The sequence below is a fragment of the Salmo trutta genome, chromosome 6 (assembly GCF_901001165.1).
Source record: "Salmo trutta chromosome 6, fSalTru1.1, whole genome shotgun sequence".
In the NCBI taxonomy this organism is placed as follows: domain Eukaryota; kingdom Metazoa; phylum Chordata; class Actinopteri; order Salmoniformes; family Salmonidae; genus Salmo; species Salmo trutta.
In genome coordinates this window covers 23362651-23606443 of record NC_042962.1, presented here as the reverse complement: position 1 = coordinate 23606443, position 243793 = coordinate 23362651, and the positions used below count along the sequence as shown (strand labels likewise).

The 243793-nt window shown below is 41.9% G+C and overlaps 6 protein-coding genes across 13 annotated transcripts in view; all 6 read left to right on the top strand.

Moving 5' to 3' along the window:
• The first annotated feature begins 1364 nt into the window (after window positions 1-1364).
• Window positions 1365-106955, top strand: gpr158a (G protein-coupled receptor 158a). Its single transcript, XM_029755823.1, has 11 exons — window positions 1365-2833; window positions 23649-23754; window positions 46431-46533; window positions 50500-50726; window positions 56763-56831; window positions 79303-79412; window positions 81398-81642; window positions 97086-97224; window positions 100571-100676; window positions 100770-100916; window positions 101905-106955. Exons 1-11 carry the CDS (start codon window positions 1941-1943, stop codon window positions 103789-103791), a joined length of 4032 nt encoding a protein of 1343 aa, XP_029611683.1. The 5' UTR covers window positions 1365-1940; the 3' UTR covers window positions 103792-106955.
• A 34450-nt stretch (window positions 106956-141405) lies between these two features.
• Window positions 141406-150062, top strand: LOC115195692 (uncharacterized). Of its 5 annotated transcripts, XM_029755819.1 has the most exons (16): window positions 141406-141502; window positions 141694-141790; window positions 142348-142502; window positions 143602-143690; window positions 143807-143874; window positions 143974-144019; window positions 144265-144317; window positions 144825-144879; window positions 145254-145388; window positions 145625-145719; window positions 145811-145859; window positions 145960-146060; window positions 146346-146432; window positions 146564-146665; window positions 146917-147036; window positions 149413-150062. In XM_029755819.1, the coding sequence occupies exons 2-16, from the start codon at window positions 141728-141730 to the stop codon at window positions 149461-149463; spliced, it is 1269 nt and encodes a 422-aa protein (XP_029611679.1). In that variant the 5' UTR covers window positions 141406-141502; window positions 141694-141727; the 3' UTR covers window positions 149464-150062. The 5 variants fall into 5 exon arrangements, with proteins under 5 accessions (XP_029611679.1, XP_029611682.1, XP_029611681.1 ...); XM_029755822.1 differs by lacking the exon at window positions 141406-141502 and having other exon boundaries at window positions 141706-141790; window positions 142348-142422; XM_029755821.1 differs by lacking the exon at window positions 141406-141502 and having other exon boundaries at window positions 141748-141790; window positions 142353-142502.
• Window positions 150063-151224: 1162 nt separating this feature from the next.
• Window positions 151225-159893, top strand: LOC115195691 (annexin A13). The gene is made up of 11 exons (XM_029755817.1): window positions 151225-151370; window positions 152402-152477; window positions 152665-152759; window positions 153363-153533; window positions 153659-153692; window positions 154959-155038; window positions 155345-155413; window positions 155499-155600; window positions 155820-155895; window positions 156155-156267; window positions 158177-159893. Exons 1-11 carry the CDS (start codon window positions 151356-151358, stop codon window positions 158294-158296), a joined length of 951 nt encoding a protein of 316 aa, XP_029611677.1. The 5' UTR covers window positions 151225-151355; the 3' UTR covers window positions 158297-159893.
• A 2176-nt stretch (window positions 159894-162069) lies between these two features.
• Window positions 162070-170445, top strand: LOC115195690 (annexin A13). Its single transcript, XM_029755815.1, has 11 exons — window positions 162070-162214; window positions 163514-163589; window positions 163778-163872; window positions 164064-164234; window positions 164327-164360; window positions 167451-167530; window positions 167860-167928; window positions 168014-168115; window positions 168249-168324; window positions 168538-168650; window positions 168998-170445. The coding sequence occupies exons 1-11, from the start codon at window positions 162113-162115 to the stop codon at window positions 169115-169117; spliced, it is 1038 nt and encodes a 345-aa protein (XP_029611675.1). The 5' UTR covers window positions 162070-162112; the 3' UTR covers window positions 169118-170445.
• A 2053-nt stretch (window positions 170446-172498) lies between these two features.
• Window positions 172499-177476, top strand: LOC115195689 (coiled-coil domain-containing protein 106). Of its 4 annotated transcripts, none has more exons than XM_029755814.1 (5): window positions 172499-172642; window positions 173311-173497; window positions 174215-174433; window positions 174647-174856; window positions 175846-177476. In XM_029755814.1, exons 2-5 carry the CDS (start codon window positions 173437-173439, stop codon window positions 176223-176225), a joined length of 870 nt encoding a protein of 289 aa, XP_029611674.1. In that variant the 5' UTR covers window positions 172499-172642; window positions 173311-173436; the 3' UTR covers window positions 176226-177476. The 4 variants fall into 4 exon arrangements, with proteins under 4 accessions (XP_029611674.1, XP_029611671.1, XP_029611672.1 ...); XM_029755811.1 differs by having other exon boundaries at window positions 173281-173497; XM_029755813.1 differs by having other exon boundaries at window positions 172514-172597; window positions 173281-173497.
• Window positions 177477-213772: 36296 nt separating this feature from the next.
• myo3a (myosin IIIA) overlaps window positions 213773-243793 on the top strand; it is an 80368-nt gene continuing 50347 nt past the window's right edge. The window contains exons 1-3 of the mRNA XM_029755810.1: window positions 213773-213855; window positions 221972-222155; window positions 225759-225893. Coding sequence (XP_029611670.1) covers window positions 213854-213855; window positions 221972-222155; window positions 225759-225893 — 321 coding nt within the window. The 5' untranslated portion in view covers window positions 213773-213853. The remainder of the gene's footprint in view (window positions 213856-221971; window positions 222156-225758; window positions 225894-243793) is intronic.

Genomic DNA, 243793 nt, shown 5'->3' with positions numbered 1-243793 from the left:
GTAACCTGACTTCATCTCCTGTCATCCTGTATTTAGTCACACAGCTTCCGCATAGGCTCCAGACGATTTAGGTATATATTAGGCACACAGAAACAACTACTATTGGCACAGAATGCATTCATTGTAGAACAAAATCCATAACCGTATGATATAATCTGGATATGGAATTGAGTAAGAATGTTGGCCATTGTGTGTGTGACAGTGTTTCACTGCAAAATGCGTCTCACGTATTGTTTCATATATAAAGACGAGTGAAACTGACATTGCATAATATGACAGTGTGTACTTGCGCAACTCAAGCCACGCCCTAGAATTAATTTAGGATGTCTAAAACGAGAAAAATCGGTTTTTGTGCCACATGACCCAGTGACGCAAGTCCAAAGAAAGATGAAGTCGTTTGTTATTTGATATTACCTTGTTTACAGACATGAGCCAACGGATTAAGTGGTCGTGCAGCTGCAGTGACTCATTGCACCATGATTCACAACTTGAAACGTTTTACATTCAGCCGGTTCTATTTTCCGGTGGTCCCTCATCCCCTTTTCTTGGACCATATTTGTCTGCGAGGCAGAAAGGATGCAATACAATTTCGATGCCATATAGCCTACTTTGGCTGCGTCTACAGGCAGCCCAATTCGGATCCTTATTTCACTAATTGGTCTTTTGACCAATCACATCAGTTCTGAAAAAGATCTGATTTGAAAATATCTGATGTGATTGGTCGAAAGACCAATTAGTGGAAAAAATATCAGAATTCGGTTGCCTGTGTAAAAGCAGCCATTGTGACATCTTTCAAGATGTATTCAAATGTGTCTAATCAATTTGTGATGAATGGTTTTGTATTTAACCTGCATTGTGGTTGCCTCCTAGGCCTGTAGTCACTAACGGATTTATTAATAAAGACGAAAGCAACGCAACGCTGTGGCATGTTTTTAGCATTAATCATCAATCCATTTGTAGCCTATACCTATTATAGAGTAGGCTTTAGCGCCTCAACAGATTGACTATGCACAATCTTAACCCACAACTGACAATCTAATCCTACGTCTACATTTTCAATTTGTGGTCAATCCTGCTGTTATCCCCGTTGACTAGCCTACGGACAGCGTCTTTTATAACACTTAGCCTAAATAAATAAACACAGCGTATTTTAAACAAAATACCTTCATCAATAAAATCCCCAAATAATGTAACCCAATCTTTAGAACGTTATTAAAGATTAGAATAACCGAAAGTCTCCCTCTAAAAATCATCATCTGAGAGAGATCATAGGTTGCTGAGCGAGCGACTCCTTTCCTTGCCTGTTTTTCTCGAGCGCAGCTTCGAGCACTGACAGCTCCTTCGCCGCTCCACCTAACCCGCGCTCCCATTGCAATGATTGACAGAGGAAACGGCCATACGCGAATCAAGGGCACTTTAGAAATCCTATAAGATAATGAAGGAGACGGGCTTTAAGAACGAATGGTTCCCGATGTCCCCACGGTTTAGTTACTGCTTGTTGTGGACGGAAGAGGGCGGAGTGTGTTTGTCACCCAAGTGTGAAGTACTGACTCGGTGCTTCCAAAAATCGGAGGATTTTTCCCCCGTTTCAATTCAGGCTGTGTACAAACATCACAGTCTAAGGAGGACGCCAAGCAACACCCAAGCTCGTCTTGGATGTTATTTAGATTGGTTTACCAAACGGAATCAGAGAGGATAAAACAGCTGCAAGCGGGAGACACAATAACAAGCCAAACGTGACATATGTTTGGAGAGAAAATAAGGGATTTGACTAGAGATTTCAAAATAGTTCTCTTATTTTCAGGAGCCAAGTGTGGAACTCGCGTGAATATCTACAGGTGAAAGAAAAAAAAGATTTTGTAACTGAGAAATTGGCTCGTTCTACGGTGCCCAACGCAATCATTTGCTGAGCATCAACCCAGTCGCCAAACATCTGTAAAATGACTGGGGATATGGCTGTTTTCCTGTTATCAATACTGTTGCAAGTGGGATTTGTTATTGGATCAAATTATAGACATGTGGAGTGGCCAGAGCACGAGCGAGATATCAGAGCACCGCAGCCGATCTACAACACTCATATCAAGTACCAAAAAGCACATCTTCGTGCGTCTCATCCGCCAAAAGGCGCGACAGAGCGCTCCGTCTTGCCGCAGAATATTGAGGAGCATCTTCCTCGGGTCGTCACGGCGTTTTTACACACAGGGGATTCTACTACCTTAAAACATGCCAACTGCTCACGGAGATACGAGCTCAGTGCTCTGCGAGGGAGGTCTCATACGGCCCCGCATTATACCATGCACAGCGTGCTGGACACTGTGATGCACGCTACTAACTACCTAAACATGATACTGCAAGCCAACAGGTCAAGGGAGCAGAGTCTCCGACGAGACATTGAGTGGTACCACGCGCTGGTCAGGAGTATATTGGAGGGGGACTCCAAGATCCACAGGGCCGTGGTCATATTCAACACTGAGTTGTCTGCCCAAGGGCCCTCCGTCTTTCTCCAAGCTACGAGAGCAGGAGGCGAGATAGTTCTCCAGGATCTCTCCAGCACGGCCCACCATCACCTCAAAAACAGAACGACCGAGACAGAGTGGTACCACGACATCAAAGACAAGAAGAAGCCCCACTTCCACAAAAGAGTGTTGAGCCAAGACATTACATCAGTTGACGCCTCTCTGAAAAGAGGAGAGAGTTTCATACCTGACAAATCCCATATCAAATGGTCAGCACCATACCTGGAGTGTGAACACGGGAATTTCATCCCGCGGTGGCTTTTGACTCTATCAGCTGGTTTCTATGGCCTCAAACCCAACCTGGCTCCAGAGTTCAGGTATGGTTGAACTACTACTGTTGTTTCAGTCATTATTCATAAGCATTGCACCCAGGGGAAACCAGAAGAGTAGGCCTATGCTGCTGCTGTAAGGTAACGTTACTTTTGGCACGTGAGTAAAGTAGTGAGGCAGCTGCATGTTGGTGTCTTTTGTGTAGCCTATACTTTTTTGTTTAAGTCACCTTTCTTAAAACACCACAAATGCACAACGCAATATAACACATTTCAGTTGGTGTGGTAGGTCTACTGGTACTCCGTACTTTTGCGTGAAAGCTAATGATTCATTTCAAGTTATCTACGGCCGCCGTTATTTCCGACGGGTGTCGCTCCTTCTCTCGTCTAACAACGCGCGTTGGGGAAGCGTCACTGCAGGTGCAGAGGATGATGCTAAAAATAACTCCCGATGTTATTCCGTTGCAACGATGGAAACCTCTGGCTAATTAATTTTTCAAACTCGTACATCTCCTTTACGACTGTGTTGGGTGCGTGCTTTTCCCTTATCCGAAAAGGAACCCTTCTGTTTTCATGTCACGCACATGTGCATAATAAACATAATATCCTGGTATTTCGAGTAAAACTGCATCCAATTGAAATGCGAGACACAGTCACACGCAAGCTCCAGGGTGGCCAGTTTGCGTCTCAGCTGTAACGAGGAATGTTGAAATATATATTCTTGAATATGAGTGTTTTATCTATTATTCATGCTCCAATATGTTTACCACCACTACTGCCTAATAGCTCGCCTGTAAGTGTGGTATTGCCATGTTTACGACAACAGTGGAATAGGTAGCCTAGCCTAAGTGAGGCTCAATAGAATTTTGACCGACATCTTCGTGCTACATTTTTTTTATTCAGATAGATAGTTGTGTGCACTGCGTTCAATTGATCTCTAATTGATACACACCAGGGTTGCTCACGGAAAGGCATGGATTGCAAATTAGACATATATAGTGCTGAACATTGTATAGGCTTACTATAGCTAGGTTACATTAAGCTTTGGAATCAAATTCATTTTCTATTCAGTTTCTCTTTCCTCATTGCAGATGCAGCATCATGTCCATTTGTGATACCAATGTTACTTCAATGTAACAACAACGTACAACGATGTACAACAAGAATGTTACAAGGCATTTTTACTCCATCAACTGTGTAAACTCAATAACAACATCATACTGTTTAAGTAGCGGATGTTATGTATCGTCTCAGGTCCTCGGGGAGCGGCCACAACAACAGCAATCAATGGTGCATCTTTTCAATCCAATTGATCCCACAGGTACTCCGGAAATGTCTCACCGGTCAGCGTTATACATTCTCTTCTGAAAATCATTATTGCGAATCAGTATCCGTACATAAAACATTTGTGTTTCACCTCAGTGATTAGTTAAACCACAGCTTGTATCAGTCTGGTCTTTTCTTACCCCCACATTCAAACTACATGAGAACATATTGTGACGCTGTCATATGCTCAGCCGTTAAGACTGCCGTGTTACCGTTTGTTTAACACGGAGGATGGGCCTATCTGGTTATAAGATGATATGTGGTTCATCAGGTTTTTACTTAGTCAACGTTTTGTGTTGTGACCCCCCCTTCCCTCCACTTTCTCTTTGAATTGTGTGATGTTCAACTACCTCCTCTCAGACTAGATTAAAAGTAATATATATGTATATATGTATATATTCTCTTAAAACCTTTCTGTCCCTATAGATGTACTATTGTAAAGTGGTTGTTCCACTGGATATCATAAGGTGAATGCACCAATTTGTAAGTCACTCTGGATAAGAGCTTCTGCTAAATGACGTCAATGTAAATGTCCCTTACCTCCCCCCATACACAGATACAAAGGGGGAAATCTTTGCTAACCTACTGAGTCAGACATCACTTCTCAGTCTCCCATCCAGATCAATACGCAATCAATACAATGATGAATTAATAATGAAAGATGTTCAACAACAACCCTGGGCCATCTTGATTCCAGTCCTTTAATTCTTCAACAGCTACTTTTAGTTTTTACTAATAATGCACTCATTCTGAATTTGAGGATTTGTGCCTCGTGTTCAAATGGTTGCCCACAACACGGAGAGGGAAACTGGGAATAAGTGAATGTCTTTCTACAGTTATTCAAAGTAGATTTGAGCAAACGTTGTAGAGGTGCAAACACTTACTAATCCGTCCCTATACGGTACAGTAGATTGGTACAGTGGAATGAGTGTGCGTCTATATGAACATGTGTGGATGTATGTGTGGCAGATCAACTTGCTCACATGGAGGTGTGTGAGCTCACACTTTGAACATCCTCTCAATTCATCATTTGCCACAGGGGACAAGAGGCAGGCCACAGGGTGTAGTTAGAGCCGTGTGTAGAGCCTTCCCTGTGGCTCAGTTGGTAGAGCATGGTGTGTGCAACGCCAGGGTTGTGGGTTCAATTCCCACAGGGGGCCAGTACAAAAAAATTCATAATGAAATGTATGCATTCATTACTGTAAGTCGCTCTGGATAAGAGCGTCTGCTAAATGACTAAAATGTGGAGATATGCTATCTGTACAGTTCTGGCCCTTAGCTACACCCATCGGGTGTGTGTATGAGAGCCAGAGAGATAGAAAGTTGTGCATTTATCCACTTATTTTAGGCACTAAACGATCTCCATATATACTTCCATTCATATAAGTTTTTAGCCTAAACTGTTCGGAAACAACAGACAGAAGTTGTCAGAAGAGGAGTCTTGTGAGGCTTCTGGGCATCCTAGAGCAAAACGGAGAAAACCATCATGTTCCTGAGAGTCTCAGCTTTCAACAGGGTGCTTTGTAGGCAAAACGCGACAAGACCGATTTTCAGGATGTCTCATGGTCCGACAAACACAGCTCTATCTCTGCGACCTTTCACCACAGATGCGGAAGGGCGATATTGGCGGATGCGGTGGATTGAGACGCAGCCCATGCAAAAAAACATCTCTAGCTTAAATGGACAGATTTTGACGGGGATGTTTTTATTATGTTAATTAGGTTGTACCATTGTTTGGGTGAAATAAAATGTCTCCCTTTTCCCTGCAATATTCCCTATCTTTGGTTATGTTACACTGTCCTTAGCTTTCGCTGCCTTTTTTCCATTTTCAAGTTTTGGCACGTTCATTCCAGCAACATGGCACACGGCATAGCACTGCTGGTTTGCCTCTGAAGCTAAGCAGGGTCTGTCCCTGGATGGGGGACAAGATGTAGCTTGAAGTTGTGAAAGATGTATGTCTTAAACACCCCTTAAAATTAGTGGATTTTCCTATTTCAGCCACACCTGTTGCTGACAGGTGCATAAAATTGAGCACACAGCCATGAAATCTCCATAAACAAACATTGGCAGTAGAATGGCCTTACTGAAAAGCTCAGTGACTTTCTATGTGATACTGTCATAGGATGCCACCTTTCCAACAAGTCAGTTCTTCAGATTTCTGCTCTGCAAGAGGTGCCCCAGTCAACTCTAAGTGCTGTTATTGGGAAGTGGAAATGTCTAGGAGCAACAACGGCTCAGCCGCGAAGTGGTAGGCCACACAAGCTCATAGAACGGGACTGCCGAGTGCTGAAGCGCATAACAATAACAAAATAACAAAATCGTCTGTCCTCGGTTGCAACACTCACTACCAAGTTCCAAACTGCCTCTGGAAGCAACGTCAGCACAATAACTGTTTTCTCAGGAGCTTCATGAAATGGCTTTCCATGGCCGAGCAGCCGCACACAAGCCTAAGATCACCATGCACAATGCCAAGCGTCGGCTGGAGTGGTGTAAGGCTCGCTGCCATTGGACTCTTGAGCAGTGGAAACACGTTCTCTGGAGTGATGAATCATGCTTCACCATCTGGAAGTCCAATGGACAAATCTGGATTTGGCGGATGCCAGGAGAACTCTACCTGCCCAAATGCATAGTGCCAACTGTAAAGTTTGGTTGAGGAGAAATAATGGTCTGGGGCTGTTTTTCATAGTTTGGGTTGCATCAGATGACCTGGCCTCCACAATCCCCCGACCTCATCCCAATTGAGATGGTTTGGGATGAGTTGGACCGCAGAGTGAAGGAAAACCAGCCAACAAGTGCTCAGCATATGTGGGAACTCCTTCAACACAGTTGGAAAGCATTCCAGGTGAAGCTGGTTGAGAGAATGCCAAGAGTGTGCAAAGCTGTCATTAAGGCAAAGTGTAGCTACTTTGAAGAATCTCAAATATAAAATATGTTTAATACTTTTTTGGTTACTAGATGATTCCATATGTGTTATTTCATAGTTTTGATGTCTTCACTATTATTCTACAATGTAGAAAATAGTAAAAATAAATAAATACCCTGGATTTTTATTTAACCAGGCAAGTCAGTTAAGAACAAATTCTTATTTACTATGACGGCCTAGGAACATTAGGTTAACTACCTTGATCAAGGGCAGAACGACAGATTTTTTTATCTAGTCAGCTCAGGGATTCGATCTAGCAACCTTTTAATTACTGGCCCAACGCTCTCACCACTCGTCTACCTGCCGCCCCTGAGTGAGTAGGTGTGCCCAAAATTTTGAACAAATAGTTTTCATCTCATGTACTTGAATTGACTTTATTCCCAGTAAGCAACTGAACTCGGTGTTAGAGGATAACATATAATGAAGGGATTAACCTCTCTTTACTTGACATTTGGAGTCCGTTTAAAATAAGATTTGTTTTCATTTGTGCACATTATTGCAGGTACTAGGAACAACTTTCCTTGAAAATTGACAGGCCAATATTCAAGCCGTGATTGCACGGTTGGATACATTAGTCCATCTAGTTTCACAATGCGGTGTCTCGATTACATCAGTTTGAATAGACATTCAGAGGAGCTTTGAGTTGAAAAGACCCCATGAAAACATAGATTCTCTACTCTGTTAATGTGATTGCAAAACCATTCATTATGCACACTACTGTAGTAATACAAAGAAAAGAACAAGAAGGATTATGACCGATATACTACACGTTTATTACTCTATTCAAGATACAAATGTCCTATGAAGTTACAATATGAAACATACTGACTGTACTGTAGACTAGAAAATGAGTGTCAGAGAATGGATGAGGTAGAGTACACTCTTGGGAAATAAGGGTTCCAAAAGGCTTCTTCGGCTGTCCCCATAGGAGAACCGTTTTTTTGGATCCAGGTAGAACCGTTTTTGGTTCAAGGTAGAACTCTTTTGGGTTCCATGTAGAACCCTCAGTGTAAAAGGTTCTATCTGGAACCAAAAAGGGTTCTTTAAAGGTTATCCTATGGCGACAGCCGAAGAACCCTTTTAGGTTCTAGATAGCACCTTTTTTTCCCAAGTGTAGAGAGGGGACAAGGACAACCATTTAATATAGTTATATACAGTATGCGGTGGTAATATCTTGGTGCTGCCATGATGACTGTACACTAAGCCAGGCATAATATACATGGTCACTTCTTCATGTGCTGTATTCAATCAAAGCACCTCTGACCAAAAGTAATTTGTTTAGCCAGCCCAAGTCACATGCTTGCCCACATATAACCAAATATATCATATCTTTCAGAAGAGCACAACACCTTATGCATTGTGTCAAAGAATGATCACAATGTCCGATTTTCTCTGGGAAAATGTCTCCAATGTGATGGAAATGTATTAACCTGACAGGACAAGCAGAGACTAATGTGACCAGCTAGCCGCTGGCTGGGCTCTGCCGCTGCTGCCTCCATGAAGCAACGCAACTGGGGTCATTTTATAGAGTTCTGTCGCCGGTCATCAAAGCAGACGGAACGCCCATGGCGACTTTAATGTCACAGAAAGCACTGAACGCCGTTCTCTTGAGTGCTCTCGCTTTTCTGTCATAGCGGCACTGCACTCTAAACACCCTCACGCCAACCCTCTTTTCTTTAGACCGTAACACAGAAATGATTGAGATGATTGAGCAATACCCCCCCATCTTTATCAAATGAATGAAAAGTGATAGTATCCATATTATTGAGAAGATCAAATTTAAGATCATCTCACAATTACTTTTAGTTCAGCTAGACATGCAGAGACATGGCCATATCTGAATTGTTTAGCCTTTATTACGCCCCATATTGTTTACAGCATGCATCTTTACCCCTAACTAGCCAGCCCAAACACATCTCTCATTAGGCCTTCTTTACTGTATTACGGCTCTAGCTCTCTGCAAAAGATTACATGGGGATAAATCTAAAGACATTACAGGATTAAAATCCCTGTAGGCGATCTGTCATGCAACAACAGATGGTGATTTGATTATCATTAATAAAACCACTGAGATGGTTATTATTAATGAAATGGTTATTATTAATTGCTTTCTCTCTCTATGTAGGGGAAGTCGTGTTTTTGTGTGTCCAATGAGCCTCAGCAGTTTACTCACTGTTTACATTTACCTGATTGGCAACAGAGTATTGACAAGTAACCTTACTGAGCAATGGAGTCCCCATGACATAAATGGAAAATGTAGGCAAATCCTAGGGATTGTTAGCTAGCCATTGCACATGTCAAATACAACGTTGCTACAGCACTGTAAACCATATAATTTACCCTGGCATAACGTTATTGCAACATTACGGTAGGTTTTGTGTTTGTTGCAATTTGAAGTCCCTGATCTCAGAGAGTATGGCTGTCAAAAGGATAATTTTCTGTCCTCTCTGATCTTCACAGTTTACTAGCATATTATTCCACTTAGCTAGAGGCATACTGGGGCTTCCTTACTAGCTGTTTCTGGAAGGCCACCATCTCAGCAGATGCTATTGGCACCTCACTGTGCTCCCACTCTGGAGGACAGTGGGATGTCCCGTAGCAGTCAAGCTGTCCAGATAGCAGTCAGCTGCTGAGCCAAACTGAAAGCAGGCTACATAGTTCTCTAATGGAAACCATTTGACCATTGGAGAACGTAACAATTAGTTTTTGCTCTTGGTCTTTCTAGTTAGTATAAGCTTTAGGATTTTAAAGGCAATTCTGAATGACTATTCTGCCCCCAAAACCACTCATGTCATCTACAGATTTGAACGTCCACAGTGCAAGGTGTTCTACATTGGGCGGACAAAGAGGCGCCTTCAAGACCACTTAGTGGAACACACGTACCCCATCTGGGTAGGCAATGAAGACTACCCCATGGCAAGGCACTACAAGTCCTTACACCATGGCAACCTTGCCTCCCCACAAGCTATGGGTATTGATCATGTTCCGGCCTCAATTAGAAAAGGGGGCCATCTTAAACAGCTAAACCAAAGGGAAAGTTTTTGGATTTACAAACTACAGGCCACTAAGTACCCTGGTTTAAATAAAGATATGGATTTCCTACCTTTCGTGTAAGGTCGTGAGAGGTCCATTTGCTGTCATCTAGTGGACATTTTGCTCTATTACCCTCAGCTATGTTTAGACTGCTGTGGTCCATGTCTGCTGTGATCTAGTGTACAGTACTGTAAAATAGATGGCTCTCCTATTCATAGCACTTTGCCCAGTCATATTCAAGTTTAGAACTACCTTTCTAGGGGTTCTGATGCTTCTAGCCTTGAGTTGCATTTTTGATAACATATCTACAGTATTTCACTTTTTAATGTGCATGGTATTGCTTGCTAGGTGTTGTCCGATGCATTCTTTAACCACTCTCTCTTCAAATCAGGGTTGATTGGAAAAAGCTGTTCAAAAGAGGACATTGTATTATCATATCTTTATTATCATATCTAACACACATATATATATATATATATATATATATATATATATATATATATATATATATATATATGTATGTATATATATATATATATATATATATATATATATATATATATATATATATATGCAAGGAAATATATGCCAATACATATACATACGTACACATACATATGGGGCGGCAGGTAGCCTAGTGGTTAGAGCGTTGGACTTGTAACCGAAAGGTTGCAAGATTGAATCCCTGAGCTGACAAGGTAAAAATCTGTCGTTCTGCCCCTGAACAAGGCGGTTAGGCCGTCATCGAAAACAAGAATTTGTTCCTAACTGACTTGCCTAGTAAAATAAATACATACATACAGTTGAAGCCGGAAGTTTACATACACCTTAGCCAAATACATTTAAACTCAGTTTTTCACAATTCCTGACATTTAATCCTAGTAAAAATTCCCTCTCTTAGGTCAGTTAGGATCACCACTTTATTTTAAGAATGGAAAATGTCATAATAATAGTAGAGAGGATGATTTATTTCAGCTTTGATTTCTTTCATCACATTCCCATTTCTTTCATCACATTTCTAACCCTACCACCCATCCCGTAATTGGAGTAAACTAGTGAACAACAACTCTTAGGCTTCTACTTCCAGTTTATACATACTATATACATTTTATGGGCAAGCTATTTTAAAATAATTATATTTTGTTTGTTTTCACTCCTGTCCTTCCTCTAACCTCAACCTCTCCCATCTATTTATTTCACAAAAGTTTTGAACCTATAGTGTATATACATTTTATGGACACAGTATGTTTTACATTAGTTATCTTGTTGTTATTAGTCCCAACCTTCAGCTCCATTCAACTCCTCCCATCTATTTCTTAACACCATTGATATTGGATTTCTATTTGCTATATATTTTTCAACTATGCTATGTTTTACAAAAATTCTGAACCTTTCTATTCTCATAATTTCTACAGATTGTAAATGAAATATAAACATTTATGCTAAAAGTATTATTATATTATTGATAGATTTACTATGACTTTTCATATCACCCAGTAGTGCTATCTGTAGAGTTAGCTCCAGGTAAATGTTGCAATTCTTCAGCCATACCTGGACCAGAGACCAAAAACAAGCTACATATGGACGGTACCAAAATAAATGATCTAATGATTCTGCCTCTTCGCAGCAAAATCTGCAGAGCTGGGATGGTTGTATTCCCCCATGTATATAACATTCTATTGGTTGCAAGAAATTTGTATAATAATTTAAATCTGGCATCGTTTTGCAGGTCAGTTCGTAAACCATGTGGCATGGAATCAGTACGTCGAAAATTTCTTCGCAACTATTTTGCTAACTATATGGCACAGCTGTCATTGTTTTGGTCCTTAAATGAAACTGGTATACTTTTTTAATTATCACAATTTTCTTTAACCAGTTATGGTCTTTAATGCAGGGCCGACAGACAAGTTCCCTACTTTTTCCCCCTTCCACTTACCTCTTCCATTTTTGTGGTAATGCTGTAATTAGTTGGTTGTACTTTTTGGGTAGAGCAGACATTTAGTTTTATTAGCTGCATGTGTGACATAATTTATTATTATTTTTATCTATTTGAGTTTAACCACAATATTTGTTGAATTATTTGTTGTGTTTTTTTTCTGGTGGATTAAATAGAAATTGCAACCAACTTTCTATGGCTTGTTTTAAAAATAGCAATATTTGGGAGATTATTTCCTTTTCAAACAACTGAAAGTGCGAGGTTGTAATCTGAATAAAGGGAAAAAGGCCATTCTTGAACATGGGGTGAGACATTCTTATTAATTGGCTAGAGAACCAGTTTGGATTTAAGTATAGCTTTTGTATGACTGAAGCCTTTAGTGAGAGGTCTAATGCTTTAATATTTTATCATTTCTGCCCTCTGAATTCATATTCATTATATAAATAGGACCGTTTAATTTTGTATGGCTTGCTGTTCCAAATAAAATTGAATATTTTTTATATCATATAATTTAAATAACTGTTTGCTAGGTGTAGGCAAGACCATAAGGAAATAGGTAAACTGGGATATGACTAAAGAGTCAGGGTGATTTTTCCACAAATAGACAGGTATTTTCCTTTCCATGGTAGTAAGATCTTGTCTATTTTTGCTTACTTTCTATAAAAATGTATTGGAGTGAGATAATTTCTTTATTTCGGAATATGTATACAGAGTATGTCCATATCAGACTATTTACTGGTAAACTACACAGCAATGTAAAAGTTGCATTTTCTTGTGATCCAATAAATAATATAGTACATTTATCATCATTTGGTTGTAATCCAGAGAGGTTAGAAAAAGTATCTAGATCCTCTCTGAGGCTGTGGAGGGATCCAAATAGTGGATTTCAGCGTACAATGACACCTTTGTTTTTAAGCCCTGTGTTTCTAACCCCTTGATATTATTGTTGGATCTGTTTTTAATAGCTAATATTTCGATGGCCATAATAAATAGAAATGCCAATAGTGGACCACCTTGTTTTACTCCTCTTCACAGTTGAAAACTTTCTGGGAAGTAGCCATTATTTAATATTTAACACCTAGGGTTACTATACATGACTTCAACCCATTTTATAAAAGATTCTCCAAAATTGAAATATTCCAGGCATTTATATATAACCTCCAGTCGTACTTTATCAAAAGCTTTTTCAAAGTCAGCTATGAATAGCAGACCTGGTTTCCCAGATTTTTCATAGTGTTTTATTGTTTCCAGTACTTGTTTTATATTATCTCCAATGTATCGTCCATGTAAAAAAACCTGTCTGATTAGAATGAATAATATCTGACAATACCTTTTCAATTCTATGCGCTATACATTTTGCTAGAATTTTTGCACCACAACACTGAAGTGTAAGGGCCCCCAATTTTTTTTAATGGACTGGATCTTTATATTTACCACTTGTAGCCTGCTTCAGTAATAATTCAATCAGACCTTCTTGTTGAGTGTCGGATAATCTACCATTTACATCGGAGAGGTTAAACATGCTAATAATGGTCCTCTGAGTATATCAAAAGCTTGGTATACCTCAACTGGTATGCCATCCAGCCCTGGAGTTTTCCCGGCCTTAAAGGCTTTAATAGCATCAAGAAGTTCCTCCTCTGCCTTCACATGAGTCTTTCTGTACAGCTGTTCATTTTACATTATTAATAGAACAAAAATCCATACAATTAGCTTCAGTTAGAGGAGATGGAGGAGAATGAAACGAAAACAAATTGCTTCCTCTTTCAAAATCTAATTTGGTGAATCATGGGTGACAAGTTTCAGTAAATTATTTTTGGTAGCATTTATATGTTGAAGATTAAAAAATAATTTGGTGCATTTTCCCCCGTATTCCATCAAGTTTTTAAATTTTTTTAATAATATATTACACTTTCTTTCTTGAATAAGTTCCTGCATTTCTTTTTGTTTTTCCTCTAACTTATTCTGAGCCTCTATGGTACAGTTTTTAATCGCTATCTATCTGTTCTGTTAGACCTTCTATTTCCTTTGTTAATATGGACTCTTTTGACAAAAAAAGCTTTTGTTTTAGAGCTGAGTACTGAATTGAATAGCCACTAAAGGCACATTTAAAAGTGTCCCATACAATAAGGGGATCTGCTGTACCTATGTTTTGCCGGAAAAATTCTGTTATAAATTCCCCTGTCCTAGTTAAAAACAAGTTATCAACAACAAATAGGCTTTGATAAAATTTGCAATATGCTCGCATACATAGGCTAATATTAGCACGGCATTGTGGCTGACTGGTCCATTAGAGGAAGTGGAACCCCCCCTGTCCGATGCTCATCCTTTCTCCCACTGTTCTTTAGAACCCGCAATGAATGGAGATGGAGAAAAAAAGAGACCTCTCTGATTCCTGGGACAAGACTCTTTCCTGTTCCCTGTGATCTTTCAGTCTTTGTGCCTGAGGGCCCAATGACCACTATGATGCCTTTGGAGCCTGCTCCTTGTGGCTGCCCAGATTAAATTGCACTCCAACGGTGTCGTTTTTATTCATTCACTGCCTCTGTCGGATAGAGCCATGGTTCTAGGCATTTGGACGCTTCGGAAAACTGCACGTGCTTCAGACTTTTTGCGTACCATATGGCCACTTTGGCTTGGCTGCTGAAAATTGCCTGGGGAATTTGGCTTAGGCTCCAAAAGAGATGGATGAATTCGGAAGAAAAAAGCCAAATGAAGCTTTTCAGGGTATTTTGGACAAGATGTGACGAGCAGACAGTGTGTTATCTCATGATCCAGAGGGCAGAACATCATTTTTTTGTTTGGTGGGAAAGCAATGTCTTGTTATCTGAGCACTGGCTGGGGGTGTGGGTCAGGCGAGGTCGTAGCAAGAGTTATTAATAATGACATACTGTAGGTAGGGAGTGTTTGTCCACACATCACATTATGTCCACTGGGTACACTATAAACCAGTTCACTTGCACCTGGAGAAGGTGCTTCACCAGCAACATTCATAGCAACATGTGTACGTGCTTGTGTGTGTGTGACTGGGAGAAGTACTAGGAGTAATATTAATATGTCCTAGTACATAGTATCAATTTATGTACACATCCAAACATTACTTTTTAGGTAGTTGAGACTGAATGATTGTATGATTGTGTCAGAGGCAGAACATTGAAATGCATTATTTTCAAAATAACGTTTACCGGTATCTAGTTTTGGCAGCAGCTGGTAGCACCATAGGAGGACGGAGAAATTGCACCTTTTTTATTTTCTCATCTCTGTCGGTATCTGCTTGTGCCAAGCTGTTCTCCAAATCACAGTGAGGTTGCCAACAGCAGGTGCAGGTAAATCAGGTGCAAACACCTGCTGCACCTAGAGTAAAAATAAACAAGGTGAAAAGATAGCAGCATACTGTGACTGAATAGCACAGTCAACCTCCTATATCCTCTCTCCAATCGGAACTCACCGTCCGCATAAGCCTCATGGATCTAACCGACTACAGGTCAAACACTATTTCATGAGATTCTCCTATGTTAAAGGGATAGTACGAGATTTTGTCAATCAATCCCTTTTTATGTCTCTGCGTGCAGTTTGAAGGAAGTTGAAGGTAGTTTCCCAACCCATTGCTATCTAGCGTTAGTGCAATGACTGGAAGTCTACTGGAATAGCTCCTCTTCATTACCACTAATGAGAAAAATATATTAATTTCCTCAGCTCTTATTGTTGAGGAGGGAGGTGTAAGGATGACTTGTCATTAGGAATGAGTGCTGGGTTGGAAATTGTTATCTGTTATTGATACACTCTTAGAAAAAGGGTTACAAAAGGGTTATTTGGCTGTTCCCGTAGGACAACCTTTTTTGCTTCCAATTAAAACTATGTAGAACCGCCTGTATAAAGGATTTTACATGGAACCCAAAAGGGTTCTACCTGGAACCAAAAGTATTCTACCTGGAACCAAAAATGGATATTCAAAGGGTTCTTCTTTTTTCTAAAAGTGTATTGCACAGGAGCATTATTCTGTGGCACTGGGAGCAAAAAAAAAACATTAGAAATCGTAAGCACGGTAAAGCCTAATTAACAAATCTGCAGGTGTAGGGACCTTGTTCCATTTTTTCTCAGTCGATAAATCACAAGATAATGGTACATGGATAGTGGTGTCCATTTTTATTTTTTTTTACATATAGACCAGCCTGGTCTCATAGACTAGACGTAACATAGTAAAGCTAAATTCGGGACACTCAAATTAGTATGCTATGTTACGTTTGGTATGGTTACATAAGACAGAAGGCTACTTAAGGCACAAAATAATGTAGAGTGGTTGGTTAGGGTGGATGGATGGATGGATAGACGTATAACGTGAATGTCTAGCAACCCAAAGGTTGTGTGTTCGAATCTCATCACAGACAACTGTAGCATTTTAGCTAATTTGAAACTACTTACGGCTTTTAGCTACTTTGCAACTACTTAGCGTGTTAGCTAACCCTTCCCCTAACCCTAACCTTGACCCTTTAACTCTTAACCTTAACCGCTAGCCTAGCCACCTAGCTAACGTTTACCACAACAAATTTGAATTTGTAACTTATCATACGTTTTGCAAATTCGTAACATCAAATCAAATCAAAGTGTATTGGTCACATACACATGGTTAGCAGATGTTATTGCGAGTGTAGCGAAATGCTTATGCTTCTAGATCGACGGTGCAGCAGTATCTAACAGGTAATATCTAACAATTCCACAACAAATCCTAATACACACAATCTAGTAAAGGAATGGAATAAGAATATATAAGTTTAAAATATATGGATGAGCAGTAACAGAGCGGCTAAGATGCAATAGATAGTAAAGAATAGATAGTGAAGGATATAGTATACATTATATACATATGAGATGAGTAATGTGAGGTATGTAAACATTCTTAAAGTGGCATTATTAAAGTGACTAGTGTTCCATGTTTTAAAGTGGCCAATGATATCAAGTCTGTAGGGAGGCAGCCGCCTCTCTGTGCTAGTGGTGGCTGTTTAACAATCTGATGGCCTTGAGATAGAAGCTGTTTTTCAATCTCTCTGTCCCAGCTTTGGTGCACATGTACTGACCTCGCCTTCTGGATGGAAGCGAGGTGAACAGGTAGTGGCTCGGGTGGTTATTGTCCTTGATGATCTTTTTTATCTTCCTGTGACATCGGGTGCTGTAGGTGTCCTGGAGGGCAGGTAGTTTGCCCCCGGTGATGCGTTGTGCAGACCGCACCACCCTGTGGAGAGTCTTGCGGTTGTGGGCAGTGCAGTTTCCGTACATATTGTACGAAATACAATTGGTAACATATCATACGAATTGTAATTTTTTTGTGGCAAACGTTAGCTAGGTGGCTAACATTAGCTAGGCTAGAGGTTGGTGTTAGGGGTTGAGGTTAGGGTAACATATCATACGAAATGGATGATGGACACAAATTAATACATATCACAAGACATGTAACATATCATACTAATTTGGGTGTCCCGAATTTACATTTACTATGTTACGTCTACCCCTGAGTCCAGGTTGCAGCGACGGGTTGCCTGACAACTTCACGAAAATTATGTGTGCGCAACGATGAGGCAGAAGGCTGTGTGTTTTATGATTCTTGATGGTCAGATAGCTAGCAACAAGTACAATAAGCTGCCATGTGGGGAATCTTAGTTGGCTTGTTTTCAGCTAGTTCTTGATACCATATCTTGTTTTGAGGTATTTTGACTTATGTCAGCCCTGTACTAATATGGCTAAAATTCACTAGCTAGCTTACCAACAACTGTAACAATGTATTTGAAAGACAACAAGTACTTATTGTGAAAATGTATTTATGTTTTCAATAAACATTTGGAGACAAAATATAGTTCAAATGTTCTCAATCAATAAGCCTTTGGAGATGACAGTTGTTTTGCCCTAAAGTTGCGCACGCAACAGTTTTGTTGCTAAACAACCCATCCGTCTATGTAACCTACCTAAGAAACTGGGGAAATACCGCCCTTGTGTTGAGTGTGCGTGCACACGTACATGCATCTCTGTTTCCACATTTGTGTGTGTGCACATACGTGTGTGTGTGTGTGTTCGTATGTGCATATGCATGTGTGTTCGAGAGGGGATTACAGCCAGTCGATGAACAGAATGCTGTTGCAGTTCAGTGAAATGTCAATATTGGCCTTACAAGCTCCTGCCATTCCATTTTCAGTAGCAGGTTCACTTCTTCATCAACCTTGCTTTAAGTGTTTCGCCTCTAGCCAAGCGTTTCCTATAATTGTACAATGATTTCTATGCATGTCACTGCAATGTGTCTAGTACCAATTACTAATAATAACTCCTACAAGGGTTATTGTAAATACGTAATTATACAGATTAGAAGTAGTATTTACTTTGTAGTACTAGTTCAGGACGTTTTTCTTATAGATACAGTACCAGTCAACAATTTGGACAGATCTACTCATTCAAGGGTTTTTATTTATTTTTGACTATATTATACATTGTAGAATAATAGTGAAGACATTGAAAACTATGAAATAACATATATGGAATCATGTAGTAACCAAAAAAGTGTTAAACAAATCAAAATATATTTTATATTTAATATTCTTCAAAGTAGCCACCCTTTGCCTTGACAGCTTCGCACACTCTTGGCATTCTCTCATCCAGCTTCCTGAGGTAGTCACCTGGAATGCATTTCAATTAATAGGTGTGCCTTGTTAAAAGTTAATTTGTGGAATTTCTGTCCTTATTAATGCGTTTGAGCTAATCAGTTGTGTTGTGACAAGGTAGGGGTGGTATACAGAAGATATCCCTATTTGGTAAAAGACCAAGTCCATATTATGGCAAGAACAGCTCAAATAAGCAAAGAGAAACGACAGTCCATCATTACTTTTAAGACATGAAGGTCAGTCAATCCGGAAAATTTCAAGAACTTTGAAAGTTTCTTCAAGTGCAGTCTCAAAAACCATCAAGCGCTATTGTAATGTGGTCTGTGTGTAGCTGGTGTAGAGGAGTCAGGCGCAGGACAGCAGATATGAGTAAATAAAGGTATTTTACTCAAAAATGTCAAAAACAATACAAAATAAGCGAGCCCACATAAACGGACCGTATTACATAAAAAACAATCACTCACAAACAAACATGGGGGAACAGAGGGTTAAATAATGAACATGTAATTGGGGAATTGAAACCAGGTGTGTAAGACAAAGACAAAACAAATGGAAAATGAAAAGTGGATCGGCGATGGCTAGAAGGCCGGTGACGTTGACCGCCGAACGCCGCCCGTACAAGGAGAGGGACCGACTTTGGCGGAAGTCGTGACAGCTATGATGAAACTGGCTCTCATGAGGACCACCACAGGAAAGGAAGACCCAGAGTTACCTCTGCTGCAGAGGATAAGTTCATTAGAGTTACCAGCCCAAATAAATGCTTCACAGAGTTCAAGTAACAGACACATCTTGACATAAACTGTTCAGAGGAGACTTCGTGAATCAAGCCTCCATGGTCGAATTACTGCAAAGAAACCACTACTAAAGGACACCGATAAGAAGAAGAGACTTGCTTGGGCCAAGAAACATGAGCAATGGACATTAGAACGATGGAAATCTGTCCTTTGGTCTGATGAGTCCAAAGTTGACATGTTTGGTTCCAACCGCCATGTCTTTGTGAGACACAGAGTAGGTGAACGGATGATCTCCGCATGTGTGGTTCCCACCTTGAAGCATGGAGGAGGAGGTGTGATGGTGTGGGGGTGTTTTGCTGTTGACACTGTCTGTGATTTGTTTAGAATTCAAGGCACACTTAACTAGCATTTCTACCAAAAATCAAATCAGATTTTATTTGTCACATACGCATGTTTAGCAGATGTTATGGCGGGTGTAGCGAAATGCCTGTGTTTCTAGCTTTAACAGTGCAGTAATATCTGACAGTAATATGTAACAATTTCACAACAATACACACAAATCTAATGTAAAGGAATGGAATTAAGAATATATAAATATTGGGCGAGCAATATCAGAGCGGCATAGACTTAGATACAGTAGAATATGATAGAATACAGTATATCCACATGAGATGAGTAATACAAAATTTGTAAACTTTATTAAAGTGACTAGTGTTCCATTATTAAAGTGGCCAGTGATTCCAAGTCTGTGTATATAGAGCAGCAACCTCTTATGTGCTAGTGATGGCTATTTAACAGAATTTAACAGTCTGATGGCCTTGAGATAGAAGCTGTTATTCAGTCTCTCGGTCCCAGCTTTGATGCACCTGTACTGACCTCGGCTTCTGGATGATAGTTGGGTGAACAAGCTGTGGCTTGGGTGGTTGTTGTCCTTGATTATCTTTTTGGCCTTCCTGTGACATCGGATGCTGTAGGTGTCCTGGAGGGCAGGTAGTTTGCCCCCAGTGATGCGTTGGGCAGACCGCACCACCCTCTGAAGATCCCTGCTGTTGCGGGCGGTGCAGTTGCCATACCAGGTGGTGATACAGCCCGACAGGATGCTCTCAATTGTGCATCTGTAAAAGTTTGAGGGTTTTAGGTGCCAAGCCAAATTTCTTCATGCTCCTGAGGTTGAAGAGGTGCTGTTGCGCCTTCTCACCACGCTGTCTTTGTGGGTGAACCATTTCAGTTTGTCAATGACATGTACGCTGAGGAACTTGAAGCTTTCCACCTTCTCCATTGCGGTCCTATTTAAATGGATAGGGGGATTCTCCCGCTGTTGTTTCCTGAAGTCCACGATCAACTCCTTTGATTTGTTGAGGTTGGGTGAGAGGTTATTTTCCTGGCACCACACTTCCAGGGCCCTCACCTCCTCTCTGTAGGCTATCTCGTCATTGTTGGCTACTACTGTTGTGTCGTCTGCAAAGTTGATGATTGAGTTGGAAGCGTGCGAGGCCACACAGTCATGGGTGAACAGGGAGTACAGGAGGGGGCTGAGCACGCATCCTTGTGGGGCCCCAGTGTTGAGTATCAGCAAAGTGGAGGGGTTTTTTCCTACCTTCACCACCTGGGGCGGCCCGTCAGGAAGTCTAGGACCCAATTGAACAGGGTGGGGTTCAGACCCATGGCCTCAAGCTTAATGATGAGCTTGGAGGATACTATGGTGTTGAATGCTGAGCTATAGTCAATGAACAGCATTCTTACATAGGTATTCCTCTTGTCCAGATGGTATAGGGCAGTGTGCAGTGCGATGGCGATTGCATTGTCTGTGGATCTATTGGGGCGGTAAGCAAATTGAAGTGGGTCTAGTGTGTCAGGTAAGGTAGAGGTGATATGATCCTTGACTAGTCTCTCGAAGCACTTTATGATGACAGAAGTGAGTGCTACGGGGCGATAGTAATTTAGTTCAGTAACCTTTGCTTTCTTGGGTAGAGGAACAATGGTGGACATCTTGAAGCATGTGGGGACAGTAGACTGGGATAAGGAGAGAGTGAATATGTCCGTAAACACTCCAGCCAGCTGGTCTGTGCATCCTCTGAGGACACGGCTAGGGATGCCACCTTGCGAGGGTTAACACGTTTAAATGTCTTACTCACGTTGGCCACGGAGAAGTAGAGCCCACAGTCCTTGGTAGCGGGCCGCATCAGTGGCACTGTGTTGTCCTCAAAGCGGGCGAAGAAGGTGTTTAGCTAGTCTGGAAACAAGACATCGGTGTCCGCGACGTGGCTCGTTTTCCCTTTGTAGTCCGTGATTGTCTGTTGACCCGTCTCGTGTCTGAGCCGTTGAATTGCGACTCCACTTTGTCTCTATACTGACGTTTTGCGGAGGGAATAACTACACTGTTTGTATTCGGTCATATTCCCAGTAACCTTGCCATGGTTGAATGCATTGGTTCGCACTTTCAGTTTTGCACGTATGCTTTCATCTAGCCACGGTTTCTGGTTTGGGTAGGTTTTAATAGTCACACTGGGTACAACATCTTCTATACACTTCCTGATAAACTCAGTCGCTGTATCAGTATATGCGTAGATATTATTCTTAGAGGCTACCCAGAACATATCCCAGTCCTCGTGATCAAAACAATCTTGAAACGTGGATTCCGATTGGTCCGACCAGCATTGAATTGTCCTTAGCACCGGTACTTCCTGTTTGAGTTTCTGCTTATAGGAAGGGAGGAGCAAAATGGAGTCGTGATCAGATTTCCCGAAAGGAGGGTGGGGATGGACCTTGTAGGCATCCCGGAAGTTGGAGTAGCAGTGGTGGAGTGTTTTAGCAGCGCGAGTACCACAGTCAATGTGTTGATGGAATTTCTGCATTCTTTTCTTCAAATTTGCTTTGTTAAAATCCCCAGCTATGATAAATGCATTCTCAGGATATGTGGTTTCCAGTTTGCATAAAGTCCAGTGAAGTTCTTTGAGAGCCGTCGTGGTATCGGCTTGAGGGGGGATATACATATATGTGACTATAACCGAAGAGAATTATCTTGGGAGGTAATACAGTCAGTATTTAATTGTAAGGTATTCAAGGTCGGGTGAACAAAAGGACTTGAGTTCCTGTATGTTATCACAATCACACCATGAGTAGTTAATCATGCAACATGCACTCCCGCCCTTCTTCTTCGCGGAGAGATATTTATTCCTATCTCTGCGATGAACTAAGAACCTAACTGGCTGGACGGACACATACAGTATATCCCGAGAGAGCCATGTTTCCGTGAAACAGAGTATGTTACAATCCCTGATGTCTCTCTGGAAAGAAATCCTTGCCCTGAGCTCATCCACTTTATTATCCAGAGACTGAAAATAATTGACGAGTAATATACTCGGAAGCGGTGGGTGGTGTGTGCGCCTCCTAAGTTGGACTAGAAGATCTCTCCAGGTACCTCTCCTCTGCCGGCGCTGTTTTGGTTCGGCCTCTGGAATCATTTCAATTGCCCTGGGGGTACGAACAAGGATTCGATTCGGGAAAGTTGTATTCCTGGTCGTAATGCTGGTAGTGCTGGTGAGTTACCGCCACTCTGATATCCAAAAGTTCTTCCTGGCTGTATGAAATAACACAAAAAATATTCTGGGCTAATAATGTAAGAAATAACACATAAAAAAAACAAAATACTGCAAATTTTCCTAAGAGCTAGAAGCACGGCAGCACTCTCTGTTAGTGCCATTTTGCAGCGATACGCCATCCCACCTGGTTTGTGCTTGGTGGGACTATCATTTGTTTTTCAACAGGACAATGACCCAAAACACACCTCCAGGCTGTGTAAGGGCTATTTGACCAAGGAGAGTGATGGAGTGCTGCATCAGATGACATGGCCTCCACAATCACCCGACCTAACCCAATTGAGATGGTTTGGGATGAGTTTGACCGCAGAGTGTAGGAAAGCAGCCAACAAGTGCTCAGTATATGTGGGAACTCCTTCAAGACTGTTGGAAAAGTATTCCAGGGGAATCTGGTTGAGAGAATGCCAAGAGTGTGCAAAGCTGTCAATAAGGCGAAGGGTGGCTACTAAATATATTTTGATTTGTTTAACACTTTTTTGGTTATTACATGATTCCATATTCCATACAATGTAGAAAATAGTGAAAATAAAGAAAAGTCCTTGAATGAGTAGGTGTGTCCAAACTTTTGACTAGTACTGTATATTTACAAGTACCATCAGATATACTGTATAACAGATAGATAGTCTGTAACGGGCTTTGGTAATACATCATTGTTTCTTCCTCTGTTTTAGGGGTGTGGTTCGAGTGGACGTCAATCTGCAGGATGTTGACATCGACCAGTGCTCTGCGGACGGCTGGTTTGCTGGGACCCATCGATGCAACCTGACTACTATGGAGGTAGCTACGTCTAATGGGTGCATGAATGACTGATTGATTTGTGTGTGTGTGCGTGCGTGTGGATGTGTTTGTGTGTGTGTGTGTGTGTGTGTGTGTGTGTGTGTGTGTGTGTGTGTGTGTGTGTGTGTGTGTTCGGGTGTGTGTATATGTGCGTATGTGTGTATGTGTATATGTGTGTGTGTGTATGTGCCTTCCATAAACCTGTACACTGACCTATGGCAAGTCACATTACAATGTCTTGAATGCCATGAATGGGTAAATGCTGAATCATTGCACCACTTGATCAATGGCAGATAGTATACTTGTATTTTATTGATGTTGTACATGTATCACAGGACTTGATAGTCACATTATGTTGCCTGTCATTGTATTGTTGGATTGGCTATATTTTGTCCCATTTTTTTAATTGAGGCTTACTCATTTCACTATACATTTTTATTAGGTAAATTCAATAATCCCAGAGTTGGATCATGTTCAGAAACATATAAACAAATTTCTCATTTTACACTACAACAATACGGTACACTGACTGCCTTTACTATTATATTTTTGTACCTACTGTACTTAATAGGTTTTTATAGCTATCAGCTAGTCTTTTGTCGATGGTCATAATGCTTTAACCTGCTGTTTTAGGATCATCATTGGGAATGATAGATTTTCAAGAGGCACTGTAGATCAGACTCCTTCATAATACATGTGATGTAATGGATTGCAGGGAGCTCCTTGAATAATTAATTTGTCTCTTTGTCTGAGCACTTCCACCTCTCCATGGACAGTTGGCTGGAGTAGGAGACTGGCAGAGTGTGTGTGTGTGTGTGTGTGTGTGTGTGTGTGTGTGTGTGTGTGTGTGTGTGTGAGTGTGTGTGTGTACACAATAATAGGCCTATGTGTGTTAGTGCAACTGTTTTCTCTCTCTGTGTTTGTATGCGGTCATTTTTTTGTGCTTGTTGATACAGTAACCCAGTTCAGTCTGGCCTTGGCCATGTCATTTATCTGGCCTTGACCCTGTACTATATCTGGCCTTGGCCCTGTAATATATCTGGCCTTGGCCCTGTAATATATCTGGCCTTGGCCCTGTAATATATCTGGACTTGGCCCTGAAATATATCTGGCCTTGGCCCTGTAATATACCTGGCCTTTGCCCTGTAATATACCTGGCCTTGGCCCTGTAATATACCTGGCCTTGGCCCTGTAATATATCTGGCCTTGGCCCTGTAATATACCTGGCCTTGACCCTGTAATATATCTGGCCTTGGCCCTGTAATATATCTGGCCTTGGCCCTGTAATATATCTGGCCTTGGCCCTGTAATATATCTGGCCTTGGCCCTGTAATAAATCTGGCCTTGGCCCTGTAATAAATCTGGCCTTGGCCCTGTAATATCTCTGGCCTTGGCCTTGTAATATCTCTGGCCTTGGCCTTGTAATATATCTGGCCTTGGCCCTGTAATATATCTGGCCTTGGCCCTGTAATATATCTGGCCTTGGCCCTGTAATATATCTGGACTTGGCCCTGTAATATATCTGGCCTTGGCCCTGTAATATCTCTGGCCTTGGCCCTGTAATATATCTGGCCTTGCATACTGTATGTAATAGGAGCTTGACAACTATATGACAGCTTTGTGAATGTGATAGTAATCCGTAAGAAAGAAACCCTTGACGGTACAGTATTTTTCTCCAGTATAGACACTCACCGCTATCCTCAGACCTTGTGTTGCTGCCTGCAGCTGCTGTACTCATCTGAACTTACTGTAGTGCCATCAATGAGTCGATGTCAGCAATGTATCTGTTACAGTTAACAGCTTGCTTTTTCTATAGGATCGTGCTACAGTATGAGGTAAAGTAGAGGTGAGGGGAGAGTGGGGCTTCTCTAGTGATGGAGACTACCTCTATAAATAGCACATTGGACTGCAATGTAATAAAGACGTGCTCAGCAGTGCTGTAATGTGATAAAAAAAAACAAGGACTAATTTTGTTGTATTACCGTGCTTCTGTTTCACACAGAAACTGTACAATTCTCCACTGAAACTATCCCACTGTTACCCTAAATAAAAAGGGTTTTGAGGTGTGTAGGTCTTGTCAGGTGGGTGTGAAGAATCAGGAGTCAGGTAGGATTCAGGTGCAAATGGTGGTATTTATTTATAGATGGTGAGCTGGATCCATTAGTATTGACAAGACATTGACAACACTGACATACTGTATAGACTTTCAAGATAACAAGCAGATAAACTTAATAGGCAGAGTACCTTCAAACTAGGTATTGTGCATATAAGTTCCTATAAGTTCCTCACACAGCTGAGTTTACACTCCAGCCTTACCCTTACGGAAAAAAACACGAATTTCACATGTGAAGAGTTCCAAAAAACATTTTTTTTAATGTGATCGTACATGTGAAGTTAATGTGATAACATGTGACAACATGTAAAGCAACGTGATAATATGAGACTATATATGTGAAAACGTGATCACAGTTTCAATAGCAATGGCTAATACATACACATTTCATATGCATTTCAACATATCAGGACATAATATCACAAACATTCAACTAATAATAAAATTGGGGAAAATACCCCTCAACATAGAGCATTTTAGTTGTAATTATATTTTAATTAGACCTGCTGGATAACTAGGAGCATGTCCTTTCTTATAAATACCTGGGCATTTGGATCAATGATAAATTGTATTTTAAAACACAGTCTTAATTTAAGTATTTGTGTCTAACTTTTAATGTGTAATTGCTTGGTGCTCTTGTAATGCAGGGCTCCTTCGAAAAAGAGACATTGGTCTCAATGGGACTCAATGGGACAAGTTAAAAGGGATACTTCGTGATTTATGTCTCTGTGTCCAGTATGAAGGAAGTTAGAGGTACTGTAGTTTTGCGAGCCGATGCTAAATAGCATTAGCACAATGCCTGGAATTCTATGGGTACTCATAGACTTCCAGTTATTGCACTAACGCTAGCATCTAATGAATTTGAGAATGATTAGTTGCTGCATTCAAAGTCGGCCGTGCTACCCTACTTGATGGCACCATATAGGACTATAAGGGCTGAACAGATGGACATGGGGCCATGAAATTTGGTATATAAACATCATGTATACAGTGCATTCGGAAAGTATTCAGACCCCTTGACTTTTACACATTTTGTTATGTTACAGCCATCTTCTAAAATTAATTAAATAGTTTTTTTCCTCATCAATCTACACACAATACCCCATAATGACAAAGAAAAACAGTTTTTTATACATTTTTGCACATTTTTTACAAATGAGAAACTGAAATATATCACATTTACATAAGTATTCAGACCCTTTACTCAGTACTTTGTTGAAGCACCTTTGGCAGCGATTACAGTCTCGAGTCTTCTTGGGTATGATGCTACAACCTTGGCACACATGGATTTGGGATGTTTCTACCATTCTTCTCTGCAGATCCTCTCAAGCTCTGTCAGGTTAAATGGGGAGCGTCACTGCACAGCTATTTTCAGGTCTCTCCAGAGAAGTTCGATTGGGTTCAAGTCCTGGTTCTGGTTGGGCCACTCAAGGACATTCAGAGACTTGTCCCGTAGCCACTCCTGCATTGTCTTGGCTGTGTGCTTAAGGTCATTGTCCTGTTGGAAGGTGAACTTTCACCCCAGTCTGAGGTCCTGAGTGCTCTGGAGCAGGTTTTCATCAAGGATCTCTCTTTACTTTGCTCTGTTCTTCTTTCCCTTGATCCTCCCAGTCCATGCCACCGAAAAACATCCCCACAGCATGATGCTGCCACCACCATGCTTCACCGTAGTTATGGTGCCAGGTTTCCTCCAGGCGTGATGCTTGGCATTCAGGCCAAAGAGTTCAATCTTGGTTTCATCAGACCAGAGAATCTTGTTTCTCATGGTCTGAGAGTCTTTAGGTGCCTTTTAACAAACTCCAAGCGGTCTTTCGTGTGCCTTTTACTGAGGAGTGGCTTCCGTCTGGCCACACTACCATAAAGGCCTGATTGGTGGAGTACTGCAGAGATGGTTGTCCTTCTGGAAGGTTCTCCCATCTCCACATTAGAACTCTGGAGCTCTGTCAGAAGGACCATCGGGTTCTTGGTCACCTCCCTGACCAAGACCCTTTCCCCCAATTGCTCAGTTTGGCTGGGCGGCCAGCTCAAGGAAGGGTCTTGGTGATTTCAAACTTCTTCCAGAAGGATGTAAGGCCACTGTGTTCTGGGGTCCTTCAGTGCTGCAGAAATGTTTTTGTACCCTTCCCCTAGATCTGTGCCTTGACACAATCTTGCCTCGGAGCTCTACGGACAATTCCTTTTACCCCATGGCTTGGTTTTTGCACTGACATGCACTGCCAACTGTGGGACCTTATATAATCAGGTGTGTGCCTTTCCAAATCATGTCCAATCAATTGAATTTACCACAGGTGGACTTCAATCAAGTTGTAGAAATATCTCAAGGATGATCAATGGAAACAGGATGCAACTGAGCTCAATTTCAAATCTCATAGCAAAGGGTCTGAATACTTATGTAAATAAGGTATTTCTGTTTTTCAAAATGGTATTGAGAGATGATTGCACATAAAGGAAGATAGTCCCTACATTATAGAATGCTTGCTTTGTCATACAATTCCTATTCTGTCCTTTCCGTCATCCTGTGAACCCCTTTCATTGCTGCTCACAGCTATATTTGCTATTTGCTATTGATTGATTGTTTGACAAAGGGTACTTTTTCGACTGAAGTGTCTTGTTTCCCAATTATCATCAATGTATCCCCCTCTATCCAAATAATGGTATTTCTCTGTTAGCTATTTTCCTCCTTTCCTACTACAACAGTGCCAGTGTAATTGATTGTTTCCCTTCATTAAATGTTTGACAATGTAAGGGGTTAATACAGCACCCCACCCATATCTTACCCCACTGTTCAAGCTGCTGTTTGGCCAGCCAACCATGCAACTAGCCCAAACTGAGATGGAGGCAGACGGATGTCTGATTCATCACAGAGAGAAAAAACAAAATGAGGCCCAGTCTGTCTCTCTGTCTGAAAAAGACCCAAAGAAACAGCAACAACCCGACAACAACAACCAATGTTTATTTTCTGCCAGACATCGCTATTTTAAGATCCAACCCCCATATCCGTTTGAATCGATCTATTCCCACTGACTCATCCAGCTTTTGTCCTTATTGATCATTTTCACTATCTTAAATTTTTTGCCAACCTTTACGTAAAGTAGACTGGGAAAATATGAGCATTTGAAGGAGCTGTTTTGTAACATAACTGACTGCCAAACAAATACGGTGGATTGCATAAGCCGTAATATGTTTTACCTTTGTAATGTCTGAAATAATCAGTGGTTGTGTATGTGTCTGTGTGCATGCATGCACAGTTTTGTTCTCTATCGTGAAGTTTGCTAAAAGTACATATTTAGTTAGCCTTTTCTCCTTGCCTGTCTTTTAGATGTGTCATGAAGGAGATAAATGTCTTCAAAGAGATGTGGTGGTAATGAAAGGGGCTTCACTGCATGGTGGCTCAGGAACAGTTTCTATGAGGCCTCTTAGAATCAGAAAACAACCACGATGATCAGTTAAAGTACACCGTCTTCTCCTTCCAACATCAACATGCTTACATCTGTATAGAAATGTTTGCATCCACCAAGTGTCCTTGTACAATCATCCTGCACATTCTGAATTCTGAGATCCACCCAAGTTAATGTCAGATGTTAGCTTTTTTTTTAACCTCTTCCGGCTTACATTTCTGCTTATGGTCTGATTATGAAAATGACAGAACTCTGATGAAGGTGAGCGAGTGTTGCACCTTTTCCTTTGCAATGAAAATTACAGCAAGGCATGAGGAAGTAATATTGGGAAAAGGGTAGTCTGGCGGACCAGCCAGTGATAGCTAGCTCGTTTTACTCATACTTCAGGTGATAGAAATCTGAACGCACTACCAGCGTTTTTAAAAGTTGGTTTAATAATACTTTCATGTGCATATATCGTCTCAAATTTCAAGCAGCATAAGGACCAACACCCAGACAACCAGTAAGTAAGTTCAAATTAATTCCATTCAACATTTCGGCTTGGAGCGGTCCTTAGGAGGACCCTTTCCAAATAATTCCATTCCATTCTACCAGAGGGTGCATTAGAGATGTAGGATCTTAATTTGATCACCCTGTAGCAGGAGAACTCTCCTGCAATGCAGGAAATGTAAAACTTGTAGTTTCTTTGAGGTTAAAAAAGGCTTTTGAAGTTTGTAGATTCCACTTTGGAATTTCAGACTTAATTTTCCTTTATGAAAAATGTATCAATCCATTCAGAAATGTCCATTAATTATAATCCACATAATAATTCACATTTCCTGTTGCTGCAGGATTCTTTTCCTGCTTTAGCAAACTTGCTCAAACTTTATCTGTAGCTAGCTATTACCGGCTGGTACACCAGGCTAGGAAAAGGGGTGACCAAGCTATATTCAGTTAATATTTGTAAATAAATGTATATCACCGTTGAATACAAGAAGGCCAATGCCTACGGGGTGGAAGCATCAATCAGACTGCTTAGGCCAATGCCAATGCTACTTGGCCTGTCAAGGACAATATATGACAATCAATTTGGTCATGGATTCTAGGCATGGATTCATCCATTAGCTTAACAGCCAGGCTACTTGGACCGATTGGATCTCTATATAACAGTATCAGTAATGTTGTAAAGACTCAATGCATATTTAATGTATTAAATACAGCATATATATATATATATATATATATATATATATATATATTCTAATGGATACACAATGTTTGCAGCCATACTAGTGAGCCATAATGTACTTGCTATCGCTGCAGAAACATTTACAAACAAGATGGGCCTTCAATCGGGAAGCAAATAGGAGTCGAACCTGTCATACTTGACATTTTCCTTTTTCAATTTTTCTTCATCTCCAACTAATGGCACTTTCATTTGTGTGCTTCAGTGTTCTTCAAAAGTCTTGAACTTTGCCCTGGGGGCACCTTTCATGCAAGTACATAAAGTTGATGATGAATGTCTCAATCACTTAGCTTATTGCACAGAACAAGTGGTGAAGCCCTCAGGGACTGGCTGCTGAAGCCCAGTGGATGCAGTGACACATAGCCTGAATGATTGACCCAGCAGAATAACAGTGACTGCAGGCTTCACAAGGCTCTCAGTCACAGAGATTGGCTGTGGAGAAATGGTCGTACCTAGTGCTTGGCTGCACTGGCTGGCCTCAAATCAACAGGCAACATTGAGCAGGGTTGGGGTCAATTCCATCTATTTTCCAATCAATTCAGAAAGTACACTGAAATTCAAAATCAAACAATTTTCAATGCTTTTCAATGAGGAAACTTTGGAATTGGAATTTGGTATACTTTTTGAATTGACTGGAATTTAAATGGAATTGACCTCAAACCTGGCAGTGAGTTGACCCAGTATTTAATGGAACTTGAGTTCTGATATGTGCTGTTCTTGTAACATAAAGTCTCAGGCTACATCCTCATGTCCATACTAGGATATCAAATTGAATGTCGAACACATTGCCTCATTCAGGTTGTATGCTAGTGTGGATATTGGAACAGAGACTTCAAGTGTTTCTCAGTATGCATACTTCCGTGCTTCGATCACGCTAATTGGAGCAGGGAATGGTCTGAGTCCAGAGCACGGAGGACAGTTCTCAGATGTGAACTCCATTTGTACACATTAAGAAGCAAGCATCGAAGCAAGCTTCAATTGAAATATTCCCAGGATTGTTTTCGTAATATGACGCAACCATGTAAAAAATAATGCAAAATTTATTGAAAATGATGGCGGCTGTTTTTTTTTAGATGAAGCGAGAGAAAATTAACTACAACTTCGGAATGAAAAGTTGCCCACTCACATCTTATGTACAGTATGTTGTCGGACTTCAATATTTTATCATGATTTGTTAATGAATACATGTTGTGTTCATTTTGACATGTTTAACTGCCTAAAATATCCATAGTAGTCTGCGTAGATCGTAGTCTAACTGACTAAGAATTGGTAGCTAGCTAGCTACCCATGGAAAATGTGTAGCTAACGTTGAAAATCTACCCTGCATACTGAATACAAAACATCCCACTGGTCACATACGTCAATTTAACATCTTGTTTTGATTTACATTTGTTTGAGTTGTCAATTAATGTGAATTCAATGTGAAATCAACAAAAAATATCATAATTTCAGTGAATACAGGTGGAAAGTTGTGAAAAAAATAGGACATTTCCTTACGGTGATGACTTTGCAAATCCAATCCGTTTTCCACGTTGATTCAATAGACAATGTCATGAAAACGATATGCGTGCTTCCATGGGGCAGAAGTCAACGTGTTGTTGTGGTTCTAGATGGCCAGATTGTTAGCAAAATGACAAGAAACTGCCATGGGGGGAATCGTAAGAGGCTCATTCCAGCTCGTTTCATCTTGTTATTGATACCATGTCTTGTTTTGAGGTGTTTTGACTGATTTTAGCTCAATGCTAATATGGCAAAAAATTTGGTAGCTAACTAACCAACAACTGTAACGATGTATTTGAGAGACAACAAGTGCTCATTGTGCAAATGTATTTATGTTTTCAATAAACATTAGAGATGAAATATAGCTTACATGTTGTAAACAATCTAAGCCAACCCGTCTGTTTTGCCCCAGAGTTGTGCACCCCTTGGTTTTGTTGCTAAACAACCAACCCGTCTATGTTATCACATTGAATGTTTGTTGTTGAAATGACGTGGAAACAACATTGCTTCAACCAGGTTTTGCCCAGTTGGATTAGTTTTAGTTTTTTTTTTTTTATACATGTAAAACTAGCTAGCTAGCTAGATTAAAATGATTCACATATAGCTAATTGATCATTCTGAATTTAAACTTTTGTGTTAGCTACATAAAGCAATCTAGTTTAATCTGCGAATGCTTCTCAAATGTAAAATGTGTTGCTTTCTCCACACTCTCATCTGAACAAGAACATGCGCAAGGGAACGTCATCAGAGAACGAGCTTAGAGTATGACAGTGTACAGCATGGTAGTAAACATATTGGGAGACACGCTCAGTCTGTCCAGTGTGCCACGACCAACTTCATCGTTCCTGAGTGGATAAACCACTTCTGACATTTCAGGTCTTTTCTTTCAATGTGTTTTTTTTTGGGTTAATTCTCACCTTGGTTCACAAGGTTATCGTTGCCTCACACTGTCATCTCTATCACGCTGTGGTGTTCCCTGTCCCCCTAATGCTTCTGAATTAATAAGGCAATCTGTGTTCCAGCGACCTGCTGCCCTGAGCTAACACAAACTCCATGAAGAGGAATGAGAAACCAACATGCCTCAGTCTGCTCCATTAATCTTTCTCAGTGATACATTTGGGAAAACGTATGACGGCTCCGCAGTTCCAATGTTGAAAAGCTGTTTAGACTCGAAGGCAGGCTACAGATGACAAAAGGATTTGGATGGATACGGAAACACCAGGCTTTTAGCGATATCTATCCATTGAATGTTTAGTAAGGCTATAATGGATTTATGGGAAGAATCCCTTATAAATTCAAGGTACCTGATAATTTATAATGTTTGGTGGTGGTAACCAATGATCATGTCTTATTGGCCTCAATGTTTCCGAAGTTCACATAGAGAGATGCTGTATGCATTCTCATGGCCTCAGTGTAATAGCATGAGACAGAGGCCTGCCTTACACTGATAGCTGTGAAAAGAAGGGATCCATCTTCATGTCAACGCAGGACAGTTCATCTGGTGTGCTCACCAGCAACGTGTAGCAACCAGACCCAGCCAAAATGGGTGTCAAAATAACATGGCTGATGCTGTTTGGATCTCGTCTGGGTGACCACCCAAAGGGGAGCTCTGAGACACACTGAGCACGCTCGAAGGGTTGGGCTTTGCAGTGTTAGCATTAGCATTAGTTGAGTAGCGTCATTGGACATCGGATTCATTGTCTCTCTAATTGAGTGTGTTTTTAATGAGATAACCAATTAAAGGTCTACAAGGGTATGGTAAGGACTTCACTTTTAGTTGAGGCAAAATCGATTGTGCTGAAATAGCAAACAAGGGATGAATTAGTATAAGTGAGTGATGGGACCCGCGCCCTCCCGAAAATGAGCATCAAACACAGACAATGGCAAAAACTATTGAATACATCAACAATTTAATCAAGCTTTTGTTGACTTTGTCTTCAGGCAAGACCCACAAATTACCTTTCAAAGAGCAGGAGAAAACAGCTTTTCTCCACAATTATCTAGCAATTACACTGACAGCTCCCACAAAAGCCAGCCAAAGACACTTTGAGATAGGCTGGCGCTCTCTGAATATGAAGTGGAATATTATGTTGAGATCCCATGGGTTCCTGTGACACAAATAGGCCTACATGATGCCAAACTTGTGATTCGGGTGCATGAAGCTAGCCATTTTGCACCAGATAATGTACATAGAATGTGTTGGATATAGCACTAAATAGGAGACAAAATTGAATGACAACGTGTGAACACTTACTGTAAATACTAAATAAATAACAAAGCATCAACATTTAACACACGCACAAGAAATGAAAAGGAAAATGCTAATCACAGTCGTCACTGATCAACTGAGATAAAGAAAATCAGTCTGTTTTTCTAGTCTAACTATGCTTTCTCAAAGACGTTACTTTGTTTTGTTCTTGATGTGGAAAGCATATACTCCCCCATGCAGCCCTGGGAAAGTAGGTGATATTTTAGCAGAACGTCAGTGAGTAACATATTTATCTGTTATTAACAGTGACAGCTTCTCCGCCTTGGTTTTCCTTCTACACGGATAAAAAAAAAGGTGCTTACTCTTTCATCTCCAGCCCTAGTTCCAGATTGCTCGATAAAAATAGCGAATTCTCCTGTTCCCTTGAGGGATTTCCCCGGCGTTATAAACATTGTGTCATCCCAAGTAGAGCCCTATGTCAACAAATGAGGGCCCCTGCTCCTCTCTGTGAGAACTCCTCCTCTGCCCACCCCCACCCCCGATCTACAGTACAACTGGTTAGGGGCCAGACAGTGACACTGAGCAAAGGGATTGGGATTAAGCATACAACACTGATTATTTGCTCTGCCTGTTATGACACACTGGGGTGCATCACGTGTGAGAGATTTGGGCTGGAAGGGATAGAAAATAATTCAGAACATTTTAGCGCAACCAGACTTGTGTATCAGACCTTATTGTGTGAATTAGCCAGGCACGGTAATGGCACCCCAATGGTATTCGAAGAGCTCAAAGACCAAAGTGGACACTGCTGAGAAATCTAATTTCCCATGGCCATAACTCCACAGGTCCAGCCAGTTAAAAACATCAAATGCAAAGTTTGGGCTGTTGTCCGTGATACTGTTCATGGAGAGATCACAGAACACGTGTGGATTTAACAGTAGCCTCCAGCTTTGTCTGTACGGGCCTTCCTTAAGCACTGTCCCGTTAATTGGCCATGTGGATAATGTTGGATCCCTGAATTTACATGAAAATGCTTTGAAGACTTTAATACACATGCCCCAAGGCATACTTTCACATTTTAGTTTCCCATGTCTGTGTATGAAGCAGGAAGCAAAAGCAGCAAGGAAACAGATTCAGTCAGGGAAGTATGGGATGATAGAAGGGTTGTCAGATACTGTAAGTCCAGAGCTCTTGAGTTTAAATACGAATGGGAATTGATCTTTAACCTTGGCTGGTAGTTACATGCAAGTTGTTGGTGTACCTGAACAAGAAACTATACACTGTTGGCTTCAGCAAAAAGTCATTGCGACACGGCACATAGAAAAGGAAAGAGCTAACTATGATGAGAGACAATGGGTCAGGTCAGTGGAGGACAGATCAGTATCTCACCACACTGCATAATTATGATGGGCCTGAGCTTTATTATATCAGCCATGAAGCTATTTAGGCCTTCTCCCCCCTGGGGCTGTTATGGGCCTGTCAAAAGGCTGAGAGTGCGTGTCCATCCTCTGCCTATGCTCTCCTCATCTCTGCTCTCCTTGCCCCTATGCTTATCAGAGTGTGTACGCCAACTGTACGTTTAAGGAGTGTGTGCGCGCGCACGTGTGTGTTGATATGTGTGTATGATCAGAGCAATATGTCACAAGCTGTCTGTGCTAGTCGCCACAGTCCCTTCCTGGTAGGCTGTTTAGCTCAGTGTTTGGTCTCAGTGTTTATCTCAGTACAGTTTAGAGGCTGGCCATTGGACATCACCCAGGGCATTGCCTTCTGCGGACCAGACTGCTCAAAGGTGTGTGTGTGTGATTGTGAGTGTTTGTGTCTATCTGAATGTGTCTAATGAGAATATGTGTGGTGTCAAGATGGTGCTATGTTTAGCAATTCTCACAAAACTCCTGTTGTTTTTCTCTTCTGTCAAACAAAACATGCACTGGCTTAATATCCTCTTATTTCCCCTGAGCCTTCACACGTACTGTAGTCTGAGCTGGCATCTTAGCTGAAACACACACACACACACACACACACACACACACACACACACACACACACTCTCTCTCTCTCTCTCTCTCTCTCTCACACACACACACACACACACACACACACACACACACACACACACACACACACACAGACTCTCTCTCTCACACACACACACACACACACAGACTCTCTCACACGCGCACAGACACACACCTCGACATCATGCCTGCAAATGTTGCATTTTTAAATGTCATAGAAATCCATGCACCTCCTGAAAATGCTACATGTATGAAGGTTATAGCATGCTGAATCTTATTTCAGTATCTCATGAAAACTATGGGATAAGTAAAATCTTGAAATGTCACCTTGTCATTGGTGTAGCCATAGCGAGCCGAATGGTTTATGACAGGACATCATAGCGGTTATCACTATGAAGATCATTATCATGTAACTACCAGTGTTACTTTGAATGTCTACTATATGGAGGTCCACAATCACTCTCCTTCGCCATGATAACTCCCACAGCCCCTCTTTACCGTAAAGGGAACTTTCAAAATATTGAAACCTCATATTCATCAACTTCAGCACCACCCCAACATCAACATATGTGAACATTTCACGTGTCTAGGTTTTGTAGTAGAAGATATAGAGTAAAATAAGTGTTTCCAATGACATCATCGGTGTGATTTTAACCAATTATGAGTAGGCATTGCCTACTAATTGTCTACAAATTCCTCTACCCTTTTTATTACAAAACATTGAAACGCACCATTTTCACATGGTGTGGTGGTGCTGGAGATGATGAATATGAAGTTGAACATTTTAACTCCTCCCAAAATACCATGCTATACATACCGTATACATTCCTCAGCAGGAACCACTGTATGATGAGCTTACGTTCCTCTGTGCTTTGCATTAAGACTTGGAGGGATCACTCAGTCCACATCCTATTAGAGAGTTGATGAGGCGCTGTGTTTGACCAGAGGAGTGTGGGCTTAATTCAAAGAGAAAGGGGTTTATGGGTAAAGGTCTAATGATCGAGCAGTGCACCTACTGAGCAGGTGGAAATGGGAAGGCTTCTGTATCAATTAGCCCAATCGCAATATGTTTTTTCCCCCCCCATTCCATGTCAGAGAGAGGTGAATGAGGAGACCCTCTTATATGTTATGTGAAAGTGTGTGTGTGTGTGTGTGTGTGTGTGTGTGTCACGTCCTGACCAGTGAAAGAGGTAATTTGCCATAGTAGAATGGTCAGGGCGTGGCAGGGGGGTTTGTTTTGTATGTATTTGGGGTTTTCTGTTTCTATGTGGGTTTGTTCTAGTTATCTATTTCTATGTGTTGGTTTTCATGTTCGGCCGGGTATGGTTTCCAATCAGAGGCAGGTGTCTTTCGTTGTCTCTGATTGGAAGCCATACTTAGACAGCCTGTTTTTCCTTTGGGGTTGTGGGTAGTTGTTTTCTGTTTAGTCTAAGTGTACCTGATGGGACTGTGTTGGTCGTTTTGTTATTTTGTCAAGTGTCTTCATTAAAGTATTGAAAATGAGCACTATCCACGCTGCGTCTTGGTCTCCATTTCACGACCCCTATGACAGTGTGTGTTTGTGCCCATATTAGCAGACTTATTTAATTTCAAACTTTTCTCTAGTATAAGCTACTTACTGTGATTATCTATATTAGTAAAATGCCCTCGACAAGTGGCTGGTGTCAATACTTTTCTGTTTATCGTCCCAGCTCTACAGTATATTTGTGGAGCCATATACCCTGAACCATATGTGTAAGTTTTCCTGCAGGCAATACTTATTGTATAATGTGTTTGTACTGGTGTGTCCACCGTTTATTTCTGACTCCTATAGCTACCCTGTCATAGGCTCTCGGTACCGACGGCCCCCCTCTGGCGTGACAGCATGACGCTCTCCAATAAAAAGGCTCTCGCTCCCGGTCACACACATGTCACCATGGCAATTAGCGTGCCAGAGAGTGGGGGATTGACAGCTGCCACAGCTGTGTTGTAAACAAAGAGCAGTTGTGCTCGTAGGGAGACCTACGGCAACCACTGCATCATACCTTTTCTTTTAAGATTAATAGTTGGAATACATTGCATACTGTAGGAATCTCTATACATCCGCAAGTGCGATAGTGTATGACAGAATGTATGACAGAATACATATCAGTATACATCCATATACTGTGCCATATAATACCTAGCGTCCAACTCTCTGTCACTTGTGCTTCTAAAGCTCCTTATCCCTGTGTGGAAAGGTTTATGTATCTTGTCCAAACGGACCATTTTACGGCCCATTGGAGGTAATCCCACTCCTGGCTTGGCCGATGGGCCGATGTTGCTGAGATCACATGTGACGGATGGCAGGTAGCTGGGAAGCAGGCTGCTCCGTCTGGCCTCCTTCGCCGCTCAACACACTCCGGGCCCAGCCTGCATCAATCACCTAGTCAGAGTGGTGGGGGAGTGCTGTGACTATTCCCGGCCCCTCACACTTTTATACACACACACACATGCACACAAACACACACACACACACACACACACACACACACACACACACACACACACACACACACACACACAAACAAACACATACACACTTCTCATTTCCCAAGCTAATGCAAAGGGACTGTATTGAAAGTGGCAGACAGGTCCACTGCGCCCCACCTTCCCTTCCTTCCCCACACACAGAGCAGATTTCAACAGCTGTTTGTTCTGTCGGATGGAGAATTGGGAATGACTTGCATTTCAAACCAAGCTGCACAAAGGTATAGCCCTCAATAGGTAGGAAAATATCTGCAACAAGACATTTCACTTCATCAACTGAGCTAATTGATCCATTTCAGTGATGTCAGGAAGAATCTCACCTACCTGTGCTCTCAGGTCGAAACCCAAACATTACCCAGCAGCAGTGCATGGGTAAAATCGTTGGGGAAGCCAAGCCCCCCCCCCCCCCAAAAAAAAGTGTGTTGGGATTATTGCATTATTTGCTGTTAATTCATATGCCTGGCGACTGTGATATATATGCCTAAAGGCCATGACAATAAGAAGACAGCGGCAGAATACATTTTACCACCACTTTGTTTCATCACAAAACCGGACAGCAACTTCTGGCCAGTGAAGCCCACAACGCATATTGCATGTAACGGACAGTTACATGACCTACAGCATGTTTAAGCAAGTTAATGTTTTCGACATTTTCGGTCCACTAACAACTATTTATTTAGAACCACGGTGTCACGTCCTGGCCAGTATATAAGGTTAATTGTTTTGTAGTTTGGTCAGGGCGTGACAGAGTTATTTGTTTTATGTGGTTCAGGGTGGTGTGTTTTGTTAAAAGGGTGTTTGTTTTAGTAATTCCGGGTGTTGGTTTATGTTTAAGTATTTCTATGGGGAGTCTAGTGAATGTATGTCTATGTTTGGTTAATTGGGGTTGGGACTCTCAGTTGAAGGCAGGTGTTGTCTATCTGCCTTTGATTGAGAGTCTCATATAGTAGGGTGTGTTTGTGTTTGGGATTTGTGGGTGATTGTTCTGTGTTAAGCTTAGCTTGGCCAGACTGTTTGTAGTTGTTCGCTCGTTCTCGTTTCTTTGTTATTTTTGTACGTTCATTTTTGCAGTCAATAAATCATCAAATGAGCATACACGTACCTGCTGCGTTTTGGTCCTCATTCACCAACGACAACCGTGACACACGGAGAGTTACTGCAAGTCGCAAAGAAAACAGGAGCTGCCTCCACTATTCCAGCACCACTTCAACTTCAACATTTCATCATCATCAAATCATCTCTGCTTAGTCTAATGCAGTGACAACTAAAAGATACCAAAAACTATTTAGTCCAATCAACATAAGCTGAATATGATGTGGCTGTCCATGATTCTGATTTCTGTTTGCGCGCGTGTGTATGTGTTCATGCAAGTAGAAAAACATGTTGACTCACCCTACTTGTAGAGAAACTCCAATGCCGTCCTCCTCTTTTTTATGTTGACAAAATGGTTTGTCACTCTGTCATACAGTACATGCTTTTATTTTTTTGTTGTCCTAGGCTTCCTGGCTAAAATATTTGCTCACTAGCCTAACTTCCATTCACGGGCAACGTTAGCTAGTTAACATTAGCCTTTTACATCTAGCTACTGTACATATTGAACTTCCATCCTCTCAGGTTAGGGGCACAACAATATTTGAATTAATGGTTGGATCAGAACCACCGTTATAATCATTGGCCAGTACAGAAAATTAAGTAAAACCGTCCAAATCCGTCTCTCCATCCATGGCTAATTAGGGGCCAATTTAAACTAGCTAGCTAGCCACTGGAGGACAACAACACAACGAGATGCAACAGTTCAAGCTGTTTCTGTTAATGATGTATGCTCTCAAAGCAACCTGATAGGAGAGACGCCAAATCCAAGCAGGCTTCCTTTGAACACTTTTTTTTTCTTTCGCTAGGACCGTTCATAGTTGAGCTCGCTCAGTTTAGCTCAATGCTGACTGGCAAATTTTGTGTATTTTTTTTGTCAAGGGAGGCCATGTGCTCGCTGGCTTCCCATGCCTTCAATGCTACGGACGGCAACAATGTAATACTTGTTTGGACCAGATTGTCACGTCCTGACCAGTATAAGGGTTATTTGTTATTGTATTTTGGTCAGGACGTGGCAGAGGGTATTTTGTTTATGTGGTTCGGGGTGGTGTTTTATGTAGTAGGGTGTTTGATTTATTATTTCTGGGTTTTTGGGGTTATGTTCTAGGTTTGTATTTCTATGTGGTCTCTAGTCTTTTGTATTTCTTTGTCTAGTTTATTGGGGTTGGACTCTCAATTGGAGGCAGGTGTTTTCTAGTTGCCTCTGATTGAGAGTCCTATATATGGGTATGTGTTTGGTTAAGTGTTTGTGGGAGATCGTTTCTTGTTTTGCCTGTGTGAGCATGACAAGACTGTTTTGTTGTTTGTGCGTTCTTCGTTTTGTTGTTTTTGGTGTTCTCTTTATTTAAAATAAATATCAAGATGAGCATCCACATTCCTGCTGCGTTTTGGTCCTCTATCCCCGACGACAACCGTTACACAGATAGCATCAGATGGCCTACACGTAGAGAGACAGAGGGGTGCTGTTTCACTCGTTCGGATGCTTTCTCCAGCCTCTTGCCAATTGAAGGAAAATTATGAAACACAGAGAGACAAAAGAGATACATTATTTTATTGGGGGGGGGGGCTTCCGTTGGCCTTCATGAATACGCCACTGAACATGACACGTAAAAAATCTGACTTGCCTGCGATACTCCAGAAAAAGGGTCGCCAGTCCTCCCATAGCTCACAGAAAATAAAACATGTTCTCTGTTCTAAAGGCAACAGAGGGAGCTGCATGACACTATAGTAGCGTGTTGTCCTGGAGTTGTTCACTGCTGGCCGCTTTGTGAAGCAGGGTGAGCAAAGTTCAGCAGGCCAACACACATTCTTAATGATTCATAGGGTTTGGAAGCATGGTGGTCCCAGTTGACCTTACTGAAGGTCTGAGAAGATGCCTGCTGAGTGGGGAATTCAGAGGACTAATACTAAAAGAGATGGCAAAGATTCAGGAGGAACTGTGCTAAACTATCCTATTCTATGGAATTTGAGATATGCTGTATCAGTGAAAAACCTCAGCAGCGTCATTCATTTTCAGAAAAGTATTTCATGTAATTTCAGCCTGAGCCAGTTATAGGATTCTCTGGCACACTCTGAGGAAGAGGGGTGGAGCCCTCTTCCTCAACAGCATATTTGCATCCGATTGTAAACAAGATCTGCTGGATGGAGTTTTCCACAGATTTTCATGGCAAGTTAAATGTCACTGAAGCAGGGGCGTAGGCATATATATTTTTTGGATAGGCCTAGAAAAATTTGGATAGGCAGTTTTTATGCTTATTTATTTAGCGATTGCACTTTATATTATTTCGTAATATAATCATTTTATACTAGTGCATAGTACTTAGAGCAACCTTGTTACATATACAAATAATTACCTATCCCAGCATATTAAAATAAGACAGTAATTTTAGACCAGTTACCAACTTGCCAACAACATAAAACTAATCTTCAGACACACTTTAATCTCAATGGGCAGACAAGCCTATACTTGATGTTCAATTTATACCACGGCGGGCAGTAGTACTATAAAATGGTACCTTACCTTTAGTAGACCTATCATAAGGCGTGACCTACATCACAAGGCGCAGACGGTGAGCTTTTTAGTTGAATATGGTGATGATTTCATCATAATCCAATGTACCTGTCAGTTCATGCTCAAAAGACAGCAAACTGAAGTGGTTCAGCCGGGCGCTTGTCATTGATGTGCGAAGATGATTTTTTATCCTAGTTGTTGTTGAGAAAAGTCTCTCCACACTGCATGATGACATTGGAAGTGTGACAATGATCCTTAACAGAGAGTTTAAATCAGGGAAAATATCATCAGAGCAGCTGTCAAGTATACTCATTATGGAGGAAAAGTCACTCTTTCCCATGTTCATTTTGCAACTCAACTGCTGAATAAAAACAGTGAATTCAGCATCCTCAATTGATATTGCAGAATGATCGCATGTGGTCTTCAGCTGCTCTTTAAGGCCGCAGGTTTGGGATTCTTTGGAAAAGGAGGCTGCCGCTTGCATGATCCCGTATGTGTCTTGTTGAAATCTTGAGTTCAACTCAGTAATCTGTCTGTCTAGAATATTGTTGTTTTCCCTAATGAAGTTGTCGCTGCCACAGTTTTCGCTGCCGTGATGCGCTCACATCCCAATTACTAATATCATGCTTATTCATCATCTCTTCAGTTAGCTTGAGAACTTTATCGAAGTCTCCTCCTGAGTTATCTCTGAACATAGAAAACCTGCGTTTGAGGATTTCAATTAGACCAATACAGTCCGTCACAGATAATGTAGAGCTTTGTAATCCCTTCGTAGCAAAATCACCAGTGTCAAACAGTTTACTAAACGTGACTAACAGGAATAAACACTTGTTGTTCTGGATTTGTTGTAAGAGGGCATCGGCTTCTAATTTGGTTTGTCCACAAGCCTCTGAAAACTCTGCAAGAACCTCTAAAATGACATCTAGCAGTAACAGCACTTTACTCACAGACCCTGATGTTGAACTCCACCGTACACCCGTGGATCTTTCTAGCTCGATACATGGTCTATCGGGATGCAACTCTTTTTTGTACTTCTATGAATCGAGCATGTCTGTGGGATCCACTCATAAATGTGTGTAGCTGATTTACTGTGTCTAAAAAAAGTACTGACATGTCCCGACACTTCTGCTGCGGTGCACAGAACCAAATTCAGACGGTGGGAGTTGCAATGCACATATACAGCTTGCTGAAATGTTTGCTTTAGTAGGACATGTACCCCTCCTCTGTTCCCTGACATTACTGATGCGCCATCGAAACAAAAACCCACACAGAGTGGAATACAACTCCAGGGGTTGCAACACTTCTAGTATTTTCCGAGACATTCCTTGTGCAGACAAATCAGAAGTTTCCATAAACCCAACAGCTCTTTCTTTAATCATTCCAGCATGAATGTATCGGATCCACACTTTAATAAGTTCTCATTTAGATTGATCTTTATATTAATCTGCTAGTGTGGCAAAATACGTGGAAGGCACAGAATGAACTTCATCTTTTATCCTCCACAGTAGCAGTGATGCTGCACACTCCAGCGACTCGTTCTGAATTTCGGGGATCATAAGCGTGGCATTGCGAAGTAGCTCATTAAGCCTGTTTTGTATTTCTGAGTCCTATTTTGAGATGAAATTGAAGATTTCTAAAAAGTTACCTTTGTTGATTGCCTCTTTGGTTTCTCTATACCATCTGAGTGGAATATCCTGCTTTGCACACATTAGAACAATATCTATGACCACTTTAACACGTGCACGGGTTCCTTCTATAAAATCCATGTTTGCATCACCATGCATTTGGTTCAACACAGTCCCACGACTTCTAGGCTCATGGGTCGCCTTGTAGGATTCACATTTTGCAAGGGCACTAGCATGTCATTTGCTATTCTCGTGTTTGCAGCAAGCATTTCTTCCAGTTTTTAAATGTTTAAATCTTGTATAAATCTGAATTCGACATTTGCCCCAGGAAAGTGCCTACAAAACGTACAAAAAATTGCATATTTTGCTTTACTATACTCAATCCACACTAACTGGTCATACCACCTTGAAGAGAAGCAGCGTGATTTGCCATTTATCATACTTGAAGGGAACTTTGCTAGCTTTGGTTGACAGGCTTGTTCATCAACGGCAGACAAATCTGTCGGTGGACCTACTGCAGGTTCACCCCCGCCCGAAGCATCAAGAACGAGAGGAGACCGTGGGGTAGGCAAGCATGCCTGGCTCGACGTGGCATTGGCGGTTGTGATGGCGATTGTGGTTGTTTCTATTATGGCACCACCTGTTAATTAATGTCTCATTATGGATGCTATCGGTAGATTGATCCAAATTATTTTCTCGCACACACTACTTTTCCTCACCCCTTTTCCTTTTTTTAAAAACCTAGCGATCGACATTTGGTTTGCCATTGCTAGAACTACTAAATTACCTTAGCTGGTGAGTCAATTTGAGTAAGCTAGCGTTGTAGAGCTTGCTAGCTTATGTGCTACAAAGTTTAGCCACGTGATGTTGGCAGGTTGTTGAGGCAAACCACGGTATGAATTTATTTTAAATGTAACCAATAGTCAGAAGCCAACTTAATTGTCGCAGACCATTTCTTTGATACATTATAATAAAATTACCCATAGAAAATAAATCTCACATGTGTTTCTTTTTAAAATGTAATAAAATAAAACACAATTTATATTGAATAATTCTGGGACATGTTTTGGGTAGGCCTGAGATCAAACAGGGTATGCCGCTGCACTGAAGTTAGGATTTAGCGCCATGTAAAGGGAATCTCATTGTACCCTATATGGCAAATTTGATTTGAATGCACATCCCACTTCTGACACCATATACCTCGGGTGGCAGATAGCCAGCTGGGATGGCAGGTAGCCTAGTGGTTAGAGCATTGGGCCAGTAACTGAAAGGTTGCTGGATTGAATCCCCAAGCTGACAGGGTAAAAATCTGTTGTTCTACCCAGTTAACCCACTGTTCCCTGGTAGGCTGTCATTGTAAATAAGAATTTGTTCTTAACTGATTTGCCTAGTTAAATTAAAAATAAACAAAATATCTCGGGCAGGGCTTGAATCAAGGACCACTATGCCACCATACTGCTGAATACTTCTGTTTAACAAAGCTGTGTAGTGCTGATTTAGGTGTCTTGGTGACATCAGTGCTTTGTCTGAGAAGAGCGTCCATTGAGCGGTAACTCTATAATTACCTTGCGATTGCAGATGGTCGGGAAGGAGAGTCTCAAAGGATTTGTCTGTAAATGCAGATGGCCCGGCTCAGAGCTCCTTGAGAGACAGCCAGAAATAGCGACCTCTTAATGCAAAGTCCAGTCACAATAGCCGCTGCTTCATTTAGAGTAGGCGGTGCCACTGCCACTGGCCTTGAACCACAGGTCACCAACACTTCAACACTTCACATCATGTTAAGTGTCTGGTGGAGTCCAATACTTAGTCTGGGTCCCTGTTGTTATTCTGGGATTCTCAACTGAAGTTATATTTATAATCTGGGCTGAGAAAATAAAATCTTGTTTCAGTTTGAAAATCAGACGGTACTCTTAAAAGAAAATACAATTTTGTCTCACTGTGACCCAGATGTTTTAGAAGCGGAATGGAAGATGGAATCAGGTCCCCCGAGACACAGAATTAATAGTTCTCTTTTAATCTTTGCAAATACGCCTGTTCTTAATTTAGATATTAATTACATCTTGTAATTTGGCAAATGCCGAGAAAAGTCTGCCAAGGATGCCCCTTGACGCTCCTCTGGAGCTCTCTCTAACAGGCCTCTCTCTGTTTCCTATCAGCTCAATCAAATGAAACAGCCTCGCCTAATTTAATATGGAGCATTTCACTGGTTTTCCCATTATGTTCATTGATTAAGACGAGGCTTTGGAGGTTTGTGCTCACTGTTGTAAGTGTTTTCATTGGTTAATTGCTGAGAGAATTGAGTGCGATTCTTTGACATATGTTTTTTTTTAAATGTAAATAGAATTACCATTGAGAGCAACTGCTTCTCAAGATGAACACATATACAGTAAATCCATATATTGTCCATTTTATTCAACATATATTGACACCTGTACCTACAGTAGATGCCAAATACTGTATTGTCCTTTTTTTCTATCCACAGTGCATGTCTATCCGAGGCCATGGGTTTGTGCTCGACAAATACAAATGCCAGTGCAAGACAGGCTTCTACCACCCCAACAGAGTGGCGGTCAATGGCTTCAAAAGTAAGTAACATTACTGATATTTGCCAACATGTTACAAACGTGCTCTGCGATGTGTGACATCACTTGGGATGGGAGCATGGTGAGGACTGAAGGCAAATCATGGTCCTCAAAAACTCAGACACACTCTGTCAATCAAGTGATGTTTACCCGATTGATGCAAAATATGACCCTCATTCGTAGCAGCTGCAAGTCCGTGATGTGTTGACCATGCAAATGTATTCTTCTTTCTGTTGTTCCTTCCAGTCGCATATGATGGCTCCTAATCAGGAAGAGGAATTTAGCAGATGTAGCTGTCTGACCCTTTGAACGCTCTCTCGCAACATGTTCAGTAGTGTTAGTAGCGTTAGCATTACCGTTGCTACGATGACATTACCGTTGTTTACGACGACTTTACCGTTGTTACGACGACATTATCTTAAACCTCACCTGGTGTTGGCACCATGTGGTCCTTTATAATCCTTTATTTTAAGGAACAAGATACAGTGGAATCGTCATTTTGTGACCCTCCTTCCTTCCCTCCGTTGTGTGTTAATTAGAATAGGCCCTTGCAGACATGGAGCCCCTGTGGTATTCCGTTGGTCGGGCTTGAAGCCCACTCACACTCCCGTGTTCTCCTCCCAGCTCTCTCCCTGAGTCTCCTCTCATCCCACCCGGACCTCTGCATGTCTCTCTGTGTCTGCATCAGTCCCCCCCCCTCCATCCCTCCCTCCCTCTCTTTATCCCTCCATCCTTACCCACACTCGTCCCTTTTTGCATATGACAGCACAGCAAGAGCTCCCACCACGAAGATAAGCTGTCTCTTATTCAGAGAGGGGTGGATGTGTCTGTGCGTGTGTGCGTAGATGTGCGTTCATGTGCATAGGCGTGTTGAGGAAGGGGGGGTAATTTGATTAGAGCAGACAGAGCCTTACAGACACGTTCTTCAGCAGTCTTGCCCACTGCCGGGCCAATAACAACTGTTGTCTTAATCTCAAAGTGAACATTTTCCATCCTCAACACTCTTTGTAGAGGAAACCGCCACTGTTCACCTTTCCTTTTTGATTCCTTACATTTCCATAGCTTTTGCTTCCAATGAAGTTAGGTTCGCTTTCAGACTGTCAGAAACTGAGTCAACAGGAGAAGCAATGAGCCAAATGAGAGACAGCTATTAGTCATACCATCAAGCCAATGGGAGATAAGTAGGTATTTTCAGGAGATCAAGGATGTGCATAGTCATAAATTTCTAAAATAGTCTTTGGTTAAGAGCAAAGTCCCAGTAAATGGGAGAAATGGTTGGAGTTTTACCCAATATCGCTGCCAAACTGGCATCACTAAAGGGTTTCTCGCTCTCTCCATTGACACCCCTCTTGAGACAATTATCTGAGCCCACCAGCCTTTCCCATGTCCCCTGAATTTGTCCATGTAGAAATAATGTGAGCCTTGCACATTTCTCTGTGCTTTAGCCATGAGTATTCCCTGCGGAATCCTGGTATGATATGCCACCCGGACCTCATCCCACCCGGACCTCTGCATGTCTCTCTGTGTCTGCATCAGTCCCCCCCCCCTCCATCCCTCCCTCCCTCTCTTTATCCCTCCATCCTTACCCACACTCGTCCCTTTTTGCATATGACAGCACAGCAAGAGCTCCCACCACGAAGATAAGCTGTCTCTTATTCAGAGAGGGGTGGATGTGTCTGTGCGTGTGTGCGTAGATGTGCGTTCATGTGCATAGGCATGTTGAGGAAGGGGGGGTAATTTGATTAGAGCAGACAGAGCCTTACAGACACGTTCTTCAGCAGTCTTGCCCACTGCCGGGCCAAAAACAACTGTTGTCTTAATCTCAAAGTGAACATTTTCCATCCTCAACACTCTTTGTAGAGGAAACCGCCACTGTTCACCTTTCCTTTTTGATTCCTTACATTTCCATAGCTTTTGCTTCCAATGAAGTTAGGTTCGCTTTCAGACTGTCAGAAACTGAGTCAACAGGAGAAGCAATGAGCCAAATGAGAGACAGCTATTAGTCATACCATCAAGCCAATGGGAGATAAGTAGGTATTTTCAGGAGATCAAGGATGTGCAGAGTCATAAATTTCTAAAATAGTCTTTGGTTAAGAGCAAAGTCCCAGTAAATGGGAGAAATGGTTGGAGTTTTACCCAATATCGCTGCCAAACTGGCATCACTAAAGGGTTTCTCGCTCTCTCCATTGACACCCCTCTTGAGACAATTATCTGAGCCCACCAGCCTTTCCCATGTCCCCTGAATTTGTCCATGTAGAAATAATGTGAGCCTTGCACATTTCTCTGTTCTTTAGCCATGAGTATTCTCTGCGGAATCCTGGTATGATATGCCAATCCTTGAACCAGGGAAACTGTGTTGACTTTTCATGTTCACACATATGCTTTGATGTTTAGGTGCAGTACAGACACAAGAGAGAGCTTAGGCTTCATCCTCCAGGCTTTCACTCTATCATAGGGTGGCAGGAAGCCTAGCGTTTAGAGTGTTGGGTCATTAACCGAAAGGTTGCTGGTTCGAAGACCTGAGCCAACAAGGTGAAAAATCTGTCAATGTGCCCTTGAGCAAGGCACTTAACCCTTGCTCCAGAGGCACCGTACTGTTTTGGCTGACCCTGTAAAACAACACATTTCACTGCACCTATTTTTTTTTATTTACAGAGGATACTTTCATAATTTAAAAAAGGCTGTTTACTTAAAGGCCCAGTGCAGTCAAAATCTTGATTTCCTGTGTTTTATATATTTCCATACTATGAGGTTGGAATAATATTTGAATAATACTATAATAATAATATTAATTGTGAAAATTATGCCCTTTTAGTGTAAATGCTTTTTGAAAAACCACCTGAAATTTCTTCCTATTTTGGTGGGATGGAGTTTTGGCCTGCCTGCTGACATCATTATTAGACCAATAAGAAAGAGAGTTCCAAACCTCTCTGCCAATAGCAGCTAGTTTTCAGTGTTCCCCTTCTCACTCAGACCACTCCCAGACAGTCCTAGCAATATTCTTTCTTGAGAAATTGCAGTTTGCTAAGAAGCTATTTTTGTTTCTTTTTGACCATTTTAATTGAAAACAGTCACAGCAAGGTATTTAATTATTACCCAGAAATGATTTGATATTGAGATAAAAACGGCTGCATTGGACCTTTAACACAAGAGCCGAGTGAGTCATTTAGACTCAATATGAATTCAACATTTTAAACAAGATGTGTTTCTATGCCCTCATTCATACAGCCAATCAAACATTCAGCGACGTTTAAAGTGTCCGTTACTTAGCTATGGCTTTAGCAATGTCAGGTGTAGGTGTATGTACTGCTGACAGACACACTCTATTACAACAAACAGTATGCCATCCCTCCTTGTTATATACAATGGTACACAACATAAATCCTTTTTTAGACACTGAAAATTATGTCATCAATGATCGAAGATGTGGAAGTTAATCAATGGCACCCTATTCCTTTAGAGTGCACTACTTTTGACCAGGGCCCGGGATCTGGTCAAAAGTAGTGCACAATGTAGCGAATAGGGTGCAATTTATGCACATGCTGGGTCTTATCTTAAAAAATAGCTGTGAAATTCCAATTAATGGAGGTGAGATGATATCATGATGATGATGTCAAAGCCAGAGAAGATATTGGCGATATAAAGGCCTGGCACAGATGGTGTTCGAACACCCACGTAGAGACCTACAGGAAACCACAGGAGGAGCAGCCATAATCAGAGAGAAGGGCCTATGTTTAACACGTTTAAGGAGAGCCACTTGAATAGGGTTAAAGGTTACGTTGACATGAGGAGTCTGGCTCCCTCTAATTGCTACACAGGAGCAAAAGAATAGCACTAAGTAATTTACCAAATAAAGCTACCATAAAGTACTACAAAGTACCTAATTTAGTTGAGTGTTGAAGTGCCATTTTATTGGAAATTGTTTTTATGACCCAGGTAAAAAATCTTTAAAAAATCTTTCTGTCACAGGTTGGGGCAGAAAGGGAAAAGCTTCAGACGGGGTTCCTAACCTGGCCGAGGGGTCGTCCAGCGACTGCCTGCCCTGTCAGGAGGACTGTGCCTACTGCAAGGATGACACGCCCTGTGTTGCTCAAAGTGACAGCGCTCTGCGCATGGCCGTGCTCTCCTTCCAGGTCCTGTGTATGCTGGTGGACTTTGTCAGCATGGTGATCATCTACCACTTCCGCAGGAAAAAGGTGAGGCACTATTCAGCCGTCATTCATCCCATTTTACATTGATCATAATCACTATTCATCATCTATTACATTGATATATGATATATTGATATATAGTTCATGACTTAATACATGTTATTCATGTTATTTTCCATCCTAATTCATCATCTATGTTGATGTATTAGTTAATGGATGATTTGATACATGTTATTCTATCCTATTAGCCTACATTGTTTTATTCATTAATGGATGACTGGGTCAATCTTATCCTTTCCTTTTCTTTGTTCTTGAACCTGAATGAGAACAGGGGCACACACTATACTGTAGCTGCAATGTATCAGAGAGATTATCATAGTCCTTTTGAACAGAATGATATTTGCTGTATATTTTACTGTATACATTGGATGTGTTTCGACCATATGGCCATGGGTAGCTCTGTCACGTCCTGACCAGTATAAGGGGTTATTGTTTATTGTAGTTTGGTCAGGACGTGGCAGGGGGTATTTGTTTTATGTGGTTCGGGGTTTATGGTATATGTATTTATGTAAGAGGGGTGTTTGATTTATGTGTTCCGGGATTTTTGGGTAATGTTCTTGTTTTGTATTTCTATGGTTTTCTATGTTGTGTATTTCTTTGTGTTGGCCTGGTATGGCTCTCAATCAGGAACAGCTGTACATCGTTGTTGCTGATTGAGAGTCATACTTAGGTAGCCCTGTTTCACCTGTCCCTTTGTGGGAAGTTGTTGTTGCACTGCTGTGTTAGCCTGCAATACTGTTCGTGTCATACGTTTTCTTGTTTTGTTTTTGTTACGTGTCTCAAAATAAAGATAAAATGAGCACTCAACCCGCTGCGCCTTGGTCCAGTATATACGACGATCGTTACAAGCTCAGGAACATTCAACTAGTGTATTATTCATGGAGATACCTCTTCTGACAGTTCAGAGCACCACAAATAATAATTGACTCTATTTGATTATACATGATTCATTGGGCACACACAATCTGGTACAGTTTGGCACATTGATGGCAGGACTAAGGTTCCAACTCTAAGCTTTAATGCCGATTGACAGATTTAGTTGGCATTTGCACCAGTTCAAAAGTTGTATCTTTAGTTTCAACTGAACTGGAGTGAGTTTTCCAAGACATTCGTGGCACTAAGATCAGCGTTTGTCCCTTGCCAACCAAATGTCTCACTCTTAGACTCTATGAGATGATCTTAGCTACAACGTTTTGGGAAGTTCACTATAGAGCTGGGCTTCTATCCACGAGATGTTTCAGAGTAGGAGTGCTGATCTAGGAACAGGTCCATTGTCACGTTCTGACCAGTAAAGGGGTTATTTGTTATTGTAGTTTGGTCAGGATGTGGCAGGGGGTGTTTGTTTTATGTGGTTCGGGGTTTGTTGGGATATGTGTTTATTTAAGAGGGGTGTTTTTGTCATGGGATTTGTGGGAAGTTGTTTTTGCACTGCTGTGTTTAGCCTGCAATACTGTGCGTTCGTTCGTTCGTTTTCTTGTTTTGTTTATTTAGTGTTCAATAAAAGTTTAATATGAGCACTCAACCCGCTGCGCCTTGGTCTACTCCATACAACGACCGTTACATCCACCCTGTCGACATTATCTTATTCATTATGATTTTAAAGGGAAAACTGATCCCAGATCAGCACTCAGCAAGCGTTAAGAATATGGGCCCTGATGTTCAGCAAATGTTATGAAGGGAGAATGTTAGTACAATGAAATTGAGAACAGTGCTGTAAGTGCATACCTTAGGTAGATGATAATAACTATGTTGAGTCTAAGACAAGGGTTTAGTCTAGGCCTCACTGGTAAGTAAGCCTTGTCAGAGCCAGAACAGCCTAAAGGGGAGGAGCCTATTACCTATGTTTTTAGCATGAGGCAGCTTGTACAAGTACACCCCCTGGACAGGATGCTAGACTTTCGTAGGGCTGATACATCTCCTTAATGCTGAGCGCCAAGCAGGGCATTATGTCCCATTTTTAGTCTTTGGTATGACTTGACTAGGGATCGAACTCCAAACCGTTCAATTTCAGGGCAGTCACTCTAACCACAAGGCCACTGAGTTGATACATGGAGGGATCTGATTTCTCTTAACAAGATTCAGTTTCTCCATGGCTGTCCTCGATGCTATGGGCTTATAAATAGATCTGCCTAGCTTCTCCAATGCCCACACACTCTACAAATCCCCCAGGCTTCTTACAGTAAAATAATAACATCTCTGAGATAGAATAATCTTGGGTACAGTGATATTCTTTGATACAAGTAAAAAATGTAAGAAACCTCCTTGCCATGGATATGGAATCCTCAAGAATGTGAGTACTGTAGACCACACTACCTACCTAGAGAGTTTCATCTGTATTTTTTGTAGCTGTTTACATACCACCACAGTCAGAGGCTGGCACTAAGACAGCTTTGAATGAGCTGTATTCCACCATAAGCAAACAAGAAAATGCTCATCCAGAGGCGGCGCTCCTAGTAGCTGGGGACTTTAATGCAGGGAAACTTAAATCAGTTTTACCAAATTTCTATCAGCATGTTAAATGTGCAACCAGAGGAAAAAAACTCTGGACCACCTTTACTCCACACACAGATACACATACAAAGCTCTCCCTCGCCCTCCATTTGGCAAATCTGACCATAATTCTATCCTCCTGATTCCTGCTTACAAGAACAAATTAAAGCCGGAAGCACCAGTGACTAGATGAATAAAAAAGTGGTCAGATGAAGCAGATGCTAAGCTACAGGACTGTTTTGCTACCACAGAAGCACCAGTGACTAGATGAATAAAAAAGTGGTCAGATGAAGCAGATGCTAAACTACAGGACTGTTTTGCTACCACAGACTGGAATATGTTGCGGGATTCCTCCGATGGCATTGAGGAGTACACCACATCAGTCATTGGCTTCATCAATAAGTGCATCGATGACGTCATCCCCACAGTGACCGTATGTACATACCCCAACCAGAAGCCATGGATTACAGGCAACATCCGCACTGAGCTAAAGGCTAGAGCTGCGGCTTTCAAGGAGCGGGACTCTAACCTGGAAGCTTATAAGAAATCCCGCTATGCCCTGCGACGAACCATCAAACATGCAAAGCGTCAATACAGGACTAAGATCGAATCGTACTACACCGGCTCTGACACTCGTTGGATGTGGCATGGCTTGCAAACCATTACAGACTACAAAGGGAAGCACAGTTGAGAGCTGCCCAGTGACACAGGCCTACCAGACGAGCTAAACTACTTCTATGCTCGCTTCGAGGCAAATAACACTGAAACATGCATGAGAGCACCAGCTGTTCTGGAAGACTGTGTGATCACGCTCTCTGCAGCCGATGTGAGTAAGACCTTTAAACAGGTCAACATTCACAAGCCTGCAGGGCCAGACGGATTACCAGGACGTGTACTGCGAGCATGCGATGACCAACTGGCAAGTGTCTTCACTGACATTTTCAACCTCTCCCAGTCCGAGTCTGTAATACCAACATGTTTTAAGCAGGCCACCATAGTGCCTGTGCCCAAGAACACTAAAGTAACCTGCCTAAACAACTACCGACCCGTAGCACTCACATCAGTAGCCATGAAGTGCTTCGAAAGGCTGGTCATGGCTCACATCAACACCATTATCCCAGAAACCCTAGACCCACTCCAATTTGCATACCGCCCCAACAGATACACAGATGATGCAATCTCTATTGCACTCCACACTGCCCTTTCTCACCTGGACAAAAGGAACACCTATGTGAGAATGCTATTCATTGACTACAGCTCAGCATTCAACATCATAGTGCCCTCAAAGCTCATCAATAAGCTAAGGACCCTGGGACTAAACACCTCCCTCTGCAACTGGATCCTGGACTTCCTGACGGGCCACCCCCAGTTGGTAAGGGTAGGTAACAGCACATCCACCACGCTCACCCTTAGGGGTGCGTGCTCAGTCCCCTCCTATACTGTTCACTCATGACGGCCAGGCACGACTCCAACATCATCATTAAGTTTGCCAATGACACGATGGTAGTTCTGATCACCGACAACGATGAGACAGCCTATAGGGAGGAGGTCAGAGACCTGGCCGAGTGGTGCCAGGACAACAACCTCTCCCTCAACGTGATGAAGACAAAGGAGATGATTGTGGACTACAGGAAAAAGAGGACAGAGCACGCCCCCATTCTCATCGACGGGGCTGTGGTGGAGCAGGTTGAGAGCTCCACCACGTCACTAACAAACTAACATGGTCCAAATACACCAAGACAGTCGTGAAGAGGGCACGACAAAACCTATTCCCCCTCAGGAGACTGAAAAGATTTGGCATGGGTCCTCAGATCCTCAAAAGGTTCTACAGCTGCACCATCGAGAGCATCCTGACTGGTTGCATCACTGCCTGGTATGGAAACTGCTCAGCTTCCAACTGCAAGGCACTACAGAGTTTAGTGCAAATGGCCCAGTACATCACTGGGGCCAAGCTTCCTGGCATCCAGGACCTCTATACCAGGTGGTGTCAGAGGAAGGCCCTAAACATTGTCAAAGACTCCAGCCATCCTACTCATCGACTGTTCTCTCTGCTTCCGCACGGCAAGTGGTACCGAGCGCCATGTCTAGGTCCAAGAGGCTTCTAAACAACTTCTTCCCCCAAGCCATAAGACTCCTGAACATCTAATCAAATGGCTGCCCAGACTATTTTGATTGCCCCCCCCCTTTTACACAGCTGCTACTCTCTGTTGTTATCATCTATGCATCGTCATTTTAATAACTCCTATGTACCTACATGTACATATTACCTCTACTAACCGGTGCCCCCGCACATTGACTCTGTACCGGTACCCCCCTGTATATAGTCTCGCTATTATTGTTTTACTGCTGCTCTTTTACTTGCTACTTTTATTTCCTATTCTTATCCATATATATTTTTTAACTGCGTTGTTGGTTAAGGGCTCGTAGGCATTTCACTGTAAGGTCTACACCTGTTGTATTCGGCGCATGTGACTAATCACATTTGATTTGATTTGATACGAGCAAAATATGCCAAGGCCATTACTTAGTTTTGAAAGTATTAAAGGTAACTTCGCTGTTCTACATCTACAACATGACATTTACTTTATATAGTAGAGCCGTATAGTCCTGAACCAGTTCACTATTCACAGCCTGGTGAACTTTTGGCTGTGGAACTTTTGGCTCTATAATCGCATTAGCTTTCTGGATTGGAGCACAACACCTAAGCCCTCAGTTGGGTTCTGTCAATTAATTGGCTTCATTTAGGACTTTGTCTTGAGCGTGAGAAATCTCTGGATTAGGATGTAAGTTGACAGATTCACTGACAGGAGAACATCTCCTTACTGGATCACACACACCTTGGGATGAGTTAGCTCTAGTAGGGTTGAGACGAAAAATGTATTTTCTCACTAATACAACTTCTAGAATTTGGAGGTATGTCATATTGAATGTCACTGTATGTAATCATCATTTATCCTCCAAAAGGGACTTTACTTCTGTTGCCACTCTGTGCGTGGTAGCAGCACTATCATTTGCTCAAGGTTCAAGAGCAGTAAGCTGTGTATAGGCACTTATACTGTATGTTTGCAAACTGATGGCACATCCTCAAGCACCGTTTACTGTAAAAGAATGCATGGCTGAATGTCTGATGTACTGTAAGAGGAGCCTGGAAATATCCATGAAATGGAAAACCATAGAAAAACGTAGAATGTTCTAGTCCCGTGGGCAAACATTTATTTGATGAGGTTTGATAAGGCTTAGGAGACAGCTGTTATTTATTTTGTATGTTTACGAATGCACTAGTACATTTACATTTTAGTCATTTAGCAGACACTCTTATTGAGCGACTTAAAATAAGTCCATTCATCTTAAAGTACAGTAGCTAGGTGAGACAACCACATATCACAATCATAGTGAGTACATTTTTCCCCAGTAAAGTGGCTATGAAAGTAGGCTTCGTTCATGTCGTCTTGGCTCTTACTAATACGTAGAGTTTTAGCATTATTCAAATGAAACCTTTATTAAATGTTGTTTCTGTCTCCTGTGTTCCAGAGTATCAGAGCTTCTGGGGTAGTTCTATTGGAGGCCATCCTGACTGGAGCACTGCTTCTCTACTTTCCGGTGAGTCACAGTGTGTGTGTGTGTGTGTGTGTGTGTGTGTGTGTGTGTGTGTGTGTGTGTGTGTGTGTGTGTGTGTGTGTGTGTGTGTGTGTGTGTGTGTGCGTCTGCGTGTGTAGGAGGAGGGTTATTTACAATCTATAGTATGATTGGCCTCTGCCCTTATTATTTAAAAGTTTATGACAAAGTTAGTATGTGACAAAAAGTTGCCATTCAGTTTAACCTTTGATCCAGACTATATATTAATTCAACAACACACAAAAAAACTTTTTTGTATGACACGACTAATGTGGCATGAAGGCTGCCATGGAATGTTGACTTGGTCAGGTAATAGAAAACCGTTCATAAATCACAGTGCCTTGTTTTGGAGGGTTTCTACAGAGTAGAGTTGAACAGTGTTTCTTTGTTTGGCGGAGACAAACATCCTGGGGCTCTCCTCTGACCTCCTGCTAACTGTACGCTGCTAATCTGCCCAATGAACCCAGCAACCTGTGAAATATACCATCTGTTGACCAGCCACTCATGTTAAATGTGTGCAGCACCTATTCAGACCTTAGCAAGTCTCCTATTCAATTATATTACATTTGCTAACACATTTCTTCACAATAAGGATGGTTGACATTAACTGTCTATAGCCTTCTTTGACACATGTCACATCACTCATAACAGATGTTATACCATTCTAATTGTAGAAACTGATAGAAACGATCAACTATACTAGATTAAGTATCATTAAGAGCAAACGATACAATTTAGAGGGAGATGAAAATAACCAAATAACCAGAGTTTCAATTTGAAGCGTCCGATTATTTCCACAGATGACCGAGCCTCAGGGCGTCTCCACATAACATTGATTTACGCAGATGTATTGTTTTGTCTTAGTCAGTGGTGCCCCGAGCCTCTGGGTGATTGCAATTTAGTGGTGATCGCAGCAAGCTATGGGCTTAGCATAGCCACGAAGGGTAAATTAAAGTGAACTGATTTAGAGCAGCTCGCTAATCAATGCAATTAGCCAGTGACAAGGAAAGTAATCATCTTTGAAATTGCAATGAAATAGTGAGCGAAAGCAGGGGTTGGTTGAATGGGAATGGGGTCGTCTGTGATTGGATGGACAACATCAGTCCTGTTGGAGGATTGGTGAATGAGCAGGAAGTGGGCATTTCACAGATGGAAATTAAAATATGGAAATTACAACAACAAATTCATTGAAAATAGTGATTGAAAAATTGCTCCGTGTCTTGTGTTTCCATTGAAATGGAATGGACCACAATTCTTATGTAACACCATTTTGGCAATCTTCCATTATCAAAATGAGCCATCCCAATTGAATACTGAACATATTGGAAGGCTGAGCAAATTATTTATACCCATATTTTATGCATTGAAATCCAAGTCACCACAAGACCTCCTTGTCTCATTTTGATATGCTGTCTTTCAGTCCCTTTATATGAAAATTGTTCCTTTCTGCACGAGTCCATTGTCTACGTAGCGCGCTATATTGATCTCCAGCCTGATCCCTTTGCATGTCTCCTTTGTGAATCTCACATGAGCCTTCCTTCCTGCCTGCTAGGGCGAGTCGCATCACTCCCAATCTAAAAATAGATTCGGAAATATTCCACCGCTGCTGCTGCTTCTATTTTAAATAATTCCAGTGTTATTAAGGAGCAAGGAGATGCATCTCATCCCAGCACTCTCTTGGCATTCCGTTCTTTGGAGTAATGCAATTTCCCCCCTTTCCCCCGTTCTCCTCAGTGTGTCACATGCAATAACTTCAGTCCCTGCCCAGAATAAGGCAGGAGGAGAGACAGGGAGTGAGCGGAAAAAAAGGAGAGAAAGGAAATTACGGGAGTGCCAAAGCTGGCTATTTCTGTTTGGCTGTGTGGAGATGAGAGAGGAGGGAACAGACACATAACTTGTGATTCTCCATGTGATCTTTGCATTAGCTTTCCGGCTATGTATTTGTCTCTTACTCAGGTGGCTCGAAAGCCTGAGATTGGAGTAAAGTGACAGTTTGGATTGCTATTTCTCATCATTTTCAAAATGCCACCAAGTTTCTCAATCAAGGGGGGATATATTCAGATAGAATCATTTGTGTGAGCTGTCCATCGTGGTACAACCTCGCTCACTTATTCACTCACTCACTCACTCACTCACAATTCTCTCCTCCCCTTATTCACTGTTGGTAGCTCCATCTCTCTTTCTTTCATTTCCTGTCTTCTCCTCCCCCACAGTGCTTTGTGCTGCTCCCTCTCCCAGCCCATCTGTGTGTGTGCTAGTGCAGGCTGCCACTGAGACCCCCCGTCTTTCCCTCTCCCCCCACCTTGGTACCCCATCAGAGACTCTGGGCTTTTACTCTGCTGCCTTCCTGTTGCTTCACACACATACACCCACAAACATGCACACACACTCACATATACACAGTCAACCACAACAACCGCATCATGCATGCATGCATATACTCTCTCTCCCTCTCTCCCTCTCTCCCTCTCTCTCCCTCTCTCCCTCTCTTTCTCTCTCTCTCTCTCTCTCTCTCTCTCTCTCTCTCTCTCTCTCACTCATACACACACACACACTCCACCTCTCCCTCCTCCACCTGTCTGCTTGCGTCTCTCCTCTCCTCCTCCATCTCAGGCCTTCCCCAGTCCCCATGCAGTGCAGGGCAGACAGACATAGCGTCACAGCACATCAGGGGGCTAATGAGAAACAGTATGTCTGAGGGATAATGCATCCTGACCTGTCAGGCCATGAAACACGGCCCGCCTGGCATCTCCTTCCCCCTTCCTGCTTCCCATCCCAGCTGCTCCGACACTTTCAATCTGCCTTAAGTGGATCTGTTGTGGGTGGAGGGTGAAGTGGCGTGTTTTGGAGCCCCCCCCCCCCCCGCCCACCCCCACCACCAGATCGTGTGCCTCCCTGCTTCCCTGCAAAGTGCTGAGGCGTAGGGCTCATCCAAAACCCACAGATGCTCTCTGAGTAGAACGTTAGGGGGTAGATAAACTTGTGCTATTGTGGTACTTGGTGTGTTTACAGAGAAAGAGGAACTTAAGAGAGTGAGATTGAACATAGATGGAAGAGCATGAAAGAGGGTTGGACAAACACAGTACATTGACTTAGGTCGACCAGTCAAATCAAATCAAAATCAAATCAAATTGTATTAGTCACATGCGTCAAATACAACAGGTGTAGGTAGACCTTACAGTGAAATACTTACTTACAGTGAGGGAAAAAGGCATTTGATCCCCTGCTGATTTTGTACGTTTGCCCACTGACAAAGAAATGATCAGTCTAAAATTTTAATGGTAGGTTTATTTGAACAGTGAGAGACAGAATAATAACAAAAAAATCCAGAAAAACGCATGTCAAAAATTTTATAAAATGATTTGCATTTTAATGAGGGAAATAAGTATTTGACCCCTCTGCAAAACATGACTTAGTACTTGGTGGCAAAACCCTTGTTGGCAATCACAGAGGTCAGACTTTTTTTGTAGTTGGCCACCAGGTTTGCACACATCTCAGGAGGGATTTTGTCCCACTCCTCTTTGCAGATCTTCTCCAAGTCATTAAGGTTTCGAGGCTGACGTTTGGCAACTCGAACATTCAACTCCCTCCACAGATTTTCTATGGGATTAAGGTCTGGAGACTGGCTAGGCCACTCCAGGACCTTAATGTGCTTCTTCTTGAGCCACTCCTTTGTTGCCTTGGCCGTGTGTTTTGGGTCATTGTCATGCTGGAATACCCATCCACAACCCATTTTCAATGCCCTGGCTGAGGGAAGGAGGTTCTCACCCAAGATATGACGGTACAAGTCGTCCCTTAGATGCGGTGAAGTTGTCCTGTCCCCTTAGCAGAAAAAACACCCCCAAAGCATAATGTTTCCACCTCCATGTTTGATGGTGGGGATGGTGTTCTTGCGGTCATAGGCAGCATTCCTCCTCCTCCAAACACGGCGAGTTGAGTTGATGCCAAAGAGCTCCATTTTGGTCTCATCTTACCACAACACTTTCACCCAGTTGTCCTCTGAATCATTCAGATGTTCATTGGCAAACTTCAGATGGGCATGTATATGTGCTTTCTTGAGCAGGGGGACCTTGCGGGCGCTGCAGGATTTCAGTCCTTCACGGCGTAGTGTGTTACCAATTGTTTTCTTGGTGACTATGGTCCCAGCTGCCTTGAGATCGTTGACAAGATCCTCCCGTGTAGTTCTGGGCTGATTCCTCACCGTTCTCATGATCATTGCAACTCCACGAAGTGAGATCTTGCATTGAGCCCCAGGCCGAGGGAGATTGACAGTTATTTTGTGTTTCTTCCATTTGCGAATAATCGCACCAACTGTTGTCACCTTCTCACCAAGCTGCTTGGCGATGGTCTTGTAGCCCATTCCAGCCTTGTGTAGGTCTACAATCTTGTCCCTGACATCCTTGGAGAGCTGTTTGGTCTTGGCCATGGTGGAGAGTTTGGAATCTGATTGATTGATTGCTTCTGTGGACAGGTGTCTTTTGTACAGTTAACAAACTGAGATTAAGAGCACTCCCTTTAAGAGTGTGCTCCTAATCTCAGCTCGTTACCTGTATAAAAGACACCTGGGAGCCAGAAATCTTTCTGATTGAGAGGGGGTCAAATGCTTATTTCCCTCATTAAAATGCAAATCAATTTATAACATTTTTGACATGTGTTTTTCTGGATTTTTTTGTTGTTATTCTGTCTCTCACTGTTCAAATTAACCTACCATTAAAATGATAGACTGATCCTTTCTTTGTCAGTGGGCAAACGTACAAAATCAGCAGGGGATCAAATACTTTTTTCCCTCACTGTACGAGCCCCTAACCAACAATGCAGTTAAAAAATATATGGATAAGAATAAGAAATAAAAGTAACAAGTAATTAGGTGAAGGAGGGAGAGTGAATTAAAGAGCAGCAGTAAAATAACAATAGCGAGACTATATACGGGGAGTACCGATACAGAATCAATGTGCGGGGGCACCGGTTAGTTGAGCTAATATGTACATGTAGGTAGAGTTACTAAAGTGACTATGCATAGATTTAAGAACAGAGAGTAGCAGTGGTGTAAAAGAGGGGGGGGAATGCAAATAGTCTGGGTGGCCATTTGATTAGATGTTCAGGAGTCTTACAGCTTGGGGGTAGAAGCTGTTTAGAAGCCTCTTGGACCTAAATTTGGCGCTCCGGTATCGCTTGCCGTGCGTCTATGAGTAGGGTGGTTGGAGTCTTTGACAATTTTTAGGGCCTTCCTCTGACACCGCCTGGTTTAGAGGTCCTGGATGGCAGGAAGCTTGGCCCCAGTGATGTACTGGGCAGTACACAATACCCTCTGTAGTGCCTTGCGGTAAGAGGCCGAGCAGTTGCCATACCAGGCAGTGATGCAACCAGTCAGGATGCTCTCGATAGTGCAGCTGTAGAACCTTTTGAGGATCTGAGGACCCATGCCAAATCTTTTCAGTCTCCTGAGGGGGAATAGTCTTTGTCGTGCCCTCTTCACGACTGTCTTGGTGTGCTTGGACCATGTTAGTTTGTTGGTGATGTGGACACCAAGGAACTTGAAGCTCTCAACCTGCTCCACTACAGCCCCGTCGATGAGAATGGGGCGTGCTTGGTCCTCTATTTCCTGTAGTCCACAATCATCTCCTTTGTTTTCATCACGTTGAGGGAGAGGTTGTTGTCCTGGCACCACACGGCCAGGTCTCTGACCTCCTCCCTATAGGCTGTCTCATCATTGTCATCATAAGGCCTACTGTTGTGTCATCGGCAAACGTAATGATGATTTTGGAGTCATGCCTGGCTGTGCAGTCATTAGTGAACAGGGAGTATAGGAGGGGACTGAGCACACACCCCTAAGGGGTCCCTGTGTTGAGGATCAGCGTGGTGGATGTGTTGTTACCTACCCTTACCACCTGGGGGCGGCCCGTCAGGAAGTCCAGGATCCAGTTGCAGAGGGAGGTGTTAAGTCCCAGGGTCCTTAGCTTATTGATGAGCTTTGAGGGCACTATGGTGATGAACGTTGAGATGTAGTCAATGAATAGCATTCTCACATACTGTAGTTGTTCCTTTTGTCCAGGTGGGAAAGGGCAGTGTGGAGTGCAATAGAGATTGCATCATCTGTGGATCTGTTGGGGCGGTCTGCAAATTGGAGTGGGTCAAGGGTTTGTGGGATAATGGTGTTGATGTGAGCCATGACCAACCTTTCAAAGCACTTCATTGCTACATACGTGGGTGCTACGGGTCGGTAGTCATTTAGGCAGGTTGCCTTTGTGTTCTTGGGCACAGGCACTATGGTGGTCTGCTTGAAACATGTTGGTATTACAGACTCGGACAGGGAGAGGTTGAAAATGTCAGTGAAGACACTTGAAAGTTGGTCATCGCATGCTCGCAGTACACGTCCTGGTAATCCATCTTGCCCTGCAGCCTTGTCAATGTTGACCTGTTTAAAGGTCTTACTCACATCGGCAGTGGAGAGCGTGACCACACAGTCTTCCGGAACAGCTGATGCTCTCATGCATGTTTTAGTGTTATTTGCCTCGAAGCGAGCATAGAAGTAGTTTAGCTCGTCTGGTAGGCTCGTATCACTGGGCAGTTCTAGGCTGTGCTTCCCTTTGTAGTCTGTAATGGTTTGCAAGCCCTGCCACATCCGATGAGTGTCAGTGCCGGTGTAGTACGATTCGATCTTAGTCCTGTATTGACGCTTTGCCAGTTTGATGGTTCATCGGAGGGCATAACGGGATTTCTTATAAGCTTCCGGGTTAGATTCCCGCTCCTTGAAAGTGGCAGCTCTAGTCTTTAGCTCAGTGCGGATGTTGCCTGTAATCCATGGCTTCTGGTTGGGGTATGTACATACGGTCACTGTGGGGATGACGTCATCGATGCACTTATTGATGAAGCCAATGACTGATGTGGTGTAGTCCTCAATGCCATTGGAGGAATCCCGGAACATATTCCAGTCTGTGCTAGCAAAACAGTCCTGTAGCTTAGCACCTGCTTCATCTGACCACTCTTTATTGATCGAGTCACTGGTGCTTCCTGCTTTTATTTTTGCTTGTAAGCAGGAATCAGGAGGATATAATTATGGTCAGATTTGCCAAATGGAGGGTGAGGGAGAGCTTTGTATGCATCTCTGTGTGTGGAGTAAAGGTGGTCCAGAGTTCTTTTCCCTCTGTTTGCACATTTAACATGCTGATAGATATTTGGTAAAACGGATTTAAGTTTCCCTGCATTAAAGTTCCCGGCTACTAGGAGCGTCACCCCTGGATGAACGTTTTCCTGTTTGCTTATGGTGGAATACAGCTCATTCAATGTGGTCTCAGTGCCAGCATCAGTCTGTGGTGGTATGTAGACAGCTACTAAAAATACAGAAATATTCTCTAGGTAGATAGTGTGGTCTACAGCTTATCATGAGATCCTCTACCCCAGGCGAGCAAAACCTTGAGACTTCCTTAGATATCGTGCACTAGTTGTTATTTACAAAAATACATAGTCCGCCACCCCTTGTCTTACCAGACGTCTGTGTTCTATCCTGCCGAAACAGCGTATAACCAGCCAGCTGTATGTTGATAATGTCGTCGTTCAGCCACGACTCGTGAAGCATAAGATATTACAGTTTTGAATATCCCGTTGGTAGTTTAATCTTCCACGTAGGTCATCGATTTTATCCAAAGATTGCACGTTTGCTTGCAGAATGGAAGGAAGTGGGGGTTTATTCGATCGTCTACGAATTCTCAGAAGGCAGTCTGCCCTCTGGCACCTTTTTCTCCACGCAAATGATGGATCTGGGCCTGTTCCCGGGAAAACAGTATATCATTCATGTCGGGCTCGTCGAACTTGTTAATGGATTCTGCCAGTCCATGGCGAGTAATCACAGTTCTGATGTCCAGAAGTTATTTTCGGTCATAAGAGATGGTAGAAGCAACATTATTTACAAAATAAGTTACAAAATAAGTTGCAAACAACGCAAAGAAACGAACGAAAAAAACACAATTGGTTAGGAATACGTAAAACGTCAGCCTTGTCCTCCGGCGCTATCTTGAGTCGCCATCTTTCAACCCTCCTCTATTCGTTCCTCTTCTTCCTGAGTGTAGTTTTCATAGTCAATGAGGCCATACAGGGCGGCTGTTTAAAATGCATCCGCTGATTTCGTAATGTGGAGGGTTGGAGTGTTGAGTTGAGTTTTCACCTCTCGGACAGTAATGTGACAACATGTGAAGTGTGCACAGCCGAGTTCTGAGTAACTTGGGGACCTCTGTGTTGGTGACACATATCAAACTGTCCAGATTAACATCCTGTATGCACACTGTAAATTGCGGCACAAACACGCAGAAACAGTCCAACATGTCCCATGTCTCATGAGAGGGAATATCTCACAGGAAATAGCGGTGACAAGGAGAAGGTATTGTGGGAGGCCAAGTTGGATGTAATTTACACAAGGCCAACCTCAGGGGGACGAGGGGGAGAAACCATTACCTCGCCCATAGCCACTGGGCCCTCTCATATCATATCATTGGGGAGTAGCTGTCAGCTTTCATATCAAAACAGATTCATTGCCCCTATCCCATACCAACCCCACCTCCCACCTCCCACCCCTCTCTCCCTTTAAGGAATTTACTCGATTAGAGTGGAATAGACAGAGGAGAGGAACGAGATGATGAGACAGAGGAGGGGAACGAGATGATGACCAGAAAAGAGAGGATTGAGAGAGATGGATGGAATGGCAGTGGGCATGTCAAAGCAGTAGAAGGGGTGTAATGACATGATACTTTCCTGAGGCTTCAGTCTCACATTATCTCCTTCTCAGATGGAAACAGACAGACATGTTAAATAGCTCAAACGGTTTTGTTCTTTTTTTTTGTTGCAGGCCCAACGCATGTTGACAGTTATCGTATGAAAAGATTGGAATGCCCCACATAGCGAACCGTCTTGCATTAACTAGTTAATGTCTGCTGGTTGGAGCATGATTCTGGCAATGTTCTAGCAACATTCTGGCTTCTAGAGGCGTTTGTAGGATTTGTACACATTCAGGATTGTTATTTTTTGGGGGGGGAAATGTTATTTTTATAAATGCATTTCTTGCAATTCTATGTCATATTACATGACTCGATAAATTACCAAAATTTGTTTTAATAAGGCAAGAATGACCGAAAATACTAGGCTACTCTGACACTGATAACCTGAGATCAATAAAAATGATATTGTCTTGAATGCAACCAATAGAAAAATGTTAGAGTGGAGACAAATTGTAGCCCACAATATTACGTCCATCTGGAGGCTTTTTTCCCTTTTCGCCCATGTGAACCTGAGTAAACCCAGTCACTCAGACCCTTAGCCATGCCTGTTTATTGGCACCACACACCATCACACACTGCCTTGGCTGAATTCAATCTTCTCAACCAAAACTCACACTCATGAAATGTCATAAGCTTGCAGAGGAGACAGGCAGTCAAAGCAGCTGAACCAAGGTGCGATTTGAAGCTTATGAAATTTCATTTTTTGGGAGTAGATTTGATTTCAAGCACTGCCTGGCTCCCTACAGACATGGTCCCTTTCAACTGAAAGTAAGGATACTACCCCGTAGGAGGAAAAAAATAAGGAAAGTGTCACTGGTGACACTTTGCGTCTTGAAAGTCCAATATCTTGAAACCTTGACTGCTGACATGCAAAACACTTTGAGACTGTTTGTTTCAACAGAGGACTAATTCAAAAAATACCAAAAGATTGTTTTTGAGCTCAGGTCACAACTCCAGAGCTGGACTTCTGTGTATTTCCCAATATCCTTTATGGAATGCATTGTATTGTATTGTATTTATTCAAATCAAGCTACCATGCAGAATAAAGAACAGGCGACAGTTCTATTTGGTGTATTTCTACGCCAGCAATTTACTATAGGGTTACTACGTGTATGGGGGAAAGGTGAATAAGAGGTCAAAGGGACAATTGTTTCTTGAACGGATGGTCAGGGGGCTGGAACATAATTACACATAATTTGTAGACTGCCCAAACAGATATAATATTTGACTGAAGCATAATAATTTCAAACCTTGTATACAGTCACATACAGTGCATTCGAAAGTATTCAGACCCCTTGACTTTATCCACATTTTGTTACGTTACAGCCTTATTCTAAAATGTATTAAATAAAACATTTTCCTCATCAATCTACACATAATACCCCATAATGACAAAGCAAAAACATTTTTTTTGTCAACTGTGGGACCTTATATAGACAGGTGTGTGCCTTTCCAAATCATGTCCAGTCAAATGAATTTACCACAGGTGGACTCAAGGATGATCAATGGAAGCAGGATTCACCTGAGCTCAATTTCGAGTCTCATAACAAAGGGTCTGAATACTTATGTAAATAAGGTATTTCAAAAAGAAATTGTGTGTAGATTACTGAGGATTTTTCAAAATTTTATCAATTTTATAATATGACTGTAGCGTAACAAAATGTGGAAAAAGTCAAGGGGTCTGAATACATTCCAAAGGCACGGTACCTACTATATAAGTGGGGGTGGGATGCAGGCATTCTAAGGGGGTCTCAGATAAGCACCTGATAAGGTTTTAATCCTGTTATTATTATGGTGATGAGGTTATTGGCCTTTGACCTTTGTGACATAGGAAATCCTTCAGGGGTTCAAAGGTTAATTACCAGTGGTTGTGATTGAATGAAAATATTAGCTTTTTGGAATGGTTCACCGATGAAGCGGAACTTCGTTGTAAACGTATTGACATGACATACAGTAGTTGAATGATTTAAGTGATGGTCGCAGTCAGTAATCACACCTGCAATCTCTTGTGGGAAACACATAAAAACAACACAAACACACACAACCCCCCCAGCACGCACACACGCACGCACGCACACACGCACACACACACACACACTGTCAGTTCAGTTGTTTTATCTAACTAAATCAATACCCGGGGCCACACGTCCTGACCTTGACAGGAAGGAAGGGGTCCATGTGGGGGATCGATCCCTCAGGTACTCACCCCCCTCCAAGCATCTATTGATACCACCTCTCCATCTCATTTACATGTTTATTGTCTACAGACTATAAGTCAATTACATAAAGGCCTGTCATGCCAAATAGTGTCCCCCTGCCAAAAAGTCCCCCCTCCCTTGTGTCACAATGAGATTCGATAAACTATTACCGGCCCATTCTCTGGTGGTCAAAGGCTAGGTTGTTGTGATCTCAGAACTCTATCTCAGTGTCTCATGTGGTCAATAGCTCTCTCCTCACCTCCCACTGTAGCACGGCTAAGTCCTAAATGGCACCCAATTCCCTATATAGTACAATATGGCCCTGGTCAAAAGTAGTGCACTTCGTAGGGCATATGGTGTCATTTGGGACAAACACAGGGTTTCACACATTGCTGTTAAAAAACAACATGGAACAGTCCTACTCAGTAGACTACTGAGAGAAATGAGGTGAAGGGAGCTACCCTGGTACGTTTGGATTACTGTTACAGTGCTAGTTGGTGGGTAATTGGGACGGCAGGTAGCCTAAGCACATTGGGCCAGTAACCGAAATGTTGCTGGTTTGAATCCCCATGCCGACTAGGTGAAAAATCTGTTTGTGTGCCCTTGAGCAAGGCACTTAACCCTAATTGCTCCTGTAAGTCGCTCTGGATAAGAGCTTTTGCTAAAAAAGTAAAATTGGATTTGTTTAGACATTTTTAGAGTTTTATTATTGTGTATTGTTTGACATTTACTGCATTGCTAGGAGCTAGTTACATAAGGATTTTGCTGCACCTTCGACAACATCTGCTAAACTGTGTAGGTGACCAATAAACTTTGATTTGATTTGAGCAACAACACCCGTGATGGCAGTTATGCCACGGCTTTGTGGCTGCATGACGTCACTCGTGTCAAAAGGGACACACTCTTCTAAGACTCAAGCTGGCAATGATGAGCGTTATGGGTGCTTGAATGACCTTCATTCTATAGAGTTTTCTTAGTCTACTCATTCCCACCTTTGAGACTGGGATGCTGTGAAAAGCGAGTGGATTTGGGGGGCCAACAGCAGTAAAGTTAGCATTATAGACTTATTGCCATCAATATGTTTGTTTATCTATTTGTATCAAGCCTCGAGTTGTACAATCTGACACAGGCAGCTCGTCAGCAGGGCACTCTACTGTACTGTAGCACAATGACGTTCTCAGGACCCACAGGCCTTTGTGAAGGAAGCACAGCAGTCAAAGAATCCCAGCTAATGTAGACGGGTGCAAAAACCAAATTACTCCCGCTGGAATAGAAAGTTATGAATGCATTCTAACTACGCTTTCAACTGACAAACGCTGGTTTTGAGATCCCAGTACTATGATGCACTGATGAGCAGTGATGAGCAACAATAGGAGTGTTCATTCAGGAAAGGTGGTCATTAACACTGGAATGAGAGCATTATTCATGTATGGTGCATTATGATCTTTCTTTCTCTCTCTCTCTCTCTCTCTCTCTCTCTCTCTCTCTCTCTCTCTCTCTCGCTCTCTCTCTCTCTCTCTCTCTCTCTCTCTTCCTCTCTCTGTCATCTCACTCGCTGCCTCTCTCTACTTCTCTCTGCCGAGCTTATATTGCCTTGAACAACGTTTGAGCAACAGACTGAGGTGGTTTAATGGGGCGAAGCTAGCGTATGTCGATGTCTCGCACGTTAAGTGAAAGTTGTGGGCTCTTTCAGACTGTGTTGATTGACAAAAGTGCTATTATCAAACTCATCCCTGTCTCCACTCGTGTCTGTGTTCAAACACTTACTGACAGGTTCTCTGCTCCACCGATGCTCTTATTGTGTTCTGCAGAAAGAAGAACACGTAGTGCTCCAGGGACAGACTTAAGGTAGATAAGTGCTTAAGAATATATACATGGTGAAATCACAATGGACGGAGTATAAGAACTTCTAAGAAAATACTATGAGAGTGATTATGAGAACAAACCATGTATCCTGTCATACATGTAGATAGTCAATGAGTAGTCATCATAATAGTTTATGGGAGATTCCACCCCAGGAAGGCCCGAAAATATTTTTGGTATCTCCGATTGTTCTTGCAATTCTCACATAGAAATTTAATTGGGAGGGAAGGATGTTAGATATGCTTTTTACATTTGTATCACAAACCACAAACCTATACATGCCTCCAGTAAGACCCTATGATCTGTGAACCATACATGATACAGAAAACAACTTGGTTTCATTATACTTATAAATATGAATATCTCAAAAGTACCCCTTTTTGATTCTGATTATTTTGAGACATGTTGTTTGAAAAAACGTACTATTCAAACATGTTACATTTCCAGAGCGGGCTCTCTGCTACTTTTGCACCATTTTGTCGTAGAATTGACATTATAGGTCATTAACAATCACAGCCCTCCTTTACGATTACACATTCAGCAAATCACCAGCAGAGAGAGTTTCCTTTAAATCCATCTTCCCATTTAATGTGTTGGTGGTGCTCGTAACATGTATCAGAACGTGAAAAGTAGCAAAGAGCCCAATCTGGAAATGTGATGCACTTATAGAGTGTATTATTTAAAACAACATACCAAAAAAAATTACAAAATCCAGGGGCGGCATGTGGTTAGAGCATTGGGCCAGTAACCGAAAGGTTGCTAGATTGAATCCCTGAGCTGCCATGGTAAAAGTCTGTCGTTCTGCTCCTGAACAAGGCAGTTAACCCACTGTTCCTAGACCGTCATGGTAAATAAGAATTTGTTCTTAACTGACTTGCCTAGTTAAATAAAGGTTAAATAAAAAAAAATTTTTTTAAAAAGGGTACTTTTGAGATATTCATATGAATATTTTTATTGTTGAATAAATGAATGTGAAAAATTGCATTTCAGAATGTAGACCTACTCCATATGTTAGAGCACCCTATAAGGAGTATAATGACACCAAGATGTTGTCTGTATCATGTACGCTTCACAGATCATCGGGTCTTACTGGAGGCATGTGTAGGTCTAAAAAGGGCCTAATATGGCCACTTTAATCATGGTCTTTTCCAACAAACAAAAAATTTCCAGAACAATCTGAGATACCCATAATATTACTGGGCCACGCTGGCATGGAATCGCCCTGTACTGTAAATGGAGCCTTGATGGTCACGGTAGACATTCTAGAGATGAGTGTATGTTGATAATGGTCTCCAGGGTATTGATGTCTGTTAGAAAAGTATAAGGTAGACTACCCCTCTCCCCACCCATACACATCTCCCACACACAAACAACACCCGATCCCCTCCCTCTTCCCCCAGAGCGGAGTCCAAGGTTCCGAGCACTCAGCATTGATTATTAATAGAAGGTTTTAAAACAGAGGAAGGGAGAGGAATTGTCCTCCTCTTTATGCATACTGGAATTAACACCCACTTGTCAAAGCATCAGGGCTTTCCTTTTCCCAGAACTGATGCAGTCTGAAGAAAGTGCAGTTCAACAGTGTGCTGCTAGTCTAATGGCTCTCTGCTGAATAGGAGATTGCGTGCGTGCGTGTGTGTGTGTGTGTGTGTGTGTGTGTGTGTGTGTGTGTGTGTGTGTGTGTGTAGGTAAGTAGGTAGCGGTGCATGGCGATGGTAAGAGAGAGATGTGTGGGGGGTAGAGGATATCATATTGGATATCTGAGACGTAGCTAGAGTAGAGTGGAGAATCTAGGAGGGAGACATTTTGGACCTTGTGTTTCGGCCAAGTCATCTCCTCACATTGTTTTGGAATAGGAAATTAGAGCCTTGTAAAATTGTCTTGTATGAGTAACTATGAGCAATTATTTGTTAAGCCTTGAGACAATTGAGACATGGATTGTGTATGTGTGCCATTCAGAGGGTGAATGGGTAAGACAAAATATTTAAGTGTCTTTGAACGGAGTATGGTAGTAGGTGCCAGGCGCACCGGTTTGTCACAAGAACTGCAACGCTACTGGGTTTTTCACGCTCAACAGTTTCCCGTATGCATCAAGAATGGTCCACCACCCAAAGGACATCCAGCAAACTTGACACAACTGTGGGAAGCATTTGGGTCAACATGGGCCAGCATCCCTGTGGAACGCTTTCGACACCTTGTAGAGTCCACGCCCTGACAAATTGAAGCTGTTCTGAGGGCAAACTCAATATTAGAAAGGTGTTCTTGATTTTATGTACACTCACTGTATGATGATCATTAAACAACTCTCAACTAGCAATACTGTGGGGAATAATACCATAGACACACGTATGTATGCACACACTTATATCACATATATCTCACAGTAGTCATCATCACATTTCTTAAAAAAAAAGGTAAATCATTGACCAAATCATCAGTACTATTACAGTGTACGAGTAAAGTCAGTTCAGCGTCAGTTGTGGCATCCTGCAGAAGCAGACTTTATACAGCCACATCACGGCATCACGGATTCAGTGGGTATTTATGCAGTTTATCTAAAAGGGTGTCATGATCTGTGTTTTCCCATGGTGCATTTTACAAATCATGTGACCTCTTGTGCCTTGTTAATTCCCAATGGACCTGGGCATGCGTCAGCAAGTTGCTCAGTGCCTGCCTCGCTCCTTCTCTCTCTCTCTCTCTCTCTCTCTCAGAACTTGTTTATTAGGACATTCTCTTCTATCACTTGCATTTGGGGAAAGTGGGACTTGAGACCAGTTGGCACAACTTTCTTTGTGGTCTTTGTGTATTCCCAGGACTAGATTTGGAGTGACAGTGATTTGTTTGTTGTATAAATATTGAGTCACCAGTGCAATTTAAATATACGGGAACATAGTCACGTCATAGTTAAAAAGGAATAGAAAAAAAGCAGACACTAACACATAGGCCTGTGAATTTCCAGGGACCTCGCGAGACGATCTTATCACAATCCTTGTGCCGATATGATATGTATTAGGATCTCACGATTCGGGCCTCCCGAGTGGCACAGCGATTTAAGGCACTGCATTGCAGTGCTAGAGGCGTTACTACAGACCTGGGTTCATTCCTTGGCTGTGCCTCAACCGGCCGTGGCCAGAAATCCCATAGGACGGCGCACAATTGGCCCAGTGTCATCCGGGTTAGGGGAGGGTTTGGCCTGGGGGGGCTTTACTTGGCTCATTACGACATAGAGACTCCTTGTGGCGGGTCGGGTGCCTGAAGGCTGTCGCCAGTTGAACGGTCTTTCCTCCAACCCATTGGTGCGGCTGGCTTCCGGGTTAAGCTGGTGGGTGTTAAGGTTAGGTGGTTCATGTTTCGGAGGATGCATGACTCCACCTTCGCCTCTCCCGAGCCCGTTGGGGAGTTGCAGCGATGAGACAAGATTGAAATTGGGGAGAAAATACAAAAATAAAATAATAATAACACGATTCTATATGTATTACGATTGGATACTGTGATTTGATGTTCCAAACATATTGCTGCAGAGGGACAAGAGAGAGCCATGAGAACAGGTTTTGATCAATCATGGAAATAAAATGGCTGAAAACTACAGACCCGGGTTCATTCCCGGGCTGTGCCACAACCGGCCATGGGCGGGAGTCCCAAACAAATTGGCTTCCTATTTAAAAATAAGATGGAAAAATAAGCTATGAAGGAAAAATACAGCAGTTTAGGTGCAGGCACAGCTAACGAGCGGCAAAATAATATTGCGATATTGTCAAAACGATACATTACGATTTATCGTCAAAAATAATATCCCGATATGTAACCGATTTTTTTCCCCCATCAACACTAAGACAGTATTTAGGCATATGTTTGACTTAAGAGCCTGGAGCTCTGTAATTACAAGACTGGTTCCCGAAGTACTTTCTCAACTAAAGGAAGTGGCCAACTTTGCATTGCTTCAATCAAAGCAGGTCTATTTCAGGAAGAGTAACTGTAGTTAATGTTGTCCCACTTAGTGGGGTGGAGGTTTTGGTTTGAGCCAGTCTACTTTGTTCTGTGTGTTGTTAGCCAGTTTAATTCAGTTCAGTCTGCTCAGTGTTGTCGCTCTGCTTCTGAGCTGCTGCTGAGGATGTGGGACTCATCCATCTCCAGTGGGGTCCTTCGCTGTCCTCTGACTGACTCAAACCTAGTGAGCACAAAGGTTACTATGCCTGCGTGCAGCTTCACTAGCCTACTGTTTCTCTGCCTGGGGGGAAATATTAATGCCTCTGCTAATCGGATTAACATGAACTATCCCACATCTGCAATGCGCAGATAATTATGTCGCCTCAAATGTTTATTTTCTCACTTTTAGGTTCTGGATGTTTTTGGACAATCATCAGTCTTTTGTCTGTTGTCTGCTAGGCCGGGCCTCATTTCAGTGGGTTTCCGGGGCTTATAGCTAACATAGACGAAAGACCGCTTTCCTTGTCTTAAAGGGCAATTTTGGTTGTTGTTGCGATGATTCGTGGTTTTAGTATGATTGATTTGTGATTACTGGGCAGTAAAATGAGTTTTGTTATAAACGTCTTTAAAGAGAGTCATAATAAATTATGCTTGTAGAGAAAGACTTACATCCGTACTGTAGATATGCGTTTAGTACACTGAAGAACAGAGAGACAGTAAAAATGATACAAAAGTGCAGGAAGCTTAACCCCCATACACTCATTAAAACCCACTGGGCGCAAACTGGTTTAATCAATGTTGTTTCAATGTCATTTTTCAACCAATTTTGATCTGGAATGTATGTGGAAAATACGTTGGATTTGAAAAAAGTACAATTGATTTGTTGGATTCACGTCTCCATCTCAACCACAAAAATGTAAGTTCAAGAATAGGACTAAATGCACTTATCATAAAGTTTGATTTGATTTAGTCCCATTCTTAAGTTTGATTCTCGGTTGAGAATCAGTGTCACAAAAGATACATCTCCTTCAAATGTTGATATTTGACTGTGTTGACAACCAAACACAACTCAATATCACTTTTGTAATATAGTAAATAACCTTAAATTAAGGCTATTTTACAAACGAATGTAACAGTATTTATTTAACCTTAAAATGAGTAACACATACATTGCCACATTTTGAGGTTAGCCTACTGTAACTAGAAATGTCTTGTTAAGTAATTATAGAAAGCGTGCATGTTCAAGATAGCATGCAAAGGTCGCAGATCTGTGGAGATCTTCACAATTGCTATAATAATCTGAGCAGAAAAAGCATTAATCACTCGCACCATGTACTTTTTATGTAATCTCAACTGCAATCCAGGTAATTTGGTTGTACTATTAAATGAAGCACAGTGATAACACAGTAAGTTGTTGTATGAATACAAAATATATTTTAAATGGTTGAAAGCGCAGTGATACACATTTAGATGACAACTACACCAAAAATCTGACATAGTTTTTCCATTGGAATTTGGTTGTGCTTTTAGATGGTTGAAAGCATAGTGATAACACATCATACATTCAACAAACTTCTGACTGTCTTTTTGAGTCAGTAAATAAAGGTTGAAATCTCATTGATCAATGTCACAACCAAATATGACCTATTTTTCCACGTTGAATGACTTGGTGTGACCAGCGGGAAGTCTGCTCACAGTATAGACTGTTGGGACTGGGCATCAGACAAGTGTCTGGGGTAACACACTGTGTCTGTTTGGGGATAGAGTCAGATAGACTGTCTAGGGCTATGGCCAGATGACCTGTACTGGGGCGATGGTTAGACACTTTCTCACCTAGGAAATGAACACAGAGTCAACGCAATAGAACCCCTACAGAACATTGAACTTTGACTACAACACCCCATACTTTCCTGATACATCAACAACCAATGGTATTTACCCAGTACCAGTTCTCTCCCCCTCTCTCTCTCTCTCGCTCTCTTTTTCTCGCTCTCTCACTCTCTCATGGGCAAATATTGTACAATGAAGTTGCGCAAAGCTCATAGAGACTTACACAAAAAGACTCACAGCTGTAATCGCCGCCAAAGGTGCTTCTACAAAGTATTGACTCTCTCTCTCTCTCTCTCTATTTCTCTCTCTCTCACTCTGTATGTCTGTCTGTCTCACTCTCTCTGTCTGTCTCACTCTCTCCTCTCCTCTCCTCTCATTTCCTCTCCTAACCATCATAGCACTCAATTACGACCAAACAGTCAGTACTTCAAACACGTCCGAGATGTAATTAATCTACACGGAAGCAGTTTTAGCTAATCAATCCGATGGACTCACATTGGCAGTGAGCATACAGGCTTTATTGGATTATACAGAGTGAGCATTTCCCCCATTCACACACTACTAAGGGCTAAACCAGGAAGACTCCCGACAGCAGATGCTCGTGGAGGTCCGCAGGAGGCCAAGGCACAGCTGTGCCTCTTTTTCAATTACAGCCCCTCGTCTGGTGCCCGCTGCCTTGTTTTGGAGGGTGAGAGGGAGAGTGTACGCCCTCAGAATATATGAGAGAGATGAATGTCAACACAGATCCAGCTACGGGTACAGTGTCAATGAGTTTGTGTGTGTGCGTGTGTGTGTGCGCACGTGTGTGTGCGTGTGTTTAGGTAAGTGTGTGCGTATGTGTGTCCATCCCGCCATACATACATACAGTGGGGTCTGAAATTATTGACACCCTTGATAAAGATGAGCAATAGCCTTCCCTGTAGCTCAGTTGGTAGAGCATGGTGTTTGCAATGCCAGGGTTGTGGGTTCGATTCCCACGGGGGGCCAGCACAGGAAAAAAAAAATGTATGAAATGTATGCATTCACTACTGTAAGTTGCTCTGGATAAGAGCATCTGCTAAATGACTAAAATGTAAGGTAAAATGTATAAAATAAATAATTCAAATACTGAGCTATATTGTATGCAACACTTTTGAGGGAAATTCTAATATTTGATACTAACACAATTATAATCCTGAATGAATCATGAATGAATCGTGAATAATGATAAGTGAAAAAGTTACAGAGGGTCAAACATCATACTGCCAAGACATGCTAACCTCCCCATGTCTTGGGGGTATGATCTTTGACCCTCTGTAACTTTTTCACTCATCATTATTCACAATTCATTCAAGATTATCTGTAATAATGGTAGCATCTACATTAATGTAGAAGTGTTTAGAAACATATTCAATTCTTATTATATTCTTATTTAGGGACTCCAAAATGACACAATACATTTTGGAGTCATTCATTTTCTATTGGGCCCAAAATAATCTGAAACGCAACCAAAACAAACTGCAAATACATCCAACAAGTTTATAGAGTCACAAGCTTGATGTAGTCATTGCGTGCTAGGAATATGGGACCAAATACTAAACTTTTGACTACTTTATTTATCAGAATCTTTAGGGGTGTCAATAATTTGGATCCCTTTGACCCCTACCTTTTTGAGAGAAAAAGTATTACTTGTTAAACAAAATCTCTTTCTCTGAGCAATTGTATTAGTATAAAATATTATTATTTCCCTTTTTTTTCACACAATATAGCTCAGTATTTGAATTATTTATTTTATAGAGTCATTACTGCATATCTTTATCAAGGGTGTCAATAATTTCAAACCCCACTGTACATACTTTACATTCACTGAACAAAAATATAAAGGCAACATGTAAAGTGTTGGTCCCATGTTTCATGATGTGAAATAAAAGATCCCAGAAATGTTCCACATGCAGAAAAAGCTTCTTCCTCTCAAATGTTGCGCACAAATTTGTTTACATCCCTGTTAGTGAGCATTTCTCCTTTGCCAAGATAATTCATCCACCTGACAGGTGTGGCATATCAAGAAGCTGTTTAAACACCATGATCATTACACAGGTGCACCTTGTGCTGGGGACAATAAATGACCACTCTAAAATGTGCAGTTTTGTCACAATGCCACAGATGTCTCCAGTTTTGTTGGCATGCTGACTGCACAAATGTCCACTAGAGCTGTTGCCAGATAATTGAATGTTCATTTCTCTACCATACGCCGCCTCCCGCGTAATTTTAGAGTATTTGGTTGTACGTAACCATGCCAGCCCTGGACCTACACATCTGGCTTCTTCGCCTGCGAGATTGTCTGAGACCATCCACCCAGACAGCTGATGAATCTGTGGGTTTGCACAACCGAAGAATTTCTGCTCAAAATGTCAGAAACCGTCGAAGGGAAGCTCATCTGCGTGCTCGCCGTCCTCATCAGGGACTTGACCTGACTACAGTTCGTGGTCCTAACCGACTTCAGTGGGATCTCAGGGATTCCAACATGAGGCCAAAGGTGATTTTAAAGCAGTTCAAGAGTTTAATGGCTGTGATAGGAGAAAACTGAGGATGGATAATGTAGTTACTAACTAAATGACAGAGTGAAAAGAAGGAAGCCTGTACAGAATACAAATATTCCAAAACACGTATCCTGTTTTCAATCAGGCTCTAAAGTAAAACTGCATAAAATGTGACAAATAAATTAATGTTATGTCCTGAATACAAAACATTATGTTTGGGGCAAATCCAACACAATACATCACTGAGTACCACTTTAAATATTTTCAGGCATGGTGGTGGCTGCATCATGTTATGGGTATGCTTGTCATCGGCAAGGACTAGGGAGTTTTTTTTGGGATAAAACGAAACGGAATACAACTATAAGCACAGGCAATATTCTAAAGGAAAAGCTGGTTCAGTCTGCTTTCCAACATACACTGGCAGACAAATTCACCTTTCAGCAGGACAATAACCTAAAACACTATGCCAAATCTACACTGGAGTTGTTTACCAAATCAACATTGATGTTCCTAAGTGGCCTAGTTGCAGTTGACTTAAATCGGCTTGAAAATCTATGGCAAGACTTGAAAATGGCTATCTAGCAATGATCAACAATCAACTTGACAGAGCTTGAAAAAAAATTATGTGCAAATATTGTACAATCCAGATGTGCAAAGCTCTGAGAGACTTACCCAAAAAGACTCACAGCTGTAATCACCGCCAAAGGTGCTTCTACAAAGTATTGACTCAGTGGTGTGAATACTTATGTAAATTAGATATTTCTGTATTTAATTCTTCAAAAAAATTCGCTAAAATGTCTAAAATCTGCTTTCACATTATCATTATGGGGTATTGTGTGTAGATGGGTGAGATAAAACCCACATTTAATCCATTTTGAATTCAGGCTGTAAAATAAAATGTAAAATAAATCAAGGGGTATGAATATTTCCTGAAGGCACTTCATACAGAAAGTGAATTGTTGGCTTGTTGGTTGAATGGACACAATTCAGATTACACAACTATACTTTAAAAGTCACCCTTAGAAGTTGAATGTAGGCCATGTCTCACCACTTCACTCTGTGTTTATTTGACCTCTGACCATATTAACATTCTAAAGCATAACAGGAACAGCAGGGGTTTTCCAGGAACTTATTTTGGCATTTTGCAAACTATCCCGTACAGTACATGGAAAATAAGGTTTGTGTTATTTAGCAGTCCTTCCATCCTTCAAAGGTCAAGGACGATTCGTTACCAATACCATTTGGTATGATTTTATTTTATGTCACTGTCCTAATATGGACACCATAGCAGCATAATCACATAAACAGAAATGATTGTAATTTACACTTATGTTCTCTCTCTGTTTGCATGCAGGTGGTCATTCTGTATTTCCAGCCGAGTGTATTCCGCTGTATCTTGTTGAGATGGGTTCGCCTGTTGGGATTCACCACAGTCTATGGGACAGTGACCCTAAAGCTCTACAGGTACTCGTTTACCATGTGTAATCATTACTATTAACCAGGCATGGGATAAATGATGTTATATTGCTACCTGCTGAGTAATTACTTTAGGATGAGAGTCATGTCCCAAGAAAGGGACTCTGGAAAGCACTTGATTGATGGCTTTTTACAGGGTTGCATGCAGTGGAAAACACTCATGCACACGCACGTGTAACAGAGTATATTCTACGCACACACGCACACGCACACACATACACACACCCACACACACACACACACACATAATAACATGGCTATCTAGAAACTGCCAATGAATCACCCTGTTTATTTATTGATTTTTTTTCTTCATTTTCATAAATAAACAGGGTGATTCTCTGGCAGTTTCTAGATAGCCATGTTATTTGATGTCACATCCCTCTCTAGGTGACTGGGGCTGTCCTACTTGACAGGGACAACCCAATACCAATGTCCTGGGAACACCAGAGAAAGATGTGCACTGAGAGACGAAGGGAAGGATTCTACTGTAGTTGATTGTGTACTGGAAGAAAGAAGCAAAGGTTGAACATAGCCAATCACATCCTGCCTGTGTTCTGCAAGCTTTAGAGTTCAGGGTGTTACTCAAGGATCTGGTTTACTCTGAACATGAATCAAATGGAATGCTGTAAGGGCCATTCTGCCAGCTTTCAAAGTCTGTCTCATCTGCAATGGTAATGAACTAAAGGAAAGGGGAAACAATGGAAAGGATATACCCCGAGGGCCGATTTCCAGGACCTACAGTAGATTAAGCCTACTCCTGGACTAAAAAGATATTTCACTGCAGATGAGACAAAGTCTGGCACATACAATTACAGTAATTTACAGTAATTTAACGGAATATGTGCTCTGGCACTTCAAGTCTGTATTACGTTCTATAAGTGCATTCATATTTACAGTGCAATCTCTTGTTTTATCCACAAGCCACCTACATTTGTTTCAACCGCGTTGAACAAGCCAGTTCATCCCTATTGACCCACTGTGATACTCTTTAATAAACGCAATTATAGGTTGGCTGATGTCTAATTCCTTCCTGAAAGTAAGAGCCCTATAAAGTACGAGGAGCAGCTAGTGGTGTTTCTTGGCTTGTTCATCAGGCCACACTTTAGAAAAAAATTCACTACCTCGTTAAGCGAGACTGAGAGTTTGCCCAGTTAAAGTGTGGGAGGAAGCGAGGGGAGAAAAAAACAAACAGAGAGCACTTTGGCCCAAATGGTCTCAATTTATTACATTTTATCGAATGGCTGAGACGGGCCAGGAGGCAGAAAACAAACAGAGGGAGTAATGCTGGTAGAAAGAGGGAAACCCGTTAGTCAAAGCTAGCTGTGGGAGAGAGGGAGGGGTCTAGAGGAGGAGAGGTGGAGGGGGAGCCCCTGTGAACAGTCGATAATGAGACATGGGGCAGACGTATTTAAATAGATACAGGAGCGTGATCGGAAATGGCGACAGCGGCAGTGTTCTCAACAAGTGAAGGTGGCAGAAATACCTAAGGAAGCTCTTAATTATGGCGAGGAGAGATGAATTTAGGCGAGAGTAATCGGAAGGTGAGTCGTGGAGGAAGTCATGGAGGGGAAAGTGAGCACATTGCACAGATCCATTTTTGAGAGGAGCTCATTAGGGGGGATGCACAGGACAATTCATCAATGTGTCTGGAAGTTTAGGGGCTAATAATGAGGATGGGGCTGATGTTAAACACTCAACAGGACCTCTCTGTCTCTGATGACCCCCATGGATGTTCATTTGAGGAAAGGGAAGGGAATAAAGAGACGTAGCAATGCCACTATTACAGTACATCATTACATTGAAATCATTGCATGATGACGCTAGTGAGAATGATGATAGTAACTATAATGACGAATGTTATGGTAATTCATAGATGAAGATGACAATAAAACCACAACAATAAAATCAACAAGCAGCACCACAGCAGCACATTTCCTTGTATGTCTTGACGTTGAGCTGCCCCATTTCCCCAGGGTCCTGAAGGTTTTCCTGTCGCGAACGGCCCAGCGGATCCCCTACATGACCAGTTGGCGGGTGCTTCGTCTCCTGGCCATTATCCTGCTCATCGTCTGCTGGTTCCTGGTGGCCTGGACCTCGGCCGTCTGCCAGAACCTGGACAGGAACCTGGCCCTCATCGAGGTGGGCTACACCCCCGACCCGGACGGCCTCCAGTTCAGCATGTGCCTGCTAGATCGCTGGGACTACATGATGGCCGTCGGTAAGTGATATTTTTAAAATCTTTATTTAACCTGGAAACCTCTTTTGTGTTGGCGATAATAATATATGCCACTTAGCAGACTCTGCAAGCGAGTGCATTTTTTGTACGTGATGCTTGAGGGAATTGCCAGCGCCTTTCTCTCACCAACTGAGACAGAAACATAATGATCTTACTGCTTCCTGTTAAAGATACGGGGGCCAATCATGTATTTTATGGCTTAAATGTGTGAAGATCCCCACTTAGAGTGAGACAGAGGGGTCAGAGAGAGAGAGAGAGAGAGAGAGAGAGAGAGAGAGAGAGAGAGAGAGAGAGAGAGAGAGAGAGGGTGGGAAAGAGATAGAGAGCACATCAATATTTTATATGAATACATTGTTTTGGGGAAAATTGCACTTGGTTCATAGAACCGAAGTCACGTCAGTAACGTCCAGCAGCCGCTAGATGCAGTTGTAATAAACAGAGCGGTTTCAGTTTTCTTGCTACAAATGTGGCTGTCACGGTTGTCGTCGGTGAAGGAGGACCAAAACGCAGCAGGTATGTTTATGCTCATCTCAACGTTTTTAATAAGTACAAAATGAACACCAAAATAACATACCAAGAAAATGAACGAACTAACAACAACAAACAGTCTGGCCAAGCATAAGGCTCAACACAGAACAATCACCCACAAATACCAAACACAAACACACCCTACTATATGGGACTCTCAATCAAAGGCAGATAGACAACACCTGCCTTCAACTGAGAGTCCCAACCCCAATTAACCAAACATAGACATACACTTACTAGACTCCACATAGAAATACTTAAACATAAACCAAAACCCGGAATTACTAAATCAACCACCCTTTTAACATAAACACACCACCCTGAACCACATAAAACAAATACCCTCTGCCACGCCCTGACCAAACTACAAAAACAATTAACCTTATACTGGCCAGGACGTGACAGTGGCTCTATCTTTTGAACATTTTATTTTTTTATAATCAGAAAGTGAGTCATGGAGGGAGTCATGGAGGGGAATTTTATTTAATTTGATTACATTTTTGTTTGATTTTATTAGATTTTGTTCGATTTGATTCGTTTTTTTAAAATTATAATACCAAACATAAACATACAAACGACAACATACAGTCTCCAGCGCCCGTATCACTCTCTACCACATGGCTTCAAACTGCACCATTTTGTTCCTCTCCGTCGCCCACGCACTTTCAACATTTAGATAATAAAGCATTTAATCTTCCCATTGTGTTAACAATGGAGGATTGGTTGATTTCCAGTTTTTAACTATATGTTTTTTCAAGTTGATTGATGAGAAAAGGATTGTCCAACCCATCTTTCAGTGATGACCCCATCACTGAAAGATAAGACTCGCAGGAACAGGTATGTGTCTTCTGATAACCCTCAAGCCACACAGGACTCATTAGCACAGAGCGTACAAGACCAGGCACTAAATCAGACGTGGGGAAAAAAATTCTACACAGAATATACAGTAATACAAAACTATTGCCTGATGATCTTCTGAACTTCCCAATACCTTTCTGATGCATTTCAGTCAATTCAAACTATACTCATACCAGACTGATTTGTAATAGACTGTTATAGCCCCAATTAAAAAAGTATACATTGGCCTTTGATAACATCACTATTTTCAATAAAAAAAAAATTCAAAGTAGGGTAGCGTGCCAATAAAGTTTGGGAATCCCTGGCCTACACGCTTATCTGTGCTCCTACAACAGACATTAACTCTCCTTAGGTAGCCTGCAAGTCAGCCCAAATTGAGAGTGAAAAGCAGATTTGTTTTAAGCATATGCTGACTAAGGTCCAAGCAATGCTCCAAGGTCCAGGAAAACAGAACGCTGGCGCTGCTTTGCATTTGTGGAACAGGTGTAGCCCAGGGCAACCATTACACGCTGTGTTGAAGCCAAACACCGTTGTGTTCAAGAGGGGAAAAACTGGAGGATGGAACACAGCGTTGTTTTCAAAGTCCAGCTAAATTTGACTCACTAAGCTGTGTATGAGCAACTGGGTTGTTCCACGAAATGAGTCCCTTTATTTTATTTTATTTGACCTTTATTCAAGCAGTGAGTCACCACTGAGACTAGGGTCTCTTTCACAAGGGAGTCCTGCATATACAATTTAATAAGACAAAATCAAAAATCAAATACAACATAAAACAAGTAAAATACAGCACAAATATACAACACAAATATTCAAGAAAAACTGTTAAATTCTTCAATAAGAAGTTTTGATGTTTTAAGTAGAAAATATGCACCAATATTGCATTTTAAAAGCCTGTTATATTAGAGTTCTCTTTAACATATACTGTAAATAAAGACTTGCTAAAGTGCCAAAACGCAGCATTTTGAAATGTATCTCTGTGTACCCTCTGTGACTTCTAGGAAGATTTTAACCTATTTAACCATAACATTTCTCAAAGTCTTCATCATCATTGTAAAGCCTAGTTATTTTGTTGCTTTCACAAAGTGATTTCTGAAGATTATTATTATTTAATGCGATTCATTTTAATGGAAAAAAACAATAACCTGTCCCTAATTTTAAGGTCTTATTTTTTAACTTATTTTGTACATAATGTTGCTGCTATCGTCTCTTAAGACCGAAAATAACTTATGGACATCAGTACTGCGATTATTCGCCACGAACTGGCAGAATCCTTTTTTTCCTTTAACAAGTCCGACGATCCCGACGTGAATGACATACTGCTTTCCCGGTAACAGGCCCAGATCCCCATCATTGCATGAAGAAAAGGCGGAGAAAAAGGGGACGGAGGGCGGGCTGCCTTCTGAGAATTCGTAGGCGATCGATTAAACCCCCACTTCCTTCCATTCTGCTAGCAAACGTGCAATATTTGGAAAATAAAATCGATGACCAACGTGGAAGATTAAACTACCAACATTCAAAACTGTAATATCTTATAGCTTCACAGAGTCGTGGCTGAATGACGACATTATCAACAATTATCAGCTGGTTATACGCTGTATCAGCAGGATAGAACAGAGGCGTCTGGTACGACAAGGGGCGGTGGACTGTGTATTTTTGTAAATAACAACTGGTGCACGATATCTAAGGAAGTCTCAACGTTTTCCTCGCCTGAGGTAGAGGATCTCATGATAAGCTGTAGACCACACGATCTACCTAGGGCGTTTTCATCTGTATTTTTCGTAGCTGTTTTACATACCACTACAGACTGATGCTGGCACACAGACTGTACTCAATGAGCTGTATTCCGCCATAAGCAAACAGGAAAACGCTTACCCAGAGGCGGCACTCCTAGTGTCCGGGGACTTTAATGCAGGGAAACTTAAATCCGTCTTACCAAATTTCTATCAGCATGTTAAATGTGCAACCAGAGGGAAAGAAACTCTGGACCACCTTTACTCCACACACAGAGACACATACAAAGCTCTCCCTCGCCCTCCATTTGGCAAATCTGATCATAATTCTTACAAGCAAAAATTAAAGCAGGAAGCACCAGTGACTCGATCAATAAAAAAGTTGTCAGATGAAGCAAAGGCTAAAACATGACTGTTTTGCTAGCACAGACTGGAATATGTTCCGTGATTCCTCCGATGGCATTGAGGAGTACACCACATCAGTCATTGGCTTCATCAATAAGTGCATCGATGACGTCATCCCCACAGTGACCGCAAGTACATACCCCAACCAGAAGCCATGGATTACAGCTAACATCCGCACTGAGCTAAAGGCTAGAGCTGCCGCTTGCAAGGAGTGGGACTCTAACCCGGACGCTTATAAGAAATCCTGCAATGCCATCCGACGAACCATCAAACAGGCAAAGCGTCAATACAGGACTAAGATCGAATTGTACTACACTGGCTTTGACGCTCGTCGGCTGTGGCATGGCTTGCAAACCATTACAGACTACAAAGGGAAGCACAGCCGAGAGTTGCCCAGTGACACGAGCCTACCAGACAAGCTAAACTACTTCTATGCTCGCTTCGAGGCAAAAAACACTGAAACATGCATGAGAGCACCAGCTGTTCTGGAAGACTGTGTGATCACGCTCTCTGCAGCCAATGTGAGTAAGACCTTTAAACAGGTCAACATTCACAAGGCTGCAGGGCCAGACGGATTACCAGGACGTGTACTACGAGCATGCGCTGACCTTCTGGCAAGTGTCTTCACTGATATTTTCAACCTCTCCCTGTCCAAGTCTGTAATACCAACATGTTTTGAGCAGACCATCATAGTCCCTGTGCCCAAGAACACTAAGGTAACCTGCCTAAATGACTAACGAACTGTAGCACTCACGTCTGTAGCAATGAAGTGCTTTGAAAGGCTGGTCATGGCTCACATCAACACCATTATCCAAAGCCCTGCCACAGCTCTTTTACACCGCTGCTACTCTCTGTTGTTATCATCTATGCATAGTCACTTTAATAACTCTACCTACATGTACATATTACTTCAATTACTTTGACTATTCGGTGCCCTCGCACGTTGACTCTGTACTGGTACCCCCCTGTATATAGTCTCGCTATTGTTATTTTACTGCTGCTCTTTAATTAACTTTTTTAATTTTTAATTTTATTTAATTTTTTTATTTATTCAATATTCGAAACATACAATATACTTGCAGTGAAGCCTCTCAAAAACTACATCATACCAGTCATCCAACAGATTCCCATTCATAGCGACACACAGAAACATCCAGGGTCAATGTGCTGTTGAGTTTTCAAATAGCTGTCCCTCAACCATTCGAGACCCTTCCCACAGTCCCCCCCAGGAAGAGAAATATAAAATACAATGAATTCCATTCCCCACCCCCAAGAACCCCCCAATGCACCAACAACCAAGAGAATGAACTAAAGAGAAAAAAGGAAAATACAGAAGAAAACAGCAAACAACAATGCAAAAAAATTAAATAAATACATTTAAAACAAAGGACATCAATGACAACTAAAATTATAACAGCAATGCCAACTGTATATGTGTGGGTGTGCATGTCTGGCACTATTACATGTATGTGTGTGTTCTTGTATGTGTTTATTTGAATGAGAGTGTATGTATATGCATGTGTACAAACATCTGCACGGCATCAGCCTCAGGCAAACCGGCATTAGTTGTAAAAACACTGCCACTTAGTGTCATTCAAATGTACTTTTTATTATGTTTTATTTTGCTTTTTTTAACATTTTATTTTTGACTTTTACCTTTGACCATTATTCTATCTCCCACACAGCAACTCCACTCCCACTTGTCTCCAATTCCACATACCAACCCTCAGCTTCCCTCAGCCCATCCCATCTATCTCTCCTGGCCACCCACTTCGGGTTTCAATGCAACACATATCTTTCAACTATGCTGTGATGTTTAACATACAATTTCAATCTATCTAATTGAATAGAATCCACAGATTGCAAGTTGAAGATAAATACTTTTACTAAGAGTATTAGTATATTAGTAATTAACTGACCCGGTCTCTCCAGATCTCCTAACAGTACTATTTCTAGGGTCAATTTTAGATCAATGTTATGCATTTTCAGCCATTCCTGAACCTGAGACCAGAAACAGGCTACCTGAGGGCAATACCAAAATAAATGGTCTATTGATTCTGTATCCTCACAACAAAATCTGCAGAGCTTTGATGATTTTATGCCCCAAATATTCAATATTTTGTTGGTGGCAAGAATTCTATAAAATAATTTTAGCTGAAAAGCATGAAATCTTGAATCTTGCGTTGTTTTATATATCAACTCATACACCCTCTGCCATGGAATCGGTACATCAAAAATCTCTTCCCAACTATTTTGCAATTTGAGTGGCACAGTTGTCGACATCCTGGTCCTCAAATGAAACTGATATACTTTCCTATTTATGCTATTTTTATCCCTCTGACAGTTTTGATCCTTTATATTGGGCAGACAGACCAGATCCCTACCTCCTCCCACTGCCACCTGCCTCCTCCATTTTTTGGGGGTAATGCTGTAATCAATTGGTTGTACTCTTGGATTGAGCAGACCTTTCCGTACAATTCTGATAACTCCATGAAGGACATAACTCTACCATTCCAATTTACAATATAATATAAGAACAAAATACCCTTTTCAAGCATCTTTCCCTTAAATACAGGTAATTTATCAACCAGCACATTTGAGTTCAGCCATAATATTTGTTGTAATATTTGTTCTACCTTTTCAGGGGGATGAAATTGAAATTGTAGCCAGCTCTGCAATGCTTGTTTTGAAAAAGAGAAATACTTTGAAAAAAGTAGCATTTTTCAATTAATCGAAAATGAGACATGGCAATCTGCACAAAGGTAAAACGGCCATTTTTAAACAATGGATGAGCTTTTCTTAGTAATCTATTTGAGAACCATTTAGGGTTCAAATAAAACTTTTGAATGAGTGAAGCTTTTAGAGAGGTTTAGTGCTTTTATATTTAATAATCTCAACCCACCCTATTCATTATATAGATAGGCACGTTTTATTTTGTCTGGTTTAGCATCCGAGAATATACAAATATTTTTTGCTCATATGATTTAAAAAAACGAATCATCAGGAGTAGGCAGCGCCGTAAGTAAGTGAGTAAACTGAGATATGACTAAGGAGTTAATCATGGCAATTTTTCCATTAATAGTTAGGTATTTACTTCTCCATGGTTGCAGGATCTTGTCTATTTTTACACGTTTTCTATTGAAATTAATTTTTGAGAGCTTATTTATATATTTTGTGATATGAATACAGAGTATGTCTACTTCACCATCAGGCCATTTTATAGGTAAACTGCAGGGTAATGTAAAAGTTGTATTTTTTAAGGTTCCAATACATAATATTGTACACTTATAATTAGGTTTTAGTCCAGAGAGTACAGAAAAGTTATCTAGATCTTCAATGAGACATTGCTAGCTTGAGGACTTAATATAAAACTTGAGTCATCGGCATACATGGACACCTTTGTTTTTAAGCCTTTGATTTCTAATCCTCTAATGTTACTGGATCTGATTATTGTTATTGGATCTGATTATAATAGCTAGCATTTCGATGGCCATAACGAATAGATATGGTGACAGCGGACACCCTTGTTTAACTCCTCTTGACAATATCAAACTCTCTGAGAAGTAGCCGTTATTTACTATTTTACTCCTGGGGTTGCTATACATTATATTTACCCATTTTATAAGAGAATTACCGAAATTGAAAAAAATCCAGGCATTTATAAATAAAATTCAGTCCTACTTACCATAATTAGTGCTTGTAAAGTTACTGCCATCAGAGGTATTATGAAGGTCAAAACTAGAGCTTTCAAATGTCTGATATTTAGAATTCAAGAAATAGGTTCTAGCAATATTTGTTTTATTCCCTTGCCTGTTTGCCTGTGAGCCAATGCCACAGATGTTAGAAAATTGAGACAAGATATTATGTGTGTAGCAAATCTGAGTAGGTTTATGTGTATGATATTGGATATGATATAGTGAGTGTGTACGATGTCTGTATAAGACTATAATGTGTGATGTCTAAATAAATAATAACTGCCAATTTGCATGGTTGAGTGTCTATGTGTGTAACATGTAGTGCGTATAGCCTTAATATTCATGATGATAATTGTAATCCATATCGTATCACCATCATAGTTGTATCATAATTACCTTTAACATAATTGAAAAACACATCCCAGCATTTCCAACGCAATTTAAGTTTCACATGGCCATGAAAGAGACCTTGCATTACTCTAGAGACGGCTTCACTACAGTACAAATGTATTCCGTACAATATGTTATTATTCCCCAATGCCCCTATTCTGATATCTTCCCCTTGTTTGTTGTAAACATATATAAACTTGTAGACAAGTACATAAAAAAGACAGACAAACAATAAACACATTCAATTATAAAACAGTTCTCGACAATAGAGAGAGAGGGAGAGAAGAGAAGAGAAAAGAGAGAAAGAGAGAGTGAGAGAAGAGAGCGTGATCAGGTGTGTATGTGTATGTATAAGTCCGTATGTGTAAGCAAGCATGTAATTGAGTACGTGTGTGTTCATATCCACTTCATAATGTTCAGATATTTTTACAGTTCCCATACCTTCTTCTTTTTTCGTAACCTGAAGTCCCTGTAGAATTTAGTACAGCCACGGTGTTATGGAGCTGTCTCGGAATAGCTGTCCATCTATTAAGAGTTTATCCACAATGATAAAGGCACGCCTACCATTCTCCCTTTGTTATCTTTGTACCGGATACAGTCTCTTACAACGTTTGTTTATCTCCCTTGGAAATTGGTCATTTAAGCTCCCTTCCCCTGCTTTTGATCAGCTCCTTTTGTTGGTAGTGTTCAAATTGTGCGATGATCGGTGGGGACCCTTGGTCTTGTTGCTCCGAGCTTCAAGTCTGTGTACTCGGTGGAAAGCCACCTTGCTAACAGTCTATATAGGAAGTTTCAATGCGGATTGCATGAATTCTCTGATTGCGCCCTCTGGATTATTGGATTTTCACGCATGCTACGACTTTGTATGTCTAGTAGCGACTCCTTCATCACCCTGTTTTCCCTGAGTAGACAATCCATGTTGGAATCGGGGATTTTTACCTTGGCTGTGAGTGTCTTGTTTTCTCTTTGGAGCATGAGAATTTCACTCTGGCTGAACTCCAAACTCCCCCTCAGCCCTGCTACCTCCTCACACAACTTTTCCAGTGTTGCATGGATTCCAGCCAGAGCACTAGCCTCTACATCAATGGGAAGTAAATTGTCCGTGTCTGTAGATTAATCTGTTTTTCTTTTTTTTGTCGGGTTAAAGTTATTTTGTGAGGTCGTCGAATCTTTCCATGATGGAGTATGTTGTTCCTCCATAGCGTAAAGCTGTTGGTACTCATCGATTTCCCTCAGGATCTCCTTAGTATCCAGATTGGCTCTTTACTGCAACCAGTTGTTTTACGAAAAGATAACAATGAGTCATTCCTACGACGACGACATGTGTCGTCAGGTGTAGTACAGCCAGCTAGCACTCGCGGAATCCACGCAAAAAAGGAACACAAACTTGCAGTCCCAGCCATAAAGGCTAACCGCGTTGTGGAATCCTTAGCAACAAAACTTTTGTTCGGATTAAAATCGATTTAATGAAAATGTTTTAATACAAACAGCAAACCGAGTGTAGACAGTTCAATGTTTTGTTGCGCGCTCTGATGACGTATCTGATTACGTATATCTGGTCCACTCACCTGTCTCTAAAAGCTTGGCATCTTTAGTCTCTTTTATTACTTGTTACTTTTATTTCTTATTCTTATTAATATTTTTTTGAAACCGCATTGTTGGTTAGGGGCTCGTAAGTAAGCATTTCACTGTTGTATTCGGTGCATGTGACTAATAATATGTTATTATCTGATTTGACATTGGCCTTTGATTACATTGGCCTTTGGCCTTAAGGCACTACAGAGGGTAGTTCGTACGGCCTAGTACATCACTGGGGCCAAGCTTCTTGACATCTAGGCTATATATACTAGGCGGTGTCATAGGAAGGCCCACAAATTCTCTCTGCTACCGCACAGCAAGCGGTACTGGATTGTCAAGTCTTGGACCAAAAGGCTCCTTAGCAGCTTCTAGCCCCAAGCCATAAGACTGCTGAACATCTAATCAAATTGCCAACCAGACTATTGACATTGACCCCCCCCCCCCCCCATATATTCACTTTACAAATTACCTCGACTAACCTGTACCCCCGCACATTCCCTCTCTACCGGTACCCCCTGTATAAAGCATCGTTATTGTTATGTACATTTCTTGGGTTACTTTTTGATTGATTCAATTAATTTTTTACCTTAGTTTATTTAATAAATGTTTTATTAACACTCTTTCTTGAACTGCATTGTTGGTTAAGGGCTTGTAAGCATTTCACAGTAAGGTATACACCTGTTGTATTCGGCGCATGTGACAAATACAATTTGATTTGATATGACATCTACAGTGCCTTCAGAAAGTATTCCCACCCCTTGACTTTTCCCACATTTTGTTGGGTTAAAGCCTGCATTTAAAATGGATTAAAATGAGATCGTGTGTCACTGGCCTACACACAATACCCCATAATGTCAAAAGTGGAATCATGTTATTTTACATTTTAACAAATATAAAAAAATATAAAAAAATGAAAAGCTGAAATGTCTTGAGTCAAAAAGTATTCAACCTCTTTCTTACGGCAAACCTAAATTCAGGAGTAAAAATGTGCTTAACAAGTCACATAATAAGTTGCCTGGACTTTGCGCAGTAATGCTGTTTAACATGCTTTTGAATGACTACCTCATTCATTTTACATTTTAGTCATTTAGCAGACGCTCTTATCCAGAGCGACTTACAGTAGTGAATGCATACATTTCATACATATCATACATTTTTTTTCCTGTGCTGGCCCCCCGTGGGAATCAAACCCACAACCCTGATGTTGTAAACACCATGCTCTACCAACTGAGCTACAGTGAAGGGTCCCTCAGTCGAGCAGTGAATTTCAAACACAAATTCAACGACCAGGGAGGTTTTCCAATACCTCACAAAGATGGGCACCTATTAGTAGATGGGTAAAAAAAAATACTGACATTGAATATCCCTTTGAGCATGGTGAAGGTATTAATTACACTTCGGATGGTGTATCAATGCACCCAGTCACTACAAAGACAGGCATTCTTCCTCAGTTGCCGGAGAGGAAGGAAACTGCTCAGGGATTTCACCATGATCCAAATGGTGACTTTACAACAGTGACAGAGTTTAATGGCTGTGATAAGAGAAAGCTGAGGATGGATCAACAACATTGAAGTTACTCCACGATACTAACCATAAACAACAGAGTGAAAATAAAAATAACTTGTACAGAATAAAAATATTCCAAGTGTGTAATAAGGCATTGAAGTAAAACTGCAAAAAACATGGCAAAGAAATGCACTTTATGTCTCGAATACAAAGCATTATGTTTGGGGCAAATCCAACACAACATACAGTGGGGGAAAAAAGTATTTGATCCCCTGCTGATTTTGTACATTTGCCCACTGACAAAGAAAGGATCAGTCTATAATTTTAATGGTAGGTTTATTTGAACAGTGAGAGACAGAATAACAACAAAAATATCCAGAAAAACGCATGTCAAAAATGTTATAAATTGATTTGCATTTTAATGAGGGAAATAAGTATTTGACCCCCTCTCAATTAGAAAGATTTCTGGCTCCCAGGTGTCTTTTATACAGGTAACGAGCTGAGATTAGGAGCACACTCTTAATAAAGGGAGTGCTCCTAACTGCAGCTTGTTAACTGTAAAAAAGACACCTGTCCACAGAAGCAATCAATCAATCAGATTCCAAACTCTCCACCATGGCCAAGACCAAAGAGCTCTCCAAGGATGTCAGGGACAAGATTGTAGACCTACACAAGGCTGGAATGGGCTACAAGACCATCGCCAACAAGCTTGGTGAGAAGGTGACAACATTTGGTGCGATTATTCGCAAATGGAAGAAACAAAAGATCTGTCAATCTCCCTCGGCCTGGGGCTCCATGCAAGATCTCACTTCGTGGAGTTGCAATGATCATGAGAACGGTGAGGAATCAGCCCAGAACTACACGGGAGGATCTTGTCAATGATCTCAAGGCAGCTGGGACCATAGTCACCAAGAAAACAATTGGTAACACACTACGGTAACACGTGAAGGACTGATATCCTGCAGCACCCGCAAGGTCCCCCTGCTCAAGAATACATATACATGTCCATCTGAAGTTTGCCAATGAACATCTGAATGACTCAGAGGACAACTGGTGAAAGTGTTGTGGTCAGATGAGACCAAAATGGAGCTCTTTGACATCAACTCAACTCGCCGTGTTTGGAGGAGGAGGAATGCTGCTTATGACCCCAAGAACACCATCTCCACCGTCAAACATGGAGGTGGAAACATTATGCTTTGGAGGTGTTTTTCTGCTAAGGGGACAGGACAACTTCACCGCATCAAAGGGACGATGGACGGGGCCATGTACCGTCTAATCTTGGGTGAGAACCTCCTTCCCTCAGCCAGGGCATTGAAAATAGGTCGTGGATGGGTGTTCCAGCATGACAATGACCCAAAACACACGGCCAAGGCAACTAAGGAGTGGCTCAAGAAGAAGCACATTAAGGTCCTGGAGTGGCCTAGCCAGTCTCCAGACCTTAATCCCATAGAATATCTATGGAGGGAGCTGAAGGTTCGAGTTGCCAAACGTCAGCCTCGAAACTTTAATGACTTGGAGAAGATCTGCAAAGAGGTGTGGGACAAAATCCCTCCTGAGATGTGTGCAAACCTGGTGGCTTGAAAATCTATGGCAGGACTTGAAAATGGTGTCTAGAAATTAACTTAATTGTTTTTATTTAACCCTTATTTTAGCAGGTAAATTGACTGAACATATTTTCCTTTACAGCAACGAAGTGGGGAATAGTTACAGGGGAGAGGAGGGGGATGAATGAGCCAATTGGAAGCTGGGGACGATAAGTTGGCCATGATGGTATGAGGGCCAGAGGGGGGAATTTAGCCAGGTCACCGGGGTTAACAACCCTACTCTTATGATAAGTGCCATGGGATCTTTAGTGACCACAGAGAGTCAGGACACCCGTTTAATATCCCATTCGAAAGACAGCACCTTACACAAGGCAATGTCCCCAATGACTGCCCTGGGGCATTTGGGATATTCTTTTTGACAAGAGGAACTTGACAGAGCTTGAAGAAATTTTAAAAGAATAATGTGCAAATATTGTACAATCCAGGTGTGCAAAGCTCTTAGACTTACCCAGAAAGACTCATAGCTGTAATCGCTGCCAAAGGGGATTCTAACATGTATTAACTCAGGGGGTTGAATACTTATGTATTCAAGATATATTAGTGTTTATTTTATAGTCTCAACTACAACAGTGAACAGGCGACTCCGGGATGCTGGCCTTCTAGGCAGAGTTCCTCTGTCCAGTGTCTGTGTTCTTTTGCCTATCTTAATCTTTTATTTTTATTGGCCAGTCTGAGATATGGCTTTTTCTTTGCAACTCTGCCTAGAAAGCCAACATCCCGGAGTCGCCTCTTCACTGTTGATGTTGAGACTGGTGTTTGCGGGTACTATTTAATGAAGCTGCCAGTTGAGGACTTGTGAGGCGGCTGTTTCTCAAACTAGACACTAATGTACTTGTTCTCTTGCACAGTTGTGCACCGGGGCCTCCACTCTTCTTTCTATTCTAGTTAGAGCCAGTTTGCACTGTTCTGTGAAGGGAGTAGTACACAGCGTTGTACGAGCTCTTCCGTTTCTTGGCAATTTCTCGCATGGAATAGCCTTAATTTCTCAGAACAAGAATAGACTGACAAGTTTCAGAAGAAAGTTCTTTGTTTCTGGTCATTTTGAGCCTGTAATCGAACCCACAAATGCTGATGCTCCAGATACTCAACTAAAGAAGGCCAGTTGTATTGCTTCTTTAATCAGGACAACAGTTTTCAGCTGTGCTAACATAATTGCAAAAGGTTTTTCTAATGCTCAATTAGCCTTTTAAAATGATCAACTTGGATTAGCTAACACAATGTGCAATTGGAACACAGGAGTGACGGTTGCTGATAATGGGCCTCTGTATGCCTATGTAGATATTCCATTAAAAATCAGCCATTTCCAGCTACAATACAACTTTAACAATGTCTACAATGTATTTGATGTTATTTTAATGGACAAAAAATGTGTTTTTATTTCAAAATCAAGGACATTTCTAAGTGACCCCAAACTTTTGAACGGTAGTGTATATATATATATATTTTTTTTACAAATGTAACAATTTTTCTTCCACTTTGACATTAGAGAGTATTCTATGTATATCGTTGACAAAAAAAGTACAATTCAATCCATTTTAATCCCACCTTGTAACAAAACAAAATGTGGAAAAAGTTAAGGGGTGGGAATACTTTCTGAAGGCACTGTAATAGTCAAAGCATAATCTAAAAGCAGGTGAGCTGATTCAACTCTTTTATGGACATTTTCTTGTGTTTTGTGGTGAAAAACTGAGCGGGCCGAGCATAACACATCAACCCTGTTACCCATAGATAGACAGACTAGAAATGTTTTAACACATGCATTTTTTTTGTGAAGCTGTACATTCAATTGCCCCTCCCTGTTGCACACAACAAGCTTGCGTTCCCTCTATAACAAGGGGATTCATGGCTGATTTAAGATTAAATCATCAACCCTGTTACGGTCAACCCTATGACTTTATTTGGCACTTATTAGACACTTACTATAGTCATTTTTTAATTTGACTTATTAAGTTGAATATGTGATCGTTATGACAGAATGTTAAAATAAGGTGAGTTACACTACCCTAAAGGCACTCATTTCGCGGAACGACTCAACTATACAGTAGGACACAAAGGGCGGCCATTTTGTGTTGTTGTTTATTGATGTAGACCTAAATATCTACCCAGGGCCATGGTAGATTACAGCCTGTCAGAGCTCTTGATGGATCTTAGTCCTTAGATAAACATAACAAATGGCATTTTGAGTGAGCTATGGCACTCAATAGTGTTTATCCTGCTGTGTAAGGCACGTACTATAGGCCTCTGTCAGACCTTGGAGCACTTCCATTCATGCAGACAAGCAACGTGAATGTTAAAATAATGGTGACAACTATTCATGGGAACGGCAGACGTTTATTGCTGTCAAGCCGGCTAAGCTACACCCAGAAAACAAGGCGGGTTGGGGAAGATATAGAAAACCTTGGACAAGTCATGGAGTGTCTAGAGAATACAGCCAGTAGGAGCAGGTTTGCATTTTCATTGCATTTATTGAACATGTCATTTTTCAACATGCCAGTGTTAGACAATCTATATTGCCCTGAGTCCATGAAATCAGTCAACTGTGGAGTGCATGGGTGGTCGATGTTGATAGTAATACTGCTAAGGTGAGGAGGGGAGCATTTAAGGGTGAGACCTCCCATTCCTTTGCATTCCAAGCATGATGCACAGGCTTTGTGTATGTATTGCTTGTTGTTACTCTAATGTCTTTCCCCCAGGGTATATATCAAGTATTCAATCTATCTATTTTAAAGGACAATCAGCAGTTGCCACATTTTGAAGAATATACCTTATCAATGTCTCATGAGTTTAGTTAACTGTTGTATCCCACCAGAACTCAAATTATAAGCTTGTTTCACTCCAATGTTTGTAAACAAAGTACATATAAACAAACACTATACAGTGTCAAAAAATGCTTAAAACTATCATTTTCATAGCACGGATGTCAGTCCTTGCATCCATAGCTCTATCTATGAATTTGACTGTGGTTACGTTTCTCCAGCTCCATAACTCAGCTTTTTACCGAAACAGGGGAGGGGAAAGGGCTTTTTTATTATTGCTACTGCTGATTTACGCTTGAATGCCTTTCCTACAGTAGCTATATAGCTCCCATTGTGTTGAAGTTCTCTATGTCCTTCTTCATGTTTGTCCCACAGCGGAGTTCCTGTTCCTGCTGTGGGGAGTGTATCTGTGCTACACCGTGAGGACGGTGCCGTCGGCCTTCCATGAGCCCCGTTACATGGCCATCGCCCTCCACAACGAGCTCGTCCTGTCTGCCATCTTCCATGTTATTAGGTAGATCCCAACCTGTGGTGGGGAGAGATATGACAGCGTGGATGTGTGTTTATTTTTGTCATATTTAGCTATATTTAGAGATAAGTATATGCATTGAATATTACACATCGTGGACTTTAATATGTTTTATATGTAAACAATCTGACACTTTCTTGTCACTCACTGTTGCCTTGCCTATTGCTGTCCACCAATTTGCAACGATATCCAATGAGCCACAAGTTTAGTATCTCTATGCGTCTCCAAGACTACCCTCTTCTTTCCGTGTAGCCTATGTATCAAGTACTAGACATCCTAAATTAGATGTTGCGCCGTTTCAGCTGACACCACCAAACCCATTCCCAGTTGGAATCCTACTTATTGAGAGCTCAGCTACATCAGATTATTCAGTCATTAGGCACGTCAACATGATTTATGTTTTGACACACCATAGATATTCAGAGCTATTGGCAGCATCATTTCAGTTAGACGTTAACAGGAATGACAGAAAAATTGCCCCGCCAATGTTTGCCACAAATAGGATGGGAAGGCATGGAGGTTTACCTTTTAACCGGTCTGTTATATTTGTTCTGTGGAAATGTGTTTTTTGCATATCCCAACTCCCCCTGAGACACCCTTGGAGAGTGGGGTCAATACCAGCCATTATCAACGGCAACCCTGAAACAATTAGGGTTAAGTGCATTGCTCAAGGGCACATCAACATATTTTTCGCCTTGTCAGCTCAAGGATTTAAACTAGTGACCTTTCAGTTGCTGGCCCAACACTGTAAGAGCTAGGCTACCTGTAGTAGCTGGAAATCTGACAGCCAGCGTGTGTTTATGGTGGCGTTCGACTTCTGTTATGGCATTGGGATGGTTTCAGCAGCTAAAAGCAAGACGAGGCCCAACGTAAATGCAAAAATGTGTCTTGTCTGTTTAGGAAATGCTGAGAGCTTGTCACCAGGGAGTACCGCATGGGCTTGTTAGAGCTAACACAATCTATGGCTGTTACTCATAGAACCTGCATGTGGTCCCACTGTGGCCAGTTAAGTCAAGGAGACTTCCTGTGGCATCTGTAGGGGCAATTAGCGAACTCTCTGTTCTAAGTGTTCAGATCATTATTTGTGATTATTTACTCTTTGTGATTATTTACAAATTTACTCTAAGCTCTACCGAGGATTTTATTGAATGTTTTCTTAATGAGGTGTTTTGGGAAACACTCTTGAAAATGTACCACCCGTTCTCTCTAGACCTTAGCCTCCCCTCATTGTTTTTAGCTACCACAACTTTAACTGTACATTAAATAACAATTTACCAACTCCTGCCAAGTAATGAGCCTGCTGGATGCCATTTACTGGGATGTAGGCTTTCAAGTGGTTAAATTACTGTGTGACAGAACATGCCTCCTTATCACTCTACCTGGTCTCAGAGCATTTGGTATTATTCTGTACGTAAATCCGAGGACACTCCATTTAGTATGATATGTTACATTTCGTATGATTTGTATTAACTTGTGGATATCCATCATCCATTTCGTATGATATGTTACGAATTTGCTAAACGTACAATATGTTACTAATTTGCTAAATGTACCATATGTTACGAATTTGAAAAACGTATGATATGTCACGAATTCAAATTTGTTGTGGCTAATGTTAGCTAGGTGGCTAATGTTAGCTAGCGGGCTAACGTTAGCTTGGTTAGGGGTTAGGGTTAAGGTTAGGAGTTTGGTTAAATGTTTAAGATTAGGGGTAGGTGAAGGTTAGCTAAAAGGGTAAAGGTTAGTGTTAGGGGAAGGATTATCTAACATGCTAAGTAGTTTAAAAGTTGTAGTTTTTGCCTTAAGTAACCTTCTGTCTTATGTAACCATACCAAACTTAACATTCAGTATCACACTCATTTCAGTGTCCCGGATTTACATGTACTATGTTATGTCTAATGAGACCAAGCTGAATTACAACACTAGCTACTGTAATTAAAGCACTATTCCACTATTACATTTTGGTCACTCTGGAAACGGTTAGTATGTTTTCTCCTTGATCGTCAGTCCAGAAGTCAGTCGAAAATAGATGTGCAGTGGATCTGTAATCAATTTTGTTGCTGCCTCAAAATGCCTTTTTTAATACAGTTCAGCAAGGAACCCACTGGACACAGACATAAATTCAACCTCTATTCTATGTTGGTTCCACGTCGTTTCATTGAAATGACATGGAAACAACGTTGATTCAACCAGTGTGTGCCCAGTGGGAAGTTAACAAGCTGCTTCTTCTAAATCAGAGCGAATCAGTGTCCTATACTGTAACAATCCAAGGTGAAGACAATCTCCCTGATGGGAAATGGATTACTGAGGCAGTAATCAGCATGGATAAACCACTCCAAGCAGTGGAATGAAATATGTTCACGCCCAGACAGAGTTTGGTTTCAAATGAACATCTTATATCCTGTCTATGTCTCTCACGCTGTCTGTGTCTGAGAGGTTTACTGCAGCACAAAAATACATTTCTTATTGATACAGTACACAAAAACCACTGTCATTCACTTCAATTCTGCAACATGCATTATGTGTTTAGTGTGATGCTTAGAATCAGCAGTTTTGTCTGTCACGCTATAATGTTCCTGCCAATTAATTTTTGGTTATGGGTTAGGTTTACAGCTAGAAAGAAATAACACTGCCTGCCACAATCTATTAAATATTACATGTATGGATCAGCTATCGAATAAAAACATGCTAACGGTGACATTGTGTACTGTAACTAACAGGCCCAATTTCTTCTCTGCAAACTGTCAGTGAGGCAGATGCCAACCCTCTGTGGATTTCTCAATGAGCTCTATGATTAATGACTCTGCATAGCATTATTCAAATGGGAATCTCATCTGTAAACCAACACAACCTCTGCTAAATATAGAACCGGGTCCTACTGTATGTCTTGTAATGTGTTTTTTATTACAGTTCTGTTTTTGTACATTTTCACACTCAATTAAAAACCTTTTTTTTTGCTTGCCATCTCTCTCTTTTTCTCTCTCTCGCTCTCTCTCTCTCTCTGTCGTTCTCTCTCTCACACTCACTAATTCACTCTCTTTATCTTTCTCTCTCTCTCATTCTCTCTCTCTGTCTATCGTTCTCTCTCGCTATTTCTCTTTCTCTCACTATTTTTCTCTTTCTCTTTCATTCTCTTTCACTCTCTCTCTCTCTCATTCTCTCTCGTTCTCTCTTGCTATTTCACTTTCTCTCGCTCTCTTTCTCTTGCTCTCTATTTCTAAATTTCTCTCTCTTTCTCTCTCTTTCTCTCTATTTATCTCTCTGTTTCTCTCTCTATTTCTCTCACTGTTTCTCTCTCTCTTGTTCTCTTTCTCTCTCTCTCTCTGTACAGGTTTACTCTTGCACCTGAGCTCCACCCAGACTGGATGCTGCTACTATGGTTTGCTCACACCCACCTGACTGTAACTGTCACTCTGGGGCTAATGATTGTCCCCAAGGTAAACCTCTCATTCTGAGCATAGCATTACTTTGCTATTATACATCGAAACCAAATCAAACTAAGTCATTGCACTCTTTTTTGTCGACTACAGTTTCTGTTTCATGGTACTCACATGAGAGATGATATTGCCTCTGAGGCCTATGAGGATGAATTGGACATGGGTCGCTCTGGATCTTACCTCAACAGCAGCATAACATCAGCCTGGAGCGAACACAGTCTGGATCCGGAGGACATCCGGGTGAGCAACTTTCCCTTTCCATTTTTTTAAATAAATTCTCTCATTCAATTGCATAACCTTGTTGATGCAGTACGTTTTGAATCCTTGTCCTTTGACTGTGGCAAAAATAATGATTTTTGCAGACGTAAGGTCTAGCAACAGTCTTTGGGGAAAAACGTATCAACGTGAGCAGAGGTTTCCATTTGTTTGTTAGAGTTAAAGAATTCTCTTGACTAAGACCTGAGCACATTGTCCAAGTCTATTTATCAGAGCGAGAGATAAGATCTAAAATCCTGCTTGAGAGAGCAGTCAATACATTAAATTGAAGACCACTGCTCAAGGCTATTCAGACCTAACAATAAAGCACACTCCAGTTTCCTTATTTAAAGCGGCAATATGTAACCTTTTTGGGCGACCCGACCAAATGCACATAGAAGTTGAGTTATAGATCTGTCATTCGCATTGAAACCAAGTCTAAGAAGTGGTAGATCTATTATATGCGTGCTATTTGTATGCTACCCATGCTTAGGTTTCATTTTTGCATCTTTTCGGTTTTGTACACCAACTTTAAACAGCTGAAAGAAAATGGTTATGGAAAATATGTTTCACAGCAGTTTAGATGGTACAATGATTCTCTATACAACGCCTGCTTGTTTTTTCACATAAACTGAAATTAGATGAACTATTACAGTTTTAGCAACCAGGAAATGACGGAGCGATTTCTGCCTATTGCATCTTTCATACTGTCCAAAACCTGTCTTTTATTTATGTCAAAGAGCATGTTATACATTGTAGTACATCGTTGAAGCACTGTCCGTAGTTTAAGCACTGTTTGTGTTTCAAATTCAAATGTGCATGTTCTGTATACAATTGATGCATCGTTAAAACACTTGAAACACTGTATCGCTATCGGGAAACCGGGCCCAGATCCGTTGTAGTCATATTCATTCATTTTAATAACTATTTTTTGTCTTATTCTTGTCATTATGTGTTTTCAATAAATGTCCAGGAGGAGCTGAAGAAACTGTACTCCCAGTTGGAGATCTACAAGAGGAAGAAGATGTTGGCCAACAACCCTCACCTACAGAAGAAGCGCAGCTCCAAGAAGGGACTGGGTCGTTCCTTGATGAGACGCATTACGGAGATCCCAGAGACGGTACACCGGCAGTGCAGCCGTGAAGACAAGGAAGGGGGCGATCATGGGAGCAATCGCAACAGCATCTGCGTCTTGAGGAAGAACCCCTTCGACCCCTCTCATCTGGGGAAGCCTGCCAAAGAGGAGTCCCTGAAGAGCAAGGTCTTCACCCTGAAGAAGTCGCACAGTAGCTACGACCATGTCCGCGACCAGAGCGAGGACTCCAGCAGCTCTGCTACTGACAAGATGGAGGTTATGACCACTGAGGGATCCCTTATAGACACCCTGATGGGCAAAAAGCTGGTCAAGAAGAAGTCCAATGAGAAGATTGATGCTGTGAGCGAATTGACTGAGAACGTTCCCTTGGTCTGCAAGTCGGCCAGTGCTCATAACCTGACACAAGACAAGAAGCCCATCCACCCAAGAACGTCCATGCTACAGAAGTCACTGAGCGTCATCGCCAGCGCCAAAGAGAAGACCTTGGGCTTGACAGGAGGGAAGACACAGACTGTTGAAGACAGCAGCAAGAAGGTCCAACAGAATGCTAAAGAAACCAAGGAAAGTCCAGAATCAGAAGACGATTGCTATCCCCACATGATCGGTAGCCAGTCGGTGGAGTACAAGCAGACTGCAGCGAAAACTGGGATCATGAAGCAGCAGGTGAGTGGCAGCCAGCCATCCATCTGCTCCGACCCATTGAAGGCCAAGGAAATACAAGACCTCACAGAGGTGTGTCCTTGGGAAGTAGAGGACCTGCCAACACCTTCTGAGAACAAGGTCCAGAAGCATGTCTCCATAGCACCCGAGGAAACCACCACAGTCCATGGAAATGGAACCAAGGGGGTCAAGCCCCAACAGCAAAAGCAGAAAGGTAGTGACCAGTCCTCCACAAGCTCCCGGCATTCTAAAGACATCCAGCGAGCAGACATATGCCCTTGGGAGGATGGAGGTGAGAGCAAAGCCCCAGTGGAGGGATCCAAGCCACAATCCTCCAGTCAGGTTCCTCAACCTGCAAAGAATATCCAGTCTAACCAGCCTCCACCTGCAGCAGAGAGCTCTAAAAAGAAGGTTGACGTATGCCCTTGGGTCTTTGAAGAGGAGCCTGCCAAGATGGCTGAGGTAGCTTGTTCACCTGACAAGACTAGGCACAACAAGTGTACTACTCTAGTGGAGAGCAAAGGGAAAGGTGCTCTGTCAGAACCACCCTGCAAATCACCAGGCAGCTCTCTCCTCCAGCCAGTTACAAAGGTTGACGTCTGTCCCTGGGATTATGGCACCCCAGCGATATCTCCCAATTCTGAGAAAACGCCTAGTCCTACTACAGTTTCCAAAACAAAGGAATTCCCCTCCAAAAAGAAGGGCACACCTTTCACAAGAACTTTTGAGAAGGAGAAAGAGAAGGCAAAATACACTGACGATGACAACTTTAGAGCGAAAGCCAAGGACAAAAGTAAATCCACAGAGAAACATATGAGCCAATCCAAAATGACGGAGGTGTGCCCTTGGGACGTGGAGAGTAGTCAGGAAGTGCCAATGGTAGAAAAACGGAGAAGTGCAAATGTTGGAGCAGTTAAAGGGAAGCCGGTTGAAGTCTGTCCGTGGGATTATGAGGATGCATCAGAGAAAAAAGGAACAGACAAGGGTACTTCTGCAGCGAAACAGAGTAATCCAAATCCCAAAGGGGGGGTTGTAAGTGGCGGGAAAAAGGCTGATGTATGTCCTTGGGACTTTGACGACAGTACTGCAGGGAAAAAGGCCTGACATAAATCAACATTTATGGACAACTAAAAATGTAGTTGTTGTTGTATACATTGTTTTCCACTTTAGAGTCCGCAAATATAGACTTTTACTATGAATATGGTGACTTCCACGAAAATATCAAGTTGCACAAGTTGCCTTCCTTTCCAATATTTTCCCCCGTTTTGTCTTTTTTTGTGTGAAAATTTATAAACTTACAAAAATAAAGCAACAAAATCATATTAAGCATTCCAGATTCTTACAGAGTATTCTGAATGATAAATCTTAGTCGTACAATTATGCAACTTCCAATTCACTTTATGTGCAATGTTTTATGAGTGGACATTTGCATTTTTTTTTTATATGTATCTTCTTTTAAATCGGTCATAAAAAGCCCTCCACACACTAACATGGCACACTTAGAATACAAGGTTAATCGATATTATGTAAATAGATGTTCTCCTGCAGGTTTTATTAACTGAAATGTACTAGTTGTTGAGCATGAACTACCACGTCTATGTTTAAAGTCAGAGTGGCTTGTTGAACAAATAATAGAATGCCAAAGATATAGGGAACATCTTTAACAAAATAGTGGAAGAACTCACAAGAATTGTGTCATGACAAACAACTGAATAACTTTTGTGTGCCCAAACCAAGGCGCTGCTAGTGAGGGAATCAGCTTATAGCACTTTAGCGAAAACCTTAGGGAAAATGTTTTTCATCACATACTTTATTCAGCCTCATGGTTCTAGCAAGTCACCACGTGTACATCCATGTTTAAATTGCTGAGTTTTTAGATTTCCTTTCATTTTCAGCAATGTCTAATGCTTCCAAGTCTGCAGAAATGTATTACTGTATGTGCCTAACTAACTACAACTGTCTTCTTTCAGTCTGTATAAAGTCCTGAGTGGAACAGGGATTGTTCTTCAGCATTCTGTGAAGGTGTATTATATAAACAGCATGCACAGTGAGGTAACGAGAGGGGTGGGATCCAAATGGTTTGTCAACTGAAGCAAATAATAATTAATTTATGTTATTAATACTTCAGCATGTTTTTTTCACTTTTAGAAAAGCATTAGCTCATCCTTTAAGCTTTTGCATTCCCAAAAGCACATTGAGAGTTGAAATGATACAATGGGGAGAGGCATTATGGCATTAATGTGTGTCGAATTGTTCCTCTTTCTGGATAGAACATATACCTGTGTTTGTGATAGTTTTAGCATTTTTATACATACAGTATATTTCTAGTGTTTGAAGTATAATGCTCGTTTTATTGTCCTAGGACTTTTGCTTAACACTGTCTCTACAAATTCTTGGCAGAATAAATTCACACCTGGTTTTCATTATTCATATTCAAAAGTATTATTCATTATTCACACTTTATGTCTAATGTTTCCGAAAGCTTCAATTCTTTGAGCAAGCAAAAAATAATTTTGCTTTCATGCGTCAATTAAAGATGAACGTTTACAGGAATATCTGAGTTACAAAATAGCTACATCACAATAATAATTTCTTGTAGTTTAGTAACCACTCTGGTTTCTAGAAACATCTGATGAAAAGTAATATAATGAAAATAATATATCAATATAACATTAATGTAACAGTGTACTCATAAATTAGATGGTATTTTGGACTGCGTTGAATGTTGTCATTGGTAATGATTCCTGTACAGCTATCATAGTTGTTTGTTACAGTTGGCATGGATTACTGTATGGTATGATGCCTGTACATGTGATCATGAATGCGATCAGGTAATCACATTTCTGCTTCATTCAAATTCTTACATGATCTTATTTTTGCTCAGTAACTTAACACGCGGAACAAGTAGATTGAACTTGTTTTCAAAAGCAAAATAATTCTCAAACAATATTGTTTATGCTTTTATTATCTCTTTATAATATTTCACTTGATTTTGTTTAACAACCAAACAGGCATAGTATATCAGAATATAACTACTCCACAGCCAGACTCTATAAAACATGATTTAGATGTGGTGTCTTACTTCTGTCTCCCTCCACAGAGAATTATATCTACCATTGACCTCACGGGGCCACGTCTGAAATACGTCAAACCCAGACTATCAGCCTTAGAGCATGAGATTGAGATTTGTCACAGGCTTTGCTTAATGGGCAGCTGGAATAGTGTCTGAAAGGAAATGTCACCCTGCCTAGTTTGATTGTAATGGTTTGATGGACCTTGATGATATTTATGAACTAATCATATCAACCATCACATATATTGTAATATCTGCTCTTAAATGCCAACTTCAGACAATCCCAGGGACCTAGCCTGCCCCTAGCCAACAGTATCCCCTCAAACACTAATAAGATGAACCCATTGGCTCTTGAGGATATGATACCTGGTCATTTCAGCCACTGTAAGATCACTACAAACACCTCTCGAAGCTAAAAGGATATTATGTTTTATACCATTCATAATTGGGTGTCTTCATACCTCTCAAATGGCGTGAAAGTGCTGTTAAGTACCAATAACAAAAATGAACATCACACAGGTCTTAACAGTCACATTAGATACATATAACCTTCAATGATATGTGTATCAGTACGTTGTGGCAGTTGAATCAGCTCATGGATTTGTAACAAAGTGTATCAATCTGTGTCTATTTTGTCAGTCTCTCTGGAAATGGTCATTGTGTTGCAGTATGTCCTACATACTTCAGTTCTTGAACATAATGATGACTTAAGACCCATTGTTACCTGTAACCTTTTCAACATGAATATTGTGTCCTGTTACTATTCTTCAAACTCATGATTTTACTTTTTAACCATGGGTGATTTCGGTTCGTAAGCTTGTTTGATTTAACCTGACTTCTCTTGTGACCAAACCAAGTCACTGATTGGGAAACACTACTACTACTACTCAATGCTGTAACGTTGTAACTATTGCTCTCGTGGCTTCTGCATGATATCAAGAAATTCGTAGGACCAATGTTTCACTGCCCTTGATAGAACAAAAAAAACCGGTATCTTTTATGGACTGTTACAAGTTGTTTAGTGAGTGATACTGTACCATTACCCACTGTATTATGTGCTTGTTATACTTATTGCTCTATGACAAGCTTATAGCATCCGTATATGGGAATATTTGGTAGATTTATATTGTGTTATATTGTGATAGCATGTACATAAAAATACCTCCTCTGCAATAAATATTTATATGAAACTCAACTGTGTGATTGGTGTTTTACAGGTAAGAATGGTCTGATATCGTAGGCTATACATGTATCTGTTGATAGCTTACGTAGGCTAAAGTCATATTTTATGATGGTTATAATAGGAGACTGAAAAGCAAACTTCAAGGTATTTCTCAACTTAGCAAGGACATTTTTCAAACATTTTGTTTTGCTCTCAGTGTGTCTTTTACTTATCTTGAATGACAAAATCTTGTCAAAGATAACAAGATGTAAAAGTGAAATAACTCACAGTCAAAATCTCCAATTGGGAGTCTCTGGGGTGAAAAGAAACCAGAGGGAAACAAACATACCAAGAGTTCCTTATACTGAGTTAATGTAATTATGCATTTAACCTGTGTTAGAGAAATTGAGCGGAGATCCTAATTAGGCATAGCCTACTTGTCAACTGTATAATGTGAGTGAAGCATGCTTAATTCTTAAGACTGAACAGGTGGCTGCCATAATTTAAATGTGTTAGAAATGAATATAAGCAAATTCTTGAGTTTATACGCACATTCTCAATAGCTCTCAAAATATTTCAACAGGTGCTCCATCTTCAAAGCATCCACAGAACCTATTTAAGCTAAATCCCCACACAGTATGATGATGAAGCCACACTGGGATTTGATAATTACAGTATCTCAGCCTTTTTCCTCCCACCACCATTGTGTGCATACAATACACTAGCAGTGGCTCCAGTTTAAGATGGACACGGGACACTCCCAGGGCGCATTGTGCCGGGCCAGTAATTTTCCCTCCCTGTCTCAGGTTACTTTACTGTCTCTGAATCCCGACTTTGAGAAATGCAGCCCTTTAAAAGCATTGTGCGCCATAACCACTTTAGGATATTCGTATGCATGTCCTGGCTGCTTTCCTGCAATGCTTTTATGGGATGTTGTGGTCTTTTAAGCCTTATTTATACCTGGTTCTATTATGTGTCCTGTGTCCTGATCTTGTCCAGATTCTGATTGTGCACACATTTTCAGACGTGTCTACACATTGTATTAAAATGTGTCTCTTATCTGTCCACTGTCTCATCAATGTGACCAGATTTGCTGGTCCCTCCCTGTATGCAAGTTATTTGACATATATTCTTTCAAAATAATATTTATTATCACACATATTGATGCCACAAGTAAATTATTTCACACATAATTGATGAACAATGGTGCAAACTGTCAAGGATTTTACAGGGTGGAATAATGATGATTTAAATGGTTTCACTGTCCAGATCCGTCCACACTTGTGTGCCTGACTACCTTTAGTTGTGGGCAGGGAGATCTGATCACAATCAAATCAAAATGTGTCTTTTGATTGCCTACACCTGTCTAAAAATGTGGGCACAATAAGAATGTGGACAAGATCAGGACAAAGGACACATGTTAGGACCATGTATAAACAGGGCGTTATACAGAGATCAATAGTTCCCCTGCAGAAAGAGAGAGCAGGATAACATGACATCACATTCTGGCTGGATTATACCTCTTGAAATCTATTGAATCAAGTATGCTATTGCCCAATGACCAGGCTAACAGCCATTTGAATTTCCAGTCTCGAATGTGTGTATTTCAAGTTACTTTGTACTGACCGAAATGAAAGCAATCGTTTCACTATCAAGCCACTATGCTTTTCTCGTTTAACAATTAAGGAGAAAAATAGCCAAACATCAGTCAAAAACCCCTCAATGGATTGTCTAGAGCCGATCAATGCAAACCCATCAAAGTCAAACCCCCTAAAAATAAAATAAAAAATAAAAAAAGTCAAACCCAACAATAGATTGACTAGAGCTCCAAACAGAATCCCAAGGCCTCGATTTAAATGTCCAGGTTCCTAAGAACCATTCACCGTAGGTTCATAGCATCAATCAGTATGCTGGCGTTTTAGCGCCAGAGTATGAAGAGACTAAAGACCTAGCTGCGCTTCCCCTCCCTGTCAATCTGAAAATATGATGAGCTATAATGTAACCTAAACGCTCCCTGAAAGAATATAAAGAAATCATTTTAGGATTGATTTTCTGTTTTCAAGAGCGCTATGTGTGCCTGCCTGTCCAATGAAGAGGTTTTAATGCTCGGCTACAGGGATCTCAAATTTAGAAATATTGGTTGAAGAAATAGTAAACTATGAGAAATGACCTGTGACTAGTAGACGTTATTGGTTTTCTATTATCAATATCTTATAGGTCGTCTTCGAGGTTATTCATTCTACTGTATGTTGTGGAAAAATGAATGTTCAGTGTTGTGTTTCTGTGACGGAATGGCAAAGTGTTATTGCAATTAATTAGGCCTATAAAGAATGATCCGAAAAAGTCAATAGAGGTAAATGTCATGCAATTCACATTCAATTCAACAGCTTAAATTATACTGTTTGAGTAGGTTGAATCAATCTGCTGGATTAATCTGAGATGCATCATCATCTGTGTATAAGCAGGTTTGTATATTATACTAATGATATCATGTTGAATCTTTTCCCAATGAAATTCATCAATGTTGCTTACTACAGTAAACCTTCTACTGCACGCCACAGTTCTTAGGCAACTGTTTGTGATATGTGATTATGCCTGTCTAGTATGTGTGTGCATGTGTGTGTGTAAAATTTTAACATGATACTATACGTGACAACATTTGAGCACGTGAAATCCCAAATGTCTAATGCCATTGAGAATATTTTACTTTAAAATGCATCATTGATATTACTTCAATTTAAACAGATGGTCCCTTGCAAGTTTTTATCTAGTTCCCAGTTAATCCCCCAGAATGTTTTTAGAACATTGTGTCAATATTCCCTGGATAACTTTGGACTGAACATTACTTGGGATTTGAACTCGCAATCTCTTGATTGCTAGGTATCTGAAGTGCTTGCTGCGCCACCAGTTATGTGGACATAATACAGATTGGCTATACATACACTCAGTGGACAGTTTATTAGGTACACACATCTAGTACTGTGTCGGATCTCTTTGCCTCCAGAACAGCCTTAATTCTTTGGGGCATTGGAACATTGCTCAATTGGTATCACGGGACCTAATGTGTGCCAGGAAAAATTCCCTACACCATTACACCACCAGCCTGTACCGTTGACACCTGGCAGGATGGGGCCATGGACTCATGCTGCTTACGCCAAATCCTGACTCTGCCATCAGCATGATGCAACAGGAAGCGGAATTCGTCGGACCAGGCTATGTTTTTCCACTCCTCCAGTTTTGGTGATCTCGTGCCCACTGGAGCCGCTCATTCTTGTTTTTAGCTGATAGGAGTGGAAACCGGTATGGTCGTCCACTGAAATAGCCCATCCGTGACAAGGGCTGACAAGATGTATGTTCCGAGATGTAGTTCTGCACACCACTGATGTACTGCTTCATTATTTGCCTGTTTGTGGCCCGACTGTTAGCTTGCACGATTCTTGTAATTCTACTTCTACCTCTTGTCTGTTTTATTTTATTTATTTATTTATTTATTTCACCTTTATTTAACCAGGTAGGCTAGTTGAGAACAAGTTCTCATTTGCAACTGCGACCTGGCCAAGATAAAGCGTAGCAATTCGACACATACAACAACACAGAGTTACACATGGAATAAACAAAACATACAGTCAAAAATACAGTACAGTGAGTGCAAATGAGGTAAGTTAAGGCAATAAATAGGCCATGGTGGCGAAGTAATTACAATATAGCAATTAAACACTGGAATGGTAGATGTGCAGAAGATGAATGTGCAAGTAGAGATACTGGGGTGCAATGGAGCAAGATAAATAAATAAATACTGTATGGGGATGAGGTAGGTAGATATATGGGCTGTTTACAAATGGGCTATGTACAGAGCAGTGATCTGTGAGCTGTGAGGGTACAGGTCGCAATGGTGGGTAGTGTATGGGGCTTTGGTGACAAAATGGATGGCACTGTGATAGACTGCATCCAGTTTGTTGAGTAGAGTGTTGGAGGCTATTTTATAGATGGCATCACCGAAGTCGAGGATTGGCAGGATGGTCAGTTTTACGCGGGTGTGTTTGGCAGCATGAGTGAAGGATGCTTTGTTGCGATATAGGAAGCCGATTCTAGATTTAATTTTGGATTGGAGATGCTTAATGTGAGTCTGGAAGGAGAGCTTACAGTCTAACCAGACACCCAGGTATTTGTAGTTGTCCACGTATTCTAAGTCAGAACCGTCCAGAGTAGTGATGCTGGACGGCCGAGGAGGTGCGGGCAGTGATTGATTGAATAGCATGCATTTAGTTTTACCTGCGTTTAAGAGCAGTTGGAGGCCACGGAAGGAGAGTTGTATGGCATTGAAGCTCATCTGGAGGTTAGTTAACACAGTGTCCAAAGAGAGGCCAGAAGTATACAGAATGGTGTCGTCTGCGTAGAGGTGGATCAGAGAATCACCAGCAGCAAGAGCAACATCATTGATGTATACAGAGAAGAGATTCGGCCCGAGAATTGAACCCTGTGGCACACCCATAGAGACTGCCAGAGGTCCGGACAACAGGCCCTCCGATTTGACACACTGAACTCCATCAGAGAAGTAGTTTGTAAACCAGGCGAGGCAATCATTTGAGAAACCAAGGCTGTCGAGTCTGCCAATAAGAATGTGGTGATTGACAGAGTCGAAAGCCTTGGCCAGGTCGATGAATACGGCTGCACAGTAATGTCTCTTTTCGATGGCGGTTATGATATCGTTTAGGACCTTGAGCGTGGCTGAAGTGCACCCATGACCAGCTCTGAAACCAGATTGCATAGCGGAGAAGGTACGGTGGGATTCGAAATGGTCGGTAATCTGTTTGTTAACTTGGCTTTCGAAGACCTTAGAAAGACAGGGTAGGATAGATATAGGTCTGTAGCAGTTTGGGTCTAGAGTGTCACCCCCTTTGAAGAGGGGGATGACCGCGGCAGCTTTCCAACCTTTGGGAATCTCAGACGATACGAAAGAGAGGTTGAACAGGCTAGTGATAGGGGTTGCAACAATTTCGGCAGACCATTTTAGAAAGAGAGGGTCCAGATTGTCTAGCCCGGCTGATTTGTATGGGTCCAGATTTTGCAGCTCTTCATCCACAGGACTGCCGCTGACTGGATTTTTGTTGTTTGTTCCACCATTCTCGGTAATCCCTAGACACTGTCGTGCATGAAAAACTCAGGAGGCTGGACGTTTCTGAGATACTGAAATCAGCGCGCTTTGCACCATCGATCATACCACGCTCAAAGTCGCTTAGGTCTCTCGTCTTGCCCATTCTAATGTTCAATTGAACAGTAACTAAATGCCTCAATGCCTTTCTGCCTGCTTTATATAGCAAGCCACGGCCACGTGACTCACTGTCTGCAGGAGCGAACCATTTTTGTGAATGTAATAGTGTAAATGTCACGTCCTAACCATAGTAAGTTGTTATTTTCTATGGTAGAGTTGGTCAGGGCGTGACAGGGGGATTTTCTAGTTTAGTTTTTCTATGTTGTTATGTTCTAGTTTTGTATTTCTATGTTGGGTTGTTCTAGTTTTGTATTTCTATGTTGGGCTGTGTTTGGGATGATCTCCAATTAGAGGCAGATGGTCATCGTTGTCTCTAATTGGAGGTCATATTTAAGTTGGTGTTTGTCCCACCTGGGTTTGTGGGAGATTCATTTTGAGTAGTGTATGTGTCACCTCTGCGTCATGGTTTGTTGTTTTTGTCATTCAGTTTATTTATGTATTGCATAGTTTCACAGTATAAATCAAATGTGGAACGACACACACGCTGCACTTTTGTCCGCTCATTCCTACGACAGCCGTGACAGTAAAAAATAGTGCGCACACACACAGTGTAGCTTTCTTGTTTTCTACCAAAACTAATACCAAACCAATCAGGTGGGTGTTCAAAGAAACCAAGCTTTGGACGGCATTGTTCACGTGCTTCTGATAAAGCAATACAAGCATCGGCACACTGCTTCGAAATAAACAGCTTAGCGATTTCAACGCATGCCTCAGCACTCTGGTATCAAATTGAACATACTACTGTAAAGAGTTTATTGTGCATTTTCCAGTAATATAATAGCAACTTGTTGTCTTTTCTTAAATGGAAACCATTTGTCAGTACGCTATTGTAAAATTCACAGCAACTTACATGTAACTGGCTGCAACTAGCAATACATGCCAGTAACATACTGTGCCTTCACTGACTCTTCTGTTGACAACATGTAACATTACGTGCTACTTGGCAGCATACTGTAGCAGCGGTAGAATATTACAGCCATGGCTTATTGGAGGCTTGGCTTTCAGATAGCTCTTATTGGTCTCCAATGAGAGGGAACTTCATCCCAGTTAATGTGATCTGTTGTATTCTGTTCATAAACACTAAGCTTGTGCAATGTCAGTTCTCCAGCATTGTTAAAGGCAGACATCAGTGTATGGGATACTGAAGGGCCATACAACATTTCATTAATTCTTAAGAGTCAAATGATGCACATGTGTCAATCTAATTAACATAACCAAAAAAATCCCCATTAAAATCTCTGTTTAAGCTACAGATATCAGGTTTTTGCATGGGCTGCTTTTCAATCCACCGCATCCGCCTATGTCAACCCTGCCGCATCTGCGGTGGAAAGTGGCAGAGCTACAGCACTGTTTGTCAGACCAGGAGACATCCTAAAACTTGGTGTTCTTGCGAAAACGTCTGTAACGTCCAAACTATATGACCACTCTATGGAAAGGGGAGACTCCCACAAACATGATGGTGTTCTCCGTTTTGCTTTTTGACCCCCACAAATGTCACGGGACTCATCTGAAGGTAAAACATACAAATGAATGGAAGTATGGAGGTAGTTTTTTGCCAACAAAAAAAGAGGTTAAATATGTGTTCAGAAAAACAAAAATATTTCCTGAGCTTTTTTGTATCTCCTAGATATAGATTGGTTAGCAGACAACGTAACGAGAACTATGTGTCCGCTTCCATGGAGCAGAAGTCAGCATGTTGTTGTGATTCTGGATTACCAGATTGCTAGCAAGAATGACAAGAAACTACAATGTGGGGTATCGTATGTGGCTCGTTTAAGCTCGTTTCATCATGTTCTTGATACCATGTCTTGTTTTGAGGTGTTTTGACTGATTTGATGTCAATGTTAAAATGGCTAACATTAGCTAGCTAGCTAACCAACAAGTGTAAAGATGTATTTGAGAGACAAGTGCTCATTGTGCAAATGTATTTATGTTTTTAATAAACATTGGAGACAAAATATATGTTTATATATATTTTTATACTTACAGGGGTCCTAAAATTCACAATCAAATAGCTTAATTATCCATGGTATGACCATCTTAAAACAATTCTATTGTTAGCTTAGTAGAACCCCCCTCCCCTTCAAGAGGCTTTAATAGCTAGTCACCATGTAATTGTTATACTCAGTTCCCTGCCACATCATCAGGTCACTGAGTGTGACAGACTGGCAACAATAAATTACTGTGGAATGTACAACAACCAACTTGCAGCTAGTTGACAATAAGTTAATAAAAATTTTACTTTAACTTTCTGTGAACCAGCTGCCCTTAAGCTACTGGAAAATGCACAGTAACCTCTTCAGAGTGCAGCTCTTGAGTGTCACAAGTTCTAACAATGTTGGCAGAACTGACAGTGTCAAAAGACGTGCTCAACTTTCAGCAACATAACAATAAACCACTTAAACTCATACAACATTTCCACTGACCACTAACTTTGGCACAAATATACTGATCAAAAAAATAAAGGGAACACTTAAACAACACATCCTAGATCTGAATGAAAGAAATAATCTTATGAAATACTTTTTTCTTTACATAGTTGAATGTGCTGACAACAAAATCACACAAAAATAATCAATGGAAATCCAATTTATCAACCCATGGAGGTCTGGATTTGGAGTCACACTCAAAATTAAAGTTGAAAACAACACTACAGGCTGATCCAACTTTGATGTAATGTCCTTAAAACAAGTCAAAATGAGGCTCAGTAGTGTGTGTGGCCTCCACGTGCCTGTATGACCTCCCTACAACGCCTGGGCATGCTCCTGATGAGGTGGCGGCTGGTCTCCATAGGGATCTCCTCCCAGACCTGGACTAAAGCATCCACCCACTCCTGGACAGTCTGTGGTGCAACGTGGCGTTGGTGTATGGAGCAAGACATGATGTCTCAGATGTGCTCAATTGGATTCAGGTCTGGGTAACGGGCGGGCCAATCCATAGCATCAATGCCTTCCTCGTGCAGGAACTGCTGACACACTCCAGCCACATGAGGTCTAGCATTGTCTTGCATTAGGAGGAACCCAGGGCCAACCGCACCAGCATATGGTCTCACAAGGGGTCTGAGGATCTCATCTCGGTACCTAATGGCAGTCAGGCTACCTCTGGCGAGCACATGGAGGGCTGTGCGGCCCCCCAAAGAAATGCCACCCCACACCATGACTGACCCACCGCCAAATCGGTCATGCTGGAGGATGTTGCAGGCAGCAGAACGTTCTCCACGGCGTCTCCAGACTCTGCCACGTCTGTCACGTGCTCAGTGTGAACCTGCTTTCATCTGTGAAGAGCACAGGGCGCCAGTGGCGAATTTGCCAATCTTGGTGTTCTCTGGCAAATGCCAAACGTCCTGCACGGTGTTGGGCTGTAAGCACAACCCCCACCTGTGGACGTCGGGCCCTCATACCACCCTCATGGAGTCTGTTTCTGACCGTTTGAGCAGACACATGCACATTTGTGGCCTGCTGGAGGTCATTTTGCAGGGCTCTGGCAGTGCTTCTCCTGCTCCTCCTTGCACAAAGGCGGAGGTAGCGGTCCTGCTGCTGGGTTGTTGCTCTCCTACGGCCTCCTCCACGTCTCCTGATGTACTGGCCTGTCTCCTGGTAGCACCTCCATGCTCTGGACACTATGCGACAGACACTGCAAACCTTCTTGCCACAGCTCGCATTGATGTGCCATCCTGGATGAGCACATCAATGCTCCGTCTCATGCTACCACTAGAGTGAAAGCACCGCCAGCATTCAAAAGTGACCAAAACATCAGCCAGGAAGCATAGGAACTGAGAAGTGGTCTGTGGTCCCCACCTGCAAAACCACTCCTTTATTGGGGGTGTCTTGCTAATTGCCTATAATTTCCACCTGTTGTCTATTCCATTTGCACAACAGCATGTGAAATGTATTGTCAATCAGTGTTGCTTCCTAAGTGGACAGTTTGATTCCACAGAAGTGTGATTGACTTGGAGTTACATTGTGTTGTTTAAGTGTTCTCTTAATTTTTTTGAGCAGTGTACAATATAAAGTATCTTACACCATGCCCCCAAATATGCTAATGAGCCCGAGCCAGCACATTATCCACACCTACATTTCAAAGTGCAGTAATGATTGTAACTTATATTGAATACATTGTGTAGAAAAATGTACAATTATACTAGATTATCTGCACATGTAGCCTAAAAGGTACCGACCAGTACCATGTGAGTTCCTATGAGTACCTCTGAAGGGTACCTTATGTGTACCTTTGACCTTTTTGTAAACCAGGGAACAACATTGTACCGTAACCATACTCTTATTTTCAAGAGTGTGAGGATATATATCTGGTGGCACTGCTGAGGCATTAATGAACTCCAGACCAAAAGGTTGCAAGTTAAAATCCCAAGAGCATTAATATCAAGTGTCCCTGAGAACTTCTACTTTTTAGTTGGTGTTGTCAGATAATCACACAATTATCAACATGATTCTGTGCAAATTTTAGCAGTGCAGAAATGTATTCTTGCCAATAAATCTGTGGTCGATCTCTGTCATGGCCACAGACCTAATTCAGATAGCTGGCATCCCCTTATGGGAAAAACCACATGATTTTACATGGAAAATCACAATTTCACTTGTGAAATTTCACATGTGAAATCATATGCTAAGCTGACATATGGAATTGTTTTAAGATGGTCATACTATGGATAATTTTAGGATCCCTTTAAGTCCAAGAAATATGTAAAAAAATGTAAAATAAAATATTGATTTTGGTCATAAATGGCAAAAAGGACAGTCAAAAAATAAATCATAACAAACAAGGTTTTGAAGTGTCTGTCCTATATCTAGGCGATATAAAATAAATTAGGAAATATTTTGTTTTGTGTGTACACATATTTAATCCCTTTTTTTGGCTAGGCACAAAACTACCTTCAACCATACTTCCATTTGAACAGGTTACCTTCAGACATGAGGGTTCTAACGAACACCATCATGGTCGTGAGAATCTTCTCTTTCCATAGAGTGGTCGTAGTAGTTTATAGGTCAAACCGTTTGGACGCTACAGACTTTTTCTGTGAAGATTGATTTTCAGGATCTCTCATGGTCTGACAAACACGCTTTAGCTCTGTGACACTGGCAGATGCGGTGGATTGAGATGCAAAAAAACAAATACACTACATGGTCAAAAGTATGTGGACACCTGCTTGACGAACATCTCATTCCAAAATCATGGGCATTAATATGGAATTAGTCCCCCCTTTGCTACTATAACAGCTAACACTCTTCTAGGAAGGCTTTCCACTAGATGTTGGAACATTGCTGCGCGGACTTGCTTCCATTCAGCCACTGGAGCATTAGTGTGGTCGGGCACTGATGTTGGGTGTTTCAATGTCAGTCCTGAATATATATATATATAATAGTTTTTCTTGAATTTATTTTTAATAAAGCTGAGATTCCCTTTGAATTTCAAAGTATAAGAATACAGGTGAAATCAGTTACTGACACAGATGTGTTGGCGTAGCACATAGATTGGAATACCGTGAACCACGAGGTTGTGAGTTCAAAGCCCAGGTCAGATGATGTTGAATAGTAGTTCATGTATAAACATACACAATCTAAATAACATTCAAAAAATCCCCATCAAAAGCCATCAGTTTAAAGATGCTCTATGCAGAAATTGCTCTGCTAGTTCCTGGTTGACAAAATTAATACGTTTATGTGCCAAAACAAGCAGTCATTGTGTAGAGAATCGTTGTACCTAAACTACTGTGAAATATTTCTTTTTATGTAAATAAGGTATTTCTGTTTTTAATTTTTAATACATTTGCAAACATTTCTAAACCTGTTTTCGCTTTGTCATTATGGGGTGTTGTGTGTAGATTGATGAGGAACGTTTTATATTTCATCCATTTTAGAATAAGGCTGTAATGTAACAAAATCTGGAAAAAGTCAAGGTGTCTGAATACTTCCAGAATGCACTGTATGAATGTGTTATTCAATGTGTTTCTATGGGCTATAGTAGTGAAGACCAAATTCAATATTTTATCAAATCATAAAAAATACAAAAATAAATTATACCTAAAAGGGTCATAAAATTCTCAATTAAATAGCTAAATGATACATGGTATGACCATCGTAAAACAATTTCAAATGTTAGCTTTGAACCCATTAACTTGTTGGGGCTAGAGGGCAGTATTTGCACGGCCGGATAAAAAACGTACCCGATTTAATCTGGTTACTACTCCTGCCCAGTAACTAGAATATGCATATAATTATTGGCTTTGGATAGAAAACACCCTAAAGTTTCTAAAACTGTTTGAATGGTGTCTGTGAGTATAACATAACTCATTTGGCAGGCCAAAACCTGAGAAGATTCCTTACAGGAAGTGGCCTGTCTGACCATTTCTTGCCCCCTTGATAATCTCTAACAAAAACAGGGGATCTCTGGCATGACGTGACACTTCCTACGGCTCCCATAGGCTCTCAGAACCCGGGAAAAAGCTGAATGACGTAATTCAAGGCCCAGGCTGAAACACACTAGCGCGTTTGGCAAGTGCTCTATCAAAGGGCCATTAGACTGAGGCTCGTGCATGAGAAGATAGCATGCTTTTACTTTCACTCTCTTTGTAATAAAAAACAATTTCCCGGTCGGAATATTATGGCTTTTTTACGAGAAAAATGGCATAAAAATTGATTTTAAACATGCTTCAAAGTACGGTAATGGAATATTTACAAATTTTTTGTCACGAAATGCGTCGTGCTCGTAACCCTTATTTACCCTTTCGGATAGTGTCTTGAACGCACGAACAAAACGCAGCTATTTGGATATAACAATGGATTATTTGGGACCAAACCAACATTTGTTATTGAAGTAGAAGTCCTGGGTGTGCATTCTGACGAAGACAGCAAAGGTAATAACATTTTTCTTATAGTAAATCTGACTTTGGTCAGGGCTAAACTTGCTGGGTGTCTAAATAGCTAGCCCTGTGATGCCGGGCTATCTACTTAGAATATTGCAAAATGTGCTTTCACTGAAAAGCTATTTTAAAATCGGACATATCGAGTGCATAGAGGAGTTCTGTATCTATAATTCTTAAAATAATTGTTATGTTTTTTTGTGAACGTTTATCGTGAGTAATTTAGTAAATTCACCGGAAGTGTTCGGTGGGAATGCTAGTCACATGCTAGTCACCTGCTAATGTAAAAAGCTGGTTTCTGATATAAATATGAACTTGATTGAACAGACATGCATGTATTGTATAACATAATGTCCTAGGAAGCATCCCTCCTAGTCCAGAGAGGTTAAGAGGGATCTTTGACCATTCTTCCACACAGAATCCTTCCAGATCCTTGATTTCCTTCGTCTGTGGTTATGGACAGCTCTCTTCAATTCAAACCACAGGTTTTCAATGGGTTTCAAGTCCGGAGACAGATGGCCATTGCAAAATGTTGATTTTGTGGCCAATTAACCATTTATTTCTGGATTTTGATGTGTGCTTGGTGTTATTGTCTTGCTGGAAGATCCACTTGCGGCCAAGTTTCAGCCTCCTGGCAGAGACAACAAGGTTTTTGGCAAAAATGTCCTGGTACTTTGGAAAATTCATGATGCCGTTGTTCTTAACAAAGGACTTGTGCCGCTCCTAAAACAGCAGCACAAGATAACGCAGTACAGTTCTGTTCTTAGAGCAGCAGAAGACATCAGATCCTTCTCCAACAAATAACAACCTCCCTACCACTTCTGCTAGCTCACCCAACACTCCCACCTCAGCTCAGCTCAGCTCAGCTCCAAGAACAACATGGGGTTGTAGTCATTATCTGTGACTCCAATGGCAACCATCTACGGCAGTGGTAGGCAAACATGGTCCTGGAGTGCCGCAGGCACTGTTTTTGATTTAACCTACCTGGAAGACCAGGTGTTTTGAATTTAGGCAATCATTGAACTGATCAATTAGCTCAATTGGGCAGGTGTGGTGCCTAGTTGGAACAAAATCCTGCAGCACCAATCCTGCAGCACCTGTGGCACTCCAGGAACAGGGTTGCCTACCCCTGATCTACGGGAAAGAGAACTACTACCTGGCATGGAGGTGAGAAAAACATTGTGGCCCACGACCCAGAGTGCCATTCAATAGGAGAGAAGACAATAATAATCCACACTGGAAAGAACGACCTAAAGAACATGATGATGTGTGGCCCCAGCTATGGAAGAAGTAGCTTTTATGGCCACAGAGAAATACCCATCTGCAAGAATAATAACTTCATCGCTTCTCCCGCGCTGAGATGTGCCATTCATTAATATTTTTGAAAACAATGCAGAGCTCTCACTAAAATATGCAATAAGGCCGAATGTCTTTTTGGCACGTCACAAAGACATCCACCCTCACCACATGCAAGACCACATCCACCTAAACAGGTGGGGTGTCAAAATCTTTGCAAGGGTGCTAAAGTAAATGGTCAATATGGGAAGAAAGACCAGGAGCATCCGGACTATGGGAAGACAGCAAATAAGAACACCACAGCCTCACACCCAGAGAGTCCAACTCTCCACTCCATTGGCCCTCACTTACAGTATTTACAATCGCTAGGACCCATTTCTCAATGCTTAGGTCACTTTTTCAAATCTCTTCACACAGTGAGCACAACAGCAGTCTATGTGGCCTAAACTGTGGAATGTTTTTCATTGCTTTGGCACAAAATGCATTCAATGACTACATCTTTCAAATTTCATGAATTCTTTTCTCACTCAGACACAACCACCACCAAAACTCAATGTACCTACAGGCCAATTTGCACATGTTTACATACTCTTTTCAAAACTGTTCAACTTAAGTTCAAAACCTAACATAACAAAAAATGTAATAGAACAGCAATTTGCTACATTTCTACAGTAATACCATATTGAAATATATTCCAAATCTAAAAAATGAAAAACTATCAAAACAATTAGACCAACCATAGCTGATTCCCATTGTAGCTGAACACCTACCCAGGTGTTAGTCTTTCAATTTCATTACCTTCTATATAAAAGGGGACATTGTAGGAATAACGCTGTACTGTAATGTCAACATGGACCCAGCTAGAGATAGAGACGAGGCTGACAGAGGAAGAAGAGTGGCTGGGAAAGGGAGAGGGAGAGGAGTACGTATGTGTGATGGAAGAAGACAGAGGAAGATCAAGAGCTGTAGTCTCAGATGAGATTAGGGGTACTATAATTGATCATGTAATAAATCATGGTCTATCAATGAGAGAGGCTGGTGTGAGAGTGCAGCCAAATCTGCAACGCTCAACAGTGGCATCTATTGTGAGAAATTTCTGGCAAAACGACAAGTAAGATGTGCATTCTGCAAGGGCATCTGACTAAACTGCACATTACAGAAGTATATTGAGCAAAGCCTCCAAACCCACTTGTGTGTAATTGTAATTGTTTTTGTATTTCTGCTTAGGACCCAACGGTTACCTCCCACAGGCGGGAGAGGTAGGATTCTCACTGCTGTGCAGGAAACTGCAATCATTGATATGGTCATCAGAAGCAATGGCATAAAACTCACAGAGATTCGGGACAGAGTGTTGGCAGACAACATTACATTTGGAAATATTCACAATTTAAGCATATCAACTATTTCTATAGTCCTGAAACAACATCAAGTCAGGATGAAGCAGTTGTACACTGTCCCCTTCGAGAGGAACTCTGAACGAGTCAAGCAACTCAGGAACCAATATGTCCAGGTAAGATGACTATAAAATACAGAACTGGTTTTGAACAAAATCAAACAGGGCAGAGGCACACAATGGCATGTTTTTAGGTATAATGTAAACTACCGTAATAGCCTAACTCCTACGTTGTCTTGTGGATTTATTTTAGAGATTCATGGAGATTGAAGCCAGGCAAACACCCCACATATTCATCTTTGTGGATGAGGCTGGTTTCAACTTCGCCAAAACATGGCGACGAGGAAGGAATGTGATTGGGAAAAGAGCCACAGTGGATGTCCCGGGCCAGAGAGGTGCCAACATCACAATGTGTGCAGCAATATCCTGATGGATTTCTGCTACACAAACCACTAATTGGGTCAAACAACACCGAGCGTCTCATTTCATTCCTAGATGACCTCTATGGAAGGGTTGTGCCAGGTGAGGAAAGGGTTGCAAGTGAGGCGAAATCGGCCAACGTTTGTAAATGTATGGGACAATGTGGCATTTCACCACTCCCGTGCAGTCACAGAGTGGTTTGCAGCCCATCCCAAGATGGTGTCACTTTTCCTCCCACCTTACTCTCCATTCCTCAACCCCATAGAGGAATTACTTTCCTCATGGAGGTGGAAGGTTTATGATCACCATCCACATGATCAAATGTCCCTCCTAGACGCAATGAATGCTGGATGCCTGGACATATCTGCAGAAGATTGCCAGGGATGGACCAGGCATGCCAAAATATTCTTTCCTAGGTGTATTGCCCAAGATGACATAAGATGTGATGTGGCTGAGAACCTGTGGCCAAATGCAGAAGACAGGGTTGACTAGCATTGCTATTGTATCTGTATCGGTAGACGGTGTATATACAAATTCTTGTATTTTGCAATCACTCAATGCCAAATAAATGACATAATTCATATTGAAGCATATTGCATCATGTCTGATTCATTCCTGTAACATATACTGCAGTGAATTCTAAACAGTAGAGAGGTGTCATTGTTGTTTTGTAAAGACATTTTTACAAAAGAAAACATTGTGTAATGCTACCTGTTGTTAGTGTTGTTTAGCTCGTTGTTTTATGAGTGACAACGTGTGCTTGTTGGGTGACAACCTTTGATAGTGTCATGGAAGAATGAGTTGATATGAGACATGTATGAAGTGTTTTGGTAGTTTTAGTGCATTTTGGATGTGAAATGAACTGCTGTGCCAAGCTGAAAGTTGGTTTGGAGAGCTGTGTGAAGAGTTTTGAAAAAGTGACCTAAGTATTGAGAAATGGGTCCTTGCGATTGTAAAAAAACTGTAATATCCCACCCTAATACCTCGCCATGCTGACAGTACAGCACGTCAGCATGCACTGTCAGTATCCAGATAATATGTGTGTATTGTTAGTTAAGGTCTCTGATGTTGACAGATAAATGTATTTTCTTGGTGACCTGAACATTGACTTGTTATTATCTAGTTGTCCTGTCAAGAGGAAGCTTCCTACTGTGACTAACGCCTGTAACATGACCCAGGTTATCACTCAACCAACTATAGTGTACTGTATACCAATAGTGTTGGATCTGTGACATCAACTTGTATTGATCATATCTTCCCTAATGCTGCAGAGCTTTGCTCCAAAACAATATCAGTGCCCATTGGCTGCAGTGACCATAACATTGTGACAATAAAAAGGAAACCCAAAGTAAAAAAAAGAAAGAAATTATATTACCAAAACAAGATAAATGACATAAAAACACTATGGAAAAAGACTTTGGAGCACCTTAAATTATATTATGGGCAGAAAACCCAATTCATCTCCATCTTTCATTGAAGTTGATCGTCGTTTACAACAAAACGTTTGGATATAGCTAATCATTTCAATGACTATTTCACTGGTAAAGTTGACAAACTGATAAGTGAAATGACAACATTGAATGGTGAACCATCATATTTGTGTATTGAAGATCTAATAATGAAAGAGCAGGATTGCTGTTTTGAATTTGGTCGAGTTTGTGTGGAAGAGATGGAAAAAACGACTGTTATCCATCAATAATGAGGAGCCACCAGGTATAGATAACCTGATGAGAAACTATTGAGAATGGTGGCTGACTCTATTGCCACCCCTATTTGCCATGTCTTTAACCATAGCCTAAAGGAGTATTTCAAGTTTCAAGTTTTAATGTCACGTGCACATGTACAGTGAAATGCCTTTCTTGCAATCTCCAAACCCAACAATGCAGTAATCAATATCAATGTAGCACTAAAAATAACATAAGGTAGAACAAAAACACACGAGAAATAGAAATAAGAAGAACACGAGAAAGTAAGAAGCTATACACAGGGGCGGTTCCAATACCATATTTACAATGTGCAGGCATACTGGAGTGATAGAAGTAGATATGTATAGGTGTAAGGTAAGGTGACTAGGCTTCAGAATACAGTGGGGGAAAAAAGTATTTGATCCCCTGCTGATTTTGTACGTTTGCCCACTGACAAAGAAATGATCAGTCTATCATTTTAATGGTAGGTTTATTTGAACAGTGAGAGACAGAATAACAACAAAATAATCCAGAAAAACGCATGTCAAAAATGTTATAAATTGATTTGCATTTTAATGAGGGAAATAAGTATTTGACCCCCTCTCAATCAGAAAGATTTCTGGCTCCCAGGTGTCTTTTATACAGGTAACGAGCTGAGATTAGGAGCACACTCTTAAAGGGAGTGCTCCTAATCTCAGTTTGTTACCTGTATACAAGACACCTGTCCACAGAAGCAATCAATCAATCAGATTCCAAACTCTCCACCATGGCCAAGACCAAAGAGCTCTCCAAGGATGTCAGGGTCAAGATTGTAGACCTACACAAGGCTGGAATGGGCTACAAGACCATTGCCAAGCAGCTTGGTGAGAAGGTGACAACAGTTGGTGCGATTATTCGCAAATGGAAGAAACACAAAATAACTGTCAATCTCCCTCAGCCTGGGGCTCCATGCAAGATCTCACCTCGTGAAGTTGCAATGATCATGAGAACGGTGAGGAATCAACCCAGAACTACACGGGAGGATCTTGTCAATGATCTCAAGGCAGCTGGGATCATAGTCACCAAGAAAACAATTGGTAACACACTACGCCGTGAAGGACTGAAATCCTGCAGCACCCGCACGGTCCCCCTGCTCAAGAAAGCACATATACATGCCCGTCTGAAGTTTGCCAATGAACATCTGAATGATTCATAGGACAACTGGGTGAAAGTGTTGTGGTCAGATGAGACCAAAATGGAGCTCTTTGACATCAACTCAACTCGCCGTGTTTGGAGGAGGAGGAATGCTGCCTATGACCCCAAGAACACCATCCCCACCGTCAAACATGGAGGTGGAAACATTATGCTTTGGGTGTGTTTTTCTGCTAAGGGGACAGGACAACTTCACCGCATCAAAGGGACGATGGACGGGGCCATGTACCGTCAAATCTTGGGTGAGAACCTCCTTCCCTCAGCCAGGGCATTGAAAATGGGTCGTGGATGGGTATTCCAGCATGACAATGACCCAAAACACACGGCCAAGGCAACAAAGGAGTGGCTCAAAAAGAAGCACATTAAGGTCCTGGAGTGGCCTAGCCAGTCTCCAGACCTTAATCCCATAGAAAATCTGTGGAGGGAGCTGAAAGTTCGAGTTGCCAAACGTCAGCCTCGAAACCTTAATGACTTGGAGAAGATCTGCAAAGAGGAGTGGGACAAAATCCCTCCTGAGATGTGTGCAAACCTGGTGGCCAACTACAAGAAACGTCTGACCTCTGTGTTTGCCAACAAGGGTTTTGCCACCAAGTACTAAATCATGTTTTGCAGAGGGGTCAAATACTTATTTCCCTCATTAAAATGCAAATCAATTTATAACATTTCTGACATGTGTTTTTCTGGATTTTTTGTTGTTGTTATTCTGTCTCTCACTGTTCAAATAAACCTACCATTAAAATTATAGACTGATCATTTCTTTGTCAGTGGGCAAACGCACAAAATCAGCAGGGGATCAAATACTTTTTTCCCTCACTGTATTGTGGTTAAACTCAAATATAATAATCAGGTATGAAGGTAAAACCCAGATGCAAACATTGTCGAATTAACAATGGTTTAATAATCCAACAAGGGCAGGCAATAGACAGGTCAAGGCAGGCAGGGGTCAGTAAACCAGAGGTGGGGCAATAGTACCGGACAGCAGGCAGGCTCAGGGTCAGGATAGGCAGAGGTCAATAATCCAGAGGTGGGGCAAAGGTACAGGTTGGCAGGCAGGCTCAGAGTCAGGGGCAGGCAGAGTGGTTAGGCAGGTGGGCTCAGAGTCAGGACAGGCAAGGGTCAAAACCAGGAGGACGAGAAAAAGAGAGACTGGAAAAAGCAAGAGCTGAGACACAAAATTGCTGGTTGACTTGACAAGCAAGATGAACTGGCAACAGACAAACAGAGAACACAGGTATAAATACACAGGGGATAATGGCGAAGATGGGCGACACCTGGAGGGGGGTGGAGACAGCACCTCTCCTCCGGGCCATAACCCTCCCAGTCAACCAGGTACTGGAAATCCCTGCCTCATGTTCGAACACTCAGTAGGCGTCTTACCGTGTACGCCGGATGGCCACCGATGACACGGGGAGGAGGGGTGGGCCTGGAAATAGAACACAAATGGCTGTGAGACACAGGCTTAATCCTAGACACATGGAAAGTAGAGTGACTACGAAGGGTACGGGGTAACAAAAGACAAACAGCAGTGGGGCTAATGACTCTAGAGATGGGAAACGGGCCGATGAAATGGGGGGAACGTTTACGGGACTCCACCTGGAGGAGCAGTTCCTGGGTGGAGAGCCATACCCTCTGCCTGAGCCAATAGCAAAGAGCAGGGGTCCGGTGGTGATCCGCTTGTTGCCTATACCTGGAAGTGGTCTTCAACAGAGTGGCTCGGGCTCTCTTCCAGGTACGGCAACAACGGCGGATGAACATCTGGGAAGAGGGATTGCTGACCACTTCCTCTTGCGTTAGGGCGAGAGACCCATGTTAGAGCAAGGAAGGGTGTTGCGAGCGTACTCAACCCATACCAGTTGCTGACTCCAGGTGGTAGGGTTGGCGGAGACTAGGCAGCAAAGAGTCGTCTCTAAGTCCTGGTTGGCTCTCTCCGATTGGCCGTTGGACTGGGGGTGGAATCCGGAGGACAGGCTGGCCGATGATCCAATGAGCGTGCGGAACGCCTTCCAGAACCGGGGCGAGAACTACATACCCCGGTCTGAGACCATGTCCACGGGGAGTCCGTGGATCCGGAAGACGTGCTGAAAGACGTTCTTCTCCCTGGCGTTGAGGCGGTGGGAGAAGACGGTGCAGGGATGCAGCTTAAGGTCCAGAGCAGAACATTGGGACAGAACAGCCCCCACTCCGACATCCGAAGCATCTGCCTCCACCACGAACTGATGGGAAGGGTCAGGATGAACCAAGATAGGAGCAGTGATGAAGCGGTGTTTAAGGTCCCGGAATGCCCGGTCAGCGGCAGAGGACAGCGTGAACGGAACCTTGGTAGAGGTGAGTGCAGACAGGGGGTGCCAGGGTGCTGTAACCCCAGATAAAGTGGAGATAAAAGTTGGCAAACCCCCAAAAAAATAAAAAATTAAAAAAAAAAAAAAAAAAAAAAAAAAAATATATATATATATATACTGCTCAAAAAAATAAAGGGAACACTTAAACAACACAATGTAACTCCAAGTCAATCACACTTCTGTGAAATCAAACTGTCCACTTAGGAAGCAACACTGATTGACAATACATTTCACATGCTGTTGTGCAAATGGAATAGACAACAGGTGGAAATTATAGGCAATAAGCAAGACACCCCCAATAAAGGACTGGTTCAGCAGGTGGTACCACAGACCACTTCTCAGTTCCTATGCTTCCTGGCTGATGTTTTGGTCACTTTTGAATGCTGGCGGTGCTTTCACTCTAGTGGTAGCATGAGACGGAGTCTACAACCCACACAAGTGGCTCAGGTAGTGCAGCTCATCCAGGATGGCACATCAATGCGAGCTGTGGCAAGAAGGTTTGCTGTGTCTGTCAGCGTAGTGTCCAGAGCATGGAGGCGCTACCAGGAGACAGGCCAGTACATCAGGAGTACATCAGTACATCAGGCCAGTACATCATGTGTCTGCTCAAACGGTCAGAAACAGTCTCCATGAGGGTGGTATGAGGGCCCGACGTCCACAGGTGGGGGTTGTGCTTACAGCCCTGGGTTCCTCCTAATGCAAGACAATGCTAGACCTCATGTGGCTGGAGTGTGTCAGCAGTTCTTGCAAGAGGAAGGCATTGATGCTATGGACTGGCCCGCCCGTTCCCCAGACCTGAATCCAATTGAGCACATCTGGGACATCATGTCTCGCTCCATCCACCAACGCCACGTTGCACCACAGACTGTCCAGGAGTTGGCGGATGCTTTAGTCCAGGTCTGGGAGGAGATCCCTCAGGAGACCATCCGCCACCTCATCAGGAGCATGCCCAGGTGTTGTAGGGAGGTCATACAGGCACGTGGAGGCCACACACACTACTGAGCCTCATTTTGACTTGTTTTAAGGACATTACATCAAAGTTGGATCAGCCTGTAGTGTGGTTTTCCACTTTCATTTTGAGTATGACTCCAAATCCAGACCTCCATGGGTTGATAAATTGGATTTCCATTGATTATTTTTGTGTGATTTTGTTGTCAGCACATTCAACTATGTAAAGAAAAAGTATTTCATAAGATTATTTATTTCATTCAGATCTAGGATGTGTTGTTTAAGTGTTCCCTTTATTTTTTTGAGCAGTGTATATATATACACTTATGTTGGAGTCATTAAAACTTGTTTTTCAACCACTCCACAAATTTCTTGTTAACAAACTATAGTTTTGGAAAGTCGGTTAGGACATCTACTTTTTCCAATAATTGCTTACAGACAGATTATTTCACTTATAATTCACTGTATCACAATTCCAGTGGGTCAGAAGTTTACATACACTAAGTTGACTGTGCCTTTAAACAGCTTGGAAAACTCCAGAAAATTATGTCATGGCTTTAGAAGCTTCTGATAGGCTAATTGGCATAATTGAGTCAATTGGAGGTGTACCTGTGGATGTATTTCAAGGCCTACCTTTAAACTCAGTGCCTCTTTGCTTGACATCATGGGAAAATCAAAAGAAATCAGCCAAGATCTCAGAAAAACAATGTAGACCTCCACAGGTCTGGTTCATCCTTGGGAGCAATTTCCAAACACCTGAAGGTACCACATTTATCTGTACAAACAATAGTACGCAAGTATAAACACCATGGGACCACGCATCCGTCATACCGCTCAGGAAGGAGACACGTTCTGTCTCCTAGAGATTAATGTACCTTGGTGCGAAAAGTGCAAATCAATCCCAGAACAACAGCAAAGGGCCTTGTGAAGATGCTGGAGGAAACAGGTACAAAAGTATCTATATCCACAGTTAAACGAGTCCTATATCGACATAACCTGAAAGGCTGCTCAGCAAGGAAGAAGCCACTGCTCCAAAACCGCCATAAAAAAGCCAGACTACGGTTTGCAACTGCACATGGTGACAAAGATCGTACTTTTTGGAGAAATGTCCTCATGAGGAAGGAACATTATGTGGATATATTGAAGCAACAGCTCAAGACATCAGTCAGGAAGTTAAAGCTTGGTCGCAATTGGGTCTTCCAAATGGACAATGACCCCAAGCTTACTTCCAAAGTTGTGGCAAAATGGCTTAAGGACAACAAAGGCAAGGTATTGAAGTGGCCATCACAAAGCCCTGACCTCAATTCTATAGAAAAGTTGTGGGCAGAACTGAAAAAGTGTGTGCGAGCAAGGAGGCTTACAAACCTGACCCAGTTACACATGCTCTGTCAGGAGGAATGGGACAAAATTCACCCAACATATGGTGGGAAGCTTGTGGAAGGCTTGACCCATTAAACAATTGAAAGGCAATGCTACCAAATACTAATTGAGTGTATGTAAACTTCTGACCCACTGGGAATGTGATGAAAGAAATAAAAGCTGAAATAAATAATTCTCTCTACTATTATTCTAACATTTCACATTCTTAAAATAAAGTGGTGATCCTAACTGACCTAAGACAGGGAATTTTTACTAGGATTAAATGTCAGGAATTGTGAAAAACTGAGTTTAAATGTATTTGGCTAAGGTGTATGTAAACTTCCGACTTCAACTGTATACAGTCCCAGTAAAAAGTTTGGACACACATACTCATTCAAGGGTTTTTATTTAATTTGACTATTTTCTACATTGTACAATAATAGTGAAGACATCAAAACTATGAAATAACACATATGGAATCATGTAGTAACCAATAAAGTGTTAAACATATCAAAATATATTTCAGATTCTTCAAAGTAGCTACCCTTTGCCTTGATGACAGCTTTGCACACTCTTGGCATTCTCTCAACCAGCTTCATGAGGTAGTCACATGGAATGTAGTATTTCACTTAACAGGATTGTTTAGTTAAAAGTTAATTTGTGGTGTTTCTTTCCTTCTTAATGCATTTGAGCCAATCAGTTGTGTTGTGACAAGGGAGGGGTGGTATACAGAAGATAGACCTATTTGGTAAAAGACCAAGTCCATATTATGGCAAGAACAGTTTAAATAAGCGAAGAGAAACGACAGTCCATCATTACTTTAAGACATGAAGGTCAGTCAATCCAGAAAATGTCAAGAGCTTTGAAAGTTTCTTTAAGTGCATTCGCAAAAACCATCAAGCGCTATGGTGAAACTGGCTCTCATGAGGACCGCCACAGGAAAGGAAGACCCAGAGTTACCTCTGCTGCAGAGGATAAGTTCATTAGAGGTACCAAAACCCTGCCATGTTATATGTGCCAAACAGATCATATTCCAAGTGCATTGTCATACTGTGGGCAAACGTATTCTGTATTCTGGCTAATAAATACTTTATTGAAACAAAGTGTGCACAGAGAGTCAATCCATACAGTTTCAGAAGAGAAAGTTTCAGTTACAGGTATCTAATTTTAAACAGCTGACAGTATGACATGGAGTAGCTCTGGTCCAGATCCTTTAACCTTTAAGGCTAAAATCACACGTAAGGCCCTGGACCCGAGCTAGATATGGACCAGATGAAGTAAAGGCAGGCTTGTCCTGCAGAGAAATGTTAGGCCTCATTTGCCATCATTCAAAATGTTTTAGGAAGGGAAAATTCATTACAGTAGTAATTATTGGTCAGAGGCTGCATCCATAACTGCAATGATTCATTACTTATTAAATTCAGAGTGTTACAACAATCTTTCCTCTCTGTCAACATGTGACACATAAGCATAATTAAATATACAGCTAACATCTGTATGTACTTGGTCCATTACATCAAGCTTAAGTTAATTTAAGAGAACTACGTACGATTTAGGGGCAGGTAGTAGGCTAATGTTAGGGTATTGTAACTTCCAGTTTATGCTCTCTGATGCTGAAATTCAAATGTACAGCTATACGCTTCCACACTGAACATGCTTACACTAGTAAATTCTTACCCTTAGTAAATTCCTACCCTTGGGGAATATGAAGATCATCAACAGCAGCACTTTAAGCTCATTAACCATTCATTGCCTTCCCTTTGAGCAGAGGTACTTGCAAGCATTATTGCTACTGTAGTACGGTTAGTGGTAAAGAAAGAGCTCGCACTATTTTATAATGTGGAGATACAGTAAGATACAGTATGCTCGCTGCAATGAAGCTTGCGGTGTCAATATTTCTTTATTAAAAGGTGGTAGGTGTACAATGTTGCTGAAATAAGCGATGCATGCCGATGATAATGTATGCGTTTCAAATGGCACCCTATTCCCTTCATAGTGCACTACATTTTACAAGAACCATAAAGTAGTGCACTATATAGGGAATAGAGTTTCATTTGGGAAATAGCCAATGATGGTTGCCTGAAAGCAGAGGTGTCTTCCTACTTCCCGGCTACATCTTCCTCATCTGAGCCATCAGCTCCCCTCCTCTAGAATCTCAACCTCTCCCCTGCCCCTGTCTTCTGGGAACAGAGGAACAACATTGTGAGGAAAACTTTGTCATGGATCGTGTCTGAGTACCCGTACTAGCGTTTCATTTTCGGTAATTGAGTATCCTTTCCAGCCATTACTGTGAGCCGTCTTCCCGGGGAACTCACCAGCCTCCACTGATACATGGTGACTTTGCTTTTCTGTTCTCACCATACAGATACTACAGTATTCTTAAAAGGTTTGTTTGGTACTGACCTTCTCAGGGATGGTGTAGGCCACAGTGATGCCCTCCGGGAGGCTGGGGATGGGGCCTGTGGCTGCCTGGAGCTTCTCATCAGTCACCTCCTACACCAACTCAGAGAAACAACATAGGTCAGTAATGTTACTTAGCCATGATGACTTACTATGGACAGTACATTGAGACAATATCACTCTGGCTTACACCAGTCGTTCTCCTCGTGAACCACCTCCTCCTCCACCACTTCCTCTACAACCTTTTTTATGTGGTCCACAAAGCACACAACACCGTCAATATTAACTGTACTTGGTCATATACAGTACATCCCCTCACACATCCTAGGTCATGATGGGTGAGGTAGAGAGAGATGCAGCGACAAAGAGGATGAGAGAGAAAGAGAGAGAGAGAGATAAAGGGACAGCAACAAAGAGGACGAGAGAAAGAGAGCGAGGGAGAGAGAGTGAGAGAGAGAGAGAGAGTGAGAGAGATAGATAGAGAGAGAGAGAGAGAGACAGCAAAGCACCCACACACCATGAATGAGTAGGTGTGTCCAAACTTTTGACTGGTACTGTATATATATATATATATATATATATATATATACAGTTGAAGTCGGAAGTTTACATACACCTAATAGGCTGACCACACCGCTCGTGTCGTGTGCACGAATGTTGCAAAATAAATGTAGAAATCTATGTTATTCAATTATTGCACCCACACTACTCACGCGCGTCAACGAGCGTCTGCGTTGCCAAGGGCTTAAATAGAACTCCTTTCTATTTCTGACGCAGATGGCGCTGCAAGTCCTGCCTCTCCCATCTCCTCATTGGTTTATAGAAGCAGGTACCCACGTGCCATCTCCTCATTGGTTATACCCACGTGGGTGATTGAAAGACGAACTGTGTTGCCGGTCGGTGTAGTAGTACTATGAAAGCTTAGATGCCAATCGCCATTTAAGTTCAAAGATGAAAAAGCCTGGAAGGAGGAGAGATGACTAGAAACGATACGGTTGACCGTTTTATGTGTGGATTAATTGTCGGAGTAGAGGACCTTGTGCATTTCAGGTAAAATAACAACTGAATGTTTATATCCCAGGACAAATTAGCTAGCAACATTAAGCTAGCTAAATAGGACAAATTAGCTGGCAAGTGCAAGCTAACTAGCTAAATTGCCATAAATGTTTCATGCTTTTCGACCTGTTCCCAAATTAATGTAATTGGTTCAGAGTTTGTTTTGATATTTTAACCTGCGTGTCGTGATCGCGTTTGGTGTAGTGGGACAAAATAAATGTATGCACGATGGCGCATGATGGCGCACGATGGCGCATGATGGCGCACGCTCGCAGCCGGTTTGGGTTCCGTGTTAGCCAAATACATTTAAACTCAGTTTTTCACAATTCCTGACATTTAATCCTAGTAAAATAATCCCTGTTTTAGGTCAGTTAGGATCACCACTTTATTTTAAGAATGTGAAATGTCAGAATAATAGTAGAGAGAAGGATTAATTTCAGCTTTTATTTCTTTCATCACATCCCCAGTGGGTCAGATGTTTACATACACTCAATTAGTATTTGGTAGCATTGCCTTTAAATTGTTGAACTTGGGTCAAACATTTCGGGTAGCCTTCTACAAGCTTCTCACAATAAATTGGGTGAATTTTGGCCCGTTCCTCCTGGCAGAGCTGGTATAACTGAGTCAGGTTTGTAGGCCTCCTTGCTCGCACACGCAATTTCAGTTCTGCCCTCAAATTTTCTATAGAATTGAGGTCAGGGTTTTGTGATGGCCACTTCAATACCTTGACTTTGTTGTCCTTAAGCCATTTTGCCACAACTTTGGAAGTAAGCTTGGGGTCATTGTCCATTTGGAAGACCCAATTGTGACCAAGCTTTAACTTCCTGACTGATGTCTTGAGATGTTGCTTCAATATATCCACATAATGTTCCTTCCTCATGATGCCATCTATTTTGTGAAGTTCACCAGTCCCTCCTGCAGCAAAGCACCCCCCCCCACAACATGATGCTGCCACCCCTCTGCTTCATGGTTGGGATGGTGTTCTTCGGCTTGCAAGCCTCCCCCTTTTTCCTCCAAACATAACGATGGTCATTATGGCCAAACAGTTCTATTTTTGTTCCATCAGACCAGAAGACATTTCTCCCAAAAGTACGATATTTGTCCCCATGTGCAGTTGCAAACCGTAGTCTGGATTTTTTATGGCAGTTTTGGAGCAGTGGCTTCTCCCTTGCTGAGCGGACTTGCAGGTTATGTCGATATAGGACTCGTTTTACTGTGGATATAGATACTTTTGTACGTGTTTCCTCCAGCATCTTCACAAGGTCCTTTGCTGTTGTTCTGGGATTGATTTGCACTTTTCGCACCATAGTACGTTCATCTCTAGGAGACAGAACGCATCTCCTTCCTGAGCGGTATGACAGATGCGTGGTCCCATGGTGTTCATACTTGCATACTATTGTTTGTACAGATGAATGTGGTACCTTCAGGTGTTTGGAAATTGCTCCCAAGTATGAACCAGACCTGTGGAGGTCTAAAAAAAAATTCTGAGATCTTGGCTGATTTCTTTTGATTTTCCCATGATGTCAAGCAAAGAGGCACTGAGTTTGAAGGTTGGCCTTGAAATACATCCACAGGTACACCTCCAATTGACTCAAATGATGTCAATTAGCCTATCAGAAGCTTCTAAAGCCATGACATCATTTTCTGGAGTTTTCCAAGCTGTTTAAAGGCACAGTCAACTTAGTGTATGTAAACTTCTGACCCACTGGAATTGTGATACAGTGAATTATAAATGAAATAATCTGTCTGTAAACAATTGTTAGAAAGATTTCTTGTGTCATGCACAAAGTAGATGTCCTAACCGACTTGCCAAAACTATAGTTTGTTAACAATCATTTTAAAAGGCTAATTGATCATTAGAAAACCCTTTTACAATTATGTTATCACAGCTGAAAACTGTTGCTCTGATTAAAGAAGCAAAACTGTCCTTCTTTAGACTAGTTTCAGCATTTGTGGGTTCGATTACAGGCTCAAAATGGCTAGAAACAAAGACTGTCTTCTGAAACTCGTCAGTCTATTCTCTTTCTGAGAAAGGAAGGCTATTCCATGCGAGAAATTGTCAAGACACTGAAGATCTTGTACAACGCTGTGTACTATTCCCTTCACAGAACAGCGCAAACTGGCTCTAACCAGAATAGAAAGAGGAGTGGGAGGCCCCGGTGCACAAATGAGCAAGAGGACAAGTACATTAGAGTGTCTAGTTTGAGAAACAGACGCCTCACAAGTCCTCAACTGGCAGCTTCATTAAATAGTACCCTCAAAACACCAGTCTCAGTGTCAACAGTGAAGAGGTGTCTCCAGGATGCTGGCTCTTCGATTCTTCATATACAGTGCATTCGGAATGTATTCAGACCCCTTGACTTTTTCCACATTTTGTTACATTTCATCCTTATTCTAAAATTGATTAAATTATTTTTTTCCCTTTTCAATCTACACAACTTATATTTAATAGATTTGGAAAAATTTATAAAAACCGGTTTTCGCTTTGTCATTATGGGGTCAGTGAAGGGGACTGAATACTTTCCGAATGCACAGTACCTTGAAAAAAAATGGATCTGAAAACCAGTTAGTATCTGGTGACCAACATTTGCCTCATGCACGCATCTCCTGTATGAAGTTGCTGGATATTGGTGGGAACTGGAACACGCTGTCGTACACATTGACCCAGAGCATCCCAAACATGCTCAATAGGGGACATGTCTGGTGAGTATGCAGGCTATGGAAGAACTGGGACATTTTTAGCTTCCAGGAATAGTGTATAGATCCTTGTGACATGGGGCCGTGCATTATCATGCTGAAACATGAGGTCATGGTGGCTAATAAATGTCACGGTATCTCTGTGCATTCAAATTGCCATTGATAAAATGCAAGTTTGTTCACTGTCCATAGCTTATGCTTGCCCATACCATAACCCAACCGCCACCATGGGACACTCTGTTCACAATGTTGAGCAAACCCCTCGCCCACACAACGCCATACACATGGTCTGCGGTTGAGGCTGGTTGGACGTCCAGCCAAATTCTCTAAAAAAACATTGGAGGTGGCTTATGGTAGAGAAATTAACATTCAATTCTCTGGCAAGATCTCTGGTGGACATTCCTGCAGTCAGCATGCCAATTGCACCCTCCCACAAAACTTGACACATCTGAGGCATTGTGTTGTGCATATTTTAGAGTGGCCTTTTATTGTCCCCAGCACAAGGTGCACCTGTGTAATGATCATGATGTTTAATCAGCTTCTTGATATGCCACACCTGTCAGGTGGATGGATTATCTTGTCAAATGAGAAATGCTCACTAACAGGGATGTAAACAAATTTATGCACAAACTTTGAGAGAAATAAGCTTTTTGTGCATGTGGAAAATGTCTGGGATCTCTTATTTCAGTTCATGAAACATGGGACCAACACTTTACATGTTGTATTTATATTTTAGTTAAATGTAGTTAACACAGTTCTGTTCAAAGACCAACAGCGTTACCAGTATACTAATGCTGCTCCCAGAACAGCAACATAAAAGATGACACAGTACAATTATTCTCTTAGAGTAGCAGAAGACCCTATTGGCTCAAACTGGTCTCAGAGCAGCAATATCTACTGTGGTTGACACAGTTCTGCTCCAAGAGCAGCAGTGCTCCCTGTTCATTCATGCTTCTACTATAACAGCAACATATTTATCTGGCTAGATAGCCTGCATGCTTAAATTGGTAACCTAAGGCTAAAACTGTTGAGCTAGCTAGATTGCTAGCTTGGTAACTAAGGATAAACTATAACAGTTTAGCCTTAGTTACCAAGCTAGCTAGCTAGCCTAACAGTTGGCTACCTAACGACATTAGCTCGAAAAACACATTTTAACTAACTAACTCCAGCTTGCATCACATTTAATATTTAATCAATTATTTAGACTAGCTGGAAACAGGACATTGATGTGCAAAATGAACAACTTGCTAGCTATATTGAACACCCCCTCCCACCGCCACTCTGTTTGGTATTCCCGTCAACTCTCCATTTATTGGTTGCCTGACACAACCAATCATAATCCTTTCTTCTCTGAGAACATGTTTGAGTAAGTCAAATTCCCATGAGCAACCTGCTCATCCATGTGATTGAGGCAGCGAGTGGTGATCTGATTAGTCTTTATGCCTCTGAGGCCCCCTGGTCTCATCTTATAACACGCTACACGTGGATCTCTCTCCTCAGGCCTCTCTTCATCTTGATTTCTCTCCCACCTAAAGTGCAACGTCTTGAGGGAATTTGCCTGTGCTGAGCCCCACTCCTCCTCTCTGCATCACAGGCCTCCCACTCTTCCTCTCCTGTTGCTCGTGTGTGCTGCATGTGAACACAGCGGTTCAATTGGCCAGACTGATGGGATGTTGTGTCTCTGCGTGTTGTCTTTATGGGGAAACATCATTCTGAATGGCAGGATTTATTTTTAAACCTCAGACGATGATTGGTGTGTCCGGATGAATCATATACCCTTTGTGGTGGGGTGCGTGGGTGGGGGAAGAGAGGGAGAGAGGGAGCAGGACAGGAGATGGGTGAAATCTGATCGCTAGGCCCAGGCCAGGCTGTGTCACTGACTCATCTTTCTTTTTGCGATGGTGGTGAGGGGCGGGGAACGAGGGAGGGAGCCAGGGTCAATGAGGTCATCACGTCTCGTGGCTGGCTCATGACTCACACGCCTTGGCTCAGTGCATGCATGGCAGGGGCAGCAGGATGGCACACACACACACACACACACACGTGACATTACTATAACACCCCTACACTCTATGCATGTAGCCCACACACTGGCTTGAGGGAGGTTTTAGTCCTGAATCATAGCTGTCTGCCAAGCAAATAGTTGGAGAAAGTCCCTCCCCTTCTGCAAACAGAGGCAAACTTTTGCATCCTCTAATCAGATGCAACACTTTTCTGCTGGAGGCTAAACATGACATCAGCAGGAGGCAAGTGGCTACAGTCAGTGGACTGTAGACTTCCAATCCTAACAGTCTAACAATGTCTGTTATGACACTGAAGCTGGACTGTGCTCAAGGTGACATCCCACTGAGCACAGATGTCAGTTGTTAAGTTTTAATTTATATTTGGTTGCGTTTTCAACTTACATGAATTCAACATGAAATTAACAAAAGATCACCATGTCATTGGATTTAGGTTAAAAGTTGTGTGGGACAAAATACGAAATGCCGTGAAGTTGATGACTTTGCTAATCCAATCAGTTTCCCACGTCGATTCAGCAATATCACACAGATGAATGGTGTGTCCGGATGAATCATGTTTTGGGTTGAAATAATGTGGAAACAATGCTGATTCAACCAGTTTTTGCCCAGTGGATTTGTTACAGAAGTAAAAAGTCCGGGTCTGGTGTTGATTAAACAAACATGATATATGGCTTATAGCAGCTATATGAGATTCAGCACAAAATGATGGCATTCAGTACCACAAAATAGTGGACAGCGGCCGTCTGTTGCAACCCGTCCACACTCGGCGAATCTCAAGATTAGTACAGCTAGCCAGCCTGCTGCAGCTATCTTACATTTTTCAACCCAAACCTTGAGAATTGTAAATAATAGGAAATTATTCTGCAAGTGATTGAACCATACATTTCCGGTGCCCGTAATTGTTTGAAACGATACGCCTATAGAGCTCAAGGTGATCATGCTTTTCTGATGAACTGCTTGTGTTTTTATAACATATTTTTTTCTTTGGGATTTTCTCGGCAATTGGAATCATTTATGGGTAAATCTCATAGTCCATTGGATTGTCTATTCAATAAATAGGATTATAACATCTCAGAGTAATATAATTCAAATAATCAAATCCGTATAATATTAACGTAACCAGCACTGCCGGTGGGTAGACCGCCACCCACAGAGATCTGTAGCTCTTCATTTTATCCTCAACCAAATCCCAATTCTGGTCCGGACACCTACACAGCTTTTTCAGCACCGCTGTCATCACTACTAGAGGGTCCCCCGTGTTGCGTAGGGGTTCCATGACTCACCACGCTCCATTGTTGAGCACCCCCGTTCTCCGCCCGCGACTAGACGGCGCCGTTGTTAAAGTAATGAATGTGTAATCTATTTGCCCATTATTTCTCCATGTCAAGGTTTGGCCCGATTGATTGTGTTAAATTGAGATGAACTGCTGGAAATCAGATGCTTTGGATAATGTCACGTTGACCTGCTATTACGCACATATAGGTGTTTAGCCTGTGTCACGCTGCAAGGGAAACAAACATATCAAGCTACACGTGTGTGTATGGGCCATAGGCATATGTAGGCTTCACACGTCATTAAAATAATACATGTATCTGCATTGGATGCTTCAATCTTATGGATGTCCTTAACTGTGAGGCCATAATAATGATACGGATGTGTGGCTTACAGAAATGAATCAATTATCGTAATTGCAGTGATGACATGACATAGAAAATGATATAGGCCTATTATGTAACACGACAGGACATAGGCTATTACCCTACTTAGTACTATCTGGCCTCATATTGTAAACACTATAGCACACCTTTGCAATACTGCACATCAAATCAACAAAATTAGGTCCAAGACTTATTGAAATGAATAGCCTGATGCATATTCATTGAGATTTTGAGACAAGCTTATTATGCTTGGATGGTTAGTTAAAAAACATTGTTGGTAACACCTTTTCAGCCAACCACTTTCACTTGTCATCAATATGCCCCCATTTAAAAGTTGGGAGTCATTGTATTTTGTGCATGATAATAAGTTATTATCTGAGCGAGATATACAATCAGACATCATCATCTTGATTTATGTCCATTCTCCGGTGATAATGAAGGACTTTTGCTGAATGTAATTTCCATAAAAAGTACCATGTCTATCTCTGTGTTCAAGAGGCAACAGGTGCAATCTACCAAATGAATTTAGCAGTTTCAATAACAATTAATATAATATGTGAGCTATTGTCTAGATTAAATATGATTATAAACTAACTTACTGTCATTATCAAAATATTTTAAACATGCAATAGATTGGTATGGGGGAGTCAGTGTCTGACCAATACAAATGTAAGACTATTGTTATGTATCTATACTGTTTGGGAGGTCATTGAGGGATTGTAGTGTTTAAATAAGCAAATGAACACATATAGCATTGATTCAGGAATTGAGGAAGCTTAGAGGCTATATTCACATACACAAGCCAATGAACTGAACACATAGTAGTCTATAGACTCCAATTAGAACATGGACAGAAAATACCGGGTCAGGATTTCCTCAGGCCAACCTCAAAAGTCTCCACACATTGAATGGTGACTATTTCCCAAATCATCATTCTTCTGTCTTTCTCCTTCACTTTGCTATGATTAACTGCATGCCCCTGTGGCACCTTCCCCCAATTAAAAGCTCCTTCCAGCAGCCTCTTGTCTTGTGTGGAGAGAAGACCATTTCTGTGAGAAATATCTGTGTGCGCCTGCCAGAAAATACTGTCTGCTCGTTGGAAGCACACCCACATCTTCTCCACCCGCACCAGTTTTATAAGATTGTGTAGGGTAAGTCTATAGTATGTGTGTGTGAGAGTGTGTGAGGGAGTTTGTGTGTGTGTGTGAAAGAGAGAGAGAGAGAGAGAGAGTGTGTGTGTGTGTGTGTGTGTGTGTGTGTGTGTGTGTGTGTGTGTGTGTGTGTGTGTGTGAAAGAGAGAGAGAGAGTGTGTGAGAGAGCGAGGGGGGCATTTGGCTTACAGTCAGTTGGCAATTTATTGCTATTAGATTTAAATGGCTTCTATTAGGGTTATAACGTGATTATTTTTGAAGTAAGCCTGTATTGTTAGTAGTTTGGACTTGAATCGTGTGGAGCTTATGACCCTGTGCAATCAATACCAATAGGCTATCTGTTTCGTGCTGCAGTAAAGGAATTGAATGTCTGTAGCCTTTAAGCCACAGTTTGCTATTTTCTAATCTATTACACTTGCATCCTCGCTTCAAGAGCGTTGTTTAGTATACTATTACATTTTCGCACAACGACTTTGCTAGAACGGGTCCTCAACCTGAGGGAAATCAGTGGTTGTGCACTGACCCCTCGTGGATACAACCAGTAGGCTACTGTCACAGAAACGAGGAAAACATGAATGAAAGCAGTGCGCAGTTCAGGCCTACTTGATGAAGAAATCAGAGACGCGCGTTGTCATGGCATTCGGCATTTATGACGTAATGATAAAGTAGCAACGTTCTATATCAATTTAGCGCCATTCGCGACACCATCTTTGTCGCTTTCTCCCAAATTCCCATTTCTGATCGGGTTCTATCATCTGAGTCGTCTGCGGTCCAAAATTATTATTTTATGTGCGAGTGTTATATAAGATCAGTTCTTGTAAGTATTGACTGTATGAATTTAAATGATTTTATTTGAGTTGTTTTATCTACTGAAGAAGCTCTCAAATATGTTTATTATGACCACAGTCTGCCTGCATTTTGATTTATTCTCATAAATCAACGATATATCACCTTGATCAATGCTGTAGGCTACTGAATTACTTCTCATGACTTGGTTTGTTTCAAAAGTTGGCCTACATCAAATCTACCATCAAGGGAAAGTATGGAGACTCCGGAAAGTGACCAGTTCAGTTCTGCTCAGGAAATGCAGTGTCCATCAATTGTGGTGTGTATTTATTCCACATGCACGGGGATTGCGTACTGTAGGGCTGGCAATGGTTTCTATGCTTCCCTCGTTCATTCTGTAGGAAACCACTTGGAGTGATGTGTATGCCATTGCTCATGTTAAATCAGTGATCCCCCTAAATAAAGACTAAATAAAGTTCTGTAAGAAAGAATAGACCGACATCGTTCATTTCAGGAAATGAAGAGTTATTTCGATAGTCAAATCTATGACTTGAATTTGGTTGACAATAAAGGTATAATGTTAATGTTGTAAACCACAAGGTTCCATGGTTGAGATGTGTATAGGCTGTGGGGTCCTCCCTGGTCATCCCCTAGCCACACCAATAACCCTTGTTTAGAAACCGACTTGATTTTGCCATTTCGTTTGTGACTCATAGCCTGATCCTACAGCCTACATGTGAGTGCATTTTGGTTAGATTCTCTATGGCAACTGATTCATATGTGAATGCACATGATGCCTTACATGACATTTGTGCCCTCTTGTTGTTGTGTTAGTGCTGATTGACCATTAAAATGTTGTCTGTGCACTGGATGAAGGGCAGGCGAAGTGTGGAGATGAAAAGTGTCGCGGAGGAGTTCTTCTGTCTCACTGATGAGACGGACCAAGGGAGGGTGAGTGTGTCAACACGTGGAGCCAGTATGAGCAGCCACACTCCTGGACACGGCAAACGGAGTGAATCTGTGCTGCGCAGGTGAGTATTTCCCGTGTATTGGCATGCTAGTTAAGTATAGGTAGCAGCGTCCCGGACTGGTCTCGGAGTAGTAAGCGTGTCGAAAGAAATGGGGAAAAATACATTTTGATTGAACAGGGTTTTTGCCAGTGCCACGGTTTAGAGTACCCTATTTTGTTCAGTCGCTTTCCGGAAGTGCATGGAGGATGCTAAAGCATTTCTAATCACATACAACTCAAACTTTTATGAAAGCAAACTTGGCAAATTGTTACCGTTGTACTAAGTGCCATGAACAGTATTGTTCAGTCTCAATAATTTTCACATACACACCTAACTTGTATTAAAGCAATCGTGACGAAACATGAAGATCTGCCTTCAGGGTAACCTAATTGTCATCCCCTGATTTTGTAACGCGCTAGTATCAGACGGGTATCAGTGTAGGCAATTTTCCCGGGAAGCTCACTTCGTAAATTGGTCGTCAACGGCTTGTCAGCAAACTTGCAGCCAGGCACGCAACCCATGTCTGCCCCTGTGTTTAGAAATGGGGCATCGACAAGTTTAATAATGACATTGCGTACACTAGCCTATACAATTGCAATGAAATGGGATACATGTAAAATGTTCACAACATGACAGCATGTTAACATACGTGCATTTACATGCAATGCTTTTCCAGTGCCCGAGTTATTTAACGACACCACCATTCTGAGTGTCCCCAAACGTCCTCAAATTAATTTCGATGCGCATTCATACACAGTCATGTTTCCACAAATCTCAGCACTCGCTGACAGAAAGTCAGACCAATACATGTGCGCTTTCGACACACCCAGTCTCTGGCCGCCATATTGGGCTGCAGCTATCCCCTTTTCATGCTAGTACTTAGGGTGATTGGCCAACATAGGCCATGTACTGGTGCTTTCAAGACAACTGGGAACTCGGGAGAAACGATGTCATATCATGACGTCAGGGATCTTCAGGTCAGGAACTCAGAGCTCGAGAAAGCTCTGAGTTCCCTTGGATTGTTCAAAACTATTTTTGTCTTGAACGCTCGGGAAGTTAGAGAATTCCGAGTTCCCAGTTGTTTTGAACGCGGCATTACGAATCAAGAGACTTCTTTCAGGACTGTGACCTTGGATTATAATGATGGTGATGACTATGATGATACAGAGGGAATCGCTGAACATGCAACAAAACCAGAAGTCACAGAAGGTAATAATTATTTCACTCTGTACAATACAACTAGCATAACAGATAATAGGCAGTGGAAATAATGTATCAGTTATTGACACTTCTCTCAATTACAGTCTGTTTGCTTCTGTGTTTAGAATGGATGTCAGTCATGGGGGCAAAACTCCCAGAGTTACCAGTTCATAAAAAGGAGACCTCAAGAACGGTAAACAAGAACAAGGACCTCCCATGACGCAGACACAGAAATATAGAATTCATTGAACAATTGAAACGTATACATAAATAGAATTGATTTGAATTTCAGAAATGTGAGTCACCAAAAGAAAATATCGAGCTCCAAAGTGATAAAGGTACAGTGTACACTGTAGACATAATCAATGATGGTCTGTTACATCAACAACTACCTGTAATCTCTCATGCCAACTAAGAACTACCTAAGCAGACTGTTTTGTTTTCAGTCAAAGAAAGAACTAGCTTATGTCCTCAGAATGTTAGTCTGCAGTACTTGGCCTATAACTTTTACAATTTCAACTGCTCTCGTACAGTATACTGTAAATGTTGGCATTTGAAAAAGCATGACTTTTTATTTTATAAGGGATGAGTGTACCAGAAACGCAGACAAGGATGAAAGATCAGGCCAAGACACTGGTGAGTCACAACGTGCCAGAGGAGGCTGGTGGTAGGAGCTATAGGAGGACTGGCTTATTGTAATGACTGGAATGGAGTGAATGGAACAAACATGTGATTTACATATGTTTAATGTGTTTGATACGCTCCGTTTTTTCCCGTTGCAGCCATTTTAATGAGCCGTCCTCGTATAACTCCTCCCTCCAGCCTCCTCTGCAACGTACTGTCTGAATCAAGGACAAGTGCCCATAATTCCCACCCGTACGTCATTATACACTCTTTTCCCTTGTACTTTCTCTGAAATTTCAGCATGAATGTTGTATGAAATTTCAGCATGAATGTTGTATGTTATAATACGTTAAAAAACTTGCTCGTTACCTAAGGTTATGCCATACTTTCTGTTTCATGTTCTTGCTTGATGTAGATAGTACTTGGCTAGAGCCTGTAGTTGAGATTTCTCAAAGCCTACTGAAAGCCCTTGCTCTTAGGGCCGCTGTGGTTCACTGTGTTTACGCTATCTGCTTTCAGTTACCACTAAAGCCTTTCAGTGAGGGATATGAGGCTGCATTCCTCAGGGACAGAAGTGAGATCATTCAGTCATTATTATTTTTATTAGTCATTTAAACATTACTGTTACAAATGGAGGTATGCGTTATCATAAATCACATTGATGACATAACTTAGTTTCAAGAGATCTGAGTCACAAACAATATAATGATAAATGACACTAAGGGAGGTTGAAGATGGATCGTCCCCGCGCTGGTGTCGTTTAATCAGTATAATTACAAATAATCCTTGATCATAGATCATTTTTATGAAATATCTGCCTCCCATTGAGTCATCCCAGGATGTCTGTGCTTAGGTACGATCATGATGATGGAGTGTCTTAATGGAGGTTTCCTCTGTGAAGCCACCTGGTTTGTGTCATGGTCCTCTGTCACTTCCTGTGTTTTGCAGTGCGAAGGCTCTGCAGAAGATCAGGACCTCCTTTCTCGCTGTTCTCCCCTACGGAAAGCCTGGGGGACATACTGTACAGGAAAACCAAGCATGTGTTTGACTACACAGTCACGGACATGAAAGACAAAAAGCCTGGTGAGTCAGCCTGATAGTGGGATTTGGAAATAAAATGTATTGAACACTACAACAAAGAGACAGATAGGATAGCGTTTATTGGAAAGGCCTGGGGCCCTATTCAGTCATAATCGGTCACAGGCGTTCAGGATTAACACCAGAAAATATTTTTGTATATAAGTATAGTAGTATGATCTTTTTTTATTTCACATGCTTTGTACTATAGATTAAATTAGTCAAATGATGCCACATTTCAGATGTTTCAAGGTGTGGTTCCAATCTAAACCAATGTGTTAGACCAGCCCTTCTAGTACGGAAGGGCTTCGATGTATCCACATCTAGGTACAGCCAGGTGAGTAATATACTGTAACTGAGATGATGTTCACACACATACACACACACACAATGGTACAGTGGTAACCTGTATTTACCTTCTTTTTCAGAGAAGGGTACAATCAATTGATCAGATGACGGTGATCAGAAAAGATCATGGTAAGATCCTATACTAATTCCCTGTGTTTTAATGTACAAAGAAACACACTGGACATACCAATTGTAAACTGTAACTTTTGTGTTCTTGTTCCCACTTTAGTCGGTAGGCCTTTACTGATGCTGAAAGGCAATGCAAGTCTAACCAACAGTGATGGAAGCAACAACACGGATTCATTTGCTTATTCATCCAGACTCACAAAGGTATCAGAACCCTCTATTGATATTATGTTGGTATTGATATAGTAAGAATGTCATTAACGTTTTACAGTCCTGAATAAACTAAGCAACATTTATATAGTTGGCTTTTTGTTCACTGACATCATTGATAATGAGCCAGTAGTGGTACATGTACTAGCTTCAATTAAACACGGGAGGCCAGTGTTGCTCTACATTTGACTCAATCATCCAACATGCTAAGCTGATTCATATATGGAACACATAGGATAGACTCTGCCATAACACAATATATTGATATCTTTAATCTAGGGAAAACCATCAACCTCCTCTCAGCCAGGACCTGTCATCAGGATCCCACCAGTAGTAACCAGGAAGCATTCTGACATCATCAGAGAGGTAATCACTCTATAAACTGTTGTGCCCCCCAAAATAAGCTTTTGTCCATGTTAAAAGAGCAGATCATGCTAATTTAGCATTTTTTTTTTATGTTGAACCATACCCCATGACCAATATGCTGTAACTTATAGGAAAGAAAGAGGCACTACTACAAAGACCTGTGTCAGCAGGTGGAGGAGAAGAGACAACAAAAAGCGAGGGAGAGGAGAAGGATTACCACCGCCGAACAAACTGTGAGCCATCGCAAGCATAATTATTCTATTTTACCCATTCCTTCTATATAGAGATCGGACAGGAACTTGTCACCTTTTTTAGTCACATGATCCTCATTATACCCTGCCTCAAAGTAGTCCAATGGATCCTAAACCATTTTTTTCATGATTGTTTGGAATAATTATACACAAGAATGGTCACTGATAGTGATTGACTCAATTGGAAGGACGGACATTGACAGATTGCACTTCAATCGCCTTGTCATTGGCAGCACAATGAGACAATGCAGTTCTGCACCTGGGGGATGCCAGGGAGCGGAGCCCCAAACTACCACCTGGACTCTGTGAGAAGGAACAAGTTCAGTTCCACAGAAATTATACCCCAGGAACAGGTAACATATCAACATGACGTTTATGTTTAGTAGAGGAGACCAGGGAACAAAGTAAAAGTTTTAGGCTTTTGCTTAGTATGAAAATAATATGGGTTAGGATTAGAATTTTAGGTTAAGGATTTAATTGTAACAAATGTTACAATTAACCCCCATTACAACTCTAATCCGAGTCTTAATAATTATTGTCATCAACCTTACCAATCAAAATACCTATTTTTATTGATAAAAATGATACATGATTAGATACATGAGAAATGTTCTGCAGGTCAATAATCAAAAAAGAGAGCCAGCAAGAATATTTAGAATTCAACCAAATTTTTGGGGGGGTCAATAAAACAATTATTTATGGATTTAAGCAACATTTCCTAGGCAGGTACTGGAGATACACTAACCAAACATTAGCACATTGAATAACAGCTGTCTAAATTATTCCTAATGAGAGTTTTTTTAGTTACTTTGTGCCCGTGTTACTTTGTTCCCCGGTCTCCCCCACTACCATTCACTACATAGAAGCAGGTAACCTTTATTAACAGGTTTCAGGGCCCATATTCACAAGATGTCTGAGTTGGAGCACTGATCTAGAATCAGTTTTATTTTTTTTAATTTTTTTTCTTAGGGGAGAGTTTAGCCTTTTTACATAATTAATAAGATTATATGGACAAGGGGGATCTCATCCTAGACCAGCACTCTTACCTCAAGACCATTTGTGGATCCGAGATTCTATCCACTATACAGTGCATTCGGAAAGTATTCAGACTGCTTCACTTTTACAACATTTTCCTAGCCTTATTCTGAAATGAATTTAAAAAAAAAAATCCCCTCATCAATACGGTTTGACACAAAACCCATAATGACAAAGCAAAAACAGGTTTTGGGATTTTTTTGCAAATCTATTACATATACAAAACTGAATACCTTCTGAATGCACTGTATAACTGTGCCTTGTAAAGAATCCGTCAATTTAAGCAGCATCCGCCTGTCGGCCTTCCGCATATGTGGTGGAAGGTTGCCGAGCTACAGCGGTGTTTGTCAGACCATGAGACATCCCGAAAATCGGTCTTCTCGCGAAACGGTTTGGCCTACGGTTTGACCTTTCTATTCTATGGAAAAGGGAGACTCTCACGAACACGATGGTGACTCATCTGAAGTTGGTAACGCTGATGTGCCAACTTCTGTCTGTAGTGTCCGAACCATTTGAGCTACAAACTCATTTTAAATCACCACCTCAAAACAATTCCACAATTTCCCCCCTCCTCCTTAGACATTTAGAGGTTTAAAGAAGCCAGTGAAACGTGACACTTTGATTATAGATGATATAGCACCAGGAGTTACCCAGACTTAAAGCAAGTCTTGTTTGAGGTCATTTGAAAAAGAACAGGAGAACCGCAATAATTGAATAACCAACATTTCGACAGACAAGCTGTCGTCATCAGGGTATAATGACAAACACTGCGGGTCACTAGTTTATATAGTTTCAAGGGACACACAGGTGTCTGTAATCATGGCTGGGTGTGGCTTGATTTTATTGGTTAATTTACAGATATAAATAGAACATTTAAAAAGCATGAACGGATAACATACGATCATAGATACAATTTGGCTACATAAGCCTACAAACATTTACAATGAGTAGCAAAATCACAAGAATGGCTTCAGATCAAAGTCTACGTTGAGACCGACAGGAGCAAGGGTCTTTAAATGAAAGATCCAGGCAGCCTCTCGTTTTAACAATACATTTTCAAGGTCACCCCCCTCTCCTAGGGAAGGGGACTTGTTCGATGCCGATATAACGAAGGGATAAAATAGAGTGGTTTGCTTCCAAAAAAGTGGGCCGCAACTGGGTATGTAGAGTTTTTGTACCTAATGGTGCTTTTGAGATTCTTACTTATAATTCGCGCTTCATTTTACCCACATCATTTTTTACCACAAGGACCAGTTACAAGATAAATAAATGCCTTAGTGGAGTTCAGTACGTGATAACGCCTTTGATTGGGATCTGTTTCCCTGTTTGAGGGTGTTTTGAAGGATCTGCATTTGTAAGAGCCATTACACTTGTAGTTTCCATCGGGTTAAGGCGCAAATAGACGTTGTGCGGGGGTATTTTTGTATGTTAAATCAGTGTATCAAAACGATCTCTGAGATTTCTGCCTCGCGAGAATACAACCGAGGGAGGGTCCGAAAACACATTACAGATACAGTCATCAGATCTTAGAATGTGCCGATGTTTGTGAACGAGTCCCTTAATTTGTTCAGAGCGCTTTGAATAGCACGTTGTTTGAGGTCATAACATAGTCTGGATGCTGATTCATAGTGCCCATTAAACCCTGTTTTGGTGGATAGATTGACCTCTGAATGCTGTCTTTGTTCTCTCCTCAGCTCCGCTGTAAACGCTTCAGCGGGATCCCTTTTCATCTGCATGTCAAATGACGGCCATTTTATGGTCCCCCAGCCCGGACGATTGATGCTCAGCTCAGACAACTGATAAACCCATTAAACTAACGCAGTAGTAGACCAAACACTGCGCTCTGCTGACTTCTGTCCCATAGGTGGTAGATAAGTCATCGATTAGCTGGATTTCAGCACTCCTTGGCACTTGTATCTATTGGTTCATTTACTGTTTCAAACTCCCATGCGGGCATAACCACACTCAAAACAATTCTGGAACTTAGGTTTTACACATTCTGATGGTGTTCAAATCAGTTGTAATGGTAGCGATGCACATAAACAGTAAGATATATATATATATCATACACACACATAAATGCTACAGTGGTAATTGACAGATCGATAGCATGGTGAGATAATGAATAGAAACAGTGGCTCACTAAAGATAAGACTGTACACAAAAAAAGCTCCTAACTGGTCGCGAAAGCGATAAGATACTGACTGTCTGCCTACAGTCAAAGAATTCTTTTTTTTCATATTTTAACCATTTTATATGAGTCATTTTGTATGTATATTGAAGCCAGAGTTGTAGTGAAATAAAACTCTCCTGTCAGATTAAGAGACTGGGTGAAAAAAATTGATAAAGTCTCAATGTCATTGCTTTGTAGGTGAAGTGATGTGGAAATCTATCCTCTGATACTGACCTGATATTTGGGTTGAATGATTCACAAAGAAACAATGGGTAGTGTAACTATAGTATTTACAAAAAGCTTTTCAACATGAGGACCGATGCACAAACAAGCACTGATACAGTAAGCCGCTCTTCAGGTGGCCACTAACGTTTGTATATACAATGTACCACAATGATGACATAACATGCGACTATAGGTATTTTCTATCTGTATAAAATATAGCTGATTGGCCATTGTCTAATACATATTAAATGTATGTTCTAATGCCTTATTGTCACCTGCAAACTTCCTGTAAGGGTAATTAATTAAGGGAAAGTTGATAACATTGAATAGGCTGTTCCTGTTGGTGCTGTCGGGTTGGCTTGCACATTAACATCCAAAAGGTTGAGTCACTCTCTCTAATTGCACAGTTCTGTTGCTGTGGCATTGGGATATTTAATTGTCCCATTGTTTTTTTTTAGGCCAACTGGGTTTAACTTCAGTGGGGACAGCATTATTTTCCTCCAGTGGGTGGCTAATTAACATAGAGCCAATTCTAAAGTGCAGGGAAGAAGCTGGGATTAAACTGTAGGCTACCAGGTTTGTAATTTCAATGAACAGCAGCCTGCCTAATCAACATGAGAGGGGGCTGTGAAAAGGTGTCTAGTTGTCACTGTGATACTCTGGACATAAATCCTGATCTTACTGTTGTATTCGTTAGTGTGGGTGGACAGTGGGCACGCACAGACATCAATCATGTCAGCAGGTTGAATTTGATTCAAATCAGCATTTTCGTTGGAAAGTTTTAGTAGGTCTAGCTCTTAGACTACTTGATTTACTTGGGTATATTTTTAGTAATTATTGATAAATCCATATTTACTAGTATAGACAATTGGCGCACAAAGTTCATGTCTTTATTATTCTGAGTAGCATATGTATCAATGTAGTCTCTTGGAATCATCTTTGAGTATAACAGAGTTTAGAGAATAATAATGTTTTATAATATCCCCATAGTAATCGTAAATGTAGTTTTGTGTTCATAACATTTCAAATTTATGGATTAAGATCGTAGAGGCGCTTTTCGAGTCGCCATCTCCGATGTAAGTAAATGGTTAACTGAAGGAGGTGCTTTCAATTCCGTTACATTTCTGCGCGGTGACGTTGCACATTCGTTTCACTCGCCAGTCCTTCCACAACTACGGTAAAGAATCCGACTCTCGCCAGAAGCCCAAGACTCACAACAGCCGGACAAACATTTCGAAAATGGGCAACTGTCAAGTGAGTACCATGCTGGTTTTTTTTACGCACCAAACGTTGGCCTGTGCGCATGCTGAAATTGCGGCTAGAAATGCGAATGAAATGTTAACATTTAGGCCCCTACCCTATGGTCAGAAAAAAAAAATCTCGAAGATGTGGAAGAAAACGTAGTAAAATAAGGCATATCTATTGAAAAGTATAGGCATATAAAATACGTTGAATACATTTTTACAATTGCTGTGTAAATGTTTCATTGTAAGGGATATGGACATCTTCATCAAAACGATTATCCAAACGACATTCCACACTAATCTCAAATAAAATCTCGCGTAATTTGGTCAACTGCGTGCAGAATGTGGCCACGGAAGATTACACATTACCACAATTGAATGCGGGGTTATGGATCACTTTCTGAGATTGTTTTTTTTATTTTTATCCACATAGCCCTTGAAATGTCACACATGTGACGCATGTGACAGTGAGGCAGGGGAAACGCAGAGGAAGTGGCCACTCTGCGGAATTCGTCACAATCCCGTTAGATGAATGTAGGCCTAAACAGAGTGAATCCGAGAGGAAGGGTACGGGTGGGAGTAGGGGGATTAGTGTGTTTCCATTGTCCTCTCAATTTCGCCTATGGGGCGCTGCGCCCTTCTACTTTGTTTGGTTAATACATGGCAGCGGCCAAATTCCTGAGCCAGTGCATTTCTTGCCGTTGCATTCTCCCCCTCCCATGTCATGTTACATATAGGCTTACTGCAGTTTTATTACATATGTTAACAATTGATTCAACACTTTTTTATAAAGCTATTCAGATGTCCAATCATTTGTTGTTTTGAGGGGTGGCAGATATGATGACTCCTATGAAGAACTAGGCTAAGGGAAAGCAGAAATGACCGTTCTGTTGTAGTGTGTTACAATAGATTTGACCTACTAAGTGTGTATTTTTTTTAAATTCCCAACACAACATTGAGATACACTGTTGGTGGTTGTGTTGATATTAGCATTTTATTGTGTTGTTTATGTCATGAAAAAAAATATGCTGTTAATTTCAGCCCACTATCGTGCCATATGAGGAGTTTGATGTTATGGCTGATATAAAGGCCATACGCAAAGCCTGTAAAGGCTTGGGTAAGTTGCGATCTTTTTAGTTAATGTATAATTATGGCATTCCAGGGATGCTTCTGCTCAGTGAGTGAGAGATTGTTTGGAACGGTCTGTCAATGTGTGTTTACTTATAATTAACATATCTGTGCAAATGCTGTTTAAAGGTACAGTGTGGCACCAGTTTATTGATTGATTGTGTCCTTTTGTGCAGGCACTGATGAACAAGCCATCATTGACATACTGGCTAACCGCTGTGCAGCCCAGCGGATGGAAATTAAACAGGCCTATTTTGATAAATATGACGATGTGAGTACCACACGCATTTTATTAGAAGTAGAAGAATCTGACCATGGCACCGGTTCCAATCCAAGTGCCAATGCCGTTTAGCAAACTCCAGGCGGTGCTATGGTCAAATGACATGGAAAATAAAGGTCTTTGGTCACACATACCAGTTGTGGGTTTGGTGTCAAAAAACAGATGCATATGCAGAAAAGAGCCTCATACCTACTGTAAAATATGGGGGTGGGGCTATTTTGCTTCCACTTGTCCTGAGGCCTATATTAAGGTCAAAGACATTTTGAAGTACAAGGACATTTTAGTCCAAAACCAGGTCGCTACCAGGAGGCTGAAACTTTGCTGCAATTGGATCTTCCAGCAAGACAACCACCCCAAGCACACATCAAAATCCACAAAGAAATTGTTAATTGACCACAAAATCAACATTTTGCCTTAGTCTTGGACTTGAACCCCATTGAAAACCTGTGGTTTGAATTGAAGAGGGCAGTCCATAAGCGCAGATGAAGGATATCAAGGATCTGGAAAGATTCTGTATGAAAGAATGGTCAGAGATCCCCCTCCCCCCCAATGTGTTCTACAATCTCTCTTGCTTTCTCTCTTTCTCTGGAGAAGGAGTTGGTGGATGTGCTGAAGAGTGAGCTGGGGGGGAACTTTGAGAATGCCGTCCTGGCCATGCTGGACCCTCCAGTCGTCTATGCAGTGAAGGAGCTCAGGAGGGCCATGAAGGGAGCAGGCACTGATGAGGACACTCTGGTGGAGATTCTGTGCACCGCCACAAACGCTGTACGTTTCAGTCTCATTCTGAATAGAATCCTATAAGTCATGGGAAACAGAAAATGCTGTTCAAGATTTAAAAACATAACGGTCTGCTTAAGATGATTTATTTTTCTCTCTTTCTTTTCCAACAGGATATTCACATGTTCAAGGAATGCTACTTTCAGGGTAAGTATCAATTTCATCCTCACACTGCACCTTAAAGCTGGCATCCTTAATGGTGAAACAGCCAAATCGAGCCAGTATCAATGCTACCCCTCACTCAATCAAGTTGTCTTTTTACATCATTATTTCTAACAGAATTACTTACCAGGGTTGTGAACGCAGGAGGACATTCATTGGGCTCCAGTAAATAGTTGGCGTAACTTGAGACACCCATGAGGCTTTGCAGGCATACAGGTCACATTATCAAAATCTAGAACAGTGACTAAAGTTCTAAAGCAGACGGTACCAGCTGTACTAGGCGGTGATACAGGGTGCTCTCAATGATGCATCTGTAGACGTTTTGTGAGGCCAAGCTGTCTGTGTGAATGGACCCTTTTAGGTTGCCAGTGGCGTGCACAGAGGAACTTGAAGCTTTTGAACCTCTCTACTGTGGCCACGTCTAAGTGGATGGGGGCGTGCTCTCACTTTTGTCTCCAGTAGTCCACTATCAGCTCCTTCGTTTTTGTTGAGGGAGAGGTTATTTTCCTGGCACCACTCCGTCGGGGCTCTCCCCTCCTCCCTGTAGGCTGTCTCTTCATTGTCGGTAATCAGGCCTACCACTGTTGTTGTCAGCAAAATTTGATGATTGAGTTGGAGACGTGCGTAGCCACACAGTCATGGGAGTACAGGAGTGGGCTGAGCACGAACCCCTGCGGGGTCCCCGTGTTGAGGATCAGCGTGGCAGAGGTGTTGTTGCTTACCATAACCACTTGGGGTCGGCCCGTCAGGAAGTCCAGGACCTAGTTGCACAGGGAGGGTTTCAGTCCCAGGGTACCTAGCTTGGTGATGCGCTTTGAGGGCACTATGGTGTTGAAGGCAGAGCTGTAGTTCATGAACAGCATTCGCGAACGCTGCCATCTATCCAGGTTTTTGGGTTTGGATACGTTCTAATTGAATCGGGGACGTTCTGTTTCCATTCTGCCCATCCTGTTTTCTGTGCTGCTGATTCACTTTTGATTAGGGTTGAGATTTTTTTTTTTAAAGCCTTTTTTTTATGACACCCATAATAACAAGATGTTTTTTTAACCACAATCCTGAATCAGAAGTGAATCAGCAGTACAGAAAACCACAACGGGTTGGGAAGAATCTTAACAGAATGACACCCGCTTTCCACAATGGCTGAAATAGAATAATGACATCAGCAGTTATAAATAACAAGGGAACTCCCATTCCTCTGCCCTTAATCTCATATTATGTCTGTCTGTCTGTGTCTGTCTGTGACTTCTCTAGTGCATGAACGGGACCTGGAATCAGATGTCGAAGGGGACACTAGTGGAGATGTGAGAAACCTGCTCACTGCTCTTTTACAGGTAAGTGGCCCCATGATTTCACGCTTGGACTCTTGCCATGTAACACAATTCGATTTCTTTGGACTGAAATCGAGCTCCCTCTGCCTGGCCTCTCTCTTAACCCTAAGTCTCTCTCTCTCGGTCTCTCTTTCTGTCTCACTCTCTCACACACACACACACACACACACACACTGGCTCTTTGGCAGTCTGCCTGCTTTTCCGATTTCCTTTCATTAGTAAAATGGAGGCCAGATACAATATCCTGAGCCGGACAGAAAGGCTACATTTCATCTCACCACAGAAGTCAGTGAAAGCTTTCTGTTCTAGGGCACCAGAGATGAGAGTTACAATGTGGATGAGGGTCTGGCTGAAGCAGATGCCACCGCCCTGTTTGAGGTATGGCACGGAGAAGTACATTCAAGAAACAACAATATCAAGAAGTGGATTTACCTGTTTTATTTCAATCATATTTACTATTTAGGCTGGTGAGGGATGTTTTGGAACGGATGAATCCACTTTCAGCTTCGTCCTGGCCAACCGAAACTACCTTCAGCTACAGGCCACCTTCAAGGTGTATGAGCAGGTGGGTCCACTGTTAAGCAGCCTATGTCTGTTCACACAAGCTGAAATGAGTGCCTTGAATATTTATAGATCTAAATAATAATATATGGTTATACTTCAATGTGGTTTATTTAGAACCTGTTGGAAGTCTATTTAATTGGAAGCACATCAGATTCCTTTTGTTGTAGCTATCCTCTGTACTAGTGTTTGCTTATATTCATTCCCTCCCTGATTTCCCCAGCTCTCTGGAACAGAAATTCTGGATGCCATTGATAATGAGGTCTCTGGGACACTGAAGGACTGCTTCATCACACTTGGTATGTGCTTGTGTGTGTTTGTATGTGGGTGCAGAGATCATCTGAGGCCAGAGACACCGAAGGGATGCATGTGACTTGAGTAAAGTGGGTATTACTCAGTATTTAGTTGGTTGTGTGGATGGCTGTTCAGAATTTCCTCTAGCTAGCCTGCGTTTGTTCAAAATGTGAAATGGTGTTTTACAATACAGGCCTATAAACCAGTAACGAATTAGAAGTAACTGACACTATATTTGAATGCCTTTTGATTTTCTATTTTCAGTGAGGGTTGCTAAAAACCCTCAGCTGTATTTCGCCCGGCGACTGAATGAAGCCATGAAAGGAGCAGGCACTGATGAGGACACCCTCATCCGCATCCTTGTATGCCGCTCTGAGGTACAGTAACATATGGATCCAAACTCTCTGACAGAACCTTAGCATGGTTCTTGGTTCTATCAGACACCAAATAATTTGTGACCACTGATTACATTGTGATTACATGCATCTATGTGATTTTTGAATACTTTCTGTTATGGACACGTGATCATTTCTCCATAGCACATTTATAAAACTGGGGGAGGCTATGCTATCAAGCAAGGCTATGCTAACTTTGTGGACTACCATGGCAACACTTGAAGGCATTATAAACTCAGCAAAAAAAGAAACGTCCTCTCACTGTCAACTGCGTTTATTTTCAGCAAACTAACATGTGTAAGTATTTGTATGAACATAACAAAATGAGACATAAACTGAAGAAATTCCACAGACATGTGACTAACAGGAATGGAATAATGTATCCCTGAACAAAGGGGGGGTCAAAATCAAAAGTAACAGTCAGTATCTGGTGTGGCCACCAGCTGCATTAAGTACTGCAGTGCATCTCCTCCTCATGGACTGCACCAGATTTGCCAGTTCTTCCTGTGAGATGTTACCCCACTCTTCCACCAAGGCACCTGCAAGTTCCCGGACATTTCTGGGGGGAATGGCCCTAGCCCTTACCCTCCGATCCAACAGGTCCCAGACGTGCTCAATGGGATTGAGATCCGGGCTCTTCGCTGCCCATGGCAGAACACTGACATTCCTGTCTTGCAGGAAATCACGCACAGGACGAGCAGTACGGCTGGTGGCATTGTCATGCTGGAGGGTCATGTCAGGATGAGCCTGCAGGAAAGGTACCACATGAGGGAGGAGGATGTCTTCCCTGTAACGCACAGCATTGAGATTGCCTGCAATGACAACAAGCTCAGTCCGATGATGCTGTGACACACCACCCCAGACCATGATGGACCCTCCACCTCCAAATCGATCCCGCTCCAGAGTACAGCCCTCGGTGTAACGCTTATTCCTTTGTCAATAAATGTGACTCCGACCATCACACTTGGTGAGACAAAACCATGACTCGTTAGTAAAGAGCACTTTTTGCCAGTCCTGTCTGGTCCAGCGACGGTGGGTTTGTGCCCATAGGCGACGTTGTTGCCAATGATGTCTGGTGAGGACCTGCCTTACAACAGGCCTACAAGCCCTCAGTCCAGCCTCTCTCAGCCTATTGTGGACAGTCTGAGCACTGATGGAGGGATTGTGCATTCCTGGTGTAACTCGTGCAGTTGTTGTTGCCATCCTATACCTATCCTGCAGGTGTGATGTTCGGATGTACCGATCCTGTGCAGTTGTTGTTGCCATTCTATACCTATCCTGCAGGTGTGATGTTCGGATGTACCGATCCTGTGCAGGTGTTACACATGGTCTGCCACTGCGAGGATGATCAGCTGTCCGTCCTGTCTCCCTGTAGCGCTGTCTTAGGCGTCTCACAGTACGAACATTGCAATTTATTGCCCTGGCCACATCTGCAGTCCTCGTGCCTCCTTGCAGCACGCCTAAGGCGCTTTCACGCAGATGAGCAGGGACCCTGGGCATCTTTCTTTTGGTGTTTTTCAGAGTCAGTAGAAAGGCCTCTTTAGTGTCCTAAGTTTTCATAACTGTGACCTTAATTGCCCACCGTCTGTAAGCTGTTAGTGTCTTAACGACCGTTCCACAGATGCATGTTCATAAATTGTTTGTTTCATTGAACAAGCATGGGAAACGGTGTTTAAACCCTTTACAATGAAGATCTGTGAAGTTAATTAGTAAAAATCCAAATATCTTTGAAAGACAGGGTCCTGAAAAAGGGACGTTTCCTTTTTTGCTGAGTTTACATGGCTCAGGAAATTGTGTAATCATTAAGAAAATGCCACTTTTAGACTACTTTACTTGGACTCTAAAAGCAGACAAATGTCAGCTAAAGAGATATGTGTATTCTGTTCAACAGTATGATCTGGAGACCATTAAAGACATGTACCTGGAGAAGTATGACATGTCCCTGAAGGATGCCATCAAATCTGAGTGTGGTGGGGACTTCAAACGTCTCCTGCTGGCTATCTGCCATTGAGAGAGAGAGAGGGAGAGAGGGAGAGTGGCGAGAGAGCAGAGTGCCTGAAAGGGACCGAGGGTGCTCCTGCTCACTCCTGGACAAACTAACGCTACTTACAATTGGTCCTACTGTCCTCAAACATGCGACATTCTCGGATAGGGCAGGGGGTGGAACTGGAGATAGCTCAAATCCAGCTGGTTCTGTTCTACTGATTTGGCATTGAAGTCTACGGGTCTCTACAAAAGTCTTCTCAATATGTGGCTGCTATATTTGATCTACTTATCTAAAGGTAGTTGGATGCTCATAACATACCATGTGGTGTGATTGGTTTTGATCGAGAGGAGTGCTAGGACTAGAGACTTACCTTAGACCAGCGATCCACAGTACCAGTGAAACTTAGTAGCCCTAGTCCTTGAAATTCTGTTTACTGTGTACAGTTGTGACTAGATCTGAAATTCCTAAATTCTCTTTTCTGCAGTTAAATTGAAGTTCAGTAGGATCAGTGCTTGGCAGGAAGGTCAGTCTGCACACAAGGGCATTTGTAGGAACTGTAACAGGGTGTAGCTGGAAGATTACGGTTATAGCATTTTATTGGACGTATCTGTCTTACACAGATGAGACCTATTCCATGGCGCACTGATCATATTTTTGAGCTTAACATTTAAAATAAACAAGCATTTTGTCCATGCTTAGTGAGACACCAATTGGATTTGATCTCTCCAGGTCCAGTATCTTCCACCCCAAACTCCATCTTCAGTATTAACAAGTGTTTATAAACTGTTAGCTAGCTAGTTATATGCAATCTGTCCATCTACCTTGAAGTTGTAATTTAAATGAAGGAGAAATGAAAGTGTCCTTATGAAGCAATGGTATTTTATATGACATGAATCAATGCACATTTAATTTTGATGTTATTTTTAAATTATCAACACTACCACTCCAAAGATAAGTACAGTGTAATTCTACTGTCTGATTTAATCTTCACAGTGTCAGTCAAAAACAATTATTTAATCAAAAAAAGTAACTATGCATTGACTTCATGCTTCAATATTTTGCAGGCAAGGGAAACTGCTCTGACAAATCTTCACACACCTCGTAAAATGTTTGTATTGCAAGACTAACACTAAAACTATTAACTGCATTAAGACTGCAGTATTATATATCATTCAAATGTGTTTAAAGATTTACTGTATACACAAGAAGGTATTTGAAAATATCTCGGAAGGTATTTGAGAAAAAGATTTAGACTTGTACCTATGACGTATCTAAACTCTTTGAATAGCATGGTCTGTAATGTTATGACCACTGTCACTTCTGTGTCCCATAATGGCAGCAGTATTTTTAACATTCCTATATTAGGAATTAGGCCATATTAGAAAGTCCTGTAATCTCAGCTGAATAACTTGAGATATTTGTAACAATTTATAATGCTGGCTAGGCTACTATGAATTCCATGCAAGAGAGGATAATGTCAACAGGGTTCAGACTGTGCACACCTGCCCTTATGGAAAGATATGGAATAGGGACCAATATTTGCCTCTGTATCAGCAAAATAATTAGTTTGGTAACAAATAAATACATGCAAATTACAGAATAAAATTGATGTTCTAAATTTATTTTTCAGTTTTTTTTTTGTGAACATGGGTCTGTTTATGGAATCACATTTTACTGTACCTATTCAATACGTTTATTGGCCTATATAAAGGCATACATAAATATCATTAGTGTAAAAGGGGAACTCTTACACTCACTGCAAAGTGCTCATGTTTCAAAGTTGAAGCTCATTTACTGCATTTCTACACAATTGCTAAACTGTAAAATGCTATTTGGAGCTTCATTCACCTCAGTCGACAGGGGACTAAACATTCTATAAACACGTCATACAGCATTTAGCTGCAACGCGCTAGCTCGGCACCAGTATTATAAACTATAGTTTAGTGCCCTGTAATTTTTATGGACAGGTGGGACACTTTTCGGCTAGGAATGAACCCAGCATTAAACGGCAGGAATTCACCCATCGGTTGATGCAATTTATAGACTGCACAGGGAAGACAACCTTAATGTTCAACCTTTTGTCCTTATAATACAGTTTGTTTCATGCTCTCTGTGATGAGTCTTTGGACGTGTTCCCCTCCTTAGATGTTGCATGCATCAACCAATGGTTACATGCCACCTCATCGACTGTTCTGTCAGAGACCAGATTGCTATATTGTGGGTTGTGTTCCTCTGCTCAGAGAAAGGACTGTATATGAATGGACAAAGCCATTGATCACGTGAAACCATTCATTCCTATGTGAAGACTGAAAAGCGCATTGAAGTCAAATGAAGTAGGTTAAGATGGCATCTCATGGAGACATAAAATGCTTAGTTTAAGATATTCATTGGAAGTGACGTTGCTGGTAAGCTCAGTGCTGCCCCCTCTCATTGAGTAACTCAAATTGAAGGCTGAATTGGATACTGCAGACTGCAATTAGAAACTATATTATCCATATATATTCTTATGGGTGCATTTAAAATATAATCGGTTCAAGGACATACATCTTGTGTTTCAGAAGTAATTATTGTTACCATGATTTTCTTCAATTTTGTGTTTATTTATGCGAAGACTGACCACAAAGATCGCCATTATTCCATTCACAATAATGGGGATCCTGTTTTCTGCTGACAATGCCTGGAGTATCGCGGTCAGCCTTGAACTTCCGGGGCTTCAATGAGAGTGGGCAGTCGTTCTCCCCTGGGTGCAATTACCATGAAAGTCCTGGACCAGAGATAAAAGATATAATGACGAGATATCTATGTCTCCGCCCTAACAATGGGATTCGTTGTCCACAGAGCAGAACGGCGAGCTGTCAAGCTCCTGCCTACTCATCTATTTGAATACTTTTTTGAATTTTCGATGATGGGTGTTGACGTCAACCACCTGTACTCAATGAAGAGTGAGACGCTATGCTATACTTATGAATATGCATAAGCCGTCTCGAATTTCAACAGGGACAACTCCAATATAAAGTGTTTTTTTTTTCAAAGTCGCGGAGTCACGTGCATCACACTTAAATCAGTAAACGCGAAACAACATTAAGAAACTTCAATTAGATCAAATAAGCCTCACGTATCAAAATAGCAATTCATTTTATTCTTGACTAATTTTGACACTCGCTCGTCGTCGTCGCCCCCCCCCCCCCCACCACCATACAAAACGTCTCACTTGCTTAATAATGAATGATTTTGGGCGGAGTAAACCCTCATGCTTCGCCTCTTCCTCTCTGTCTAGGCTTAGAGCAGGGGTGTCAAACTAATTCCCTGGAGGGCCTAGTGTCTGCTGGGTTGTCGATTAAGATCTAGACAACCAGGTGAGGGGAGTTCCTTACTACTTAGTGACATTAATTCATCAATCAAGTACACGGGAGCATCGAAAACCAGGAGACATTCGGCCTTCTGTGGAATGAGTTTTGGCACATGTGGCTTAGAGTTTTATCAGACTGAAGAGGAAGCGAGACAGCCCACACGCTGTTTTTTTCTGATTCAATGAAAGTCAATTAACTAAATCATATTTCGCTTAGGGCCCCCAAAGGGCTAGGGCTAGCTCTGACTGCATATGTGGGTAGGTAGACCCGTGAGCCACTGCAACGCCCATCAAAGTTGCACATCCCTGAACTAAGTAAACCAGACCCAGCTGCTATTTCATTGGTGTCTATGGGAGACACACCCAGTTAAGTAGACCGGAACTGACACTTTTATTTCAATTGTAAACGGCCTGAGTGAACTGTCTTTATTTATCCACCATCTTTGATTTTAGCCTCGCTAAATCAAGGCTGATCTCGCGAGTTTACATGAATGTCCGCTACCACATCTGGTAAATACGAGGATATCACAACTATATACCTCAGTGATCTCAACACAGCCGGACAAATATCTGTAAAAATGGGAAACTGCCAAGTAAGTACCGAAACCTACCATTCTTTTATAATTTTACAAAGATGTGATAAAACGAAGTAAAACCGGGGCAGGTCGATTGGAAATGATAGGCATTTGTGAATATTATCTAGGCTACTATGTAGGCCAATACGTTTTTTATTTGTTGGTCAATTATCATTGTAAGGGCTGGATTATAATGTTATAACGCCATCAGAAAACGATTTTGATTTTGTATCTGACATTCCACACTGTACCACAACTGAGTGTAGAATTATAATAGATTATGCCATTTTTATTCAGATTGACACATTGTTTCATCTGTCACCGTGATTTATTAAATCCAAATGCCCTACAAATTACAAACCAGCGCATGTGACAGGCCTGGGGAAACGCAGAGGAAGCAGCCACTCCTCTGCGGAATTCATCACAATCCCGTTTAGATTAACCTAAATAATGAACGAGTGAATCAGAGAGAAACGGTACGGGTGGGAGGCTATGGTGGGAGCAGAGCAGGAGGGTGTTTCATAGAGATAGATAGAGGACTCATCTTTGTGCTAATATGGAGCCTGCGACATCATGGGCAACGCCATTGAGACTATCTCAATTTTTAAAGTAGTCAATATTCTTCTTCTTTTGTGTTTTGAAAGAAGCATAAAGCTAATATTAGGGATTGAACCAAGTCTTGCGTGTTAAGTTACTGTGGCCACTAGATGGCAGTGATATACCGGTAGCTTTAAGCCATTTACTAACCATAGGCAACTAAATTTGAAGAAGAATGCAATGTTGTGATCATTGGCTGATCACTCCCAACACATGGGAATCCTCACCCAGTTGACTATTATAAAATGGTGAAAGGCCTCAATTGCACTGTTCGTGCTAAAATGGTTATATCCATCTAGAGTCCTCTGTCTTTTTCTATGGGGTGTTTCCATGTCATGTCTCAATTTCGGCTATGGGGCGCTGCGCCCATCTACTTTGTTTGATTAACACACATCCGCCGCCAAATTCCTGAGCCAGTGTATGTATTTCTTGCCATTTCAGTTCAATAAATTCTCCCCTCCCCCATGTCATGTTACATTGTTTCTAATGCTACAGTGCTATTACATAATACATACCTGAAAAGGCCTACTGATTTCAATGTGTTTTAAACTATTGTGATGTTAAGTAGTTTATTTCTTACTAGGATTGGAAGGGAGGGTAGACTAGACCAGGCTACTATATAAGGGAAATCATGCATTTGTATTAACGTGTTTTTTTCTTTGTGTGGCTATTAGCTCTTATGTAGAGCATATCATAACAATTATCTTTATGTTCATTTAGCCCACAATCATGCCATGCGAGGACTTTGATGTTGCGGCTGACATAAAGGCCTTACGCAAAGCCTGCAAAGGCTTGGGTAAGTTGCGATATGTTTTGTTACTTTATAGCATTCCAGGGATGTTTCTGCTCAATGAATGAGAGTTTACTTACAATGAACAAATAGCTGTGCCCAAGTTATTTAATGCCACAACATTGTGCCATGGTCCAAATAGGGCTTACGGGTGGTATTTGTGTTTTTTTTTATGATTGTATTTTGTTGTCCAGGCACTGATGAACAGGTCATCATTGACGTACTTACTAACCGCTGTGCAGCCCAGCGCATGGAAATTAAACAGGCCTATTTTGACAAGTATGGGAATGTGAGTATCAAACTCATTCATTTAATAGTAAAGGAATTATGTACATCTTATACCGCACCAAGAAATATGTCATTTTGCATAACTGAAATGTGTGGCTAATTTGAGGAAACCAGCCAACCACACCCATACACCCATCTCTCTCTCTCTCGCTCTCTTTTTCTCTCTCTTTTCTCTCTCTTTCTCTGGAGAAGGAGTTGGTGGATGTGCTGAAGAGTGAGCTGGGGGGGAACTTTGAGAATGCCGTCGTGGCCATGCTGGACCCTCCAGTCGTCTATGCAGTGAAGGAGCTCAGGAGGGCCATGAAGGGAGCAGGCACTGATGAGGACACTCTGGTGGAGATTCTGTGCACCGCTACAAACGCTGTACGTTTCAACACATTCAAGATTAGAAGAAAAACAGTCTTCTTAATATGCATTTTTTTTTACTCTCATTCTCTTTTTTTCCCCCCCAACAGGATATTCACATGTTAAAAGAATGCTACTTTCAGGGTAAGTATCAATTTCACCCTCACACTGCACCTTAAAGCTGGCATCCTTAATGGTGAAACAGCCACATCCAATTGTGATATTACATCAACAAAGAAATGACTGCAAACAACAAACAAAGTTCTAACACACGTGTGATAGAAGAGCAAAATATGTACTGCACATTTTGTTTTACCAAGAGTCGTGCTCCTCAGCTCGGGAACAAAAACAATAACAACGGTAGTTGGGCGGCCGGTGGCACTGTTTCCCCCTACCGGGCATGACATCTTTAAAGGGACAACCTCATATTCATAATCTCCAGCACCACCCCAACGTCAACATATGTGAAAAGACAAGTGTTTCTGATGACATCATACGCAAACACTTCTGACATCATCTGGTGTACGTTGTGATTTTAACCAACTATGAGTAGGCAAAAGTTACTTCACCAGTTACTTTATTAACCTTCGCCCGCTCATACGTGGCTAAAATCACATGATGCACACCAGATGATGTGGAAAGTGTTTCCGGTGACATCATCCGGTGTGCATCTTTTTGACTGCAAAACAGAGAAACTCAGTGTTTTCACATGTGTTGATGTTGGGGTGGTGCTGGAGATGATGAATAAGAGCTGCCCAAGCTCCAGTGGATTATGCGCTGTCAAGCCATTATTAGAATGGTGAAGTTACTTAATGGCTAGTCGTTTTATTTCCATGTCAATTTCCAACCGTCTACTAGGGGCAACGCGAGTGTCTGTTAACATCTAGTTGGCTCGCGTCAAGCTAGGGTGTTGGGGTTGAGGATGGGCTAAAGCGTAAGCTACAGCTCCGAACATTGCGGGTTCAATCCCTGTGCTAGGCACTCGTTTTTGAATTGTAATTTTATTCTAACCCTGACCAACACCTTAACCCTAACCTTACCCATTTGGGATTAATGCCTAAATTTAACCCATGACCTTAACACTTACTCAGAATTAATGCCTAAATTTAACCCTCAAGGTTAGTTTCAGTTTCACTTTTCCGCAGTTTGACTGATAGGTGTAGGATCTTCACTTGAGCCAGTATGATACAGCAGATAAATAATCCTGCAGCAACAGGAAATGGGAATTATTATGTGGATTATAATTAATGGATTTTTTTTTTGTAGGGGTCTAACATTTTAAAGTGGAAATGAAATTTTTTAGAAGCCTTTTAAAACCTTGAATACACTACACGTTTGCATTTCCTGCTGAGCAGGAAAATTCTCAGCAACAAAAGAGTGACCAACTGAAGACCCTACATCTGTAACAGATGGCATCACACTCCATAATCAGCCACACACTCTGTAATCTCTGTTTCCTGCAGATACGGCAACTCTGTCTGTCTGCCTTAGAGGTTGTGTTGAATATAAGGTTGAAAAATATATATTTTTTCCCTTTAACTTAAAACCTGATATGGATAGGGGGCAGTGTTTTCACGGCCGGATGAAAAAACGTACCCGATTTAAACTGGTTACTACTCTTGCCCAGAAACAAGAATATGCATATTATTAGTAGATCTGGATAGAAAACACTCTGAAGTTTCTAAAACAGTTTGAATGGTGTCTGTGAGTATAACGGAACTCATATGGCAGGCAAAAACCTGAGAAGAAATCAACCAGGAATTGGAGGATCTGAGAATTGTAGTTCTTCTTTCTAGTCCCTTTCGAAACTACAGTATCTGTGGGCTTACGTTGCACTTTCTAAGGCTTCCATTGGCTGTCTAAAGCCTTCAGAAAGTGGTTTGAGCCTTCTCCTGTCACTGGGCAGAGTATAGGAGCTCAGTTACTGAGTGGTCTGCCTGGCAACAAAGGGATTGGATATGCGCTGTCCCGCGAGATCTCTGTTTTTTCTTTTTCTCCTTGAATGAATACGCTATTGTCCAGTTGGAATATTAGCGCAATTTTATGTTAAAAATACCATAAAAATTGATTTTAAACAGCGTTTGACATGCTTCTAAGTACGGTAATGGAACATTTTGACTTTTTGTATCTCAAATTGCGCTCGTGCGTTAGCCTTTGGATAGTGACCTGAACGCACGAACAAAACAGAGGTATTTGGACATAACTATGGATTATTTCGAACAAAAACAACATTTCTTGTGGAAGTAGCAGTCCTGGGAGTGCATTCTGATGAAGATCAGCAAAGGTAAGAGCATATTTCTAATACTAATTCTGAGTTTAGGTTGCCCCGAACTTGGCGGGTGTCTGAATAGCTCGCCGTGATGGCGAGCTATGTACTCAGAATATTGAAAAATGTAAAATGCTGTTTTTGGATATAAATATGAACTTGATTGAACAAAACATACATGTATTGTGTAACATAATGTCCTAGGAGTGTCATCTGATGAAGATCGTCAAAGGTTAGTGCTTCATTTAGCTTTGTTTTGGGTTTTATTGACACATGTCCTTGCTTGGAAAATGGCTGTGTGGTTATTTTGGTCTATGTACTCTCCTAACATATTCTAATGTTTTGCTTTCGCTGTAAAGCCTTCTTGAAATCGGACAATGTGGTTGGATTAAGGAGAAGTGTATCTTTAAAATGGTGTAAAATAGTCGTATGTTTGAGAAATTTAAATTATTGGATTTTTGAGGTTTTGTATTTTGCGGCACGCTGTTCCATTGGATATTGGCTAGCGGAACGTCTGTCCTCAACAGGTTTTAATCAAGTGTCTTTTTGCATAATTATTCATTATAGGATATTTACTAAAGTTGACAAGGGTTAACAGGAAGAAGCCCTGAAGTGAACCTAACTCATTTGGCTAGTTTAGGGCAAGAGCTCATAGTTTGCATGACCCGTAAAGTCCATAGGCTTGTCATCCCAACCACACTGGTCACCTTATTCTGCTCATCCTGTTGTTTTTTTGCACTGCTGATTCTGTTCTGATTTGTGATTAAAAGACATGTCTTGTTGTTATGGGTGGGGCTTCCACCATGCCTTTTCCCCATTGGCTTAGATAGAATAATGATATCAGTGGTCATAACAACAAGGGAACACCTATTCCTCTGTGCCTCTCAATGTTACATCTGCCTTTAATAATATATTCCCCATTTTTCTGTTGCGTTCTCTCTCTCTTTGTTTCTCTGTGACTTCTCTAGTGCATGAACGAGACCTGGAATCAGATATCGAAGGGGACACTAGTGGAGATGTGAGAAACCTGCTCACTGCTCTTTTACAGGTAAGTGGCCCCATGGTTTCACTCTTGCCATGTAACACAATTCCCTTCCCTTCCTTTGGACTGAAATCAAGCTCCCTCTGCCTGGCCTCTCTCTTAACCCTACAACTCTCTCTCTCTCTTTGTCTCTGACTCTCTTTCTAACTCACTCACTCACTCACTCACTCACTCACTCACTCACACACACACACACACACTGGCTGGTTGGCAGTCTGCCTGCTTTTCTAATGTCCTTTCATTAGTAAAATGGAGGCCAGATACAATATCCTGAGCCGGACAGAAAGGCTACATTTCATCTCACCACAGAAGTCAGTGAAAGCTTTCTGTTCTAGGGCACCAGAGATGAGAGTTACAATGTGGATGAGGGTCTGGCTGAAGCAGATGCCACCGCCCTGTTTGAGGTATGGCACGGAGAAGTCCATTCAAGAAACAATAATATCAAGAAGTGGATTTACCTGTTTCATTTCAATCATATTTACTATTTAGGCTGGTGAGGGATCTTTTGGAACGGATGAATCCACGTTCAACTTTATCCTGGCCAAAAGAAACTATCTGCAACTTCAGGCCACCTTCAAGGTGTATGAGCAGGTGGGTCCACTGTTAGCAGCCTATGTCTGTTATCAGTCTATTTATTTTGTACGCCCAGCAGGCTTCATGTGATCTACCCTCTGTACTGCTGTGTATGCTTAGTGTTATGCTAACCCTGTTTCCTTTGTCCCAGCTCTCTGGAACGGAAATCCTGGATGCCATTGATAATGAGGTCTCTGGGACACTGAAGGGCTGCTACATCACACTTGGTATGTATACAAGTTGGCTTGTGTGTGTTTTGTATGTGGGTGCAGAGATCATCTGAGGCCAGAGACACCAAAGGGACTTAAACTTAAAAGCAGTACATTCAACTAGATTAAAAAGTTACTCTCTTGAATGTGACGTGTCAGGTGCCTTACAAATAACTATCTTTTATTTTGGTTGAGAGAATCAGTGTATTTTAAGGCATTTTCTCTTTTCAGTGAGGGTTGCTAAGAACCCTCAGCTTTATTTTGCCCGGCGACTGAATGAAGCCATGAAAGGAGCAGGCACTGATGAGGACACCATCATCCGCATCGTCATATGCCGCTCTGAGGTAACGTATGGACATGCACTCTCTGACAGAGTCTTAGGATCGTGCTTTGCTCTATCAAAGACACCAAATAAGCTTGTGACTACTGACTATATGCATAAAATGTATATTAAATACTTTACTTTATGGTAACATTTGTAAACCATGCAAATGATGACATGAAAATAGGTTGGGGGTATGTCATCCAAAGAGGCTATGCTAATTTTGCGGACTACCTCAGCAACAATTGCAAATGCATTATACATGGCTCAGGGAAATCATTAAGAAAATGCCCCTTTTAGACTACTGGACTCGGTTGATTAATCTAAAAGCAGACATGGGTCAGCTGATAAGTGTTTTCTGTTCAACAGTATGATCTGGAGACCATTAAAGACATGTACCTGGAGAAGTACGACATGTCCCTGAAGGATGCCATCAAATCTGAGTGTGGTGGGGACTTCAAACGTCTCCTGCTGGCTGTCTGCCACTGAGAGAGAGAGAGAGGGAGGGAGAGGGGGAGAGAGAGAGATGGAGAGATCACAGTGCCTGAAAGGGACCGAGGGTACTACTGCTCACTCCTGGACAAACTAATGCTACTTACAATTGGTCCTACTGTCCTCAAACATGCAACATTCTCGGATAGGGCATGAGGTCAAATCCAGCTGCTTCTGTTCTCCTGATTTGGCATTGAAGTCTACAGGTCTCTACAAAAGTGGCATGAGTATACTAAAGACAGTTGTGTTCATGTGACATGATTCTTTTTGATCTAGAGGAGTGCTAGGACTAGTATAGACTTAACATACTGTACTTTAGACCAACAATCCATATTACCATTGGAACTTATAGTGGCTCTAGTCCTTGAAGTTATGTCTAGATATCAAAGTTCCCAACATTCTCTTTGCTGCAGTGAAATTGGCTGAGTGAAGTTCAGTAGGATCAGGTGGTTCAGTGCTTGGCAGGAAGGTCAGTCTGCACACAAAAAGGCATTTGTAGGAACTGGAACAGGGTGTAGCTGGTAGATTACAGTAGAGCATTGTATTGAACTTATCAGTATTATACAGATAAGACCTATGTTCAATGCAGCATGTACATTTGATAGGATCTGTAATGCACAGATATGTGGCAGTTTATAAATCATTTCTATTTCAACATGACATGCATTGCTGATAAAACTGCATTGCCTAGAGCAGAGATAACGAATATTTTGACCCACCTGGTAACTTGTGTACAAATATGTAATGGTTCAAATTTTTACCCTTGCATTTTAAACGAGCAGCAAAACATTTTGTCCAGGTTTAATGAGACGCTATATAAATTTGATCTCTCCAGGTCCAGTATCTTCCACCCCAAACGCCATCTTCAGTATTAACGAGTGTTTACAACTGTTAGCTAGGGTATTAAAATATTACCTTTATTTAGACTACAGTATTATATATATTCAATAAATGTGTTTACAGATATAGCCACAAAAAGGTGTTGGGGAAGGTATGTGTTCTTATGACACTAAGAATAGTAAATTGTGTGTTGCCTAACGGCAGCTGTATTTAACAAAAATTAGGCATTTGGACATATTAGAAAGTCCTGTAATCTCAGCTGAATAACTTGAGATACCTGTATTTATAGCAATTTATAACGCTGACTACTTATGTGAATTTAATTCAAGAGAGGAAATGTTAACAGGGTTTAGACCATGCACACCTGCCCTTATGGAAAGATATGGAATAGGGACCAATATTTGCCTTTGAATCAGCCAAAGAATGTGTTTGGTAACAAATAACTACATGACAATTACAGAATAAAATGTATGTTTATTAACATTTTTCTGAGTGTATGTGTGTTTATGTCTTGGTGAACATAAGCCAAATATAATCACATTTTCAATAATATTATAGGCCTATGTGTGTGTGTGTGTGTGTGTGTGTGTGTGTATATATATACAGTACCAGTCAAAAGTCTACTCATTAAAGGGTTTTTCTTAATTCTTTTGCTATTTTCTACATTGTAGAATAACAGTGAAGACATCAAAACTAGGAAATAACACATCTGGAATCATTTGTAACCAAAAAAAGTGTTAAACAAATCAAAATATATTTTAGATTTTAGCTTATTCAAAGTAGGCACCCTTTGCCTTGATGATAGCTTTGCACATTGTTGGCATTCTCTCAACCAGCTTCATGAAGAATGCTTTTCCAACAGTCTTGAAGGAGTTCCTACATATGCTGAGCACCTGTTGGCTGCTTTTCCTTCACTCTGCAGTCCAACTCATCCCAAACCATCTCAATTGGGTTGAGGTCGGGTGATTGTGGAGGCCAGGTCATCTGACGCAGCACTCCATCATTCTCCTTCATGGTCAAGTAGCCCTTACATAGCCTGGAGGTGTGTTTTTGGGTCATTGTCAAGCTGAAAAACAAATGATAGCCCCACTAAGTGCAAACCAGATGGGATGGCGTATTGCTGCAGAATGCTGTGGTAGCCATGCTGGTTAAGTATGCTGTGAATTCTAAATAAATCACAGACCAGCAAAGTGTCACCAGCAAAGTACCTCCACACCATCACACCACCACCTCCATGCTTCACGGTGGGAACCACACATGCGGAGATCATCCGTTCACCTACTCTGTGTCTCACAAAGACACGGCGGTTGGAACCAACATTCTCAAATATGGACTCATCAGACCAAAGGACAGATTTCCTCTGGTCTAATGTCCATTGCTTGTGTTTCTTGGCCCAAGCAAGTTTCTTCTTCTTATTGGTGTCCTGGTAGTGGTTTCTTTGCAGCAATTTCACCATGAAGGCCTGATTCACGCAGTCTCTTCTGAACAGTTGATGTTGAGATGTGTCTGTTACTTGAACTCTGTGAAGCATTTATTTGGGCTGCAATCTGAGGTGCAGTTAACTCTAATGAACTTATCCTCTTCAGCAGAGGTAACTCTGGGTCTTCCTTTCCTGTGCTTGATGGTTTTTGTGACTGCACTTGAAGAGACTTTCAAAGTTATTTTCATTTTCCGTATTGACTGACCTTAGGGTAGGCCGTCATTTTTAAATAAGAATTTGTTCTTAACTGACTTGCCTAGTTAAATAAAGGTTAAATAAAAAATAAATAAAAGACCATGTCTTAAAGTAACGATAGACTGTAGTTTCTCTTTGCTTATCTGAGCTGTTCTTGCCATAATATGGACTTGGTCTTTTACCAAATAGGGCTATCTTCTGTATACCACCCCTACCTTGTCACAACACAACTGATTGGCTCAAACACATTAAGAAGGAAAGGAATTCCACAAATTAACTTTTAACAAGGCACACCTGTTCATTGAAATGCAAAGATGTCATCAAGGCAAAGGGTGGCTACTTTGAAGAATCTCAAATATAAAATATATTTTGATTTGTTTAACACTTTTTTGGTTACTACATGATTCCGTATGTGTTATTTCATTCGTTTTGATGTATTCACTATTATTCTACAATGTAGAAAATAGTAAAAATAAAGAAAAACCCTGGAATGAGTAAATGTGTCCAAACTTTTGACTGGTACTGTGTATATCATTAGTGTAGACTTGGCAATTTTACACTCAAACTCCATAGGTGCTCATGTTTGTCATTGTCACAGGTCAAATAGCATTTGTCTGACATCACCCCATGGTTAAAGTAAGGGTTAAGTAAGGGTTAGGTAAGGGTTATGATTAAGGTTAGGTTAAGGGTAGGGGTTACGGTCAGGGTAGGGACGCTCCAAGGACCTTGGATAGCACTATACCATTTTCCTTGTCTTTGACACCAACTACAAAGAGACAGCAGCCCGCGTCACCTCCAATAGTGTATCCGTAAAAAAAAAACTGTTATATAGCGACCACAAGCGGCTATTCCAGCTAGTTTACTACGAAGGATGCTCTTATCTGCTGAGACGCATGCATTGGACACCTGCATGACAAAACTACTATTTTGGAAAGAAGTAACCTGCAAACTGCCAAACCTCGGTTTGTAGTGTTAAAATATCTGGAAGTAAAAGGTTTTTCAAGACGGTAAGGTCACAAAGCCTCACTAGTGGCTGTATTTTGCTGCCTAGTTTGCAGCCATTTGCATCCATCTTGAAAGGTTAATTATCGCTGATAAAGAAATGGTAGCATATTATAATGCATTGACACAATACAACCAACGGTTTAAAGTCATATTTTTGTGCTAAAACATAGTCATTTGACGGTTTGTTTATTTTAAAAACGCCTACGTAATGAATATACTGCTATAGTAAGTAAATTATTACTGAAAGATCAATGCATTGTCCTTTGTACGCAACTTTCATTTGTAATAATTAACAGTGTAACTAATGAATAGTTAATGATTAATAATGACTCACTGACTGTAATGTAAACGCCTATATTTTTACTGGTTCTACTACTTTTATGAATTTGAGCATCTGAGTGAATTTGACAAATCTCTAGGTATGTGTATGGGTAAACATCTCCATGGAAACCTCAAGCGTGTGTGTGTGTGTGTGTGTGTGTGTGTGCGCTTGCACCAGACACATGCCTGGGGTCAAGGTTAGTGGAGGTTTAAAGTTATTACTCAGAGGGCATTTTATGTGTTATTTTAGAAAGTTACACCAAACAGTGCATTGCAACACTGGCCATGCCTTCTTCTTCCCTATCTCCCTCCCAAGTAGAGACTAGAGATGTCCTCTGTGTGGCAACAGGAGCCGATAGTGTACTCCCCCAGTGTAGAGATCGATTCCAGCACCGTGAGGAGGAAGGCCAGGGTGGGTTCCTCACAGCACTGGCTAAAGCAGGAGCATGACCTGGAAGTTGTCAAGTGGGAGAGCATGACCTTTGGGGCAACTAGCGATGTGGAGCAGGACAACACACCCAGCAGTGCTGTATCCAGTAAGAACTGCATAGAGGTCTAGAAAAATGCATGCACCAAGATGCCTAAAGATGACTTTATTACCCATAATCCATGTATTGTCCTAGATCTTCCTGTGGCTTGTGTGTATTCACACACTGTTGGCTGATATGTCCAATAATACTACTGTATTACAACTGTATAATAATACTTAGGTTCATTAATAATACATGTATTGCGTCAGTGTGCAGCTAGCTTCTATTTCTCACTGCTAATGTATCGTGTTCCCAGGGGTGAAAGTAGACATAAAAAAATGTTTTATGGGCCTAATCATAGAATGACATATAGAATCCATATTAAATCAATAGTGGGCCTAATCGTAAACATATCTGTTACACAGAACACCAAAAGGCAAGCGTCATTAGGCCAGAATTTATGCGTCCACTGCTGTCGTTGCGTATCTTGGTGTCGGCCACTCATCTTTGCCTTGGCAAAATGTCAATTTTTTTGTCGAACCACGTCGCATTTTGGAGCGTAGGCTATACCACCCGCTTTAAAGTCCATTCGCTAATTGTTCATGCCTCTGACATGCTGTAAAGATAAAAAGTGATCTCATAGCCTACAGTTTTCTTGACATTTTGTTTGAATTATTATGATATGCTCATGTTTTACCGGTACGGCATACTCCCACTATATATTTTCCCGGGACGCCGTACCGGACCGTACCACCTTATTTTCACCCCCGGGTGTTCCTCCAGCGGCTTCCCAGCCTGAGGGCAGCCTGCCTCCCCGGGTCATGCTGACCATCACCAAGCTGCAGTGCATGCTGGAAAGTAAACAGGAGCGCATTGCTGCCCTGGAGAGACAGGTGGAGGACCTGCAGCAGGACAGGAAGTTCCTCAGGAGCCAGATTGAGAACCTGACCAGCCAGCGCTCTGTCCCAACCTTCACTACCACCGCCACTTCAGCCGCTGAAGGTCAGTGCCCCCAGTCCTGAATGGTGCTGTTGTTAAAGTGGACTGGACAGTGGAATCTATGTATTATTTAAATGGGGATTTGTATGTTATCATAAGGACATAATTCAGTGTTAAATACTTATTTACCTCTATTTTATACTGTATCTTCATATAATGTAAGAAATCAGTGAATAATGGGAATAAACCTGATCACTCCGTCTTGTCTCATCACAGCACCTAAAGCGGGGAAGTCACTGTATTCCGAACCCAAACCCCGGAAGAGAGAGAGGGTTGCATCATCCAGCTCTTCCTTCAGTAATGAAAGTGGCTCAGAAATGTCTGTCTCCACCGTTATGTCCGGAGCCTCGAGCGACCACAAGAAGCGGAGACACCACAAGGACAGGAGGAGAGGAAAGAAAGGGAAAGACTACAGCAGGAAGAGAGGTATGCTAAAAAAGGGTATTCTTATCATGCCTATGAGTACTGTACAAGTTCGCTTTCAGCATCTGATCGGTTTGTACTTTTCCCATTCCTTTTTTTTTATTGTTGTGCCCACAAATATAAAACAAATCCATCTGATCATTCTAATATTGACTCAGTTAGCCAGCAGCATACCATCCTGTATCCCACTGCTGGCTTGCCTCTGAAGCTAAGCAGGGTTGGTCCTAGTCGGTCGCTGGATAGGAGACCAGATGCTGCTGGAAGTGGTGTTGGAGGGCCAATAGGAGGCACTCTTTCCTCTGTTCTAAAAAAACAATATTCCAGGGCAGTAATTGGGGACATTGCCCTGTGTAAGGTGCCGTCTTTCTGATGGACGTTAAACGGGGGTCCTAAATGTCTGTGGTCACTCAAGATCCTATGGCACTTATCGTTGGGGTGTTAACCCCGGTGTCCTGAGTAAATTCCCAATCTGGCCCTCATACCATCATGGCCACTTAATCATCCCCAGCTTCCAATAAACTCATTCATCCCCCCTCCTCTTCCCTGTAACTATTGCCCAGGTCATTGCTGTAAATGTCAGTCAACTTATCTGGTAAAAAAAAGTTATTGTTTGAAAAATATCAAAAAGTCAGGAACTATATTCAACATTTCATCATATAATTGTTATAATAATGTTAGAATTAAATCATCAGAATACGTTTTTAAACTCAAATATTGATTTGAGAGATCAAGCCAACGCCTTTTGGTGAAATGTAGTTGCAAATTAAAGCAGCAACTAAAAAGAGCAATTGGAAATTATTTGACTGGATCCACGGAGACTGCATGCAATACCTATTTTCTTTAAGACAAAAGGGTAAGTTGTCTTCCTCCACATTGAACTATTTTTCAACTCTTCAATCTCCACATTCCAAGTCAGTTTTCAAACAGTTCAGCACTCCTAGCACGGACATACCATCTTCCCCTTCCTCACCGTCTCTCTCTCTTCTCCTCAGCCACTGGCGTCCAGTACGTGATCCACCGCTACAAACAAGTCCTCTCGGCCTTCATCAAGAAGAAGAGCATGAGTGGCGCTTTCCGTCACTACGGCATCGACAGGAACACCATTGCCAACACGGCGTCCATTGCTGAGCTCTACCTGGCAGCCAAGGAAACCCTGCCGCTGGTGGGGATGTTCCGCCCACGAGAGGAGACCCTGGTGAGCTACGCCCAGAAGTGTGCCCTGGTCATTGAGACTGACGTGGCGCTAGCCAGGAAGATTGAGCAGATGAAAGCCACAGGGGAGCTCCTTCCCATCACTGTGAAAAAGGCCAGGGTCATGCACTCTGCTCACCAACAGCTAGGGGGCACCGCTGAGAGCCTGTTAATGGGCTGATGATGTAGCTAGGGGGCTTTGAGGGGTGAGTTGGACTGGAAGTGGAGAACACTTGTGTTGACAGATTGGAGACATATTTAATTTAAAATCTGGGTCCTGGGTTGATATAATCACATGGGAAGGATTTCTCTGCCTCTCTTTATTTATTGCAATGTAACTATTAGTGTATCTAGAATGCCTTCTTTAAAAGTAATGATTGTTTTTCTATGTTTTTGTTGATATCGTATGAATACAATATTCAACAGGTTTAAGCGGGGACTTCACCCATGTTCCCCAGAAGACCATGTCTGTTTGCTTAGGAAGTTCCTCACTCAATAATTGCCATTCATTCGTAGTGGTCTGTGCTGAATAAACACAGTACTAAACAAACACGGTACTGAACAGACATGGTACTGAACAAGCACGGTAGCAGCTAGCCATAGCCACAGAATGGGTTTTCCCTGTAGCATACATGACATACACCACTAAAAGTAGTGACTTTTGTTTGACAGTGTTTTTCCCTGGAAGTATCCCTCTATATTGGACTTAATGTTGATAATAACTCATCTGAAGATTCCATATAGCTGCCCTTTCCCTTGCAGACCCAAGGACAAATATACAGTAAACTCATTGTGATGGTCAGAAACGACACATAGCTGAATGGTTATCTTAGACGGAGACTAGAAATATGTGATGAGGACATCCACAAGATGGCACTGCACTCACTTCAATGGATGTTTGCACTACTTCTGTAATCCTGAGTACATTTCCCAGGAGTATTTTATCCAAAATGGTGGACACTTTATGTCTGCTTCCAGAGAGCACTTTGATATTATTTTATTTCTTGCACCTAAGTATTTATTTGGTTTGATATTTTGAAACCACACAGTTGGTATGTGTATACCGATGCATTTAGAACAAGCTGCCGTTTTTAGAGCTGTGATTTATATGCTGTAATTTATACATTGACTAAGCTTAGTAAAATATAGCGTTTTTTAGGTGTTTTAACTCACAACTTTCAGAATTTAGGAGAATAAAATAGAATACCTGCTATTAACTGATGGTGTGAACAGGTGTTGAACTACTGTTAGTCCTACCTAGGGATATCCAATGTACTGTTGTGAATTATAATTGCTAATATGGACAATTCTTCTGTTGACACTGGGCTATTCACTTTTTGTATCAAGTTTGTTCACTTATCTCTCAAACTACGATTCTTCGAAACATATTTTACTTCTTTGAATGGTTTGAGAAATAAAGCATTTAGCAATACTCTCATGCAGTTATGAATGTTCTTGGCTGTACCTCCTTGTATTTGTGACGTCACATCAACATGATCTCATGACCAATCATTAGAGTTCTACAGTAGAGTGCTCAGCCCTGTGGGCTTTATTTGTATTTTTTTATGTCCACGTGTGCAGTATCAAGCCAATTCCACACCATCAAATGTGCTCACTTGGTGTACTAATTTGTTTTCCCACCTTGTGGATAAGTTATGCACTTCATGCTTGCTCAAGCTTTTCTGAGTCTTGAAGTGTTCCTTCAATGGGGGGGCCATTTTGTTTGTTTGTCCTGTGACCAGAATAATCTCTAGTGCTTGCATGGACAGATGGGACTGTTCGCTATGAGACATCCTTGGGCAATAGTAAGTGGCAGTGCATAGCGTTGCCATTGCCTTCCCTGCTGTTTGCTTTTCAATCGGAGTGACAAATGACCAGTGCAAAGCCATTACAGGGCTGCACCCGGGCTGTTTATCTTTGCATGCGACTCACTGTCACTCTGATTCACACACGGGCCCTCCCTATCTCTCACTCTCACGTCCCCCTCGGTCCGTCATTCTGTCTGCCCTAACCCACCCCGCCCTCTGTTTCACTCGCTGTCTCTCCTGCCAACACGGTTGTATCAGTCCCGGTTTCCTTCATTTCCGTCTCTTGGTTGGAGGTCGTTTTTTGTCTGTCCGTAGGCCTTGTGTTTCTTTCCCCTTCTTTTTATTTTGCCCGTTTATTCTTCTTGCCGTTTCAACCAACGCTCTTCCTTTTCACCTCTCTTTTTTTCTCTCTATCGCTCCCTCCTTCACTAACAATAGAGCTGATTGTGGACGAGGGGGCTGGAGGAGGCGGAGCGGTATTGCTGTGGTCAGCCAGGCGTCTCAGTCGCTCCGGGTAGAGCAAACATGAGAGAGCGCCCACACACTATAACCTGAGGTGGCAAGTGCATGCTGGTATTGTGGGAGGCACTGGGGAAGGGGCAGGCATACAGCTCGGCCAGCTCTCATCTCTCCTCACTTCCTCAGGGACAGAAATGTCACAAATGGCTTCCTCCTCCAGTCAAATATGGGATGTATCCTACATTTTAGATGGATATTTTTCTCAATTGTATTGGCATATGATTGTAATCACAACCAACAGACAAAAAGTAATTTAAGACAAGCTATTCATACCATGTTGTGGATGTCTACATGTTTATACCATGTTGTAGATGTCTACATATTCATACCATATTGTAGATGTGTTTGCAAGTGTTGGTCAATTGACCAGAAAAAAGCAAATAAACAACATGTCCACCTGCCGGTCTTTAAGAGTGGCAGCTGTGTATGTGGCAGTAATGACTGGGGGCAATGGAGGAGATCAGTGATGGGTGTCGGCCTAATCGAGCCTGATGCATCCCCTCTCTTCTCTCTGGCTCTCTGACTCACGTTGGTCTGAGTGCAGCTGGGACTTCACTTTGTGGCGGTGCGGTTGTTTGTTTGGTACTCGAATTTTATGGCAGGTGCAATGGCACGGTCTGGGGCCCATGTGCCTGATGAGTGCGACGTTTATATCCCTCCTGTTGTCCAGTTTTGTAACAGACAGACGCCCCACCCCCTTTCTGATCTAAGCTAATGGTTGAATGGAGAGCATTTACATGCACTTGCTAAGGGAAGCTGATAATGACCTCTAAATACCCTCTACCAGATCTGTAGCTGTGGGATCAATTGTTTGGATTTGTTACAATTTCAGCCACATGACATATAGTCTTGGTATTTACCAGTTACTTAGTATGCTTCTAATGGAGGATGGAAGGATTCTAAGACAAATGTGGGAAAATAATCTGTTTATACTTCAGCAATTGATTTGGAGCTTTCTAGTAAATGAAGAGTTGAGTAACATTGCTGCCTTCTACTGTCAGATAACTTGAGTAACAACGAAAGCCCCTGTTTCATTACAGTATGTTGTGCTGCAGTGGTTAACACACGGCTTGTAATTGGATACGTAAACATGTTCAGGGGTTTTCAGTATTTCATGGCACATTAAAAGCACACATAATGGGGATGTGTGTAAATGAACATAGATACATTTTCCTTTCATTTAAAGGTAGAATCCTTAGTTGAAACGATAACAAAGTGGAACACCCAGCCTCTGTTTTGGTCATTGTTAATAAGAATTTGTTCTTAACTGACTTGCCTAGTTAAATAAAGGTTACATTTAAAAACATTTGGTAAAAGCTGAGGGATGGGCCTGGAGAAATGTTGCCACTCTCACATTCATAGACAAAGCTATGGATGCAAGGACTGACCATCCATGATATCAAAATTATAGTTTTAACCATGTTTTGAGGCTATACATTTTTTGTTTACATTTATATTGTTTACAAACATTGGAGAAAAAAAGCTTATATTTGGGTTCTGATACTGGTACAGCAGTTGAACTAAGCTCATGAGGCATTGATAAGTTATATTCTTCAAGAATCAATAGGTATATATCATTAACTTAAGTCCAAATATGGATTTAGCAACTAAGGATTCTATCTTTAATGGTGTTATTGCGATGTTTACCATCAAAATAGGTTTGGAATTCAAGATTCTTCTAATTACATATGATTTTTAACAGTCTGTATTCAATACTGTGATGGGACACCAGTTCGCTACATTTTAATTTGAAGTACTGTCTTTTAAATGAGATATCAGAAGTACTTTTTGACACTTCAACGCAGCAATATAATACAGTATTTATAGTTTCAGTTATGTTCTTAAAGCCAAGCATTGATTTTTTTTTCATGCTCTTTAAGAAAAATAATGAAATGAAAAGTCCAAGCTTGTGGTATTTTGACATATACCTAATCAGCTACAGATACCTAGGACTTTCAACGGAGTTGGCCCTCATAATGGTATTGATTCCTGAAGGTTAAAACCATCACTGATCTATTATAACCTATGAAAGAGAAGTGAGAGGCTGATAAACCACGGACAGGATGTTGGTTCTAGTTATAAATGCATTTCCTACAGTGAAGGTAATTTAAAGAATTGCGATATGAAAGGGAATGTCACTGACTGTACAGCTATACTTGTTTCCCATATTTTTGTGTAAACTGTGAAAATGTGATAACTGTTCAGTCATGTAGAGTAAAATATCACTCTTGCAAGATAGCAAGTATGTTGACAGATCAAATGGCCCTCGGTATGATAAGTTGGTAAAGCAATGATGAAATAGAGCAATGCAAATGCTTCTAGTCCCACCCAGCCATTCTTTGATGGAGTAACTGTCACGGGTTTTCTATTTTCTCTGGGTGGGTTTCAAAGCTGATAATCTGTTATTTGTCGCCTCTCCATGTCTTTGTAGATTAATTGCCCATAGGATCAACCTTTGACCCCTATGATGTATCTCCCTGAGCTGAACTGACATGTCATTTCATCTCCATGTCAGCAGTGGGTTGGAAATTATCATTTAAATCCACCTGATAGAACAATGAAGCACCACATCTTTGGGGACTCGAGTTTGACATTTTGTGCCATTGTGTACAACAGATGTCCTCATGTCCATGTTTTGTCATAACTCAACGCTATTCTTAGAGATATGTAAATGCTGAATGTTTCACAAATTATGAGACATCTTGACTGAGTGCGCACAAGCGAATTTGTACATTCTTTGCATTAGTATTCATTAGGATCGTCCTTAAATGGACATCTGCTTTGCATGTCTGTAAGTCATTGGCCAGGCAATCCACCTTCTATTTGCCCTGTGGGCAGCTCTCCGTTGTGAAATCTTAAAATAACCTGCCCACTGCTGAAAGTGGGTCAGAGCACCATGGCGACGTCAATCCAAAACAAAAGGACCAAGTGCTGCATTATGGGTATTTACCCCCTTGGTGATTGATGTGGCGTTATAAAGAAAAGGGTAGCGTGGTATCTAGCAAACTAGTCACCATCCTTATCAGTCTTCTCCAGTCGGGGTCACAACATCCTCATTGACCTTTTTGATTCATGGCAAGCCTCTGAATCCGCTCTAGTGAGCACACCACCCTTGGGTAACTGCAGGGTTGCTGTAGTAACTGACTTGGCTTTGTGGCAACTATTTATCAATGTGGCACTAGAGGGCACTGTTGTATCCTGAAGAATATGCAGTGTTGATTTGATTTGGCCAGACACATTCAGACATACCTGGATGCACAGCCCTACCACAGCCTATTAGATTCTGTCTGAGGGTTTTATGTGGGATATTCAGTGTCTGTTTCCATTTGGAACATGTTGTGCCTATAGCTTTAATTATCTTAATGTCTCGAAGACAAACCTAGAAAGATGCAAAGACATTTTAACAAAGGAAGGCATTCACACACAGACAAACCTTACAAATGGAATTGTGCACAATTCAAAAAGAAGAAAAAGCCTCACTTTTAAGGCACTAGCATTTAAATTGCACACATACATTGGTGCTACCAAACCACTCCCCTTCCAGCATCTCGGTATAAAAATGAAAGTGATCAAATACATAGTCATTAATGCAATTTAGTTTGCTGATTGAGACAGATGCAAATCTGTAGCCACTGAATTTCGCCTTAAAGGCAGTTTTTTGCCCTCTCGATCATCAAGTCTGGAGGTATTGACATTGCTCATGTGCTTTCCATCTGGCTGTCACTGATAAGAACTTCCAAGGGGCTTCTGGGTAATAGTCTCACCAGCTTAAAAGCGGGGGGCATAATGTATTCTGTGGGAGTAGGGGGCCTTAGCAGGCTGGCTCTGCCTCTTACTCTCACTCTCACTCTCCATCTCGCTCCCTTTCTTTCTCTCTCTGAGAAGCGTCAGGCACAGACAGCAGTTTCAATATAGCTGCAGGGAGGGCCATCTCCCTGCCAGAGAGTCATGATGCGCTCTGAGAGCAATTTTGTCCTGGGAGAAACAAGATGGCTGCTTTCAGATACAACCTTCAGCAATAGAGTTTGGCTAAAGCCTCATACATAGTGACCACATCATAGCTCCCCTTGTGTATTATTGCTCATTGGATGAGTTGACAATCTGTGTTACAGATTGACCATCTTATGATGGGATCCATGTGATTTGTCTGTTGTTTTAGAGAGGCTTGGTGTAATGCCCCTTCACCCTTACCTCTTGCTCTGTCTCCATGGACAGAAAGAAAATATGTAAAGAAAGGGTCACTACCTCCTGTTTACATCCCCAGGTGTCCTCAAACCCGCACAGGTGCCTCATGGGAGATGGTTGCATAAAGATAAAAAGCATGCAAACTAGGTTTAAAAATTGTATATTTGTGGTATTTTGCCCCAATATACAGAATGCATGTGGCATCCTATGAACACTGTTTGACCATAGTATTCAGTGAGTCAGACAGCAAAAACAAAGAGCAGTTTCAGAGGCTAGAGAGTGATATGCTCAGCAGTAGGGGACAGAGAGAAGATGATTCTACGCAACATACTGTATTAGAGAAAAGTGGGGCGAAGAAAAGAAGGAGAACGCCTCCATTCCCCCATCCATCCTGTTGGCCAGCCATAGAGTGACGCAGAGGCACAAATGCATGTCTGAGGAGAGGGAAAAAGGAAACGCTCAGGGAGCACATAATGCAGAGTGACAGTTTTTGGGAGCCGCACACCACGTCTGTACGCTTGCCAGACACACACAATACAAATCCGATATGTCACTCGCTCATTTCCTTCTTTTTTTATGTCAGATATTGGACTGGACCCTGCCAGCTCTGTAGCATATTCTCTTTTGTGTTGCGTGACAACAGGGCGATTCAGATTGTCCCCACTAGACCATCTCTCTCTGAGGGAGTTAATGACGGACGAAAAAGGGGGATTTTTTCCCCTAAATTCTGGCTGCCATTAGTAGCCAATCAGAGCTGTCATATTACCAGGGAACACAGATAGATGGCAGGTTTGGCCGTAACCAAAGGCAACGGCGGGACTGTGATAATGTCGGTGTCCTGGCTGGCACACAATAAGCACACTGAGACAGCCACATGTTTTAGGGTACAGTGTAGCATATTGGAGGCTTTTGCACTATAATCAAATAAAATCAAATAAATAAATAGATATTTTTCACATGTGCCGAATACAACAGCTGTAGACCTTACTGTGAAATGCTTACTTAACCAACAATGCAGTTTTTAGAAAATAGAGTTAAGAAAATATTTACTAAATAAACTAAAGTAAAAAAATTATTAAAAAGTAACACAAGAAAATTACATAACAATAACGAGGCTATATACGGGGGTACCGGTACCCAGTCAATGTGCGGTGTACAGGTTAGTTGAGGTAATTTGTACATGTAGGTTGGGGTAAATTGACTATGCATAGATAATAAACAACGAGTAGCAGCAGTGTAAAAACAAAGGGGGGGTCAATGCCAATAGTCCGGGTGGCCATTTGATTAATTGTTCAGCAGTCTTATGACTTGGGGGTAGAAGCTGTTAAGGAGCCTTTTGGACTTCGCATCCTTGTAATCTTTGTAATCCATCTGGCCCCGCAGTCTTGCTCACATCGGCTACGGAGATCGTGATCACACAGTCGTCCGGAACAGCTTGTGCTCTCATGCATGCTTTGGTGTTGCTTGCCTCGAAGCGAGCATAAAAGGCATTTAGCCCATCTGGTAGGCTAGTGTCACTGGGCAGCTCGATGCTGGGTTTCCTTTTGTAGTCTGCAATAGTTTAAAAAGCCCTGCCACATCCGACGAGCGTCAGAGCCGGTGTTGTAGGATTCAAACTGAGTCCTGTGTCTTGACTTGACTTCAGAGTTCGAACCACTTTGGACGTGAGCTGCAGCTCAACGTCTCTCTGGTCTGATATGTTAATTCTTCACCCATCATTATATACAGTTCTTCAAAAGGGTGGTTCTGTGTGGTTGACACGCTCTCTGACCTCACTCAGGGTGCGGTGACTATTTAGTTGTACAAAGTTATAGAAACAATTCACTCTTATAGTTTCTAAAATCACATCCCTTTCTTAACAAAAACACTTTAATAATTGTTCATATTTCATTCACAACGCATCGGATGGACACTTCACACATATAGTATGTATACTTTCCAAGTTACAGCATTTCCTTTATACATTTTTTAATGACATCACAAAACAACAACCAAAATGACATTAGTGGTCTTTAGGTCGCCTCTGACCATTCCCCACATTCTATGTCACAAATATTATTCCAGAATTTGCTCTAGAACATGTCAGAGTTTCGGTGGGAAAATGTCTGTGAAACAAAGGCACATTCCTGTGGTGAACATTGGAGAGGGAGAGAGCTGAATGTTCTTGTCCTTGATTTACAACAGGGTGTGAGCTGTTAACCCCCCACCAGCTCCCTTCTCCCCCCTCTGCGGGCGAGAGAGACCGAAGTCATCCACTGCAAAGCTGGTCCAACCCATCTGGATCCTCACAGGACAGTCATGACACCTGTATTGACGCTTTGCCTCTTTAATGGTTCATCTGGGGGCATTCGCAGGATTTCTTATAAGCGTCCGGATTAGTGTTCCGCTCCTTGAAAGCGGCAGCTCCAGCCTTTAGCTCGGTGCGGATGTTGCCTGTAATCCATGGCTTCTGGTTGGGATATGTACGTACGGTCACTTTGCGGACGGCGTCGTCTATGCACTTATCGATAAAGCTGGTGACTGAGGTGGTATACTCCAAATCAAATAAAATCGAATTATATTTGTCACATGCGCCGAATACAACAGATGTAGACCTTACAGTGAAATCCTTACTTACAAGCACTTAAACAACAAGGCCGTTTTAGGAAAGATAAGTGTTAAGAAAGTATTTACTAAAATGAACTGAAGTAAAAAAAAAACAACATAATACTTAAAAAGCAACAATAAAAGGGGGCACAGGTTAGTTGAGGTAATTGAGGTAATATGTACATGTAGGTAACGTAACTATGCATAGATAATAAACAGAGAGTAGCAACAGTGTAAAAATGTGGTGGGGGGATGCAAATAGTCCAGGTAGCCATTTTATTAGCTGTTCAAGAGTCTTATGGCTTGGGGGTAGATGCTGTTAAGAAGCCTTTTGGACCTAGACTTGGTGTTCCGGTACTGCTTGTCGTGCGGTAGCAGAGTGAACAGTCTATGACTAGGATGGCTGGTGTTTTTGGCATTTTTTAAGGCCTTCCTTTGACACTGCCTGGTATAGAAGTCCTGGATGGCTGGAAGCTTGGCCCCAGTGATGTACTGGGCCGTAAGCACTACCCTCTGTAGTGCCTTGTGGTCGGAGGCCGAGCAGTTGCCATACCAGGCGGTGTGGGAGAGGTTGTTATCCTGGCACCACACTGCCAGGTGTCTGACCTCCTCCCTATAGGCTGTCTCATTGTTGTCGGTGATCAGGCCTACCACTGTTGTGTCGTTGGAAAACTTAATGATGGTGTTGGAGTTGTGCTTGGCCATGCAGTCATGAGTGAACAGGTAGTACAGGGGGGGGACTGAGCACGCACCCCTGAGGGGCCCCTGTGTTGAGGATCAGTGTGGCAGATGTGTTGTTACCTACCCTTACCACCTGGGGGTGGCCCGTCAGGAAGTCCACGATCCAGTTATAGAGGGAGGTGTTTAGTCCCAGGGTGCTTAGCTTAGTGATGAGCTTTAAGGGATGATGGTGTTGAACGCTGAGCTGTAGTCAATGAATAGCATTCTCATATAGGTGTTTCTTTTGTCCAGGTGGGAAAGGGCAGTGTGGAGTACAATAGAGATTGTGTCAGCTGTAGATCTGTTGGGGTGGTATGCAAATTGGAGTGAGTCTCGGGTTTCTGGGATAATGGTTTTGATGTGAGCCATATCCAGCCTTTTAAAGCACTTCATGGCTACAGACATGAGTGCTATGGGTTGGTAGTCATTTAGGCAGGTTACCTTGGTGTTCTTGGGCACAGGGACTATGGTGGTCTGCTTGAAACATGTTGGTATTACAGACTCGGTCAGGGAGAGATTGAAAATGTCAGTGAAGGCACTTGCCAGTTGGTCAGTGCATGCTTGGAGTACATGTCCTGGAAATCCGTCTGGCCCTGCTGCCTTGTGAATGTTGACCTGTTTAAAGGTCTTACTCACAACAGCTACGGAGAGCATGATCACACAGTCATCCGGAACAGCTGGTACTCTCATGCATGCTTCAGTGTTGCTTGCCTCGAAGCATGAAGTCATAGAAGTAATTTAGCTCGTCTGGTAGACTTGTGTCACTGGGCAGCTCTCGGCTGTGCTTCCCTTTGTAGTCCGTAATAGTTTGCAAGCACTGCCAAATCCGACGAGCGTTGGAGCCGGTGTAGTAGGATTCAATCTTAGTCCTGTATTGATGCTTTGCCTGTTTGATGGTTTGTCGGAGGGCATAGCAGGATTTCTTATAAGCGTCTGAGTTAGAGTCCCGCTGCTTGAAAGCGGCAGCTCTAACCTTTAGCTCAGTGCGGATGTTGCCTGTAATCCATGGCTTCTGGTTGGGGTATGTACGTGCAGTCCTGTGGGGACGACGTAATTGATGCACTTATTAATGAAGCCAGTGAATGACGTGGTGTACTCCTCAATGCCATAGGAAGAATCCCAGAACAAATCCCAGACTTTTAGCTTAGCATCTCCGTTATTGGACCACTTCCGTGTTGAGCGAGTAATTGGTACTTCCTGCTTTAGTTTTTGCTTGTAAGCAGGAATCAGGAGGATAGAGTCAGATTTGCCAAATGGTCAGATTTGCCAAATGGAGGGCAAGGGAGAGCTTTGTACGCATCTCTGTCTGGAGTAAAGGTGGTCTAGAGTTTTGTTTCTCTGGTTGCATGTGAAACATGTTGGTAGAAATGAGGTAAAACGGATTTAAGTTTGCCTGCATTAAAGTCCCCATCCTCTAGGAGCGCCGCTTCTGGATGAGCATTTTCTTGTTTCCTTATGGCATTATACAGCTCATTGCGTGCGGTCTTAGTGCCAGCGTCGGTTTGTGATGGTCAATAGACGGCCATGAAAAATGTTGATGAAAACTCGAAACTACCTTAATATTAGACATCAGCTGTTTTTGACAAATAGACACACACCCCCACCCCTCGTCATAGCAGACGTAGCTATTCTATCCTGCCGATGCACGAAAAACCCAGCCAACTGTATATTATCCGTGTCGTCGTTTAGCCACAACTCGGTAATTCATAAGATATTCGTTTTTAATGTCCCGTTGGTAGGATATTCTCGATCGGAGCTCATCCAGTTTATTCTCCAGTTATTGCATGTTGGCTAATAGAACGGATAGTAGAGGCGGGTTATCTACTCGCCGACAAATTCTCAAAAGTTATCCTAGTCTCTGCCCTCTGTATTTCCTTATTTTCTTCATGCGAGTGATGGGGATTTGGGCTTGTCTGGGAGCAATGTTATACCCTTTGCGTCCGACACGTTAAAGAACATATCTTTGTCCAGTTCGAGATGAGTAATTGCTGTTCTGATATCCAGAAGCTCTTTTTGGTCATAAGAGATGGTAGCGTCAACATTATGTACAAACGATGCGAAAAACACACAAAATAGCACAATTGGTTAGGAGCCCGTAAAACTGCAGCCATCCCCTCAGGCGCCATTCTTTGTGGTGATAATAATCCTGTTGTCTTGTAGTTGTTTTCCATCGGCAAAGATACAATCGCTACAAAATGATTCAAGGAACCAATCCAAGACCTGGGGTTGTCACAGCTTTTGTTTCCTGGCTTCTTGAAGAGGAGTGCCATGAATTAGTTAGGGCCGACCATCCAGTGCTCCCGCACATTGGCTAACCAGGCCATCTGCAGTGTGTCCCACCCACCACCCGCCAACTCCTCTATTACGCTACTGCTACTCTCTGTTCGTCATATATGCATAGTCACTTTAACTATATGTACATGTACATACTACCTCAATCAGCCTGACTAACCGGTGTCTGTATGTAGCCTCGCTACTTTTATAGCCTCGCTACTGTATATGAGCCTGTCCTTTTACTGTTGTTTTATTTCTTTACCTACCTATTGTTCACCTAATATCTTTTTTGCACTATTGGTTAGAGCCTATAAGTAAGCATTTCACTGTAAGGTCTACACCTGCTGTATTCGGCGCACGTGACAAATAAACTTTGATTTGATTTGACGGTTTGACCTCCATTACGATAACATATGTTAATTACACAGTGCTGTGTTTCCCAATGAGCCACAATGTGCCTGTCTGCTGCTTGGACAGACTCGGGCTTCTGAAGCATGTCCTTCTCCCAGACTCATCTGAGGTGCATGCAGAAATCAATGTCATTCAACCCCTTGTTCTAATATTAGAAAATTACAATCAGCAAAGTTATACAATCTGTGAGTTTCTGGCTTGCATTCTTACCATGTCATTATGGCACAGCACATGATATCGTAAGGAAAACTCACAGTATGGAAAACCCTCTACAGAAAACCCGCTATGGAAAACCCTGGCCTTAGTCAAATGCAACAGAGACAACTCTCTATTTGGGGCACTCAATACAGAAGCCTATATGTTTGTTCCACTGTTTACACTTACGGAAAAAACACATTCATGTGAAGTTAATGTGATAACATGTGACAACATTTAAAAACAACATGTGACAACATGTAAAAATAACATGTGACAACATGTAAAAATAACATGTGACAACATGTAAAAACAACATGTGACAACATGTAAAAACAACATGTGACAACATGTAAAAATAACATGTGACAACATGTAAAAATAACATGTGACAACATGTAAAAACAATAAACAACATGTGACAACATGTAACAACAACATGTGACAACGTGTGACAACAACATGTGACAACATGTAAAAACAACATGTGATAACATGTAAAAACAACATGTGACAACATGAAACTACACGTGACAATATTTGAATGTTTTTCACGTTGTAATTATTTTTCTTCCGCATGTGAGAGTTAGATTTTCACATGTGAAAGTGCATTTTTGATTTTGTCACATGAGTTTGGTTTTCACATGTGAACAACTCCCCTCACATGTCTCCTTTGTTTTCACGTGAACATTTCAGCTGCTATTTCACATATGTGTCTCATTGTAAGGGAAGTCATTAAATGGTATGGGGGTTTTAAGGTAAGTGGTATGCTGTTCAGCTAAAATAGTGTAAACATCTATAATCAATATGATAATATTTGACATGATCACTTTTCAATATGACCCTATCTGGGATTTAAACTCACAACCTCTGGATTTGGGGTTCGCTGATCTTTCTGCTGTGCCACAAAGTCTGTAGCCTTCTCAGAAGTCCCCATACAGATTCATTAACTACAATACATCTCTGCAAAAGAGTGACATCTGCACTGCAATTTTAGTTATCAGTTAATCTGACTATTCTCTCATCATTTTTAATGTTCTTATTTCAGCAATTTGAATATTTTCTGTATAGTTGTCTAATGTTGGTAGGGAATATTATTCTGTTTTTATGTTACTCCTGAATCACCATGATACATATAATAGTTTTTCTTGAGTGTGTTTTCAACAAAGCTGAGATTTACTAACTGTAAGAATACAGGTGAAATCAGATATCATGGTGGTGTATCAGGAAAATCGGAATGCCATAAATCAAGAGGTTGTGAGTTCAAATCCCAGGTGAGGACATGTTGAATAATAATTACTGTATAAACGTACACAATGTAGTCATGTTTGTCAAATATGTTAATTGAAAATGTTTAGTTTGCAGTGTTCCAAACCACATGTGAAAAGTTATGTCAAAATCCACTTCAAATATCATCACATGTAAAGAGTTCCAAAACCACATGGTTTCACATGTGAAATTTCACATGTGAAGGACAATTTTACATGTGCAAAAACGTTTTTCCACATGTGAAATCATGTGGTTTTTCCAAAAGGCTATATTCTATGCTATAACATGGAATTTCAAAGATATGCGGTGTTGTCCTAGGTCAAGTGTAATTTGTACCAAAATAGTTTAATTTATGGTGCAGACCCTTACACCAACAATTATTACTGCTGCATGCTGCATATGGTACTCTACAGGCCAAAGCACACACGTGCACACACACATACACACTCTCACACAAACACACACACGCAAGGGGAGGGCACTGCAAGTCTATAGAACCTTTATGCAACTGAGGAGGGCAAACTTTTCTCGATGAGTCATTGAATTACATTTTTGAGGGCCTCTAGCTATCACATCAAGTAGACCTCTAGTTGTGTTTATGTGGGATGGGAGAGGAGTGGGCAGAGGATATAAACGACTGTTCTTTATCTGTAGTCCTCATTATGTGATTCATGTACTGAATGATTCAGCAGCATTGGGTTTGTTTACACCCACAGAGCTTTTCAGTCTTAGGGACCAAAGATAGTGGCAGTGGATGTATCACATCAAATCAATTTGTCACATGCGCCAAATACAACAGGTGTATTACAGTGAAATGCTTACTTACAAGCCCTTCACCAACAATGCGGTTTTAAGGAAAATACCAACAACAAAAAATAAAATAAAAGTAACAAATAATTAAACAGCAGCAGTAAAATAACAATAGCCAGGCTGTATACAGGGGGTACGGGCACAGAGTCAATGTGCGGGGGGAACCGGTTAGTCGATATGTACATGTAGGTAGAGTTATTAAAGGGACTATGCATAGATAATAACAGAGAGTGGCAGCAGTGTAAAAGGGGGGCGGGGGCAATGCAAATAGTCTGGATAGCCATTTGATTAGATGTTCAGGAGTCTTATGTTTTAGAAGCTGTTTAGAAACCTTTTCGACCTAGACTTGGCGCTCCGGTACCGCTTGCCGTGCAGTACCAGAGAGAACAGTCTATGGCTAGGGTGGCTGGAGTCTTTGACATTTTTTAGGGCCTTCCTCTGACACCGCCTGGTATAAGGTCCTGGATGGCAGGAAGCTTGGCCCCAGTGATGTACACACTACCTTCTGTAGTGCCTTGCAGTTGGAGGCCGAGCAGTTGTCAAACCAGGTAGTGATGCAACCCGTCAGGATGCTCTCGATGGTGTAGCTGTAGAACCTTTTGAGGATCTGAGGACCCATGACAAACCTTTTCAGTCTCCTGAGGGGGAATAGGTTTTGTCGTGCCCTCTTCATTACTTTTTTGGTGTGCTTGGACCATGTTAGTTTGTTGGTGATGTGAACGCCAAGGAACTTGAAGCTCTCAACCTGCTCCACTACAGCCCCGTTGATTGGAATGGGGGCGTGCTCAGTCCTCCTTTTCCTGTAATCCACAAACATCTCCTTTGTCTTGATCACGTTGAGGGAGAAGTTGTTGTCCTTGCACCACATGGTCAGGTCTCTGATCTCCTCCCTATAGGCTGTCTTGTCGTTGATCAGGCCTACCACTGTTGTGTCTTCAGCAAACTTAATGATGGTGTTGGAGTCGTGCCTGGCCGTGCAGTCATGAGTGAACAGGGGTTACAGGAGGGGACTGAGCACGCGCCCCTGAGGGGCCGTAGTGTTGAGGATCAGCGTGGCGGATGTGTTGTTACCTACCCTTACCAACTGGGGGCGGCCCATCAGGAAGTCCACGATCCAGTTGCAGAGGGAGGTGTTTAGTCCCAGGGTGCTTAGCTTAGTGATTTGAGGGCACTATGGTGTTGAACGCTGAGCTGTAGTCAATGAATAGCATTCTCACATAGGTGTTCCTTTTGTCTGGGTGTGAAAGGGCAGTGTGGAGTGCAATAGAGATTGCATCATATGTGGATCTGTTGGTGCTGTATGCAAATTGGAGTGGGTCTTGGGTTTCTGGGATAATGGTGTTCATGTGAGCCATGACAAGCCTTTCAAAGCACTTCATGGCTACAGACGTGAGTGCTACGGGTCGATAGTCATTTAGGCAGGTTACCTTAGTGTTCTTGGGCACAGGGACTATGGTGGTCTGCTTGAAACATGTTGGTATTACAGACTCAGACAGGGAGAGGTTGAAAATGTCAGTGAAGACACTTGCCAGTTGGTCAGCGTATGCTCTGAGTTTATGTCCTGGTAATCCGTCTGGCCCTGCACCTTGTGAATGTTGACCTGTTTAAAGGTCTTACTCGCGTCGGCTGCGGAGAGCATGATCATTCAGTTGTCCGGAACAGCTGATGCTCTCATGCATGTTTCAGTGTTACTTGCCTCGAAGCGAGCATAGAAGTAATTTAGCTCGTCTGGTAGGCTCGTGTCACTGGGCAGCTCTCGGCTGTGCTTCCCTTTGTAGTCTATAATAGTTTGCAAGCCCTTCCACGTCCGACGAGCATCGGAGCCGGTGTAGTACAATTCGATCTTATTGACACTTTGCCTGTTTTATGGTTTGTCGGAGGGCATAGCGGGATTTCTTATCAGCTTCCGGGTTAGATTCCCGCTCCGTGAAAGTGGCAGCTCTAGCCTTTAGCTCAGTGCGGATGTTGCCTGTTATCCATGGCTTCTGGTTGGGGAATGTACGTACAGTCACTGAGGGGATGACGTCATCAATGCACTTATTGATGAAGCCAGTGACTAATGTGGTGTACTCCTCAATGCCATTGGAAGAATCCCAGAACATATTCCAGTCTGTGCTAGCAAAACAGTCCTGTAGCTTAGCAACTGCTTCATCTGACCACTTTTTTATTGACCAAGTCACTGGTGCTTCCTGCTTTAATTTTTGCTTGTAAGCAGAAATCAGGGGGATAGAGTTATGGTCAGATTTGCCAAATGGAGGGTGAGGGAGAGCTTTGTATGCGTCTCTGTGTATGGAGTAAAGGTGAAATTGTTGCATTTTCCATTTATATTTTTGTAGTGTATGTCTAACATGTGCATTCTCCATTGCACCATATTCAATTGTATTGTTACCTAAAGGCTTTTAAGTTCATTAACCATAACCAACAAACTGAATTAACTAGCTAAGTACTGTGCTTCCCTCTTATTACATTTTAGCCATTTAGCAGACGCTCTTATCCAGAGTGACTAGGGTTAGGTTCCTTGCTTAAGGGCACATCGACAAACTAGTCGTTCCAGGAACTCGAACTAGCAACCTTTTGGTCACTGGCCCAACGTTCTTAACCGTTAGGCTACCTTCCGCCCTATCTTAGCTTATACTACAGGCTCCAGCAGTGGTCGAAAACAAGCTTCCAATTACACAGAAAGGGAGCCGTTTCAAGGTTACCTGTCAGGGAATCAAGCTTATTTACATCTTATGTAAGATGTCACACTAGTAATTTGGTCTCAATGAAAGTGGGACGCTGTTAGTGTCAAGTAGTTTGTGGCTTCAGCTCACTCTTAGGTCCTTTGGCATAGCGGTATGTTCTTTTGATGCCTTGGTTAAGCGCGATACATTTTGTGACAATATTATCATAATTTGACAATATTTATATAACTAACAAACTGAAATATTTAGGTAAATACTGTGTTTCCCTGTCTTATCTCATAGTACACTGCAGTTTTGAAAGTTAATTTTCCCTATAATACAGGCTACCAATAACAGTTATAATAATTAGGACTAGACTCAATCATATCCGTGCTTCCCGACACCCTCATACTGAGAGAGCTGTCAAATCCACAAGTGGCACCCGGTGTTATACCAATCGCAGACATTGCTATTGGATGCACCGAGTCGCATTAGTAGAAATCCCATCCAGCCATGTTACAAGTTTGAACACTGGCATGTGTGATGTAATCTATACCTTGAGTAGGCTGATATAAATCCTAATTATTTTGTTAATGATAATTATCAATGATTTTCAGTTTAAGTATCATTATTTATACATAGCATACGTTTTCTCGTTCTGAACTTCAAACGCGGGTGCAACAGATGTGGCTTCGTGACAATGACCACAAGAGCAGCCATTGACAGCTCTAATGCAGTTACACTTCCAACACCACCAAAACACCAACTATGTGGGTGTCGGCTAGTGTGGGTTAACACTAGATCTAATTGAATCTAGGCCTTAATAGCAAAATAGGTTATGGAAATAAATATGATTTTATGATTCTGAGTTGTATTAGCATAAATATAGATACATGAGGTCTAAATTAGGTTAAACACTGCCCCCATCTCTACAGTATACATACATCACAGCATTATTGTATGGCTGGCCTTCATAAATTGAACTTCATATGACATGGCTATGATAGCCTTATGACGACGTTGTTGAGTATAGTGTGCACCAATAAACTCCACGTCTCTATTTATAAGTGGCTCATCTTTGCAATCTGCCACAGCTGGGTTGGTCATTACTCAATAGCTTTCCACAATAATGGCCAGGCAGGTGGTGATGTCAACGCTGGAGCAGTCAAATATTCAGACCACGTACCTATGACCACAACGACCTCATCAGTGGCTTAATTTCAATCAACCTTCCGATACAATGCAGACGAGCACTAGCTATTCAGCCGTCCACAATCCAGCATATCTCAGTGGCATCCATTACTGTGGCTTTGTTCTAATGTTGAAATACATACACCATAAACCCCAAGGCATTTTCTACTCAAATACTTCTAGTAAATTGAACTCAAAGTCAATGAAACATCATTATTACTTAAAATGTTTATGGCACTGACTCAAAACTAAATGAGAAGTCACATCAACTATTTTTTTTTAAGTTATGATAACAAATTAACTTTTTTCCCAGCATGTTCTACTGCAGGTAGATTTTTTGGAATTGTTTTCAATATCTGTCACGTTCATCGTAAAGATGGGACCAAGGCGCAGCGGGAATGTGTATGCTCATGTTCTTGTTTATTTATAAGAAAACGAAACAAAACACTTAATCAAAACAACAACGATGACGAAAAAACAGTCCTGTGAGGCACACAGCTACACACATGGAACAACTACCCACAAAAACCATGGAAAAAAACACCCCTATTAAATAGGACCTTCAATTAGAGACAACGAAGAACAGCTGCCTCCAATTGAAGGTCAACCCAATAAACTACACATAGAAATAGAAGACCTAGAAATAACATAGAAATATACTAACATAGAACATACCCAACAAACCCTGAAACACATTAAACAAACACCCCCTGTCACGTCCTGACCAAACTACAATAACAAATAACCTCTTTACTGGTCAGGACGTGACAATATCTGTGTTTTTGCATGTATATTGAGTGACTGATTGATCAATCTAAATGCTACACAAAGATAAATGACATAAATGTTTCTAAACTAATCCAATCATTTAGTTAGATTGTTCTTACAATGTAGTGTAATGCTTGTTCCAATTTAAATGGCTTAAGAAGTCTCCTCACATTGTTCTTAACCCTGGCAGTCATTATGAATGCAGGGTGCAGGTGAATACACATTTCAACTGTTGGATATGCTAACTTTGGCTGGATTCCAGTATTACACATCACTTTGCAAGCCATGATAATGTGACTTTCAGGTAGGGTTGCACATTTCTGGTTCATTTTCCCAGGTTTTCCAGAAACCCAGTTGGAAAATCTGGGAATTTTTGAGAAGTTATCAACATTTTGCAAACCTACATGCAGGCCTGATGTGGTCCATAAACCATGAGTTTCAGGCCACTGTATTAATGTAAAACTAGGCCTCAAAATAAGGCCTTATTATATGAGATATGTCATGTTTTGTCATAAATAATTTGACCATAATGATAACATTCACCTAGGAACTCACTGAACAAATTCAACAACCATGTCTCTTTCACTAACAAATACAGTCAAGGGTGGTAACACTACAATTTACTCGCAAAGGCCAAGCACACTGGGAAATCATATTTGCGGCATGGCTTACTCAAAATGTTCAAGCTGATAAAACTCAAATCTGGACCCCCTACAGGGTCATATTGACTCTATCGGTTTGAGTAATGACTACAAAATCACTTTAAGTAACTGTACCCAAATATATATTTCTATATTATATATTAAGTGCAACAGGTTTTCTCAGTGTAGGTGATCACTGATTAGACATGATTGGATAGGTTAATGCAGGTGTTCCACCAATCGGGTGGGATAACTTCAGTAGTGGCACAGACAGAGTGTGCTTTTATAGAGCGTTCTCTTCAAGTTGCAATAAGTGGGTTTGCTGCTTGGCTTTGAAGGTTGATTGGTAGGTCATCACATTAAAACTGGAATTGCCCCAAAGACGTCAGGGGGTATAGATAGATAGATAGATAGATAGATAGATAGATGATACATTTGATTGATAGTTTATAACACAATACAACCACACACGTGGATAATGCATTTACAATCATCGATGATGATACAAAAAGTTTTAAAGTATTTCCATTGTGGTCCTCTTAAGTAAATGGTTAAAAAATGAAGAAATATTAACATAGTAGTCCTAGGCTACACATTAGAGCTAGCCTACTAGCCATACTTTGTGTCACGGTGTGCGCTACTGGTTGAAGGTAAGTCAGGTGCAGGAGAGCAGAGATGGGTGATAATAGGCGCACTTTATTCATGTCCAATGAAAATAGCAATATACACCCAAAGTACACGAAATGGTACAAAATAACCAACACACACGGGCCAAACACAGACCCGGTGCTAACCAGCCTAATACGGCTACATGTAACAAACAATCAATTTCACACAAAGACATGAGGGGGAACAGAGGAATAAATACATGATGTGTGGTTGGGAATGAAAGGCAGGTGTGCAGGGAACAAGACAAAACAAATGGATAAATGAAAAATAGAGTCGTGATAATGGGTCTCTGTACGCCTATGTAGATATTCCATAAAAAATCTGCCGTTTCCAGCTACAATAGTCATTTACAACATTAACAATGTCTACACTGTATTTCTGATCAATTTGATGTGATTTTAATGGACTATTTTTTTTATTTTCTTTCAAAAGCAATGACATTTCTAAGTGACCGCAAACTTTTGAACGGTAGTGTATAACAAATAATTAAACAAAGGACAGGATGACATTGTCATAGCCTAGAGCATTACATACAGATACAAAGAAAAAAATCATATTGTCCGATTATTAGCCAGCTTTTGATCGGCATGGCTTTGAGTTGCTGTGGTAGTTTGTTCCACTCAACAGCACCGGTGTATAAAAAGGTGTTCTTACCAGATAGACTCTTAATTTTAAAACAGGCAATATCTCTAATATAAGTAAAATTATTCGATAGGTACCTGGGGGCTGAGTCAGTAGTAATTCTATGGACCAGACCAAGTTGAATTAAAATGATTGTTTTCTCTACAGATAGCCAGCCTAGCTGATTAAAATGCTCGACCTCCAGATGTCACGGATCCCTCCAGAACTTTCATTACGAACACCTGTCCCCTATTCCCACTGATTAGTTCTTGTATAAGTGTGCACTTTGGTTTCCATTGGGTTGTCGATTATAGTTACAATGTCCATTGGTGCATATGAGTATCTGTGCTGTGTGTTTTGGGCTTTCGTGCCCTTGTGGATTGCGCAGATGATTACAGGTCTTATCCCATGCGTTAATCATTGTGCACGGGTGTATTTATTCGAGGTACCCCTCCCTCTTTTGTTTGGGTTTCAACCCTGTGTTTTTGTTACGTGTTTGCTTGGTCTTCGTCCCCGTGCCCTTACATGGCATGCTGTAATTTGGGGTATAATATATAGTATAATATAATAATATAATATAATAACATAATAAACTGTAGTCTTCCCTGTGGCTCAGTTGGTAGAGCATGGTGTTTGCAACGCCAACATGGTGTGTGCAACGCCAGGGTTGTGGGTTCGATTCCGACGGGGGGCCAGTACAACAAAAAAAAATGCATGAAATGAAATGTATGCATTTGCTACTATAAGTCGCTCTGGATAAGAGCGTCTGCTAAATGACTAAAATGTAAATATAGTGTGTTTTGTATCCGTATGGATGTTGATTAAATGGGTGACACAAGGGGCAATAAGTTCAGCACCCTCTCTTAAAAACCTGGCAGCGATATCTTCCTCTTTGGTTCTGTTATATTCTCAAAATGCAGTATTTAATGGCTTTAAGGATTTCCTGATTCATCCAAGGTCCAGGTCTTTGTTTAATTATTTTGGGTTTCCATTTCCTCACTATACAGTGAGGGACAAAAGTATTTGATCCCCTGCTGATTTTGTACGTTTGCCCACTGACAAAGAAATGATCAGTCTATAATTTTAATGGTAGGTTTATTTGAAAAGTGAGAGACAGAATAACAACAAAAATATCCAGAAAGCGCATGTCAAAAATGTTATAAATTGATTAGCATTTTAATGAGGGAAATAAGTATTTGACCCCCTCTCAATCAGAAAGATTTCTGGCTCCCTGGTGTCTTTTATACAGGTAACGAGCTGAGATTAGGAGCACACTCTTAAAGGGAGTGCTCCTAATCTCAGTTTGTTACCTGTATACAAGACACCTGTCCACAGAAGCAATCAATCAGATTCCAAACTCTCCACCATGGCCAAGACCAAAGAGCTCTCCAAGGATGTCAGGGACAAGATTGTAGACCTACACAAGGCTGGAATGGGCTACAAGACCATCGCCAAGCAGCTTGGTGAGAAGGTGACAACAGTTGGTGCGATTATTCGCAAATGGAAGAAACACAAAATAACTGTCAATCTCCCTCGGCCTGGGGCTCCATGCAAGATCTCACCTTGTGGAGTTGCAATGATCATGAGAACGGTGAGGAATCAGCCCAGAACTACACGGGAGGATCTTGTCAATGATCTCAAGGCAGCTGGGACCATAGTCACCAAGAAAACAATTGGTAACACACTACGCCGTGAAGGACTGAAATCCTGCAGCGCCAGCAATGTCCCCCTGCTCAAAAAAGCACATATACATGCCCATCTGAAGTTTGCCAGTGAACATCTGTATGATTCAGAGGACAACTTGGTGAAAGTGTTGTGGTCAGATGAGACCAAAAAGGAGCTCTTTGGCATCAACTCAACTCGCCATGTTTGGAGGAGGAGGAATGCTGCCTATGACCCCAAGAACACCATCCCCACTGTCAAACATGGAGGTGGAAACATTATGCTTTGGAGGTATTTTTCTGCTAAGGGGACAGGACAACTTCACCGCATCAAAGGGACGATGGACCGGGCCATGTACCGTCAAATCTTGGGTGAGAACCTCCTTCCCTCAGCCAGGGCATTGAAAATGGGTCGTGGATGGGTATTCCAGCATGACAATGACCCAAAACACACAGCCAAGGCAACAAAGGAGTGGCTCAAGAAGAAGCACATTAAGGTCCTGGAGTGGCCTAGCCATCTTCAGACCTTAATCCCATAGAAAATCTGTGGAGGGAGCTGAAGGTTAAAGTTGCCAAACGTCAGCCTCAAAACCTTAATGACTTGGAGAAGATCTGCAAAGAGGAGTGGGACAAAATCCCTCCTGAGATGTGTGCAAACCTGGTGGCCAACTACAAGAAACATCTGACCTCTGTGATTGCCAACAAGGGTTTTGCCACCAAGTCATGTTTTGCAGAGGGGTCAAATACTTTTTTCCCTCATTAAAATGCTAATCATTTTAGAACATTTTTGAGATGCACTTTTCTGTTGTTTCTTTTGTTATTCTGTCTCTCACTGTTCAAATAAACGTACCATTAAAATTATAGACTGATCATTTCTTTGCCAGTGGGCAAACGTACAAAATCAGCAGGGGATCAAATACTTTTTTCCCTCACTGTATCCACAATGCTTAAAAAACAGTTGTTAAAACAGTCCCATGCTTTATCTATATCTAGACATGTAGGTACCGGGTTCCAATTATCTTTCCTCAAGTGATCAATAAATGCATCTTTGCTATAATGTTTCAGAGCTCGAACAGTTATTGTGTTGTGACAGTTAAACAACTTTTTCTGAACCTTTCTTGTGTAGTAAATCATTGAATGGTAACTAATCCCAGAGGGAACAACGCCACGTAGATCAACAAAAATCTTAGATCAAATCTGTGAGTTACGTAATCTAGTGGGCTCTTTTATCAGTTGATGCAAATCAAACACCCTGCAAAATTTTATGAGGATAGGTTGATTGATTCAAAGTCAAACCACACACACACACACACACGCACAGATGTGTGTCAATCAATGTCTCTACAAATCTATCAACCTTTACATTGTTATTTGTCCTTCAGAACAACGTGTCACAAACCCCAGCTGAACTTACACTTTATTGCCCCAAAGAGGCCAATTCAAATAGATTGGAGATCAATTAACACTTTTTCGGGGTGTGGATAGATTATTTTCAACAAAAAAAAATTCTGTTGCAAAAAACTAAAATGTCTGCTGTTTAATTACAGAACAATGTAATCTGCTATGCCTTCTCTGCTGCAATGTAAAGCAAGGTCACGATAGATTTGTTTTGGCTGACATTGCTTGCTTATATTTCTATGCATAAAGCTGTTGTTTTTCCCTTACCATTAAAGCCACGAGCAGCTATTTCACGCCATATGGCACATGAAAATATCAATTATTACAATGAAAGCTGAGTTTAGTGTGTGGGCAAGAGACTGGGCTGAACGAAAGCACAGATATCTCCCATCAAAGGCACTTCATTCTCATTGGGATAAAACCAGCCATACAGTTCTGAATCACAACATGCTGCTACTTTCTAATATTTAACATACATGTCAGATGACAGCCGCGTCAACTTCTGGTAAGATTCTCACTCTTGTTCATCACATGCATGCAATCAGTCTTTATAATTGTCAGAAATATCACTGTATGTTTCTTACTGGAGTAGCTATGTTATAGTATTTGTTTTGTCTGTTGCTTAACTTGTGTATTGACATAAGGCATTGTATTCTGTACCCTAATTTAGAAGTTGTAATCTTCAATCTACCTGAGCAACTTCATTAGCTTTTCATTACCCCCCCACCAACGTGTGATCAAATATTTGTTTTGTAATTCAGTCTGGTACCTTTGACCAAACCCTTGACCCAACTCTTACGGAGTTGTTTATGATTCGATGTCACAGAGAGGGAAATGGCTTGGATCAAACACCTGCTTCAGCATCAATTCTATTTGCAAGTTTATGTAGCAACGATAATGGCTTCTATGTAAATCGAAGAGACTCCAGCTGATTGCAGAGAGAAACAAAAAGATAGAGAGATGGGGTGTAATCATGTGGCTGTGTATTATCTGCTGGGTGAGTGTACTGAAACACGCTACTGGAGCAAGGACGATGTTTCTTTCAATGATTGGAATCATTGATGTACTTAGCAACACTCAGAGAAAACTGAAAATCAAAATGCCATCTGAATGAATCCCTTTAAAAATGTACACTACCGTTCAAAATACATTTCCTTGTTTTTGAAAGAAAAGCAAACTGTTTGTCCATTAAAATAACATAAAATTGATCAGAAATACGGTGTAGACATTGTTAATGTTGTAAACGACTATTGTAGCTGGAAATGGCTGATTTTTAACAGATTATCTACATAGCCGTACAGGCCCATTATCAGCAACCATCACTCCTGTGTTCCAATGGCACGTTGTGTTAGCTAATCCATGTTTAGCATTTTAAAAAGCTAATTGATCATTAGAAAACCCTTTTGCAATTATGTTAGCACAGCTGAAAACTCCTCTTTCTATTCTGGTTAGAGACAGTTTGCGCTGTTCTGTGAAGGGAGTAGTACACAGCGTTGTACGAGATCTTCAGTTTCTTGACAATTTCTCGCATGGAAAAGCCTTCATTTCTCAGAACAAGAATAGACTGACGAGTTTCAGAAGAAAGTTCTTTGTTTCTGGCCATTTTGAGCCTGTAATCGAACCCACAAATGCTGATGCTCCAGATACTCGACAAGTCTAAAGAAGGCCAGTTTTCAGCTGTGCTAACATAATTGCAAAAGGGTTTTCTAATGATCAATTAGCCTTTTAAAATGATAAACTTGGATTAGCTAACACAACGTGCCATTGGAACACAGGAGTGATGGTTTCTGATCATAGTCATTTACAACATTAACAATGTCTACACTGTATTTCTGATCAATTTGATGTTATTTTAATGGACAAAAAATTAGCTTTTCTTTCAAAAACAAGGACATTTCTAAGTGACCACAAACTTTTGAATGGTCGTGTATATGATAATTTAACACAATGGGTTTCATACTTTCTCATGGAAACGGCTAGAATCACATGTAATGTTTACCTGGTGTTCCGTCAAGTCTCGATTATGCATAACATTCTATCATACATTTCCCTTTCTGAATATGGTCTTTGATCAAAAGAGAAGCATGATATGTCACTCTCCATTTCAATTTAGATCAAAGTAAAGATGGAAAAACTAGGTGACTGAAAACCACAATAATCCAAAGATTCAACACACCAGAGTGAATTATGCAAGGGACATTGTTCAGTTACTGGCCATCATTCATGTTCCATATTATCATCTTAATATTCTTTGACAGTTTCCTGGTGAATCATTGACAAGTCATTATTCATTGCATTGTGTCTGATGACTCCATCAGTGTGGAAGCTGCCAATTACACAGAGAGGGATACGTTTCTAGGTTACCTGTCAGGGAATAAAGCTTACTTGCATCTTAGGTAAGATGGTCTCAATGGAAGTGGGCCGCCATTAGTGTCAAGTAGTTTGTGGCTTCAGCTCACTCTTAGGGCCTTTGGTATAGCGGTATGTTATTTTTGATGCCTTGGTTATGCATAATACATCTTGTGACAACGATGCTAATGTTATGGTCCGTGCTATCGGGGATCCGTGGGATGTCCCTACCCCAATGAAGTTTACATTTAAATGGTTAAGGTAAGGGTTAGGGTTAGGGTTAGGGTTAGGTAAGGGTAAGGGTAAGGGTTATGGTTAGGGTTAGGGTTTGGGTAAGGGTAGGGGTTAAGGTTAGGGTTTAGGGTAGGGTAGGGTAGGGTAGGGTAGGGACGTCCCAAGGATCCCTGATAGCACTGACCCTAATATTATCATAATTTGCCAATATGGATGGCGTTGTTCAGTCAAAACTCTCCATCCCAAAATGATGTCATGTTGTTGTTGTCCAAATGGATTTGATGAAAAAGGGGGCTAATTATACTGAGTCAGGGCCAGAAGGGGCAATTTTCTCGCATATTTCCTTAATGTTGTGAGGGGTTAATCAGTCTGACCTTAAATCAGTCCGACAATAAGACTTAGAGGTTTATCCACCCGGCGTGCTGGACCTGTGCCGACACTAATCACAAGGTCATTATGGCCACGAGTGTCTCTCTCCATTCTGCATCCAAGAGCCATTTGTTAACCAACGGAGCAGGAAATGACCCAGGTTTTGCGGCCAGTAACCCAAGCCTGGAGGATCTGGTTGAGGGAGCGCCACTTAAGACGAGACATTGATCAAACTAGGTCCCTTCTAGACCGAGAGTCCGGGATTAGTGGGCGGAAGTGACATTGTGATTCACGGCCCTACTGCTCGTTGACGACGGCATCAACGGCTTCAAATTCACTATTGCTGACAGACTATGGTACTCCCAGTCCACTGATGGATGAGGTTCGATGTCTAATTCCTCCTCGGTGCTCTGTGAGGAATGAGATCCTTGCCTCATCCAGTTGATCTATAGTGTTTGTATGACATACATGCCGAGCGGTTAAGTGGACAAACACACTACTTCCTTTCCTCCACTTTGTAACCCTAATCCAGAGGCAAGAGAGGGGAAGCGAGGGGAGGAGCACCACAGTATCCTCGTAATAATGGCTGTGAAAACGGAGAAGCTGTCATTAATATTGCAACTTTCTGGGTGCCTTTAGCTATTGTACTGTCCCATCAGGTGGAACCTGTCATGACCACGCACCCATAAAACACGAGACTCCATTACACAATGTTACATAGAGCAGCGTTGGGTGTGGAAGATGAGTAGGACTGATTGGCATATGACAAGGCATAACTCAGAGATTGAGTCAACTGGACACTCAGTACAAGCCTATTAAAGTGATTGGATTACATAGATAATACTGGTTTGACTCTAGAAGTCCAGTACAGTACAATTCTATGTTGGGCTGACAGTAGGTGGACACGTTAGTGTAAAAGGCCATTGGTGGTTATTGATTGGATAGAGTAACCTTAACCCCAGTAGCTCAGTGATGCACATACACTGTACAGTAAAGCAATATAGACAGTGGGTGGTTCGTTCAGGCATATATTTTATTGATTTCATATTAAGATGACCAAATCACAGCCCCAGAGGTATAAGTGTGTAGTTAAACCCAGTTGGAATAAAATCCCAATTCTCTGTAACTTTCCTTTAAAGGGCCAGTGTAGTCAAAAATGTGAATTTCCTGCTTAAAAAAACTGTATTTCCACATTATGAGTTCAAAATAACGCTGAAATGTTTGTGAAAATTATGATAATGCATTTTTCTGTGTGAGAGCTGTTTGAAAAAAATTATCACAATCTGGTCTGATTATTCTGACCAATAACCAGTAATATTTTATTTGCATATGTATCCTCCTACTCTGAAGGGGTAGCTCTAGAGTCTAGAATCCTATCTGCCAATCAGGGCTGTGTATGTAAATATATAAACATTTGTATCAACACGCCCATACGATCAGCCTGAGCATTTCAATTACAAAAGGAGGCTCAGGGAAATAAATTATTAATAATATATTTGGAGTTATTTTCATGAAATTAACACATATTTATTAAACATACAGTGATGATTTAATACAATTAAAAAGACTGCATAGGGGCTTTAAAAATCTATTAACTCCTGCAGTCTCACTGTGATACATGCACATTGTGGACTTCTAAACCCTTTTAAACATTGTGTTTTTGAGCTAAAGACCTCTGTACCATTGGATTCATCTATTTATTCTGCACCGGTTGGTACCAATCAGTAGTCTGTGTGATTAATGGGGGCTGAGCTAGAGTGGTGTTTGTGAGACAAGGGTGGATCCCGAAGGGGCCCGGGGCCGTGTCTTTTACAAAAACGTCAGTAAGAGTCAAATGATATTCTACTTGTAGCGCTGGTTGTCCTGAAAAGAAAATAGAAAACCACTTCATTGTGAGGCTAAATATAAGGGCTGGACATGCAGATAAGTGAAAGTCAGATGAATGAAAAGACGATTTTTGCTGGGGTCTCGGGACTGAAACGGTTAACAGTTGTACACCTTGTTGTGATCAAATCAGAAAGTCTAAGGGATAACTTCACAATCAATATCTCATTTTAGGCTTCGTTACCTTTTACTACGACCAAGTTGACAATGGAAGTTTGTTCCCCAAAATCGTGGCTCAAGGATCGAAATAGAGTAGAGCAGTTGTAGAAGAAAAACACATATGGAGTGGGCATCAAAGCAATATCATATTGTGTTTTTATGATGGATAAATGCCAGTGAGTCTGTCGGTCACAAGCTCTGTGGAGAAAACAATCAGGGGCCCATCTGTTCCCCTGCATCAGCCATTACCAGTTCCCTTTCTACAGCAAGCTGTTCTTGCCAGTATGAGCACAATCAATAAATTACAAGCACAGTGTCATAACCAGTCATAACAACTGATGTTAGTTTATGACAACCAACATGGTTGCAGAAAATGACATTGACTGCAGGGCTCCAGACTAACATTTTCCCCTGGTGGCGCTAACTTTTTCAGTTGGTGACACCAGCCCATGATTGTTTGGCACCTCAAAACATTTTTATGGGCGCAGCGTCAAACACATCAATGTCAGTCATCATCTTAGAAAGTATTTAGAAAGTTTATTAAGAAGTGTAATAGACTAATGATATGGTATTCAGTAAATAAGTTGTTTGCATCTAACATGTCCATGCAGGAAAGCATGATATTTTGATATGCGTTTTGGGTTGACAATTTTTAGGCTATTTTTAGGTAACACTTTACTTGGATAATCTCAAGTAGATGCTTTGTAGATGTTCAGTAGATGTTCAATAACTGTCAACAACATTTCAACTAACTATCCTCGAACCATAACCCTGACCCTAACCTTAACCCTTATTCTAACCCTAAACTGAACACTTACCCTATCCCTAATCTTTACCCTTAGCCTAACCCTTATTCTGAACCTAACCATAGCAAGCATATCAACAATGACTTTGTTGATAATGCCATATCGATGAGCTACAGATTGTCATACTATCTAAATAAATGTGACCTATTTTGTTAAAATTTTACTGTCAAAATAGGGCTCCAGAATGTTCAGATTTTTTTGTTCAAAAGAGATGAATTTGCCTTCTTCTTTACGTACACTAATATTATATACAGGCCTAATTCAATTGGTTCTAATTCACCACCTGAGGAAGTGTAAACTCAAAACACATTACCTAGATTGCTAACTCTAAATATAACACCTACTGCTAGTAGCCATGTTTTCATCTAAGAGTAAAGGTCAGAAAAAAAGTGCACTCGCGATGGCCAATGTGCAATTTCGCGAGCTACGTATTTCAAGGCCATATAACATATCTTGATTGTTAAACAGTGTGCTTTGACCTCAATAATGATCAGTGAGAAATACAAAGTATACTTACCGAAAGCTTAGACCCTACTTTCTTTAATATGGACAACTAGTTTTTACAGCAGCCCGCCCCAACGAAACAGGCAGGCACAGTGGCAGGACAGACACTTTTATTACAGGAATCATGAGCATAATGTACTTTATTGTTTAACAAATCCATGGTTTTATCTGCCCCAAAATTTGGACGTTTTGATTGAGGTGACCAGGTAGAGTGTGCAGCTCGCACCGCATTAAGCAACCCTTTGACTTGGCTTTGCAAGTAAAAAAATGTATTGGTCGCACGACCAATACATTTTTTTACTTGCAAAGCCAAGTCAAAGGGTTGCTTAATGCGTGGTTGTAGTCTGGAGCCTTATGTTACTGCTTACAATGTGATAAGAATAGATCATGACATATTGACATGATTTGTTATGTCTGAATATGCTTTTTTTAACTTATGACTGTGGTAACCAAATGTTATTTTTCAACTGGTCAAAATAAGTCCCAAAAATAGTCTTACATCCAAGTTCTCAAGCTACAGTTTAACTTACATCCTTGCTATATCTTAACTCCTCTCCTGCAAGGGCTAAACAAAACACCAGTGCATTGTAAGCCGATACCACCATCAAGTGATTCTGAGGAGAATTTGATGAAGTCATGCCCCGTCTCACCTGACATGGACCTCTGGGTGCCCATGCTGAAGCCTGTTTTGAACCTGCCGTCTCTAGTCTTATTTATTGATTCATCTATTGGACTTCCCAACACCTCCATAGCAAGGACCATTATACTGATTGTCAGAGCGTGATAACTTTAACATACTCTGCAATATAGTGTTACTTATTCTGGATGAATAATAGATTACTGAAGAAGTTGAACCCAGCCGTGAGTGACTACAGACCGCTCTTGCTGATTAACATTGATATCAAGGATTGATACTCAAACATGTAGACGCATCTCAGAGCAGTAAGTATATTGAAATGATCATTTGATTTCAGGTCTGGTCGTTAAACTTATGCCTTTGATGGTAATGAGAATTATCTGAAATGGACTGCACAGTAGGTCTCAGTCTTTGGCCTTTTGAGATGTGCACACTGAAGTTTATTGCCAATGCATGCAAAACAGAGTGTTCGTGTACTTGGAGCATGTCTTATTTGCAAGTCATTGGGAGTGACTACATGGGAGCATGGTGTGTCTCTGGGTAGAACCAGGCTTCTTCCCTCTCAAAGGTCAGTGAATCTTTATTTTGTATTAACTTTTTACATAAGTGATGGTAGTTGTCAGCAGGCTTGTTTCTGTAAGTCTCTCTGGAGCTGCAGGTTACTGATACATTAATAGATCTATAAGTATATTGTGAAGTGGGTCAATCTTAAGAGCAGTTTACTTTTCTCCTTTATCTGTGTGAAAACATAATGACAGTAGCAATGGCTGAAAATGTAATGTATTTATGGAAATACATATTTGAGGTGTATTATTAACAACCACATTTTAGATCTGAACATGCTAGCAGGCAATAGTTCATGTGGATTTAACACTATACTTACTGTGAATGTTGTGATAGACTCAGTGAAGGCTTATCAACAGGAGAGCAATGAATTATACTCTTACATTTGGTTTACACTTTAAATATTAAAGCACATGCTTTCCTATGAATGACCAATAATGTAAATACAGACAGTCAGGGAGACTGTAATGGCCAAGACCAGTTGACTTGGATATACCCAAATGAGAAAGTGTATCCTGGCATGCCTTCCAATGCCAAGGTTAACCCGAAACTTTAACCAACTCATCAGAAACAGATTAACCAGGTCTCATTACCCCTTGTGGTGATCAGATAGGATCTCCTGTTTCTCTTAAGGGCCTCAACCGGCCAAACTTGTGTCTTATTGAAGCACAAATCAGGTTGACCCGTGCATTACGTTTGTAGCCGTTTGTTTGCATTATGGGTCTTGTCAAATTCTAATTGGTGCAGAAAGTTAGATGCAATCTCAGAAGAGGTAGCACTCTCTCTTTTCTTCTTTATTATTTAGTTTCTCTGCTCCTTGCAGCTAATCCTTCTCCCTGAACACTTCATCACTTTCTGTCTGAGTTAGCAGGCACACACACACACGAACACGAACACACACACAGTCACACACACACACACACACACACACACACACACACACACACACACACACACACACACACACACACACACACACACACACACACACACACACACACACACACACACACACACACACACACACACACACACACAGTCAGAATCTCCCCCTAGGCTTAAGTCCCCACAGCATGTGTTACTATTGAGGTGAGCCAGCCAATTGTTAGATCTCGCCCATGTCTTCTGTGTTACAATATGTCATCACGTATAGAGTTGTAATATATTATTCACCATTTCTGTGGGTTACTTAGGTCCTGTACATTACACCAACAAGCAGCTCTATTATAGCAGAGTTGAACTCCTGTATAGAAGCCTAATTGCTCTGCATAGGTAATTGCTGATAAATGTCTCTGTAGAATGATGTATGTAATCAGTTTAGTCACAAACCTCAAACTTTGTTTAACTGATTTATTCATGTTCATTTTTAACACAAACATATAAACAACCAACATTTTCAGACTGCAAAACCATTGTGCCAAGTGCAAAAAATACCTTAAATCTCAGAGTCGGGCATTGTGATTTATATTGAAACTTTTCTTCAATAACGTGCATGATAAAGCTGTGACTATTTATGCATTGCTGTTTCCTAAACTTTTATTTAAAAACTCGCTTCCTTTATAATGCATATTGTTGAAGAAAAGTTACAAATTAACTCACACTGCGAGATTTCAATGAGGTTTAGAGTATTTTTCGCACTTTGCACAATTATTTTGCGCTAAGAAAATGTTGCCCTTAATGTATGAAATACAGAGTTTATGTGTATTGGTTCAATTGTTGTATCTATTTATACTGAACAAAAATATAAACACAACAGGTCATGAAACATGGGACCAACACTTTAAATGTTGCGTTTATGTTTTTGTTCAGTACTGATCAAAAATATATACACAACATGTAAAGTGTTGCTCTCGTGTTTCATGAGCTGAAATTAAAGGTCCCAGAAATGTTCCATATGCACAAAAAGCTTATTTCTCTCAAATTTTGGCCACATGTTTGTTTACATCCCTGTTAGTGAGAATTTCTTATTTGCCAAGATAATCCATCCACCTGACAGGTGTGGCATATAAAGAAGGTGATTAAACAACATGATCATTACACAGGTGCACCTTGTGCTGGGGAGACTAAAAGGCCACTCTAAAATGTGCAGTTTTGTCACGCAGCACAATGCCACAGATGTCTCAAGATTTGAGGGAGCATGCAATTGGCATGCTGACTGCAGAAATGTGCACCAGAGCTGTTGCCAGAGAATTGAATATTCATTTCTCTATTATAAACCGCCTCCAACGTTGTTTTAGATAATTTAGCAGTACGTGCAACCGACCTCACAACTGCAGACCAAGTGTAACCACGCCAGCCCAGGACCTCCACATCCAGCTTCTTCATCTGCGGCATCGTCTGAGACCAGCCTCCTGGGCAGCCGATGAAACTGAGGAGTATTTCTGTCTGTAGAAAAGTCCTTTGGGGGAAAAAAACTCATTCTGATTGGCTGGTCCTGGCTCCCCAGTGGGTGGGCCTATGCCCTCCCAGGCCCACCCATAGCTGTGCCCCTGCCCAGTCATGGGAAATGCAGAGATAAGGTCCTAATTAATTTATTTCAATTGACTGATTTCCTTATATGAATTGTAACTCAGTAAAATCGTTGAAGTTGTTGCATGCTGAGTTTATATATTTTTTCAGTATATATATAAACTCAGCAAAAAAAGAAAGGTCCCTTTTTCAGGACCCTGTCTTTTAAAGATAATTAGTCAAAATCAAAATAACTTCACAGATCTTCATTGTAAAGGGTCTAAACACTGTTTCCCATGCTTGTTCAATGAACCATAAACAATTAATGAACATGCACCTGTGGAACGGTCGTTAAGACACTAACAGCTTACAGACAGTAGGCAATTAAGGTCACAGTTATGAAAACTTAGGATACTAAATAAGCCTTTCTACTGACTCTGAAAAACACCAAAAGAAAGATGCCCAGGGTCCCTGCTCACCTGTGTGAATGTGCCTTAGGCATGCTGCAAGGAGGCATGAGGACTGCAGATGTGGCCATGGCAATAAATTGCAATGTCCGTACTGTGAGACGCCTAAGACAGCGCTACAGGGAGACAGGACGGACCGTTGATCGTACTCGCAGTAGCAGACCACGTGTAACAACACCTGCACAGGATCGGTACATCTGAACATCACACCTGTGGGACAGGTACAGGATGGCAACAACAACTGCCTGAGTTGCACCAGGAACGCACAATCCCTCCATCAGTGCTCAGACTGTCCGCAATAGGCTGAGAGAGGCTGGACTCAGGGCTTGTAGGCCTGTTGTAAGGCAGGTCCTCACCAGACATCACCGTCAACAACGTCGCCTATGGCCACAAACCCACCGATGCTGGACCAGACAGGACTGGCAAAAAGTGCTCTTCACTGATGAGTCGCGGTTTTGTCTCACCAAGGGTGATGGTCGGATTTGCGTTTATTGACGAAGGAATGAGCGTTACACCGAGGCCTGTACTCTGGAGCGGGATCAATTTGGAGGTGGAGGGTCCGTCATGGTCTGGGGCGGTGTGTCACAGCATCATCGGACTGAGCTTGTTGTCATTGCAGGCAATCTCAATGCTGTGCGTTACAGGGACGACATCCTCCTCCCTCATGTGGTACCCTTCTTGCAGGCTCATCCTGACATGACAATGCCACCAGCCATACTGCTCGTTCTGTGCATGATTTCCTGCAAGACAGGAATGTCAGTGTTCTGCCATGGCCAGCGAAGAGCCCGGATCTCAATCCCATTGAGCACGTCTGGGACCTGCTGGATCGGAGGGTGAGGGCTAGGGCCATTCCCCCAGAAATGTCCGGGAACTTGCAGGTGCCTTGGTGGAAGAGTGGGGTAACATCTCACAGCAAGAACTGGCAAATCTGGTGCAGTCCATGAGGAGGAGATGCACTGCAGTACTTAATGCAGCTGGTGGCCACATCAGATACTGACTGTTACTATTTTGATCCCCCCTTTGTTCAGGGACACATTATTCCATTTCTGTTAGTCACATGTCTGTGGAATTTGTTCAGTTTATGTCTCAGTTGTTGAATTTTGTTATGTTGATACAAATACTTACACATGTTAGTTTGCTGAAAATAAACGCAGTTGACAGTGAGAGGATGTTTCTATTTTTGCTGGTTTACATATACACCTACTCATTCCAGTTTTTCTTTATTTTTACTATTTTTTACATTGTATAATAATAGTGAAGACATCAAATGTATGATGAATCTATGAAATAACACATATGGAATCACGTAGTAACCAAAAAGTGTTAAACATATCCAAATATATTTTAAATGTGAGATTCTTCAAAGTAGCCACGCTTTGACTTGATGACAGCTTTGCACACTCTTGGTATTCTCTCAACCAGCTTCACCTGGAATGCTTTTCCAACAGTTTTGAAGGAGTTCTCACATATGCTGATTACAGTACTTGTTGGCTGCTTTTCCTTCACTCTGCGATCAAACTCATCCCAAATACCCTCAATTGGGTTAAGGTCAGGTGATTGTGGAGGCCAGGTCATCTGATGCAGCACTCCATCACTCTCCTTCTTTGTCAAATAGCCTTTACACAGCCTGGAGGGGTGTTGGGTCATTGTCCAGTTGAAAAACAAATGATAGTCCCATTAAGCGCTAACGAGATGGGATGGCGTACCGCTGCAGAATGCTGTGGTAGCCACGCTGGTTAAGTGTGCCTTGAATTCTAAATGAATCACCGGCAGTGTCACCAGCAAAGCACCTCCACACCATCACACTTCCTCCTCCATGCTTCACGGTGGGAACCACACATGCGAAGATCATCCATTCACCTACTCTGTGTCTCACAAAGACAAGGCGGTTGGAACCAAAAATCTCAAATTTGGACTCATCAGACCAAAGGACAGATTTCGACCATTCTAATGTCCATTGCTCATGTTCCTTGGCCCAAGCAAGTCTCTTCTTCTTATTGGTGTCATTTAGTAGTGGTTTCTTTGCAGCAATTGTACCACGAAGGCTTGATTCACACAGTCTCCTCTGAACAGTTGATGTTGAGATGTGTCTGTTATTTGAACTCTGTGAAGCATTTATTTGGGCTGCAATTTCTGATGCTGGTAACTTCTTGAACTTACTGGTAAGTTCTTGAAATTTTCCGCATTGACTGACCATCATGTCTTAAAGTAATGATGGACTGCCATTTCTCTCTGCTCATTTGAGCTGTTCTTGCCATAATATGGACTTGGTCTTTTACCAAATAGGGATATCTTCTTAATACCACCCCTACCTTGTCACAACACAACTGATTGGCTCAAACACATTAAGAAGGAAAGGCAAACTGTGGCTACTTTCAAGTATTTCAAATATAAAATGTATTTTGATTTGTTTAACACTTTCTTGGTTACTACATGATTCCTTATGTGTTACTTCATAGTTTTTATGTCTTCACTATTATTCTATAATGTAGAACATTTTAAAAATAAGTAAGTTAAAAAAAACCTGGAATGAGTAGGTGTGTACAACCTTTTGACTGGTACTGTATATGTTATCCTAACAAAACACTGTACATGGATAACAGGGATTAAATACAATAGAGTTAATATAATGCTCAGTAGTAAATTCTGTACAAGACCACCAAGAAGAGAAAGGGATGGCACTGTGTCTTTAGCAAGCACCATATTGTAAGGTTGCACTAATCAGCTTTGCTTTGTGTATGAATGAGCATCTATATGGGGAAAGGCTCATGTTGCAACTGGCTAATTCCTCTTAATCCTGACATATCTCCTCCTACTTAGAGATTGTTTCCAATGGAAGGAGTGAGGGGATTGCTAGCGAGATTAGCGCTGGTTAGCTCCTCCTCTGTTGTTTACACTCATAGTTGCTTTCCCTCTCTCACTCCCTCGAAGCTAACCGAATTCACAGAAAATGGATTAATCCTCCTCCAAAATATGTCCCCAGGCACAATGACAAAACGATGTAAGTTTTTTCTGTTGTTGGTTTTGGTGTTGTTGTGGATTAGATAGACAAAGTTGTGTGAGTTTGACCAGGGGATAACCTTGGCCTGACTGAAATTTGGCCCCATGGAAGTGTACTGTGTGTGGTTGTCAGGTATTAGTGTAGCTGTAATTTATTGGAAGATAATAGGGCAAGATTGCTTTTCCCCATCCCAGAAAACAAATGATAGTAACCAAATAAAAAGATCCAAACAACACTCAAAGAGCCATGTCTGCATATAAGTGCATATAAAATGTATATTTTTTTCTAAACCACAGCTCTTTGAATGTTGGTTGGATCTTTTTCTTTGGTTACTACAGTATCATTGGTTTTCTGGGATGGTGGAGGGTTATCTTGCTCCCATTATCTTCCTCTGATTGTAGGTCATGCAGTGTAAAGCCCCCATTCAGGAGATGGAAGACCAACTGGGGCTGCAGGTAAAATGATGAGTCCTCTGCTCTAGAGATTGGGACTGATATCACTGCTTTGACGCTTGTTCTGGATGCTGTTGGAAATGAGAACATACACCCCTGCTGTGTGAATTTATAGAATGTGTGTCAGAATACAAACCTTGCTTTATTTTTCAAACATCCAAGTTAAGGAAACTCACAGTGGGATGCAATCTCCACATAGGTAGTGACTGGAGGAGTTGACAGCATGCACGGACACCTATAGGCCTTTAAATTGAGCTGTATCTTTATAGCCTAATTAGGCTGAGATACAGTGCATTCGGAAAGTATTCAGACTCCTTCCTTTTTCCTAATTTTGTTACATTATAGCCTTATTATACAATTGGGTGTGATTACTTATGTAAATGTGATATTTCCGTTTTTGTTTTATTATACATTTGTAAATATTTGGAAAAACCTGGCTTTGCATTGTCATTGTGGGGTATTGTGAGTAGATTGATGAGGAAAAAAACAATTTAATCATTTTTGGAATAAGGTGTAACGTAACAAAATGTGGAAAAAGTCAAGCGGTCTGAATACTTTCCAAATGCACTGTACTAGTAAGCACTTTGTATTGATCATTATTTCCCCAAAATGTTTGTTGTTGTTAGTCTTTTAGAGCTTTCCTAGTATGTCTAGTTGCCTTTTCAGATACCCAAACTATAGTACATCCATCCATTCACTAATACAGTATTATACAATTTGTTGAACATTGCTGGCAAGCGGCTATCATCAAAGTACACCGTCAAAGAACTGAGAGTTCTTCCAGGTGGAATGATACAATCACCTTTTGGTCTTTCACCTTACACCAAGACAGTAGGCTTATTTAGGCCTTCCTGTTCTATCTCATTGTTGTCTCTGATGTTAGAGGGATCATCCATTAGGTTTTGTTCTGGAAGCCTTTGATCGTGTAATGGACCCAGAGAAACTTCCCTCTGAGTTCTTGGCCCACGCTAACAGGGCAGTCATTTGTTCAGTACTGGTGTGTCTAGTGTTCTCAATGTCTAAAGTGTTAGGACTCGTTCCCACTCACACACGCACAGTGATGTAAAGTACTTAAGTAAAAATACTTTAAAGTACTACTTAAGTAATTTTTGGGGTATCTGTACTTTACTATTTACCTTTTACTTTTACTTCACTACATTCCTAAATAAAATAATGTATTTTTTACTCCATAAATTTTCCCTGACACCCAAAGGTACTCGTTACATTTTGACAGGAAAATGGTCCAATCGATACAGGGACGTAATCCCCCATCCCTCTTTCCAATAAAGAAAACCCCCGCTCCTGCAAGTGAAGTGGACGGCCGAATAAAATCAGCCACCAGCGCCTCCTTAATATAACTGTTCATGGCTGAGTCTCTGGACCTGAGAGAGAATACAGCCCTCCTCTCGGAGGAGTGGTGCCAGGCAGGAGGTCAATGGCACAATTGTAGGACCTGTGAGGAGGCAGTCCGCTGGCCCTTCGTTTGCTGAAGACCTGATTCAGATCCCAGTAATCCTGAAGGTACGCGGTAAAGATCAGGCTTGTCATCCCCAGCTGGGGGAACAGGAGAATCGGAAGCCTCCAGATGAGCAGGGCCAGAAAGATGTGGAGAGCGTTGCTGGCAGGTGGACTGGCATGAAGGATTCCATCCCAGAACTCTTCTTGAGGGACTGTCAATTTGATTATGGATATGGATTATGGATAGAAAGCCACGGATGTCCAAGAACCAGGGGTAGCTCAGGAGAGTCCACCAAATTTCACTGGATAAACTCCACATGACAATCCAGAACTCGTAGCTGAATAGGCATGGTGAGTTGCTTCACCTTCCTAGACCCTAGGGGCACCCCATCCAGCACAGTGACCGACAATGGAATGTCCAGCTTAGTGAGGGGCAGCCCCTGTTGGGGAGCTAATGTGTGATCCAGAAAACACCCGGTAGCCCCAGTTTCTATGAAAGCAGGAATGTCCAACTGCCCATTGTCCCAAAGCAGCTTGGCCGGAAGCAAGGTGCGTACCATTTCGGCAGCTGGAGACTGTATCTGATGCGGCAGTATTCTCCCGTCTACTGACGAGTCCTCCCGTTTTCCGTCAGCTCGGGACAGGAGGCACGGAAATGTCCAGACTGTCCACAGTAAAGACAACGTTGCTTGTTAATCCTGCGCCTTCTCTCCAGAGCAGAAAGTCTGGTGAGTCCCAATTGTATTGGCTCCTCTGAAGGAGAACCAGAGCCGAATTGAGAACTCTGATGGTGTATAGGACAAGCAGACGCAGCATAAGGCAGTGGAACAAGTGAAGAATTGACTCCCTCAGCGGAACCCGAAACACTTGAATCCACTCAGAACCCCTCCGTCCTCTCACAACAATGTTCCCGAAGCCGGTTGTCAATCCGGGTGGCCAGAACGATAAGCTCATCCAGAGTGTGAGGGTTGTCCCGGGAAGCCAGTTCATCCTTGAGAACCTCGCTGAGTCTGTTCAAAAAGGCTGAGTGAAGTGCCTCTGTATTCCAACCGCTCTCAGCGGTGAGTCTTTGAGCAGCGTTCATGCCACTGATGGGGTGTTCAAAAACCCACTTAATCTCCTGGGTGAAGCTTTGCCAATTAAAACAAACGTCCGATTGCTGCTCCCATATGGCCGTGGCCCAGGCCAGAGCCCGTCCTGAGAGCAAGGGGATGACGTATGCCACTCTGGAACGCTCGGTGGGAAACGTTGATGCCTGCAGCTCGAAGGCCAGCGAGCATTGGAGCAGGAGCCCACGACACCTCCCAGGATGCCCCTCATAGCGCTCCGGTGCCGGGAGATGAGGCTCCCAAAGGGAGGAAGACGCTGAGCTGGTAGGGAGTGGAGGATTAGGAACAGCCACAGGTGCAGCAGCCATCGCTCCCGTCTGTCCTGTCTGCAGAGCGGACACAAGAGTTCTTAAATCATCCGGCAATGTCTGCAGCCGCGCCTCATGGCGGCCAATCACAGTTCCATGGTGGGTGAGAGCCGACCGTAAATGGTGAAGTTCGGAATGTTCCTCGTACGACTGAGAAGTCTCTGCTGGGTCCATTGTTGGCTAAGGTCTACTGTCACAACAATGCTTGTACGAACTCGAACCCAGGCGCAGAGAAACACAGCAAGCAGAGGTAAGGGTAAATCCAGATATTTTACTTCGAGTCTTAACAGAAACAAGTCAACCACACAAGAGTACACTAATACAACATGAGACCTAAGCAAAGATCCAGACCAACTGAGGAACCTAAATAAACAAGGCAACCAGGTGAACAGAGAAGGTAATTAAACACAGGTGAATCCAATAAGTAATAATGAGGGTAACCTGGAAACTAGAAAACAAGGTAAGGCTGCCCTCCAGCTGTAACCTTAGGAAACAACAATCAAATAAAACAGAAACTGTGACACCTCTCCCCTGAATTCTGCAAATTACAAAAAGTATAAGAACACATTTACTCATCTACTTTGGATATCCCAAGAAAATATATTTTACAAACAAATTTCAAGAATCCTTAAATAATATAAAGTCAACTTGGAATATCATCAACTATTGAATAAGGAAAAGGCATCTACAACTATTCCATCTCAATTTATTGTTGGAAATATAACATATAGTGATCCTGATGTTATTTCAGGTGAATTTAATACACTTTTTTTGTGAATGTGGGTTCCTCTCTGTCAAAGAAAATGTAGAAAACTGATGGAAATCCCTTGGATTACATTAAGGGACATTTCCCTTCTGTAGTTCCGTTTGATCTCTCTCAACCAGCTTCTTGAGGTAGTCACCTGGAATGTATTTCAATTAACAGGTGTGCCTTGTTTAAAGTTAATTTGTGGAATTTCTTTCCTTCTTAATGTGTTTGAGCCAATCAGTTGTGTTGTAACAAGGTAGGGTTGGTATACAGAAGATAGCCTTATTTGGTAAATACATTTGTTATTTTTAAAACATTTTATTTAATATTTAACTAGGTAAGTCAGTTAAGAACAAATTCTTACTTAGAATGGGGGCCTAACCTGGACACTGGGCCAATTGTGCGCCGCCCTGTGGGACTCCCAATCAGGGCCAGTTGTGATACAGCCTAGATGTAAAAAGACCAAGTCCATATTATGGCAAGAACAGTTCAAATAAGCAAAAAGAAACCACAGTCCATCATTACTTTAGGATATGAATGTCAGTCAATGCGGAAAATTTCAAGAACTTTGAACATTTTTTCAAGTGCAGTCACAAAAACTATCAAGCGCTATGATGAAACTGGCTCTCATGAGGATCGCCACAGGAAAGGAAGACCCAGAGTTACCTCTGCTGCAGAGGATAAGTTCATTTGAATTACCAGCCTCAGAAATCGGCAATTAACTGCACCTCAGATTGCAGCCCAAATAAATGCTTCACAGAGTTCAAATAACAGACACATCTCAACATCAACTGTTCAGAAGAGACTGTGAATCAGGCCTTCATGGTCCAATTGCTGCAAAGAAACCACAACTAAAGGACACCAATAATAAGAAAAGACTTGCTTGGGTCAAGAAACACGAGCAATGGACATTAGACCGGTTGAAATCTGTCTTTTGCTCTGATGAGTCCAAATTTGAGATTTTTGGTTCCAACCACTGTGTCTTTGTGAGACACAGAGTAGCTGAACGGATGATCTCCGCATGTGTGGTTCCCACCGTGAAGCATGGAGGAGGAGGTGTGATGGTGTGAGGGTGCATAGCTGGTGACACTGTATGCGATTAATTTAGAATTCAAGGCACACTTAACCAGCGTGGCTACCACAGCATTCTGCAGTGATAAGCCATCCCATCTCGTTTGCGCTTAGTGGGACCATCATTTGTTTTTCAACTGGACAATGACCTAAAACACACCTTCAGGTGTATGAAATATAAAATATATTTGGATTTGTTTAACACTTTTTTGGTTACTACATATTTCCATATGTGTTATTTCATAGTTTTGATGTCTTCAGTGTTATTCTACAATGTAGAAAATAGTACAATTAAAGAAAAACCCATAAATAAGTCATGTGTTTCCAAACTTTTGACTGGCACTGTATATCTTCATCAAATCTATGCAAACTGGTCTTGTTCCTAAAGATTTGAAAATTGACAAAGTTATCCCCCTCTATTAATCTGGGGATCCAATATATTTTACAAATGATCGCCCAATATCTGTACTGCCATGTTTTTCTAAAATCCTAGAAAAATTGGTGTATAAGAGAATATTGAAACATGTAAATCATTATATTCTATTCTATTCTATACTCGCACCAATATGGTTTTCGTGGATAAAATCTTTACAGCCTTTAACAACAATGAATACGCTCTTGGCATCTTTTTAGATTTATCCAAAGCTTTTCACACAGTTGATCATGAAATATTATTTTCTAAATTGCATTATTACGGTTTTCATGATTATACATTTATTTTTTTATTTCACCTTTATTTGACCAGGTCGGCTAGTTGAGAACAAGTTCCATTTACAACTGCAACCTGGCCAAGATAAAGCAAAGCAGTGCGACACAAACAACACAGAGTTACACATGGAATAAACAAGCGTACAGTCAATAACACAATAGAAAAAAAAGTCTATATACAGTGTGTGCAAATGGCGTGAGGAGGTAGGCAATAAATAGGCCATAGTATCGAAGTAATTACAATTTAGCAGATTAACACTGGAGTGATAAATGAGCAGAGGATGATATGCAAGTAGAGATACTGGTGTGCAGAAAAGTAAATCCAAAAAATATGGGGATGAGGTAGGTAGATTGGGTGGGCTATTTACAGATGGACTATGTACAGCTGCAGCGATCGGTTAGCTGCTCAGATAGCTGGTGATATAATGTAGCAATATGTCTGATAGAGAACAATTTGTTTATGCAAACGGCTGTGCATCTACCAGGACCAAGATATCCGGTGGTTTGCCACAGGGTTCAATAATTGGACCTTCTTTATTCCTAATCTATGTCAATGACTTTGCTGGTGTGTCTTCTACCGTACTTCCTCTTCTCTTTGCTGATGATACACACAAGAATTTTGATTCACTTATTAATGAAGCCAACTCAGGTATGTCCACATTTTCTGAATGGTTCCAGATAAACAAATTATCTTTAAATGTGAAAAAAAATCCATTTTTATTGTATTCACTAGTAAGCATAAGAAATATAGTAAAAAAAAATGTAAATAAAAAAGAACCAGAATCTCAGTTGGTAGGAATTAAAATGGAACAAGTCACATCCACTAGATTCCTCAGAGTTCTAATTGATGAAAAGTTATCCTGGAATGATCATATTCCATTTGTTTGCAGCAAAGTGATGAAATCTGTTGATGTCATCAGAAAGATGAGCGGTTTGGTTCATCAGGCCTGCTTCCTAACTCTATCGCTTAATTAACTGTAATGTTGTCTGGGCCAGTACATATGCCTCCTACCTACACGAATTACTCATCATTCAAAATACATTTAATTACCTGGCTCCATCTGCACCTTTGTTTAAGAAACTCAATATCTTGTTAATTTACAACATTAATGTACGCCAGTTATGCACTTTCATCTACAAATACTCATACCTCCCAGATAGTTTACCTAAACCCTTCAATGGATTCTTCCGTGTTAATTCTGAAATCCATCTATATAACACAAGACACTGCGATAACCTTCATCCTCCCCTCTGCCGCACCTCACATAGTCAATTCTCTATCAGATACAGAGGTACCATACTGTGGAATTCTTATCTTCACATTGCCAAAACCTCATCATCCCTCAATAACTTAAAGCGAAGACTGGGGGTCATCCTGAAACTACATAATAATCCACTCCATATAGCCTAACACACACACAGACACATGTTTTTTCTTGTATACTGAGTATATCATGTACAATTATAATTAATATGCTTTGATTAACTGATTGAAAAAACACCTCACTTGCACAATGTTTTTACCAGTTTTTTTTCATCTATTCTGTCTTTCACTTCTTTTCTTTGGTGTAAATAAATAAAACCTAAAACATTGGCTCTGTTTCAACCCAATTAGATCCACTCCAATGTTCAAAGTGCAAGGCCTATGCACACTGTATCTGAGGTAATCAAGTATCCTTGAGTAATGTTCTCAGGACATTGTGAACAACCCTTACAATTACAATCATCTCAGTGGAATTCCAACAAGGATACACACTGCAGTAACAAATCTAATGAGAGATAAAGCTACAGATCCTTTACAATCGCTTTGCTTTACATGAACCAATATTTGAGAAGGCCCAGGACTACACTATTGTTTTGACTACCAGAAATAGACCATGGACTTATAAAGACACAAATAACATGCCTGGCTAACAAGCTTGCCCGCCCGCCATCCACCCACCCACCCACCCATCCATCCATCCATCCATCCAGTACCTTCTTCATCATTTGAACTGGCATGTGGGGAGGGGTTAAGGAAGATACAAGACACACGAATGGAAGAATGCAACCATGGTAACCACAATTGGAAGGAAATATGTAAAACGAACTGCCAAGACTGGAGACATATTGCTTATATGCAAAGATGTGAATCATTTGATTTGATGTGCCAAGATTGGTAGCCCTTTTGTTTATTTCATTCACAGAATGAAAAGTTGGGGCTTTAACAAGAAATGTTCATTCACAATGGCCATGTTATTCCTTTACCCCTCTCTTTCCCAGGAGATCTCTCATGAAGATGTTTCCACAATCAGGGAAATCGATTATCTTCGACACATTTCCTGATCCGACAGATACCTGGGAGATCATCGAGACCATCGGGAAAGGGACTTATGGCAAAGTCTATAAAGTACTCAACAAGATCGATGGCAGCAAAGCAGCTGTCAAGATACTGGACCCCATCCATGTGAGTAATGTTTCCTTACTTAGGTTCTGAAGTATGTGTGTCTGCATGTCGAGGTGCATGTTTTTGAAATGAGCATGTTGGGGTTTGGTTTTTAAGTAGGCCAGTAATAGGAATGTCCTTTCATGCCATGCAGGTGTTGTCCTTACTATGCATTAGTGTGACTGGCCGGTAGTAGCCTTCGGTATGTTTATGGTCATGGGGAGCCATAGTGAGGACACTTCACATTACCTGTAGCCCCAGACCTGTCATGTGGGGAGTTTCAGGGAGCTACAGGCCCTGGGCCGTCATCCACGATGAATAGAAATTACACATTAGTCACGCACGTGGATTCCAGACAAGTTTCACATGGATTTTCCCATTTATTTTTCACACATTAGAAAAATGTCACGTGAGGAAAATAAATTGCACATTTTCAGACATGTGTAAAGTCTCACAAAGATTTTTCACATACATTTTTCACATGACTCAGACACATGGTTTTCCAACATTTCACATGTGCTATTCTAAGTTTCACGTGTGCTTTTGGAACCCGTGTCTCCCACAGGAGAAGCCAATGTCTTGACTATTTGATCTAGAGGGCCAATATTGGATTTCTCTTCCAATGTAAATGTAATGAACACAATGGGAGACAGAGAGCTGGTTTAAAGTGTAGGGTGCAGCAGGTGTTTATTTGTAACGGACCACAGGAGGAGGCAGGTAGCTGGGTCCAGGGCCAGGTAGAAGGTCATACACAGGGGGTCCAAAAAGGCAACAGTAAGGCAGGGAAAAGGCTAGTAACGTCATCCAGGAGTTCAGGTAATAGGTTGATAACAGGAAATCCAATAGGCTAAAGTACAGGCAGGGAAAAGGCGTCGTTAGTGAGGCAGGCCAAAACTATCATACACGGGAGGATTAAATTTTAGGAAACCTAGCGCTCCAAATAGACGTGTCTCACAAAACAAACAATATCTTACAATGATGGGGTGCAAAGAAGTGAACTAAATAGTGTGTGATAATGACATATAGGTGATCAGAATTCAGGTGATTGGGATCTGGAGAGTGAGCTGCGTTCAGGAGATCTACGTGTTTGAGAGTGTGAGCTGGAAACAGACGTTACAGTATATTTATTATCAATTTCTCTCAATCTCAGAATATTGACTGTTCAATAAAACATTTTTTTTAAATGAGTTAATTGCAGGATTTGCTGTGATTAATCATGATTAATACAAATTCAGAATTTTCTCGAATTGAGCTGTCATTTAAGCTTTTTTTACAAAAAGAGTATTGACGTCTTGATTTTGTCCAAAGTAACAGTTAGCAAAATCAGGTATATTTAAGATTTAGCAAAGCTATCATTAAGGCAAAGGGTGGCTACTTTGAAGAATCTCAAATGTTAAATAAATTTTGATTTCTTTAACACTTTTTTGGTTACTTCATGATTTCATATGTGTTATTTCATAGTTTTGATGTCTTCACTATTATTGTACAATGTAGAAAAAAGTTAAAATAAAGAAAAACCCTTGAATGAGTAGGTGTGCCCAAACTTTTGATTGGTACTGTATATTTAAGAGCCAAAAACATTTATAATGGAAATAAAAAATCCTCAGAATCTTGTTCTCATTGACTTGCATACTACATTTAACTAGCTAGCTAGCTTGTTTTCACTCGGTCAAAACAATAAGAGGATACAACAAAAATACCAGAAAACTCATCCCAATTTTGTTAAACATGTAATCTCTAGATTTAGAAAATGTAACCATATGTACAAACTGGAAAACAGGATAAAGAAATAAGAAGATTTGGAGAGATCGCTTTGCTGTTTTTTTCACTGGACTTCTTCCAATGATCACGGACCAACATAGGAAGAAGAAACACTCCAAATGCCTTTCCCTTGTGGTATCGCATAGTATACATGTATATCAGTGCAACACCATGGAGGACTACAATAAAAATGGAGTGGATGGCTCAGGAAAAATAAATCTTTTTTTTTATGCACTTGAATTATTATACACAGGTAGAAAACATTGCTCCTGCAACATGTTAACATCACCTTTTCACATGTGAGGAGAATAACATTATTTCACCCCCACATGTGAACTTGCAATTCCACATGTGAAACTTTGATTTTCATAAGTGAATGTTTTTCAGATGTGAACTTGCAATTCCACATGTGAAAGTGATATTTTCACATTAAGAGTTTTCTTACATGTGGAACTGCAAATGTGATTTTCACGTGATTGTTTTTCACATGTGAAATTGCAATTCACATGCGGTGAAAACATGTTATTTTCCTCACATGAGAAAAGGTGGTGTTAACACGCGAACTGTACATTTAATACATGTGAAAATATGGTGTCATGAAAACAGCAATTTCCAATGTGAAAATCCGATTTTCACATGTTAAACTGCAAATTTAAAGTCTATCTTATTGGCTTCTGTTTTCCTCTGAGGTTCTGTCTTCTGTTTGGTCACAGTTTGTCACTTTATCAATATTTTCTCTCTTTCTTTATTTCATATTCTCTATGTCTCTCTCTCTCAGTCAGTCTTCTGTCTCCACAACAGACTTCCCCAACCTCTTCATTAGAATTGTTCTTTCTCTTTCTCAATTTATATATTTTATCTATCTCCATCTCTCTCTCTCTGTATGGCTTAATATCAGCCTCCCCTTCTTTTGTTAACAACACAAAGCATCAACTGTAGATTTACCTAGATTGTGCTTTCAAGGTCCTACAATTACATGAAAGAGAGAAATGTTTGATTGTTCATTCATAAACATATATTTCATTACTGATCTAAAGAAAGTACACGTTTGAAGTGAACGTGGTTGCTATGGCTATAAAATCGAGCCAACATTTTCTTCCTCTCGTTTTGAGAAATGAATCCGGTGAGATGCTGGAAAAATATGACACAAACGGCACATTGCTACGTTGAAAGAAAATGTGAAAAGATCAACTACAGTAGCTACTTGACTGTACCATGTTTTTTATTATTGGCCATGTAGTTCAGTAAGCACTAGAAGTGTTTACAATTCCTAACAATGGTTTCTTTCAAAAGCAGATACTCGACGCTATACGTGGACAAGGTTAAAGTAGATTACGCAACTCTTGTTGTGTTCATATGCTTTTCCGGGTACAATGAATGGCACTATTAAGTGAAAGCGTAATGAACAGTTGTTTTTATCCATTAAATTCTAGCATCAGCTTAATAACTGTCTCATTAGTCTGTAGAGAGTTTGTTACTGTTTTTCATTAATGAAGAATAATTATCTATAGACCGTTCTCTGAGAGGAGCATCCTTTTAATCAATCGGTTGATAGGTTCCTGCAGAGAACACAAGCATGCAGTACATGCACAGTATCACTCATTAAAGATGATCAGATTCGTAAGCATTGAGATTACATTTTAGTAACCACAGCTCTTGGTTCCGTTACGACTGTTTAATTCCTCTTTGTGATGCGAGCATGTATTGTGATTTGGCATATGATTGAATACATAACATGACAAAAACAATTTATCATAAGATTTGGCTGCAGAACACCAAATTGTTACAGATAGGTAATTAAGGATTCATGGTAAGTCTTCTGTCATTTTACATTGTTGACCCATGTTGGTTATTGTTTTCCAGGATATCGATGAGGAGATTGAAGCGGAATACAACATCCTCAAGGCTCTCTCTGACCACGCCAATGTGGTTAAATTCTTTGGGATGTACTACCAGAAGGATGTCAAAAACGGGGACCAGTTGTGGCTAGTTCTTGAGGTAAAGTCCACAATGTTTTTTTGCTGTACATTAATGTGACTAACTGTTTACATTTGAGTCAATCATAAGATGCTCTTATCCAGAGTGACTTACAGAAGCAATTAGGGTTAAGTGCCTTGGTCAATGATAGATTTGTTCAACTAGTCGGCTCTATACTTGGTAGACAGCACAGTGGTGAAGGGATAAGTCGGGGGGAAGGTATTATGTAACAGTATAAGATCCAGCAGGAGGTCTGAACATGCAGTTTTCCCATAGAAGGCCATATGGGCTCTGGTGTCATTGGCTCAACCTGTGTCGTGCTGAGAGAAGCAGAGGAGGGATTTGCATTTCCTGTGCCGTCTCCACGAATCAGTGTGGACAGCTGATTTTGCTCTTGTCTGGCTGAGTGCAGTATATTCTGGGTGTCCAGGGGCTGTTTTCACGACTGCAAATATAAGTTCATTACACTTTTTATACTACCCTGCAATCGCCAACATACAGTTAAAGTCGGAAGTTTACATACACTTAGGTTGGAGTCATTAAAACTCATTTTTCAACCACTCCACAAATATCTTGTTAACAAACTATAGTTTTGGCAAGTCAGTTAGGACATTACTTTGTGCATGACACAAGTAATTTTTCCAACAATTGTTACAGACAGATTATTTCACTTTTAATTCACTGTATCACAATTCCAGTGGGTCAGAAGTTTACATACACTAAGTTGATTGTGCCTTTAAACAGCTTGGAAAATTCCAGAAAACTATGTCATGGCTTTAGAAGCTTCTGATAGGCTTATTGACATCATTTGAGCCAATTGGAGGTGTACCTGTGGATGTATTTCAAGTCCTACCTTCAAACGCAGTGCCTCTGTGCTTGACATTATGGGAAAATTAAAATAAATCAGCCTAGAACTCAGAAAAACTATTGTAGACCTCCACAAGTCTGGTTCATCCTTGGGAGCAATTTCCAAACACCTGAAGGTACCGCGTTCTTCTGTACAAACAATTGTATGCAAGTATAAACACCATGGGACCACACAGCCGTCATACCTGTCACGGTCGTGATAATGGACGGACCAAGGCGCAGCGTGTGCTTAGTTCCACATCTTTATTTGCAGTGAAAACTTAAATAAAAAACAATAAACACACAACGAACGTGAACTACGTGGTGCTGAATGCACTCACACAAAACAATATCCCACAAACACAGGTGGGAAAAAGGACTACCTAAATATGATCCCCAATCAGAGGCAACGATTACCAGCTGCCTCTAATTGGGAACCATACAAACCACCAACATAGAAATACAAACGCTAGAAACCCCCCTAGTCACGCTCTGACCTATACACCATAGAGAACCCAGAGGGCTCTCTATGGTTAGGGCATGACAATACCGCTCAGGAAGGAGACGCGTTCTGTTTCCTAGAGATGAACGTACTTTGGTGCGAAAAGTGCAAATCAATCCCAGAACAACAACAAAGGACCTTGTGAAGATGCTGGAGGAAACAGGTACTAAAGTATCTACAGTTGAAGTCGGACGTTTACATACACCTAAGCCAAATACATTTAAACTCAGTTTTTCACAACTCCTGACATTTAATCCTAGCAAAAATTCCCTGTCTTAGGTCAGTTAGGATCACCACTTTATCTTAAGAATGTGGAATGTCAGAATAATAGTAGAGAGAATGATTTATTTCATCTTTTATTTCTTTCATCACATTCCCAGTGGGTCAGAAGTTTACATACACTCAATTAATATTTGGTAGCATTGCCTTTAAATTGTTTAACTTTGGTAAAATGTTTTGGGTAGCCTTCCACAAGCTTCCCACAATAAGTTGGGTGAATTTTGGCCCCTTCCTCCTGACAGAGTGTCACGACAGTGACGGATGGTGGCGCCCCTCCTCGGCCGGGCGGGGCTCGGCGGTCGTCGTCGCCGAACTACTAGCTGCCATCGATCCCTTTTTGTTTCACTTTCGTTTGGTTAGGTCTAGGTAGGCACGCACCTGTTTTGGGTTAGTCATTAGAAAGGGGGGGTTATTTAGGTTAGCGTAGGATGTATGGTTTTTGTACGTGATTGTGTTGCTCTGTATTTTGGCTTGTGTTCACGCTGATTGTGTTTATGCTCTAGTGCGTGGTTTTGCGCCGACTGTTTTCTGTCCCCTATGTTTGGGGCACATTGTTTTGTGTGCGCTCTGGATCGTTGTTGGGGTGGCTTGTGTTTCGCCGTTGTGCTCATTAAAAGCCACTACCCTGTATCGCTGCTTCCTGCGCTTGATTCCTCACCCACTACGCCCAAGCTTGACAGAAATCACGTACCCTAACGTAATGGAGTCAGCAGGAGCTTCAGCGCCAGCCATGTCCATGGAGGAAACCGTGGACAAACACTCTACCCTGCTCCACCGGCTGGGGAACGCCATGGATCAGGTGTTGACGCGCCTGGAGAGCTGGGACCGACGCGCTCTCGGCCCCCCGAACGCGGCAGTCCAACAGCCTGCGCCCCCCCCAGCACCCACAGCCCCCAGTGCCAGTGGGGTGAAACTCGCTCCCCCCAGGGAGTACGATGGAACGGCCGCTGGGTGTAAGGGCTTCTTACTCCAGTTGGAGTTATACCTGGCGACCGTTCGTCCCCCTCCCTCGGGGGAGGAGAGCGTCAGCGTCCTCGTCTCCTGTCTCACGGGTAAGGCCCTGGAATGGGCAAACGCCGTGTGGGACAGTCCAGACTCAGCCAGGGACAACTACCCAGAGTTCACCCGCCGCTTTCGGGCAGTATTCGATCATCCCCCGGAGGGGAGAGCGGCGGGTGAGCGGCTGTTTCACCTGAGGCAGGAGACGAGGAGCGCGCAGGATTTCGCTGTCGGGACACGACTCACACACTGGACCAACTGGTGGATCTGTCCATCCGACTGGACAATCTGCTGGCCGCCCGCGGACGTCCGACCCGGGCCCTGCTCATTCCACCCTCCAGCCCTCCTGCTCCCACGCCTATGGAGATAGGGGGGGCAGCAGCCAGGAAGACTGGAGGGGGAGGTCGCTCCTGCACCTCATGTGGTCGCAGAGGGCACACTGTGGATCGGTGCTGGGGAGACTCCCCTAGGAGTCCAGACGGCAGGCAGAGCGCTCCTTTGACACCTCAGGTGAGTCAGCACCAGCCTCACCCAGAGCCCCCTGTACGTCACATGTATGTGTCAGTGTCTTTTCCTTGTTTCTCCCCTCACTCCCGGTTTAAGGCGCTAGTCGATTCAGGCGCAGCAGGGAGTTTTATGGACCGTGGGGTCGCGGCTAAGTTAGGGATTCCCCTGGTCCAGTTGGACCAACCCTTCCCCGTGCACGCCCTAGACAGTCGACCACTAGGGTCGGGGCTGGTCAGGGAGGTCACTGTACCTCTGGTCATGGTAATGCGGGGGGGTTATGAGGAGCGGATTAGTCTTTTCCTCATCGATTCCCCAGTGTTTCCAGTGGTTCTAGGGATTCCCTGGCTAGCCACTCACAACCCTAAGATTTCGTGGGGACAGAGGGCTCTTAAGGGGTGGTCAAATGAGTGCTCGGGCAGGTGCATAGGAGTTTCCATCGGTGCGACTACGGTGGAGAGTCCAGACCAAGTCTCCACCGTGCGCATTCCCTCAGAGTATGCCGATTTGGCTATCGCCTTCAGTAAAACGAAGGCGACCCAATTACCACCTCATCGACGAGGAGACTGTGCGATAAACCTCCAGGTGGGCGCTGCCCTTCCTCGTAGTCACGTTTATCCCCTGTCTCAGGAGGAGACAGCGGCTATGGAGACATACGTCACTGAATCCTTGAGGCAGGGATACATTCGGCCATCTCACTCACCCGTCTCCTCGAGCTTCTTTTTCGTGAAGAAGAAGGAGGGAGGTCTGCGCCCGCGCATTGACTATAGAGGTCTAAATGCCATCACAGTGGGTTTCAGTTACCCACTACCTCTCATCGCCTCGGCGATGGAGTCATTTCACGGGGCGCGCTTCTTCACGAAATTGGATCTCAGGAGCGCATATAATCTGGTGCGTATCCGAGGAGGGGACGAGTGGAAAACTGCATTTAGTACCACATCTGGCCATTATGAGTACCTCGTCATGCCGTATGGGTTAAAGAATGCTCCCGCAGTCTTTCAATCCTTTGTGGACGAGATTCTCCGGGACCTGCTCGGTCAGGGTGTAGTGGTGTACATCGATGACATTCTGGTCTACTCCGCTACACGCGCCGAGCATGTGTCTCTGGTGCGTAAAGTGCTTGGGCGACTGGTGGAGCATGACCTATACGTCAAGGCTGAGAAATGTGAGTTTTCCAAACCAGCCGTCTCTTTCTTGGGGTATCGCATTTCCTCATCAGGGGTAGTGATGGAATGTGACCGCGTCTCAGCCGTGCGTAATTGGCCGACTCCCACCACGGTGAAGGAAGTGCAGCGGTTTTTGGGATTTGCCAATTACTACCGGAGGTTTATCCGGGGCTTTGGGCAGGTGGCGGCTCCCATTACCTCACTGTTGAAGGGGGGCCCGGGCGGTTGCAGTGGTCCGCGGAGGCGGACAGGGCCTTTAGTCGTCTGAAGGTTTTGTTCACCGACGCCCCGGTGCTGGCGCACCCGGACCCCTCTTTGCCCTTCATAGTGGAGGTGGACGCGTCCGAGGCTGGGGTAGGAGCCGTGCTGTCCCAGCGCTCGGGCGCCCCCCCCCAAGCTCCGCCCCTGCGCCTTCTTCTCTAGGAAGTTGAGTCCGGCGGAGCGTAACTATGATGTGGGGGACAGGGAGCTGTTGGCTGTGGTCAGAGCCCTGAAGGTGTGGAGACATTGGCTTGAGGCGGCGCGTCACCCTTTTCTCATCTGGACTGACCACCGCAATCTGGAGTACATCCGGGCGGCGAGGAGACTGAACCCGCGTCAAGCCAGGTGGGCGATGTTCTTTACGAGATTTCGGTTTAACATCTCGTATATCCCAGGTTCCCGGAACACTAAGGCCGACGCACTGTCTCGTCTCCATGACGCCGAGGAACGGTCCACCGAGCCCACGCCCATCCTTCCAGCCTCCTGCCTGGTGGCACCGGTGGTCTGGGAGGTGGACGCGGACATCGAGCGGGCGTTACGGACGGAGCCTACTCCTCCGCAGTGTCCAGTGGGTCGTAAGTACGTTCCGCTCGGTGTTCGCGATCGGCTGATTCGGTGGGCTCACACGCTTCCCTCCTCGGGTCACCCAGGGGTTGAGCGGACAGTGCGTGGTCTTAGTGGGAGATACTGGTGGCCCACCTTGGTGAGGGACGTGAGGCACTATGTCTCCTCCTGTTCGGTGTGCGCTCAGAGTAAGGCTCCCAGGCACCTGCCTAGAGGGAAATTACAACCCCTCCCGGTTCCACAACGACCATGGTCCCACCTGGCGGTGGATTTCTTGACCGATCTCCCGCCGTCTCAGGGCAACACTACGATCCTGGTCGTTGTGGACCGGTTTTCTAAGTCCTGCCGTCTGATTCCGTTACCCGGTCTTCCTACGGCCCTGCAGACCGCGGAAGCCTTATTCACCCACGTCTTCCGGCACTACGGGGTGCCCGAGGATATCGTCTCAGATCGAGGCCCCCAGTTCACGTCCCGAGTGTGGCGGGCGTTTATGGAGCGGCTGGGGGTTTCGGTCAGTCTGACCTCGGGGTTTCACCCCGAAAGTAATGGGCAGGTGGAAAGGGTAAACCAGGAGGTGGGCAGGTTCCTGCGGTCCTACTGCCAGGACCGGCCAGGGGAGTGGGCAAGGTTCGTGCCATGGGCCGAAATGGCTCAGAACTCTTTGCGCCACTCCTCCACCAACATGTCACCATTCCAATGTGTGTTGGGTTATCAGCCGGTCCTGGGGCCATGGCATCAGAGCCAGACGGAGGCCCCTGCGGTGGAGGAATGGGTGCAGCGCTCAAGGGAGACCTGGAACGCTGTGCAGGAATCCCTGGAACGAACCAGGGAGCGACAAAAAGCGAGCGCTGACCGGCACCGCAGCGAGGCCCCCGTGTTCACCCCAGGGGAGAGAGTCTGGCTCTCGACCCAGAACCTGCCCCTCCGCCTGCCCTGCCGGAAGCTGGGTCCGCGGTTTGTGGGGCCATTTAAAGTCCTGAGGAGAATAAACGAGGTGTGTTACAGATTACAACTTCCTTCTTATTATCGTATTAACCCCTCATTTCATGTGTCTCTCCTCAGGCCGGTGGTAGCTGGTCCGCTGCAGGAAAATGAGGTACGGGAGGTCCCTCCACCCCCCCTGGACATCGGGGGGCCCCCGGCGTACACAGTCCGATCCATCTTGGACTCCAGACGCCGGGCGAGGGGCCTGCAGTACCTCGTGGACTGGGAGGGGTACGGCCCGGAGGAGAGGTGCTGGGTACCGGTGGAGGACATACTGGACCCAGCGCTCATCCGGGAGTTCCACAGCCTCCATCCGGATCACCCTGCGCCTCGCCCTCCGGGGCGTCCTCGAGGCCGGCGACGGCGCGCTGCGGGAGCCGCGCGTCAGGGGGGGAGTACTGTCACGACAGTGACGGATGGTGGCGCCCCTCCTCGGCCGGGCGGGGCTCGGCGGTCGTCGTCGCCGAACTACTAGCTGCCATCGATCCCTTTTTGTTTCACTTTCGTTTGGTTAGGTCTAGGTAGGCACGCACCTGTTTTGGGTTAGTCATTAGAAAGGGGGGGTTATTTAGGTTAGCGTAGGATGTATGGTTTTTGTACGTGATTGTGTTGCTCTGTATTTTGGCTTGTGTTCACGCTGATTGTGTTTATGCTCTAGTGCGTGGTTTTGCGCCGACTGTTTTCTGTCCCCTGTGTTTGGGGCACATTGTTTTGTGTGCGCTCTGGATCGCTGTTGGGGTGGCTTGTGTTTCGCCGTTGTGCTCATTAAAAGCCACTATCCTGTATCGCTGCTTCCTGCGCTTGATTCCTCACCCACTACGCCCAAGCTTGACACAGAGCTGGTGTAACTGAGTCAGGTTTGTAGGCCTCCTTGCTCGCACACGCTTTTTCAGTTCTGCCCACACATTTTCTATAGGATTGAAGTAAAACGAGTTCTATATCGACATAACCTGAATGGCCGCTCAGCAAGGAAGAAGCCACTGCTCCAAAACCACCATAAAAAAAGCCAGACTATAGTTTGCAACTGCACACACGGACAAAGATCATACTTTTTGGAGAAATGTCCTCTGGTCTGATGAAACAAAAATAGAACTGTTTGGCCATAATGACCATTGTTATTTTTGGAGGAAAAAGGGGGAGGCTTGCAAGCCAAAGAACACCATCCCAACCGTGAAGCACAGGGGTGGCAGCATCATGTTGTGGGGGTGCTTTGCTGCAGGAGGGACTGGTGCACTTCACAAAATAGATGGCATCATGAGACAGGAAAATGATGTGGATATATTGAAGCAACAGCTCAAGACATCAGTCAGGAAGTTTAAGCTTGCTCGCTAATGGGTCTTCCAAATGGACAATGACCCCAAGCATACTTCCAAAGTTGTGGCAAAATGGCTTAAGGACAACAAAGTCAAGGTATTGGAGTAGCCATCACAAAGCCCTGACCTCAATCCTATAGAAAATTTGAGGGCAGAACTGAAAAAGCGTGTGCGAGCAAGGAGGCCTAGAAACCTGTCTCAGTTACACCAGCTCTGTCAGGAGGAATGGTTCAAAATTCACCCAACTTATTGTGTGAAACTTGTGGAAGGCTACCCAAAACGTTTGACCCAAGTTAAACAATTTAAAGGCAAAGCCAATCAAATACTAATTGAGTGTATGTAAACTTCTGACCCACTGGGAATGTGATGAAAGAAATAAAAGCTGGAATAAATCATGCTCTCTACTATTATTCTGACAATTCACATTCTTAAAATAAGGTGGTGATCCTAACTGACCTAAGAGAGGCAAGTTTTACTAGGATGAATAAATATCAGGAATTGTGAAGAACTGAGTTTAAATGTATTTGCCTAAGGTGTATGTAAACTTCCGACTTCAACTGTATCGTCTGGCTCAGGCATTTTGTTTTCACATTGTCCTTTCCAGCACAGTTCGAGCAACTTATTGTGCATTCATAACCAGTTTAGCTCAGCTTGGCTCAGCTCAGCTCAGTAGTGTTTAGGGTATAGGTGTCCTGAATGCTGGCCGTCAAGGGCCACTTTATTTGCTGTTCTTCTCCAGTCAATGGTTTTAAATGATCAATTAATACAGTTTATTGACCAGAGTCGTTGATTGAAAGGTATGGATGGAAAACCAGAAAACATAACTGCTCTGGAGGACCTGAGTTGGGGATACCTTCTCTGGAGGCCCCATCATGGGAAGCTTATGTTCAGTATTGGTGTGAGTAAGACTCAACATCAGGTAAAGGATTTAGCTGAGCAATGTGCCTCAAGATTATAGCAGGTATCCCCAGGTGACCCTTTTATACAACGCACATAAACATGAACATTAAAAGATCAACATGTATAAATGTTGTTCTAACTTAACCATGTGTTGTTACAGTTTAGTAGTGAGTTTTTATGACAATACAAAGGCACAATGTCAGCAGTCCAGTAAGCTTGTCAGTGTTACTAACTATTCTATTGCAAGTACAGTGTAATGCCTCGATTAAAAAGGATTTCCTCATTTCAACATGTCAAGTCAAGCACAGTATTTGGCTGGCTCAAGAGGAAGAATAACTACAGTGAAGTCTGAGACTTTTGCCTTGCTGCTTTTTATTCAAAAAATAAAAAACAACCTTATCCTTCTGAACGTACCTCGTGTGAATTTCATGACTCAATTATGAAAACGGTGTTATTTGAGAGAAAAATTCAAGGGGGACCTTGTTGATGTTATGATTGTGAGAGGCAATGTGGCCCGTAGCTCTGCATCCTTTATATTGTATTTCCCCCAGAATGCCAAGCTCCAGACAAACGTGTTATGGAGGTCAACCTGGGTCTGAGGAAAGTGTTAGCGAGATCTGATGTGCCACTAGCTGAGCTTTTTGCTGTCTGAAATTTGACCCTCAAATTTGAGTTACTGCCGTGAAGATCGAGAGAGACTGTTTCAAATATAATATGAATGGCTGGTAATAATGGTCAGCTGACCCAAGAGGCCTGGTGGGAAAGCTCACAGCGCCAGAAGTCACACATGCTGTCTGTGTTAGATGTTCAGATTCCAGTTGTGTGTTCATCTGTGTCTAATCACATAATATCTTTGTATGTAGGGCTAGATGTAGGATATTTTCTGTATGTTACCGAACAGTGTTTGCCAGTGTAAGTGTGTGCGTTTTTGAGTTGTGTGAGTGTGATTGTGAATGTAAATGTGCACTTGCGTGTGCACGTGATTGTGTGTGCATGTGTGTCCCCGGCATTTGTTTGTGAGCCCCTGTCGAAGCATGCAGGACAAGCGGCCTCTCTGCTATGCCTCAGGGAAGGTTATTTGTTGGCCTGCTTCTTAACTGATGTTGTTCTCCGTGCCGCTGTGTTCTGTGTGATGCTTCAGCCCTAGCCTCTTTTACAAGTCTGTAATCTAAGGTAAAGTAGCCAAGCTTGAACAAAGCTCACACATTTCTGTTATCCAAGCTCAGAGGGCTTGAACATTATCATCTATCCCCTCTCTGTGTAATGCTAGCCCAGTAGATAGTTTTCACATCGCCAGCTTATGTTTCTGCCTGGCTCTCCTCAGTTTCCTTCTCGGTGGAAGGGTCGTTTAATCACCTGTCTGACTTTAGATGTCAGGCTCTTCTCTGAATGAAAGTCGGACTTCAAACCAATAATGTTACCAGCAGGAGGACAGAGGTTTTCTGTTAGCATAATCAGCATAAGCATACTCTGAATACAATGTTACCACACCATTCAGACTTCCAAAGGATACCAATCAAGGTCTGCAGTCTTAGTTAGAGTAAAGCCTATTCTGTCACAAGGCAGGTGTTGATATGTACCAATTGTGCCTTTGTTTTAAGTCCTCGCTAGGGCTCCCTGAGGTATTTCAGTGGAGCACAATTACCGCGGGTTAGAAAGCAAAGCCAGTGTTTGGGCAAGTTCAGTCAGCTTTGCTACTTTGTTTGCTCTCTATCCCCACTGTGTTTTGCATATCTGTATGCAAACTCTTTCCTCATGCAAAAACCACAAGCCAGCGGCCCAAATCCGAGAGACTAATCCACGGGGCTGAAATCACTGCCTGCCAGTCGCGTTTCTGGACGCAGTGTGTGTGTGTGTGTGTGTGTGTGTGTGTGTGTGTGTGTGTGTGTGTGTGTGTGTGTGTGTGTGTGCGTGTGCGTGTGCGTGTGCGTGTGTGTGTGTGTGTGTGTGTGTGCGTGCGTGCGTGCATGCGTGCGTGCATCTGTGTGTGTGTGAGTGTGTGTATGAGAGTGTGTGCATGTGTGTGTATTTATACAAAGGGAGAGGGGAAAATACAAAGGGACGAGGATGGGTGATAGAGGATGCAATCACCATGGTTACAGTCCTTCCTTCTGAACTGTAATTTTCCATGGTTCATTGTGACCCAGAGGATCCCCTCTCCTCATGCCACGCCGTTCATTATGACGACGATCTGCACAAATTGCATCCTTCACTTTGTTGCTTCCTCATTGGGCCTCATTGGGCTCTGCTCTTGTGCTATAACTCAGTCTCTCTAGTGGACTCCTTTATGATAGATAGCGGATGTGGGGAGATGAGGGAGCTTTCATCTTTTGCTCCCAATCTGGGTCCATTGAAGGTTTGAGACATCAACCCTATCAAAACTTCAAAGATACCAATAAAGGGACCAATTTGATTCTCTAATTGGGAATATTGTCGACCTAAATTGTATACCTTGATATTTTTGGCCCTCATAGTTGAATGGTAAACCCAAGGAGCTGTGCTATTTATGGGGCGGCAAGTAGCCTAGTGGTTAGAGCGTTGGGCCAGTAACCGAAAGGTTGCTAGATTGAATCCTCAAGGTAGAAATCTGTCGTTCTGCCCCTAACAAGGCAGTTAACCCACTGTTCCTGGACCGTCATTGTAAATAATAATTTGTTCTTACCTTACTTGCCTAGTTAAAAAAAAAAAATGTAATTCTTAAGATCTTATTTCACATGGCTTTTTAAATTTACTTGGTACTTTGTGATGAAAAAGCCATGAACTAACATAATTAGGAGTTTAGTTAGGAGTAACTTGAATTCAACTTTAATGTCCTCCTGTCTTTGAAATCAAATCAAATCAAATCAAATTGTATTTGAAATGAAATGCTTACTTACAGGCTCTAACCAACAGTGCATTTTTTTTTTAAGTATTAGGTGAACAATAGGTAAGTAAAGAAATAAAAACAACAGTAAAAAATAACAGTAGCAAGGCTATATACAGTAGCAAGGCTATAACAGCAGCGAGGCTATATACAGGCACCGGCTTGGGGGTAAAAGCTGTTGAGAAGCCTTTTGGTCCTAGACTTGGCACTCCGGTACCGCTTGCCATGCAGTAGCAGAGAGAACAGTCTATTACTGGGGTGGCTGGGGTCTTTGACAATTTGTAGGGCCTTCCTCTGACACCGCCTGTATGGCAGGCAGCTTAGCCCCAGTGATGTACTGGGTCATACGCACTACCCTCTGTAGTGCCTTGCGGTCGGAGGCCGAGCAGTTGCCGTACCAGGCAGTGATGCGACCAGTCAGGATGCTCTCGATGTTGCAGCTGTAGAACCTTTTGAGGATCTGACCCATGCCAAATCTTTTTAGTTTCCTGAGGGGGAATAGGCTTTGTTGTGCCCTCGTGCCCAACTGTCTTGGTGTGTTTGGACCATTCTAGTTTGTTGGTGATGTGGACACCAAGGTACTTGAAGCTCTCAACCTGCTCCACTACAGCCCTGTCAATGAGAACGGGGGCGTGCTCGGTCCTCCTTTTCCTGTAGTCCACAATCATCTCCTTAGTCTTGGTTACGTTGAGGGATAGGTTGTTATTCTGGCACCACCCGGCCAGGTCTCTGACCTCCTCCCTATAGGCTGTCTCGTAGTTGTCGGTGCTCAGGCCTACCACTGTAGCGTCGTCTGCAAACTTAATGATGGTGTTGGAGATGGGCCTGGCCATGCAGCCATGGGTGAACAGGGAGTACAGGAGGGGACTGAGCACACATCCCTGAGGGGCTCCAGTGTTGAGGATCAGCGTGGCAGATGTGTTGCTACCTACCCTCACCACCTGGGGGCGGCCCGTCAGGAAGTGCAAGATCCAGTTGCAGAGGGAGATGTTTAGTCCCAGGATCCTTAGCTTAGTGATGAGCTTTGAGGGTACAATGGTGTTGAACTCTGAGCTGTAGTCAATGAATAGCATTCTCACATAGGTGTTCCTTTTGTCCAGGTGGGAAAGGGCAGTGTGGAGTGCAATAGAGATTGCATCATCTGTGGATCTGTTTGAGCGGTATGCAAATTGGAGTGGGTCTAAGGTTTCTGGGATAATGGTGTTGATGTGAGCCATTGTCCGCCTTTCAACGCACTTCATGGCTATGGATGTGAGTGCTACGGGTCTGTAGTCATTTAGGCAGGTTGCCTTCATGTTCTTGGGCACAGGGACTGTGGTGGTCTGCTTGAAACATGTTCGTATTACAGACTCAATCAGGCACATGTTGAAAATGTCAGTGAAGACACCTGCCAGTTGGTCAGCACATGCTTGGAGCACACATCCTTGTAATCCGTCTGGCCCCGCAGCCTTGTGAATGTTGACCTGTTTAAAGGTCTTACTCACGTCGGCTTCGGAGAGCATGCTCACACAGTCGTCCGGAACAGCTAATGCTCTCATGTATGCCTCAGTGTTGCTTGCCTCGAAGCGAGCATAGAAGTGATTTAGGTCTGGTAGGGTCGTGTCACTGGGTAGCTTGCGGCTGTGCTTCCCTTTGTAGTCTGCAATAGTTTGCAAGCCCGGAGCCGGTGTAGTACAATTCAATCTTAGCCCTGTATTGACGCTTTGCCTGTTTGACAGTTCGTCGGAGGGCATAGCAGGATTTCTTATAAGCTTCCGGCTTAGAGTCCCACACCTTGAAAGCGGCAGCTCTACCCTTTAGCTCAATGCGAATGTTGCCTGTAATCCATGGCTTCTGGTTGGGGTATGTATGTACAGTCACTGTGGGGACGACGTCCTCGATGCACTTATTGATAAAGCCAGTGACTGATGATAAAGCCAGTGACTGATGTGGTGTACTCCTCAATGACATCGGAAGAATCCCAGAACATGTTCCAGTCTGTGATAGCAAAACACACAAAGCAGTGTTTCAGTCCCTTATTATCAATTATGCAAACAACCTCTATAACGTCAGCCCAATGTTACATTTTGTATTATTATCTTTGTGATACTAATAGCTCTTCCAGCATCGTATTAGTCATAAATTGATATTGCTGTCTATTCTGTGCCCATGTTGTATTTATGATTTTCATTTTAATCAGTGGACATTAGTCTTCTCCTCGCTAACAGCACATAACACATTGCTAATTAAGTGATAATGCCTGAGAAGCTGGTGTTCGGAGGATATATTGGCACAGGTGTTGTGTACCATCATATTCAAATAATGATTGACATATTTTCATTAAAGACGTTAATTTGATTAATATATTCATACTATTTAATCCTTCCATGAGATATAGTCCTGACACAAATCTAGGGTTGCTACCCAAGCCGGCTGGTTGTTCATTCTATCGGTTAAGTTGCCAGAGACGAGACCCAGTCGTGAAGTCTTTTCGTTCTCAATCTATGGACCTTCATTCTAAATGTTTCGTTGCCATGATGGCTAGCAACATTCTTATCCCTTGCTTGCTGGCTAGACAACTTCGGCTAACACAGTCATGTCAAACAGTGCAGCCAGAATAACAGCAAAGTGCAGCATTTGTGTTTGATTAAGCTGTTTTCTAGTGACATTTATTTCGATACATCCATAACAATGAGCTAATGATGTGCGATTTTGCCTGGCATAGAATATTTGCTCTCTCGCCAGGACACTGTTCAGAGGAGCTAGCCAACTACACAGCTAACACAATCACATAAAACTGAAGCTGGAATGACAGCAAACCAGCTGCATTTAGTTTCTTTTGACCTCTTTTTCCACTGACATTTCTTTGTATATATCCATAAAAAGGATGCTGGTTCATGATTTCGACTGTCTGAGTAAAGCTGCCTGCTTGTCTGTCTCGTCTAGATTCCCAACATCTTCATTATGGTGGAACAGCTGCAAATTGAGTTTTGATATTGAAACAATGTTGCAAACGTCGGAGAGATAGACGGCAACGTTTATACAAATCTCAGCTATTTTTTGTGGTGGAGATCAAGTTTATAAATTGCCTGGTTGGGCTGATCAGACAGTGGATTGGGCAGTGAGATAGAACAGTAAATAGGCATTTTAACGTCATAGCCTTAGCCAGTGGTAACTTTAAGTTTTAACCAATCAGCATCCAGGATTACACCCACCTGTTGTATAAAAGAAAATAAGGCCTCGAGTGCCAGGGAGTGAAGTGGTTGGCAGGATAATGCTAGCATCTTGGGTAGTTCTGGCTTCACATATGTTTTTAATCTCTGCACCCAGAATCAAATAATGCGTGTGTGCTGGTCAGCTACTTAACAAATGTATAGTGGTTTGTCTGATACGAGTGACTTCCTATGTGCAGGGCTAGCTATACCTATGCCTGACTACTACTGTTTCCCCTCACTGAGTTTCTACACAATGTCGAGGTTCCAGTTCCTCACAGAGATACGGTGCCTAATGACACCCTGTCTTACACTTACAGCGTGTGCTTTTGGAAGTCATCGAATCAAATCAAATTTTATTTGTCACATACACGTGTTTAGCAGATGTTATTGCGGGTGCGGCGAAATGAGTAAAGGTAAGCCGATGTAAAAATACTTGTAGCCATGTCATTCAGTATCACAGCTCAAAGGATAACCTCTGAGCTGATAACACCAGACTTAAACTTTAATGCAAACTCTTATGTAGGTAAGCTAGTTGAACAGCAATACGCCCAAACAATGGTTAGTGTCATCAGTAGTGCCATTATCACAGTGTTATGGCAGTTGCCGTCAGCTTTTACATATTGTTACATACATGGCTAAATATCGTCCAGACTTATTTTCAAACCAATGAAAAGGATCCAAAACAACCAAACAATTACCGTGAAGCACGTTGGCATGATAAGTATTGGAGCACACTGCAACCATCAATTCTATGACCACCATCCCACCATAATAATGAAGGATCATCGCAGCGATGGCATGTTTAATGCAGATAAACTAACAGGGGGGAGATTGCGTTCATTATACACCAGGAGACATAAATATTGAGACAGCGATCCCTATGATAGGGGTAGATAATTGTTCCGTCTGTGAAATGAGCTGAGAAGATGGATCCGTGGTCTGACGTTTAAATAGCCCGGCACTCTGCTTTTTTACTCACATATATCAATCATTGTGTGCCGCTGCTTCAAACCCTCGGCCGCTCTGCCCTTGTGTACCCAATACCTTCATTTGAACAGCAATCCAGTGCTCTGTTCTACACTTTAAGCTGTGAAATCATTTCATATAAGGTGCTAATAACATGCGTCTAATCATGTTTCATTTTATTTTTTTGAAACACACTGTTTGTCTTTCAGCTCTGTTGTCTTCAAGCCTGCATTTTACTCCCTTAAAAACACTGTCCTTATTCTCCCTGACTCCAAGTCGTCTCCAACTCTGGCCGTTATTGATTGACAATGAGGTCTATAATGGCTTTGTTTGTTAGGGCTTTAAACTAAACACAGTCAGAAATCAGAGACCTTGGCCTGAGGACCAAACACGCACACCGTGCACTCACACACACACGTATACACACACAGACACACACGCACACGCACACACACAATGATAAAACATCCTTTTTGTTACAAGTTGAAAAGTAACAAAGGAAAACGTGAGATATGTACATGTTGAAAAAAAAATTGCGTGTCTGTTCTTACAAGAAATCTTTGTGTCCTTTTATGGAGACATCGCTTTGTGCTGCAGTAAACATAGATCTGCACAATTATACTGCTCAATATAACTAGCTGCACCTGTAGAGAAAACGTCTCCAAGCTTAAAATGGAATGCCCAATCAAAAGAGGTGGGTATGGAGAGGGGGGGGGGGGGGCATACATATTTGTGACATCCTCATCATCTTTTCTTCTTCTTTTTTTCATGGTCTTTGATCCATTAAAAACATTTACATGACAAAAGCAGCACCTGATCTGTATTGGATCATCTCCTGTTCTGTTTCGAGGCATACTGGCCAAACCTTTGAGCTGACAAAGAAGAACTATGGTGATTCACAATATGCATTTCTTTTGAAGCTGTCTTGTTGCATTGTGGTGATTGGTTAAGGTCCACATATCCTATAGGCGGGATCATCATGTGATGACTCATAGTACCCACTGACAGCTCTTAGCTAATGATTGACAGGACCCAGTATAGCAATGATGATGACCCAGTATGGAGCTCAGAAAGCTTCATATCCCTACTACTAGTTAGCTATCATCATCGGCGTTTCCACTAGTTACCACAACCACAAAGTCAAAATGTCTATATCGTAAAAAATTCAGCAAAACCAAAATGTGCTTTTGTCTTTATTTAAGGTTAGAGTTAGGCATAAGGTTGGCAGTGTGGTTAGGGTTAAGGTTAGGTTTAACATCTGATTTGAAGAAAATAGATTGAAATAGGTGGGGTTTATGACTTTACGGTTGTGGTAACTAGTTTGTGTATTTCATACCATCCCTCCATTTTTATTGTGGGTATAAATAGCAGGCTAAGACTTTTAAATCCAACAGCTAGTCTAGCAGAAGGTAGGGGGATGGAGCCGGTGATGGCAGCTAACAGTATTAGCCCCTAAGTCTCAAGTCATTTCCATACAACATGTGAAGAAATATGCTGATGTCTTGTCCAAAGCTGACTGTAATAATGTTGTGCTCACAGTCTCTCGCGGGGAGATAACCATGAGGTTTCAAAACGAAGCCAATATCTGACAAAGTATATTTTCTTCGTGTAGACTTGTCTGAACTCTGGGGATATTTGACCAATGTTGACAGAAGAGCCAGTTCCTTCTGATTTGATGGGTTCTGGTTTAGGGCCAAATGCGGGTATTGATGGAATTAGCTATTTCTGGATGTGTACCTGTAACAGTAGTTGGCAACATGACTTGAAGTGACTCAAATGCAAGAACTTAATAAGCTAATATGCTACATCTAGGTAATCCCAAATAGAAAACAATGTAGCTAAGTGTGAAATTTCACACGTCGTCTTTAGTCAGCCAGCGGGGGCGACTGCCTCTTTCAACATGTCCAAAATAATTAATGTTGGCGTTAAATGGGGCACTCTAGAAGACCAAACAGTGTGGCTGGGAGAGAGAGCGCTAACGTTTAGCTTGGCTAATGCCATGGCCCTGGATCCTAGCTAGCTCATTAAAATGGATCGGTCTGCCTTGCCCTGTGTAATTTAATGATGACAGGTGATCTCGTCAGTGATGTGGACTCTGACGTCAGGCTCAGCCGGCTCTCTGAGACGCTCCTGTCTGCAGAGGCTTCTGATACGCTCTGCTTGACTGCAGTCTGTCTACAAAGGCTGATAGGAAATAGCCGGGGCTTGCAGGAAGTAAGGTGAAGTATTACTGTTACAGTTTCTGGAATACTGGGGTTTTGACTGAGCTTCTATTTAACAATGTTTTTCCATATCATCAGGACAGAAACAGACAGACAGACAGACAGACAGACAGACAGACAGACAGACAGACAGACAGACAGACAGACAGACAGACAGACAGACAGACAGACAGACAGACAGACAGACAGACAGACATGCAGAGACAACACACCATGGTTTAGTCTTTGCGTGGGCAAATCAGTTCGCCCATGTTCAGCCCTCTAGGGGTCTGTGTGAAGCTCTCACATGTGAAGGGTGCTTGACATCATCTGACTTCCCTAACAATACACCACCTGGCTGCCACACATCTTGTCTGTC

Bases quoted from the DNA above. Each gene is read 5' to 3' on its own strand.
- gpr158a (XM_029755823.1), top strand. From the start codon at position 1,941: ATGACTGGGGATATGGCTGTTTTCCTGTTATCAATACTGTTGCAAGTG. The intron at 2,834-23,648 runs GTATGGTTGAAC...CCTCTGTTTTAG, and splicing joins AACCTGGCTCCAGAGTTCAG to GGGTGTGGTTCGAGTGGACG. The intron at 56,832-79,302 runs GTGAGTCACAGT...GTTTGCATGCAG, and splicing joins CACTGCTTCTCTACTTTCCG to GTGGTCATTCTGTATTTCCA.
- LOC115195692 (XM_029755818.1), top strand. From the start codon at position 143,351: ATGCTAGTACTTAGGGTGATTGGCCAACATAGGCCATGTACTGGTGCT. The intron at 144,880-145,253 runs GTGAGATCATTC...TGTGTTTTGCAG, and splicing joins TGCATTCCTCAGGGACAGAA to TGCGAAGGCTCTGCAGAAGA. The intron at 146,433-146,563 runs GTAATCACTCTA...TGTAACTTATAG, and splicing joins ATTCTGACATCATCAGAGAG to GAAAGAAAGAGGCACTACTA.
- LOC115195691 (XM_029755817.1), top strand. The intron at 153,693-154,958 runs GTAAGTATCAAT...TGACTTCTCTAG, and splicing joins CAAGGAATGCTACTTTCAGG to TGCATGAACGGGACCTGGAA. The intron at 155,896-156,154 runs GTATGTGCTTGT...TTCTATTTTCAG, and splicing joins GGACTGCTTCATCACACTTG to TGAGGGTTGCTAAAAACCCT.
- LOC115195690 (XM_029755815.1), top strand. From the start codon at position 162,113: ATGTCCGCTACCACATCTGGTAAATACGAGGATATCACAACTATATAC. The intron at 162,215-163,513 runs GTAAGTACCGAA...ATGTTCATTTAG, and splicing joins TAAAAATGGGAAACTGCCAA to CCCACAATCATGCCATGCGA. The intron at 167,929-168,013 runs GTATGGCACGGA...TTTACTATTTAG, and splicing joins ATGCCACCGCCCTGTTTGAG to GCTGGTGAGGGATCTTTTGG.
- LOC115195689 (XM_029755811.1), top strand. From the start codon at position 173,290: ATGTCCTCTGTGTGGCAACAGGAGCCGATAGTGTACTCCCCCAGTGTA. The intron at 173,498-174,214 runs GTAAGAACTGCA...GTGTTCCTCCAG, and splicing joins ACCCAGCAGTGCTGTATCCA to CGGCTTCCCAGCCTGAGGGC. The intron at 174,434-174,646 runs GTCAGTGCCCCC...GTCTCATCACAG, and splicing joins CGCCACTTCAGCCGCTGAAG to CACCTAAAGCGGGGAAGTCA.